Here is a 254,193-nt window from a genome sequence, read left to right on the forward strand (position 1 = left end):
GTTGTGTCTTCGCAGGCAGTTTCCTTAATTCATATCTTTCCAATATCCAATATCCATATCTTGAACTTTCCAATAATTTATTACCTTTAAAATAAATGAAAAAAAAATAAGCAAATGGCAAATAAGATGGAATAAAAAATATTAGGCACACAACTGAACAAAAAGGAATTGGAGGAACAAAGTAGTTAAAACTATGTTTCACATTGTTAAACATTAGAATTAGTGTTTTGAACATTTCTGACAATTCCTTATTTTGTCTAGAAAAATATCAGAAGGTTTTCCTGTACAGTCTTTGTAAACTAAGCCTTGAAATGAAGCTGCACACTCACTTGTTTTCCCTGAAGATAATCTAGCATAACATCTTGTCTCTTGTTTGTTCTATTCACATTTCATTATCGTAAAGATTTCACCTTAACATTTCACCCCAAAGGGTCCTGCTTTTGCTGGTCTCTGTGAATATATGGTTGATGTTTATATAAAATAACATGTAAAGATTATATTAGTTCTCTCTTGCTCAGTTTGGGAGCCATGGCTGAGCCTTTTACTGGAACTTGGAATTACAAATGTACTATGTTTGAAGGCTGGATTTCCAATAAAGATCTTAACTCCAATGACCTGGCATGATGGTTTTAGATGCACTTCCTTTACTATTTCAAGAGTGCAAGACACATAGTTTCACCAGATCTTTGGAGGACTCAATACCCGTTTAAAGATTATTTTTAAAACTTGAAGGTGCATGGACCCTTAGCAATATTAATATCCATCCATTGTCTACCTCCCTTCCTGCACTTAGGGTTGTGGGAGGTTGCTGCAGCGTATCCCACTTGTCATTGGACGTACACCCTGGACCGCGACAACCTAAAGGCACTGGGAGTCTACACTCACTGTACTCAATCCTGGTAATGAGGTGAGAGGATGAAAGAGTAGAGAGAAGCAGCAGAGGGTTTTTACTACAATTCCCTGCAAAAACAGTAAGTAATAGCAGCATGATGGTTGCAAGTGAGAAAATGAGGTGGATTTAAAGGCATATAAAAATCAGTAGATATTACATAATAGCATCATGGTGGATCGTACCGTAACCGTGCAAAAATAGCAATAGTGTAAAGTGCAAAATAGTGCAATATATTATCAGAGTCTAGTGTTTTGGTGGCAGGAGAGGGAGAGGGGCAGAATGGCAGAGGAGGGAGTAGGAGAGTGGGGAGAGGGTTCAGCATGCTGACAGCCCGGTGTATGAAGCTGTTGGTGAGTCTGGCGAAACGGGCACGGGGGCACCGGTACCTTCTCCCTCAGGGTAGGAGGCTGAATTGACTGTGTGCGGGGTGGCTGGCGTGTGGTGTGTGTGTCTTTCAAGGAGGGGAGTGGGGCACCAATGAACCTTCCAGCTGTGTACGCGATGCACTGCAGAGCTTTTCTGCTGTAGTCTGTGCAGCTTCCGCCCCACACAGGGATATAGCACATCAGGATGCTCTTGATGGTTCCCTGGTAGAAAGTGCATATGATGGGTGGGGGGGCTTTCACTTGAGTTTGCGAATCTTCTTCACCAATGATGTAGTGTTGGTGGTCCAGGAGAGGTCCTCACTGATATGCACCTCCAGGAATTTGGTGCTGTTCGCTCTCTGCACAGCAGCGCCGTTGATGGGCAGTGGGGGGTGTTTGTGTGGCCTCACCGGAAGTCTCCTTATTTTTGCTGACATTCAGCAGAAGGTTGACTTCCTTCCTGTAGTGGGTCTCGTCGTCCTTGGTGATGAGACCTACCGGAGTTGTCTCGTCCGCAAATTTCACCATGTGATTGTTGTTGTTGGTTGGTGTGCAGTCGTACATCAGCGGGATGAAGAGCAGGGGACTGAGGTTTGGGTCATGGGGGCAGCAACTTAAGCAGAGAGACTCAGACCTCCCACTTTGTCCAGTTCTTCTTCGTCAGTTCATGAGCAAAGGTGAGGGTAGGAATGTAGTTCACCCAGTAAATTGGCCTTTTGGATCAGCTCCAGCTATTCCTGATGCTGTACTGATCCGCCTGCCAGTCTCCTGCTTTGTTTTTCCCTCACACATGAACAAGACTCAAAGATATTTAAACTCCTCCTCTCTGGGTAGGATCCCTAGCACTAGAAGGACTAAGGATGGATCATTTGATCCATATACCTTTGGCGACTGCAGAGGGATCGTTTGATCCCCCTGCCATGGAATGTGGGCTTTCCAGTATGCTAATAATATGGCAGCTTCCTGCTGAGAGTTGAATGCAGTTTGTCAGAGGAGCAGCTTTGGGGGGAGGGGGGAGACAGAAGTGTGAATCAGTTTTACATGGATTTCACCTAACCAAGGGTAATTGTAACTTCATTGCTTCTGACTCTGATCTTCCTCTTGAAAGCTTGAATGTTCTTGTTTTTTGTAAATATTCTGCATATCTTGATGCTTCATAACCACATATTCATCATTTTTGTTGAGTTCAATTTAGTAAGAGACATGAAAATAAGGGAATGAAAAATATACAAAATAGAAACTTTGCTTTTTTGAATGGTCTGTTTATTTTTGGATAAAACCTTGTAACAAAAACAGAAACAAAATTCACATATTTACAACTTTTTAAAACTGTGCTTGGTCTGGGCAGACCTGGCCCTCCCACTGCACTTCTTTTGTGCATTTGCCACACGTAAACTTGTAGCAGTGCACACATTGAATAGTAGCAGGGTTCCTTTTGCGTACTGGACTTGGCATTTCCTCCTTTTGCCAAGATCATCTGTTGTGGCGGCCTGTTTGCGAAGACAGTTCCCCTTTCCAATCTTCTTTGCCCTCACATGAGACTCGGCCAACTCACCAGCAAGCTGCATCAGAAAATCTGGCCGCCTTTCCTTCCTTCCTGTGCAGGCTTGATACAGCACATGGGCGTTAAGGGCTGCCATGTCAATCATGTTATAGAACACAGTGACTGGCCATCTTGGTGTCCCTGCCCGTACGCTGTACTCGCGCACCATCTGATCCATGGCATCGGCACGGCATTTTGTGGAATTGCACTGGTTGATGGTGCTTGGCTTTCTTTTGTGGCTGTCCTCAATCTGAACCACACCGTGCATACTGCTCATAAGGTAGACAGTCTTCTATGGGCTGGCTGCATACACTGTCAGAGTGGCGTCAGTTGTTGAAAACACCTGAGTGCTGAACTCATTGCATTTCAGCTCTCGAGCCGAAGGGGGAATTTCTCTGCGAATCTTATTGACTGTCCCAAGAGGGGTAGTTTTCTGGCTGAGCAACTTTTTTGCAAGGGAAATGGAGGTGAAAAAATTGGCCATTGTGACAGTTCTGCCCTGGTCCAGAAATGGTCTCTAGAGTGGAAAAGGGTCTAGTTGCCCTAAAGAAAACTGGTTCCAGAGCCCAGGCTGTGCATCAAGGCAAGTCCAACTATATCTTGCCAGAAACTCTCAGCCTCACAAACCAGCTCCAGTTTCTTTTCCATCATAGGACACATTCCAAGTCCCTAGAGCCATGTTAAGCAGCCAAAGATCAGACTGCCAAAATCCCTGACTTTGGCCACCACCCAGCTCACACCGCATGGAGCGACTTGATGGTGAACCCCTGGGATGGGTTGTCCTTTATGGCTTTTCCAGGTGGTCGCTCAGGCCATCGGGTACTCGCCATCTTGCCCCACACCTGGGCCTGGCTCCGGTGTGGGACTTCCTGTATGGGAACTCATACTTTGGGAGCGGCATGGCCCAGGAGGTAGAGTGATTGTCCTCGGAACTGAGCATTTCTGGTTTGATTCTGGGCTCATCCTAGTGTGTCGAAGACACTGAACCCCGAACTGCTCCCCCAGTGCTGACAGACAGCAGTCAACTGCTCATGGATCCTCCATGATGGGTTTAATGCAGTGCAGGAATTCCCCCATGAGGGATTAATAAATTATAAATTAATTAAAATCAAACTCCACAAAAAGGTGTGAGGCTAACCACTTTTTTACAAAAAGTAAAAACCGGATTTAACACAATGTGCACACTGGTTGTATTGATAACTATTGAACAGTACTGGTTTAACTGGTTCAACACTGTCCGTGTGTTTACATATTACAACATATTTCTTACGTCATCGTCTCGCTCGCGCCGTGACGTAATAGCGCTGCTGGAGACCCCGGCACGTGCTGCCTGTCACGAGCCAAAAACGAAGCCACGTGAGGGAGACGCATTAGCCCAGAGCTACAAGAACCCGCCGTTCTAAGCATTTTTTTTTTGTTAAAAATACACGCAATGTGGACGCAGTAAACCATCAAATTAGACATTTTCCGCCTTTCCCCACTGTTCTCGTCGAGCGCAACGATACCTGGTTGCTAGGCGACGTTTGACGGTGTCTTTTTTTTTTAAATGGCGCATTAACGTGAACATTTTCCACCCGTGACGCGACCCTAGCTTAGCCCTGACCGTTAAAACGACCATCTGTAATGGGTAATGATGTAGACAATATCAAAATTAAAAAAAAAAAAAAAGAAATAGGAATTGTATTGATTCAACCGCATTTTATTTTTGGGATATTAACACCAAGAAAGTCATTTCCGCCACGGAAACCGGTGGTGCGTTTTTATTTAAAAAAAATTAATGCCGTATAAAATCTCGTCTATAGACTAAGTGACTCCTGCTCCCAGGCATATGGATCCCCTCCCCCAATGCTGTTTCCCTTCGCTCACCACTGTTAGCATCATATTTTTATCTGTCTCCTCCTGAATTGCCTCATCTAGGCTTTTTCCCCTCGCGTTTCTAGCGTTTTTAATTCTATTCGGTCCGTCGGATTAAATGATATTATCCGGCCACTGAGATGACCAAACTGGTTCCCAGCTGTACCGAACTGACAGGTGAGGAAAATGATGTATTTTTTATAAATAGGACTAACAATTGAAAATGCTGTCATTTATTTAAGAGGGACTATCACCAGACGAGAAATTAACTATAACATTTTTAGGATTTTACTCTACAGCTCCTTTGGAGAATCACGCTGGCTTTCCTACTGTGATGACGGTGACTTAAAATAAACGAACCCGGGCCAATAAATCCTAATGAGGAGAAAATAATTCAATATGGTTTTAAAATAGTTGAGTAGTTCTTTGTCCCCTCTGATTTACTTCTTGACACATTTATCCTTTAAGAGGGGATCATGTTTGATAATCAGATTGTGAAAAAATACAATGGCATATGCTTATTTTCAGTTGGACAGCAGTGCATATATTGAATAACACAAAATTATTTGACTGGTGTATGCTACCTTGCAATTTCCATATAAACCAACTAACTAAATACCCAAACTGTTTGCATTTTTCCTAAAGTAGCCATCTCCTTCTATCTATTTAAGAAGTACACTCATGTACACCTACACTCATAGAAATATATCTATGAGTGTAGGTCTATTAAAAATGATGTGTTTTAAAAACATGATTTATACTTTTGTCTTTTGTCACACATTGTTGATGAGGATAATGCAAAATAGAGCCATTAAGACAGCTTCAGGTATCTACAATTTGCATGTATTACCAAATCAAGTCACACACCAAGTGTTTGTTCAAATATATTTTCTGCCATCTGTGTGTGTGTGACTCAGACATGAGTTAATGTGGATTTGCACTGGCAGCTTTCTGACCAGCAGCTTAGATGACTGTCTGAAATAAAAACAGAGACTAAAGAATTTATGCTAAGGTGTCACCCATCGGTTGTTAACGCTGACATCTGACCTTGGAGATGAAACGGTTTCTGATGGGAGATTTATGACATTCAGATGCCATGTAGTTCTGGCGTGCCTTCCATATTGACCATTGGATAAGTCAGGTATACTGTAAGTTACCACTTCAGCTTTGTAAAAATAAATAAAAAAAGAAACGAGACTTGCTGTACTCGCCTCTTGGCCCTTGAACCATGTTTCTTATGGTCTCCTCGTCTCTCAGCCCTTGCTCCGCCCCCTGTGCAGCTGCTCTCCAATAGGAATGCTTCTCCATCTCGAGCAACTTCTAATCACAAGAGCCCTCAAGGTAATTTTGTGAGCCACTTCCATGAATATAAACGAGAAAAAAAAAATCTGTGGCGGCATCTGATTTTCAGCGACCCCAAATAATACATAAAAAGCAATTGTTTTGTATGTTTTGTTTGCTTAATTAGTAATCAAAATTGAAATGGACATTACATTGTCGGGATTGTGAGAAATGTCTTCTCGATTCCTCTTTATGTCAAGTGCATACAGAGAAATCAACAATAAAGGTTTATCTGCTATTTTGTAAATATTGTGAATTTCTGATTTTCATCAGAAATACTTCTAGTGTATTTTAATATTATTGTGATCATGCTTTTATCTCTCTCATATAATGAATTCATGATGGTCAGTATTTGTATGCCAGGGTACTTTTAATCAGGAGAAATTCGAGACCTATTTTATTATTATGTTGATTTTATTTTTAATTTACAAAGCCCCCAAAATTTTGTAGAAGGCGGCAGCATCCCAGCAAGCTGGTTGTTGTTCTTAATTGAACATGACAGATACCAGCTTTAACACCCATGCAATGTGATATTTTGGTTTAAAGTCTATTGATGTTATTTTATGTCAACCTCAATAGAATTTTCATCCAAAATGTTACTCCTGTGTGACATGTTTCCTATATTGAATTGATATCTGTCTGATTGACTGGTTGAGCCTTGAGAATTTTACATGCAATGCTTTTAGTACACTTTGCTGATGGTAGTATTGTGCTTTAACCTAATAAATAAAAGAATATAAGCTGATGTATTGATATCCATTGCTTCTAAAAATAAGTCATGTCATCAATTACAGAAAGCTGGTATCTGTCAGGCTGTTCTATTCGCAGCATTATTGACCTTAAGGATACTTCTCCACTCCTGCTGACTTTATGTGTGTGGGTGCAGAGCTGTCAGAGATTTTGCGGGACAAAGAGCACCGTGTCCAGCTACAGTTAGAGCGCTGTGGCCAGGAGAGAGGAAGAAAGATGGCGGAGCAGAAGAAAAAGGAACAGCAGCGTAGGCTGGCAGCAGAGGAGAAGAGGCGGCAGCAGCAGGAAGCGGAGAAGGTCAGGGGCCACAACACCCCTCCAGTAACATTTAATCACATTTAATGAATTTTTAGAATATTTTGCAAATCCCAGCACAAGCCTGAATTCAAGACCAAAATCAGGGTTTAAAAATCATGATGTCGCCCTTAAAACTAGAAAAAAAAAAAAATACAAGCAGTTTCAAGTAACAAGGGGTTTAGCAAAAAAGCAACATTTTATGAATTTTTTCATATTTTAACATGTTTATGATGCAGTAAGGTGCTGTGGAATTATGGAACAGATCAGCAAAGATACATTTGTGGAGTGAGGAACAAGGAGTATCATCCTGACCTCATCACCCTTCCATCCTGACCCCACTAAAAATAAGCTCCTGCGAAGTGCTTATTCTAGTGTGTTTGTGTCCAGTCTGTTTTTAATCATGAGTAGAACCGTTGGCTGAGAAACACCAACTCACATCACACCCACTCATATCATTAGTCATCACTTCATTGATTAAAAAAAAAAAATAGGTAAAATACTGAACAGCAGTTGAAGGGTTAACAAGCTCTCAGTCAGCCTGGCCCTCCAAGGCCTCACCATCAAAGGGGGGTTGTCATTGTCTGTATTGATTTGGAGATGTGTTTGCATGCTTACATCCTCTCCCCGCTCTTTCCCCTCCACAAGCTCATATGCATAACTTAATGACATAATGATTGGTCAGTCTCCCGGGGAGATGACATCACAGCCAGCGTATTGTGTGCCGCTTACTGGAACAGAGTGCCGATGTTTGCAGCGATGTGACAATCACATACATTTCCACCTGAAATAGAGGAAACCACTGAATCAATGTGCTCCAGATCCTGTCAAGGAACCACAGATGGGTATATCCAGGATTTCACTCAGGGCTGTTGCTCAGTGTTTTTCAAGGGATGAGGTTATTATTTTGATTCACCATTGTGTGTTTGTTGTTGCTTGAAGTCATTTACAGCTTACCTGTAAAATCAGCAAGAAACATCTTGAAAATAGGATAATGTTTTTGGAAAACTAAGCAAGACATCACCATAGAAATCGAAGGAATTTAAAAAAAGGCCAAGAATAGAGTAGCTAAAACTGGCAAAGAATTACCTAAAAAACATCGACGGATTAACTAAAAATTTGCCAAAAATGTCCTCTCTTCAAAATTGGAATATTATTTTATTGTCACAATATTATTGTATAGATTGTTTGTGCTATGTGTCATGAAAGTTCAACCAAAAGCCATGAAACATTTTGTTTCGTCTGACAATCAATCCAGAATCCATTAGGCATTCTAGCTTGTGTGATGTGGGAATCAAAAAAGTACAGTAAATCACCCTGGTTGAAAAATTGAAATCATCATGTTTGGTGTGGAAAAGGACAAAATAATTTTGTCCTGTTTTTTTATTAGTATTGTATACATACCAATGAAATTATCTGAGGCAAGAGACAGTATTCTGATAGGGTGTTTCAGATTTGAAAGAAGTTGTAAGTGACATAAACATACAGGTTTCGGCACTAAACATTTTGCACCCAACAGCAGAAAAGAAGTGTAACAAATCTTCCTTTGACACTCCACTGAGGCATTGCTGCATTCTTACCTTCATTCCTCTTCATCCCCTGTGACCTGCAGTGTCTTCCTCTATCAATTACTTCTTTTCTGTCTCACCCCCAATATCTGCTGCCTCCTGTCTTATTTTACCCCTCCCATCCCCCACCCCGTCCCTCCACCCTCCTGCAGTTTGTGCATGACTCTGCATCCACCTTCAGCTACACTCCCTTGGTGCTAGGGTGGGGCATTTCCATCTTTTGTATTTACACAGGACACTAAAGACGGTACATGGTACAAAACCATTCCTAATGCATGTGAAACCACCGCTGTCTGCCTACAAACACACAAACCACATTGACTGTTTATTACACAGAAATGAAGAGGATACCGAGAGCAGCAAGCTCATCCATGTGTGAGGAGGAAAGAAAGAAACAGAACGACAGGCAGAGAAAGATATCATCAACAAGATAAAGGGAATTAATACACTGATGAATGTCAAAAAAATTGGCTGATGGTGTTAACCTATAAGGAAAATAAATAATAATGATAATAAATCAAGCAGGGCAAACTTTTCATTCTCAACATTAACATAGAACTTTGCCTTATTCCGCTTATTCTCATAATTAATTAATTTTTTCAAAACATTTTGGAATATATCAGTCCAAATGGAAAAATTATAATCCATCATCATGGATGGATTCACCTTTGGACTCCTGGGCTGTTGGACTTGTCTCCTCTGTTCATTTGTGCTTTACTTTCTCTAGTCTGTTATCTTGTGAATTTCTCACTTCCTGTTTCAAGTTTCTAGAGTGCCACTGTCTAATTTTAATTCCTCTTCATCCTATGTGACTAATCCTTCATAATCTATAGAACTTCTGGTGCACATAGGGTCAAGGGGGTTGGCAATAGCGAGGACCATGCTTTGGCTCTTATGAAAATAGTGTGCATTACTACATTGATATATTACCTGTGTGTGTTGAAATTTGATGAAGTCCTCAAGTGGAAGTGGGCAAGGAATATATACAGTTTAGTAAGGTTATAAGGCTTTGGTCATTTTCTGTATTTTGTCTAATTTATATTAATAGACAGAGATAAATGGAAAATTATTATTTTGATGATTTCTTTCTTCTCTTCTGCAAAATCATCTACTATGCTGTCACATTTTTGTCCCATACAAATAATGATACCACAAGAAATGCATGAAGATTGTCCTGCTAATTTTCATGCATTTTTGGTATGGGTAGAAAAGACATTGTGATTAACAGGATTGCTCCAAACATACAGCCTCATAAAACTCCATATTCCTATACAAAGCATTTTTTTACAAACAGTCAACATCAAATAATTATTTGACATTTTAACAATGACATTTAACAATGACATTTTAAAAATAAAGGGAATAATTGCTTCATATCCATGTTAGTGATTTTGCTACATCCATCCAACAGTCCTAACCCAAAGATATACCCTTTGCTTTCTTTTGCTGAAACCCGATAATATTTGACGAGCAGTGAGAAGTTACAGCCGCCGACAACAGCAGCTAATCAGTCAATAGATTGATTATCACAAATTTAATTGTCATGAGACATCTGTCTGTTTCATCTTTCTGAACTAAAGAAAGAGGGAGAGGCAAGAAGTGAAAACCAACTGAAGGAAATAGGAGAACAATAAAAACAGGACTGGATATAAAAAAAATCAAGCTGATATCAATATCAATTCCACCCTCTCAGTGTGTCTGGTTCTGTGTTAGTGTGTGTGCGTGTGCGTGGGTGCGTGTGTGTGTGCGTGTGTGTGCGTGTGTGTGTGTGGGATTCTGAAGGGGTGTTGGATTCTGTCCCTGTCAGACCCCCTCTGAGATAAAACAGGGAGAGAAAGGGAAAGATGCTGCTATTACTGAAATTCAAATCAATATTGTAGATGATCTTTCCTCAGTGATTTAACGAGAAAGGTTCTCATTACTGATGTTGCAAGATTTTAAAATCTGTCATTCTAATAAAAGCAATTAAGGTTGTTTTTTTTCAGACAAAGATTGGGGGGTACATCTGCAAGGGGGGGGAGAGAGAGAGAGAGAGAGAGAGAGCGAGAAAGGTGGGGAAGAGGAAATGGAAAAGAAGAAGAAAGAGGGGGCGATGGGGCAAGAGAAAATGAGAGAAAGAAAGAGGAGGGCGAGGGAGGGATGAACAACAGTGACGTCGGGGAGATAGAGAGAGAGAGAGAGAGGGAGAGAGAATCAGTGCCACCTAAAAGGAGCAGCAGATGGGGAGAGAGAGAGAGATAGTAGGGGAGAGAGAGGGAGCTGTGCTGCTGTATTACTGACTGACAGACAAGCAAGGGAGTGCTGGTGGCTGCCGGCAGACGGAAAACAGACTGACGGAGGAGAGGACAAGGGGCGAGGCTGCTGCAGTTGCATGCAGTAACCATGGCGCAGCCATCTCCCTGCGCCTCGCCAGGCATCCGTCGCCGTAGTGATGGTTCAGTAAGAGAGTGTCTGTTCTTCCCTGTCTCCGAACGCAACGAGCAGGAGAGGCTGGAGGCCCTGGTTCGCCGGAGAGCTGGGGGAGTCGAGAGAAGAGGAGGAGTAGAAGGGGAGAACTTGGACAACAGGCCCAAGCGATGGACGTGGGGAGGACCCCCTGATGGAGTGGAGGGTGAGTCTGATGCTTGTTGGCCAGGTGGATGATTGTGGCGACATTTGAGATTGAGACTAGAAACGACCTGCTCGAGAGCGAGGAGAGGTGTGTATGGGGGAGGTCTGGAGGTCAGTGGGAAAAGAAGAGGGGGATGGTGGCAGTAAAGGGTGGGGACAGTGGCGTAAGCAGGATGGGAGAATAGCAGGTGAAATGAAGACAAAAGGAGGAGAATGGATGAAGGAGAGGAAGGGCAGGGGATGGAAAAGGGTGTGGAGGCTGCAATGCAGGAGCTGCTTTGTCTCTAACCCTAATCAGAGTTTGGTGAAAAAGTATGTGTGCTGATTACAGCTGATTTTGCCTTGTAAGTGTTCTACAGGTGTGTGTGTGTCACGATCTGCTGTTTTATTTCCATTCTGGGAGGAAGGTCTAATATCCCAGTGGAGCTTCTCGTAACCTTGAGCAGAATAAGGCCATGCAATAACAAACACTTCCAAAGACAGATCGTTTTTAATTGTACGTACCTTTCGTGAAAACACATCATATTTTCTGAGGTATTTCTGACATCATGTCTTCCAGCAGGAGGCCAGAGCACCACTGGCTTGGCTCTGGATCTTGTGGCGCATTCATAACGGCATCAATTATTCACAGTGCCCACTGGCCCTTCACTCCAGGCTTTGACCTGGGATCAGGCCCACCCAGTGGTGGGTCTGACTGGCACAGAGGCTGCTCTTGGATATGTTGGACTGCAGCAGATGCAGCAGCATCTCATCTTACAGCACCCTCTAAGAATTTGTGTGTTTGAATGCCGTATACTGTCATTTGCTGTATGTAATGACACTGAAAAATATGTAATCCGACTGTAATTTCTTTGATTTTTATTTCCAATATTACAAATACTAATGTACAATTTTACTTGGTTATTCCAGGTATGGATCATCGCTTATCAAATTATTTCCTCTGCAATTCATTTTATTGTTTGCAAAATCATGGAAAACACTTTTAATCCCGGTGTAAACACTGTGATTAAAAATGAATTGTGAATTAAATGAGCACAAGTAATTGGAATTGATTAGGAACACAATATCTTTTAACAACCAGCTATTTAATTGTATATTTAAAGACCAGATAAGAGAATACTATGCTAGATTAGATTTATTTGTGAAAAGCTTCTCTAATCTGTGGTCAGAACATTTTTCACTGCATTTTGGGTAAAAATACACTATATGATACAGAAGTAAATGTAACTATTCATCACTCCTCACTGGTTTTTATATGTTTTACTCATAGATATGCTTTCACTATATGTATAGATTTGTGCAACATATTTGATCTACGTGAAGGGTTACTTTCCAATGGATATTTTCCAAATTGTCTTACTAATAGGTGATTTTTCTCAAATTGCTCTGACAGAAACATGCTCAGTGCATGTACCTAGACAAGAACACATGGCCACATGGATTATTTTCAGAGAAACTGAAAGAACTGTTGAGAATCAACAGCTACTAATAATCTGTCCTATGATGTAAAGCCATGGTTAGTGCAGCATTATGATAATACAAATACAATTGTAAACTCAATAGTGCTGTATAAAGATAAGAATGACCAAAAAACAAACCAAAAAAAGGGGGATCCATACTCTGTTGAAACACAGCAACACTCTCTGTCGCTTTCAGGAAACCCGATCCATGTTGCACAAACACCTGGAAAGTAGAGGGAGGTGTTTTGGGAACCTCATAGTGTAGAACATTTGTATTGAATTCATTTAATATGATGACGCTTTAATGAAGCTGGAAAAAGAAAGACTCCAGGCACATGTCTGGACATGAGAGAGCCACTTGAAATTAAAGTCAAAGCAGGGCCTTATGTGGATTCTAACATCACGAATACACTCCAAACTGTACAGGAAAGTACTGTATATCTATCTCAATCAGGGATTGAACCTTGGAATTATTGTCACTGCTTTCCCTGGTGTTTTCACAGTCTGTTAATCACTTAAGGGTGTGGAGAGGAGCTCGTTGTCTGTGGTTTTGTTCTTTATGGGGACAGTGAAAAGTGTAAATGAAACTGAAATTGATGGATGTATTTTCTTTTTCCTTATTGACTTCACCGAGCTCTAGCAGAGGTACGATTACAATCGACAACATTTTTAGAAGTGTGGGGAGAAATCTGAATGTCAAGATGTTGAATTCTATTCACATCTTTAGTCAAATTAGAATCATTCAGAGGTAAAGAAAAAGGTACCAGGTTGAGACAATCACACTGTTTCATCAATTCAGACACGGTTAGATGCATGTAAAATGTTGTGGTTAAAAAAGATTTTCACATTTTTTTTCCAAATGATGGGGTTTTAATGTGCTGGTTTATCTCAGATGTCTTATGTGGATCAAAATTGGGAAACACTGTTTCTACAAGTGTAATAAGCGTGTGTGCATGTGCGTATGTGTGCGTGCATGTGTGTGTGTCAGCATATATGTGCGTGTGTGCGTGTGTGTGCGTGCGTGCGTGTGTGCGTGCGTGCAAGCAAGCAAGCAAGCAAGAGGTGCTTCCTTTGATAGTGGCAAAGTTCTGGGGTCATACATGTGAATGGTTGAGGTTTGACGCTTTGCTTTCTCCGCTCTGCTTAACCTGCTGCCAGGTAACCCTAAGATCCCACCCTGCCATGCCATTGGCTCTGCTCAGCCCAATGAGCATCCTGCTGCTTCCAGTGCTCACAGAACCTGTAACGGTATATAGACCATGTGACTGTGTTCACTGCGCCCATATCACCTGCAGCTGATCCTTCTGCATGTGCATGAACAACCGTGTACTTTGTCTCCGGCTGTTGCTCTGTCCTGTGACTATGTGTTGGTGATTTCAGTAATGTCCTGCAAAAGAAGTTACCTATTGTGGTCACTTAACATTTTTAGTGTTGTGCTGCCCATAAGAAGAATACAACAGAGCTGACTGAACACACACTGAATTGACAAATGTATGAACCTCCTATAATGTGTGCTTGATGTTTAAATTTAGATGAATTAAAATTACATCCCTGCAGCTGACATACACTGCATAAAATAGATGTGTTGCTCCTTAACCTCATGCAAAAGCCAGCAAAGAGGTTTTGCAGAATTTTTGTTAGATACAGATATCGACAAGTTTTTTTTATAAAACTGTCATTATCTATATTGAATGCTTTTTGTCACACAGTTCGGTTTAGTAAACACAACTTTGTCTCTGATAAATGATAACCTGGCACAGTATTTGTAGACACAAATTTGAATATCTGAGCTTGATAAAAGAGGTGTCATAATGTAATATATTTCTCAAGCTAAGAGAAACACTTCTCATGAATAAATAGTCACACTTTCAGTACTACAATGTGAAAGGAGAGCAAAATTTGTACATCATCTCCTGCCTTTTAAGTCTACAGAGATAAAGTGCATGAACAGTATTGTGCCATCTGTAGAAAACACAGAGCATCCCTCAGAAAACAAATTCCCAGATATTTATTCGATATTTTAAATTTTCAACTGTCTCGATGTGACCCACATGTGGTGATTATGATACGCCTTAAAGTCCTAATTCTCAATTACTGCAAAGCAATCTCTACGCTGATTTTAGGTTTGATTGTTTTTGCCCAATCATTTTTATTTTGAAACTTGACATAAATGGATACATAAGATTTAAGTTAAGCTAAATCTTCAACAGGACAGAAAGGTAAAGTAAAATATAGACTTTTTATATGTGTCAGATTTAAATGTAATTGAAAAATGCCATATGATCTGACACTGTTCACACCCAAACCTCAGTAGGTGTCATTGTTTTACCAGTTGTTTTTGTTCGTGCCACTGACACACACACACACACACACACACACACACACACACACACACACACACACACACACACACACACAACCACTCCCTTCCCCCACATGTATTGCATCAAAGGGCTGCTCCACTTCCTGTCCCCTTGGCCAAGATCGTGTGGGGTGATGCAGACATATTGAATTTCAATAAAAACTTCATTTTTAGAACACAGTAAAGTCATGTTAATTTTAGCAGAGGCAAGTGTTATCCATTAAATATCTGATATTATAAATGTGTATTTCATATATATATATATGTGCATATATTAACAGAATAAATATTTTAATACGTCTATATAAATAAATTAGTGTATATATATATGTCTGTGTAAATATATATATATATGTATGTATACATGTATATGTGTGTATGTATATATGTATGTATGTATGTATTTATGTATGTATGTATGTATGCACAAACATACATATTCATATGAAGATCATGAAATCTGAAGTCAAGTTTGGGAGAAGGACTAAAAGCATTTTGAAATAATTGGTTTGAAATGTACTTTGCTCTAAGTTAAATATCTTTGAATATGTCAGTGCACACCTCTCAGCAGAGTGCTGGTGTTTAGCTTAGGAAAATAATATTCTCAGAGATAAAACGTTATGTGTAATGCACATCCGCACACATACATACACAAACACACACACAAAGGAAAAACATAAAACAAACCTGACATTTACATTGTCGCTATCGGTGCAATCTATTTGTCATATCTTATCGCACACACATGCATGAGCAAATCAAACGAGCATACATTACATGGACAATAAGGTTGGAGAAATTGCCATTTTTTTTGACATTTTGCTGAAAACTATTTTTCAAGAAAAAAATGACTGAAAATGCACCCAGATGCCATTGGGAATATTGGATATTCACAATGATAGAATTTTCTTGCCATCAAGGCCTTGGGTTTAATCAATTATCCTTGCAACCACTGATGCAAATTACTTTTAACTTTGGACTGCAGATCCTTAGATTTCTCGCATAGGATTGTAAAGTGTAAAAATGCGTGAATCGGTGCTTGTCAAGAAAAGGCAACAAACGGCATACATCTGCCTTTGTAGCAGCGAGTGACAAGAATTTCTCTGTTATTAAAGAGAAAAACTTCTGAAAATGAAAGAGTTCCACTAAAATAACATTGTCTGAAACAGCACATAGTCTGGATAACTTTACTGAGTTTTTATCCAGGCAACGTTTCTTTTCCCCCAATCAAGACTAATGAAATGTAATTAATGTAGCAGGGCTACATCTAATTAACTGTCACCATAGATTTACTTCACAAGTCAACACAGACAAGTATTCTCCTGAAATATTAATCAAAATGGAATTATGAAGTCCTTATGATTGAATGAGACGTCTTTTTTTTTTTCATTTAACAGAAGAACAGGCTATGACCAAAACAAATTTCTGTGCTTAAAACAAATATATTATTTCTATATAATCTCTATACGGTTCTATAGAACCGCATGTATTCCAGTAAACAACCCCCTTTAAAAACATTATTTCAAACTGGTCATTCTTCATAGTTTTAAGTTCATTTTCATGTGCTGACGATACCTTTACTTGCCGGTGACGGAATTTTGTTCTCCTCAGTCATCCGCCTCCATCTCATGGTGAAGCAGGTCTGTCTCTGCTTGCATTTTGGCTGCTTCATTTCTGTCTTACATCACTAAGGTGAACTCATCTGACCGCCTGGGGCTCATCGATCGGCTGGATTATTTCCAGTATCAACCAGCCACTCGTATCTGTGTGTGACGAGTGTTTGTTTCTCCTCAGAGTTATTAAGTCATTTGTGATGTTTTACATCAACATTCAACACAACTGAAGCAGAAGATAATCAGGTCTTTGCATTACGATCATGAATTTGTGGGTGACATTTGATTTTTTTTATTTTTTTTTAGTTGGTGACTTCCTGTCCCCTCCCACTTCAGATCAGCCCTTGAACAAGCAGCTCTCCAGCTCTTCGGCCGCTCTCCACTCACCGGAGCGAGGTGAGGATAACTGGAAACAAATCCAAACGTGATAGTTTGAAGTATGTGGAAAAATCAGTGCAGCTCCTTGCTGTGTTTTCCTGGGCTTGGGGTCCTAGTACAGCAAAAGTGTCAGAAAATACCAACACTTGGACAATGATTTACAAAACATAACAGACTTTTCAGATCACAGCTTTTACAAAATGCAGTGGTGTCAAACTAAACACGACAGGATTTCAAAATCCTTGATAATTGACAAAATACAGTATGTGGGAAAGTACAACCGACTTTCAGAGAACACATTCAGGAATATGGCCTTTAAAAATAAAATAAGCCATGTAGCAGTGCTACTGAATATAATGCTCATCTGTTTCTTTGTTATTCTTAAAATCCAAACTGTCGAGAATTTTTAAACTGATATTTTGATGTCTCTTGTATTACTCATTGGGACTTCTTGTTTGTCTTGTTTTGTGTAAACATGTCGCTGCTTGTCATTATGTCTCTCCTCCATTGTGTGTTGGTCGGTGACCCATCAGTGTCCTCTTTGTCCCATCGAACAGCTTCCCCAAATAACCACAAAACGTATAGAAGTTCCTCCAATCGCAGAAGCATTGCTGGATTCCCTGAGGAGAACAGAGACAAGACACCCACGGTTGGCTCACACATGCACACACACATGCAACCTTTAGTCAGAACTGACGGTACATTAGCAAGTGTTTTCTTTGTGACGGAGGTCTGTATGTAAATCACGTAGAGGTATGCATGCAACTGACAGACTGCTTCTCACTTACAGTCTTAACTGGTCTTTTCTGTTGAATTTAGACTGAAACAGAACCTCTCAAAAGAGAAAACAGTTAAATGTTTAAAATAACATCCTATTCTCATTACTAGAATTATTTCAATGTGGGATCAGTGATGCAGTATCCTATTTAATGCTGGCAAGAGGTTTCATTAAAGGATTGACAGGAGCTCCAATCATTGTCCTTTTAGGACAATACACAGCATAATGCACAATGTTTTATGTTGAACAGAACAGTTTGTTTTCGAAGTTTGTTTTCAGTTTGTTTTCAAAGTAAATGTTAGGTCACTTTTCTAACATGCAACTTGCAGGGTGAAGCTCCAAATACACCGGTCCGTAGCTCTTCCTTTCGAGCCAACAGTAAAGGCCCGGCCACACCAAAAAGGTACAGCACACACAACACACACACACACACACACACACACACACACACACACACACACACACCCGAGTGCTATCTGTATAGGGACACATTACATTGATAACTATTAATTGTAGACAGTCTAATCACCCAGGACCTCAGAAAATAGGTCATCAAAATGTCACTGTGAGAACTTATGGTCATAACAAGGTCAGTTTTTAATCTAGTAAAGGATCCCAAGAGACAACTAAAATGTGCCCATGCACACACGCACATACACACACAAAAACACCCACCCACACACACACACACACACACACACACTGATTCCGCTGCAATTGTTTGTCCAGGGTGAGATCGAACAGGAGTCGGGCTCAGTCACCCTGTTCCCCTGGCCAATACCCCCCCTCCCCTCTACGACAGAGGGCCACAACCCCTGGTAATGAGGACAAGGGTCACACTGAGGTCAAAGGTCATGGCACATTGGAAAAGAAATCAACCAAATCAGAGGGTTCTGACAAGAAGATCCCCAAGTCCACCAGCCGAGAACTGACTGCAGGTAAAGCTACTGATATATTAATCGTTGACAGGACATTTTATTATAACCTACAGGAGGGTAGTAATGACCTGCTATCCACATGTAAACATATTCATTTGAATGAGTGTTGTAAGTTGGTTGTCAGAAGGAAAGGGACCTTTCTATGTAAACTTCATTTATTCCTGCTTTTTCAAAATGGCTATCATGCCATGTGTTCCATTATCATTATTCTTTTCTTACCCCCGTTAAATTAAACAATCAGAGTCTCCAGGTACGCCTTCCGGTCGTAGTGTTGGGGGGACGACTGATGCTGAGGAGGCGTCCAGGCTGCTAGCCGAAAGACGACGTCTGGCCCGAATACAGAAGGAGCAGGAGGAGCGACAACGGCAGGAGGAGGAGAGGTGTGTATATGTGTCTGGTTACAGTATACTGAGATGGTGGAGTGGACATCTGGTTATCAGAGATTTGCTGGTTCAATCCTCAACTGCCTCAAAGCATGATAGTGATGCTGAGGTTGTTAAGAGATGTGCTTTTGTGAGTCCAACAGCCAAATATATAATTACTGCAGTTGCACATCGAAATGCACACAGATTTTTTTTTCACAGAGACTCGAATTCATACTGTCTGCAATTATAGTGGAAATTAACTGACCCCTGGTTGACCCTTTCTGACAGAAAGGAGCTGGAAAATCAACACTTCGAGTCCGAAATTATTTCAGTTCCCTTTGTCAGCTTAGCATCCAAATTCATGAGTGTAGGATTTATAAAATCCATCTTTTTTGACCCGTTTTTTTTCTTTATTGATTTTTTTCTTCTATCTGCACCCAGGGTGCGAAGCTTGCTGCAATCTGCATTGCTGTCAGTCACATGAAATGACTCATTTCCTTGAAGTCTGCAAACTGAAGCATAGGGCTGCAGAGCTGATGGGTAGAAGGGAGGCAGGTGAGGGTACGGTGAGCTGGAGCAGCTGTGTGGGTGGACAGAGGAACCCTGGGGGGAGGTGTTCATGCCGCAACACTACCAATTTTTTACCCTGCGATCCTTCCAGACTGCATGATGTCTTTCCCTACCAAATGAAGCAAAATCCTATCCGTCTCAGGCTACGATCCTGCCCTTATTAGAATGAAATCATAACCTTTTTAAAATTATATATCTCTTTTTTTAAACAAAGAATCCGCTAATTTTACCAAATATTCCATCTTATATTCAGCCGTATATTCTCTTGGCAGTTCAACAAAGTGTATTTTCCTTTTGCTCTTGAAAGAAAACAAATGGATTTGCAGCGATTTTTTTTGAAAACATCTTACTTATTAAATAATTGAAAAGTGAAACCAAAATTTTATGCCACATTATTTATCCTGCTGTGGACTGGAAAAAAAGAGTGCATTCTCGGATTAACAACAAATTTGTGTTTATTCAGAGTCTCATCTGTGCCTTAGGTATGCTTTTATCGAGGGATATCAACACCTAGTCCTACACAACAGGACTGGTGTTTAAATTAAATATAAAGATGCTACCCAATATTTATTCCTGTTTGAAAGTCCCCTGCTGAGAAAAACCCGTTGAAATTCTATTTTAGTTGATTTGATTCGATCTAAGCAAATGCCTAAACATGAAATTCTACTTTTGTTAAGCTTTAACCTGCCAGGGCTTTAGCTGCGGACACAGCTCAAGCTTATTGTGTTCCTTCAGGCTTAAGGCAGAGGAGGACCTCAGGAGGCAGCAGGAGGCGAGAGAGCAGCAAGAGAGAGCTGCACGGCAGGCCGAGGAGGCGCGAGCCAGGCGGGAGGAGGAGAAGAGGAGCAGGGAGGAGGAGGAGAGACGACAGAAAGAGCAGCGATGGAAGGACATGCAGGATCAGCTGGACAAAGAGGTCGGGTATCGTTCAGACCATAAGCATTCGAGGTGTGAGATGACAGACTTTGTTTGGTCTACCATTTTATCAGAGGAACGCATAAAGTTAATTTATAACCAATGTATATTGAGGTCCTACAGTGATAATCTTGTGACTTCATAGTTTTAACAATCAAAGTAAAAGAAGAATGACAGATTTTCCAAATATTTAGCATTTCGTATGTTTGTATAAAGGACATAAAAAGTGATGCAAAGTAACAGGAAAACTCAAGCTAAGCTGTAATATGTTATCACTGCAATCAAGAGACCCTGGTATTTTACAATCCTAGTCAACAGGGTGTAGCATATTAAAAAAAAGGTTGGAACATTCGCACAGTCCGAAATGTTAGGGGTCCAGAAAATGTCAAGAGTAAAACACTTACTTTGAATTCTTTTTATTAGAAATATGAAAAAATACATATATTATATGGCATATATCCTTGTCAACTCTTAAAATGCCTTAAGGGACTTCAGGAATCTGTGCTCTGGGTTTTCAGGGTTTATTTGTTTGTTTTTTTTGTCAGGACTGTAAAGAATTAAAGGTTAAGTTGTCCGTGGAAGTGAAACTTAGCAGAGAAATGAAGAAGAAGTTTTGTCCATGATTGCTGCATAAATTTAGCTTCTGTGTGTGCATGATGACATTGCAAGATGAGTCATAGAATACATTAACATCTTGACCCCTTTAATCCTTCTCTTATCATAGCTTTACAATGGGTTTGCAAAGGAAGCAGAAACTATGAGCGAAGAGGACTGAAACAGGACTGAAATACATTCTGGCAATCTGTGCTTTCTATTAGTAAAATATAGTTCATGAAAACAAATACAGTAATTTTGAATTCATTGATTTATTTTAGAGGGAAGAGGCTTTCCAGCGAGCCCAAAGAGAAGCAGAGAGGAAGAGACAAGCGCGTGAGCAGCTGCATATCCAGGAGGAGCAGGAGAGGCTGCAGAGGAAGAAGGTATCCCACATCAGTGTCACACCCTGGGTTTATGGCTTCCTTAAAACACTCAAACAGTAAAAAATTAACCACCTTAAGTTTCTCTGTCACAAACAAAAAACTGTTGCTCAAGACTTCGATTCCATCTTTCTTCTCAGAACATTTAGGATAAAATTGTTCCCCTCGGTGTCTGTTGCATCTGGGATCGGTGACATTTGTTTCTTCAGTTGCCTTCAGTTCTTCAGATGCCTCACCTTCGGATTTTAGTTTGACCTTTACAGCTCATCTAAATCCCATGACCAGAAAACCATGGCGGTCCCTAGGGGTGCCTTTGTTAAAAGCTTTGCTATGATAAGGTCGGAATAAGGCCAGGATGACTTTTACCAGTAAACCAGTAAAATCAACTGAGTCCAGAGTGAATCTTGTCGGGCTTCTAGATGTCCAGTTCATTTGCGAGATTTTCTTCTGTTCATAAGAGACAGTCGCATCTGCAGCAAGTTAGGCTATGCAGTGTGTGTTTGTGTATGTACGTTTGTGTGTCTCTGTCCAAAAAAAAACAAAAAAAGACCCTCACTTACCCAAGCTTACTGTTCTGTATATTTCCTGTGCATCGTGTATTTGCAAGTGCATTTGCAGTCCCTATGTCCTCTATTGTAAGTCGCTTTGGATAAAAGCATCTGCCAAATGCAATGTAATGTAATGTAATCTGTTTTCAAGTTTCTTCTCTGTTGTTATTCTGACAGAGGATTGAAGAGATAATGAGGAGAACAAGGAAGACAGAAGTGGAGGCTCCATCTGGTCCCGCAGGTGAATTTCAGATACCCGTGATGGGCTTTATAAGCCCTAGATTAACAAACATCGGACAGGAAAAATCGCTTGCAAAGCGAAAAAAAGTGAAAACGGTAAATTCCTAACATAGCTTGGCTGGAAGTGTCCAGTTCAGACTACAGTCAGAAAGGGCAGATCGATCATGTTGAGTCACTGCCTCTCCTGCAGTTACAGTTGGCTCAGGACTGCTGGAGCGAGCACTGCTTGTCATTGGATCACACTGTGTTGACACTAGAGATCCAGTAGTGACAGATGTTATACGTATTCCTCTTTTGTCTGGCAGATTTGATTTCTTTTTACGATGCAGCCAATATACCTCATTTAATATTATTTACATTCTTGAAAATGTTAAATACTAGCTCCTAACCGATTCTAGCTTCTGACGTCCCATCCATCCATCTTCTGGCACTTATCCTGCACTCAAGGTCACGGGGACGCTGGAGCCTATCCCAGCTGTCATCAGGCAGGAGGCAGGGTACACCCTGAACTGGTCGGCAGTCAATCGCAGGGGCACAAATAGACAAACAACCATTCACTCACTCACTCATTCGGGGCTATTTTCCCAATTTTTTTTTCAATTAACCTGCTGCATGTTTTGGGATGTGGGAGGAACATGCAAACTCCACAGAGAAAGGAACCCTTATCCGCATCAAACCAGGGTCCTTCGTGCTGTGAGGCTGAAGCGGTACTCACTGTGCCGCCGTGCTACCCATCTGACATCCCATCATAGAAAATAAAATTATGAAGTAAATTGCTTATGATGCTCACACTCTTCCTCCCTTATCAAAGTTATGCATCAGACAATCAAAGGAACTGTGCTGTGGTTGCAGAGAAATACTGGGCTCACAGCAGTCTCAACTTTTTACTGCCTTCCTGTATCTATCTATCTATCTATCTATCTATCTATCTATCTATCTATCTATCTATCTATCTATCTATCTATCTATCTATCTATCTATCTATCTATCTATCTATCTATCTATCTATCTATCTATCTATCTAGCCATCTATCCATCCATCCATCCATCCATCCATCCATCCATCCATCCATCCATCCATCCATCCATCGACTTTAACATAAAATTTTCTGTTTTCTGCTTCAATCCGGACTTAAATGTTATTTCTATGTCTTTTGTAAAACGTGTTCAATGTTGTCAGTGTTTTTTAATTCGGTAGTAAAATACTTGGATGAACTCTTTCCCTCTGTATTCTCTCAAATACAGTATTGTGAAAATAACTAAGGGTATCTGAGCTGCAGTGTGACTCAGCAGTCTGATCAGATACAAGACTAACGCCTCCTGCTGGTGTTTTGGAGTAGCACACATCATTGAGGATGTCGCAGTCATACTGGAACTCCACGACCCGAGGAGTCCAGGTTACAATCTGTCCAGCAGAGGTGGACCTAACCTGACAGAATCAAACCCATGGCTGTTCCTAGTTTTACAATAAAATATGCTTAAAATCAAGCATCAGTATTTATAAACACCTGACCTGATCTACCTTGTGTTGCCCTATAGCCAGGTAACATGGAGAGAAGGAACCCAATTATGAAGATGTTGCTTTGCTTTTTTTTTGTTTTTGAGAGCCAGTAACAGCTACACAACACGATAAAAGAGAGCTGTGAACAACGAATAAAAAAATACAGAAATGGATAGAAAAGATCAGGTGTCGAAAAAAACAAGCTAAAAAAAAAAACATTCAGCTATAAATAGATAAAAATCAATGTCTTCTACAAGAATTTAATGAGCGGATCCTCATCCTTAAAAGGTGTTTTTAATCAGTGAATATTTAGATGAATATGTTTCACCGTCAATCAACTTATTTATGGTTGTAACTTCTTGTCAGAATCTTCTTGTGGCAACTGGACTTGATTTTCTTCTTAATCAAGACATTGATTTACTGACTTAATCAGACATTTTCCCAACCTGTCAGTAAAAATGGGTCAAACCTGAACTGAGGTTCGCCTCTGCTTGCCTTTGTGTAGGGGAACGTATTTCAGTGGAAGTCACAGCACTTCAGTGTTCTGTTACGTAGTCTCTTAATAAATTGGGGTCTTTAAATGTGTTTTTAATTATACATTGTGGCAATTTTAATCCTTGAGCAGCACATCATAACTTAGAGGTAGAAGAACATAAATTGAATTCTTTCCCGTCTTGTGCCATTTCTTAGCTGTAAAGACTTAGTGTGTTTCATTGCAGCCTCTGATGTAAGAGCCGAGGCTTCCAACGCTTTGGAAGAAGATGCCCCAACTCCAGCTGAATCCCCCGTCATCCTGCTAGGGCCCCTGGAGAGCAAGAGCTGCGTGGACGAGCTGTCCGACGGAGTCCAGTCCATGGACGTCAGGTGGGGGCTCACCTCATGGCCAACTGCCAACTTCACACACGGGTTGGGACTGCATTTTGTCTGAAAAAATACAAATCAATAAGCCAGAGTAAAGGAAATAAGGTGTTACAAACATTGATCATCTTCTTGTCGTGCCCATAAAATGTCTGTTACCGAGCACGAGGCTAGATGTGGTTCAGCCACAGCTGAATGCTTTGCTGTCCCTTCTCATTATTCTCTGCCAATTCTGATGCTGTTAAGGGCTTTTTCAGCAGGAGGCATATTTGGACATGCAGCATGGTTAATGGTCCAGTGCTGCATTCACATTTAATGTCCACATTAAATATCCCCATTTCGCACGAGTGGCTTTTACATGTCCTACACACTGTTTAGGTATTACCAAAGTTTACATCTGCTCTTGGGCGCAGTGCCTTGCTTGCTTTTAGCTCCATTGTAGTAGATGGGAGATTGTGGAGACTTTCTTCCCACTAAGTGACTTTTTGGTTTTTACTTCTTGTGCCTGATGTTTCAAGAGTTGTAACACTCTTTAGGAAGCATTTTCTGGATTTCAATGGGGCTTTTGGCTTGCAAGAGGATTGCTTTCATCTGTAGCTTACACAGAACTGAATATCATACATATACTTAAAAAAATTTAAAATCACTTAAAAGAATTACCAAAATTTTAAACCAACAAAAACAATGGAAAAGGACAAAAAAACTTATAACAGAAAACAAAACAACAAACATTTACATACAAATGCAAAATATTGAAAAATACCTGACAAAACGAGAAATAAACTACACAAAAATATGAAAATAGTACATTGAAATTGAAAAAAAAAAAAAATCACAAACTGAATATTTTAGCATATTAGCTGAGCATTAATAGATAGTAATGTTAAGCTGATGAAGGAAAAACAATCTGAAAATTCATTTTTCAAGTACAATATTCAAATAATTTTTAAAATCATTAAGGAGCACCTGAGGTGACAACCTTCATACAAATTCACATCTCACTGACACTGACCCCAAAGGTTCAAGGCCAAAATGTAAAATTGATTTTTTTTTTAACTTGTATGGATTTACTTTTGTATCAGTTTTACTAAGAGGCAATATTTGATCAACATACCAACCTGGCAGCAGAGTTGGTAACACTGAAATCTAAAAGATGACAAACCCAGAATTTTTACTAATGCAGCTGAAAGTTTTTCGCTGTCCCAAAACATCTCTGTTAGTAGAAACGTTTTCTCATTGTGGAATGAGACTGGTGTGACGATGAAGACCTTTATTCATTCTTCATTCTGTTTCACTGGACACAATGAAGATACAAAGGCATCTCAGGCATCACAGATCTAGATTTTTTTCAAATTCTACCTCCGTTGTTGAAAGAAAAAAAGGAAAAACTAATGGTGGCCTCAAACATCCAGACATACATTATACCCAAACAAACAAAAAAAAAACTGCTCAGTATTAATAAATCAACTGAAGTGTTTCTGTCTTTATTTTGTTTCTGTAAGTTCTCCCTCTGTCTCTATCAGTCCAGTGTCTCGGGATGAGCAGGTGAGCGTTCAGGAATTTTCCCCCATCATTGAGGGAACTGATGGGTACCCACTAGAGCAACTGATGGAGCTGGACGCCCACGGGCGAGAACAGCACCAGGGTGCAGAAACACCACCCTACCCTAAGCTGCAGGCTGGCAGCGGGGTCGGCGACCTTAACAAGAACCTTCTGATCCAAGTGTGCAGCGCTGCCTCCGAGTCCTCCCAGCTCATCCACAGCATCGGGCCAAGCAAACTGGATGTCTGACAGCCTGGCAGGTATGTAGGGTCGCTTCTTGTTGTTTGTCTGTCTGTTTAAAGTATTGTTTTGTTTTTAGCATTTGTTCACAAATTTTTATGCACGCTTTTGCAAATTTACCTGAATTTTCGCAACAAGATCGTTACAGGACTCGTTAGGAAACATGTTACAAATAAACCGCCAAGAAATCACAAGAAACTAAAAGAGTTGACAACGTAAAGGGACTTACAACCATACATTCTATCATTTACTCATCTGAGCAGGTTGGGGTCTCCAGTGAACTGACTGCATGTTAAGATTGTCAGAGGAGAACATGCAAGCCCCACACAGAAAGGCTCCATGTTGGAAACAAACCAGGGACCTTACAGAGATTTTCTAAAAATATAAAAAAAATAAAATGAGAAATTATACAAACATCTACAAAAATTGTCTGAACATTCAGGACAGACAGATGATTTCCTGTGGCAACCGCTGAAGATAGCGGCCAAAAATGATAGGAAAATATTGAGGAAAAATTCTTATACGATGCTTTCCTAATTTTTGATATGTAGTTGGCAGCAAGCAAATTAAGTTGTATTTCAAATTGTATATTCATTTTGAACAGGAGACTTTAAGGTAACTCCCCCAGGTGAATGCAGGTAGGGTTTCAAGGGGGGCATCAATGTGCTGCGTCACTTTCGTATTAGTCCAATAATGTTTTTGTAAATGCGTGTTGTGTGGACTTGCGTATATAAAGTTTGCACAATCAACATTAAATATGCGTCCAGGAACAGGAATATAAACCTTGCATGCATCCAGATATGACACATATGGTATGACACTCTTCACTTGAGGAGTCAAAGCACATCACATTTAAAAAACACTCCTGAAAACTTCATCATCAGACCAGCTAGTAGATGCTGACTCAGCATTTGTTTAAGAGTGCAAAGAATGGCTCTCTAAAAGCATTTTTCAACTCTCTGGTTATGAGTTTTTACTCTTTACCACATTTCCAGGCTGAATTGGAGCCAGGAGACAGGAATAGGACAAGAAACCATCACCTGGGTCCGCAGCAGCAACAATCGCCATCTCCCCCAGGAGCTACAGCTGAACACACAAAGTCTCATTTGTATCACAGCACGACACAAACGCATATGTGCCGTCAGGTTTCAGGCCACGTTTTGAGGCAGTGAAGACTAGTGAGTCAGACCCTCACAAGCACCTGATAAATGACTGTTAAAAAAATTACATACTTCATTAACTTGCATCTGTGGTTAAAAACAAGTTGACCACTAAGCCGCCAAATATCAGTAATTTTGAAAAGAGGTCATAAATCAGGCACAAATTAAGAAATACACATGGGTCTGGGCTCTTTATGGCAGAGAAAACATTTTGGATTTGTAAGAAACTGACGTTAAATACTGAAATATAACCTCATTATAGAACTAAAATCTGTGCAAAACATTTTCAACATTTCCCTCTTTGTTTCGGTCATATCGCATATTTTCATCACGTTCTTGCTATCACAATTTTTGCTTTAAATTGAAGTCCATCATAAGATATAATATATTAATGAATCTATTGCCCAATCCTTGCCCGGGCGGATGGTCTTTACCTGTCTGATACCACCTGCCTTGACTGCCGCAAAATATCACCTGCCTCAGACTGCTTCACCATCAACTTTCTGCTTTTGTAAAACTCTGTAAATAAGATCTCGCGGGCTGGTTTGAGGGTTTGAGGGGTTCACTTGGGGGTGGGGGCATGGCTTTGTAGCAGGCCGTGAATCCTGCATCGCACCTTCAGCAGGGACTAGCTAGTGAAGCTGTTTTGATGGCTTTAGTTGTAGCTCTAGCAGAGTGTAGGACTTTCTCCCTCCCTCTCTTTCTGTCAGTGTTTCTGATGGTTCCTGTGTGTTTACCTCACCGCTGACAGCAGCTCTTTCAGACAAATCCCAGTCTGCTGCTGAGACCATCAATAACTGATATTGTAACCCCACTGCTGACCTGCAACATGCAGCCCTTAGCCTTGGGTTCTCTGCCACTCATCACTGGACATTATGTGGAAGGAGAAAGGGTTACTAAATGTCCTGTGTTTTTATTAGCAGGTCAGGAAATATATCGACATGGTACATTGTGTATTTGTCAGGCACGAACTGTAACCATGCTAGCTGCAGTTTATAGTGTGCACCCACAGTAGTTGTGTTTCATTGCTCTGATGTCGCCTATAGCACCACCTCATTCAGGCAAGGATGTACCCCCTCCCTCCCCCCCGCGCGCGCACACACACACACACACACACACAAACACACAGAATACCTCACCAGTCTGAGCATTTGCTTGAGCACCCTCTTGGACGATAGGCCAGCTCCCATGAGACCTCTGACCTCGAGGCATCTCCAAAACTCCCACAACCATGGCCTCATCCTGTCTGTTTTTTTAATTAACTCAAATACATTAAAAATGTGTTTCCTCAGCAAAATGAGGACTAGTTCCTTTTTTTCACTTCTTATGTAATAAAGCAGACACCACAACACAGACCTAATTGATAAAAATGGATGCTTAATAGTAACAAATGAGAAACAATTCCTAATTTTCCCTCTTAAGGCTGGTTTACTGATCATTTTTCTCATAAAATACAGATTTATTGAAAGATTATGGAACATTATGGAACATGATGTGAACAATGAAGAAGATCTGACACGGGATGATTGGTTGAGCAAAATATCTTTTAAAAAAATGACTTAACACACTAACAATATCCGAGTGTATACAGAGGAAAAAACTGATTAAATTTACTTGATCCAGATGAAAACAACAATGTAAAGAAAATGTCACACAAAAACTAGAATTGCAAACATATTTGTCATTGATCGCAATGTTTTTTCATAAGTATAAACCATATATATCACAATAAACCATGTCCATCATTAAAGGTATGTTTTTTATTTAAGACAGTCAAACCTTATTCCTAATTTTTAGTTACTTTTTTTCCATTTTCATATGATACTAATGCTTTGGAATGGAAGCTTTTTTAACGGTTGTGAAAACCAAGAACATTTAAGTGGAAAAAATTATCAGAAAATTTGCCAAAATACCCAAACAAAAAAACAAAGTAAGCTATGAACTTATTTTCATCAGACAATCATCCAGTAATAATGACAATAATCATGAAAACTTGAAATAAAAAAATAACCCAATTAATTAAACAGTTCTATATATAAACAATGGTGAATATTTTTATATAATTTTAACAGAGTAAATCTGATCCAGCATCACTTATCTGACCTTTGAATTGGTAAGTGAAGCAACATGTATATTTGAGGGGAAAGCAAGTTATATTTAAAAGGTATCTAAACATATTCAAAACATTTCTTAGAGCAAGGAAGAGAGCAATGATATTAACATGGAAATGGCAAGGAAATCAGCACTAAATGGTCTGAGAATGAGAACAGGATGCTTAAACTTTAAAATGAGAAATGGACAAAAAAATTAGTGAAAAAAGTTGGTTAGATACTGCATAAAAATTGACAAGATATGAATTAAATTTTGAAGTCGGAAATGAGTAAAAAGCATGTCCAGTAAATTTCCCCAAGTAATGGGAATTTTAAAACCATAAGAAATCTTGCAATCATGGTTTTAAATGTATCTAACACTTATTGGTTTTATGTGCTTGAATAAAAAGTATAATCTAACTATTCCTTTTTTTGCTGAGGACCCCAAGGATGACAGGCGAGAGCCTCTGGGGGTCCCCGGACCCTACTTTAGAACACAGCACAGGGACTTTTAGGGATGGAGGGACAAGAACTAAGCAAATAAAGGGATTCTAGTCTCCTGCTGCTCAAACGCGTCACACTGCAGTCAAATTGTATTTCTGCATCACTGCTGCAGCCTTCAGCATGTTGTTTTCTGTCTGCCCACTCCTCAGCACTGCCCTCCGTACTGAACCGTTGCTCTGCTGAACCTCATCGTCAGAGGGTCTCCTGGGTCCCCTCGTGTATGAAGTTGAAAAATAAAGGCCCGTAATGTTTATTCTACTCATACTTAAACTCTGTGGCACTGCAGCTTGGTGGAATATAACATTGTAGATGTGATGCATGGATAACTGATGATAACCAACAATAAAATTCATCCAGCCACCCGTGTTGTTCAGTTGGCTACATGCAAACGTAAAAAGGAACGTTCAGCAGAATTTGTGACCAGTGACCTGGTAAATAAAATAATGAAAATCTAGAGTAGCGTTTAAAGAAGAGACACGTTCCTTTATTATTATTATATCACTGTGTGTTGGATTTATGCTGTACTGAAATTAAAACTGATCAAATACTGAAATGAACACTGAATTTTTACTTGACTGAATATATGAGAAATGTAAAGTTGGAAGAAAGATACTACTTCCCCTTTAGCTTTGCATTCTTCAAATGAAAAATTCAAGCAACCTTATTGAGTCACAATCCGTTAACTACCTACATAGAGCAACCATTCCAAGGAAATTTCAAAAACAAAGATATGTATTTATTACATGAACTTAAAATGAAAATCATTATGCATCTCACATTTTTCCCACGAGGGATTAATAAAGGATAAGTTATCAACACTTATGTTGATACAAAATCAGAAACTAGAAAAAAGGACTTACGTTTTTATACATTTCTCATATGACACAGAGCACATACACCTTTTTTGTTGGGAAAGAAGGTTATCTGTCACATGAATAAAAATGATTTCATAGGGAAAATGTAGGGATCTTTAAGGCAAATATCTTGATTACTTGTGGAAAAAAGATGCATTTTACTGAACTTATAAGTAAAAAAAATTGAAAACTAAATCTTTTTTATATATCAGGGAGATTTGTTCTAAAATACTATATATATACTCGGGAAATAATTCCAAGGCAATCAACTTACATCGTCAACATTATTTCCAGTTTTACTGGCTGCACACAGTTGCACAACATATTATTCAAAATAATTGATCCTTTATTTATCCCTCGTGGGGAAATTTGTTCTCTGCAATTAATCCATCATGGATGAACCATGAGCGATAGGCTACCATGCACCAGGGCCCAGGGAGCAGTTAGGGGTTTGGTGTTTTGCTTGGTTACACTTCGACACACTAGGAAGAGCCGAAAATTGAATGATTTTCATTTTATTTACATGCAAAAAATACCTATTTTTATTTTTGACATTTCCTTGGAATGACTTCTTTATGTAGGCAGTTTACAGACTATGAATCATAAAGGTTGCTAGTTTTATTTGTGTAGCAGTGCAGCTGTAGATTACTGTTTTTGTTGAATAATTTCAGAACTATATCCAAATATATTTGTCCAGACCACATATACTTTTCAAGACTTTTTTGCCTTATTTTAAACAGAACCTTATTCATCATTATCTATCAGTTAATCCAGGCTCTACGATCTGCAGTAAGCATGTTATTATATATGTTTATTTTAGATATTTACAATCTTTATCTAAGGGTGTTATTCCTTTCAAAGGCCGTGTAATCGTAAATTGTGGTTTTATTTTGATAAGAGCATATCCTTTTTGACTTTTGTTACGAACACTTTTATTTTGAAAAGATCACGCAAAGCAGTTCTTGTTGCCTACTACGGTCAACTTGTGCTAATGTAAGCAGCCATTTTTTCAGCGAAATTTACCGAGAGAGGAAGGCTAGCCAGCAGTGTGTTTTATGTTATTTGTGGTAATATATTGGGTTGTATTCATAATTTACTAACTATTGATTTGCAGGTTTTTTTGTGACTTGTATCCTCATTTTAGCTAAATCCATCTAGCGGTTACCTGGCGCGTGCCTTTGGACGGAGGTAAGATACCTGCGTTAGCTTAATTAGCATTAGCCTGCTCAGATTTAAACCTCGCGTTTGGGTGATGAAGTGATGATATTGAAATTCTTATTTCGCGAGTTGAATCTTAACTCAGAGCATTTTTAGGCACAGAGGAAACCAAGTCATATTAGAGATATTTCTAGAGTTTAGCCAAGTTGCTAACACGCGGTATCGGCAAAGTTGGGTTAAGGCAATTGCAAGAGTTGACCGTTACCAGCCGGTGCTTGCTCATTGATGTTATTGCTACTCATTAGTCTCATACCATCGGGACAAATTAAAACCATTAAAACCAAATTAAAACAAATTAACCATTTTAGTTGAAGCGGAGTGTTTTGATGTATTTTACGTAATTGAACAGCTACCAGACTTCCCTCAAGTGACTTTTTTGGAACCTGAAAGCATTCGATTGAACATGGCAAACGGCTACTTAATGGTCAAGGACATAGCTGTGACTATTTTCAAGATTTTTATTGAATGAATTGACTGCTGTCAAATTGCAATAGGCGTGTATTCAATCAGTACTGATGAGCAAACGCAGTTACCTTGAAAATAAGGTATCTGTAAAATGAATCATAACTTTCGACTGTTATTTTTGATCATTTGAGTGAATTACCTCAGTGGATAAACTCTGCATTTTTATGTAGTTTTGAAATGTTCTTAAACCTTTTCTGAAACCTTTATTTGCATAGTGGCAGAGACAGCGTCCTACTACTGCAAATTGAACTGCTTTAGATAAAAGTAAACGGCATATTATTTTTGATACGAAATCCCTTCAGTACTCTGAAATCTTTTTATCATTTTGTGCCTGCTGCTCTGGACTTCATCCAGCAGAAAAAAGCAGATAACCCTTGGGCAGCAGGGCAGCAGTCAGAGCTAGTTTAAGCGTCACACAGTGATGGGCAGGTGAACAGTCATGAATCATTGGAGCTTTTCATCATATCCTGCCAGAAAAAATTCAACGCTTTAGGGTTTCATATGAATTAAAAGAGTGACATCTTGTGGTGATGGTAGGTCCAGGCAAATCATGTCAAAAGCTGAAGTGAAACAGTGGGAATGAGCTATTGTTTTAATTTCTGTGTCATATTAGAAGTTAATTTGCCTCCTTTGTCAGTCTACCATTGCTACTTTGGGGAAGGGAATTGCAGACCGGCAATTTCTGACATGGTGTGAAAAGATGTGAAGTCAGTTTCCCGTTTAGTTTTATTATCGGACAAAAATAGCGTCGGTTTAGTGATATTTTATCTATCTGAACATTTCAGCAGTTGGAAATGCTTTGTGGCAGCATCATATAGTGTTAGTGGTGTAACATATTTCCTTCTGAACCTGCTGCAGAGGAAGTTAAGAACAAGAACAATAAAAAAAGATCAACATATTTAAATATGTTTTACATTTTATAGAAGGTAGATCATTTTGACTTGGTCATTTATAAGAAGCTCACAAGCTGAAAAAGTGTGGGCACCCCTGTTGTAAAGTATTTTTAACCGTCTGGCTTTGACAGGCTCACTAGTTTGTTGGTTATGACTGTCGTCATACCTAGCATGCAAGTATCTCACTATGAACAAGGTGGTGATATCAGACATCTTGTCCTGTGTCCAGCAAACACCACACTGAGGGGAAAAAGGCAGCAAATCATTTTCAGGCATTAAAATACAAGTGACATATTTAACATTTAAAAACAATATTACATTTGTTTCAAAAAGATAGATCGGAATGATATCAAACTTTACAACACTGCTTTCCACTAGTACTCGCCACTTAATCTGATGCTCTCCTCAAAAGCCAACATTGTTCATTGATGTTTCTCCTTAGGTTCACAATGTAACACAGATGAAGCGCTAACAGGCTTAAGCTGTGCTATAGTTTAAATTTTCAAACTGGTGCCTACCAACTGTGAATAATAGCAAAGCATCGAAAACTCAATGATGTATTAGGCTTCTAACGTCAATGGTCAAGTTTTTTTTTTTCATGGTATGACCCAAGCTGCATCACACTTTGAAAACAATTTGCGATATCATCTGCCGATCTCTAGTGTGAGGCTGCATTTGTGTTCTGAACACAAAACTGGGTGTTGTGGCTTGATTTATTACTATTTTTCTTATCATCGTTGAAGTTATATTTGGACAGTCTGCATATTTGAACAGTTTTGATTTTGATCTCAAATGAACAGCCTATTGGAATGCCTCTTTAACTTGCGGTAAACCCCACAAACTACTGTATAGTATTAGAAACAGATACCATCACACATTCTGGGGTTCAAGAAGTCTGAAATCCCTGCATAGTTAAATGCCTAATAGTTATCAGATAAACAAGTAATGATGTTGATAAATATCAGAATCAATTTATTGATTAGAGCCATTTCTGGCTTTATCGGTTTTTGAGCAATATATAGATATTTTTTGGAGTGGATTTAGATGTGTTGTCAGTTACTTTAGCTGGCAAATTATTTAAATGTGATGATTTGGTATCGCTGATATGAGGGTATAGTGTTGCAGTGTGCTTTGCTTGCAGATTTAATCTTGTTGTATGTTAACTCTTTTCCTGAAGGTTGGACGAAATGTCAAGGCTTCATTCTCAATCACCTCATTATCGGTAAACACATTTTGTTTGTTGCAAGGTTACTGTTACGTTTATAAGATCTGACTAATTAAAATCTGACAATTTGATGTGGAACGTCTAGCAACATCACTTCTGAATTTGTGGTACATGTTAAGAGAGGTGATAGTATTTTCCAATATTTTCTCTTTAGGAGGTTCCCATGGGAAGAGCGTGACTTTGATCCTTCCAAAGTCCTTGCAGAACTCGATGGTAGTCCATCAGACAGGAGCCGGCCACCTAGAAAAGATTTTGAAGAAAACAGAGATAACTTCAGGAAAGACGCTTATCCCGAAGGGCGTAGAAGATCCCCCGCTTTCTCAGATCATCAGTTTGGCTCACATAAACATTCAAACCGAGAGGAATTTTACCGCAGGAGGCTTTCACCTCGGCCTGCGGTAGAACATGGTAACCGAAGGTTCTCTCCACAGTGTGACCGAGGATCAGAGGCAGGTAGACGAAGAGACCCACTAAGAGAAGACTTTCAAGGTTTTGAACCATGGCAGCGATCTCCCCATTCTCCGCCAAGGTTTGCACGGGAAAAACTGCCGGCGACTCCGAGGTCACACTCAGACCATTCACCCATAGAGATTGGCTGGAGGAGAGAAGCACAAGGTCGGGGGAGATTTAGAGATCTGAGTCCCAGTGCGAGGTCAGATGACCTAAGAGGACCAGGAACAGAAAGAGGAGAGCGAAAGGCTCAGAGTTACAGCAAGGGCAGGAGGAAAGAGGACTCCCATCAGGAGAAGAGCCCTCCATTTAAAAGACAAAGAAGAGAAACAGACAACCCTGGTTGCCTTAGGTAAATTTTAAGACAAAATAATTTGCAGCACTTCTGCTAGGAAACAGAGAAACCAAGAAAGCAGTGGACTCACATATCCCTGATTTTCCTCAGGGCAAAGGTCTTCATTTACTGTCATTACGTCACTTCCATAGAAATCAGTTAACAAATACTGCATGGCTAAAAATTTTCTTTGCTCCTTCTGATCGTTTACGGTGGCTGCATGTCTGTAGTCCTCAGTACAAACAACTTTAAAACAAATGTGTAACCCAGATGTTAAGTGCTACAAATCGAAGACTAGTTTAATCACTTAAGTTTTTAACTGCTCCTTGGGTCACTGTTGAACCATATCACCTCCTCTTATGCCATCACAGGTACGGGAATGAGAAGGGATTTCGGGAACAGAGTTACTCATTGGTTACATCCAGAGAAAAGTTTGGAGGGGATTTTGTACCCCACGGAAATTCGCGTCACTCAGGGCCACTTGTCATTGAACATGACCATGGAATCACTGAAAGGCAAGATCCACCTCGCTGGGAGGAATATGTTGATGGCAAGGATCGTGATCCAGACTTCAGTCGACCACGGAGCCCCCATCTGTCCAACTCGTTGGAGGAGCCATTTACAATGCTGAACAGCAGGTCGTATGTTGAAAGCAACATGAGAAGACGGCGTTTTCAAGATAACCAGAGAGACATCCGCTATAAAGAAGGAAGGAGCCCTATGTCTTACAATAGACAGAACCCAAGATACGGTAACCATGTTGATTCCGCAACCCAGAGAGGGAGGGGTGGTTCTTACCGAGCCAGAGGTAGGTTCTTTCGGGACCGCGGTGGAAGGATTGGGCCTCTGAGTAATGAACGACGCTTGTACCAAGGATACCATGATCATGAACAGCAGAGACCAGGATATAGTCCCCGAAGAGAAGATTATGAGGATGCCGTCGCTGAGAAGAAAACCTGGCCAGAAGAAGGAAGATTCCATAAGTGGAAACATGAAGGACCTGGTGATGTTGACAGACGGTCTCCGAGGATTGACCTGGACCCTAAAATGCCCCGCAGCAGGGAGCGCAAATGGAATGATCAGAGATCCAATGACATGAATGTAGTAACTGAGGAAACACTAAGGATTAAAGTGGACATGAGCCAACCCGTAAATCAGAAAAGGTAAAGTATATTATTTCTCAAACATTTTCAAAGGTGAGGGGTGAAAGTTTACACTTTCTTTTTTACTAATCATTCCGGGAAAAACTGCTTCAGGAAAAGGAGTGAAAGCCACCTGGAATGGAGGAGACAGCCGACAAACATGCAGTTTAATGTGTATTTTCACACTGCTTCGATTACCTTCGCAAGAATTCAGAATCTGACAATCCTCTCGTTTACTTTAAGAACAGGAGTGCTGACCAGTTCATTGTTTTGCCTCATCATTCAGTTTGGATGTCAAGGGTTTCCCCAAACCTTTGCAAGAAGTGAAACAACATTTTCTGGAGGGGGGGGCTGACTTGGAGTCAATATCCAAAAACTTTGGCTTTGTCAAACAGGAAGTGATCATATTGATGTGAACCGCCAGGATTAAAGGAAAGTACTCCACAAAGGATGAGCTGGATTTTTTTCATTTCTTTATATCCAGGACCAGGACCACAAGCTTGACAGTTGTTTGCTGCAGTTAAAAGGAAAGCTTGATTGAGCGGTTCTCAAGTTTGCTTCTCTACGATTTATCAACAGTGTTTTTGTGCAGTGATAAAACACACAGACCCCATGACAGAAGACAAGGATTAACTGAAGGCATTGACCCACCTCATCATTCCTTTAGAAGATCAGAATCAGTTTTCAGCAACTACTGGGAGCCAAAAAGATGTGACTGAAGATGTAAGAACGCCACAGTAGAGCAGGAGCATCATTTGATAATGGTCTTCTCAAGAGTGGAAGGATGGGAATCACCTGGAGTGGTTGACGGCTGGATTACATAACCAAAATTATTTGAGGGATGTTAAGAAAAAATGTACCTGGGACAGCAAAATAATCATTCTCCCTGTCAATTCGGAAAAAACAGGAGAACGTGGAACTCAGACTATCATACTGTCACTGCGGCATTGAGGCCAAGAACTTCCAGACCAAGCATTTTGAAGGGATGTCTGCTTGATGTGGATTCCTGGGAAATGTTGCAGAAAAAGAACTGATGGAGGGACGTCATTCGAATTCTTACCAACCAACCTCTTGGAAAATGTTCAAAGGAAAGTAGCCATGTGAGGCTCAAGAGGTGACTTGGGATGTTTGGTGCCTAAGATGTTTTAATTCTGAGAGTTTGCAGGTTTTAATCTGGAATTGGACCGCATTAATTTGCAAAACTGGATGATGATGAACATCCAATCAAGACCTAACCACAACTCGCTCTGGGACAACAGCCCTGCTCGTTAAGTGCTACACATGCTATTTTTGCCAAGGTTATTTTTCTGACTCATTGGGCGAGAGTTCTCCTGAACTGGAAAGTCACCAGCGGTGCCACTCGAGTGGACAATAGTCCTGAAGTTCTTGTTTTGAGATGGAAGTTAAGCAGTGATTGGGAAGACAGACGGTGCTCTGAAAGAACGGAACTTTTCCAAAAAGAAATAAACAACTTCGCAGTGACTTCTCATCCACAATTAAGACTAACCACATTAAGCTGGATAGGAGTGATCACATTCCCATGGAGCCACATATGTGAAGACGACTAACACCATTCAAGGCACACTTAACTGACTTGTATGGGAGAGAAACCTGACCTATCTGCTGAGGAAAGAGGGAAGCTACTAAAATATGCCCTGCACATTTGGATTTCTGTAACTGGACATTGTGAATGGAGTAAATTAAGCTCATCCACTTTGGGATTAATGAAATGTTTATGATTTTTACAAAGGAATAACAGGAGTCCCATTTACAGCTGAGTTCATCGAAGAACAAACGTAAATCTCTTTAATGCGTGCCAAAATGGACACTGACTTGAGAGAAGGATCCAGGAACACCAGCTGTGATGATTGAATCACTGTTTACACCAAACCCCTGGATTTAATCCTCATCACCCACGACTGAACGGAAAAATTGAAGGAGGACTTCTCAGTAACGAACATCAAAAAAACATTGAGCAATGAGGAGAAATAATCCTGAGGTTGAAATAACCACCATGAAGCCACTTGCATGAAATTCTGAAGAGTTATATTGGTCTTGAACATGGATGTCAGTTGGAAGAGAAATAGAAGCCGAGGGCAAATTACAGTTTTCAACGAAGAAGGGCGGAGACTGTAAAGATTTATCAGCAATGCTGAATGGACTTTGGGGTTGTCATTTTGGAAAAAGATCAGTGTGTTGTTGAGCACCTGTGGAGAAGAGGAAGTGGTTTCAGCATCTCATGTTTGAGACCATGTGTTTCAGAAACAACAAACTGGGGATCTGTACCGAGGAAACCAGGGAGAAGTTTAAATAATGGGTCTGCGAAGGTCTGGCCCGCTGATTCTGTAAATGCTGTCAGGATGCTCTCCATTTTCCAAGACACGACTGAAGTCTGACATTCCACCAGATCAAATGAAAGTGTGAACTTTCACCCAAACCCTTACGCAACCTTTTTTTGTGGGGAAGGGGGGGGGTTCTCTCTCTTCTCAGGCTTTCATGTAAAAACCACTTTACCACATTTCAAAGTGAATCCAGTTCTGCGTGTTTAGCTTAGTGCAGTTTAGCTTGCAGTCTTGCAATCATGTACATTTTTTTGTAGAAGCCATGAACGTGCTGCATCCCAGGTAAGTTTGGTGGGTAAGGTAAAGCTGTTTCTTTTGTCTTTTCATACTTCACATGCAGGTTTAGTAGTCATTCCAGTTGACATTTAATTTACAAATCTGACATTTCCTCATTCTGTTCTTTTTTTTTTTTTTTAAGATCAGAGGTTTTGTTTAATATGCAAACCTGGAATCTACCCAGAGATGTAACGGTTTATTGAATCCACATAAACACACTGAAATATAAAAAGACATCTCAGTGATGAAGAAACTGAATACTTTCCAAATTATTATAGGTTATAGACTAAGCCAAGAAAAGTTTCGGTGGAATTCTTTGTCTATTTTGTTTGTTTAATCCTGCAAATGGACAGACTTCACCAATTGCAAAACCTTCCTGACCAGAAGAAAAATATAGTTTTCCTGTCTTAAGTATAGACTCAGGTTCAAAGGCTGTTTTTAGCTTGTAATAGTTGGTGTTGAAAGGCCCTGTCTCTTTCTGCAGCCCATTGTGCTACTCCACGGACAGGCAGCTCTCTTTAGATTTGGTGAATGTGGGACGGCAGCGCTTGAACTTCCTGCCCATGCTGGAGCACTCTGGGACGTTCCGTGAGTCTGCCATGCACAAAGGGACATTTGCAGAGGAGATCATTACACTGGTGCATCATGTCAAAGGTCAGCGCATGTTGCAGAATGGACTTAAACACTCATGTCTTAATTTATTGCCACGTTATCAAGATGATATGTGTGGAGACTGAAGACCGGTTTTTGGTTTAACTATGGGGAAATATGGACCAAGCAATCAGCAAATAAGACAATTTATAACTTGTGGCTATCTAAAGGTCATCTGAATATTATATGCTTTTCCTTAATCCACTCATCTTAGCAACCAATGAATAACATCAAATACATTTGCGTAGTAAGTGACTATAACTTTATATAACAGTAGTCGGTATTCAAGCTGTGTCTGTCCCTTGCCCATGTTGCAGAGCTTTATTTCAGAGGTGACGGGATCACCCTGAACGAGCGTTTCTCAGACCTGCGGAAGAGTGCCTGTCCTGACAAAGAGCGGGAGGAGCTGACGCTGGATGAGCGGTTTAGCTCAGGCCGGTATGTCCTGCCATGAAACTTATTGTTCATATTAAAATGAATGAAGATGACCATTTCCAAATAATATAACCAGTCCAATAAACCACCAATTCTTTCCATTTCCAACACGTCTGTAATTAAACTGCTATGGTCACAACATACAGTTTGAAAAGATTAAAGGGAAAAAGCTAAAAATCTTTCCGCAAAAGGAATTACATAATAATTTGGATGTTTTTGAATAACAGATTCACTGGATGTACTTTATGGCTTTGTGGCTAGAGAGGCGCTAAAAAATTTAAAACCTTGTACTCATGATTAAGGTTTTTACAATAGCCTGTGGCTTCCTTGTCAAAAGGAAGCATTGTCATTGATTTAAAAAAAAAAAAAAAGTCCCATCAAGACATCCTTTTAGTCTCTCCCCAGGACTATCATTCTTAGTCCTTATGGTCCACTTGGGTAGCAGCCCTCTAACAGATCATATTACTAAAATACATCAGCCAAAATGCCAGTATGCAGCTCTCATATGAGACTGAAAACGGCTCTGGCTGGGACTTGAAACTTGGTCATACTAATTTGTCTTCTTTCCTACCCTGTTTGTGGCATTTAGAGGTATCAGCCTCAATCTGAAGTCCCTGCCTGATGAAGATCAGCCACTTCTGTCCAGACTGGGCACCACACCGGTAAATAAAGTCTGTTGCTTTAGAGGCCGCAAGCCATCTCAGCCCTGATTTAAGTGTATGGCCGCTGTCCCTGCAGGCTGTGAGCAAGCAGCCCATGCGAGGCCCTGGCGACCTCAGACACGACCTGGAGAGGAGGAGGCAAGAGAGGCTGGAAGGGGTGAAGGTCACAATACCAGGAAATAGTCGACCACAGGGCTCAGACAGGTATGGAAACAGCTCTACCGTTGTTTCATTTTCTGCTCACATGTTAGAAATTGTCTTGGTGTTTTGTCTCTTTTTTTAACCACATTTCACTGCAGTGAAAGACAATGGATACAGTTGGCCCTCAGGGCGCAACCAGAGATGGGAGGGCAACATGGTGAGTTTGAGCATTTGACCTTTGGGCCAGTCTGTTTGTAGTTAGTACCATTAGTACTATACTTCTACCTTGACGAGGATTAAATATACTTGCTGTATATACAAATAAATGGTCTTCACTCATATCATGGCTTCAAAACACTTAACTCTTGATTATAGTCGCCCATTCACATCCCACACACACACACACAGACACACACACAATTGTCGGTTCTTAGCATGTATCTCAATACATGTTTTTTTAGGGGCCATGGGGAACAGATTTCTACAGGCCAAACACAGGATCACAACGTAGGATCATCGCGCTTCAGGCCAATGAGGCGACAGAAGAACTGCACAAACCCTGCAGGTACCACTTTAACACACTGAGACCTGATTCCATCTAGCAAGCACCAAAAACCCAGAACATTTAAGTAGGTTCTATTGTCAACAATAGCAGGTCAATTCTCTTGTTCCTCATTTTTTAAACTGAATTTCCAGCATAAAATACTTCATTTAGTCTTTGTTTACATCTCAGTCAGCCGCAACCCTACGACTCACTATAATTCTCATGAAGTGAAGCAAAGTTATAAGATAAGATAAACTTTATTGATCCCTGTAGGAAAAATTCCTTTGTCACAGAAACAAGTTATATAATGTAAAAAAAAAAATATATATATATAGAGAGACAGAAGATAGCAAGACATCCACGAATAAATAGATAGCAGCAACAACAACATCATCAGGGGTGATAATAATAGTAACACAAAGAAACAGTGAGGGTAAAAAATACAAAGACGAGAATTAAACGACAATATAAATAGTGACAATAGCAATGAATAAAATAAATGAACAAAAATAGGCAGGATGTGTGCGGGCTTGGACAAACAAGGATAAGCAGGACAACAGAGTTAGGGCATGACGTGAGTAGGTGAGGTAGTGAGATTGTAGAAGCAGCACAGCTGCGCTCAGGCCGGTCAGAGCTGTGTGCCGTCCAGACTGCTTATCCATACGAGTCGTACATCTCGAGCAAATCCTCTATTGTTGGATCATTTCGGAAGCCAGTTTGAAAAAAGTGCCTCAGGGTGCTCTTAATATATTCTGACAACCTCAAAGGGTCATATATTACAACCCTGTGCTTTTTGGTGGACCACAGAATGATGGTTGTCACTGTTCTGAATTAAAAACTAAGAATGATCTTCCTCCCAAGAGCTATCTGTATTTGGACATGAATAATGCTTGGTTGATGGCTGAACTGCTGGACTTCACCATAAAAGAGCAAACTTTTTTAGCTTTTTGTGTCAATCTTAGGCCTTTCACGATGAAAGGGCACAGCCTTGTCTTTGAATGTAACCTATAATCAAACTTACTCACAAGCAAATATTCTGCATGTTATGTTGAGTTAGTAATGGTGACTAGCCCTCGCTTCGACTTGGTAAAAGTATTGCTCATGCTTTTCTCTCAACCATCAGTCTAAGAAGGAAAACAAGGCAACAAACCAGAAAGTTTGCTCTCACACTTCTATATTAAAACTCCCAGCAGAAAAACCAGGGATGTTATTTCTGCTCGACTTCCCACGGCTCAGCGTGACACTTTTAGTCCCAGTTCTTCCCTAGGTAAAGAGTTTACTCCTCTTGTGTAACAACTTTCAGTTAGTTGGGTCATTAAATAGTCCCTCTGACCTTCAACCCAGTGACACGTTACTGTTTTAGGAGGTTACCCCTCCCTCCCTCTTTGTCAGCTGTCAGTCAAGGCAATCCCATTTTCTCCCTGCTGCTCGCCTTGTTTTCTGTGACTGATCAGGTAAGATTGACAACTACCTTCCTCTGTTTAACACTGATAGGTTCCATCTGGTGAGCCGAACACCTGGCGAGTCGCCGCTCTGCTGCCAGTCAGAGACCAGGGATGAGACCTGACTTGAGTCGAATGTGAAATGTCTCCATTTAACCCCTTCGTTCTTACCTCTCACTCTCTCCTCATCGTGCGAATGTGTTTTTTCACCCCAACGTTGTATTTTCTTTTATTTAATTTGTTGGATCAAAAAGTGGTGGTTCGCCTCACGCGCATGTATCATGCAAAGAATGCGAACAGGTAAAATGTAACCCTCAAGTGAAAAATCCCCATTTTGTGATTATTAATGCACAATCTATGACCAGGGCTGTTTGTCGTGTTTGTACCTTCTGGTTTCAGGAAATACGCCCAATGAGTTCTGTTCTTTAGCCTTATTTCTATGTCAAACTCCTTGACAAATAAAACATTAAACCTTTTGATTTTTGTCTATCTCTGGTCTCATTCTGTTGACCCTGCACACATGCATCTACGCGACTGCAAGTAAAACCAGCAGCAGCAACTGCAATATTACTTTTTATGGTACCCTACAAGTGAAGCAACCAAATAGCAAATTTCTGATTTTCTATCTTCCTACCCCTGTCCATTCTATGTATTTATTTCAAAGTAGTTATCGTGTCATAATTATCCCATAATAAAAATCTCCATCCTTGGCAGAAATAAGGGAAGACGGGAAAAAAAGCTCTAAAAACCTTCCTTTTTTTCCCTAAACCTGAGCTCCCATTCATTTATGCTTCTAACGTAGCCATGGCACAAATATTTGGAGTACTTTGATTTAATGTTTTCGAATGTAAAGTGTATGGTTTAGTTTTTGTATCCACATCTTATGTTTGCTTTTTATCCAAATTGATTGAAATTACTCAAAACATTGTGCCAGGTTTTACATTGCTCTCATAGAAGCAAAGCTACAAACTATGTACAAAATAACATTTATTTAGCACAATGGAATTCATTTTCAAGCATTGCATTGAACATTGCAAGGATTTATCTCAAACCAGCGAACCAATAAACAGACAAAAATAAAAACAAATCCGTAACATCACATTTCAGTGGGCTAAATGTGACCTTTGGCTGCAGTAAGTTGACTATTATATTTTAAAGCCCCCAAAGTCAAAATTCAACGATGACACTTTAAATCCCATCATTCTGGTGTTAAGAAACAATATAAATATTTGTTGATGGCCCTCATTAACATGTCGATGCCACAGTGAGAGGTTAAGGCACACACAGTACATCATTTTAATAACAAATGTAGTTTTACAGCAACGTCTGCATGTTTACATCCAGGCTCTACTGTACTGATAACTTTGGCTTGCTAGTTTGCCACTAATTCTTTGCCCATTTTTTTTCTGGGAAATTTCATTTGGGTTTTTCCGCAATTTTTACAGATTACTAGCTGATATCCACATGTCTATTTAGATATTTTTTGTTTGGGATGGGAAGAGTTAGTCATTTTATTAAAGTCTCAGCTCAACTGAGGGTTTTTTTTTTTTTTTTTCTTTTTTAAGGAGCCCTTGTGGATATGCAGCCAAAGAGATTAATTTCACATCTTACTTGCAAGAATTTTTATCATAAAATTCCTGTTTGAGTTGAAACTTGCCTCTGAGGGAATCAGTTCTAGATCAAATTGATGGTGATTCATGGGGATGCAGGTAAGGATCATTGCGATCTGGAATCTTTTCAATGGCGCTGGTTCTCACTCCATCTCTCTTTAGGTATTGTCCTCTTTGTTGATTGCTTCTTTGTATGTTTTTTGGTTATTTCCCTTGGTATTTTTTTATTTCTTTATAAAAATCTGTAGTGGAAAAAAAAGCAAAAAACTGAAGTAATTACCAAAACTAAAAAGGCACCTATCAGAAAACAAGCAAAAACAAACTTGTCTGAATGCTGTGATTGAGATGAAGCGTTTTAGCCTGAAACCTGGATATCCTGAACACCGATTCAGCAACACTTCAGAATCTCAGAGATATGAAAGATGGTGCTCCTCCCTGTCCGCTTGTCCATTCCTGATTATTTTCCTTGCATGTGATGTCTCTGCAGCAGTTCCTCCCTTAAAAGACACCAAACCTCTAGTTTCGGAGCATCTTTCACTTCCTGATCGTCCTGCAACCTCTGAGGAGGCTGCAGTTTGTCCTGAGAGGCCCCGCAGGCAAGGAAGAACAATGACCTTCTCACCCCCACTCTCCACGGCCATTTTCTCCCCAGCTGGGCAGTTTTCATGCAAAAAGGGGGAGTCAGAGGTGAGAGTTGCAGGGTAAAGGCCGGAACGCCACCTCCATGTTCTCCTCCATGATGATGTCATAGCGGCACATCAGAGACCTGGCAGAGCAAAACACATTGAAAACAGGTTTTAACATGACTTAGACTTATATATACCAGTCTAACCGACTTAGGTTTTTGAACACTAAAAGATCATGGTTAAATCACACATTTGAGTGTATATTAAACTTGTACGATGTTACTTTTTTCATATACAGTGTGCAAAAAAATAAAGGAAACACTTAAACAACACAATGTAACTCCTTGTGTTCCCTTTATTTTTTTCAAGCAGTATATTTCAAATTGAAAATTTCCCCACACCTGTGAATGTCAACCTTTGTTCTGACTGAGGGCTGGATTCTTGATGGAAGTCCAGAAGGAGCAATTTAATCACAGAAGCGTCTCTGCAGAACTAATGAATATTTGTAGTTGCGTGCACTGACCTCTCAGGATGTTCCAGTGGCGTTAGGCGTATGCGGAGCAGCCGGATCTTGTAACGCGGACCAATGACGTTGCCGGTGTTGAAGCGCAATGAGATCTTCTGCACCTGAGGCAGGTCCTCGTCAAACTGGGCCAGCAGGCGTGTAGATGTGTACTGCTCGAAGCGTAGCAGCTTACTGGAGGGAGCAAGAATTAAATCCAGAGTTCAGCATCCACCGAAATATAATTTCTTTGTGAGTTGAAAACTTTTCAGTGCCTCCTGTAGTTATTGTACAGAATAACATCACCCTGCATTTCAATTTCGAATGTACATATTTTGAATTCATCCATGCATTTGATGTTGTTTCTTTTTCAAAGTTTTATTTTCCCCACTGACTGAAAAAGAAGCCTTCAGAAATGAGAAATGTATAAAGTGGATAGGGTTTGCAACTAATGAAAAATGAAATTAAAAAAAAAAAAATCTGAATTTTCATCATTGTATTTGATTCATATGACTTGAGGTGGAACTTTTAGAAAACTAAATTTGATTGTTTTAAATCAAATAGAAAAAAAATCAGCAATTTGATGACTTGATCATTCCAAATGAAATTAAGTTAGAAATACATAAAAATAAAACATGCGCATCATCCTTTCAGTCCAAACAGTCACTTCATAAAAAAATCACATTTTATTACTTTCAGTTACCTGACATAAAAAAAAAAAAAATAATTAAAAAAATAGACTTCATTGTTCATTTTTGTGTCACTGTGTCTTCAGGAATGACTCACTGGTCAATCTGGGCCTCGACAGAGTTCCTGCCGCTGTGCAGGCGGATGTAGACGACCCCCCAGCGGAGGTACTGGTTCCACGTCACCATGTCCACTCTGTAACTCAGCTCTATCAGACACGCATACACACACACACACACACACACACACATAACAGACACTATCATCACATAAAGTGATTTATTTTTTAACATTGCAAACTTTAATCCAAACCAACACTTTATATAAGTCAATTATATTCCGGTAACAACAATGAAAAAATGCCAATACACTTATTACCTTTCAGGAGTTTTACCTGAAAAGGCATTTTTTTTTGAATGTCCACATAAGATTTCAAAACTCAATATTTTCAAGGGCGAAAACATTTAAGTGGGACGAGTGTTGAGGTTCTTTTCTATGTCAGTAGTTTCTCTGTTGTGTTCATATTGTGACCCAGTGCCACTACTCACTCCTGTAGGGCAGCACCGCGGTGGTCGTGAAGAACACCTTGGTTTGTCCGAGCTGCAGGAGGGCATCTCTCCAGCGGCTCAGATCGTAGCCTGCCGGGGAAGATATCACAAAGCAACATGTTCCGGTGAGAGCCGTTGAGGCTCGGACGCTCACCCCCGTCATGGTACATTTAGTATGAGTTATATTGTTCTGCAGCCCTCTTGTTAAATATTGCGTTGCGTTAAATATTTATTATCATAATGCATTGAGTTTCACCAGATTTGCAAAGACAAGATTCATCGATTTGCTTTTGTTTTGATTTTTTTTCTAATATTTTTTATCTCTTTTCAAAGTATCCATTTCTGTGGTACTTCTATCCTAAAAGAGATTTTGTGATCGTTTGTGATCATTTTCCTTTTTATATTTTCATATTTCCTTTTTTTATATTCATATTTATTTATATTTCCTTTTTTATTTAAAAATGTTGCATAGTAAAAAAAAAAAGGTTTATGTGAATAGATGAACAATAAAAGATACTTGTGAATCAAATGATTAAATAATATCTTGCCTTATGGTGATGTGATCACTCACCCAGGACGGGGCAGGGGGCCGGTTTGAAGGCCTCGCACTGCAGGCACTTCCCATCCAGGAAGTCAGAGTAGGACGTGCAGGGATACGCTGTGAGGCTGCAGGTGTGGTTCAGGGCGCACAGGTAAAGAAACACAGAACGCTGATGGTCACATACGAAGTAGGACTTTCCTGTGGAAGAGAGAAGCTGCCTATCAGTATTTGTGTGTGTATGTGTTTCTGTGTGTGTGTGTGTGTGTGTGTGTGTGCGTGTAGTGTTTACCTGCAAAGATGGTTTTGGGGCACCCTGGCTGGTCTGCACCCCCGTTAGCATAGAAGTCAATGTGGCCATGAGCTCCTCTCAGTCCGAAGGCTGCAAAACATAAGAAAATAGAACGTCGGTAAAATAATAAATAATTCAATAATAGTAATAAATAATAATGATTCCATAAACAATAATTAGATAATAAATTCATGAATAATAATAGTTAAATAATAATTAAACAATAGTAATAATAATTAAAACCCCTTATTTTGTACATTTTTATTCAGTATCTTTGCTCAAAGACACCTTTTTTTTTAACTTATGAACAGAGGAACATAAAAATGGAAAAATAATGAAGAAACATTGCTTTATACATTATTCATTATTCATTATTAAACATCTTCATCTCCGCTGCCTCCTGCTCTGCTCTCCGTCTTTTCGACAACACCACTGTCTCAAAACCATATAGCATCCCTGGTCTTCCATCTGTCTTGTACACCTTTCTGGTCTTTATGGCCGCTACTCTTTTATCACACATCACCTCTGATATGTTTCTCCACCCTTTTAACCAGCTCGAACCCGTATCTTGACACGTTGTAGACTGAACCCTCTCTTTCTCACATCGGTTGTCTCCATATTCCACCGATGAGCAGATGACATTCAAGTGGGAGGTTCAACTTACAGTTCATGTCGGTGTGAAGAACGTCCACAAAGGCGGCATCCGAAGGGTCCAGCCTCTCCTCTGGAGTGGCGCTGGTGAACATCGGTCCAGCGGGGTCCAGACCTGGGAAAAAAGAAAGTAATACCTGCATCACCCTCTGAAACCTGATCCTGAGATCATCACCCAGATCGGGGTGAACCCACAAGAACCTGAAGTGATTTTTTTTCTGAAGAACATGGAGGTTCGCTGATTTTTTATCCTTAAAAACAGTGTAAACTTGTCTTGTTTGCAGATCTTGATGGCGATTGTTATTGTTCAGTTTAGTAGAAAAAAAAAAGTTGAGTTTTGGTTGTTTAAAATGAAAAAAACGTGAAATCACATGCATATTTCTTCAGTTTTATATAAAAATGTATTTTAAGAACAAACTTGACAATAAATAGATTGCTTTGAATGTTTTTTTAACCGCGTGGTGGCCGAACAGTAAAGGGATCCCTGATTTGATTCAGCCTTTCTTTATGAATTCTGCTTGTTCTCCACATGTTTGCCAGGGTTTCCTCCCACGGTGCAAAAACATGTAGTCAGTTCTTTGGAGACCCGAAATTGCTCAGACGTGTGAATGACAGAGCGAACGGTTGTATGTATCTTTATGTGTCTCTGTGATGAACTGGTGACCAGTCCTGGGTGTACACTTGTGCAGCGACAGCTGGGATATCCAGCAACCCTGAGTGCAGGGTGCAGGATAAGTGGTAAAGATAATAAATGAATAAATCAAGGTTTTTTCTTTTTTTTTTGGTTTGAAGGACGCAGAATTTTCCATTTAAATGTAGTCTCGGATGAGTTCTCTAGCAGAAGTACATGGTCTAGTTTAAAAAAAGCCTTAAAGTCAGGGGTGTCAAACTCATTTCCAAACTCAAACTCATTTGCAAACTCAAACTCATAAAAAACTCATAAAACTCAGAAATAAAGCCTTTAAGTCGGGGTGTCAAACTCATTTTCACCGAGGGCCACATTGGCATAATGGATGCCCTCAAAGGGCCACATAACGGTAACGGTAACAGTGTAAATGCAACTAACTGTAATGTCAAATAAATGTAACTACTGCTTAATGTTGAATAACTGTGAATGTATTACTCATTCAAATCCAAAATCATACATATGCATTTCCATCTTTCTTGAAACAGCCATCCATCTGCATCAACTTTTCTCTTCCTGGACATTTAGGGATGATTTACATTTTTCATTTCCACTTGAAAATTGCATTAATGTGGATACGCAGCAGGATGCCGTCACTTCGCGGGTAACATGAATCGTGGGAAATGTAGTTTATGGTCCTTTGCCTTATTTATTTTAACACAAACAGACCTTTTAAGATGTTTTCGCGGGCCACATAAAATGACACGGCGAGCCATGTTTGGCCGGCGGGCCTCGAGTTTGCTTTAGGCTATCGAAAAATCATGATATTATGTCGACGGAAGACGGTGGATCATAACCTCCAAAATGTTATATGTCTTTAGCATGGAATTAAATGAGTTTCAAATGACTGCAACTTACCCGTAATGCGTCCGATCCTCCCCTTCAGGTTTGCGCCCACGAACCCGGCCAGGTGAGCCCCCAGGCTCACTCCGATCAGGTGGACGGAACTGAGCGAGGCTCCTTCCTCCTGCAGGGACACACACTCTCAGCGCTCAGTGGTCCGTCACCTCTTCGCTGAAATGCTATCAAGGCGTAAGTAGGAAATTTCTAGTTAAGCAGAAATGACTAAAATTCAAGGTGCTAATACTTTGCGAGTCATTTGATATAAATAGCATTACAGGGATTACCTGAAAAATTTACTTAAACTTAATGCCATAGAAACTACAGCAGAAAAATGACATCAAAATACGTGAATGTTATTATTGATATTTTTAATTATTATTAATAGGTTATTAGATATTCCTTAAAAAAAGAGACAATAGGGACTTTAAAATTTGCAAAAATTCAGAAAAGCAGAAAGAATAACCCTTAAAAAATGTACTTTGTTTATTGAAATGCTGCAGGGTAAGCTGCGGTTTCGTCTCGAAGGTTCCCACCTGCATGGCCACGATGAACCTGGTCAGGTTGTTGGCCGCCTCCCTGGTGTAGGTCACCGCGGTGAAGTAGTTTAGGTTCGCGGCTCCCTGGTTCCAGTCCACTACGATCACATTCATATCCTCCTGCTGGATCAGCAGCTGGACGATGTGCCTGATCCAGATGGGAGGCGCGCCGGTGGGCCGGTAGCCGTGGATGACGAAGGCGGTCGGCCGGGTCAGGTTGAGGAGCGGCTGCGTGGTCAAACGCTGGTGCTTCAGCTCGCGTCCGCAGTCCGGGTTGGACCGGGTGTAGAGCAGCAGCCGCACGTACAGGCTGGTTCCCATCAGGCAGTGCGACAGATTCAGGTCGGTGAAGTTGTCGCAGGGCTCGTCCGACCCGCTCGCCTCCTGGCCTGAACGCACAGCGGCCCGTCTTATAACACTTTTAAACAACAACCGGGTTCCTCAAAGTGATCAGGACTCGTCGAGTGATCGTTCTTCTTTAAAAAGTTGAACAGCATTAAAAAAAAAAAACCCAGATGTTTAAAGGTCAAAGGTCACTGCTTGATAAACGAGAAATCTACCAAATAATATACGGACAAAAAGATGACCTCGATTGATTCATTTTACCGGCGTTCATTTCTTGTGAATAGATATGAATGGATGTTAAGAAAAAGTTTTTTAAAAGGAAAAAAAGTGACTTGAAACTTGCAACACGACTGTGCACAAAGTGAATTCATTTCAAAGATGGCTCAGGGATGCAGCTGGAAAAATCGGTCTCCTCCTCGTGCACCTCAGACTGACATTTTCCCTAAAACCAATGTTTACTTTCCATTTTAAAGTCAAAGCTCAGGAATCTAAAGTTCAATAGAAGGTGTTTTTTATGCATAGGCCTCATTGAATTAGACATAGATAATTGTGAATGGTAGCAGTGATAGCTTTATTTTTATGGCCCCGTTGTCTGACGCGACTCAAACGCTAAACCGTCCTGATCATAAAATGCAGGATCAGCTCCTTGTCTGGTTTGCTGAGGCTATCTGAGCCTCTTTAACTCCATGATATGAGGATTAGTTTAGTGGACGGGATTGATAAAGTAACTTATGGAAAAAGTGCATCATTCTACTTGACCCGGGCCTACATTAGATTCAACACATGTGCGTCACTTGAATAATCTGTGATAATCAAAAATATAAATATCACTTTTAAATTCAGTCGAATCAGTGTAAAGCAAATGAGTTTCTTATCGAATTCAATAAATCAAACAGACTCAAACATCCCAAATTACAATTACACAAAGGGATCATCTTAATTCGACATCATCTTGAAATGATTGTGATTTATTTAGTTGGGTTTTTCAGTGCAGGAGCTGTAACGACAAGGCAGTGGGCTCCCCCGAGCTTTTGTGGGACACTTGAAAGCGACATGAAAACACTGGAGCGCGACACTGCCCTCAATAGGATCAAGCTGCTATAAAAAAACTCCTCATCCCGTCTCCATTCGCCCCACCCGTCGCGCAAGAGGTGATTACAGCTGTCAGTCTCGGGGGGGAAAATGGACCGGTGGTAGTAGTGGGCGCATAGTTTTTGAGCCATGGTGCATATTTTACACTCGAGAAAATGTTTTTTAACTAAATAGAATGAATCTGTTGTCTCAATTTAGTGTGAAATCTAATATCTGTAGATTCATCAAGTTGCAATGCAAAATTTCCCACTAATGTGCAACTTCTCAACACACTTCTCAATGTTTGTTATCAATATGTCTGGAAATTGTATTATTTGAGAGAATTTGGGCTGTTTCTTTAACAGCCAGAGCCGAGCATTTCTTCTACAATTATTTTCCCAGCAGTTAGTATTAATGTTGTAATTAATGCTGTTTGGATTTAGTGATGAGTTCAGCAACTTTCTCACTCATCTTGGTGGTTTTCAACAACGCTTCATGTTTCTCAGTCTGTTTACGCAGATGAATAAAATATTCTGTGCTCTTTGAAGTAAAGGGTGCTTAGTTTGGAAATGACGTTTTAATTTTGCTTGGAATCACGCCGCTGTTGGACGGCTCTTCCAATCCAGACACGATGTAACTTTCATCGCATTATCTTGAGCTCATCTTTTTTTTTACCGTCTTTAGACAGCTACTCACACTTTGGCCTTCACCTGAGTCAGAATGTTCTCCAAGACCAGAAGGTCTCGATTAAGTACTTTTATTTTAAAAATGTGTCCATTGCGTATCACTAATCACAAGTTTGAGCAGCAGCAGCAGGTAGAAACGCAGGTTAATTCACTACCTGTCGCCATTGAGCGGAGGAGCATTTAATTTTTCTTCCTGTCACTGCACACACCTGCCCACATAGACGTAGGAAGACACATTATTTGCGTTGAATAGATGATTTTCGGACCATTCGGGTGAAAGTGGGCATTTTTTCACGGTTGGGAAACACTGATCTAGAGTTATGAGTGTGTGATGTGCGTTCAGATTTGACCCAAAGATTTTCACTTTTCAAAAAGCTGTTTCAGTGGTGACCCTGAACCTAAAATGTGTGTCCAGACCAATCCCATCCTGCAGACCCCCCCCCCCCCCCCCCCCAAAAAAAAAAAAAAAAAACCTCAAACACAGGGACTGCAGCTGCAATTCTTAACCGGATGTTATTCAGAGGAATTGCTGACTGAGTCTTACCTTTGCAAAGTGTGAGTAGTCCCATCAGTCCCAGGAGTCTGCAGGTAAGCATCCTTCCAAACACTGCCGATACCAGGAGGTAATGTGGAAGTGTGGTGTCAGACAGAGAGGAAGGAGAAGGAGGAGGGGCCCAAGGGAGGAGGGAGGGAACTTTCAAAAGATTCAGGGAAGGAGGGAGGAGAGGAAGGTGGATCTGCCCTCTTTGAGGATGAAGGGGAGGATCCAGATGGGAAAGTCTGGAACCTCCTCAATGAAAGAGAGAGGGTGAAAGAGAGTCATTAAGATCCAGAATCAATGATGCAAACATTTCTTTTTTTAACTGAACAAATCTATAATTTTGTCTTGATTTTTATTTTGTACACGCCTGTTCGCTCCTCCCTCAGTGTGAAGGACTGAGTGGGCCGCTCTTTGAGGTGTTATTTGGACATTCCGCCCGCTCGGGTTTACTTCCGGGCTCTCCGAAAACATCCAGATGGTTCACTGGAGGCCATAAATTGCGCGGACGTATGAATGAGAGGGTGAACGGATAAGTCTCCATATGATCGACCGGGGACCGATCCCGGGCGTTCCCAGCCTCTCGCTCAATGACAGCTGAGATAAGCTCCGGCATCCCCGTGACCCCGAGTGCAGGAAAAGCAGTTTAGATAAAGAATTCATGAAATTAACATGATTTGAGCTGCTTCCATGAGTTGATGTTTCCAGGTCAGGTCTTTCTTTACACAGTGGATGGTTTTGTTCAGCGACTCAAAAATATCATCTGATGCAGGCTGGCCAGGTTTGTATAAAAGTTTCAGAAGGCAAGCGGGGTGGTTGTCGGAGCCAAAACGCCAGACAGTTAATGTATCCTAATGACCTAAAACTGCATTATTACATATTACCAACATGTTAACATAAACAGTTTTACAAACCGAAACCACGCACAGGCACTGCAGACGAAAGTCCTCTTTTATCAAACTGTATCTCATCACGTCACATTAGCGTGTAAGTTTGAATGCACCCTAAAGGCCATTTTTTGCACCAGTGGTTACAAGCATCCAACTCTGAAGCAGGATCCTGTGAAGGAAGAGGCTATCTCTGTTCTGGGTGAGCTTACACAAACCAGGGTGCAGCGTAAAAAAAAAAAAAAAGAAAAAAGACATGGCCGGTGGCCCTCGGCTCCACCAGTCCCTGTCACTGATTAGTGGGTAGCAATTCCACTCGGAGGCCCTTCAGTGCCAAAGTATTAATAGCTCCTGAGGCTGCAGCTGCGCTGCACCCGGCCCACCCAACCCTTGGGATTCTATGTAAACATATGTAATTTAATGCGCAGCCCAGCTCGTTTGGCATTTCTGAAGGCATGAGATCTGAGCGCACGGTTAAGGTGCCATTAAACCTTGCACTCAACGGTTAGCATCTTTAAACACACCACTCTGGCTTAAAATGTGATGAAATAACAGATATTATACACATTCTTGCTATTCTGGGAAACCAAATTGACTCTAAAAAAGCCAGTTACACACAGTGGAATCGATTCATAGACAAAATGTGGGTAAATTATATTAAGACTTAAAAAGTCTTTAAAATAAGAGGGATCATTTGTGAGAAAAATAGCTCCCAGAAAAAAAAAAAAACGTGTGTGTCAAGTCAAAGTCCGAGACATTTTTAAAAAAGAAAAAAATTCACAAAAAAAAAATAAACAAAAAGAACGTGTTATGTAAATATCTGGTCAATGATTTCTTGGGTAACAAATGAAAACATTATCAAGAAAATTTAAATATTCATTTTGATAAAGATACGCATTGTGACACACACACACAGTATATATATACATATATAAATATATGTATATATATACGAAACTGATCACATTTAGAAAATAAAATCTAAATTTAAATGTTTTGCTGACACCAGACTGAAAAGTGACTGGCCGGTGAGAAGCCAGGTAAAAGGTCACAATAAGGTCACAATGTTCTAGCGACTTAACAAGCTTATCTTTAAGGCTGCGCCCTCTGGTCAGTCACCTGACTTGGCAGGAAGGAAAGGTGCAGTGTGGATCCTGTCCAAGAGATTATAGAAACAACACTTTGTGGTCAGTATTTTTCTTTTTTTCAAAGGAAACCGTTCATCCTGAGGATATCGATCATCTGGCGTTCACGGTTCCTAAAAAACACGGAGATCTTCGTTGAACCGTTGCGTGCGAGGCCACATAGTATCGCAACCGTTTTCAAAAAAAGATTTTAAAAAATAAATAAAAAAATAGACCAATAGAAATATAGCGAAAATAGTAATTGTACTTTTTTCTGCCCTTTTAGAAGATATTTTCCTAATCTTAGATTTATGGATGTGCCATCATGGTTTTCTTATTACTGTATTTCACTCATTCATGCCGCTCAATTCATGGATTGATTGGTATGGTCTCATCAATAATGTGATAAAACCCTGATTCTTATCAGATGTCTGGAAATTGTTATTATGGCATAAACATCGTCACTTTCCGACCCTGTAATGCTCACCTTCTAGAGTTTTCCCTGTTTCTTTCCTTCACCTACTGCCAATAATCAAGCACAAACAGACATGGTTACTACTTCTGATTGTCATAATGTTACAACATATTAGTCGGCATATGAAAAATAAAACTGGACCGGGGCAACCTAACCTAGGCAACCTCCGGTCGAGTCGGCAGGTGAGAAAGGGGTCATGAGGTCGGAGGGGTCTGATGATCTATTAGAGGAGCCTAAGCTGCAGAGATAATCGCAGCTCAAACATAGAAGCTGGACATATTCATGTGTGTTTAAGGTATCCTTAGGTAAAGTTAACGGGATAATCCAGCATGGGTGTGACACCATGAGCTGTCAGGTCTCGTCTCATTGGGGGCGCCGCTCTGAGAAAACATTCATGTTTCTGACCCCGCTTGAGTTTCATAATTCTGCTCCTGATGTCCACAACCTTTTTTTGTACCGGGCATGAAAATGTTTCTGCGGATCGGTTAATAAAAACGTTTGTCAGTTCACAGAAGTTCATCTGAATACAATGTTTACACTTTATATTAGCCAATTACAAAAGGGGGAAACAGACCCAAGTAAGATCTGTAAGGTTTAATAGAAAAAAACTATCATTTGTACCAAGAAAGATTTTCTTTGTGGATCGGGGTTGGGGACCACCGATTTACAGGAAACGACACTAATGGAAGACAAATTGAGTGAGAGTTGTAGAGTCTATCCACCGCTTTTGGGCTATTTCTTCTTACATATTTATGGGAAATGTACTACGGTGCAGTCGCAGGCCCCCTGGAGGCCTTTGCATGTTAACCCTGGGTTCTCTGTCTTCTTCCCATTTCATTCAATATATGAATGAATCATTGTTAATCAGAGAAAGGAAATGCAATGTCACCAAAATGGAGGGGAGTTCGATTTGTGATTTATTTGATTTATTTCCGTCCAGGTTCTTGGAATGTGTTGCTCCTAACCCCTACAGTTTAAGTTATTAATTTGTATCAGACAAAAATCAGTTTTTTGTCAGGTTCAGCTACCTCTCTTCAGAAAAACTAAAAGTTAAAATCTAACAAAAGGTTGTATATAAATGTCTAAATCTGATGAAATCATAAAAGAATGTTCTCATTAAAATAAGACGCAGCTGTCCTAAGAAGCCCTTGACACATATTTGATTGAAGTAGACCAATTCATGTTTTCTCCCCATAATTTCTTTCTAGTTTTCTCAGATTCAATCTAATTTTTTACATTTTTCGGATAGGATCTAATAGGAATACGATTCTAATTCTGTCCATGCTGGCTATTGATTAAAGACTTAAAAAAAGATAATAATAATAATCACACATAGAAAATCAGTTTACTATTTCTCAATATTATTATACAGCATGTTGTTACAATTTGTTACCTATTCTATGTCAGGATAAGATTTGTTGTAATGACAAGTTAGGGAAGGGGTTGGAGGAGTCAGTGAATCCCCGACACACCTCAAAGCAGCTCTTTTTCAGGGGTGATTTTGGAAATTGTAAAAACATACATCAGGAAAGACCAAGTTGCTCCAATATACTTTGAAATATCAGTGTTAAATCTGTGATCAGGAGCTGCTGACCTCCTGTGGGGAGATGTGGAAAGACACCTAAGTATGACTTTTTAATGACATCCTATCAGAGAATGAATTGGAACAGGCCTAAAATGAGACACCCTAACCCAGAAGCTGGCAATTATTTTGACTGGTGGGCCACATTTCTTATTATATTTTATGCGTGAACCAACTAGGTATCATGTAAATTGAACAAAATGAAAATTTCAATTGAAATATCTAAATATTTTGCCATTTTATTTCTACTTTAAAATAATTAATGATCATGAAAATGTACCGACATTATTTTCATCTAATCATCCATGCAAAATTAAACAAAAGGAAAAAAAATCTAAATTCAATATTGATTGAAAATACTTGTTAAAATATATAATTAAAAAAAAAAATAGTTTGGCGGGCTGGATAAAAAAGCAAAACGGGCTAGTGGGTCATACCGGTCTGTTGTGGTCAAGAGGGAGCTGAGTCAGAAGGCAATTTTCCAATATAAACATGATGCCTGGCCCTTTGTCTGCATCAGCAAAGTTGAGGCCCAAGGCCAAACAGTAACTAAATGGAAGAGAAATGGGGAAAATGTAAGAAATATGTAGGAAAACCCGTATGTGCAACATACATCTGAGCAGATGACCTTTTTTCTTTCTCGGTTTTTATCCTGGCTACACTGGACAATGCGTATTATCTGTTTGGGGCTTTGATGGCATAAATAGTTGTTGCAGAAACACACCTACTTCCTGCAAGACTAACCCTGTCTGTTGCCTCCTGTGCATTGTTTCACTTAACTCTTTACTGATCACCCAGGACCAGTGACCTGTTGCCATTAGCATCCTCAGATTGTAGATCATCTCTCCGCTAACTGACTTGAAAGAAGCCAGCCATTCAGGTGTGGGTGAGAATCTCTTCCTGTCCAGGACACCATCGGTGGTCTTTGGGAGCGGTAAGAGTTGGATCACACTGCAGAGCGGGTACAGTGGTGGTGTCTGTCGGTGTCTCCTCAAAATGGCAGCAGCTCCACCATCGTGTTACCACGGCGCCATGAGCAGAAAGGAGTGTGAAACACTGCTGGCGAAGAAGAACAGGGATGGTGCCTATCTAATTCGAGACAGCGAGACCATCCGTGGAGCCCTGTGTCTCTGTGTTTAGTGAGTTTTTATTATACTTTATTTCCACATTAAGCTGTGATTTTTTTTTTTTCCTTTGAAATCGTTAATTCTTTTTTTCAAGTACAACCAAATAATTGAATAGGTAATTATATCAGAGATAACTGTCTATTATTAATTTTGCTATCATATTTAATGGTCTCAACCACTGCTGGGTTCTGATGACATAACGGAGGCCTATGGCCTATTTATCTTTCCATTTCACACGTGCACTTTACGTGTCACTATATATATTCTATCCGACAGAAATGGCTCATTGCTATATACAGTGGTGACATTAGTATCCATTGAAAGAACCCTGGACTTTCCAAAATTTCTCCAGTACAAATGTCTACAAGGTTGACAACAGTCAGACAACGGTTGCAAAGCAGTAGATTTTTTGTGTTTGTAAGGAAATAAGACAAGTGATGAATGACGGACATTATTTTTGTGTATTTGCTTGATATTCTGCAAAGTCACTTGTGTCCAAATATATGTGTATATTGTTAATCTTTGCAGTAAACAGAGGATGGTGTATACCTACAGACTGTTTAAGACAAACTCCGGTCAATATTTAATTATGGTAAACACATGAAAACACACACATACAAATACAATCCAATTTTTTCTTTTCATTTCATCAAAAATTTAATTCTTGTACATTTTGTGATAATTATAAAAAATAAAAGCCTTTTTCTTCAAATAACTTCCACAATGTTGAAATAATGACAGAATTTAAATGTTTTTCTTCTCTTTGCTTTTTGAAATATTTTACAAAAGTAGTTGACAAAAGTTTTTTTGGTCCAACAAACTTCCACTGACAACTGTCAAAAAAACAGAACCGGCATTGTCAATTTTGATTTCACATCCGTGTTCTATTTATTCAGTATATAGTCATATACAGTGTATACAGTATTCATTATATGATCAATTGACCACAATTAGAAGGAATTAAACCATGTTTTTCACATAAGAAAAAAAAAACTTTAAATAAAAGAATGAGAAAAATAAAACATCCTTTAATGAAATCTATCACGCAGACAGAAGTGAGACAGATGGAGAAATACTTTGACAGCTTGGATGACCTCCTGTGTCACTATGAGAAGCGTGGACAGGGCCTGGCCATCGAGCTGCGTTACCCTGTCAAGAGGCGGCACAACATTTTGTCTGAACCACAAAAACCCCCCGAGATGGAAGAGGAGGAAGAGGCAGACTATGAAAGTGAGCTATCGATTAACTGTCATGCTGTCTATCTCATCTTTTTTTCGCTGACTTTTTCTGCTTCTCTTTAGATGTCCCTGGCTCACCTGATTATGTGAAAGTCTTGCCTTCCTGAATTCTGGCCTTCGCATCCCCGTAGAAACATGCAAGTGGAGCTGAACAATGGGTGTTAAAAATACGACTGTATGTTCACAGAACATATGAATACTAATTCTATCTTAAAATCAGTCGTTAAGAATAGAAACAGACCTCCATATCTTCTCGTGGTGTGAAAACAGTTTATTTGTGTTCACCTCTAGTATGATGTGTGGCTAAAAAGACATTGTTTATTTAGTTGTATAACATTTAGTAGAAGCACTTTCAACTCTCTCGCCTTGTGGTTGTTTGTGACCAACAACCTACTCGCTGCAGTTTCCACTATTAAAAGGTCATGTTTAAAACCAAGGATCAGAATTTATTGTTTTTTTTTAAATGTCTGATTTTTTCATTGATGGAATGGAACAGTGGCTGTCATTTGTATATTTCCTGTTTTTGGCCTAATATGCTTGAGCTTCTCATGTCCGAAACTAACCTTTCGACTTCAGTTTTTTTCCAGACAGCTGTGGTTTGTGGGAACCAAAGCTAGCAAAAATATTCTTGTATGCTGCTTTACATCCCACTCATGTTGATTTCATATACACAAGCCTTCCAGTTATGTGTTCAAGATGTTTTTGAGACTGCACTGAAAATAAAGAATATTCATCAGTAACATACTTTTCCTTTCGGCTGGGAGTGGCCGTGATTTATACCACTATCTGGATGGTCAAGGTTTCTTCCTAATATGGAGTTGTTTTTCACACCCTTTGGAAGAGGTCAACTAGGTACCAGGCCGTGTCATGAACTGGGCCTCCAGGCCTTCTGGGATTCGTCATTGCTACTGCATTGGGGGTGTTAGTGGAAAAATACAAAGTTGGGTGCACTTTTGCCATCACGTGATGCGTTCCCGCGCGTGAATCTTGCGCGAACTTTAACACAACCCAGAGGACCGAGGGTGTCGCGGGGGCCGGGGGTGTCACGGCAAACAGAAACAAGAGTGCACGGAAACAGTAATGGAGCGAACGCAAGATAGAGACAAGGATCGTGATCACAGGACAAAAGACAAGATGAGAACAAGCTTGGTGTGGGAGACAGAAGGAGGGCAAGAGCAAGCCTGAATTAGAGAATTTAATGTACCTAAGTTTCCTCGGGTGTTTTCGGTCTTAACACAATAATCCCCCAGCAAGAGCAGCCCGCTGCAGGTGATCACTCTTGAGTTTGTGTCCCATCTCCAACTGCTCAGGGGATTTGCCTTATAAAAACTGTTCGCCTAAAACTGTTCGGACTATGCAAGGGAGGGTTGTTTTCTTGCAGGTCAAGCAATGTTGTGCTCATTGTCAGGGATCTTTTCCAGCAGGGAAAAAAGCTAATCAGGATATTTTGTCCTGAACTGAGCGCTTGAAGATCTGTGAATACCTTGTTTATAATTGTTTTATTCTTGAATTTCACATAATCAAAACCAAGAATGAAATTGTAACAGGTGAAAATGTTTATGGTATATATGTTTATGTTCTGTCACACTGTCTTATAGATAATCAAAGTCCGTGTTTGTGTGAATTTAAAATATATTTGAATTTAATTTAGTTTTATTTTAAGTTAAGCGGTCAGGTTGTGCTACGAGCCTCGAGAAGCGTCAACCCTTCCGTCATCTCGCACAAACCATGTGAAAGGGGAGAGATCTGAATCTGGTTCGCTACAACAGCTAAAATCTCGAGTGTTGCGCTTCCTGATTTTGCTTTTTTATTTGACAGGGTTACAATTAATAAATAAATTACTTTGAGTTGTATAGAAAGTAATTTAGCCTTACTGATTCTTATTTTCAAAGTCAGTGACCCCTTCCACAAACATGGTCTGCTCCTGTCCCGTTCGAAGCTCGGCGCGGGAGGAAGTCATTGACAAGCTTAGAAGGAAGTAAAAAAACAAGCAGGTAGTCAAGGAAATCCAAATAATATCAACAAACAAACCAACAACAACAAAAAAAGACATTGTATAACGTATTCTAGTGCTACTACTGAGTATTAACAAACGCTACCGGGCGGCGGTTACAAGCCACGGCGTACTTTAGGAGCTAGCTAGCTTGCTGAATGTCATACGTCGGTTGTTTATTGTCAGCCGTTGTTTCGATCTCGCAGTTTGCTCTTTGTCGTTTATCTCACGAAGGCCCACTGGAGGACACTTTCCGTCGAAAGGATGGACTCGATTACTTGTCTGAAATCTCTGTTACTGGCCGTCCAGCAGTACAGAGACGGCAAGACGGCGCAGACCGCGACGCAGCTGCAGAAACAAGTGGAAGTGAGGACGCACAATATAACTTCTCAATATAACTTCACTGAGTTTCACAACTGTCCTGTCATCCGTTGGGAAAATTATGTGTATTTCTAATTTTACTCATTTATTTTGTAAAATCTCTGCAAAATGTTTATTATTAACGTGATACCTTCTTGATTACTTGGTCAATTCTGACAATCTTTCTGCATTTTTCACAAGTGTTGTCTTGACAATTAACTACCTGCCAGAAAGAGTAAAGAAGGGCTTAAACAAGAGTTTATACTCTGTGACATAGTTTGACTATTTAAGTCGAGGATTGACAAATCAACGTTGTCCAGATGTCTGTACATATATATATGTGAAGTCTGCGGTGTCGGCAGTGCATATTCAGTATTTTTGCAATGTTTGCAGGAGGTGTCAAGCCTGAAATGTGACCAGCTGTTGTCCTCAGGCCAGGCGCTTCACGCAGAGTGTGTGAGTGGGTTGGTGGAGGTGATCGGAAATCCCAACACCAGCCCTGTCCTGACCAGTTCTATCGTCTCCCTTCTGGCCCAACTGGGTACAGTCATCCCTCCTGTTTAGAGATAGGGCACATTCCCACACCTATTCAGATTGTCAAAATGTTTTTGTTCTGTACTGAATAGCGGCGGATACTGATTTTCTCGGTTAACATCATATTTAAACTGTCACAGTATTTAGATTTTAGTCTTGGTGATTTTCCAGTTGTTTTTTTTTATCTACATAATTCGTTGTCCATCCAAGATTAAAAAAAATATTGCAGTATTTAATACAAAAACTGACTCACATATGGTAATATGACCAACTGCAAGTTTAGGACGCTTATATGGAAGGTGTAACAATGAACATATATTTTGATCCAACATTATTGCAGTTTGCAAGCTGAAAAATTGAGTTCAATATCATGATAGTTGAATCGTTCAGCCCAGAAGATAGTAGTCATCACACCCCTAACTTTTTAGATAGGGGCAAAATGTGTGATGTTCTTTGTTTTAAATGTGTACGTTTAAGTGCTGTTTGTTAATGGCAAATGTTAAAAACATTTAAACAGGATATAACATTTGTGTATTTTCACTCTAGCCTGGGACAATAGCAGTTGTAAAATGCTTCACAGCAGCTACAACCTCACCAGCACCCTGGCCTCCATTATTCACTGCCACAGTGCAACACCAGAGGAGCCTCTGGTGCTACAGGTGAGTGTGTCATTGTCAGACTTATTTTTGTGATGTCACAACATTTGCTATATGTCTCATTTAACTGTTAATTCAGCTTATTGGTTTGATCAAAATGATTTTTAATTAGATTCAGAGTCATCATTTGTTATAGTATTAGGTTACCTAAAGTTTAGAAAGTCCAAAAGTGCTGCAAAATTATCAGTCCATCCACTCATCCATCTTCTGTTGCTTATCTGGGGTTGGATCATGGGGGCAGCAACCGAAGCAGAGAAGCCCAGAGTTCCCTTTCTGACATCACTTGGTCCAGCTCTTCCGAGGGGAAGTTCCCTGGCCAGCCTAGAGACATAGTTCCTCCAGTGTGTCCTGGGTCTTCCCGGGGACTCGTCCCGGTTGGACATGCCTTGAGTGCCTCACCAGGGAGGTGTGCCTGACCACATGCCTTAGCCACCTCATCTTGTTCCTCTATGTGGAGGAGCAGAGACTCTACTCTGAGCCCTTCCTGGATCGCCTAACTCCTCACCTTACCTCTTAAGGGAGAGTCTGGACACCCTGAAGAGAAAACTCCTTGCGGCTGAACCTTGATCTTCAGCCATAACCCACAGCTTGTGACCGACAGGTAAATTTAGAGCTTCGCCATTTGGCTCGGCTCCTTCTTCACCAACACAGACCTGCCCAGAGTCTGCATCGTTGCCGATGCCATACCAATCTGCCTGTGGACCTCCCACTCCACCCTTCCCTCACTCAACAAGGCCCTGAGATACTTGAACTCTTCCACCAGAGGAAGGACCTCTTCCCCAACCTGGAGTGGGCACTCCACCATTTTCCAGCTGAGAACCATGGTCTCGGATTTGGAGGTGCTGATCCTCAACCCTGCCATTTCACATTCGGCTGCATCTATCGGCTGTCACAGCTTGGTCTGCCGCCTTGAGAACGGAGGCACAGAACATGGTCCACTCAATGTCCCCCGAAGGACATAGTTGAAGCTCTGACTGAGGTGGGAGTTGAAATGCTTCCCGACAGTGGACTCTACCAGACTTTCCCCGTAGACCCTCACAATATATTTGAGCCTACCAGGTCTGACCAGTTTCCTCCCCCACCAACGGGGCCAGCTCACCACCAGGTGGTGATCAGTTGACAGCTTCCTCTTTTCCCCCGAGTGTCCAGAGCATGCGGCTTCTAGTCTGATGACATGACTACAAAGTGTGTTGGTGCCATGTGCACACATTTATGTCTGAACATGGTGTTCACCAAAGACAGCCCATGATGAGCACAGAAGTCTAGTAACGAAAACACCACTGGGGTTCAGATCAGATCAGCAAAATTAAATATTTTTTTCATGAAAATGTGAAAAAAACAACATAAAAAAATTATCTTAGTTTGTCAGTGTTAAGTAATAGTACAATAGAATAAGTTTTGCAGTTTTTGGAATTTCTTTTCACTGCCTTTTTTTTTGCTCTTTTCTTTTAGTGTCTACAGTTGCTGCAGAAACTGACCTACAACACTCGCGTTTTCCCGTCATCCAACCACATTCATGAGCTCATCACTTTCCTCATAAGCAACATGTAAAACCGATTGTTTGCAGCACAACAAAGTGAGAGCCTGCTGAATGTAGTGACGATCAACTGATCATATTCCTGTGGATGTCCTGTTGCAGCCAGTCTCGGAACGATAGCACCATCATGCCATGCCTCGGGATTCTGGCAAACCTATGTCGTGACAACCCCTCACTGCAGAGTCATATTAAGTCTTTGGTGAGTCTCTTGGTGCAAGCATGTAGATCAGAGGGAAAAACCCTCACGTGTAATTGCCACGGATGACTGGTTTTGACATTGTCAAAATTGCAGATTTACAATGCTGTTTTAATAGCAGATAGAACCAAGGCATTTCACTTCAGCCTTTCTCAGGGTCCTGCCCCCCTTGTTCTCTTAGAAAGAAAATACTTTGTGGACACAGGTCCACAATTCTTTGTTCAAGTTAAAAAAATCATCTTTGCATTAGTCAGCCCTTAATTTTAAATTAAATATCTTTGTTAATGAAGCCAACATTCTTGCTCAAACAAAATAGAGTGCAAAGCATATAGACTGTATTGTTTTGCTTCCTCTTGGCCAGGACTCCCTTGAAAAATAGGTTTTTCATCTCAATGGGACTTTCCTGGTTAAGTAAAGGTTAAATAAAAAGATAAAATAGAGGACATTTCTTTGTTTCTCACAGCTTCCTCTTTCTTCTGCCTTTTCTAATTAAATTCCATTTCTGAGATATCTTCCAATTTTTTAACTTTTACATTGCATATTACATATCTAGTACAGTAGAGTGTTATATTGCGCAGTCACTGAATTGTTCAACAGAAGTTATCAGTAATATAATATTGAGAAATATATTCCTTTTTGCTTGTTGTTGCAGGAGAATGTGAGGCCCTTCTATCGCACGCTGATCAACTTTCTGGCTCACAACAGTCTGACGGTGGTAGTGTTTACATTATCCATTCTGGCTAGCCTCACTCTGAATGAGAAGGTGGGAGAGAAGGTGAGCGGAAACATTGGCAACATTTTATATTAAAACTGATCCCCTCATATTTATGAGGGGTGATGGATAAACCTATGGTAGGGGTTGAACTGGGTTTTGAAAATGAAATACTCTGATATTTTAGTTTTCAACTTCAGGGGAAAAAAATGTGAGTAAACCAGATCCAGATAAAAAGCTCTTTATTAACGAATTAGATTACCTTGGCGACATATCTTTTTTTATATCTTCTCATCTTAAAAAAAAGTTTTTGTTCGTATGTAAAAAGTTGTTTTCAAATATGACTAATGTTTCTCTCAGCACACACGAAAATCTGAAGTACCGGTAAATGAAAATTATAATGTCAGTATGATGCTCCAGAATATGGAATGAGTTGTGATTCTCTGGTCATTTCATGTTTTCCTTAAGCTCTTTGATGCAAAGAACATCCACCAGACATTCCAACTTGTCTTCAACATAATTGTGAATGGCGATGGCACGCTAACCCGGAAATATTCTGTGGACCTCTTGGTGGATCTCCTGCAGCATCCCAAGATAGCTGAATATCTCACCCGGTAAATATGAACGCCCATACACTAATACACATATACACATATACACGCACACATAATACATGTGTGCATGTTTCTGCTCCTTCTGCCTGTCATTTAATACTGAAATGTACTTCACTTGTTCTACATACTTGTGCACACTTGTTCGCAGGTATGAGCACTTCTCAGCTTGTGTCTCTCAAGTCTTAGGGTTGCTAAAATCCAAAGATCCAGACTCTGCAGCAAAGGTGAGGTGATTGAAACTCTTCTTTATTTTATTCATTTTTTTACTGAACAAAAGACTGAAAGCCTATGTGTTAGGCTTTGCAGGTATGATCACCTGACCCTCAGGGGTAAAATTCATATTTTATGAAGTGTTTTATATTTGAAATTACAGTACAAGTAAAACTCGATAAGGCATTTGTTAATAGTCATTCCTATTATCTACTACTATAATGAAACAAGTGCAGTAAATGTTACTGTCACTGCAATGAAGACATGCAGTTCAGTACTTCCTATGCACTAATACATTTTTTTTTTCCCAGTATATACTTGGTGTGTAATTAAGAAACAATATATTGTAAACTAAATGTATCATAATAGTGTAAATATAGCACACATTCCAAATAGAATGCAAGCTAAAGTGAATAAATGGGAAAAAATGTTTTTTTCAGCAAATCACAGTATTTAAATCTCGTAATTATTATCAAGATCAGTCTTAAGTGAGCGACTAAGGAGCCTAACTTTTAACACAAACAATATCAAATGTATATAATCCAACTTCTGTCTTCATCATAGTGTGTATTCACTGCTCACCCCGATGGCAAATCACCATAATGACCATTTTTCTTGTACTTAGTGATAGTTCCTGTTCTAGGGGACAAAGTCTTCACTTTAGTGTTTGTTGTGAACTGCAGGTTCTGGAGCTGCTCCTGTCCATGTGCAACATCTCGGGTCTGCGTTCACTCTTGTGGCAGGTGGTCTTTAGACCAGCGGGACCCAAACTCCTGGCCACAGGCCACAGAAAGGGGACAGGGCTTGGCAGTCGGCACAAGGCGGAGTCAGGACTGGCTCTGGTGCAGTGGCTAAGCTCACCTGTTGAGGGCGCAGAATCCTGCTCACTGCAGGCCCTGCAGTTATTGAGGGAGCTGCTGGAGGTACGTCCGTCCCCGGTGGGAGGATGCTCTTTACCCTTGTGACAGTTTATCTACCCCCAAATCACCCTTTAGGCTGTTATGAAGGTTTATTATCCAGAAAGATTATGCTGACACTTAACACTATTAATGCTGTTTAGCCCAGATACAAACCCTGGGTTTTTATTCAACAATCCTATTTCTGAGTAACCCAGATAACAGTTTGATGAATTTGACTATCATGACCAAGGCTGGTGAAATGATTTCAGTGGTAAATGAAAGCTTCTTTTTTTTGTGTTACTTGAATATGGATTGTTTGGTCTTGGCAGGAGGCATTGGGAGGAGAAAATGTGTCGGACTATGTGCTGAGCTTTGTAGAAATGGTACTTCCAGTCTTGCTTGGGCTTCTGAAGGGTCTCCAACCTGCACAGGGAGATACTCACCTGAGGAAATACTGTCATTGCATAACACAGGTCGCTAGAGTTCTCCTCAATATCCTTACCCATCTGCTGTCCACACCTGCTTGTTTTTCTTTGTCTGTGCCCTAATTCCTTAACGTGCTCACTCCTCTCCACCGTGGAAGCCACCAGATCTCTTGTGTCTGCTCAAGTGAGCTCTCAGCTCTGCTTAAAACAGGTCGAATCCCTCCTCTCCTGCTGCTATAGCAACAACCCTCTCAGTCTCCCCCTGGGTTCTGACAGCGACCTCAAGTAAGTATGTCTGTAATATCACGTGCCTTGAGTGTGTTTTTTTCAAGTTAGAGCTAATTCTTCACCTGGAAAGTTCTTCACATGCTCTGCTGCACGTTATAAAACAATCAATTGATCAGTCAGTTTTGCTGATGGCGGAAGGTTTGAATTGCTGTAACCTGTAACCAATCAGTACTTCAATGATTGGACAAGGTTATCAATGGTCGAAGGATTTACATTTTTAAAATATGGTGGGGCAAGCTGTGGAGGCTACAGTTAGCTAACCAAATCATTAGAAGCAGCCTGTTGACACTTTCTCTTGGGATTCTCATACAGAAGCCCATGTTTCTGATAAAACTCCAGCCAGCAGCTGGAAAATAATTTAGCATCATAAACAGAAAGTGAGATTAAGGAGGCAGTAAAAAGATGTATGCACACTCACTGTTTGAGACCCATGCAGCCATTATAATTACAGGAGAACCAGTGCACACTTACTCAAAGCCTCAAGTGCTGCATGTTTAGTTTCTCATTTGACAACAACAGTTTTGAAATTAGCAAATACATCATGTTAGGTATTTCTGACTAAGTACTGAATACTTCTACTCACTATCTATGAATCTCTGGTACAAATACTCAAAATGTGCTCTGTTCTAGTCAGGTGTGTGCCGAAGCTCTTCTCAAGACTCTGGAGTTAATGAGCAAACTGAAACATCAGGTTAAAGACATGGAGACAAGCTTCTACAGGATGTTACAGGTCAACACACTCTTACTCCACCTCTATGGTTCATCAGTTGTTTTCATTCTTCTCTCCTTAAACAACAGTTGAACAAGATGATGGTACCATAGACACGTAGATTAACATTTGGGAGAACGAGGTGGGGAGCAACAGATTAACCAAAACTCAGTGTCATGTCAGTAGCATTCATTTATCAATTTACTGACAGTTGCACAAGTTTTGAATGAAGTGTAAAGTGGTCTTTTAAATTCAATCATTCATAAACTAAGTGGCAAAAGGAAGGGTAAACCATTGAATCATTGGCTACAAACAATCATGATGTCTGATCCCTGAATAGATTGGTCATGAAATAGATAGCGTCCAAGACTGCGCATATCCTTACCCCTGCTGACTGACTGCTGTCCATTTGTCTGTCTATCAGGATCAGCGGATGGTGACCCCCTTCTCCCTCGCACTAACGTCTCACCACAGAGACCGTGTGCAGACTGGACTCTCGCTATTGTTCGAAGCCACACCACTCCCAGAATTCCCGTCACTGGTGTGAGTCACCGCAAGAGATGATGATCTGATGTGCAATTGCCTACATTTTTTTTTGCTCCTTTTGTTTGTTTTAGTCTGTTACTACCAGGAATATCAGGCAAGATCATCAACCAAAATTGCCTTTTTATACATATTAATTCACATGAGGGGAGGCAGTCACATCTTGCTTCTGAATGTTATTGATCTCCTCAGACAGAGTAAAAAGTGATTCGTGTCGAGTTAGCGTTGGGATTTTGAAAGTCAAATGGAAAATTGATGCAAAAAAGGAGCTGGAACCTCCCTATTGGAATTCAAATGCAGTATGAAAAACGTGTGTTTTGTTTGAAGTCTCGGAGAAAGTATGGCTGCCAACAATGCCTACCGGCAGAGGGAAGCTGAGCTTTCCATCAAGAGGGTTGCAGTGCAGGAAATAGTCCCACCTCCAAGGACAAACACCGCCATGCTCGATGCCTCTGGAGCTTCCAACAGTGCAGTGCATAGCTTAACTGAGAAGATGCATACTGGCCTGGAGGTACTGTATGTGTGAGTGTATGGTAAATGCACATGCAGTATCATAATTTGTAACCGTCAGCCACGATCAAGAGTAATACTCTTATGTTTCGCTCAACTTTACAGCTGCAGGAGCAGGTAAAAGATTCACGTGTGTCAGAGATCATTGATGTTTATGAGCAGAAGCTCTCTGCATTTGTGGTGAGTGAACTACCCTTATTTTTTTAACTTGGGCCTTATTTGTTGTGAAGTAGACACAAAAATAGCTTGTAAATTAGTTTTTTTCATGGCCTGTGTATATAAGGCATTTACTACAAATTGGACCCTGGTGGGATGGATTCCTCCAAGAGCCCATTCGTCAAATGCCCCTATTTACTTCACAAGTTAAAAGGGATGGGGCTCTTTTGCATCATGATTTTAAACGGGGTATTCCAAGAATATTTCAAGGCTTACGGGGTTCTCATATCTAATTGAAGTAGTTTTGAAACCCGCTTTTCTCAAATAAAGTCAATTCAACTGTTTTCTTTTTTAAGTGAAGTTCAGCTGAATACCACAATACCACATTCAGCATATTTCTTAGTATTATGTTTTACCATGTGGCAGTTCTCGGTCATGCTTAAGTCTGGGTATATCTATGAAGCTTCTCAGTAATTCAGGTCATGTTTTATCCATTATCCCAAATCTTAGCATGACAACTGAACTTAAGGTCTTCAAGAAATCAGATCCAGTTGCCGCAATAAGATTTTGACAAGGATAAACCTGGGTATATATATCGTATGAACTAATGAGTCTTCAGAGTAATATTGTAGATTGTGAATATTATGATTTTGTCTTAATAAAAAATCTATCTATTTTTGCCCCCCCACCCTCCCCCAACCCATCAGTCTAAGGAGAGCCGTCTTCAGGACCTGTTGGAGGCCAAAGCTCTGGCTCTTTCCCAAGCAGATCGTCTCATCGCTCAGTATCATTTCCAGCGGGCTCAGGCTGAAGCTGAGGTGACGTACACACACGGGAGGGTCTGAGACGACGACCCTCCTTAGTCCGTTTCATGACTGAACAGAGTGATCACGTTCTCGTGTACTTGTGTGTTCTCTTTTCTCCCGGTTCTCCGTCTTCCTCCCACAGTTCAAAAGCGGTCAATAGGTTCATTGATCACTAAATTGTCTGTGGGTGTGAATGACAGGGTGAATGACTGTGTTTCTACATGAAACTCTGGAATTGACAGATCCCCTGTATGGGTTAGAATTAATTTTTTTTTAATTATATTTTATTGGTCCTTCAAATTAGGACAACCTCAGGTTGCTCAGACCCCTCACTCACAGGCCCCACAGACAAGAACACGAAGTGTTTGTCCATCTGTGTTGGCAGGCTCGTAAACTGGGCTGCCTACTGAAAGAGGCAGAGCGGCGGCGTGAAGGGCTGCAGGGTGAGCTGAGTAGCCAGGTCCTGGAGGTGCAGCGCTCCAAGGCTGACATGGAGGAACTGCTGCAGCACAATGCCAGGTTGCAGCAGGATTCTGATGAGCATCAGGCCCTCAAGGGAGCCTACAACACGCTGCTGCACAGGTGCTTTCACACAGACCCACAGACATCTTTTGGTCACTTAGGCAATACCAATGTAGAATGTCCAAAAATATCGAATAATGTAATAATGCTGCCACTGTTGCTTATGTCGTAACACTGTCTGGGTAGTGACGTCGTGAGGTAGCTCTGAGTTTGGTCCCATACATTTTACGCTACGTGGCACAAACGTGTCATCTCTGCAACCCTTCCCATTTGAACCCAAGAGAGATGTGAATGAGGAGAATAATGCTGAATACAGGGGCTAAAATGCAAACAAAAACACGAAGAGGCAGGAGTCAGCAACAGCTGTGCGGCAACTGCCTTGCTATGCTAACAGAGAGAGAGAGAGCGTCTGTTATGAGAAGCTTCACTTTTGTGCACTGTAGACTAACAGACTGCTGTGTTGTTTGACTGTGTGGCTCATTGTCAGCTTCCTCTGTGATAGTGCTTGTGCCTAGTCTTTCGTCAGATGCTAATTCTGCGGTGGCGGGTTTTTGACATCCTCACAGGAGAACATCCGGCGTCTCCTGCTTGTGGTGTTTCTTCAAGTGGGCTTCACTCAGTTCCCAAGGACCTTTTGTATGCAGAAAACTGTAGGCACGGTGTTTAGCTTTAGTGTCCATTGAAAGTAGTTGCACCCGTAAGCTCTTTCAGCACCTTACTTCGGCTAAATGCATCCAGAGTGAAGCGGCGAGAACACAACGGATCCCTAAGAAGTTGTGTGCGTCCACAAGCAATTTCCCACTGTTTCTTCTCTCCTTATCCCTTGGAAAGCTGTGGAGACTAGCGTCAGTGGAAATTACACCCAAAATCAATCAGCGCAATTTGGTATTATTACTGTGCATTCCATGCTGTACCGAGCGAAAGTTAACACTTGTGGAAAGCCAAGGTTAACACAATGCAACCTGTATACGTCATTGACCTGGCATGCATTGCGCTAGTAAAACAATGCCTGCTGCGTAGGTTAAAACATATTTTATAAAATGTGATTTTTAAGGAAATCACAGTTCTCCATGATTTTTAGCAACACATTCTAGTATGAGACAAACATTAAAACATACTTATACCAGCTAGTCCTCCTAGGCGGGTTTCCCTTTATTATTCCCAGCATTTCGTGCTTGTTTCTTTTTTGAAGACATCTTGGTCTTTTGTCTCTTTTTTTTCCCAACCTCTTGGTTAGTTCAAACATTTTCCCAATGTTTTTATTGCTGAAAATGCTTTAACAATGTCATTAGGGAAAACAAAAATAAAAGTTTTTAGAACATTGTCAAACTGTGTAAATGCAAACTTTGAGCAATCAAGCAAATAACAACCCCTCTTGTTTCAGATTCACTGAGAGCGAGCGGCTGCTGAAGGAGCTGCAGGTGGCTCACGCCGGCCTCACCAAGCAGAGTGAAGCTCTGAGAAGGAACCACGAGGCCCTGCAGCTGCAGCACGACAAGTCCGACGCTTTTGACATTTCACAATACAAAAATTAACCCCAGGGTAAAATTGAGTACTGGTAAGCTTTACTTAATTCCCCCCCCATAACTGTGCCTTTGACAGGAAAGTGTCTGATTTGGAGGAGCGTGATGAGGAGATCAGGGCACTCCGCTCGGATCTCCAGCAGAGGGACAGCGACATTGCAGGTTAGTTTCTCACTTTAAAGGAAATGCAGTCATATAGAAACTGACTGAATGGCGACACTAATCTGACTCAGACTAACAAAAGAATCATCTGCATCACAGAAAGGAGACAAAATAAACTTTGGCAGTTTCCTGTTTGTTAAATTGAAATACTAGCTTTCTGATTTGCGACTTCGCATTGAGTTTGATGTCTTCATGCAATGTCTTGTTCGACATCAGGTCTGAAGGATGAGCTGAAGGCCAAGAAGGAGAGTGAAAGGGAGAAGGAGCGGGAGCGCAGAGATCTTGAGGAGACCGTGAACATGCTGAAGAAAGAGCTTCACAAGACAGAGCAGGCCAGGAAGGACGCCAGTATCAAGGTGAGGAGGGGCGAATGGTGTTGGAGGGAAGGACTCTGAGTAGCTGTGGCTGATTCCTAAGGAGTATGATTTGCGAATACATTCAAACATAAGGTTTCAGTCAGTTGCAGGTTTTTCTCACATGAATGACATCCTCATGATCTATGTTTCTTAATGGTTGCACTCTCTGTTCCCTGACAAAGCTGGGCTTTTCAAACTGAGGGGTGCCGAGTAATTGAATTATTGAAAATTGAATAATGTTGACATGATTTGATGTACACTGTTATTTATTTTTACACATTTTTACACTATTTTTATTTTGTACACTGTAATTATTTTCACAAGAGCTATAAATAAAGCAATTATAAGATCAGGAAATGAATGATGACAATTGACCTTCCAATCAGCAAATTTTGAAAAAAGACCAGATCTATAAATTAAATGTGTCTACAGCTTAAAGGGTTGTGAGGAGCTGTTAGTTTTTGGCATCTTTCATTTGAAAGTCAGCCCCGGAAAAGTTTCAAGTCACAGAGTCACAACTCTGGTAAATTGATTGGCTGCTGAATATTTCCTGATGTTCTCTGAAACCCACGCCGTCCCCACTTCCTCCGGCAGGCATCATCCCTGGAGCTGCAGAAGAGCCAGCTGGAGACCAGGCTGAAGCAGAAGGAGGACGAGCTGAGCAAACACTCTGCCATGATCGCTATGATCCACAGTCTGAGTAGCGGCAAGCTGAAGAACGACGTCAACCTGTCGCTCTGATCCACCCGAGTCCCAGTGACAACATAATTGTTAAAACTAGCTGAATCAAGACTTTTGAACTTTTAGAGCTTTGTGTTGAAATCATGGTCATTTAAGATGCACTAAATGTGTGTTTTTTTTAAAGGAAGTTCTTTGGTCTACCTGTCCCCTTTTAATTGTTTAATAAATATCACATATGTATTTATCCAAAATTGCAAATGAAATGTCGAATTTTTCTGTGAGTCACCTCACCTTTGAAATTTTATGGTCAAGAGTTCAGGAGCAAGTGAGCTACCTGTTCAGGAGCTACCTGTCCCTTTTTAATTGTTTAATAAATATCACATATGTATTTATCCAAAATTGCAAATGAAATGTCGAATTTTTCTGTGAGTCACCTCACCTTTGAAATTTTATGGTCAAGAGTTCAGGAGCAAGTGAAACACATTATACTGTATAATGTAAGAGTCGCCCAATGTAAACAGACTTACATTGAGACAAGTGATGTTTCTAGAAGTAAAACTAACCACGAATACATAAACGATTTAAGCAAAAACTTCTACAAAACATTAGAAATGAGAGTATGGTAAGAATTTTTTTCTTTTTGGCAAATCTTGTTCTTTTGTAAGTATAGAAGAAAAAAAACAATACAATTTGGGGTGGCCTATTTTCTGTTTCTGTACACATTTTCATGCTTAAACTACTTCTCAGATGTTGCAATTGGAAGTCTCTAAATGCTTTTATTTGGGGGTGTTGGACCAAACACCAACATGTACACCAGGCTATCCGTCTGCTGGGCTCCTGAAAGGTTTAAACGTAAGATCTTTAGAACAATGTGATGGAGGAAGACTGTCAGCGCTCTGCTGATGGTGCTTCTGGACGCCCCTCCTTGATGTGACACCCCTCACCCCTCCACTCCCTTTTTACACACAGGGTAGGTGACCGCAGCCGCCTGCTTGAGCCTTTGCTGCCTGTTTTCTATTTTCTCCCCCTCCATTTCTGCAGCTGCTGCCTGTCACTCACTCGGGAGGTTGGTTGGCAGAGGGTTGTTGAGCAGAAAAGGACTCAAGGATTTTTCAGCAACCTTCAGACATGAGGCTTCAGTGTTGTGGTTTAGGCTCCATGTTCCTGCTGGTCCTGCTCTCTGCCGGTGAGTAACCTGCGAGGTTTCAGTTCAGTTGTAAAAGTGAAGACCAGACAATTAATTTACTCCAAACTGATTATTTCCTTGATGAAGCCATTTAAATGTGAATAACCAGGACGCATGATTGGACGGGGAGGATTTTAAATCTGGTTCGACGGATCTGTCAAAATACATTTTACCTGAATTCTCTGGAAATTAGCAGAAAATGTTGATATTGTTCAGAAAGGCACACAAAATGAGTATGGGCAAACAAATACACTTCAGAAATCGAAAAATGATTTGCTTGACCTCAATAGAAACTTGGTAAACCTCAGGGTTGAAAGGGGAAAAACTAAAAGCTTAAAATATATATGTTTTTTTTTTGCACTGAAAATTGGCCACAAAAAAATGAAGAAAAATTCAGGCCACATGTCAGGAAATCAGAGTTTTATTTCCAGTATTTTTGATATTTTTTATTTATTTTCAACAAGTGGAGTACTACAAATAATAGGAATAAAAACATAATAAAATCAATAGTAGTCATTCAGCTGTGAGGACACTCTTCCATTTAGGATGAAAGTTCAAGTTTGTAAAAGAAGGGTGGATCTGAAAATGAAAAATATGTGTGAATAAACATCCGGCTGCATGTCATAGTGGTATAAATTTGTTAAGAGGGCAGCTGTCAACTGCTGAAATTTGACCAGCACAAAGAACGTCACACTGTTTCTTACCCAGTTTGTTTTCCTGCACCTTGAAGGTTTCAATAAAAGATACTACAAATGAATCTGAACTAAATTAAACTGGAGGTGACACTTTGTTAAAATAGATTTTCTTCTGCACCTCAAACAACTAATTGGTCGGAAAAAGTTCAGTTGAGAAATATTTGCTCTCCTTATCAAGAGATACTAACTACAAAAATTGAATAGCATTAACCTCTGATGGCATCTCACAATAAAGGGATATTTGAACTGAAATTAGATCTATTAAGAATAATCATAAAAAAGAAGATATTGAAAAAAATGCTGTTGAAATAAGTCACAGCAATTTTACTGAAGTTGTATTTTTCATACAAAGCATTACAATTGTGCATTCAACACAAACAAAAAGAGTAGTTCATATATACAAATATACACAAATATACTCAAATATAAAGATGTCTTCTTCCTTCGACATTTCCCTTCAGGCGTCGCCACGGCGAATCAACCTTCTCCATCTAACCCATCCTCTGTATCTTCCTCTCTCACGCCAACTACCTTTATATCCTCTCACTACATCCATATATCTTCTCTTTGGTCTTCCTCGAGACCTCCAGCCTGGCAGGTACAATTCCAGCATCAGTCTACCAATATATTCTCTATCCCTCCTCTGTACATGACCGAACCATCTCAGACTGGCTTCCATGACCTTCTCTCCAAAACGTCTAATGTGCTGTTCCTCTGATGGACTCATTCCTGAGCCTATACAGCCTCCCAGTCACTACCAAAGAGAACCTCAGCATCCCTATCTCTGCGACCTCCAGCTCTGCCTCCTGTCTTTTCGTCACTGTTACTGTGTCCAAGTCATACAGCATCGCTGGTCTCACCACTGTCTTGTGGTGAGACGAGACCGGGCTCAGAGCTGATCCCTGATGAAGTCCCACCTCCACCTTGAACTTCTCTGTTACCCCTACTGCACACCTCACCACTGTCTCACAGCTAGCATACATGTCCTGCTCCAGTCTAACATACTTCTCTGCCATTCCAGATTTACTCATACAATGCCAGAGATCCCCTCTTGGCACCCTGTCATATGCTTTTTCAAGGTCTACAAAAACACAATGCAGCTCCCTCTGGCCTCCTCTTTACTTCTCTATAAGCATTCTCAAAGCTAATACTGCATCTGTAGTACTCTTACAAATATAAAGGTGTATATCTTTCTTTTTTTTTAATTGACACAACATTGTTTTAACAGTATGAAGGAAACACCTGAGCAAGGAGACAAAAACTAAATATTGTTGAACATATTTACCGAACCACGGCATGAGTTTATTTAATGTCTGGATAATTTAACAATTGTACCGTATATTCCGGACTATTGGTCACACCTGAATATAAGCCGCACTGGCTGAAAATAAACAAATAAATATATGTGTACATATGTAGGCCGTTCTATCATGAGGTATTTTCACAGATTTTTTTTCATTTTATTTTTTAACTTTTAATTAAATGCATAGCGGTAACATCCACAAATACGCCCTGGAAATGCTTCTTTTTTGCACAGTGCCTGTAACACTGCTTTGTCCCACCCTAGCTGATCGCTATCTTTGTCTTCCTTGTCTTCTTCTGTGTCGGAATTGAACAGCCTCAGAATTTCACAGTCATTCCATTAGACTGATGTGGCAAGGCTAAATGTTTTGGCGGCATGAAACTCGGTAGCCCAAAAATAAGTGAGTCCCATCATTGTTTACACCGTAGTGTTCAAAGCGCGTGAAATAAGTAGCGGTTTATAGTCCGGTATCTAAATTACAATGTTTGGATTTGATTGCGCCTTTTAAGACCTTCTTCCCCATATTCCTGATACACATCGGGAATATATTATATAATATACCCGTAATAAGATATATCTGACGTTTCCCTGAAATGATCCTTTGTGTTTGTGTATTTAAGAGTGCTGGTGCAGGAACGAGGAAGAGCGTTTGATTCACTACCTTTTCAAAGAGAGAGGATACAACAAAGAGCTGCGTCCCGTCAAGAGGCAGCAGGACGCTGTGGATGTTTACCTTGCTCTCACACTCTCTAACCTCATCTCTCTGGTATTGTGTTTGTCGTTTAAAAGTAATAAAATGTCTTAAAAATCAAAACGCTCTACCTGTGGTTGAGAAGTGACCTCCCTTACCTGTGGTAACACAAGTCCACTTTCTCCCTCGGCTACAGAAAGAAGTAGATGAGACGTTGCTGACCAATGTGTGGATAGATCATGTAAGTTCATACGGCCTGCGAAGAATTTCTACCTCAGATTACATTAAATTACATTTACATTACAGTCATTTGGCAGATGCTTTTATCCAAAGTGACTCACAAAAAGTGCATTTCAGTCACTGAAGTACCAGTAGTCGGAAGTCAGAAGTGACCACTCTCCCAAGTAGCCATCTCAAAACCGTATACATACATATATACATTCGTTTCTTGTTTTTTTTTTTTCAGGGGGGGTTGGGGGCTGAGTGCCATTAGTAGAGGTATGTTTTCAGCTCATGGCGATAGATGGACAGCGACCCCTCTGTTCTGACCTTTTTCGGGAGTTCGTTCCACCACTGAGGAGCCGAGACCTAGAAGAGCCGAGACCGGTTCGATCGGCAGCCGGGGGCTCTGGGTGCCGGGGTGGACGGTCACCTAGAGGTGGCAGATCGAAGGGGACGGGTAGGGACATGTGGCTCGACCATAACCTGGAGATAAGACGGGGCCGTCCCATTCACCGCCCGGTACGCGAGCACAAGGGACTTGAACTTGATGCGGGCGGCTACCGGGAGCCAGTGTGGGGACGTAAGAAGGCGAGTTTTGTGGGAGAATTTGGGACGGTTGAACACCAGGCCGGCTGCCGCTTTCTGAATAAGCTCCAGAGGCCTGATGGTCAACGCCGGGTCACCGGCAAGGAGGGAGTTGCAGTCGTCCAGACGAGAGATGACAAGAGCCTGGATGAATATCTGCGCTGTATCCTCTGAGAAATCTACGAATCTTCCCGATGTTGTAATTGTTGATATTCATACCAGTGTCTCCTGTGTCCGACAGGTATGGACAGACTACCGGCTCTCGTGGAACATATCAGAGTTCGATGGTATTGACATGCTTCGCCTCCCCTCCAGCATGGTGTGGTTGCCGGAGATCGTCCTTGAAAACAAGTCAGTCCCCCCACAACATTTTCCTCTATTTTTCAAATCCTGAAACACAGAATATTTACTTTTGTGTCTTCACGGTGGTACAGCGGATAGTACTGTTGTCTCACAGTTAGATGATCCTCCTTTGCATAAGCTTGCCTTACTTGCATAGGTTTCCTCTAGGTCAGGGGTGTCGGACCAGTGAAATCATTACTTAGAAGTAACACTAACTCCAAATTTGTTTCTTTGTTTTAGTGTAAAGGAGGTAAACAGGTAAATTATAAAAATCTTTATATGTAACAGTTTATATGTAATAAACTGTTCCTCTAAGAAAAATACATGACAAATTAAAAATTAAAAATGTATATTAAAAAAGAATTGATGAAATGACACCCTAAAAATATTGTTGCGTTAGAAGAGAAAATCTTGTCACTGTGGGAAAATTTGCCACTCGAATGTATGAGAAAATTGATTGGTAGCATTTTTGAGAGGAGGTATAATGTTTACAAGGCTACTGGTGGCTATTCTGGTTATTAAATTAAACTTTTTAATTTTGCAGTTTTTTTTTGCTATCGTTTTTGTGGTTTTTATAGAAATAAGAAAAGAAAAGCTTATTTCAACAATGTCACTAGACCTTTTTTTAATCAAAAAAATCATTTTGTTTTCAAATTTTGAAGCAAAAAATATATTGGAAAGATACTTTTTCATTTTTTCCTTGCCCATTTTTTTTTTGAAACCCACTGAATGAAACCGGGCCGCACTAACATAAAGATTTGATTTCAGGCAGGGGGACGCAAAAGACCCCTGCTCTAGTTTCTCCATCTCACTCTGACAATCTAAAATAGTGTTTTCCAACCTTTTTTGAGCCACATCACATATTTTACATTAGAAAAATCACATCATTTCTGAGATTATACTTTATACTTTTAACCTTCAGAGTTTATTTATTTATTTTTTTTACATGTATTTTTACTTTGTCTTGCTGCTGCTGCTGCTGTGAAACCGTTTCCCAAGCGTGGTATCATTAAAATACATCTCATCTCCTATCTCAGTTGGAATTTGCTTCAGCCCCAGGAGATCCTGTCTGTAGAATAAGCGTCATGATGAGTAAATTAATGTCTATTCACTGCTTTCTTCTGTCAGCAATGATGCCCAGTTTGAAGTTGCTTATTACTCTAATGTGCTGGTGAATCCGGAGGGGGCCTGTTACTGGTTGCCCCCTGCCATCTTCCGCTCTTCGTGTTCCATCAATGTCAACTACTTTCCCTTCGACTGGCAGAACTGCACCCTCAAATTCACGTAAGACTGTTGAAGATGTTGCTTTAAAAAAAAAAAGGCAAAGATTCTTTGAAAATCTTAACACCCGAGTGTTTTTTTTTGCCGTCATTGTTACTTGTCAAGAGGCGTCTGCTCACCGGACAAATGAATTTCCCAATTTATTTTACAGATCACTGACATACAATGCCAAAGAAATTCGAATGCTCCTCAAGGAGGAAGAGGATGAAACCAGCAAGTGGATAGTGGAGTGGATCATCATCGACCCTGCTGGCTGGACCGGTAAAGGGAAACACAAGGATATACATGAACAGAAACACACATATCTTTCCATGCTTTGAAAAACCCAAGTGAGCAAATGATCAGAAAAAAAAAGGAATGAAAAGAAAGTTCTATCTGTCTTCAGAAAAGACAATACTTTTGGAGACAATAGTTTTATGTACAGGTAGAAATCAGTTAACAGTATTAAAAAACGGTGATAATGGGATCCCAAGTTTAGACTGCATTATATATTTGTAAGTTGTTTGGAATGTAAGAATAGAATACTCACAATACGAGTGTGATTTTTAGTTTTTCTTATTATTGTAACCTCCCCTTTGGGCAGAGAACGGTGAGTGGGAGGTCATTCACCGGCCGGCCAAGAAAAACACCTACAAGCACATTCCAATGGAGAGCAACAAGCACCAGGACATCACCTTCTACCTGATCATCAAGCGAAAACCTCTGTTCTACATCGTCAACATCATTATCCCCTGCGTGCTCATCTCCTTCCTGGCCTCACTTGTCTACTACCTGCCTGCCGACAGTCCGTACTCATTTATCCTCCTCTCGAGAAATTGCTGCGTGCATCCAAATATGAAAGAAATATCTGAAAAATCTGCGGGGGAAACAACTTAGTGTGCTGTGTGCGCTTGTTGTGCGTGTTCAGGTGGGGAGAAGATGACCTTGTCCATTTCGGTTTTGCTGGCACAGTCCGTCTTCTTGCTGCTGATTTCTCAAAGGCTCCCGGAAACTTCCATGTCTGTTCCACTAATAGTCAAGTAGGCCGAGCACAAGAACACCAATACAAAGATACTCGTTATGATCCGAAATGAGAGGCTTCATATAGTGAAGCTGATCTCAGGGGCGTTGGTTTCATTTCTCTCTGTCTTTTTTTTTTTTCTTTCTTTCTTTCTCAGGTACCTGATGTTTATCATGGTTTTGGTCACGGTGGTGGTGTTGAACTGCGTGGTGGTCCTTAACCTACACTTTAGGACTCCAAGCACTCATATAATGTCTGGGTGGACTAAGAGGGTAAGAACACACACAGTTAGTGCCATAAATCACTGGCAACATTACTTTTGGAGGTCTAGAGCTTAAAATAGAACGGTCATTTCCGAATTCTAATTGAATCAGTAACCTCTCTTGCCGCCTTTGGTCTAATCGAATATTTTCCCTCATTTAGCTTTTAAAAATGTTACCCTCATCCATTTTCATACTCTTGTGCACTCCTTATCTTTCACTTGTTACTTAAGACTCTTTATAGTTCACACTTGTTACTTTAGACACTTTATAGTTTATTTGTATTTCTTATTCTCCCTGTTTCTCATATTTTTTACTGTTTATACAATTTTTCTCCTAGTATTTATTATTGTTATATTTTTCTTGTAACCCTGGCACAACAATTTCCTTCGGGATAAATACAGTTATTCTTATTCTTATTCTTATTCTTATTCTTATTCTTATTCTTATTCTTATTCATTCATGCCAGGTAATTCATGCCAGGTATTCTTATTTCCTTCGGGATAAATACAGTTATTCTTATTCATTCATGCCAGGTAACAGTTCTGTTTGCCTTCAAAGTAGTATTGTTTGTATTTAAACATGTGTAATAATTTTTACTATCATTTGTTAAGTTCTTTCTTGAGCGGCTGCCTCGCATCTTGCGAATGTCTCAGCCCTCGGAGGCGGAGCCCTACTGGGACGGGGCGTTGCCACGGCGATCCAGCTCAGTGGGCTACATTGCCTCGGCAGAAGAGTACTACAGCGTCAAGTCCCGCAGCGACCTGATGTTCGAGAGGCAGTCAGAGCGGCACGGCCTGATGACGCGGCCCACACACGCAGCTGGTACAGTATCCGTCAGCTGATCAGCACCTTAATGATGGGTTTTAATGTTTCTGAAAACCGGTTTACATCCAAATGTTTGGCAAATGTTTATTAACTGGCCTCCAACTGAGAAATTTGAAACATCTGAAATGACTTTGACACTTTATATTCTTATTTGTATTTCTTATTCTCCCTCCTTCCTACTATTATCTATTATTGTTATGTTTTACTTGAAACTCTGGCACAACAATTTACTTCGAGATAAATAAAGTTGTTCTTATTCTTATGTGTGACCTGCTCCTTGTGTGTGTGTGTCCAGTGAAAAAGCTGCAGGAGGATGGAGGTGTAACCGACCAGCTGTATGGGGAAATCAAGCCAGCCGTCGACGGAGCGAACTACATAATCAAACACATGCGCAATAAAAACGACTACAACGAGGTGAGAGAATTGCTTTTCATCCCGCAGATGTTCTGTTGTCTCTGCCTACATTTCACTTTCAGTGTGAGTCATGTGGCTCTTAAAGAATAATAACACTCTGGTTTTTGCTATATCCATGATTCGGAAACTGGAAGGGAATTGTTTTCTGCAGGTCCATGTGTAGGAACACATGGTGACACACCCTATGGCATAACCTACACCATAGCTGCACCTTGGATATTAATAAACTCATTACAGTCGCATCTCAAAAAAATAGAATATCATGAAAAGGTTCAATATTTTTGTCACTCATTTCAGAAAGTGAAACCCATATTTCATATGGATTCATTACACATGCATATTGAAATATTTATGTATATAGACTATTACTATCTTATATATATATATATATATATATATGAGTATAAAAAATATTACACATTACCTATTTCAAGCCTTTATTTCTTGAAATTTTGATGAGTGTGGCGTACATATAATGAAAATGCAAATTCACTATCAGAAAATTAAAATATTGTAACAAAAAAAAAAGAAGTTCAGTGTTGCAAAGTCATGGTGTGAAACCTTTATCCGATAATTGACTCGGAACACCAGCAAAGGTTCCCAAAGCCTTTAACCTTCTCCAGGCAGATGTTGCAGATTTGCGACAGCTAAATGCTACTTAGCTAATTACGCCACAACTTAATTTGAGCCAGAGAGGGTTAAATGTTCTCTCAATCTAGGTCAGTAGGCTACACAATCATGGGGAAGACTGCTTATTTGACAGATGTCTTACCTGGTCTATAGAGAAAAAGAACGGGATTTCTTGGTGGTCCAAAGTCCTCTTTTCAGATTACAGTAAATTTTGCATGGCATTTGGAAACCATGGTCCCGGAGTCTAGAGTACAAGTGGAGAGGCAGAGAATCCACGTGGCTTGAAGTCCAGTGTGAAGTTTCCAATCTGATGGGGGTCACATGACACGTGCTGGCGTTGGTTCTCTACGTTTTCCAATGTCCAAAGTCAACACAGCCATCTTCCAGGAAATTTTTGATTAATTCACGCTTCTTCTTGTCGACCAGCGTGATCGAGATGCTGATTTCATTGTCCAGCAGGTCTTGGCACCTGCTCGCACCACCAAAGGTACCGAAGCCTGTTCAAAGGCCATGGTGTTCCTGTGCTTGATTGGACAGCAAACTAGCTGAACTGTATCGTCAAGAGGAATATTAGACACCAGATCCAACGATGCAGATGACCTAAAGGCCAATATCCAAGCACCCAGGGCTTCTTACGCCAGTAATAATCAGCAGTTCCGCAGGCTGATGACCTCCGTGCCGTGCCGAATTGATGCACTTATAGATGCAAAGGAGGCCCAACCAAGTATTGAGTGCATAGAAGTCTGACATTTCTGTCATCATCAATCATCACACTTTCAAGAAATAAAGGCTTAAAATATTTCACTATATAATGAATCTTAAAAATGTATGGGTTTCACTTTCTGAAATGAGTGATAAAATTATAGAACTATAATGATATTCTAATATTTTGAGATGTACAAGGAATTCAGTTGCCATCATGTCTGATTCATCTCGGTGATCCCAACGCTCTGTCCGCAGGAGAAAGATAACTGGAGCGGCATCGCTCGCACCGTGGACCGCCTCTGTCTCTTCCTAGTGACACCGGTGATGACTTTGGGCACCATCATCATCTTCCTGATGGGAATCTGCAACCACCCTCCTCCTCTGCCCTTCACCGGAGACCCTTACAACTACAGAGAAGAGAACCCTCGTCTGCTGTGACGCACACAAACACACCAAGTGACACGTCGTGCGCTGATTCTGTTTCGTTGCCAATGTTTTCCAATTTATCTGTGTTTCTTTATCTGTAATTTGATGTGAATCATGTAACCAAAGTGGCACAATTATGACTTTGTTTGGTTTGAATAAACATTTATACTTGAGTGTCACTTATGATCTGGCAACCTTTTTACCTTTTTTTTTTTTTTTTTTTTTGCACAAGGTGATCTGACAGCATCACATGGCCACAGCGCTTCACTCTGCTATACTGTGCAGCAATGTGTATCTCACACAGTCTAAAAAAAAGTCCTTGTGAGAATCAAAAATTTAAAATGTGATCACAGAACTGCACAGAGTAGCTTAGGCACAAATCTAAAACTAAAACATTTTCATTATCAGAATCTTTCCTATTTGCCAAGTTTTAATGTAGGGATGGCAGTTTCCATCCACAACCAAGTTTCTCCGAGGAGTTGAATGTTTTCATCATTCTGCTTCCAGAGCTAGACATTGTTTCAGTCCCTCAGTCTTGCAGAGTCGAGGTCTAATACAGGAGTCTCAGACTCGCGGGCCAATTGCAGCCGTCAGAACAATATTTTGCGGCCCCCTGCCTGAAATCAAATCTTTGTGTTAGTGTGGCCTGTGCGTTTTTTCTCACATGCATCTAGGGGTTTTATACAGTGGGTTTAAAAAAAAAAAATGAAAAAGGAACTTTGCAATGTATTTTTTTGAAAACAAAATTATTTTTTGATAAAAAAAAAGTCTAGTGACATTGTTTAAACGATCTCTTCTTTTCTTATTTCTATAAAAAACACAAAAATGATAGGGGAAAAAATATGGGCAAAATTAAAAAGATTGATTTAATAACCAGAATAGCCGTGTAAACATTATACCTCCTCTTATACATGCTACCAATCCATTTTCTAATAAATTCTAGTGGCAAATTTTCTTTTAACTAAACAATATTTTAAGGGTGTAATTTCATAAATTCTTTTTTTAATATTTTTTAACATTAATTCGTCATGTATTTTCTAGAGGAACAGTTTATTACATATAAAGATTTTTATAATTTACCCGTTTACCTCCTTTACCTTAAAACAAAGGAATAAATTTGGAGTTAGCGTTACTTCTAAGTAATGATTTAACTGGTCCCGGACCAAAATGAGTTTGACACCCCTGGTTTACTACAACCAAATTCTTCTGCTCACTTGACTGCATCATGACTGATGTGTTAATATTTAATTCAAACAGCATCATTTGATGAAATATTCATTCAAACTGTCTGATGTGGTTGTGACACTGAGCTCAGTATCTTTCTCAAGACGATAAAATATATGGTTGCTAAAGTTACTCAAAAGTTAATAGTTAACTTTTTACATATGGTAAAAACATTCACTTATTTATTGATTCATACAGACACACACACAAGGTGCCAGTTAACTGTACAATAATAATTTTATTCAAATAAAAGTCCAACAAAAAAATGTACAAATGCTCACCCTGTCCTTCTGCTACAGGAAAAAAAATATGAGACAAATCTTTACCTTTCTGCTTTTCCCTTCACGGGTCATCACAGTGAATCAACCTCCTCTATCCCAATTCTCTGTATCCTCCTCTCACACCATATAACTTCATACCTTCTGTCACTACAACCATAAATCTTCTCTTTGGTCTTCCTCTAGACCTCCTGCCTGGCAGCTCCAATTCCAGCATCCGTCTACCAATATAGTCACTCTCCCTCCTCTGTACATGACCCAACCATCTCAGTCTGGCTTCTATGACTTTCTCTCCAAAACAACTAATGTGCTGTTGCTCTGATGGACTCATTCCTGATCCAATTCGTTCTCGTCACTCCCAGAAAGAGCCTCAATATTTTCATCTCTGCGACCTCCAGCTCTGCCTCCTGTCTTTTTATCTATGTAACAGTTTCTAGTCCATACAGCGTCCCTGCTCTAACCACTGTCTTGTATACCTTTCCTTTAACTCTGGCTGATAGTCTTCTCATTGCAAAATTTCACTGTGTTTGCACAATGACCATTAAAAATCTTGATTCTTGATTTTCGATAGTACCTCTGATACATTTCTACAGGCATTCCAATCTGATTGAGCCAGTTTCTTTACCTCTTTTCCACACTCTCTGTTGCTCTGGACTGTTGACCCTAAGTACTTGAAATTCTCAGACTTCTTGATCTCCACTCCCTGTAGCCTCATTGTTCCAGTCAGGTTCCGCTTATTCACACACATGTATTCTGTCTTGCTGCAACTTCTTCTCCTTTCTAGCGCATACCTCCACCTCTCAAGATTTCCCCCATTCTGTTTCCTGCTCTCTCTAAAGATCGCAGTGTCATCTGCAAACATCATGACTCAAGGAGATTCCCGTCTAACCTCATCTGTCAGCCTGTCCATCACCACTGCAAACAAGAAGGGGCTCAGAGCTGATCCCTGATGAAGTCCCACCTCCACCTTGAACTTCTCTGTTACCCCTACAGCACTCTTCATCAATGTCTCGCAGCTAGCATACATGTCCTGCACCAGTCTAACATACTCCTCTACCACTCCAGACGTCCTCATACAATAGCAGAGTTCCTCTCTCACATCCTGTTGTATGCTTTTTCTAGTTCTAAAGCAATGCAATGTAGCTCCCTCTGAACTTCTCTGTACTTCTCTGTTAGCATTCCTAAAGCAAATATTGCATCTGTAGTACTCTTAAAAATATATTAGAGAAATAAGGTCATTATCTGTTAACTTTTATGGATAAATGGTGTTTTAGACTCAGTTGAGTTTTGTCTTCTGATTTCAGTCAGCCGTTGAACTATAAAAGACAACAAACCAAAAAATTAATTCGGTTTCATGAATCATGTCAAATTCTATGAATTTAAAAGTACGTTTAGCATTGTATGTAAAATGTGTGGTGCATAATATAGGAATTACCCCTGTATAGTGTGCGAGTGTGCATGTGCACATGCATTAAAATGTTCTAAAATCACATTTTTGTACTTACTTTTGCAGCTGAGGACCCCCATCACACAGTAAGATATGATCAGAAGGCAACACAGGACCAGGATAACCACATAGAATTGCCATGTAGAGTCTGAAAGAGGTTTAACAAGGTGACTCATTTTCCAAACCTCAACCCTCATTCATTGACAAGCATCAGGATTATCCAAGTCACTGTGAACATAGCTTCTTGCTAACATAGTGTTTCGTAGCTAGAGGTATCTCTTGCCCTGATGCCAATAATTCATCTGGGGATTATTTACATTGTTGTATGTTGTATAAAAATTAACAATGTTGGAAAGTTTCCCTGCCCTGTCCTTGAATGTTAGCGATAACAAATTCCCCATATTTCATAGGAAGTGGTTGTATTAATGCAGTTACTGCATAAAATTAAGGAATGAAGGTTTTGTTTGTCTAACCGTCATTTTTGTCATCGACCACATTCAGTTCTTGCATTTTGTTACATCCACTGAGATGATAAGATTATCATGACAGCCGTATGTGATTTAAAACAAACTGCAGATCCTTAAAATGACCCATTGACAGATGTCATCATGATCAGGGACACCTTCTTGTTATTACTCCATAATTACACCAAAAAGTCTTAGCCACTTCTCTATCACTCTTTTGTGTTTGTTTTTTCCCCTGAACCTTATTTGAAAGCCATGGGGACCCCCTGAGATATGGGAAGTGAGGTGTCTTTATTAGGCCAGTGATGTTTTTACCTGCGGTTACCAGGACTTCAATTTGGGTGATGTACTTATCATCAGGTGTTTGGATCTCACATGTGTAAACCCCTGAGTGTTCCACCGTCAAACTCTGCAAGGTCAGGCTGTGTGATGGTGAATGGCCTTTGAACACATAAGGCCTCCAACTCTGCCAGATGGTCACGTTAGACCTTAGGCCATTGTGTCTTATGGTGAGAATGGGATCCAGGTATTTGAATGTCCAGCTGAGGTTAAAACTTTGAGGGATGCTGTGGGGCAAAGTGCAGGGGATCTTCAGACTGCTGCCTGGAGAAGCCTGGAGAGATACTAAAAACAGAAACACAGAGTGTGTCCCAGGGTCTACTCCATACGGCGGCTATACCAAAGAAGCAGAACTTATTTACCCTCTTGCTTCAGGTAAGCAGTTTTTTCATTGATCTCACTGGTCACGCGACAAATGTAAGTCTGGTTTGTGCTATTTTCTGTCATCCTCAGAGAGCTGTCAGTGTTGAAGAAACCAAGGTAGTTCTGCTGGCTCATGGTTTTGACTTGGAGTTGCTTATCCACAGTTGGTGGGTGTGTGGACCAGGCAATCGTTGGAGCCGGGTAGCCTCCGGCTGCTCTGCATATGATGGCATTGTCACTGAAGCCAATCAGGACCTCTTGCACTGGAGCTGCAGAGATAGACTGAATTTAAAAGATGAGCAAAGAGGAAGGCATTTTCTGCCTTGGTCTTTAAAAATGAAAGATGGCCGTTACCAGAATTCTATGGTTACATTCTTACTGGCTCAAGACAGCCAATAAATTCCATCTATGCCGACAATTATTTCTGTGAAGTTCAGCAGATGCTTCACAATTTGTCCATCTTCACACACGCATTGGTCTCTTCTTTCCAACAATGCTCAAACTTTGGGTGGTTTTATGACAATTCATAAAGATTTGGTTCTTAATGCAGCCTCAGGGGCCACGAGCCAGCGTCTTTCTGAGGCAAGGCAAGGATTCATGCAGAGCGTTATTTCAGAAAGGGCATTCAGCGTAAAACTTGGGCCAAAACCAAATATAAAAATCAAAACATACCGATTGGCTGTGGCCTAAGTCAACAACAGGCTACTGTTGGTCAAAGGAGGGCGTGGAGGAAGCAGAGAGGACAGGAAAGCCAAGAGTCTGGGACTGAGAAGGACTATTCTTCGCTAAAATTAACGCTACGTTTTGCGGGGTAGAGAAAGTATTAGCCCTTTACCTTTTACAACCAGAGTGATGATGCCGGACTCATTCGCACTCGTCGCTGTGTATGTGATGCAGTAGTATTTGCCCTCATCATGTGGCGTGACATTCCTAAGCAACAATGTCGCATTGCCCTCGAGGACCAGGTCACCGTAGAGGTCTGTTCTTCCTTTGTACTTGTCCGCCGGGGAGTTGTGACCCACAACAAAGCTGGTGTTTCCGTAGCGTGTACAGCTTACCACAGCCTTTTTCTTAAACCACATCACTCTTGCACCTTTGCCATCAGACTGGAACTGGCAGGGAAGGATACATTCTTCTGACTTCAGGCAGGTGACTGTGGAGGCTGGGAACACAGAGGGGAAATCGCACCTTGATACACTTTCATCAACAGTAAGACCAAAAAAACCCAACAACAAACCTAAACTTGTTAACCCTGCCCCGCTTTTTCTCGATGGCTTTTCGTGAGATTAAGAAATGAGGAGATGCAATAAATAAATGAAATAATGAAATGAAAATGTGTTTACATAAAAGCATGGGTATTATGTGGATCTCTAATCCCTGCAAATGCGCTTCATAGCTCGAGTGAAATACAGTTGAAGTTAGAACAAAGTAGAACTGAATATTATGGTTTATAATAATGGACATCGTCATTTGAATGGTGTCTCCAAGATTCAAGATTTTAATTGTCATGTATGTTGTAAGAATGCGGCAATTTCAGACAGTGCAATGAAATTCTTACTTTGTATGCTCCCTCTGCACCGGGCTGATAGCAATAAGAATAACTCATAATAACATGACACAATGCTAACACACACAACAGTATGGGAGATGGCTTGCATAGTTGTACTAAAAACAGTACAGTACATTATTGAACAGTAATAATTTAAGTCAGTAATAAATAGTACCTAAGAAGGAAGGAAGTTTGAATTAGGGAGGGGGAGTTAAGTGGCTCTAGTGAAGTGTTGGCAGTCAGTCAGGGTTTGGAGGGAGTTCAGGAGTCTGACAGCCTGCAGGAAAAACTGTTTGCACATTCCTGTTTTTGCTTTCAGGCTCCTGTAGCGTCTCCCCTGAGTCCAGTGACTCTGGTGTTGTACGCAAACTTCATGGTGTTGGTTCAGGATTCCACGCGGTCATAGGTGGAGGGTGTACAGCAAGGGGCTCAGCACACAACCCTGGGAGATCCCTGTGCTTACAGTTTTGGTGCCCAATATCCGGTTTACAACTCTGACTGACTGACTGGGGTCTGTTTGTTAGAAAGTTCAGCACCCAACTGCAAAGGGAAAGTGTCAGACCGAGAAGTGGAATAATTATCATTTAGTATGCAAGGTATCTGCACTGTCGCAAATGGTCTGGGTCAACAATCGTGTCACCTATAATATGGGTAGGACATCTGGCCAGAGGGAACAAGGTTAAAAGTTCAGACTGGTTAAATTGAAGGCCATCTGTTATTGACGCTTCCCATCCTAATTGACCCAAAGGTACTGTTTAAGTAAGAGAGCAATAAATCAGAGCTATGTAACCCTGTGACATTGACAGATTGGGAGACATTATGCCGTACTTATTTAATAAAATCTGTTTTTATCTAATCAAGACAGTGTCAATGGAATCTTGGCCATCATCTTCTTCATCATCACTATTTGGTAAACTACATATGTATTTGTTGTAATTTACTTCTAGACTAATTTAAGAATTAAAATCACAATTCATACATTACTCAATTAAGACAAACAATATTAGGATCAATATAAGTTGTTGGGCTCTAAAACACCAAAAAACTATGACTGTGGCACAGCTGTGACAGACGAAACACACAGATTCCAGCAGCACAGGGTTTTCACTGTTAGCAACCCTGAACGAAAATAAAAAACTATATTTGCCATTTACCAATGCCTGAGAACAAACCTATCGAAGCTGCATCATCTCAAACATGATACTGCAGATTAAATCTTATTCTCAAAGCAGTCACCATGGAGCATTCCTCATGCTTGACTCCTGATCTCTACAACTTGGGGAGTCAAGTCTTTCTCTCCATTCAAATTAAACCATGGAATAAAGTCATTAGATATTGGAAAATATTTGCTCATACTCATCCTCAAGTTATTTCTTTTGAAAGTTTCAAATCAGGATGCATCGCGATCAGGTTATACATGGTTAAATTCAAATTTACAGCTAAACACTATCAAGGGAAGGAATGTGTGTGTTGTGTCATGAACAAGCCTGGAGCGTTTAACTGACTGCGACATCTAAAACTTCTTATTTGTACGCTTTTCATTGGATCAACATTTACTCCATCCTAATCTGTGCATATTTGGAATTTCTACACTTAAATGTTTCCAGGTTTTCCAAAAGAAACCTGGGTGTATATTTTAAAGCAAACATGAAAAACGAACACACTGAAAAAGTGGTTTTTGAAAGCATAGTCAGAGTTTAAAGAGTTAAGGTGCATCTTCGGGCTGACGGCTACAAGCAGTGTATACAGGTGAAATTTGGTTTTCCTGATTTTTTTTATGTCATTATTTTCCCATGACTCACCTTTTCCCTCAGTTTGAGGGATCATCCATTGCAAAGAAGAGAGAAGAAAAAATACAAATGGTCTCATGATTCAGCAAAGGGCTAAAAAGGAAAAAAAGCTTGTTGTCCCCTGAGTCCTTTGGCAGACTAACAGGTCTGGCAACTGCTGGTCTGAGGGAAACTTCGTGAAGCAGTAACAAAGTTGTTTGACCGGAATCTGAAGTTGAATCTGTGCTGAAGTTAACGCCCTTGTCTGCTTGGTCTCTCTTTTTTATCATTTAGTCAGTGCATATATTGGGTGAAAGTGGCTTTGCAATTTAAAATAAATCAGTTTGAATAATAAAGTGAGATGAAAAAAATGATGGTATTAAGTCACTTTAATTCTGACTCCTGGTAGAGCAAAGGGCCCCAGTAAGTTTCCTGTTACTGGACTTTTGTTATTATTATTTGTGTCTTTTATTGGAAATGACCTATGATGTCGTTTGCTTGAGATCTGTGGGATATTGGAGACCAACTCAGAACCTCTATCTCTCCACAGAATAAGGAATAATATCACAGGTGTATCCTAAATCCAGCATTACTGCAGTTGAATGAAATGTTTGAAAAGCACCAGTTAAAATGGCTTTAAAACTCCAAATTAAGGGAAAACTAACAAAAATATACAATGCAAAAAAACAAAAAAGAGGAGCAGGTACAAAACCAACCAGACCCAGTTTTACTGAGAAGCTCCACAGCCCTTTTTACAACGCATTTATAGAATAAAATCAAATCTCATGTTACAGTCATTTTTCTGGCTGTTGGGTTCAAGCGTGAGTAAAAATCAAATCCCCTGCTCCATTACTATTCTACCCTCATTTCAAACTTTTGCTTAAAGGGTGTCTTGACAAAAAGGATTAAACACGACAGCAGAACTAAGGGCTAATGTGAAACTTAACAGGGTTTGATCAAAAAAAAATAAAGGAAAGCCTCTTAAGGGGAAAAAGTCATACAATATGGCCGTACTTGTCAATTATTTTCTGTTACCCCCCTCAGGAAGAAGTAAACATTGTGCACCCCCACTACTCTCTGCCGCAACTATAAAGTATCATTTGTCAAGAAAATTCTTATATGTACACCTCAGCACAATATTGTGTCCTTATTGACATTAAAGAAAAAAGAGGGAAATATAGATCAATTTGCAACAAAGAATAACTTTATTGACATTGTTTTTTGTCTATAACAGAAAAGATTTGTCTGAAATTAAAAAAAAAAGAAATCCTTATTTAAATTATAATCATTTTTTGCCTGACTGAACCACTTCACATTGAAAAAGAACATTAAAAAAACTGAATAAATAACAACAATACATTCAAATTGATCAGTAACAATAGAAAACACTTGAACCTACAAAACACTGAATGAAACAATTTGTGCTACTATTTTTTTTGATTAAGATGAGGAAGTCAGGATTAATGGCTGCAGTGAGCACATTTTGCATTGCACAGCTTTTCGAAGCAGGGTTTGAGTTATGATACAGCAACTCAGCTCAGAAAATAATCATAATTAACATCATTACATTAACTTTTCAGTTACAAGTTTCAATTGTCTTTTTAGCCAAGAGGAGATTTCAAACTTAATTTGAACAATGCTGCAATTTTGATAAATTGTTTACTGAATAGTTCTAACTTGTAAAAACTCAAACAGAGTAGTCAAAAGCGCTAGAAAGCAATAGCAATGATGTGGTTATTACACCAGTATTCAAGTATTCATGTCTTTCAGATACAGGTTCTGTATATTTCTTGAATTTCCTCACTCTCCTTTTAGGTGGTTGACCTGACTTAAGAAAATATCACCAATGAAATCACAATAATACCGAAATACCACTACTTTTTTCTCACGCTTTGAACACTGGCTCAAACAATAATGCTGCTAAATTATGATTTTTGGCACTAATGACCTTCATGCCACCAAAACATTTAGCCTCCTCACATCGGACCAATGAATTTACCGTGATATTCTGAGGCTATTCAATTGCAACATAGAAGACGACAGCTTTAATGCTTGTTGTGCACAGGAGGACCAAGTTGGATGGATAAACTTTTCCTTGTGTTGTTTATTATTAATCTTCAATTAATCTTCAATTATTAATCTTTGGAAAGGCATTTCTAGTATGTGTTTTCAGATGTTACTGGTATGTATTTCATTAAAAGTTAAAATGTTTCTGTGTAAACATCTCATGTTATGATGTGGACATCTGAGGCTTATAGGTTTATGTTTTCCTTCCTATCTCAACAATTCATTCCCCTGTACACACACACACACACACATATATATATATATATATATATATACACACACACACACACACGCGCGCACACACACACACTAATCAAACGGTAATATAGCCAGGTGAAGCTAGCTCGAGTAATAACACGGCTACATACCAAAAAAACACATAAACACAGACCGTGATTCAGACGAGGCTCAACACAAACTGACACTTTTCCGTGAAGGGAAGCTTTCTACGGGCTAGGACATTCAAGAGACAACTATTGTGACAAAAAATAAATAAATAAAAAAAATTAAATAATAACAAACAAATCTACCACACACCTTGGAGTAGTCGGTGCCGTGATTTAAAGAAATTCAGATCCAGGCGATTGGCGCTAATCAGTCACGTGATGACGACCTGCGTCTTAAAGACACAGGAACCCAATGTCCGAAACATACGGACGCATCTATTTATTTTTAGTCGGCTTATACTCAGGTGCGCTCAATAGTCCCAAAAGTGACCTGCTTATGAGGCACAGTTTATCAAGCGGCTGACACCTTGTTCTGAATACATGCTACCGTTCCGACTTCTCTGTCCCTCCCCTTATGCGAGTTTCACGCGCAGTCCTTTTCCACTGAGAGCATAGACAGAGCATAGATATTGGTTCAGATAATACGCATAACTTCCCCAAAAATACAATTAGTTCCCAAGTATTAGATGGATTTTAGTAGTTCTGACATAGATTACTTAGATTCACTTCCACAGTTACAGCAACACACACCAGTTCCTTACTGTTTGAAATTTGATACAATATTAGATTCAGTCAAGCTGAAAGCTATGAAAGATTGTAAATCTTCATCAAGTTTTTTTTTTTTTTTTCTATAGTAGACACATTTTCAAATTCTGAAAGTGGGAGAAAAGTTTAAGGGAACTGGTACTGGCATAGGGTTTTGCTTTGAAAGTATTTCTTTTTAAGCACAGCTACCCCCACAGTTACAATATCTTTGGTACCTTTTTTCTGGGCAACCGCTGCATACCTGTGGACTCTGCAGGTGGTGGGAGAGAAGAGAATGATGGCAAAGGTATTAGCTCTGATAGACAGTGTCTCCAACCCCATGCAAGGGTTTCTACCCCTTTCAACCCCATCCTTGATCCACACTGTCTGCCGCAGTCAGAGCAGGTGAATCCACAGGTAGGGGGTGTAGATATGGTGCTAGCTTCATGTCTCCTTATACATTTGTTCATCTGTCTATCAGTTCGGTTCTCCTCATGTCGTTGCACTCCTTGTTGGCAGAGCCTCCGACAGGTGGCGCTCAGTTGTGGTGTCCTCCGGCTGGGTTGGCTTTCGGTTGAACTTCTTCATTAGGATTTTCAGTTGGTCTTTGTATTGCCATGTCTGGCCACCAGCAAAGCGGCGGCTAAGATGTAATCATCCATCCCGATGACATGGCCATTCCAGTGTTAGTACTGGGCGACGGTGGCCTCGATGCTGACGCAGTTGGTCTTGAGTATCTCCGTGTGGGGGACACGGCCCCCCCAGGATATACCCTGGATGCATTGTAGGCATCTGATGTGAAAGGCCTCAAGCATTCTTATGCTGTGCCAACAGTGCCAGTGTTTCACAATTGTAGAGTGGTGTAAGGACTCTTGATAAACAGATGTTTTAGTGAAGTTGGTTTTTTTTAGTTTGTTCTGAAAGACCCTATGTCTAAAACCCCCCCAAAAAGATGGTTCTTGATTGAAGCACTTGAAGTGCAACAAAAGTGAAGTGTAACAAATTTACTTGTGCAGTCAAATTTCAAAAGGATACTCCATAGGAGCTCCATGTTGACGGTTTTGAAATCCTTTGATAGGTCAATGACAGCCATGAAAAGGTCCTGGTTTTGTTCTCTGCACTACTCCTGAAGTTGCCTTGCTGTAACGACCATGTCCATAGTGCTCTGTTCCTTCTGAATCCACACTAGGATTCAGGCAACAGTTGCTCTGAGATGTTATCCACTAGTCCGGGCAGCATGATTTTGACCAGGACTTTGCCGGCAACAGCGAGTAGTGACATGCCACGGCTGTTGCCACTGATGGACTTATCCTCTTAGTCTTTGTAGACGGCGATGATGTGCGTCCCTCCACTGCTGAGGGGCTATTTCTTGCTGCCAGACATCTGCAATAAAGAGGTAGAGTGTGCGAGTGGAGAAGTAGCCTCCATGTTTGAAGATCACCACAGGCACGTTGTCAGCGCCAGAGGCGTGCCACGAGATGTTACGTGGAAGCAGATTGTCAAATTAGGTTTCAGCTACTAGTGAGGCCCAGGTTAGATTCCCCGTCATCGTGGGGTGTCCCTGGAGGACACAATGCTCCTCTGGAACCTGGACCAGCTCGGTGGGACAGCAGGTTCTCCCCCTGGCAAGGCAGACTCAGAAAAAAGGTCAGTGCTTGTGGTGCCAGAAGACTCTTCCGAGAAAAAGACCCGCAAAACATGACGTTCCATTCAGCAAAACATATCCAGTTTATTTCAGGAAGGACTACTGGAGAAGATAGAAACCCAGAAACGGAGTCCGTGGAACACGACCTCCACAAACGGAATATCTTTAAAATTGTATATTTAAAGTATATTCAAACCCGAGCATCTACACCTGAGCTCCAGGAGCTCACATACAGTGATCAAGCATTGATGTATGTGTGTGTGACATATTAACAAGAACACAAACACCACGGAGGAGCTCCACTCCGTCACATTACAAACAGTGAAACGTGGTATGAAGTGCTTAGAAGAAGAGCAGGAAGTCCTTGTTGGAATGGTTCTGCTGGAAGGGGGGCGACAAGGGAGCAGACGCCATATTGGGTCCTCACAAACACAACAGCCATGTGTGTGTCAAAAAAGGGTCAAAACCAGAGGGTCCCAGGGACCAAGTGTCATCACCCAGTCGCCAGTTCCTGGGCCTCTACTATATCCCCCTTCCACAGGACACACGCACGCACGCACGCACGCACGCACACACACACATGCACACACACACACACACACACACAGGGACCCCCCCTCAGACAGCTGTGGTTAAATGTTGGAGGAGTGTGCTGGGTGGGTAGGTGCTCACTATTTGGCAGGGATGCGTGGCAGGTGGCCCCAAGATTCTGGGGATGCAGGTGTCTGGGATGTGAGGGTCTGTAAACAGTCAGCACTCATCCACCGTGCACATGCTTCAGAGTGCACGGCGTTAGAGGAGGAAGAGGAGGGTTTGTTGCTCCATCACACAGCGCTGTCGGGTTGTCGGTTCTACCCTGGTTGTGATCACAGTATAACGGTCCACTATCGGTCCACCCATCCGACCGCATCCTGAGTGGACCCCCTCCCCCACTCCTGGGAGCTTTGGCTTCAGCTACCGCGCAGTGACCATCCACAGCCCTAGAGCCACGTTGGCTGCCAGCAGGGCGCTGCCCGCCAGCAGCAGGAAGAAGCCAATCAGCTCACGCTTTTGACGGTCTGTTACTACAGTGACCAGGGTGGCCTCCAGCAAGGCATTGAGCATCCATTGGCCGTCCAGGGCGAAGCATGGCACGGAGTTCACCACGGCCAAGGCGCCGGAGAGGGAGACCACATATCTGAAGGGGGGGTTAAGGACCATTAAACATCGTGGAGCCTCTCACGTTAGAAAATGAGAACCTGTTAAAATCCCTAGGGGATCTCCAATTTAGAAACACTGACATTTGGGAACCAATGGAGACCTACAGAGGAAGCCAACGTTAGAAAGCTCCACAGCTGAAGGCTGCATTCAGACAGCAGGGCCTCAAGATAACCCTCAGCCAGGAGAAGACGAGGAGGGTTCATCTCCAATCAACGACCAGAACGACTGAAGGTTAAATTCTGCAGGAAGCTTTTAAAGGATACTTGCAGAAGGTCTCCAGGAAGACAGGCAGGTCCATGTGGAGGAAGCTGAAGCGGGGCACGAAGTTGCTCAGGCTCACTGGACGCGGGAGACACACAGGAGGGCTTTGAGAAGCATGTTAACAGTGATTATGTGAGGAGGCCACGCCTGCACACGCCCGAACACCTGCTTCATCACTTGTAGAGCTGAGGGTGGAGTTCTGAAGGCTCTGGCCGACACTAAGGCGTGCGTACCTGCGTGCTGCAGGTGAGGCGGGTAGCCCACGAACAGCATGTGTGAGTCCGGGGGATGGGTGACCCGGATGAAGCGGGTCTGGTTCTCCAGTGAGGGCGTGACGCACACGCTGGGGCCACGGGGGTGGGCGGCGCACTCGCCGTCGGCATGACATGTCCGCGACCCCGTCACCATCTTACGCACCGGCATGCAGGCATACTGCAGGGGGAGGCAGTAAACATAACCTATATAAAAACATATTTTCTACAGTTACAGGTATGTCTTTAGTCCAGATGTGCTGAAATCAGATTATTTTCATGGACCTAAACCAACCAGTCAGGAAAATATGAAGTACTACGCGGCTGGGTTTGTCTAAAACACACTGTGTTTGTGTGTGCGTGCCTGACCTCTCTCTCCCTGCTACTCCTGCTCTGAGGTTTAATGTACGAGAAGCAGAGGTCCGTCAGGCTGTTGTTGCTGCAGCAGTCCATCGTCCCATCCAGCCGCTTGAAAGCTGCAGAGAGAGGGAGGAGGACGCATGAGGGATGTTTTTTTTTAGATTTGTGAGTCTGTCGGGGGGTAGCTGTCGCTCACAAACAGATCCAGGATTGCTTCTTTCATGTACCACCAACAGATGCAGAAAGAACAGGAATAATCTGCCCCATAATTGAAATGTTAACAAATATTATCTTCGTATCTATTAGAAAAGTAACGAAATTAATTTAAATGATACACTCATCAGTCCAAATATTAGCAGCGCTCACGCCAACACCGGTACCCTGCTTGATTAAGCTGCTGTATCCTTCGGTGTCTCCCCAGCACTGGCAACTGTGCTGGTCCATTAAACTGTAGGTCTGAGTGAGTTTCATAGTGACGTACAATTCCCGTTACACTATCAACGATAAAATCTCAGCGTACGCGGAGTGCGGGTTTTGCTTTCTAACACTGGATCCAGAGCCCACTGCCAGCGCTTTCAAAGGAAGGTGCATGGAGAGTCTGATGCACGGTCTGCAAAGCTTCATCCAGCCTCATTTGTACTGTGTCGCCTGCAGCTGGCACAAACTGTGCAGAAACTAGCATTAAAAACCCAAATACTAGAATAAACACAAGCACTGTGCCGCTGAACTGTCCTGCACAAACACATGCTTATACAGAATACCACACTAGTTTATTATCCCTATATGCTGGCTGTATTTATTTAGCTATGCACTATTTAATGTCCATTTCAACTTTTATCACATTGAATTCACATACCCATGTGTATAATATGTGCATCATATCCAATTTGTAAATCACCTGTAAATTATTGTTGTACTGCACCATGTCAGAATGTTAATTCATTTATCATATCTGCTATTTTGCACTTCTGATTAGATGCCAAACTGCTTTTCATTGCCCTGTGCTTGTGCAATACATGTCAAATTACAATAAAGCTGAATGTTATCTAATTTAAGATACAAAAACCAGCAACAGATACAAAAACTGCAATTAACAATACAAAAACTAGCATTGAAAACACAAAAGCTAGCATCACATAATAAAAACTAGCATTAAAAATACAAAAAACAGCATTAAAAAACTTGCATTAAAGATACACAAACTAGCATTACATGTATCAAAACTAGCATAGAAAAAAGAAAAGCATGAAAATACAAAAACTAATAGATATACAAACTAGCCTTAGATACACAAAAACCAGTGTTAAAACTATACAAACTACAGTATTATAAACTAGTATTAACAATACAAAAAGCAGCATTGAACAAATAGAAACTAGCAGTAAAAGTATATAAACTAGCATTATATAAACTAGCATTATAAAAATTTGTAATACAAAAACTAGTATCAAACTAGTTTTAAATATACAAAAACTAACATTGAAAGTATAAAAACTAGTATCACAAACACTAGCATTGAAGCTACAACGACTAGAATTAAGAAAACAAAAACTAGAATTAAAAGTTGAAATACTACCATTGAAGATGAAAAAAACTAGCATTGAAGCTACAGAAACTAATATAGTAGTTTGTGGTTTATGGTGGGGGTTAGGCTCAACAACCGACTGCCATGAACCAAAATCTGCAATGTAGCAACCATGTTTACATTTCTTAGTTACATATATTTATATATCGAAAACCTTTATAATGCTCCCCACCCTCTCATCAACCTTTCCCATACTCTTAGAAATACTTCCTATACTTCCTAAACACGCTGAGGTACAGGGCCGGATATCCAAACATTTGGACATCATAGTAAGGGTTGAAATAATTCAAAAAATTTTATGGATAATTCATAAAAATGCATCTGCGCAGAGTAACAGTACACATAGTGATCACATGTCTATGTGAAATGGACAAGGCAAGTTGCTGAATCCATCTAATGCGCAGGAGATGCAGGGGGAAAAAAAAGCTATTGTGGCTCTGGTCTGTCACCACCCAAGAAAATGCTTATTTTATAATGAAAATAATTGATATGAAAACACAATTATATCGCAAAAACCAGAAGCATAGTGTAAAAACGCGCAATGCTAAACTATATAGAATAGTTAAAAATGCGCAATACAGTAAGAATGGTGATACAGGTGGGCGGGAGGACCGTATGAACAATACAAAAACTTCCTCGAAGGATCGAGAGGCAGACTATGTCACATAGCTTCCACGGCCTCCACAGGTCATGTCTTGCTTTCCCTCACAAACACTGATCTGCAAATCCCACAGCAGGAAACACCAGGAGACCAACATTTACTGACAGCTCAGGTCTACCAGGGTCAGGACCTCAACGCAGGCGCGGGAACGGCTGGGTGAATGACCTTATGTCTATATGTGAATGAGTGAATGAATGGGCTCCACCCACCTCGTCCGTGGGCCCAGCTGGGCTGCAGGCTTGCGACGGGGACGCAGTATCCTGTCTGCGGTGCGTGGGCGAGGTGAGACAGGCAACTGGTCCAGTCTTGCACCCCCCGGACGGGACAGGCCTCCAGTTTGGTGACCAGGTCCCCCACGGACAGGCCCCTGGGGCCGGCGGCAGCGGAGCCCTGGACCCAAACACATCCGCGGGTCACCGGGACCAAGACAGGAGGACCTTTCTACGATCTACGTCACCCGGAGTCCTCTGAGGACAACATTCAGGAGGATCGAAAAAGCTTCTGCACTCACCGCCACCACCTCGGTGACCAGAGCTCCGGAGCCGCTGGAGTACACGGGAAACAGCAGGAGAGGCAGCAGGAAGAGGAAAGCCAGCGCCGCCACGCACAGCACAAAGTTGTGCCACACTCCTGGAGAGAGGAAGAAAAACGCAATCCTCGTCAGATGCACGAAAGCACGCACACTTGTTTCAGAGTTCCATGTCCTCTGAAGGAGCTGCACGCAGACCAAAGGTTGGAACTTCAGAGATGTCCTACATCCGGGTTCGTCCAGTTCGTCCAGCATGCAACCAGTTTTCCCAGGACCCTGGATGCATGCTGCCACACACACCTGACTTTCTCGCACAAGAGGCTGAGGGTGACAGATGTCTGAAGACGCCTGATCTCTGAGCTACCAACTTGTCTATCCACAGAAGCTGGTTTCGATTCTTAAAAATAATAAACATGAAGCCCTCATCAGTTCCTGCTGGAGTCTGGGGCGCTCTAAGGAGAAGGAACCATGAAGAGGAGGAGGGGCTGCAGGCCAGTGGAGGTCAAACCTTCAGCTTGGGGTTTAACCAACTGGACAACCGCTAGTGACAGCTGATCTTTGCCAGCTGGAAGAGATGCTGCTGAAAAATGGAGGCCTCATCCATCACGTCTCCACCCGGCTGTCTGCTGTGTCTATTGTGACATGAGGGCGGCACTGCTGCAACCCACGCATCCCATAATTCTTTGAGAATTAATTATCCTAGTTTTGACAGGTGGTTGTTGAGCCAGTAAGTTTTGGTTTCCTCCATTTGTCCTTCATGTGTGCCATGGAACCCCTGCCTGTGATTGGCTGGGCGGGCAGGAAGTAACCCCACCCCCACCCCCACCCCCTGCCCCCCTTTCTGCAACTTGAACCATCAAAACTTCATAATGTCCTTATCATAGCATTTTAACACACTTCCAATCCAACAGGGGAGAACATCTCAGAAAATCTCAGGCAGGCTTTGCTGGTAGGGGGTCTTCTGTGGTCTCTTGGAGGAGATACGGCCTCGCGTATGAAAGGTGTTTTCATCCAGAGTTTGGCGCAGGAGACAAACTCACCGGCGCAGAAGATGCGGAGCTGCTGTGCTGGCGAGATGAGGTTGAGGTGCGTGGTGAAGAGGTCCACGAACGCCCCGGGGTACAACACAAACACGAACATCCCGAAGCCGTTGACCCGCACCTGCTCCCTGGGGGCACAGCAGAACACTCCATGTTACACCTCCGACCCGGAGGACCCGCTGCAGGAGCCATGTGCAGGTGGACAGAAGACACCACAGATGCTATCAGAAACAGGCTGGACTAGTTCACAGGTCAGGAGATGAGTTCCCCTTCTTCTGGAATGCAGGGATCGGGGTTCAGAGAAAAATGAACAGACGAGCGGCGAGATGTTCTTCATCATATCGAGGAGATGTTCTGAAAGGGCTGGTGAATACACAGAAGGTGGGAGGGGTCTGGGGGTTTAAAGACTACAAAAATGGCGTCTCTGCTGATACTTTCTATTCTAAATTGTCAGTGAGGGCACAGTCTCTGCTGGTTGACATGACAACAGGCTCTAAGTGTGTGTGTGTGTGTGTGTGTGTGTGACAAACCTCAGTGCTGCCACGGCATGACCCAGCTCGTGTATGACCCCACTGAGCAGCAGGGCGGTGAAGAAGTAGAGCAGCTGGTTGGTGGGCAGGTTGACGCCAGGCACCTGGAAGCAGCAGGAACCAGAAGAAGAAACCAGTCCAGTCATTCTTCACACACACCCACGGGAACATCTTCATTGTCAAATCATTCGTTTCTGAGGGAGCTTTACGAAAACCGTCCGGCATATGTACGAGAGCAAGCTCAGCTGTAGAAGATCAGATCCATGAGGCACGACCAAAAACCTCTTTTCCTCAGAAACCAGCATTGGCAGAGGTTTCCCGCATCCTCATCCTCACCATCTCTACTCACCACCACCTGCAGGGCCTGGTGGCCTCCCATCCTTGGGTTGTCTGTGGTCATCTGAGCCAGCGTCTGCTGCAGCGTCCTCAACAGGAGCACCACCGACCCCAGCATGGCCACCAGACCAAACACCAGCCCGCTGTTGAACCTGACGACACAATGGAGAGGTGGTGCATCTTGAACACCAGCACGACAATGGACTGTAGTCCACGGCATCTCCATGACATCAAAACTCTCCAAGAGGAAGAACATAAAGGCTTAGATGATGGAACGGGAGATGGAATGATGGAATAGGGTCAAGACGATGCTCTCGTAGAAGACAGGAGGCAGCAGAGATGAAGATTTGGAGGTTCCTCTTTGGGAGTGAGGAGGATGGAGAGGATCAGGAAGGAGGGACAGCACAAGGTAGATGTTCTGGAGATAAAGTCTCGCTGAGATGGTTTGGACATGGACAGAAGGGGGATGGAGAAGATCTGGGTAGAAGGATGCTGAGGTTGGAGCTGCCAGGCAGGAGGTCTGGAGGAAGACCAGAGAGGAGGTTTATGGATAGAAGGGGAGAGGACAGGAAGGAAGGCGCTGTGAGGAGAGGCTTAAATGGAGGCAGGGGATTGGCTGAGGTTAAATGGAGGCAGGGGATTGGCTGAGGGTTAGACGGAGGCAGGGGATTGGCTGAGGGTTAGACGGAGGCAGGGGATTGGCTGAGGTTTAGATGGAAAAGCAGACGGATCCTCACCACAGGTAGAGGGCCCGGGGGTTGATACGGGCGCAGTAGGCAAAGAGCCTGTTGAACATGGTGGTCTGCCAGCGCAGGTGGAACGGGGACAGCATCAGGCCTCGGCTCGCCAGCCACGACTCGTAGCTGACCCGGTGGCTTGTCGACGACTGCGGAGGACACGGAGGAGCATCAGGGTGGGAAAAACACTTCCTCACCATTCACACGTATTCTACAACTACCCGAACGAGTATATGCAGTACTACTGCGTGGTAGTACTGTAAACAACACAAAGTGACTTCAATTGAGATTCAAATACATAATTGTTAAAATGAGATACTAAAGTTGGAGTCTATCCCAGCTGTGATTGGGCGAGAGGCCGCGTTCACCCTGGACCGGCCAATCACAGGGCTTCATATAGAGACACATAACCATCCACGCTCTCATTCATTGGAGCACCGAGGTCTTCAAGCAGCTCCCTCCTCCTCTGGGGAGATCAGACCTCTCTGGCCTGCGTGGAGACCCCTGGGACGCACACAGCCAGCTGTGAGGCACATGGTGCAAAGATGGTCTGAAGACACCGAGGAGCCACTGAGGAACTGTACATGCACATCAGCTTCATTTGAGCACTGCATTTAACCCATCATGGATGAACCTCGGCAGCCAAACAGCAAGGCAATGGGCTCTGATGGACCCAGTCTCCGCCCCATGCAGAACATCACTGCAGCATCGAGCAGCTACTTCGGCGATACATTCCTGCACCCCGATTGTGTGAAGGTGAGGTGTGCAGGTACTTCCTTCCAGCTGCAGTTCGGCTGTCAAACAGCAGCTCTGCTCCCAGCAGACCTCTGTCATTCATTCATTCATTCACCCGCACACCCGGACGTGTTGCTGCTGTGAGCCGTTGTTGTCTGATACTAGTATTTTCCATTTTCGCACAAAGTGTTTATTGTTTATATTTTCATTACACACGATATTATTGTAAACCACAATCTTTAACTATATTGTAGCTACTACCTGAACTACTGACCACTTTCTGCTGTGCTAACGAAATCATCACTGTGAGACAATTCAAGTCGTTCACCCTCTCATCCACATGTCAGAAACAGAGCGTTTGTGTGTGTGTGTGTGTGTGTGTTCTTGAACTGGTACCATGGTACCACTTCAGTTCATTTGTCCTATTATCAGTTGTGGGTGTAACTTAAACAACTACTGGCTTATGCACCTGCAGTTTGAAGAAGTGAATCTTTATCTCAGGTATTTGGACCGAATATGGATACGTTTAATTAATTTCAATGTGTTCATAACCTCGGTTTCTTCTTCAGCAAAGTATTAGATTCTGCAGGGGGGGTGTGGTGAGGCGGAGCTGCAATTCCCCGCATCGCCACTAGATGTCAGCAGATCATTCACACGGCTCCGTTCATGTATTCATTAGCAATGAAACCGTAAAACGGGCCAGACACGATCCGTGCACGGGATGCTCATCATCCTTTCCTGAAGGTTGAACCTTTCCAGGATGTGGAGATGAGACAGGCTGAGAAAGGGAAAGCTTTGGAGCTGCAACCCAAGGCTAGCAGCGGGAACTAGCTGTCGCTTTGTGTAGCCAAGGTCAGCCCTCAACCATTCACAACAACACGCTTCTGGCAGTTCATTTTCCACCCGCGACACGTCCGTGGACTCACCCTGAGCAGCGTGTCCGCCAGGTAAACGGCGCACCAGGCTGCCATCACGCACACTAGCAGGGACACGGGGATCATGGTGCTTCGTCCGAGCCCGACAGCCGACACGTTCAGGCTCGCCGCACCGCCTCCATCGCTCCGCCCGCCGGCCCTCCGTCCGCCTACGCGTTCCGGCACCACATGTTCGCCGGGACGTCTAAGCTCCGCTCGGTGCGGACATGATGACAGCAAAGGTGTGTGAGATGCTACGGCTCAGGTGAATCGTCAGCACAGCCAGCATTCACTTCCGGATTGGCTCTTCTTCTCTGTTTACAACGCAGCGCTGGGGCTCATTAGCGCCATCTAGCGGTCAATCGTGGAATTGCACTCGGTTCACATGGGGCAGGGAGGACACACCGATTCTGCTGCTCATTCAGGAACGGAGGGAGAAGGAAGGAAGGAAAAGAAGAGGAAGGTTCACGACGATTTACATAAAGCGTTGCAGCTGTCATGAATAAAATAAGGAAATTATTACAATTCATCTCTAACAGGAATGATGTGTCTGGAGAATATTTCAGAGGCCGGAGGAAATATTGTTTCGGTTTGTGCAGGGATCATGCCAGACATTATGCATCTATAATAAGCGTCTCATCTCACGCCGAGATGTTTGGCACTCGGAAAGCAGCCGTCGTACCGATTCGGTTGTGTCGCAGCCTCCCATCGACGGAGCGGCTGCACTGACGGTGTCAAATATCTGAGCTAAAAATAACTTGGTTATTTCTACTTCATTGTTCATGGTTTTACGCTGGAAGGCCGAGCTTTCCATTTTCTTTTAATTTTTATTAATGAAACACTCAAGTCTGTCTGGCATCGGCATCATGCCAGGAGATGTCAGAGGTCCTTACTAGACAGGAGCTTGTGTGTGTGTGTGTCTTGATGCCTTTCACATTAACAATGCACTTGAAGTGCAGACACAAATTCAACATGGAGAGGGTTCATTGTTCAAACAATCCGAGCCAGAAAAAAGCTGCAAAAGTTTCTGATAGACCCTCCCTATGTTCTGCAGGGTGAGCGGCTGCTGCCGGAGCAGAAGGAGAACTTCTCTGATCTATGATGGAAACAAACACGGACTCCTCACTCCCTCACTCACCCATCAGCCGTCAGATCAGAAATGGAACCTCATGCCAAATGCCGTGCTGGGACGTTTTTTATGGGTTTTAATTGGATCACCCTAGATGTTCTGCTGATGTTCTGTCTCTTTACCGTGGGTTTTTGGAGCAGGAGAAGATATTCAGCTCTGCAGTGAGAAGAAAGAGGCAGACATCAGGCGGTTCTGGTGGCGTGCCGCAACATCTATGGAAAAGATCACACTATACGAGGTTGAGGCACGAAGAGCTGGAGATACAACGGATCGCAGGAGGATCCTCCAGCCAGCAGCAGATGTGTCTCCTTCGTGTAAAGTTGCAGGGGGAGGGTTCCAGTCTCCTTGTTATAAACCGTTCACCGGCCCATCAAACAGACACAAAAACCAGTCCGGTCATTAAAACAATGGTTTGCTGAAGTCTGACTTCCTGTTTCCTCCTGGAAGTTCATGAGTTGGGCGTGATCTGGGGAACTCACGCCTGGATATCCAAAACAGACTCGACCCACATCTAACAGAGGCGTCTTCAAGAGGAAAACAACTTTGAAACAACATAATCCTAGTACTACTACTAATTACAAAGATGATACTAATTGTCATCTTCTTGACAATGACAATAAAACAACCACAGAATTAGTATAATGATAATGATGACACTTCAATATGTAATATACTATACCATGATTATAATTCTATCTACTCCTCATGCTAATCTTCAGATATCCTCTGCCATGATCTCCAGTCCTGGACCAGGTGTTCCCTGCCGTCTGGACGAACACCTGGTTCCTCTGTGGATGTGTTTGCATGTCTGAGGGAAACTTCTAGATCAGAGTTGTCCGCTCCTTCTTCTGTGGTGGCGGAGCAGCATCTCCGGACCGGGCCATCGTGGGAGGCGGCCCGTATCTACATGCACGCACTCCGAGGGGCGGGAAATAAAGGGCGGATGAAACCCAGGCATTGAGCATTTTTACCAGCGTGTCTGGTTCCGAGAGGGAGGAGCCTGCAGCCGCCGGCCAATCAGGGCCGGCGGAAACAGGTCAGGTAGCAGAAGAGGACCTGCGATAGAGCGCAGAGCAGCCACACACGCCAGGAGGTAAGACAGCAGACACACACACACACACTCAAAACTACCCACTCGGTGACCCATCCACCTACACACGCACACACACCTCTAACTCCCAGTGATGTGGGCCTGCAGAGGCATCAGAGTGTCTGAGCAGAAATAGGCCGATGCCATGCCAGCTCCCCGGCTGGGGTCGGGTGCCGGGAGGACGGTGTGGTCCTTCTCCAGCGGCTGGAGGACGTGCAGGGGGTGCTTTGGTGATGGCGGTGGAAAGCAGTGAGAGGTCTGGAGATCCTGGAGGTGTGAGCTGCTGCTCCGCGGTGTCACCGAGCGCGTGCAGGGACGGAAAGCAGGTCCCCTCCGAGTATCACGTCTATTTATAGTGAGAACAAATCCCAGATACGAGAGGAATCCTGCCGCCGCTCCGAGGCGGGGGGGAGGGAGAGCTGATGATAGACCTAAAGTCTGAGAGAAGTACTGAGAGAAAACACCAAAACAAATGCGAGTTGCGTCATTGCCAGGTGAGTGCGCATGTGTCCCACCGCCAGGTGTTCCTTACCTGCTGGAGCTCCATCCCAGCTGATGTTAGTTCCCTTCTAATTCCTCTCTGACTACTGCTACCCGCCGGTTCGCCCCGCACACCCGCGGCGTAGCTCTAATTCACGGAAAAGCCTGCGTTGTTCTTCATCAGCCGCGCTCATCCTCCGTCCCTCGACACAACGTCCATGTGGAGCGCAGCGACACCTTGCCGTGACACCTGGAGGCATGCTCCAGGTTTCTCTGCTGGAGCCAGAGGTTCTCATGACCTTCCACCTTCCAGGGTTTGAATCCAGGCTGTTACCTTTCAGTGTCTCTCCTTCAGAGGCAGCAGCAGACAGGGCTCAGATCTGGTCCAATCACTCATTCATTCATTCATTCATTCATGAATTAATTCATCCATTCATTTATTTGTTCATTAATCCATCAGTTGATTCACTCAGCCACCCATTCAAAGATCACTCTTTCATTCAGTCATTCATTCAATTTGCCATTTATTCATTATTTCATTCATTCAATCATTTGTGCATGTATTCATTCATTCATTCATTCATTCATTCATTCATTCATCAGTTCAGTCATTCAATCACCCAGTCATTCATTCATTCACTCACTAATGAATTAATTCATCCATTCATTAATTTGCTCATCCATTTAATCATTTCTGCATTCATTCATTCATTCATCAGTTCATTCACTCAGCCACCCATTCAAAGTTCATTCATTCACTAATTCATTCATTCATCCATTCATTCACCCATTCATTCATTTGCTCATTCATTTAATCATTCATTAACACATCCATCCATCCATCCGTCCATTGAGAAGGACACAGGGAGCCTCTAGTGTGTGTCTGCCCTCAGAGGTCAGAGGTAGAAAGTCTCAGCGTGAGAAGGCATCAGGCAGCTGCTGCTCGTGGTAACATTCATGTAATCCCATATTGTGTGCATGAGCTTTTATGTGTGTGTGCGTGTGCGTGTGTGTGCGTGTGTGCCTGTGCGTCTGTGTGTTGTTGTGCAAACATCACCCTGGAAACCCCCCCCACCCACCGCCAGATGAACTAACTAGGCCATGGTTAGAGGGGTGGAGGGGTGCTGGTGGGGCGGCAACAGGATGGAAGAAGTTGAAAATAACTGAAGAGAAGAGTCTGCAGGCCCAGGAGGAATTAGATGTACCGATGGACGGACTCAGAGCTCAGACCCTGTGAGCTTTTTCACCGTGTTCCTCTTTGACCCTCAACCTGACCCCGAGGGGGAGCTCTAATGGAGACCTTGAATCTTCCAGACATGTGAATGAGAGGTGAATGTCTCTCCAGTTGTCCCAGTGATGGCCCAGTCCAGGGTGAGCCCGCCTCTCGGCCAATCACAGCAGGGACCGGCTGCGGATCGGGACAGAATGAATGAATGATGGTATCAGAATCAGCTCCTTCTAAGATGTTCACTGAATAAGTTCACAGGAACATCCTGATGTCATACAGAGATGTACTACTTTTGCCCCCCCGCCTCTCTGCCCCCCCTCATCAATGATTTAGAGAGCAGGTCGTCTTCTTGCCTCTCACTGCAAAGTGTAGCTTAGCAACGGAAATGCTATCCCAGCCCTCAAAACCCCACAGAACCAGCCCAGTGCCGCCCCCACCTACGACACACACTCTCTTTCTTTAGCTCTCTGTCTGACACACACACACACACACACACACACACACACACACACTGACTACCTGTGCTCTGTGTGTGCAGGTAGTGAACTCACCGGGCAGACATGTCCAAACCCTCATCCAACGTCAAGGCCCTGCAGGTAAACACCCTCATCAGTGTGTGTGTGTGTGTGTGTGTGTGTGTGTCTGTTGGGGGTTGCCGGTGCGATTCCTGTCCACTCTGTGTCCCAATGAAGGGTCCAGACAACATGTTGAGATATTTATTGGTAAATGCAAATGCAATGTTTGAGTTTTTTTTTCCCACACTGTGCAAATTGAGTATCAAGGCTAAGCTAGTGCAGCGTGTTAGCCAAGACAGGGATGCAGGCCTGTATGTGTGTGTGTGTGTGTGTGTGTGTGTGTGTGTTATTGGCTTCTGGTGTGCATGGCAACGGGGGGGGGGGGTGGTCTCCCTCACCTCCTCCCTCCTTGTTGTGCTCGTTTCCTCGTCCAACCATGAGTAAGTCCAAACACCTGCCACCGTCAGGACGGAGACATGAAGGCAGCAGAACATCTCCAGAGTAAACACTGTCCACGGCGATGTTCTCCTCACCACTCCAGGGCCTCACAGCTGCTAAACAGTTTACGTACATAGGTTTATATATATGACGTGTTCCTGGAACTCCTTTAAGGCCCATGAGATGCTGGAGGTCCAACTCCAAGTCCATAATGTAGGGGATGTTTGAGTTTGTGCACAAAAACAACACATCAATAGAATTCAAAAAACAAATCTGAATGAATAAAACTCCACACTGGCAGATGTTCATGTAGAACGTGGCGGTAAACACTCCGATGCAGACGTCTGTCAGAGGAGCTCCATCCTGACCGCTCGCTCAGAGTCCACCATGGAGGAGACGTTCTGAAGGACACCGGTGGATGTGAAAACAACCAAAGAATGCTCGGAGACAGACCCGTCAGTCCGATTGATTCATTGATTGATCGATTGATCGATTGTCTTCACTCATTGGCTGATGAATCCTATCTGCATTGTCCAAATGTAATGACTGATATTTCCTTCCCCTCACATCAGAGACCGAGAACTTATATCCCAACGTCCATGACAGATATTCCCCCAAAATATTCCCCCCATGACATAAACCCCCCAACAGATACCCCTCTATGACATATACCCCATCTGACCCTGATATATACCCCCAAAGTATAAGACAATTAATTTGGGGGGCTATTATACATCCATCATCTGTTTGTGTTATAGAGGCCTTGAACTGATTGCAATGGTATGTAAGATATATTATATATAAAAGCAGAGATCAGATAGAGCCACAATAAAGGGCTGTATATGTGTGTGTGTGTGCGTGTGTGTGTGTGTGTGTGTGTGTGTGAACTATAAATATGAAGCCATCATTTGAGACTGTTCATAAAATATACCATCCTGATGCTAATTTCAGTTTATACATAATTGCCTTTCTATTCCCTTCGTACACAAATATTGGCACAGAGATCCCCATCGGACCTTCAGCAGAGACACGTCTTGCCAAGCTAGATGTTTGGATGCCTAATCTAAGCCCAGAAAGTTGTCCGCCGTCTCTCTGGCTCAGGAAAATCCTTCAGAATGAACCATTTCATGATGATAGAAGATAAAGAATTGAAAGAGTGACATCTGTTAACTATTAACCCTTGTGTAATGTTTATATTGTTGTTACTCAGCCAGCGTTTGTGGGTCTGATGGACCTGTTGCATTTTGTGGCTTTTGATGCCTCACAATCAAACACTTTTATGTTAAAATACTGAACAGATGTTTACCAATTAAAAGCAGCATAAATAATATATATGGTTAATATTTGCCCTTTACCTGTGTTAGGTCACATTTATAACTTATTATTTAAATGTGTATTCTGACATATGGTCTTCACAGAAAATGAGCCAAAGTAAGTGAGTCTCAGTTTGAAAAATTAAATAATTTTATAATTTTATAATTTTTCTTTTAATAAAAAGTGAAAACGGGTCCCACAGACCCGAACACCACACAAGGGTTAACTAATCCGTGAATGGGATCCAGTCCACCTCCAAGTAAGGTAGGATTCTCCAGGTTATCCACAGAACTAGCTGGACCAACCATCGGGAACGTGAGGAAGGACCGATAGCTACTAGACTGAAGTGCCGAGACCAGGATCAGGTCAGCTGTCACCGATGGGGTGACTGGTGGTTAATGCTAGTTAATGTGTGACACCATTGGTTTCTGTTGGCTTATGCTATTAAATGTTGGTTACTATTGGTTAATGCTAGTTAATGTTGGTTACCATCAGTTACTGTTGGTTAATTCTAGTTAATGTGTACCTGACAGGTGACTGATGGTTAATGCAAGTTAATGTGTGCTACCATCGATGACTGTTTGTAAATGCTAGTTAATGTTTGTTACTATTGGTCTTGATTGGTCAATGCTAGTTAATGTATGTTACCACTGATTTCTGTTGCTTCATGATAGTTAATGTTGTTAACTGTTGGTTACTGTTGGTTAATGCTGGCTTATTGTCGGTTACTGTTGGCTTCTGTTGGTTGACGTTGGCTAATGTTGGTTACTGGTGGTTTGTGTTAGACGCCGTTGGTTAGAGATGGCTTATATTGGTTTCCATTGGTAACTGCTTGTCACTGCTGGTCAATGCACCTTCCGTCGAGGTTCGTCCTCCCTCTGAGCTTGTGATCTGTGGAACGTCGGTAGATGTTGTTGTCTCCTCGCGAAGCTCAAGACGATAAACAGCCGCAGGCAAAGCCACTTCACAGAGATACAAGTCATGGCAGGCATGCTGTGAATGCAGGAGATCCTTCCGAAAGGCGTCCGAGCTCTGAGGGAAACCGGCTTCCGCGGTGCCTCGGGGGGGGGAGCAGCCGCACACTTTCGCCGGGCGAACACAACACACACAACACACACCACCATACTCACAACACACTGGACTCTGAAGACAGCGGCACGAAACAGGCGGCATCGGGGGACGGTGACAGCAACTGTGTGTGTGTGTGTCTTTCATACACCCTCAAGTTCCTTTTTTGAACACAATGACAACAGGAAGTTTGGGTCACGTGGGGGGGGGGATGGTCAGGAGGCGGAGGTGTGAGCCTTTGTCGCTGTCCATCAGGCTAACTTGAACATCCCGATGGGAGGTCTGCGTCCGGGGGCGGGGCTTCCTGTCAGGAGGAGAGAGGAGACGGCGGCGGACACAGAGGAGGTAAGAAACACGGGAAACGCGGGACTTTCAGGAAGGCATGTGATAGAAATACAGTGGGGAGAACAAGTATTTCATACACGGCTGATTTTTCAGCTTTTCTCACTTGCAAAGCATTCAGAGGTCTGTAATTTTTATCAAAGGTACTCTTAGACTGTGAGTGACGGAATCTAAAACAATAATCCAGAAAAAACATTATGATTTTTAAGTAATTAATTTGCATTTTATATTTGTTACATGAGAAAAACAGAACTTAATATTCGGTACAATTCTCCCCGCTGTATATATCAGTGCTTGGGTGACTTATAACACAGCGGTTGTGTGTCTCCATCAGACTCCCTCTCAGACATTGTCATCTTTGAAGCAAAACTGCACGTTACCATGGCAACATTGAATAATTACAGGAACCAAACATCATTTGAACAGCTGTCATTTAGTTTTACTTTGGATTCTCCCCAGTAGCTCCCTGAACACGTAGCAACATCTAAATGTGTTATTATCATATTCATACCTGCCGTGGTAGTCGTGTTATATTAAATGTGGTTGCCACGGGAACCACAAAGCTAGCAAAGGAAAGGAGAAGCAGAGCATGATGTTTGCAGATGACGCTGTGATTAACAGCGAGAGCAACGTCGAGACAGGTAGGAGCCGGAGAGAAGAGAAATGAAGGTCATCAGCAGTAAGACAGAATATGTATGTGTGAATGAGAAAAACCCAAGAGGAACGGTGAGGCTACAGGGTGTGGAGATGAAGAAGGTGGAGGCAGATGACTAAGGGCTCCTCTTACATCATGTATCCACTCGTGTTCTCACAGGCTCCGTCTCCAGAGCAGCCAAAAGAAACCTCCCAGACACCGGAAGAAAAGAAGATGTTGCCAGGGGCAGTGAAGCTTCCGGGGCCGGCGGTCAACCTGTCCGAGCTGCAGAACGTGAAGAGTGAACTTCGATGGGTGACCAAGGACTAACCAGTAAGTGACCCTGGTTATATTCTGCTCCTTCTAAGGTACCGAGACACTTGAAGGACGAAGATACTTAGAAAGTTCATCCATTCATCCATTCACACATCCATCCATTCATGGGTGAGAGGGTGAATGGTTGTACGTCCCCATATGGTTCCTTGTGATTGGCCAGTCCAGGGTGAACCCCGCCTCTCGCCCAATGACAGCAGGGATATGCTCCACCCCCTGTGACCCCGGGTCAGCACAGGCAGTGTGGAGAATGAATGAGTGAATGGATGAATTAATGAATTCATTATTTAATGACTGAAAAACCATTTCAGCCACTGCAACGTCATTCTGTAGGACTCCTCCCTGCATCGCACTGAAGCTTCAACACTGGATCAATTTCACCCAGTCACACATTCACCCAGTCACACACACCCAGCAGGGCTGCCATGCCTAGCAAGGAACCAACCAGAGCAAAAGCTAAATAACTTCATGAGTCCACAGAAGTACATGTTGCACAGTAATCGGAGCACCTACCTACCTACCTACCTACTTACCTACCTACCTACCTACAGACCAACTGACTGATCGACCAATCTATCTATATACATATAGATATATATTATAGATGTGAAAACTGGTGCTTTTGGATAGGATGGTCAATCAGGGTTCAAATAGCAAAGCTGTCAATCAAAAATCTGTGTAATAATGAAAGGATGTTTTTCTATCGGTTTGACGTTTTGGTCAATTTACTCCAAAACATCAGGTAGAGTTTGGATTACGTCCAGGCCGGTTGTACTGCAGTGTACTGGAGTGCCCTGGAGTGCACTGGAGTGTACTAGTGGTGAGCGGTGTATTTATGGTCACCAGAGATTGTCAGGCGTTTGGAGTGCTTGGCGGTGCATCAAGAGTCCGAAAGAAGATAAAAGCAAATGCAAATCAGAGTGAAAGCAGTGAATGTGCAAACGCCCACAAGACGTTCAAGTACTGAGGACGAGGACCGCCGCGGCTGTCATCCAGTATCTGCGGAGTATATCCTTTATATCAAAGAACATTCAGCCGCTCTGGAGTTCCAGGGAGCGTAACATAAATTAAAGATTACCTCCTCCCGCACAGCAAAGAAACACGACCCACCACTAGGGGGTGCTGTGGGCCGCAGGACTTCCACTCAGGTCATGCAGCGTGCCCATGCTGCTGAGTGTGGGCAGGAAGGCTCTATTTATACTTTACAGGGGTGTGTGTGTGTGTGTGTGTGTGTGTGCCACACTGCGGGCCGGTTTGTGCAGTGACTCTCAGTGGGGAACGCAAACCATAATATCCAAACAGCATGGCTGTTCTGGCGGCGCCCTGAGGACCACGGAGGTGTTTGGCATAAATGCTGAAGACAGGTGGAAGGAGGAGGAGGAGGAGGAGGAGGAGGATCTACTGAATTTCCCCTCACATCCACATCTTGTTAGCTAAAGATGGAGAAGGAGAATGAAATGATCAAATGTTCTCATGGCTGTGAATGATTGGGATGGAACGGACGCTCATTTCAGAGACGTCGGGTTTATTAGGGAATTAATCTGGTCCATGATGAGAAAACAAGCAGAAGCAGAGGAGCTCCTGGTGTTTACAAACGGTGGAGCCGGCCATCGTTCCCTCGGGAGATATGGCCACACCTGAGGCAGGTGTGATCTTCAGGTGCTGCGGAGAGGATGAACACGCTGGGAGGGTCAACTAGAAGGTGAAATACAAGTGAAAGGAAACTTCCATTGGTGCAATCCATGGACCATCTGATCAATGAGTGATCAGAAAAAACAAGGTTCCAATGTGAACATCTCAAGAAGGCTGAAGGTCGACCAATGAGACTGATCTATGCGCTTCTCCTTCTTCTAGTCCTTTGGGCTGCTCCCTTCAGACAATCATCTGCCTCCATCTAACCACCTCCTCTCACACCATCTAGCTTCCTTTCTTCCCCACCTCCATCCACAAACCTCCTCTCTGGTCGTCCTCTTGATCTCCAACCTCAGCATCCTCCTCCCCAGATCTCCACCGTCCCTCCTCTGTCCATGTCCAAACCATCTCGGTGTGACTTTATCTCCAGAACATCTACGATGTGTCGTCCCTCTGATGGACTCCTTCCTGATCGTCACCATCTTCCTCACTCCCAAAGAGGAACCTCCACATCTGCATCTCCCATCTCCTCAGTGTCTCCAAAGCAGGCAACTCTTTGCTCTATGCTCTTCAGTACCACCTCACCGCTTCTCTGCCACGCTGTCATCGACAAACGAGCTGAAATCATAGAATCGGTCACGGGTTCACGGTGATGAGGAGGAGATCGTCAAGATGGTCGAGAAGAGCTTCAGCCCTTCGAGATGATGGTTTTGGTGCAGTTTGGAAAATCAAATAAAAAGACGGAAACTCTAACTGGACAGGACTAGGATAGGAGACCAGCTTTGGCCAGAAGAACTTTCAATTACCGTCTCTGGTGACTTCTTGCTTCTCCACTGGGCTTCCACCCACTGCATGAGGGTGGAGGTTATGGGATAGGTTTCTGGGCTGTGAGTTTGCTGTGAACACCCCTTGTCCATGTGTGTCCTTCTCCAGGACTCCGGGCCTGACGGAGTGCGAAGCGGGCGATCTTCGTAGACACACATTCAACCACTACCACCCAAGAGTAGTAGCTACTGTCCGACCCCAAATCCCTGCCGACCCCAACGACCCCCACCCCTCCCCCACCGACCCTCGACACAACCGCCTGGTAGGACGGCTGGCATCTGCAGACACGTTGGGTCGGGATGACCGAGAAGCCGGAGACGGTCTTTAACTGGGTTTGTGTGTGAGCTGTACCTTGATCTAGAACATAGAAGCCTTCTCATGCCTGGACTTTCTGAGGAGAACAAGTTGGACTGCAGGTCTGCGTTATTTCTATTTCCACCTCTTTTTTTTCCCCAGAAATGGTTCAGTTCTGAGGGATATTTATTGTACGTCGACACCTGAGCTTTCAGATCTTTAGCTTCCCGGTCCACGTGGAGACACCTGGAGTCAACAGCCTCGGTCGGGTTCCTCAGGTCCAAGAACTCTGTAGCAACACCAACTACTGTGTGAATAAAGGAGTCTGGTCATTGCTGCTCCCTGGTGGTTATTCATGGAATGACTGTGACCTGAGTGCACGTGAGTCAGCAGATCAGCACGCTGACGAGTCCTGCTCGGAGTTGACGGTCCTCGACTTAAATCGGGCTGTGGTCCGCCGAGGGAAAGGAAAAGAAGTCTGGATGCCGCGTTGACCGACCTGAACGCCGATCTTCTGTACTCAACCATTCGACAAACAAAAATACAAGGCCTCGCGAGGACTTTGGAGCCGTGGGACATCTCACTTCTCCGTGAGGTGGAACGGTCTCCGCTCGTATGGCACCTTCACTCTGGAGCCGGACCTCTGGGAGCAGCTTCTGCATGCAGACGAGACAGAGCTGATGTGACGGAGCTCCGCCGCCGCAGCAGCTGAGCCTCGGCCGACCCAGGGTCCCAGGCGGGGGGATGACGAAGATGAGAACAATCAGGTCGCTATTTCAGACGAGGTTTTCACACTGGAAACCCTTCAGGGTCCAGACAAGAAGACGATCCAGACTGACCTTCATGTCGGCGGCGCAGGCCGGACTCGTGAGACGGATCCATGAATAAATGAGATATAAATAATGGGCCGATGACACCGGACAGAAAAGCGTGGAGGCGTCACCCTGACATATCGCCGGTTATCCTCTCTCCAAACACCCTGGCCATATGCTGATACCGGCCAGGACCAAAATAGACTGAGCCCCAACACGGGGGTCTCCGGGGGCCGAGGGCGGACCTGCAGCACCCCGGTTCAGGCTGGAGAGGGGAGCCGCGAGAACAGCTTCCTAACAATCGATTTTATGGACCGCAGCCGTCACAGTGAACGGCGGAGGCGGAGGCGCTCCATGGTGGTGCATAGATACGTCCCGAGCGCCATTAACCGGTTAAGGTTAGGGTGGGGTTAATGGTGTCGGGGATCATGATCATTATGATTCTTCTAGAAATATGAGTGTGACTCAGAAGGACAGGTGGGATGTAAACACCTGGATATGCACTGAGAAACAGCCATTTCATTTGAGTAAACAAAGGGGAGGAGGACTTCTCTCTGCACGCTCTGTCTGCAGGAGGCTTCCGCTGCGGATTGCAGACACACAGTTACGTGTGTGTGTGTGTGTGTGTGTGTGTGTGTGTGTGAGTATGCATGCATGTATGCATGTGGGATGTATGCAGATATGTAAGTTATATTGTATGTTGGTATGCATGTATGTGTGTGTGTATATTTGTTCATATGTATGTATGTGAGTGTGTGTTTGTATGTATGTATGCACGTCAGTGTTTGTGTATGCGTGTATATGTGTGTGCATGTGCGTGTGTATGCATGTACGCATGTGTGTATGTTTACTTATAGATATGCTATGACAATTTTTTTTATCTCTTTTTAGTCCCAGTGAAAATCCCTTCAACACCAACAACAAGCGCACTATGTTACCGCGACCTTTGTGGAATACCACTTGAAGCAAACGCAGGCTATCACACAAGCGCACACACACACACACACACACACACACACACACACACACACACACCCACACACACACACACACACGGCAGCAGGTCGAATAGTGTCCACATCTCTGAGCCATTACAGCATGTCTCCATCACCACATCACATGTTCTGATGGTCTCACACACTCACACACACACACACACACACACACACACGCGCACACACACACACACAAACACACACACACACGAAGCAGCTGTAGCTAAGTTTAGCCTCCATCAGGAGATGGCCAAACATTAACTTCTGCTGTTTTAAAGGCACGCAGGAGAACCGGACATTGTGTTGGGAGAAAGACAAGCACGCCACGGTCGCAGGACTGCACGAGGACTCTTTATGGATCCATGGAACATGCACACACACACACACACACACACACACACACACACAACAATGCACATCTCTGTAAACATGAGTCAGCATCTATTCTAAGGCAAGCATCATAATTCATTACAAAGTGTTTGCTGCGAGAACTTGTAAATGTGCAATAAAACAAGCTTGTTTGCATACTGATGCGTGCGTGTGTGTGTGTTTCTTTGCATGTGTGTGTGTTGGAATTTGACACACTTGCAAATCACAGGGCTCACAGTAGCTCAACATTAATCAGATAACTGTAAACACGCCGGACAAGTTGGAGCCTTTCACTCTAAATGAATTCCCCTTGTTATTATGTTTCCCTCCCTCCCTCACCCACCCACTCACCCACCCACTCACCCACCCACCCACTCCGTCCTTCACCCACTCGCTCCTTCCCTCGTTCACACTGTGAGGACACAGTAAGGTTAAATTCCAGCCCAAAGGTCACAGCTAAGCTGATCCGAATATAAAAAGCTGCGCGCTTCTGGCGACGCTTGTAAAGCGTCCAGATCTACCTGGGTTTGTGGTGATCCATCCGCCGGCGGGCGTCTGTGTTTATCATTTCTGTCGCCATGGCGATGGAGGGCGCAGATAGGTGCCGCGGCAGCGATGCCCTGGAATCTTGGTCGCCGTCTGGCAGCTGTATTTACCAATGAGTTCATCCGCCGGAATAAAGATACTAAACCCTGGCTGCAGCCCCGTCTGTATGTGTTTGCGCGTGTGTGTCTGTGCGTTGTGTGTGTGGGTGTGTGTGTGTTTCCACATGTTTCAAGCGAGTAGGAGCGTATGCCGGATGCCTGCATTCGGGCGATACTCCCCTCTGGACAAGGAGAAAAGGGCAGCGGACAAACAGATCTTTGGAGCGATGTCACCCCGAGGCAGACGGGGCGGGGGGTCCGGAGGGCCGGGGGGGGGGCGGGCCGAGAGGATCGGGGGTCTCTGCGCCGGGAGGGAGGATATTAGACTTGCTGTGGCGGTGTCAGATCCCTGCCACTGAAGACAGACAAGTCAACTGAGGAGAAGCAGCTCCTCCTCGGAAGCCCTTTCACCGCACCGTGTTCCTCCGCAACTCCTGTCTTCGTCTTTGCGTCCTCGCCGCCCGGTAAGTCCAGGATCAGCCCACCGGTCGGCCTCGGGGTCGCTCCACCGCATTTTGGATGGAGAGCTACTCCGTGCTCTACAGTTCCTCTCACAGGACGACGCTGCTCTCGGGCTTCCAGCAGCTCCGCACCAAAGGGAAGATGTGCGACGTCGTCCTGGAAGCCGGCGGCGTGTCCTTCCCGTGCCACCGCGCCCTCCTGGCCAGCTCCAGCGAGTACTTCAGGGCCTTGTTCGGAGACGCCACGGCGGAGAGGTTTGCGGAGCGCGTGGGGCTGCCGGCGCTCACGTCCGAGGGCCTGGACGCCATTCTGGACTTCCTCTACTCGGGCTGGCTCAGCGTATCGGCCGCCGCTCTCCCTGTGGTTCTGGAGGCCGCCAGGTACCTGCAGGTGGACACGGCGGTGTCCATATGCGAGCGATTCATCACCGATGGGCTCCGTGCCGACAACTGCTGCTTCTACGCCAACCTGGCGGCGTATCACGCGCTCCCGGCTTCGCTGGAAGCTGCCAATTGCGCCATCGCTTTGGAGATGGGCGGACTTCTGCGTGACCGCAGGGACCACCTCCTGGGCTTGAACATGGAGTCGCTGATGACGTTGCTGGACGCGGAGGAAATTCCCGGCGTCAAAGAGGCAGAGCTCTTAAAGCTGGCTCTGGATTGGCTGGATGAGAACGGCCCCCTCCCGCTGCTGCGCTCCAACCTTCTTCTGAGCCGCCTGCGCTTTGGGCTGATCGCCCCCGCCGACCTGGGCGCCCTAAGCCACGCCCATCCGGCCATGGCCACGCCTCTCATCCGGAGCCAGCTGACCCGGGCGCTGGAGTACCACGGCGCGGGCCCCGCTCAGCCCGTCAGACAGAGCAAGCAGTCGGCCCTCAGGGCACCGGCGGATCGCGTTCTGCTCGTGGGCGGAGGATCCCGCCCCGATCGGCCGGAGACGGAGATGCTGATGTTCGAACCCGGAAGCAGAAAGTTCTCGTCGGTGGGTTCCCGCGTGCCTTTGCGGCTGAGAGGTCACTGCGTTTGCTCGGTGGGGGGCTTCGTCTTCGTCATCGGCGGCGAGGCCGCCAAAGAGGTCCCGGGGGACGGGGAGTCTTTTGCTATGGAAACTTCCAACCAGGTGTGGAGGTACGATCCCCGTTTCCAGCGCTGGGAGAAGATGGAGGCGATGCTGGAGAGGCGCACGCAGTTCAGCTGCTGCGTGGTGGAGGACGTCATCTACGCCATCGGGGGGAAACACCCCCTGCCGGGCGGCGCCACACACACCGTCGAGTTCTACGACATGGCGACGGGAGCGTGGAGGCGGGGGACGCCGCTGCCCCGCCCCCTCCACGGACATGCCGCCGCCGCGCTTGACGGCGCCATCTATGTGTCCGGCGGTCTCCCCGGCGGTAACGGCATCACTCGCAGCGGTAACCAGGACGACGACGCGGGCGGAGAACGGCGAGGCGGCACAGAGCTCCTCCACTGGGGCCCAAAGGCCAGGGTTTGGGAGAAGAGGGCCCCCATGGCCATCGGCAGGTTCGGCCATCGCCTGGTGACCATCGGGGGCTTCATCTACGCCCTGCTGGGGATGTTCGAACCGTTCTGCGACATTGAACGCTATGACGCACAGGCGGACCACTGGACGCGCCTCAGGCCTCTCCTGATTGGTTCCTTCGGCTACGGGATGGCGTCCGTCCCCTTGGGGAGCCTGCTGGTCTTCGGCGGGAGGAGGTGGACCGAGGGACAGGAGGTGGTGGTGAAAAGTGTGCTGGAGTACGACGCGAGGAGAGACGAATGGAGGGAGATCTGCCAGCTCCCCAGACCGTTGACCGGGCTGGAGGCGGCGGCGCTGCCGCTGCCAGACTGAGGCCGAAAGTCAGCCAGTCATCAGACACACCGCACAGCTGGGGAGCAGCCTGGGGACGGAGGTGAGCGGCAGAGCGGAGCTTCTGCATCCTTTAGCCTGCAGGCGGGGCCCACAAGGGGCGGAGCCTGTCACAGCTGCCACTGGGCGAGAGGCGGGGCCAACCCCGGACCAATCAGAGGACACATATAGAGACACACAGCCATTCACACGTCTGGACAATGTGAATGAGTGAACCACTCAGTGACTGCGGGAGAAACCTGGAGAACCCTGAGGAACCCCACGCAGACATGGGGAGAACATGGAGACTCCACACAGAAAGGCCTCCTGTGGGAATCCAACCAGGGATCTCCTGCTGTGAGGAACATCCTAATATCACATAGATCCATGTCATCTGAGACCTCCAGAGGATTTGGGGCAACAAGGTTTAAGGGTAACAGAAGGCTGTGGGCTGAAGTGTCCAAATGATGGACCAGAGTCAGGAGAGCTTCTCAGAGACGAGACACCCTGAACGTACGAGTACTTTTACCAAAAAGCATCGCCATCTTCAAGGCAGTAACTTTATGTCAGTATCCTGAGATGAGTCGGTCCGTCAGGGGAGGTGGACCTCGAGCACCGGTCCCTCCGCCGCCGTCGTAAACACCGCGTCTCACTGCGGGACCTTCTAGTACGCATCTAAAGGAAAACTGCTTTTGTTGGTGCTGTCAATAAAGGAAATAATTCTCTGGGTCACTGCCATTCCTTTAGAACCCGATAAGAACCTGACACGGATGCGAAGATCTGCTTCTGATATCAGTTTCCTGCCATCCATCTCTCGCTAAGTGGCCGTCATTCCTGAGTGTAAACAGACGTGATGGATCCGCCGCGAAGCACATGATTGACAGCTCCAGCCGGAGAACCTCTCCGCTCTGGAGAACACTCGGAGCCGAGATGTGCCTTTGAGAAGATGAGTTTCCAGAGACGGGATGACAGGATCCAGGAGGGAAGTGGTGTTTGTAGAATGTCTTCTGCCCCCCCTCAACCCCCTCCCCCTCCCCACCGCCGCCGCCGCCGCCGCCGCCGCCGCCGCCGCCGGCAGCAGCTGCTCCCGGCACTCATCACCTCCTCCTACGTTCTACCACCGCGTCCAAAACAGAACAAACACAGGCACGGCAACGTCCTCACCCAAAGTCACCAAACTTTATTGATCGGCCTACGTCGTCCACGACAACACACACATGATGAGCGACTGTCGGTGTGTGTGTGTGTGTGTGTGTGTGTGTGTTATTCGAGGAACATGGAAACAATCTTCAGCGGCTTAATCAGAGCTGATAAAACCTCAACATGTACGTTTTATTCTATAAAGAGATTTAGTGCGTCTGCATGGGGAGGACACAGATGGGAGAACCAGCGAAGGCATGCCACAACAACCAACCACAGCAGCAGCATGGTGTGTGTGTGTGTGTGTGTGTGTGTGTGCGTGTGCGTGTGTGTGTGTGGTCTCCGAGCAGCGAATCATGTGCACAGATAACATAGATATTTGCAAAGAGCCGTTATTTGCCTTGTGTGTCCAGAGGAGCTGGTGTTCTGGACGCTGCATGCAGGAAACCTTCACCCTGGCAGACGCTGGAAACTCACAGCGCCGTGGATTTATTGGGACAATCGACGTGAAGAAAGAGAACGGCAGTCTTTTTGCAACCGGAGGAAAAGATCTGGTCGGAGCAGAGGATGAGGATGAGCTCTGAGCAAAGAAGCCGTCATCCAATCGCCAAAGGGCTTCAATCCAAAAGGAAGATTTGTTGTTTTTCTTAGATTTTAGAGTTTGGAGACGTTATATTATTTGCCCTGTCGAAGCTCCGCTGTTCATTTGGAGAGACGTGGTTTAATAACTGTCACTGAGAATAAAATAAAATAATTCATAAAATAAAAAATGAATAAATATGCAGATTGATCTGTATGTATAGATAGCGAGATGAATAAATAAATAGAAAATCATAACTAAAAAATAAAGAAAAAATCTATAAAAGAAGGTAAGAATAATTAGCTCCATGAATAAAAATAAGTAAATAATGAATGAATTACTGAAAGCATTCAAATGGCCTAAATATCTTTCCGAAATCCATATCTAGGACTCCGGTTCCTCGGAGCAGAACGCGGACGTTTCCACCGTACAGATTGTTTCGGCAGCATGACCCTGTTAGACAGCCAGATGTCTGGCTCATGAGAAGAAGTATCGGAAAAATGTGGGCGTATGATGAGTTCAGAGTTCTGAAGTGTCTGCTGAGAGGGAACCCGGAGGAGATCTCACCCCCTCAGGATGCTCTGGGATGGCGCCTCGCTTTGGATCCATCATGTGGATCATCACACTCTCATTCCAACCCCGGGGGGGATCCAGAAAAATCCCATCTTCCCTGCGTGACCCGAATCCGAAGGGACCGACGAGACGCTTCAAACCCTGCGATTGGGCGATCGGACTGAAACTTCCCTGTCTGAGAACTCAGATCAGCTGACGGATGTTTTCCAAAGACCTGATTGTCCCAAAAAAGAGTTCTATGAGTGAACAGGACATCCTCTACGCAATTGTGACCAATCGGCTTCGGACGCCAAACTCGGCGATTGATACGAGCAATTTGCTTTGCGTCCTGTGGCCGTAGGTCAATGGTCTCCCCTTCTAGAACCCTCTCACCAGCCAGCACATTCACCCATTCACACTCGCCGCCCGTCTGCCGACCGGGAATCCAATCGCCGACCTTCCAACTGGGGCGACACGGAGAACCCGTGACTGCTCGGTAACACTATGAAGAGGCTAACTGGGTTATTCGGAGAGTGTGAAGGCGCGAGGGACGGTTCTGTCGGGGTCTTCTGCCGCTAAAGATGGACAGCACGGAGGTGAACCTTCTCAGGGTGAATGTTTCCTTCAGCAGCCTCTGGTTTCATGAGGCTCTGGAGTGCGAACATGAGGTCCTGCCCATCGTCCCGCCGCATCCGCACGGGGCAACGGTCTCCGGGACCGAATGGAAACCCAGATTTGGAGAAAGAAAAAAGATCCGAGCTTGATGTAGAACATGACCGCAAACAGCCAAAGTCACGTCTGACGCGGAAAAAGGAGACGGCGTGGGGTTCGGCGGGAATGCGGCAGGAGAAGCGGGGAGGGGCGACGCTCAAGGAGACCGCGTCCAAACCCCGTCCTCTCCAACGGAGACGCCATGGACGATGCCAGGAGATGTTCTTCGGCTGATAGGTAAGCGACGGGGGAGCGGGTCGGTTTGTAGAGCTGCTCCACGCCGGGCCGGAGACAAAACCCGAAGAAGGCCGCCACGTTTACGCCCAGCTGCCGAGAGGCTCTGCGGAGGCGGCTCCCCTCCAAAGACGCCGTCGGAGGCAAACGTCCCCGTCCCGCGGCGGAAGCCCTCGCCCGGCGTCCCTGTCCTGAGCGGGCGGCCGATCAGACGTGAGTCTCAATGTAAGAGTGTGTGTGGGACAGGGAGGGGGTGAGGGGAGGGCCCGGCTCCGGCTCGGGGATCTCCATCGGCTCCTGAGAGAAGAGCTCCTCGTAGGCCTTCTTCCACTCCTGGAACTCTGCCGACGACAGCTGGGGATTGGCCAGCAGCCTGTCAATCAGCGCAAGCTCCCCCTCCCTGTCCTATGAGGATGCAAGAACATAGGAGGGCGGCGTCACTGTGGTTCCTCCATGAACGGCGGCGCTTCGAGGCGCACATACATGAAGCGGAAGACACACACACACACACACACACAAACACACACACAGGTGGATGCACAGAGCTGCCAGGCCTGGTAAAGGTTGTTTCTAAACCAACGGCCGGGCACGTTGGTACTCTTAGATGTAAAGTATTGATTATCAGTCAGGTAATATCGGGTCCTTATCCATTTGCTTTCCACCTCTCCGTCCTTCTCTGTCCTACTTTCTTGTTTAACCCCGGCCGGTCGAGGCAGAAGACCCCAATTGAGCTGCGCTTTGTCTGGTGTTCCTGCCCGGTTTCCTCGCCGCTGCCTCCAAATGTTCGCTCCTGGTGGACGGTTGAGTCCCTGTAGATCTTCTCTGGGCGGGAAGGGACCTCAGACACCTTGGCTGGGGTTTGATCGGATGTTATCAGGTCGGAAAAAGGAGAGCCTTCGTATCTCTTGAATCGACGTTTTGATGTCACAGCTTCGCTTCACACGAAATGACCCCTCATTGATACATTGGTCATTGATCAACTTAGCACGCTTAGCACCGATGCAGGAGTCTACGCTCGATCTCCTCTCCCCTTTTAAACATGTGATGATTTCTTCATCTAATCAGAGGGTACGGCTCTCATGGCATCCTCTTCACCACGTCGAAACTCCGGTGTTTAGCGGCAAACCGACGTTTGGATACAGACGCCTGTTCGAGCACCTTGTATCGATCGCGCTTAGAAGCGGCGCCGGGGAGGAGGGGCCTCCGGGGGATCTGTCTGGGTGTCTCCAGGTAATCCCCGACGTGGAGAGCAGCGGCAGATGAGGCTTGGCCTGTTTCCGGCGTCCGCCAGCTGTGGCGACAGCGACAAGCAAAATGAACCTCCTCTGTGGGCGGAAAGTACCAGTTTGTGTTTTCATTACCAGCTCACATGCCGGAGAGGGAGAGAGAGGAGATCCCTGGTGCAGAGCTTTGCTGTTTCCACAGCAACCAGCGGGGTCGGTCGGCGCCTCCGCGCAGACAGAAGACCTGACGGCGCGGAGATGATAAGACGCCCGGTGCAATCATCGGACGACGGACGCAGTGGAGAAACGGGGCCCCATCCGTAAGATGCCAGACAGAAACAGACACAGAAGCACCTCCAGCCCGAACGCGGCGGCAGACAAAGACGACCAGAAACCACTGATGACTTGCAGAAGCCACGAAGCTCCTTCCCGGGAGACGAAGCTCCTCCCCAGGCCACGGAGACGCCGAGAAGGAGCGGTGGCGGCGGCGGCGGCGCCGTTTGCGGGTCTCAACAGCTACGGCCCGGAGCCACCAATCAAACCGGTGGCACAGACTTAAACCAACCAGACACAAACTGACTGGACAGGACAACACGCGTGTGCACGTGAGGAGAAGCATCACACCCAAACACACAGGTAACATTGGCGGATTCACAGAAGCTACTGGAGGTGTGAGAAGATGCCGTTTCTGGTATCTGGCCTGGCGAGTCTTTATGCTCTTTTAGAGTACGGTAACATCAAAATGCTAATAAAACCTCAAGTGATTAAGCAAAGAGTGATTTAACTGAGTTCACCTGCTTTTAATTATTTTTATTATCACACGACTGATTTATGGATGGAGGGAAGGAGGACAGGAAGTTGGAGGATGGAGATGGAGGCAGGTGGTAGTTTTGGCCCCTTATGGGAGCAGGAACAGATGAAGAACGTGATGATGTTAACTTCTGGTGGGGAAACAATCCAAATAATGGCACCATGAAATCAGTCACAGGGGAAGCCTCGTACTAGTGCAGTAACCATGGCAACCAACCGTGAATTAGTCAAAGAACTGAAGAAGCTGGATCTCCATCATGGATGGAGTCTCCATCTGGATTCTGGTGGAATACATCTAAACACTTCCACGTTTGCTCAGCAGGTTAAAGCGATGGTGACGAGCCACTGTGGGAGCCTGTGAGTGTGTGTGTGTGTGTGTGTGTGTCTGCATCCACAGACCTTCAGCGTGGAGCTGAGAATGCGCAGGCGATGCAGCCGCTCGTTGAGCTGGGGGTCGGCGGCCCGTCGGACGAAGGACTGCCTGAACTCCGAGTGTCCTTTGGCGTCGGCGGCGCGTCCGAGCGGGCTGACGCCGCCCTGCTCGCAGGCCCGGAACAGGTCGCCCAGGGACGCCCCCTCGCTGCCGCCTGCGGGGGAAGAGGGACATCAGGGAATTTTGAAATTCCTCCGTCTGCGTTCTATCCTCGTGGGTTTAATTCCCGTCCGCGCGGATTCTCCGGCTCCTGCGGGCCGTGACCGAGATCGCCGTCACGCTCCTCAAGCTTCGCTGTCAAGCTAATCCCCGATGCCAGATATCAGCTAATTGGATTGATTAGCCCTGTTTACCGTGCCATTAGCGTCATTAGCTCAGCATGCGTTCCCGCGCAGCACCGAAGACGATTCAAACGGTAACCGGAGCGTCTTTTAGTCCGTCCATCTTTCGGGCGGCGCGTTCCCTGTAGGTGTCGGGGCGTCCTTCACTCACAGCTGTGCGCCTGCTGCTCGTCCTTTAGCGGGGGCGTCAGGAGCGTATGGAGGTTGCTGTCTCGTGGCAACGTGAAACTGCGGGGTTTCCCTCCCTGGGTTGCCATAGGGACGAGCCTCTGCATCACCACGGGCAGCGGTACGCTCCTCTGAGCCGGCAGGGTGTAGACGGCCCCGGCCGCCATGGCGCCGCTGGGGGGGCCGGGCTCGGCGAACACGGCGTCCTCTGGAAGGGGAAGAGGAAGAGAGAGAATATGAACGGATGAACCCTCAGCGAGCCTCGACCCGGACCTCACGGTGGTCGACCCGAACCCTTCCAGATGTAAGCTGGATACCCCGAGCATCTACTGGGGTCCGGGTTCCTTGCGGGACACCGAGTACTGTGCTCATATGATGAGGGGAATCGAACACCAAACCCACGAAAGCCAGAAAGAGTCAAAAAAACCAGGCAGACACCGGGACTCTGCTGGATCTTCAAAAGCTCTCGGACTCTTTCAGCATCAGATATGACCAGGTGTGGACAGGTGTGGTTGGAACGCGTGCTCGGGGGCTCTGGTTACCTAGAGGTCCCGTCTGGAGGTAGTGCAGTCCAGCCTCGGTCAGCGGCGTCTCAATCAGGTCCTGCCAAGAACGTCTCTGGGACGAGGAGGAGCGTCCGGGAGACCCCGTCTCGCTGCTGCCCCCCGCAGGACTGGAACGGTACTGCACAATTAAACACAGTAAATAAATGCATGGATGAATAAATGTATGAATAAATGTATGAATAAAAAAAAAAGCATAAATAGAGGCATTGATCAGTAGATAAATAAGTAGATAATAAAAGCATAAATAAATGCATGTGTAATTAATTAATTCATGACTTAATCAATGCACAAATAAATGAATAATAAAAATAGAGAAAGAAATAAGGTCAACAGCCAAACCTCCTTAACAATGTGTGGAAAATTTGGAAAATATTCCACTGTATCGTTAGATGTTTTGGTTTTGGCACAGCGTATGGAAGCAGTAGCTGCAGCTCCCACTGGAGTAAGAGAAGGAGGAGGAGGAGGAGGAGCCTGACAGGGGACGGGCATGGCACTATTTTGCAGATAAAAATACACTGGTTTGGAGTCAAAGGTGGAACCCAGCAGAAAGCAGTGCGTGTCCGCGCACACAGTCGGAAAAAAAAACTAGATTCCTGATCACGACATCGGATTTCGAGATGTGAAACACCCGATCTGCGATCACCTGAGGGGGTACTGTTGAGATACCGCCCGGGTTTTGAACTCGCAACTGTCTCCATGGTTACAAAGCTGCTTGCATCGGGCCACATTCACCCACACAAACTGATGGCGCAAAGATGCTAACCAGATCCTCAGGAGCAAACATACAGGAGGAGCCTGGAGACTGGACCAACCTATAGCCGAATACTCAACCAGCCAATCAGAGGGCTCCTTGAAGAACCTCAAGCAATGACTGTATATTATAACCTCAAGGAGGCGTAGGGTCGGATGTCTTCTCTGAAGGTTTTATCTCCAATTTTTTGCTTCCTGGAAGTAAAACACGCCATCATCTGAGAAGGCAGGAGGGGAAAGTGACCCTTTCTACTCCTCCGTGGTCTCCATCTATCTGAGAAGGTAGATGTTGTCCTGAAGGTGCTGTTGGACCAAAAGCTGTGAGACCCATTTCTGAGGGACTCAGAATGGGACTCTCTCTATCTCCTCGCGCGATGCTATCTGCTCATTATTTGAACCTACTTGAGGAGATGATCGATCAGACACTAATCATCGGCTATCAATGGGCCTGGTGTGTCCTCCAGACTTCTAAACATCTCAGACGACCTTCTCACCTCCACAGGATCACATCGGTGTTGCACGTCGCTGCTGCTGCTGCCCCCCGGCCTCCTCCCGCTGTGACTGCTGCTTCCCAGAGGTCCGGGGTGGTACTGCGGCTCCGCGGCCGCCGCGGGGGGCTCGCCGCAGAGGAAGTCCTCCTGAGAAGATCGTGAGCGCGAAGTTTCCGTGGAGGACAGTCGGGTGGTCCGGCCCTCCAGGTAGGCACCCATCTTGCAGGGAGAAGGTCATTTTGCAATGAGGTGGAAGGGGAGGGGGGGTCTAATATCTTAGAAGAACCAGTTCCAGGTCCAATATTAGCATCAGTTACAACAAATGTAGCTCTGCTGCTTCCCCTGGAGTTAAACCAGCAACACACTTCAATGACACACACAAGCACACACACTAAAAGCTGAACAGTTGAGATGCTGTGTGTGTGACTCACGGATGGAGGCCGTGGATAGGTGTCATATGGAGGTGGTGGACTGTCCTGTTTGGGGCTGGAGTTGGCTTCATCCTCATGTTCACTCTCGCTCCAGTAATCTACAGGAAACACGCACACACACACACACACACACACACACACACACACACACACACACACACACACACACACACACACACACACACACACACACACACACACACACACATACACTGTGTGAAAGCTCCTCGCTCTTGAGAAGCAATATCCCGATGATGTCACCGGGCGCAGAGAATGGCCTCTTTCAGAAGCCATCTGCTGGATGAATGCTCACCCTGCTCCTGGCGCATCCTCTCCCGCTCGGCGTAGCCCACGGCGGCCATGTTCAGGCGGCTCAGCCACCTGACGGGGCGCAAAGAGAAGGACCTTCAGACCCGGCTGGAAAACCACAGTCCACCAAAATGTTCCGGGGGTCTTCAAAGATGTCAGATGTCTAGACAGAACATTCACAGGGCCACGTTGTCTCTTGCTCTGGCTCCCGCCTGGCAGCTCCAACCTCAGCATCCTCCTACCAGGATCTTCTCCATCGCCCCTCCGACCATGTCCAAAGCATCTCAGTGTGATTTTATCTCCAGAACATCTAACATGTGCTGTCCCTTTGATGGACTCCTTCCTGATCATCTGGCTGATTATTTTCTCCGGCCATTCCATCCTGCTTTGCACACATTACGGCACCTCTTCTCCAGCCTCTCCACTGCTGTGGACTGTTGACCCTTAAAACCTAAACTCCTCCAACTTCTTCATCTCCAACTTTAACCACTCTAGATGTTCCTCCACCTGCTCCCTGCCAGGCTACAGATCGCAGTGTCATCTGCAAACATCATGGTCCATGGAGGCTCCTGTGTGACCCCCATCTGTCAACCTGTCCATCTCCACGGTCATTCTATTTTCACCCTTGTTGTTGTCCTCGTCCCTTCAATTATCTCTTCTATTTATATTTATATTCATATTTATTGTTGTGCTGCTGTGACAAATGAATTTCCCCCACGGGGATCAATAAAGTATTAAGTTATCTTATCTTAAACAAGAAGGGACCTAGAGCTGCTCCCTGATGCACTCCCAGCTCCGCCTGGACCTCCTCCGTCGCCCCTCCAGCTCACCTCACCCCTGGCCACCAGTGACATGATGGTGGTCCTCACACAAATACACATGAGATTGTTGGTCCTCCACCTCACATCGGAACTTTTTATTTCTAAACTTCCATTTCCAGCAGAGTGAAGAGCCTTTTCCGGAGTCAAAGCTGCAACCGGCGTGGAACTCCAGCAAAGCTAAGTGTTGGCTCAGATGGCTTCCAGAGTGCCTTCGGCTGGGGAATAGCAAACAGGAAGCCGCAGGGCGGCAGGGCGGCAGCTCGGCGGCTTTGACCTCCAACTGCACCTTCATCCGTGTTTGGAATTCACCTGTTCATGTCGTCCACTCCATCTGCGGCAAAGTAGAAGCTCTTGACCTTGGGGTGGCAGGCTTTGAAAGCACTGGAGAGACAAGGGGGAGGGAAGGAGGGGGTAGTTTTGTTTTGCAGGCGCACAACTTCACACGGGCAAAAGTGCACATTAATAGGCTGCACGGCGGAGCCGCTTTTCTCCGGCACTCACTACTTCTTGCGACATTCACTGGCTCGATCGATTTTGAATTCCGGAAGACTCACGAACCCCTCCGCCTTCTCGTCCTGCGGAGTCAGAGATGGATGATGAGCCGAGGCCAAGGGCGGCAAATAAAAAACAACGGACGCGCAATAAACCCCTTGGACATGGATGGCGTCATCTCCTAAAGAGCCAGGTGATAATTATTATCTCCGGGGCAAAAGGTTGTGTCGCTACTGCTGCTCCCGAGCCTCAGCAGATCCTGTCTCTGCTGTCCGGCTGAAAGACGCACCCATCATTGATTAATTGCGATCAGTACCGATGACTCACTTCCTCGTTGATGTACCAGTACAGGCAGTTGTCCTTCAGCACGAACCAGTACTTCTTCCATTTATGAGAGAAGTAGCCCTTTGCGTCTCTCTTCCTCCACAGCCAGCCTTCGCAGTCTCCTCGGCCAAGCGCCTTGCAGGAGACACGCCTCCGACTCAGGGAGGCCAAAGTTCTGCCTGGAACGCAAAGAAACGACAACGGGTCGAAGGGAAGGGAAGAAAGCGCCAAAGAAGTCGGCCTTTCTGACGGCGGCAGGCGGCGCTGGGGAAGCCGACGTTGGTTTTGAGCGAACGCCGCAGCGCTGCGGCAAAGGGAGGGAAAACACCGGGAACATCTTTCACAGTCGGTTTCCAATTAGTGCCCAGCGGGGACACGGACTCCCCGCTCAGGTCCAGCGAAGAGCTCGCTGTACTTCATCAAACATCCCGGGACGGCGCAGAGAGGCACCGCCGGTGCCCCCCTTTATTGCAGAGGCAAGTGCAGATTACCATCTCAGAGCCCAGCCATTTCCCTTTACTCAGAAACGAGAAGCTCCATCAGCGTCTCACCGGCTTTGCCGTGACTTTCGCTTCATTTTGTAAATCGAGTGATAAGAGTGGAGACGAAGAGGGAGGAGGAACCCGGAGAACCCGGAGGAACCCGACGCAAACACGGGCAGAGACTTCAAACTGCGTCCAGAAAAATTCCGTCATAGTAAATCGGCATCGCATTGGACTGGGAACTTTTTCTCTTCTAATTTGTAAACAATTGGCCAGACTTGCTGGAAGGGGGCAGATGGAGCTAAAGCTTGCAGAGTCTCCCCGCGGCAGATGGTGAAACATGTCGATGGCTGGTGGGAAAACAAGAAGCTTTCCGAGATGTTCGCTCGCCTCGGCGCCGCCAATGCAGAAGGGCCACGGTCACGGAGGCCAGGGAGGTGCGGCGAGTCACGAGGAAAGCTTTTTTAGCGCTTGTTATTGTCCTCACTGCCCTGGTGGTGTGATGGAATCATGAACAACCCAGTTTCTGCCATTAATTACAAACATGGGCTGGTCGCTGGGTCTCCTTTGCCAATAAAACACACATTTATAAAGCAAATATCTGAGATATCTGTATCCCAACTTCTCAATATAGATGTTTTTAGCCTTAGATAGGGTTGGGCAGGTACATGGCTAGGTAGGTAGGGAGGTACTTTATCCATTCCCAAGGGCAAAATCACAGTTCCAGCATATCTTGGGGAGGAGAAGAAGGCATGCAATAAAAACTAATAAAAGTAATTTTAAAATACAGCACGTTGCAATAACTACTTTAAAAATATTAGCCGAGATAGTAGTGAAGTACATCACAGTGCAATGAATACAGGTAAAATCCTAAGAGTCCCTCATAAAAACAAAAGGATATAACCTGCCGACCTAACCTGTGGTGACCGGGTGTGGGTGGGTGAGTTATAGCTCACTGATAATTGCAGTTTGGAGACCGAACTGTGCTTCGTTAAATAAAACAAGCTGTCACGATGTTTTAAAGGGAGGTGACGGGTTGAGAGGTCCGATGTGAGCGAATGTGCATAACGAGGCTGAGTATCTCACACCCGAAGGCCAACCGAGGCCTTCAAGGAGAATAAGATGGAGAATAAAATGGAGTATCATCCCCGTCAAACTCCCACTGATCTGCACACTTGAGGGAAACGATTTCCTGTTCTAATATTTGCCTGCCGGCACTAGAATGAATGTGGAAAGGAAATCATTTGACGGCAGGTAGCCGCAGGCCTCTGGGGGAGCTCGGAGAACATCCCCGTCATCCTTCATAAGCACAGATCCCCGCTGGACGTCCTCCCGGGATGATTACTAAATTATCATCGGACGGTACAGAACGTGTCCACGAGCCCAAATGCAGTTCAACTTAGACTACAAAAAGTAGAAGTTCCTAAACTGACTAATTTAGTGTGGTCCTTGAGCAGCAGCTGCTGGAGGACTTCAAGCTGGGCTTTATTTGGATGTTTATTAGAAGTTTAATGGTGCTGAAGAGACCAGCACCACTTACAGTTAGATCTTTACTACCAGGGAAACATCAGGCTTCCTCCAGCGATGGACAATAAAACTACAGTGCTGTGTTACCGCGCTGTGACTCTTGAGACGGGCTGCGGCTTGCTTGTGCTTGCTTGTCCTCTCCAAGAAGAGAGGAACCAAGATGACCATGTGACCTTTGACCTATGTACAAGGCTGTGGTGAGATCCGTCCCAAGACTGGTCAACACAAACACCTGCAGATCAAACATCTTCTGCAAAATAAATTCAAATCACACCTATTTTCACACCCCTTTGCCAATTCTAGAACCATCTGTCTCACCATCAGCTAGTGGTATGTAACTTCACAAGCATACAACAGCCTGGACAGCAGCCTGGAGTCACGCGTTATAGGATTCCATGGATGGTGGACGGCGGACGTTCACACGGAGGACCGAACCCGACCGTCTTGGTAAGAAGAGAGCGTAAACTTCGGGGAGTTTTGAGGCCACGGTAACCCAGCAGTGGCCTAGTTTGTCAGCAGATAGTGAAGAATAGACCGGAGGACTCCCTGGAGAACCACATGGAAACGTGACGTAGCAGGTGCCCATTTTTGCCTTCTGGGCGCCACTTAGCATCAGTCGGCTCTTGGTTTCTGATCCACATCCCGGGAGGGTTATCGTAAATCAAACGCTCTTTAAAGCGTGCCAAACAAATATTTGTCTAAATCATCGCAGCAGCTGCTCCCGCACGCCTCGGAGAACCGGCGGCAGCCGGGCATACCGCATTGAAACGGAACAGGTGTCTTTCCCGCTTACCTTTATTCTTCTTGCGATTCTTTGTCTGCAGGGAGGAGGTCTGCTGGTACGTCTGGGGAGAGAGCAGAGGAGGCAGAGCTGGATAAACCGGTGGCAACGTGATTACTGCAGAGTTCTGAGCGACAGAGGACGGCCTGCGAGAAGGCGGCGGAGATTCCAGAAGAGCAGGCAGATGATGAACTCCAGCAAAGGGACATGTTTTCTCACCCTGAGGTGCACAGTTGGGGATGGACTTCTGCAGCTGCCGTATTTCTACACATCGCTGGGGAGGGGAGGACGGGTGGGGCGAAACCTTGGGGGATTCGACAAAATGTTTGGAGGATAGACCTGGGATGGCGGACCCTCACCAGTGCACTTGAGACGTGACCTCCTGCCGCAGGTCAAATGGGATAACAGGCTGGCTATGATGTCACCGTACTACACATGTCGGGGCCTGGAGCTCGGCCAATCACTGCTCCCCGCTCAGCAAGACCGATGACTTGGGCCCGCCCACACCCACCGGCACGCCATCTGCCCCTCGCGGCAGACGTGCACTCAGCGAACACAGGGGTGGGCATGCATTCTTTCTACGCACACACACACACCGGTACCTGCTCTGGCGGAGGCGTGCACATCCAGGCTAAAGAGAAACGTCAGGCTACGTCGTCCACACCCAGATGGGGGCATGGAAGTGACAAGGGGAAATAACACGTCAGCACCGGCTCAGGTTGCATTCTGCCGCAGAATCAGCATCGCCGCCCCGTCCTTCTTTGGTTCTTCGCTCCCGTCGACCAACGGCTCACAATCCGTTTCATTCAAATTGAACGAACGCACGCCGGAGCCGACCTTTGGCCAAAGGCGGCATCCGAGGGTTCGTGTTCCCTTTAACGTATTTCCCTTACGTGAACGCTTCCTCTTCCTCTTTCTCTGGTTGATCCCAGAACACTAATATGGAAGATTTTCTCCAGACTCACTTTACATTCTCGACAAGGGACGCCAAATACATCCCAAACCTGGGAACAAGGACGTAGAGCTGCCTGCCTCCCAGGCCAGTGGTATGCTAACTCAAGGTGAAGAGCATCTATTGGCTTCCCTTTGCAGGAGCACACAGAGGTCCATTAAACAAAGCCAGACGGGTAATTAAATGTTCAGAACTTCGATCAAGTCAAATGGCCGGATGGAACTACTTTGAGCTGGTTTGTATGTCTGCAAGAAATGAACAGATGGATGGAGAGTAGGGACTTGACAACCATACTGAACTACTGATGAGAGGGAAATGCACACCTGTGCAACCATCTCCACGATACAGTAGACAGACATCCAGCTCCTGGAGGTGCTCACATGAACATCTTCCTGCTGATAAAAACTACCCTCCAAGCCGACCTCCACCACAGCCTAGCTCATCCCAAACTCCTTCACCGCAAATGTGGAGAAATGAATGGCTGAGGAGGCTCACAGCTGGGAGGTCCGGGTTCGGATTCCACGGACCCGCCGACGTGCGAATGAGAGCGTGCATGGTTAGGATGGCGACATGACATGTGAACAGAGAGGTGGTGGAAGTATTTACATGGTAAACGGAGGCGGGGTCTCTAGTTGGAGACTCTCTCTGATTGGTCTGGAGGACGTAGTGGGAGGGGCTCTGGCTGTGATGGCTCCTCCTCTTGGCCCTCTTGGCCGTGTCGTTGGCCCTCTTGCCGGGCCGAGCGGTGTGGGAGGAGTAATCCTCCGAGCCCGTCCTCTCGTCTCTGCCCGCCACGCCCACATACCGCATCAGCGACGCCTCTGCCAAACAAACCAATCAGAGCACGGCGTGCACGGATGAGCCAATGCAAATATGGTATTTGCTATTTACTGCAAAAGGTATCATTATTGTCAGTCGAGAGGAAGCTGTGGAGGACCGCTTTTGTTTCTTCTGGCTGTTACCCGGATCTTTGTGTGCTTCACAAGACACTTGTTTCGCCTGCCATCCGTAAATGTCTGGGGAACGTAAATAAATAATGCGGGAAACATTAGATCCGGCGGAAAAGAGGTGTTGTTGAGCTTCGGCCGCTTGTCTTTTCCTTCTCGGAGACAAACCGAACCTGACGCCTATGAGGGCAAAGCCCGGAGAAGGTTCTCCAGCGACCAGGTCAGGGGTCTGCATCTCCGAGCAGCAGGCTGTTTCTATGTGCAGGTAATTAGGAGGCATCCGTTTTATGTTGCCATGGTGACACATTCGGTCTATAATTTCCAAAGTCAGCTTTATTTATTTATTTCTATTCAATTCATGCATATATTTATGTATCGGTGTGTTTATCCATCTATTTATTTATGTTGATTTATTATTGTGTATTCATTTCATTTGAAATTAGCATGCACATTTTTTTTACATAATATATCCATATATTTATTTGAAATGCATTCAAAGTAGCTACATTACTATTTAATCATTTATGCATTTTTCTATCTATTCATTAACTTTTAGTGTTCACTTGTGAAATCAATCAATTCATTTGTATTCAATGTGCTCAAATATTTATTAATTGTAATGTATTTATCTAAAAGGCCCATAATGTGAACTAACGCCCAAATAAGGAGAAGGGCGTGGTTGATGTTAGAGGGGCGTGACTGCAGAGCCGCACTTGACCGGGTTCATCCACCATGGTTAATGTTCTCAAAGATCACCAAGAACATTAAAGATGGTGGTTATAAACCCTTAACTAACCTTGACCATCACGGTTGTTATCTTTGTTAAGTCCTTCAAACTAGCGGCAAACAATTTTCTTTTTCATCTCCTTGTCATCCACAAACACCTTTCGAAAACACACACTGCCAGGTTCTTGGATTTTTTTTGAGTTCAGGTCACGTGAGAAGACAGCGGGTGTGTGCGTAATTACTTAATTAGTTCAGGAAAACACACACACACACACACACACACACACTCTCCACCAACTTCCTTCACCGGGCGGTCGGGAAGGAGCCATGGGATTTTAACCACCTCGCCGCTCGCCTCCCAACCTGTCCTCTCTTGGTTGCTAGGCAGCGGCCAGTAGGAAAGTGAGACATCAGCGAAGGCTGCTGTCAGTGTCGCCATGGCAACTGCGTGAGTGATTCAGGTGGAGGTCATGGAGAATAGACTCTTTCCGTTGTGTTTCTGCCTCCTTCTCTCCCTCCTCCCATTCCTCTTCCTCTTTGTATCACTTTTATTCTTCTTCCCTTCACGGCCGCTGTTCTCTCCCACCTCGTCCTCCCGCCGCCACTTCCTCTCATCCGTCCTCCGTCGCCAATCACAGAGGGAATTAGAGCGTTGATTTCAACACACTGATCTCCCCATAATACAGGCCGACGGGGACATTGAACGCAATCACACAGCCTCTCGGAGAGGTGGGTGGACACACACACACACACACACACACACACACACACACACACACACACACACACACACAGGTGCCTCACCTCTGCGACTCTCCCTGTTAAGCTTCGCTGGATCTTCATAGTCGCCCACCCAGTTGCACTCCACAGGCATGGAGATGGGTCTGAGCCTGCCTGCAAGTACACACACACACACACACACACGCACACACACACGCACACACACTTTGATGTGATGATGGATAATATAAACTCTCTTTTCGTCTCATCTCATGGCAGCAGAGCCTTCAATCCCATCAGTCTTTCATGAACAGTCCTGGCTGTGATGGGGTTCGGCGGCTCTTCATTAGTTTTACATTCAGAAGTGCCTGAACACACACACACACACACACATGCATGCATACACATGCATGTACGCACACACCCCTCTCTTCTCCTCGCCTACCATAGGTGGGTGTGGTGCAGTACACCGGCTCCTCCTCCTCTCTCCGGTGAGACTCCTGGTCCAGGAAGGAGTTGGGGGAGTCGGAGCGTTTGGCCATGCCCACGCCCACGCCGCCGCCGCCGCCGTGGCCCCGAGACGCCTCGTCCCCAGACCCCGGTTCGTCTCTGCGGCAGAGCGAAATGTCAGCGGGGGGTAACGCTGGCGCCCGACCCCGCGGCGGGTTCGTACCGGGGGGCGTAGGGCTCTGCGGGTGGGGGGGGGATGTACAGGTCCTGCAGAGCGGACGTCTTGGTCGGCGTGCTGGACGGGGTGGCGGAGCTGCTGCCGGGGCTCCTGGTCGGCTGCAGGGGGCCACAAAAGAAAGTCGGGGAAATACAAAAGTAGACCGAGGCATTAACCGGCCGCCGCCGAGGACAAATCCAGGTCCATCCCATGATACAAAGAAATTGTTGGGTAATCAGCACATCTGAGCCTGACCCCTGACCCACTTTCAAAACCGACCCACCGACCAATCAATGGCTTCCAATGCTTTGCGGATTGTTTTACCAACTTGGAATGATCCAACATTCCTACGTTCAAATCTACAGATCGTTTTTTTTAAAAGTAACTTCTGAAGATGCCTCCTTCAGGCTGTTTCCATCACCTTCCTCCGTCTAACCCTCTTCTCTCCCACCTGCTAGCCTCCTGTCCTCCCCTCCATCCATGAAGCTCCTCCCTGGTCTTCCTCCAGACCTCCAGACCTCCAGACCTCTAGTCTGGCAGCTCCGATCTCAGCATCCTTCTACCCAGATCATCTTTATCCCTCCTCATATCCAAATAAGTGACTTTATCTCCAGATCATGTGCTGTCCCTCTGACACATATGTGTATTAAACTGCATACTTGCGTGTGTGTGTGTGTGTGTGTGTGTTTGTGTGTGTAAATCTCCACAAACAAGCCCCTTTCTGTCCCAGCCTTCTATCTTCATGAACAATGAGAAGACTTGGGACCAGGGGGGACCATGTGTGTGTGTCCTCCTGTTAGCTCACAAAATCTGCACTTAATTAAAGATGCAACATCTCCTGACCTGCAGGATCACCGTGGCAACGGCCAGGAGCGCACCGTCCTCCTCCCACGTCCCTTCTCATTCAGTACATCTCAGATGGAAGCCCTGCTGAGAACCTGACCTCATCACACACCTTGGCTTTGTGTGTGTGTGTGTGTGTGTGTGTGTGTGTGCGCATTGATGCGCATTGATCCGGGCCAGAGCTTCAATGGTCCCACCTGCAGAGCCAGGGGCTTCCAGCGCATGTTCTTGAGCAGCGCGGGCGCCGAGCTGAGCGTGCTCTGCGGACGCTTCTTCAGGGTGAGGGACACCACGCCTTTGTCGGCCCTCAGAGAGCCCACCAGGTTACGCAGCTGCCAGCCCACCTGTGGACGGAGGAGGACATCAGAGATGGACCTCACCCGCCTGAGAGTCGTGCTGCTTCTGCATGGCCGTATCTGAAGTGGCATTTATGCGCAGCCCCGCTGTTGGAGCTCCATCCATGTCGTGACCGCTCATCCAGCCTTCTGCGCGAGGCGAGTGAGAGTGGAGGTGGAGAGACTATCTATAGATCCGGCGTGATGTAACCTGCCCTCGGCGGAGAACGCAGAGGAACCGACTCAAAGATTTGCTTACAAAACGCGGCGTGGCTGGAGCCGCGTGGAACATTGGCGATGGAGAGGAGAAGGTCTGATGGATGCAGGAGGAAGAGGAGAGAAGGTCTGGGAGACCTGCTGCTACTGACAGGCCCGGGAGGACATCATACAGGACTGTCTCAGAAAATGAGATAATTGTGATAAAGTTCTTTATCTTCTGTAATGCAATTAAAAAAACAAAAATGACTTTGTCATGATATTCTAATATTTTGAGATAGGATTTTGGAGTTTTCTTAAGATGTAAGCCATAATCAGCGATATCAAAATAATAAAAGGCTTGCGATATTTCACTTGATTTGTAATGAATCCAGAATGTATGACATTTTAGTTTTTATAATTACATTTCAGAAGATAAAGAATTTTATCATTATATTCTAATTTTCCGAGACAGTCCTGTATATACATACATATATACTGCTCAAAAAAATAAAGGGAACACTTGAACAACACAATGTAGCTCCAAGTCAATCACACTTCTGTGAAATCATAGTGTCCACTCAGGAAGCAACACAGATTCATTTTGACTTGTTTTAAGGACATTACATCAAAGTTGGATCAGCCTGGAGTTTGTTTTTACACTTTAATTTTGAGTGTGATTCCTAACCCAGACCTCCATGGGTTGATACAATTGATTTCCATTGATCATTTTTGTGTGATTTTGTTGTCAGCACATTCAACTGTGTAAAGAGCAAAGTATTTCATAAGAATATTTCATTCATTTAGATCTAGGATGTGTTTTTGAAGTGTTCCCTTTATTTTTTTGAGCAGTGTATATGCTGTGTATACATCTTCAATGAGTGGGATAAACTCACTGTCCATCTCTGATTCTTCTTTGTTCAATCACCTTGCTCCACCTAACGCTCTCCTCTCACACCATCTAACATCCCGTCTTCTTCCCTCCATCCATAAACCTCCTCTCTGGTCGTCCTCCAGACCTCCTCCAAACTCAGAATGCTTCAACCCGGTTCTTCTCCATCCCTCCTCTCCATCTCACGCCTTCCTGATCCCCTCCATCCTCCTCATTCCAAAAGAGGAACCTCTGCATCCCCGTCTCTGCTGCCTCCAGCTCCTGCCTCCTCAGCGTCTCCAAACCAGACATCACGACAGCTCTCTCCTCCACCTTCTCCACCTTGATAGTCCTTTATCTCCAGCCGTTCCATCCTGCTTGCACACATTCCTCCACCTCTTCTCCAGCCTCCCCTCCGGTCTGCTGACCCTCGGTACTTAAACTCCTCCACCTTCTTCAACTCCAACCCCTTCAGCCTCGTGGTTCCTCTCAGTCACACACATGTATTCTGTCTCGCTCCGACTGACCTTCATTCCTCTCCAGGGCAGTCCTCCACCTCTCTAGATGTTGCTCCACCTGCTCCTCCAGATAACAGTGTGAGCTGTGGAAAAGGGTTCTCTAACTCTTCAACCCTGAACCCACTTTGTCATATCTCCAACTCCATAAAGACAGCAGATGGTCCTTCAACCACACCCCGGAGCTCAGATGGTCCATAGCAGGACACGTACATGAAGAAACATCAACAAAACACTCACAGTGACACAAAAGCGCGGCATGAAACCCACCACTGTCTGATGATTGACTTGGATGACTTCATCTCCCGCATGGATCTTCTTACAGCGGTCAGCTGGAGACTGCAAGATGGGAGGAGAGGAGGGGATGAAGAGGCACCGATCCATCCGGACCTTTTCACAACCTTATGGACTCGCTTCGGAGATACATTTAGTCGGAATCGGATTCTTCCCAGAGCGCCGCTGAAGGTGCATTTACACGTCAACTGCATCTGTAACTGTAAAGGCCGAGGTTCGTTACCCCTTCGGTGGTTCCCGTGATCACGTGGAGACCGTCGTAGGTGGACTTGATGTACATCCCCTGCCGGACAGAAGGAAGGAAGGGTCAGACGCGTCCCGTCCCGTTGATTATTGATCAGATCGGCTTCCGACAGCGGGAATGAATCTGCTCTCTGAGCCACTCTGAAGGTACGCAAACACCAGCAGGAGTAGAGAAGATTCACAGATACACACATTCTGACAGAAGCTAAACATGCAGTGTTCATTATCCGAACCCATTGGACATCAGAAAACACACTAAAAAGACGACGGATGGTGCAGATTCCTCACCAGGCCTTCAGAGGGCTTGATGTTGGTGAGGTGGACCAGCTCCAGGTGGGCGGACTGAGAGACCAGCGGGTCCGAGGACAGACACACGATGTGCTCGCACACGTCGGACAGAGTCTTACACTGCGGCGTCAGAAGAACAGGAGAGCCGTGGTGAAAACATCGCACTTTACCGAGGATCCTCCGGTTCAGAAGCGCGTGATCTCCGTCCGCTCCGGCTCGCTCGTGTCTCGTAAACATCTCCTCGTTATTAAACGTGTGAAATAAACGAAAGGGAGAGCATGGAAAGCATTGCTCATATTTCCTCATGTTCTGCTCAATTCTGCTGCTCTCGGATGGACCTTATCGATTCGAGTTGCACCTTTGCATCCAAACATCTGGCCCGGACTGTTCCGGATACCACGCACACGCCACAACCGAAACCCACACAGGTACATAGACCCTCAATCCCGCGGGTGCAGAAGTTGTAACACCAGAACGTGACCACGGATCCACCATCGCAGTCAGTTTGGGTTAGAAATCCCTTTTTTTAAAGGCTAAAAATGAGAGCGCCTACTCGCAGGCAGGTAATGAGATGCTCCGGCGAGTCTCCAGAAAAGCCGAGGAGGGTCTTCATTAGAGGGGAGAGGATTTTAGCCTTATAATCTCAGCGCTTATTATCTCTCAGCTGCTTTTGTTCAGGGTTCACCGGAGCCGATCGCCTCATTCCATCCCCGCCAGTTCTCCGTGTCCTCCTGCGGTGCACCTCACTGATGTCCACCCCTTCCTTTTTAATGATGCTCCTCTTTGGCACATCCTCCCGTCGTACCCGAGGTGTTCCCTTTGCTTTTCAACAAACCAGAACCGTCCGGTCTTCGATTCGCTTTCTAAAACGCTGCGACTCAGGACGGAAATCATCTCGGTATGACATCGCGGCCCTTCTCTTTCTTTTCGCGCCTTCACACGAAGGTACGCGGCGTCTTCTTCAAAGCAGGCCGAACAGCGGGACGCCGTTTATTCCCCCTAAGTCATTTACAGCCGCTACTTTATCGCTGACTCGCCGTCCGGCCGCCCTTGCTCACCCGTGCATTTCTGACCTCCACTGCACTTCTGAATACAAATCACAATGTCATCTGCAAAACATCCACGGCAAACAACGTGGAGCTAATTCAGGCATTCACATTCTTCCAACACAGGAAGGCTCATGTAACGCAGAAATCCATTTTAGAAGATACAGGTGAGACGCCGAGTAAGATTCTAACTTGCGACATCATTAGAAGTCAGATCTCGTGTATCTGTCTTCTCTTCTCTCCTTAAAGAAATTGGCCAATATTCAACATTTCTGCAACGCTTTCTTTTCTCTGGCGTGTTCAAAGATAAGCAGAAAATAAATAGAACTTTCTGCACGGCTACCTGACGATACTCCCGTTCAATCAACACGTCCGGATACATTGATGCATTGTGAGGTGTTACGTCTACAGATGATCTTATTAGCATGAGAATCCAACATTCCTGTGACTCATCAGCCAATGACCTCCCATCAGCCGATGAGCGATTTTGGGGGGACGCCGCGGCGATACCGGGGCCGGAAAAAAGGTTTCCCCCGATGGGATTTCCATCTTTTGAACTTCACGGTTGAGGCGGTTACATCATCTCAGCAATTTATATGACTGGAAAGTGAAAACGTCTGCGACTGCGAAATCCATAAATCAGGTTTTCGAAGCTAAACGGGCTCCAGGTGTGTGGATTTTAAAAAGGGAGTCTGCCGCTACTGTTTATAGCCTCCGTGCAGGCTGGTTTTCTCCTGGCTCTTTCTCCACCCCAGAGGCGCAGCAGCAGTACTCTCTGTAATTGAAAGTAGGCAATATGGCATATGAATATGAGCCCGCTGAGATTTACGACAACGCCCGGGCCCACAGCCTCCACAGCCTCCACAGCCTTTCAGCCTCTCCGTCAAGTGTTGTGTCGATAGATGTGTGTGTGAAGCGAGGATGCTGGGCGTCGGCTGAGGACGAAGCCAAACTCACCACGTGAAGGATTTTATTCTCTGTCTCGAACACCGTACAGTCCTGGGGGAAAAGGGGGGAACACAATGCAGCGTGAGCATGGGAACATCCTGTCTGGCAAAACCTGCAATAACAAGCCTTCACGTCAGCGAACCCTACACCTGCACACGCTAAACCCTCACGGACAAAAGCTAAAAAAAATACAAACACGCCCACGCAAACAGACGCATCGGATTTGTATTTTATTCATGCACACATCAGTCACACGTAAGAGACGGGGAGGACGTAAATAGAAAAGTATCACTGGAGGATGCAAAGAGCGCCGCAGCATCACACCCACACACGGGGTTCTTAGGGGGGATATGACAGCCTACAGCAGCCTTCTGCCTCGCATCCAAGCACAACAAGAGCTATCAGCCTTCCACACACACACACACACACACACAAACAGTTCCACAGACCTGCTGTACAATGGTGGTGAGCTCCAGGCAGAGCTGAATGACATTATTTCTGGTTACTGAGTAGTCTGCCACCGCAGCGAAAGGAGACCTGGAAGGAACAGATAACACGGCGGTCTTATAATGTTTCTGCTGCATTTGATAATGAGCTGCGGAGACGTTACGGGGCTGAGAGGACGCTCGGCACGTCGCAGACATTACCCCGCGCATGCACGCTCGCATCGCCGCTTTCATTCACTTTGGTGGATTTATTAAAGTTTCAGGGGCCGGGGTGCACATCGGCCGCGGAGGCGGGGTTTACGGGGATCGGAAAAACCGTCGGCGGGTCAGGATTGTTAAGGCTACTGGGTGGCAGCGCACGTGAAGGGGTCCGACAGATGGACTCCTCCTCAACCGTCTGTCAAAAAGACACGTACGCGTGGCGGGCCGGATGATTCGGTCGGTAAATGGGCCATTGTGTTCCGCAGCGCCGAGTGCACCAATTTGCACTTCACAGAACCTGCAGTGGCAATCACAGCTTTGGAAAAAAAGCAAAGCTGAGCGCCTCTGTGGGTCCAGGCGTTCTGGTCGCCTCCTGTGTTCTGCTATCACACTGTAGCATCGCTTCGAGCAGGGCTCTCACACTCGCGGGGGCCTCGGGACAATATTTTGTGGCCCCCCTGCCTTTGAATCAAATCTTTGTATCGGTGCGGCCCGCGTGTTTTTTCTCACATGCATCGGGGGGTTTTATACAGTGGGTTTCAAAAAAAAGAACGGGCAAGGAAAAAATGAAAAAGTCACTTTGCAATTGAATTTTTGCTTCACAATTTGAAAACAAAATGACTTTTTTGATTAAGTGACATTGTTAAAACCATCTTTTCTTTTCTTATTTCTATAAAAAAACACCAAAACAATAGCAAAACAAAACGGGCAAAATTAAAAAGATTGATTTAATAACCAGAATAGCCTTGTAATCATTATACTTCCTCTTATACATGCTAACAATCAATAATTCCAATAATTTCTAGTGGCCAATTTTCCAACAGTGACAAGATTTTTTCTTTTAACTCAAACATATTTCTAGGGTGCAATTTCATCAATTCTTTTTTTAATATTCATTTTTAATATTAATTTGCCATGTAGGAACGGTTCATTACATGTAAAGATTTTTATAATTTTCCTGTTTACCTCCTTTACACTAAAACAAAAGAAAAATTTGGATTCAGTGTTACTTTTAGGTACTGATTTTACTGGTCAAACAAATCTGTCCTGCAGCGTAATTATATTCATCTCGCGAAGCCATACCAAATGACTATCAGGGCTGGCCCGCAGATATTCTAGCCTACAGCAAATGTACCGCAAATACAACAAATCCCAGAATTCTCTGCTGGTGTTTCAGCGTGAAAATCACGACAGAACCCAGAAACTCTCTCTCTTCTGTTAACGGTCGTCATAGCGACCTTATGCTAATACCGGCGCCCTGCTACCCCTCGGAAAAAAATATGAAAAGAAAGATCAGAGTAGATCAGTTTGTAGCAAACTGAGCTATTGTTAACGTTTTCTTTATGCACTTTTTCTTGCTACACCAAGACATGAGCTTGAATGGTTCCACGTTCATTAAAGGTTAATTGGTTTACTGTTGTTATTTTATTTTAACATTGATTATTAGCCTGTGGGAAAAGGTCACTGTTGAAATTTAATTTAGAAGGCCACAAATAAAGAGGCATACGATTTATCATTTAAGAAATGAATGCCATCGATGTTTTTTTTTTTATTTGAATTCCAATTTTGCATGTATGCAATATTAAGTTATTATATCATTGAGCTTTGCTTGATCCATATTCGGTTTTTAGGCGAACCTTGTTTGGGTCCTTCTGAAAAGGTTCATTGTTATATCTGGAGGAAGACTTAGTTATCGGACAAATATCGGACAAATAACAACATTGGCCTGCGACTTTGTCCCAGTTTTGAATTTTGGCCCACTATCTATTTGAGTTTGACACCTCTACCGTAGTACCGTAGTACTCCATCTTTAACTAAGTTGCCTCGGATGTGACAAATGTCTTTTTGATGCGAGCGCCGCAGGCGGATAAGGACGTCAAACCGATGCAAACAGTGCTTCTTTTTTAAGCCCATGCACTAACATGCGTTATTACATGGACTCATTTTTCACAGACCCAGATTAAAATCCGGCCACAGCCTCTGGTGTATCGTTGGTGTGTGATTTGGGTCACCACCGTTGAGGCTGTGTGCTATATATACGCAGGACCTGAGGCTATACAGACTGTTTGATAACCGTCGTACTCCGACGCTCTGACAGCGCGCCTCCCGAACAAGGCTCTACTGTGACGTTTGGGTCCAAATCTAAATTGTTGTGATGACCGCCGCGACTGTCACATGTTTTTTTTTTCCCCAGAGGGCTGCGTTTGCCTGCATGGCGTCGAGGTGTGGATTATCGATTCCCCGTGACGAGCGCTGCTCTGTTTTAAAGTTGGCGGGCATTTCGGGGGATTTGAATTACGACGATCCACTGGCTCCTGCTCGCCGTTATGAAACTTATATTTGTATCCCGCTGTAGTTTTCTTTGAGAGCAAATCCATGACACCCACAGGTAAGCTGACACCGCGTGGGTCATTCCAAGGCATGGACGTTTGGTTTGATGGATGCAAATGAGGTCAAAAGGCTTCTCAGATCTGGATGTAGATCAGTACATAAAGCAGCAGTCTTTGATAACCCACTGTAATTTAGCGAGTCGCTGTCCTCCATGACCAAAACAATTGGGACCGAACTAAATTAAAGCCTAATTATGTCACAGAATATCCATGAAGCCAGCATCGCCCGCTGAAAGGCCGGGTCAGTGGATGGATTCAGAAGAAATGCAGCGCGTGTAATTCCAAATAACATGTTGCCTGACAAAGTTGCTGTTTGAAGGGGCACTTGTTCAAAAGAATCCATTTGTTAAGACCTTTTTACACAAACTTATAAACACAACGCCCCATCAGGGCAGCGTTGTGTCTCCCTCCAGGGGCCCGGGAGCTCAAATGTTCTTCCTTGGATCTGCTTCCTAGGCGCTGCTCCAAGTGCCCCCATCCCTTCTGGGACCACTTTTGCCTTCACCCCCAACTTCTTCTCCAACTCTTCCTCGAGGCTCTGGTGCTTCTCCAGCTTCTCTATTTCTTTCTTTTCCGATGTCTCTACCACTTGGGTCCGATACCTCCACCACCACGACTGCCCTCTGCTGCTTGTGTACCATCTTTACGTTCGGTTGGTCTGCCATCAGCAGTTTGTCCGCCTGGAACCTACTTCACCCTTGATCCCGAGACCTGGTTATGGCGCTCCAACATCTCCCTGGTCGGAGCTGGACTGTCTCGGATGCGTCTTTTCTCCCCCGGCACTGGGGTCTTGTCCCGTGTGGGCGACCCTGACCATCATCCATCGTGTGTCCCAGGCTTGTTCTTGTGCAGCCATGATCAGATCCTCTGCGCTACAATTCAGTCCAGCCTTCGCAGCCTCCGGTATGTTTTTTCATGTCTTCATCGACTCCTTCAAGCTGTCGGGGGAGGGTGGGGGGCATGCCGGCAGCTTGGCAGAGGATTTGAGAGGCATGTCTGCAGTCGGAGGCCATCACTCAGCAGGTCATCACTGGTCATCCTCCCAATGTACTCCCGGAGGCTTGCTGTTTCCTCCTGGACAGAGGCTCCGAAGCTCACTGGTCCCCGGCTTCCCATTTCCCATCGAGTGTATGGCCTCTGGACACTAGACTCAAGGCGACGCCCTCTGTTCATGATCGGGAGTTTCCTTGTCTTGATATCAGTGGCTTCCATTCCTTCCATTGGCCAGGTTATGAGACTGTAGATTTGCTCCTAACAACTGCGAGAAGGTAAGAAGGTAAGGTGTGCTATGCAGAGAAGGTCAAAGCGATGGTACATGGAGCAGTTAGCTTGCTCTCCGCTGACAGAAAGGACAGCACATTGCCCTGCACAGGAAGGTTTTCACTGGTGTTCTGCTGCACTGTTCCTTCATCCCCTTGTGGCACATTCATCTGCAAACAATAAAGAAGTGCCTTCTTCCTTATGCTTTGTGCTTTGCTTGTCCGATTTATCGGAGGACACTTATATGCAGAAACAGGAGACCTCTTACATTTCCACAGCTTGTAATTCTCCCTCCGAGCTCGGGTTTCACCGTCAACTCTTGTTGTTCACTTGCTGATTTGTAGTTTGAAGGGAACAATGCGACATGTGACAAGCAGATATGAAATATTTGCATCTTGCAAAGCCGGAGAACCCGCTTGCTTGGAAGCATACAGGTCCATACTGTATGTCTCTGCAGAAAAGCAGGTGCCTTTTCTGCGCCATACTTCCATTGTAAATGTGACTTTGTTGTTTACAGTGAGTGGGCAACCCGGTGTTCCCTGGCAAGAATCTCAGTCATTTAAATGCAGGTGTGTGTGTGTCCTCAGGATCTGTGTGTGTGTGTGTGTGTGTGAGAGAGAGAGAGAGATACAGCATGGAGGTCTTTTGCCTCTGTAGCCTGAGGATACAAGTGGGTATTTCAAGAGCTGATGTCGAGGACCTTTAGTTCTACGTGTCACTTATTTGATTGGTGTAAAGGCTACTCAGTGGAGTCATCGTTACATGGAGTGACAGAAGGGGGGAGGAGGTGAAGGGTGACACCCCAAAACATGGACTTGTCTGTTTTTGGAACTGGTCTATCAAATAAATGAACTGCAGCTTGGCAAACCATCTGGGATCAGGAAAAGGCGGAAAGTTACTGATGCACCGTTTATCCTGCTATTAATCAGATAAAGGTGTGTCCACAAGCACTTTAAAAATGCATGTGATCTTTGCTTGCATCACACACACACACACACACACAAAAGCTCAGGTTTGCAAGATGATCACGACAAAAACGTTACAGTGTGACGAAGGATCACCATGCTAATCCACCAATCACAGCTGCTCAACCTCAGGGTGCCTTCAAGTGTAAACATTTCGGTCTCACGGAGGCTGACGTCCATATTTTGGAGGACACGCAGAGATCCCGGCTGCGAAAATGATCCGTCCATCACCCCATTTACAAAAGTGAACCTAAAACCAGCCGCCTGGGCGCAGAATCGATGTTTTGAAGTGTCAGAGTTCTTGATCGGAGGCATATAATGGCTTCTGCTCATGTTAAAAAGAATCACCGCCAGCCTCGGAGATTGTTTTTAGACAAGAATTGTCATTTAGTTTGCAACGTCACAACTTAATAGACCAGGAGATGACACTGACTGGTTAAATTTTGGTCACGACTAGTTAGCTCAGACTCAAGCGACCACGGCCCTGTGGGCCTCGCACTGCTTTGGTCTGGTCGGGACTTCCCAAATTATTCATCATTCAGCTCTTTCAAACTGATTTTGTACACTTCCATGTCCGAGGGACGGTCTAGAAGGGCGATGGTTTGATTCAATCAGCAATCGGTGATCTTCTGCAGAGGTACAAGTCTTGTTCTTGAAAGTAACATTCAGACGGTTTCATTGCAACCGTCAGAATGTGACTTCGGAGCGTCAGGAGAGGGATGTGAGCGGCCATGAAGTCGGATACGGTGTGTAGATGCAGGAGGATGTATACTGTGTCTGAATTTGTCACGAGTTCACGATGGCGTGCATGACTTTTGACTCATCTGAGAAGCACCTGGCGGTCTGGACGCAGTCCCCTGGATTTACCTGTCCAGCCAGGCGAGCAGGCTCTTGGCGGCCGTGATGAGGTCGACCACAGACGTCAGCAGGTCATTCGGCAGCCGTCGCGAGGTCCTGCTCTCCGATTGGCTGCTGCGGCGACGGCCGGAAATGAAGTTCTGCAGGTTCTTGGCCGAAGCGCCGAGTTTGTGAGCCAGCGTCCTCACGCTCTCTGTCTCCAGGCCTGAGTTCTACACACACACACACACACACGTGAACATGGACCATCTGGTGAACCACGGTGAATGCTAATCAGGCTTTCGGGATTTGAACCTGGTTCTGAGAGCATCAGGTGTGCGCTAGCGATTCTTTCGACATGAGAGAGAGAGAAGGTGGAGCGTCTGACGGGATCGGCAGATATTATCATTTGATCCAGTACATAGAAGCAGCAGCTCTGCATTCACTGTGATGCTTTGGGATACAAAGCACAGACTCCCTGTGAAATACAGAAACAATGGATCCACAGCACAAGGCGGTTCTCAGCGTTCCTCAACTAGGCGGCGGTTTATATTTCAGGCTCTCAGCGAACGTACATAATCCCACCCAAGGAGAATGAGAAACGTTCTGGGCTGCAGTGAACAGTGGCTAACAGCTACCTCTGAACGAGACGTCTCAAAGAGAGGACGGGGACAAGAGGACGTGAACTTCATAAATGTCCAACATAGACGAGTGGACGTGCTGAGTAGGACGGTTTGAATTCAGAGGTTAGAGAATTTGCAAAAGCGCAATATGCCGACGCATGGGATGAACATTCACTCGACATGACCTGTGGGATCTACAGGGGACTTGGATCAGCTGAATGTGGGACCCATCGCCGCACTGGAGCTGATGTTCATTTGGCTGTTGGTGTGGAGCTGGAAAAAAAAAATGGTCTAAGAACGATGCGGCTCGAATTTGTTTCCAGGAAGTAGCCTCCTCCAACTTTTTAGTGCTGCATTCCCACGGGCGGTGAGGGGCCGCGGACATGCACTTTCAGCTCCACTCCCCAAAACAAACCACAGAAGAAGAAGAAGAAATGGAAGACGACGCAGACACCACGGACTCCTCCTTTCCATTTTGTCTCAAGAAAACATCTGACCAGAGAACGGCATAGCTTTTAAAAATAGCGCCACGCAGTCCGCAGGAATTATCTGGAAATGGGCGTGGCTTATGAGTTCCGCAAATCAGCAGACACCTACGTCACGTCTCAATTTTGGACCAGAATTTCCTTTGGGATCTGATCCTATGAGTTCCTCTGGAATCGTAGAAAGACCCTGCCTCGGAGGAGGAGCCAAAATGGTTCTTGGAGCTGAAGGTCCCTGGTTTTTCTGCCGTCTGAATGCACAGCCTGGTTCCTGAGAGGGTTCTAGGAGATGCAGCGAGGAGGGACCCGTCTCCATGACGATCGTCAGTTCCACAACCAGCCCGTTCTTTGGGGTACAGCTGTTGCAGCGCTTCATTGGGGCTTCGTGCAACGACTCCCGATCCAGTTCCATCAGCTCAATCACCAGGACCCACGTGATCTTCACTTCTGCTGAATTCTTCCTTCTTGTTTGCCGTCCGTCACACAAGCAGACACATCCGTGCAGATCGCCCATTCATACGGCCTCCTCCTCCTGAAAGGCGCCGCTTCGCTCTGCTTTCCTGATACCGTGAACCGTGGATGCGTTTCATTTGAAAAGATAAATAAACATCACGGTTTAAAAGGGATTTGGGGATTTTCCTTAATCCTTAATGAAAGATGCGTTTTGTTGGAAATGACAGCTGGAAAGATGCAAAAAAAAAAAAACTTCCAATGTATTTCAGCAAAGTTAACATGCTGTGCATTCAAGCAGAACCACACACACACACACACACACACGCGCGCACACACACACTCACTCACCAGAGCGCAGAGCAGGTCGACAGCCTCCAGTATGAGCTCCTGGTGTCCAATGCGAGAGACTCCCAGCTCCTCCAGCTCGGCGTGGCTAATCCTCAGCAGCCGCTCGCCGCACACACCCCCCCGCTCGAACACACACACATACTGCTGCAAGCAGTCGTCCAGACCTGGAACACACACACAGGGCGGAGGTTGTCGACAGGGAAACCCGCAGCGTCACCACAGTCCTGTGGACTCAGAGCAGCGGAAACACTTGTGTGCAATTGACGAAAGAAGGAAAATCTTTATCTGTTCGCCTGCCGGAATGTGTGAGCGGAGCTCCCCGACCCGGCCTGCCTTGTGTTTGTTCAACAATAATTGCATTTGAGCGTGTCACGATCCAGGTGATGGTCTCTACTCATTGCTTCCATGACCTGGTGAGTCCAAAGCTCTTCAACTGGACCCCCTTCATCCATTCACACACTCGCTGGCGGCTGACGGGGCCACCAGAGACTGTGTCTTACCCAAAGACACTTTAGGTTGTGAATAAAGAGATTAAAATTAAAATCCCCTTCTCCGCTCTACACGCCAGTGAATGTACCGTCATTTCCAGACTATTGAGCGCGCCTTATTATAAGTCCAACTGAAGAAAATGAACTTAATAAATATATGTGTCCATATATAGGCTGAAGGTGTTCATGTTGTAACCTGAGATTTTTACACAGAAACATTTTTTTTTTACTTTTCATTAAACACATACAGGCAATTTCCACAAATACATACTGGTAATGCATTTTTTTTTCCCTGTAACAAGGCTGATGAAAAAGATGAATGATAAATAACGCAAGGAAAAGTCCATCCATCTTTGTCTTCCTCCTGCGCGCTAAAAGCATTAAAATTGTCCTCTTCAGTGTCGGAATTTAACAGCCTCAGGATTTCACCGTAATTCTATTGGTCCGATGTGATGAGGCGAAATGTTTTGGCGGCAAGAAGCTCGTCAGCCCCCCCCAAAAATCCATAAATTAGTACCATAATTATACCATAAATACCAAAATACCATAAATTAGCATCGTTGTTTAACCCGCAAAGCGTGTGAAAAAAGTAGCGGCTTGTAGTCTGGAATTCATGGTATGTACTTGCAGATACACAACGAGTGTGTGCTACGGTTGCATGTGTGTGTGTGTTCGCGCGCACGCGGTGGCAGGTCAGCACCTAATAAACTAAACTGATTTGCAGAGTTTGGATTTTTGTCATTGATGTTTGGACAAATGCAGGCTGCAGGTCAGCAAGCAACGTGAGGCCAAGAAGGTCCACTGAAGCTCGGCCTCCAACCCTCGACGGTGCATGAAACTCATCGATACGTGAAAAGAGTACGGCTGCTTGTGACTTTAGAAAGCACGGATCCATATTTTGCAGATGATGAATCCCCTCCATGACCTTTTTCAAAGATCTAAAAATGAAAATGAAATGCAAGAACATGTGTTTATGTCGTGTTGCCGGCTCAAGCCTGAACTCCTGCAGGGCTCACAGGTGGAGGGAAAGCCCAAAGCACCGTTTCCAGCAGCACCTTCAGAGCTAATGGTGCCTTTTGGAAAGAGAGCGGCTAAGCTAAGTGGTCCACGTGCACACGGAGGTATCTGGCAAGGGGCCAACTCATTGGTACAACGCTAATTTCCAGTATTGACTCTTCTTTCAATTCCTTCTCCTGCTCCCACTACAGGCGGGAACATCATTTCTATGAGTGTGAGTTATGCGTAATGTAATATAATGTGATATAAATGATCACAACGCCTAAAAACTAATACGGCCGGCAAGCTCTCAGCTGATAGGAACAGACTAATGAGTGAACGTCCGGATGTCTCCATATGTGTCCCTGTTCAGACACAAGATGTTTGAGAGCATCGGAAACTTGTTGAAAGGAGAAGACAGGGCGGAAGATCTTCAAGAGGAAGGTGAAAGAGAGTGTGAAGACTGTTTCCATAATAAATCATGAGGAGACACCCACAGGTGACTGAATGCACTAGAGATAAGCATCATCACTAAGGTCCTCATCGTTCTTTGTGACTTACGGTTCCGTCCTCCTGGTTCTGCTATCTCAGGTGAGATGTTTGGTTCTTTTCCTTCGGAACAGTCGGCCAACCAACACACCCGAGTCAACCGCAGGCCGGCTAAGGGAGACTTTGCTGCTCCACAGCGCCCCCTCCAGCTCTGGAGGTCACATTTACAGTTCATTTATTCCTACTCTACTCTTCTCATCCTGCAGCCAGGGTCAGGGGCGGAGCCTATCACAGGGGGCGGAGCCTCTGGCAGGGGCGGAGCCTATCCAAGCTGAAACATAGAGTAAGTCGAGCATTCAGCCTCTCATCGACAGGTCTGGACAATGCAGGGTCTCCACTGGACCTCCTGCATGTGTTTGCATTCGGAAAGCGGAGCCCGCCTGGTGTTCAACCGTCCCAAATTCTCCAACACAACTCCCCTTCTTATGACCCTACGCTGGCTCCCGGTAGCCGCCCGCATCAAGTTCAAGTCCCTGGTGCTCGCCTACCGGGCGGTGAATGGGACAGCCCCGTCTTATCTCCAGGTTATGGTCAAGCCACGTGTCCTAACCAGTCCCTTCCGATCTGCCACCTCTGAGCGACCGTTCACCCCGAGCCCCCGGCTGCCGATCGAACCGGTCTCGGCTCTTCTCGGTCTCGGCTCCACAGTGGTGGAACGAACTCCCAAAAAAGGTCAGAACAGCGGGGTCGCTGCCCATCTTTTGCCGTGAGCTGAAAACATACCTCTTCACCAAGCACTACCCTACTAATCGCACTTAGCCCCCAACCCTCCCGCCCAAAAAAATAAATTGATTAATAAAAAAGGATGAAATGAATGTATGTATGTATGTTTATGGTTTTGAGATGGCTATTTGGTTGAGTGGTCACTTCTAATTTCCGAGTACTGGTATGTTGGATCTTCGGTGACTGAATTGCACTTCTTGTAAGTCACTTTGGATAAAAGCGTCTGCCAAATGACTGCAATGTAATGTAATGTTTGGACTTGATGAGGAACCTGGAGAACTCGGAGGAACCCCGGTTATGGGGAGAACATGGAAGTGGGAATCCAGTCAAGGATCTTCTGCTGTGAGGCTGAAGCTCTCACGCTGCTCCAGCGTGTGGCCACTGACAGCATGTATTGCATTAGGATTATTATTTCATGATATTCCGCGCTTAACTCCTGCTCGCATTCCAGATCCACAACGTTCCGGCCCTGAATCTTTAATGGAGAGCGACGCTGTGGAGGCGGAGCTCGGAGAATCAGAAGCTCCTCGGCAGACGAACAGCTTCGGCTCCTTTTCCGAGGAGAAACGGAGATCCGGAGTACGAGCGCGTGAAAGTGCTTTGTGTGCTGTTTAACGGACGCTCGCTTTGTGTTTCCCCCTTTTCCGTCTCCACCTTTGTTAGTGTGCTTATGATAGATGAGTGTGTTATGAGGCTGGAATGGGGAAATCAATGCTCATTCCTCAGCGGTATGTGTGTGTGTGTGTGTGTGTGTGTGTGTTTGTGTGTGTGTGTGTCCCGTTAGAAGCTGGACAGGCTCATTGTTCTGGGAGCCAGGGGCTACAGCTGAGCTGTTCCGTCTTGATCTGCTTTCCTTGGACTCAGCAAACACACTCCCACCGGCTCAACATGCACGCACACACACTTGACACGGCGCCGATGCACGCGGCCACCCACACACACTCACACACTCTGCCGTCTCAGACATTACGCAATCCAAGGGAGGACCCAGAGACCCCTGCAAGCACCTCCTTGCCTCTCCGCTGACCTCCTGCTTGTTGTCTAGATGTTCTCCCGCAGGCTCTTCTTTGATCGTAAACACCGTTTTATGGACACTCCGGCTCCGCGAATCGTTCTAGCTCTTGAGTTATGAGGCTCGAGGCACGCTAACTCACGCCGCCGCAGGAGCGTTTCCGCCGAACGGCCCCCAGCTCGGCCGTTTCAGCCTCCTCGGCATCCGGCGCAGCGGAAATATGAACAACAACGGTGAAGAACGATGGCGGGGAGACGTGACTTAGCCAAAGGAGGCTCCTCATGGCAGCTGGGAGTCAGACCAGGATGGATTTCATGATCCAAAGTTCTGTGTGTCTCTAGATCAGCGGTCGGGAACCTATGGCTGGCGAGCCATGTATGGCTCTTCCGGTGACGGTATATGGCTCCCAGACAATTTTGAGTTGAAAAAAAAATAGGGTTTGGAGCTGATTTCAAAATACGCGTGATATTTCTTCATAATACTGTGTCACTGTGTCATTAAAGTAAACAGAAATAAGTTTAGAAGATTAATTTCACGGGTCACCCGTCGGTCGGGTCGGGAACCAATGGCTTCCGAGCATGTCCGGGTCATTGGAAAGGTGAAGAAATCAATTGTATCAGATAGCCAACTAGTTTATCCACTTCAACCCTGGTAACGGTAAAGATGGCGAAAAGAAAACAAGACGATGATTACCGTGCATTCCAGGCTGCGTGGACAGAGGAATTTACATTTTGATCTGCGGTATGACTAATATGCAATGATAAAATTGGATCGATTAAACGGTCAGCGCTTCGAACAAATCCATGCAGCACCAGAGGTCGCGTTAAAAGTAAGACATATCTTATTTATTATATGTTAAAAATACTTTATGGCTCTCAATGAAATATAATTCGAAATATTTAGCTTTTATGGCTCTCCCAGTCAAAAACGTTCCTGACCCTTGCTCTACATGATGGATGAATGAGACGGTGAATGGCTGTGTGTCTCTATATGTGGCCATCTGATTGGTCCAGGGTGAACCAACTCTCAGCCAATGACAGCTGAACTCAGACACCCATGTGACCCTGAGAGCACTGAATATGAATGAACGAACGAATGAATGAATAAGGGATCTCGTGGTCACCACTTAGGAAGCCCTTTATTGCCTTGCAGTTTCAACACACGGTAATCTGGATCACGTTCACACACACTCACACACCGACGGCGGTAACCTGATCCCAACCTGAACTCGGGATTCCTCCGTAGACACAAAACCGCTAAGAACGAATGTCTGAATGTGGACAGGGTTATCATCCTCGGCGGGGCGCTGCTGGATGTGCTCCCCCTGTGATCCGATGCCGCTGTTCCTCAGAAGAACCGGGCTCTCCCCGTCCCGGCTCCCGGCCTGAGCCGCATCCTGTGATCCGCAACCGATCAATTAGCAGCTCGCCTCATAAATGTTTATTTAGCGGAGAGATTTAAGAGCCCGTTGCCACGAACCAAAGGCCACACACACTCACACTCACACGAGTTGTGTCATGTTTTGACCGAGTGCCATGCGAAGCCCCTCGGACCATTTACCCCCCCGAGCACGAGCCTCCTCGACCAGAAGCAGCTCTCACCGCTGGATGCACCGGAGCAGATGCCTGGGTGATTAACACAATGTTTGCTCTCACGAGCAGAGCGTTACTATCACCGGGAGAGGAAGAGGACGAAGAAGAGGAGGGTGAGGGGGAGCACTGCGTTACAGAAGTTCACCAATAATCAGCGTCGCTTATCAGCGGCGGAGAAACAGAGAGTGTTCTGAATACCAATGAGTCCAATGGTGAGTGGCAGTTCTGACCGTGCACACACACACACACTCACACACACACAGAACACGTCTCAAAACTGCCAACAAGAAGCTCCAACACGAAGCTGAACTTCCAGCTCTACCTTCCACGCCATTCTCCGTGCCTGGACCTCTCACACGGTGATGTTCTCCGCGTTATTATTCCACACATCTTCATCCCCCGTAGATGCAAATCTGTGCATTAACGCGTGTGTGTGTGTGTGTGTGTGTGTGTGTGTGTGTGTGTGTGCATGTGTTCATGTGTGCAGGATCTTCTCGGCGGAATAGAAAGGCATGATTCACGGGTGACTCACACACTCAACTCCTACAGCCAAACACTTCTCACGACAGCAGGCAAGCCAAACTCCTACAAACACCTTCTATCACTCCATCTCTCTCTCTCTCTCACACACACACACACACACACACACAGGTTAGACTCGACTTCGGGTGGCTTCTTGCAGGCCCGTGTCCCCCGTTGTGATGGCTGAGGCTCCGTCGTGTCTTCGCCGCCCCTGCAGTTTGTAGCAGCTGGAGAAGGCTGTGGGAGGAGGCATGTTGATGACCACCTCAGGAGAAGAAGTCTCCGGGTGCCTAATGTTCTAAAAAACCTCCCATTACAGGATTGAAATCTTATTTCTTGCATGAAAAGTCAGCGGACGGAGGAAAAATGCTTCGCTTTAAGCAAACTCAAACAGAGATCGGAGTTAATTCTGGTCATTCATCCATTCATTGTCCACCGATCATCCTGTCCTCAGGGTCCCGGGATGCTGCAGCCAATCCCGGCTGTGAGCGGGCGAGAGGCGGGGTCACCCTGAACCAATCACACGGACACATATAGAGACATGGGTAACATCTGATGGCCCCCAGATGATAATGATATCACAACACTATCACTTTCAAATGGGTTTTACTTATTTTATTGCCGTTTATATATTGTGCAGTTATCTTATTGCCTATTTGTATATCTTATATATACTGTCTATTTGTACAGTTTTATATTTGTATTGCTTTCCCAGGACTACAGATGGAGATTAGCTATGAGCTACAATCTGGTACAAACATCTCTGCCTCTGTGCTTGATGTAATTGTACACTGTCCTAATAAACTTTTTAAACTAAACTAAACATCCAACCATTCACACATCTGGACAATGAAGGTTCTCCAATGAACGTCCTGCATGTGTTTGGTCTGTGGGAGGAACTTGGAGAACCTGGAAACTCCACACAGGTAAGCCACCTGTGGGAATCCAACCTGCAACCTTCTTGCTGCAAGGGGGCAGGGCTAACCCCTGAGCCCAGAAGGTAATGCTATATAGACGTCGACATATCTCACTATCAATATACCTTACCGTTCCTCCTGTTCTGCAAACCATGCTAACATTTGCAACTGTGACCTGCAGTTCACCATGAGCCGAGAGCCCGGTCAGACCCAGCACACGGTCAAACAACGGCCAAAAACCAGCAAAACACGCAACAGGATTTCAAGCAGCACCCTCCGACAGTCCACATCTGTCACCCCGCCTCCTCAGACAGACCCGTGGGGCTGCGCGACGCTGAGGACCGACCCCGGCGTGACGCCCTCCAACGCAAAGCTGTCAAAGGAGAGCGACCGTCGGGTTTGAGGAGAAACAGCTGAATGGACATTTTGGGTGTCGGTGCTCCGGTCCAACGTCCGGAACAAACGCACATAAACGGAATAAACGCAGTGGGAGCTTCGGTGTTGCCGACGACAGTTTGTGATGTCGGCGGATCATTTTTCACCGGCGACCAGAGGAATGAATCCATTGGTCAATGCAGACTGAGTGCTCTGCCCGGCCGCCGTCACGGCTTCAGCGAAAGGGCAGGGAGACAAATCCATGTGGACAGCAGCTCAATGAGAAGATCCAAGGAAGGAGCAGCCTCTCATTACAAAAATCACTTTCTGTGAGGTGATACATCCAGGCCCTCAGAAGCTCTGATTTATCTGCTGTGTGTGTGTGTGTGTGTGTGTGTGTGTTTGGGGGGGGCATTATGTAACCGACAACGTAACGGAAATATTAGACGGCACTACAGCTGTTAGCATGTCTGAGGTCTGTGATGGGATGTTTACCAAAAACATCATCCATCCATCCATCCTTCCGTCCATATACACCGCTTATCAGGGGGCGGAGCCTATCCCAGCCATCACTGTCGCTAATGTCAAGAGACAACCGTCGGCACGTCTTGACAGTTTATCATTCCTATTATCCGTAGCTGTGTCTGCGACGGTCAGCCTGCTCTTATGATATAAGTTCTGGCAGTGACAGTGAAAGGGTAGAACGTGTTCGTCCCCGAAACTCCTGATGCAAGGATATGGGTGAGATCTTCCTCCTCCCGGCGTCAGCTCTCCCGGGGTTTTAACCTCAGCACAGCAAACTGTCGCCGGTCGACAGCGCCCAGACCTTTTGGCCCCGGACGCCTGCAGTCCGCGTGATCCGCAGGCATCGTTGCACGCGCATACACAATCAGATTCACACACTCTCGCACGCAGTGTATCATGTTGCTGTGCGTTGCAGACACACCCCAGAGGCGCAGCATGAATCAAATGCCACATTCAAAGAGGTGTATAGTGTTTCGCCCGCCCGTCTGAAATGCCGTGCATACTTGAGACGCCCGCACTTGGACCAGACCAGGAGGACAAGGATCTCCATGGACCTCCTTGGACCTACTCTTCAGGTTCAGCTGTTTACCTCATCTGTAACTGTTTAAGTTCAGCTTATTTTGAAGACTGATACGTCGGGCCTTCACAACATCATTCATTCACCCGTCAGAGTTAGCATCCAGACCACCTGATATCAGGAACGAAGATGGAGGTGCACCTTTGTTGGAGTGAGACAGTGTGTGTGTGTTTGTGTCACTGTAGTGTGTGTTTAAGCAAATGTCCAAGGATTGGGTGGAGCCTCCTGCTCAGAGCTGGGTTTGTGTCTGTCAGCTGTTCAGAACACACTCCGGTCTCTGGTGAACATCTCACCAGCTGCTCCAGCACTGCACACATGCAGAAGATCCATACACACACACACACACACACACACACCAACCGGCAAAAGATCTCTGTCAGTGATTTGAGTAGGTAGCAGCTGGTCTCCTCAGGACGACTGATGGTTCATGTCGTGTCGCCGGTGGTGATGTGAAGCTCATATGAAGCATCTCGCGCTGCGATCAGATCCTGGTCCGACGCTCAGCGGCGAGGCCTCCACGCTCCTCCTTCCGGCATGAACGGAACCCAGATATGGAGGCTTCGGGAGCCACTTGGACGCAAAAGGTCCAAAGGTGGCGGGTGTGCAAGAGGGATGCATGTCTCTGTATGCAGCCCTGTGATTGGTCCAGGGGGGAACCCCACCTCTCGCCCAATCACAGCCGTGATAGGCTGCAAAGCTGCGTGCAGAATGAATGAATGAAACTTGAAAATAATGTTTCACCACCAAGGCGGTCGGATCAGTCCGTCTCCTCCAGTGGGAGCTGGAGACAATTAAGACTGTCTGCATTCATTTATACATATATTTGTGTGTTGTTTATATTAGCATGTATGTGTTATAAGCCGCCCACGCAGCCACAAGGGGGGAAAAAGGGGAAATGAGAAAATGATGATGTTAGCATACGTGGAGATTTTCATGATTTGTGAAATGATCCAGAACAACCCACACACAGTTTGATCTCATCCACGCCATGACGTCACCACCGAGGCTACAACGAGACCAGAGAGGAACAGAAGAGTCCCGATCATCTGCTCCTCAAGCACTGATGGATCCAGGCAATGAGATCAGTGGTCCAGAGGGACTCATCTCCCTGGACAGGTGTCTCCAGCCAGCTTCGTGTGGAAGTCATAGGAAACGTGCACGGCCAGACCGCGGCGAAGAGCACAGACTATCAGCAACAGGCATCCAAGGCCAACCGGTGGAGGGGCGTCAGCGGTCCTGGAGCACCGACCCCGCGGGGCTTCTTCTGCCGCTCAGCCCGGGAGCGTCCTCCTCCTCCTCCTCCTCCCGGCACGGTCTCCATCACTCCTGCTCAAGTGTCAACTTTGTTCTCCTCTCCTCCTGTCACTCACGCATTACATCATCAGCCGCCGAGATGACACACGCACACGCACGCACACGCCTCCCACGCAACACCTTGTCAGCCTCCCTCCTGCAGCACTGATCACTCACTTTTAGGTGCGCATCTCTACAGCTCTGATTGGAAGTGGAGGCATTGGTGTGTGTGTGTGTGTGTGTGTGTGTGTGTGTGTGTGTGTGTGTGTGTGTGTGTGTGTCGCTCACCTTTCATCCAATCCACGACCTGCGCGGTGCTCCATTTGCTGACCGGCTCCATCACCAGCGCCATGGGGGAAACTTTGCGCCGGCGTCCGGCGGCGACCCGGTCGGACGCGCCGCTCAGCAGCGCCGCGTCCGCCGCCTCCCGCCGGCGCTCGGTGCGGGACAGGCCGGTCGAGGGTGCGTGGGAGCCCGGGGCGGCCGCCGCGCTCCGCGGATCCGCATGCGCTACGCACGATTTACCGGAGTGTGCGTGATACGTTCCACGGGGAAATAAGAAAGAGTGTGTTTAAGTGTTTGTGTGTGTGTGTGTGTGTGTGTGTGTGTGTGTGTGTGTGTGTGTGTGTGTGTGTGTGTGTGTGTGTGTGTGTGTGTGCGTATGTGTGTGTGTGTGTGTGTGTGTGTGGAAGTGTGTGTGCAGCTCCGGTATGGACAGCAGTAGGAGCAGCACTGAGGCGGAGAGCCCGACTCAGACCTCCAGCATCTCTCGCTCTCTCTCTCTCTCTCTCTCTCTCTCTCTCTCTCTCCTCCCTCCTCTCTTTCTATCTACCTATCTGTGTGTGTGTGTGTGTTAGAGATTATTAAACAGTGTGTGTGGGTGTCTCCATGTGCGCGCACTCACACAGACACACGCACACACTCCTGTATTCCCCTGTGACAGGCAGATATTCTCACAAGCGTTTAAATCAGACTCTCTCTCTCTTTCTCTCGCTCCGTGTGTGTGTGTGTGTGTGTGTGTGTGTGTGTGTGTGTGTGTGTGTGTGTGTGTGTGAGAGAGAGAGAGAGAGAGAGAGGGAGATATCTGAGATGTCTTCTATCTCCTGGCACAGGAATCCTACCCTTTTTTACTTCAGCTGTGTGAGAACATCACTGAACTTCTTTCTTCCTCCAACTCTGTTCCCAGAGAACACACACACACACACACACACACACACACACACACACACACACACACACACACACACACACACACCTTATCAAGACGAATGCAGCCTTTGGTTTGCCAATCCATTCCAGTCCAGTCAAGTCCCAGCCCTGTCTGTGTCCGAGTGTCAGACCGAGTCCTAGTTCTAGTCCTAGTCCCCATTCAAGTCAAGTTCCAGTCTAGTCCTAGTTCGGTCCCAGTCTCAGTCCCAGTCCCAGTCCAAGTCCAAGTCCAAGTCCAAATCCAAGCCCAGTCTGGTCAGGTCCAGTCCAGTGTAGTTCCAGTCCCAGACCTAGTTCTAGTCCTATTTCTATACCTAGTCCAAATTTCAGTCCTGTTCTGTCCAGTATAGTCCTAGTCTTAGTCCCAGTCCCAGTCACGGTTCCAGTCCACTCCCTGTTCAAGTCAAGTTCCAGTCTGGTCCAAGTCCAAGTCTGGTCCCAGTCTCAGTTCCAGTCCCAGTCCTCATCCGAGTCCAAGTCCGAGTCCATGTCCAAGTCCAAGTCCAAGTCCAAGTCCAAGTCCAAGTCCAGACCAGTCCAGTCCAGTCCTATTCCTAATCTTAGTGCTAGTCCCAGTTCCAGTTCCAGTCCAGTCTGGTCCAGCCCAAGTCCCAGTCCTGGTCCCCAGCCCGACTCCATCCAAACAGTTTCATGCCACATGTCACAAGGATCTCTGTTACTTTTGCGAGTCAGCGCTTCACACTGTTGTTGTTGTTGTTGTTGTTGTTGTTGTTGTTGTTGTTGTTGTTGTTGTTGTTGTTGTTGTTGTTGTTGTTGTTGTTGTTGTTGTTGTTCTTCTTCTTCTTCTTCTTCTTCTTCTTCTTCTTCTTCTTCTTCTTCTTCTTCCTCTTCTTCTTCCTCTTCCTCTTCCTCTTCCTCCTCCTCTTCCTCCTCCTCCTCCTCCTCCTCCTCCTCCTCCTCCTCCTCCTGTGGTCTCTGTTGGTCTCCATCCTCTCTTGTCACACCAACTCTACTCCTGTCTTCCACAGACCTCCTCCCTGGTCCACCTCAGGTCCTCCTGCTCTCCACCAGCAGGTCTCCTACATCCTGGTATGTGATACCCATGATTCCTAGAGATGGAAAAAGCAGGAGAAATTGCTGCTGACCGAAGGGTTTCCACACCCCCTTCTGCATTTGAAGTGAATACTGAGTATCATGGTTTCTGATGCTGTCCTTTGACAGTCCAGACATGCCTGAGCTCCAGTGGATCTAAGGTACGTGCAGATGCAGGATGAGTCCATATACATTTTTCCCATCGAGGCCCAAACCGCCTCTCTCTATATCTGGTTCCCTGCTGCGTCATCCACGGCGGAGGTGGATGTTCCAGGCCAGGTGGAGGCAGAAGCTCGGCATCTCCTTCCCAACAGAGACCTCTGCTGATGGGAAAGGAGGATGTTGCTAATGTCAGACACACGGCAGCAGCTATTTTCTGCCTTTAACGGTGAAATCAAGAGGGTTCAAGATTGGATTTTTATTCATTCATTCATCCATTCGTTGTGCTACACGGCCTATCCTGCACCTTCTGGTCACAGAACCACATACAGAGATACGCAACCGTTCACCTTCTCATTCACAGGAGCAGCGAACTTCAACATCAAGCAACGTTCACTCTCACGACTGTTAGCACTATCTGTCTATCTGTCTGTCTGTTTGCCTGTCCTGAGAGGTCAGGGCGAGAAGACCCCCACGTAGTCCATATCCTCTGCTCCAGTATAGCAGATAAGCCTGTGTGTCTGTGAGTGTGTGTGTGGTGTCGTCAGCTGTGTGTGTGTGTGTGTTATCTCATTTCCTGTAGCTCCTCATCTCCTCCAGGTGGTATCGCCATATGACCTTCTGTGGGCTGACGGTGACCATGACAGCCCGCGCTTCGTCTGTTCTCCTGCGAAGGTGAGTCCACGGCGCCAGGAAGGACGTCCGGTTACTTCTCCGTTTCCTCACGTCTGATCCATCTTCAAATATGAACATAAGGATGGAAGACCTTCATGGAGAAACCGGGTTTTATTGTCCTCACACTTTTTCAGCATGCGAGCTACTTGTAAAATGACCAAGTCAAAATGATGTACCAGCAACAAAAATGCAAAACATTCTTCATACGTACAATGTATGTTGATGTACCTCGCGTAACCGCGTGGGCCAATATTGCACAACACAAAACAAATATGTACTGAATTGAATCATAGTCCGGACAGTAGCTGCTGACGGCCGGCCATATTAACAATGACGTGACTCACCTGGAATCGTGTTTTGGTCACGGCTTTCGCTCGTGAAGTTTGTTGTGTGAAAAGCGACCGCTGTCTGGACAACTGGGATTTTAGTTCCTTCCCCTTTTCTCTTTCTCAGCTCGCTTTTCGGTGGGATGTCCGTGTTGTACTTGGTATTTGGTCTTTGGTATTGCCAATTCGAAAATATCATCGTGTAAAAAAAAAATAAAAGTCCTCCTCCCATTACGGATGAAAGTGATAAGTTTTTGTCTCCTTACTTGGTCCGGCTCCCCCACTCATTTTATACCCCTTCTTAAGTTTAAGAGAAAAAACCGAGGGCTAAAAATCGGAGGTAACTTGCTGACCGGCTTGTTTGTTTTGCTGCACTTCCCGCCGTTGTTTGTGCATGTGCGGTGACCTCAGTGTTCGAAAAAGTCAGATGTCACCTGACTGGCTGCCCTGTATATCGATCAAGTGACGGGATGGACGATAGGCTGACGTCTATTTTTTTTTTTAATGTCATGCGTTCTATTACCTTTGCGATCGACGTATTGAGCACCCCTAGTACACACTATATAGCACACACTGCACAGGAAACTCCATACAGTTCAGCATACACTATCCTATCAAGTATGCTCTACAAAGTAGAGTATAAACCGTAAAATACAGTACAGTGATCCCTCGCTATAACGCAGTTTATTTTTCACGGTTTCGCTACTTCACAGATTTGCATCGTGCCTTGTGTTCTGCATTCTGATTGGCTAAAAAGTCACTCCGCTTCTTCTCTACCTGTGCGTCAATAACGTTGCAGTTTGATACGTACACGGACGTAAAACAGCTTGTCAAATTTACATTACGTACGTGCAAATTCTCTTGCAATTTCGAGTCTCTAAAACCCATAATGTTGACAAAACGCTCTGGACCGACAAAAGCACCTGCAGCAGGGCCCAAAAGGCAGCGGAAGATGCTATTTATCGCAGATAAAGTTAAACTTCTGGGCATGCTAAGGGAAGCTAAAAGCTATGCGGCTGTAGGTCGGCATTACGGAATTAATGAATCTTCCGTTCGATCCATAAAGAAGGAAGAAAAAAACATAAGGACGACAGCAGCAATATATAATAGAGTATTTAATTGTATAATAATTGTAAAAAAAAATAAAGGTTTCTACTTCACGGGTTTTGCCTATCACGGGTATACTGCATACTCTATCCCTGCCCGGCACGCGTGAGCTCAATCAGAACATGAACAAAAAGAAAATTCATTCCGTTAATGTTATACAAGTGTGTTGCTTTAATTTAGAAAACTGTGTTGTTGTTGTTTTTCACATGCATGCACATCTATGGCATTGGTTCGAGAGATGAGACGATAGATGCTAGCTAGTTAACCCCTCGAAAACGTCAGCTCATGCCAAAAAAAAGAAGTTGATGCCGATGATGCTTCATTAAAGCATGGACTGCTAAATATTTATCAACAGATGCCAAAGGTAAAGTGGTGTGTAAGGATTACAATTTGAATTGTATGGAAAACAATAAAAAGACTTGTCTGATGAAGAAAGTCTGATATTTTGCTCGTCAAACCACTTTAAAAAAAGCTTTGCACACCAAGAATGCAGCTTTCAAGGCAAGTTATGCCATATCTCACTAAATCGCAAGAAAAAGTAATATGCTATCATATAACGCTAACAAAAAGCCCTTTTTTGCTTTTTGCATTAAGTTAATCATTACATTACATTTGGCAGACGCTTTTATCCAAAGCGACTTAATCAATTTCATATCTTTAGCATTACTGCTAAACACCTTTTTAGTATTTGAGAAGGTCAACACATTAGACCCGAGACCCCTGACGGAAACATTGATTTTGTTTGTATTGTTTATTATTTTATTATTCTGATAACATTCTCATAGCAGCTGATCAGGATATGTAATTTACTGCCTTTTACAATGTGGGCATAATTAATCTGCAGCAGAAATAAGTTCTGGCCCTCCAACACCATTCAGGTTTCTCATATTGCCCCTTGTAAAAAGGAATCGCCCCCCCGTTCTATCCTACAGTATACTTTATGCAGTACAGAATGCACTGTATAATACAATATACACCATCCAATAGGGTATATATTATACAGTACAGAATATACCATACAGTATACACTGTACAGCACAGAATACTCTTTTAAGTATATGAGCTACAGTGAGTATACACTGTACACTACAGTATACACCTTTCAGTACAGTATGGGACATCGCCATGACAACGTATGTCTAAGGCAGACCCGCCCAGCGCTGCTTCTCTCGATGGTACTTTAGTCAGCAGTTTCCCGTCTTCACATCCAGAAGATACCCTACACTTTTCTAGTTATTCCTACATCGGCCTTTGTGCGCTGTCTTTCCAGGAGGAACCAGCAGATGCCACCACGGAACAATCATCTCGATGTGGAGGATAGGCTGGAGGCCGGAGGGGGGGGGGACGGTGGAGATAAGGTTTGGTCTCCTGCAGGCTGAAGCACTTGAAAGTGGAGATACTTCTACTGACCAACAGCCCTCACAGAAATCAGGCCACGGGCTGGTCGAGGGTCCACCTAGAACCTGAAGAACACGGATAAACATCTAGTCCTGGGAAGAAGCTGTTCTGCCAACACACCACCGGAGGTCAGTGTCGTCACCACAGCCGGTGTCAGTTGTGCCGAAAATTACCGAAGGTCTTATCAGCAGGGATCACCGGGAAGGCACGACGCTACAAACGTGGGAGGAGTCCTTTTCCCGAATGACGGAAAGGCACCAGGATGGGGATCACAAAGAGCGGCCCATCATCTCCCGGTTTTCAAGTCTCCATCAAGAGTTTCATAGTGTTCCTCGACCAGTCAGTGGATCAACGACGAGAAGAAGCTCATCGCCTCCTGAATCCCACCCAAAAACACTCAGATCCACATCTCCCACATCACGTTCCATCCTGCAGCCTCCAACATCTAAACCAGGGCCACCTCCACTCCAAGTGTCAGATAAAAGATTAAGATCAGGGACAAATAACGTGTGGTTTGCCCCACACACATTCAGACTAGGAAACACACTTTCCTCTCTTATCTTCTGGTGTGAACGGATCACATATAAATGTTCTCAGTGTCAGCAGACGTCTGCTCTGGTAGCAGGAGAAACTTCTCCGATTCAGGGGAAAAAAATCATAAAATAGGTTTGCGACGAGGTCTATCAACCCCAGGATTGTCCGGGGTTGATGTCAAAGCAAAGAGGACGTGGACTCATCGGGTTTATTGCGATTGTAAAGCACATCGATACAGTGGGAAGGTTTAAAAAATGTCACAGGTGCACGAGGAGGAGGAGGAGACGGGGAGAACATGGTGGATTAACATCGATAGAGAAGTGAAGACTGAAGCCTGTGACCTGCAGCAAACAAAGCACTAAACCAACCAGAGCTAGCGGGCTTTACCTGGAATCTAGTGGTTACAGGTGTGTGTGTGTGTGTGTGTGTGTGTGTGTGTGTGTGTGTGTGAGGAGAATGTGTGTTAAGGTAGTTAAATGACCCCCTCTCCCCATTAGAGACCCAAGTATTAAGGCATTCTGGCCATTTCTGCAGACCCTACGAGCCCTTCAAAAGCCCTTTTAAGCCCTTTTTGCATCATCAATAATCATTATAATAATTATCATTAATAATATAACATAACATAGTACATATAAAAATATAATAATAAATATTATTAATAATATAATAGAGTACAAACAATAATCTAATTAAAAAAAATATCATTATTATTGCAAAACAGCTATGTCTGACTGCAGGTTCCTGGATTTAGGATAAAAGCAGCATCGAAGCATGTGTGTGTGTTTTTGTGACTGGTGGTCTTCAGAGGTGTCGTGATCTTCATCTGAGAAGGAATCACCTGCAGACGTGCTGAGATAAACCCTCGGGCCGGAGAGGCTCTTCTTCAACGCGGAGAACATCAGGTGTACCGATGGTCCAGGTGGACCCCGAGGAGAAGCTCGGTCGGAGGAAGCAGGACGAGAGGGCACGGCGGGTTCCCTGCAGCCGATGGGGGAGGGTATGTGTGTGTGTGTGTGTGTGTGTGTGCGTGTGAGTGTGTGTGTGTGTGTGTCTCGAGGTCAAGCGTCGTCTTCTGCGTGCTGGTCGTCCCTCAGCCTCTCTCGCTCCCGGTGCCTCTGGATGGCCCTCCAGATCCGGCAGAGGACGCCGCCCCTGCAGGGAGGGAGTCTGCAATCACCTGCTGCTTTCAGGCTGAGAACAATCTTTGGACCGCAGCTTAAATCAACAGGTCCACCTTTCACCGGAAGCTTTAAGTGAGGATAACCAGATATTTCTACAGATGCTCCCTTCCTCTTATTCCATTTGCTGTTTCATGCAATCCTGCAAAACATCTGCCACCGTCCTCTGACCTGGAGATTCCCAGGTTCTGGCCAGGTGGACCTTCACCACATCGAGATCCATTGGTCAGGTGATCAATAACATCCTGTTTCCTACCATCTAGACACACAAACACACACAAAGTCGCTACCTCAGGCGGAGGCAGCGGAGGTCGTCTTTGGTGACATCATTGAGGACGTCTGCCAGCGTGTAGTCCTCCAGCACGAACTAGGAGGAACACGGTAAAGTCAGAGGCAGAGCCTGGGGGAAAGGAGCCGACGGGCGGCAAGCAGATCCCGACCTTGTCCACGGTGTCGGGATCCGCCCCCTTCTCCTTCAGCCAGTCGGTGAGCTGCTTGTCCGGCTCGTGGTCGGCGGGGACGTGGAAGATGGACGGCGGCGGGACGTCTGAGAAAAAGACGCCAACGCATGAGAGAGGCTCGAGGAGAGAAGGCGGCGAGCCGAGAGGACGCGGATCACCTGGAGGCCGGTGCCTCGTTCTGACCATCTCCAGGTCGTGTGTCCTCTGCTGCAGCGTGGCCTTCAGGACCTGCTGGTACTCCTTCTCCTTCTGCAGCAGCTCCTCCAGCAGCCTGCAGCAGCAGGATGTGCTCATTAGTTCAAGCTTGGGTTTTTAACAGCAAACCTTCACGCACCTCCATCTCTATTCACACCGAAGTTGTGGAGGTGCACGCTTTAGCTTCACACATCATGTAATGAAGCCTCCACAGCAGCGGACCTCGTGCAAATGGTGCACCGAACCCCCCTGTTAGGAGTCACTCTGGACCCGGAGGACCTCCAGGTCCTCAGAAGGCACAGTAGATAATGGACTTCCTCCCGCAGCTGAAGAAATTCAATCTGTCTACATGTGTTTGGACTTCAGGAGGAACCAGGAGAACCTGGAGGAACCCCAAGAGAGCATGGAGACTCCACACAGAAGGAAAATCCAACTGGGGACCTTCTAGCTGTGGAGGAGAAGCCGTTCACATTGCTCTTGTATGATCTGGACCCAGAAAAGCCCGGCACCTTCAGAGTCAAACCAGAGTTGTGGAAGGTTCTAGCAGGTTCCCACCTGTGGGTCTCCTGTTTGAGGCGTCCCAGCTGAGCGCCCAGCTGGTGGTGGGAGCTCTGGTGCTCCTGGGAGTGGGTGGAGTTCAGCGTGCAGACGGCGGAGGAGACGGGATCCGCCGAGTTCCCCGAGTCCTCGGCCGTCGGGGCCAAGACGGGCCCGAACACCACTTCCTCTTCATCCACCTCGTCCTCCTTCTCCGCCCCCTCGCACTCCGAGGCCGGCCCAAAGTGAGTCTGCAGCTCTGAGGGGGGGCGAGGAACAAAAATCCCGATCGGGGAGAAGAACCGCTTTTAAACCGGAAACCCTCGGGCAGGTGTCATCCCCGCTCTTCGGCGGCGAAACTCGAGGCGAACCCACCTGGGATGAGGATGGTGATGGCGGCCTGCACCGCCCGCCGGATGATGTTGTCCATGGCGAACATCCAGTGGGGTTTGATGTGATGGTTCCTGAGGACTTTGTTCACCTGCAGCGCAGCAGGATGGAACAGGAGTGAAGGAACCGGTGAACAGCTTCTCACCCAAAAATGCTCCTACGGTCATCATGGGCACGTCTTATCTATTGGATCTCTCGGAGTCCGAACTTTGCTGTTTGTCCCGGCTCACATCCTGTCTATTTTTGTTATTTATTTTATTCATTTCTATTTATTTTTTTCACTCTATTTATATTGTTATTTAGTTCTAGTTGTGTATTTTTCACCCTCGCTGTTTCTTGATGTTGCCCATTGCCATCCCTGACGTTGTTGTCGTTGTCTGTTGTCCTGCTACATCCTGTTTTCTGCCTTTCTATTTACATTTATACTCATATTTATATTCATATTTATTCCCTTTTTTTCTCTCTGACATTCTAACGCTGCTGTGACAAAGGAATTTCCCCTATAAGGGATCAATAAAGTTTATCTTATCTTATTTCCTCTGGTCTTCCTCTAGACCTCCTCCAACTTCAGCATCCTTCGACCCAGATCTTCTCCCTCCCTCCTCTGTCCATGTCCAAACCATCTCAGTGGGATTTTATCTCCAAAACATCTAACATGCGCTGTCCTTCTGATGGACTCCTTCCCGATCCTTTCTGTCCTCCTCACCCCGAAAGAGGAACCTTCACATCTTCATCTCTGCTGCCTCCAGCTCTGCCTCCTGTCTTCTTTTCAGTGTCTCCAAAGCAGACACCATGACTTCTTCTCCACCTTTCCTTTCCTTCTGACTGATGCTCTTTCCGCCACCCATTCCAACCTTCTTGCACACATTTGTCCACCTCTTCTCCACCCTCTCCCACTGCTTTGGCCTGCTGACCCCTCAGTGTTTAAACCCCTTCATCTCCACCCCTTGTAGCCTCACCGTTCCTCTTGGGTTCCTGTTATTCACACACATGTATTCTGTCTTGCTGCTGCTAACATTCATCCCTGTCCTCTCCAGCTCACACCTCCACCTCTCTAGATGTTCCTCTACCTGCTCCCTGCTCTCACTACACATCACAGTGTCATCTGCAAACATCATGGTCTATTTTTTGGCACCATGGAATCCAAATTAATTGTCACAGTTCTTAAAAGAAATTCATCTTGTCTGTTGTAAATAACTATGTATGTATATGTGTGTGTGTGTGTGTGTGTGTGTGTGTGCGCGCGCTGACCGAATCCTGGAAGCCAAAGAGCACAAGCTGTATTTGGTTGATGGATGTGGAGTCAAAGTCAAGGTCCAGCTTGAGCTTGGAGATGGTCGCCGCCATGACGCGTCTCTCTGGGGAATGGATGAAGTCTCGGAGGATGCAGATGATCTGCTTGATGTGCTCCACAGACAGCTGGAGCTCCTCGCTGCCCTGTTCCATCCACACACACACTGCATCACAAGCTATCAAAGCTACATTACTAGCATGACTTTTCTTTTGAAAATGTTCTTGAGATGTTCTACATCACACAAAGAACATGAGGGAGCTTTATAACCACGCTTCCTGCGAGGGACATGGCTCCGAGCCTGAAACTAGTCTTCACACCGTGAGGAATTGGATAACTTCCAGCTCCGACCGGAGACCTGAACACGAACCTGGATGTGGTTCTCCTTCAGGTTGGAGATGACCTTCTCCTGATCTTCATTGAGGACCTTGAACAGAATGGCACGCCTCTCGCTGTCCTTCTTCAGCAGGAACAGGCCGCTGTCCCTGTCCTCGGGTGAGGGAGGGGCGCTACGGTCCTCTGACACCGACCCCTCGTCTGGGACACTGACACACACACACACACACACACACACACACACACATACACACACACAGTGATCTCATGGTTATAAAAGAAGGTGCTCCTGATTTACAGCCGCTACACACTATGCGTCTATTTACAGATACAAGCCTCTCCTGGCGACTGTGTGTGCCCAGCAGAGTGCGGCCGGGCGCTCACGAAGCTTCACACAAGTGTGTGTCCACGCACCGCACGACCGGCGAGTGTGTTCAGCTGCCAGGTGAGGATTGTAAAATGATCAGACGTCATTACATCTGGGTGGTAAAGAGCGGTGGAGCACACTGAGCTTACACTGCAACCAGCTGCCAGCCTCTGCTTCACACACACACACACACACACACACACACAAACACACACACACACATACACATTCACATCTTTGCTTGATCGGTCCTCGCTGTGCAGGATTTCAGAAGCCCATTTCCTAACTCAGTGCAACTGAAGTAAAGTTACATCCAGATGTATTTGGGATTTACTTCTCCATTTCTCTGTGATCCGGTAGAAGACTGAGGAGGCGCAGAAAAAACTGAGAATGTCAACCGATGTCAAAACAATGAAGGATCAAGCGCACCCGCACCGCGAGAGGTGACACAAAAACTGACTGATTATCGCTGATCGTGATCTGATCGATTCAATGACAGAGTGATACCGTGGCGTCCCGGCGGCCTCTGGGAAGTGATCGGCTGGGGGGTGAGGGATGGGAAGGAGGCAAGGCTTATGGACCGAGGTACCGTCCTAGGTGCTGGAGGAAGGTCTGCTGTGCTCACATGTCAGATGTTAGCTAGCTTGAAACCCTGATTGAAGCAGCCGGCAAGTTGTCTGGCGGCGGCTGTTGACCCCTGTTGGGTTTTTGAAAATAAAAGCTGACAGAGCGACAGCCCTGCAACCTTTCTAAAGAGCAAAGCCCACAACCTACATATGCTGTCTATGCATGGATGTGTGCATAACTTAGATACTTTGATGGTGGTTGTAGGTTCTTCCAAAAATATCAAATAAATGACGGTAGATATCAAGAAGCAGAATTGTCCATGAACGGAGAGCTTCTCCTGTGGGAGTGGAGGATTTGCTGCGTTCAGTTTTAGGAAAATGTAAAATCACAGCTGCATCTTGAGTGCGTCTACGCCTCGAGTCATTGGGGAGACGGATGAAAGTCGGGATTATAACCTTTTACGCACCTCAGGTAATTGGAGTTGGGGGGTTTGAGAAGCGTCTCCGAGCCAGAGCTCTTCTTTTTCTGGAAGAAAACATCTTGTTTGGAGTCGCAGTCGGGGCTCATGGAGCCGTGTTCACTGCTGCTGCTGCCCGCCGCCTCGCACTGCAGCTGCACCGGCAGGGACACGCTGTGGATGTAGTCTGGGGAGGGTTGGGAGGAGGTCAGGGTGTCTCTCCTGGACAAAATCCCATTTTCCAAACTAGAAGTTATAGTGAGGTCCCACGGTATGCTTAACCAGCTACCTGACGGTTTGAAGGCGATCTTGCTCTTCTTGCCCTTGGTGGTTTGTCGGACAAAAGTGTCCCGCAGCAGGTCCGTGGCGATGGCTCTTTTGTGAGGGTCTGGCTCAAAGCAGCGCAGGATGAAGGACTTGGCCTCCAGCGACAGAGCCTCGGGGATCTCCGGGTGGATTTTAAACATTCCAACCTGGAGGAGACAGAAGCAGGGATGAGTAACATGGGGTATTTCCTCAAAGATTGTAGTCACACAGGTGGACATGTATCCATCCCGGAAAAGGACAGACACTAGGAAAACCTCAAAACCCAACCTTGAACATCGCTGCTTGAGGCTCCCCCAGCTCGTGGAAGGGTGGCTTCCCAGTGGCCATTTCTATGATGGTACATCCCAGGGACCAGATATCAGCAGGGGCTCCGTACCCTCGAGGACCCTTGTCAATGATCTCTGGAGCCATGTACTGCAGGGTACCTGTGTGCACCAAGGTAGAAGTCAACCTTGGGAAATGATTTTGTTGAGTATGGAGAGCCAAGAAGATCTGGTTGCAGTAACTTTACTGGCTCTAGCTGATCGGTGTCTCTTCAAAAACTCCAAACGGTAATGAGACCCCTAAATCAGAGGCATTACTTTGGACACAATGCAAACTTCACTGATGTTTGACGGATTTTGAGAAGTGTACTCCAGAAAACTATGTTATAGATGTGTCTGGAGGCTCTCGGTCCTTCAGGTCCTCCAGGTCCTGGTCTATCATCATCAGGTCTAACTTTACTATCAATTTTTATCAAGTGTCTCCACGGTTTCCTTCCAGCCAATCACAGGCTTGTAGTCCAGCATGTTTCTTCAATGACTTCATGTTAAATATGGCACCCGACAGCACACAACAACCCCGCACTTCAGTTATTGCTGCTCGTGATCTTCAGTGGGTTTGTATCTTCAGCGTGAACACTGACAGACTCGGAGGGCTTCACAAAGGAGACTGATCAGCAGAAAAGAAGAGGAAAGGCTGGGAGCGATGAGGACACACACACGGCTACACACACCACACACACACACACACACACACACACACACACATGCCACCTGCTAATGAAAGACAAACACCCTTCTACCTCTGTTTGATTAGCTAATCTAATTACACACCTCTCTGGCAACTGGAGAAGGCCAGATGGCCCGTGTGTGTGTGTGTGTGTGTGTGTGTGTGTGTGTGTGTGCGCAACCTCAAAGTGTATGCATAGATGATGGCTCTTAATATTTTGTGGTTCTTCATGTCAATGAGAGTTGTGACAGAATCTCCTCTAAGGCCTGACTGAACTTTGTGCTGTTCTTCATTTCTCCTGCTAGAAGGCTGGAGTCATCAAATGAGACGACACAGCAGCTTTGGAACCCGGCCCTGTATCTCATCTTCTTCTCCTTTCAGGGACCTGCAGCCGATCACCTGCTTCCATCTAACCCTTCTCCTCTGAATCCTCAAACCAACCACCTTCCTGTTCTCCTCCCCTCCATCCATGAACCTTGTCTCTGATATTCTTCTAGATCTCCAGCCTGGCAGCTCCCACCTCAGCATCCTTCTACCCAGATCCTCTCCATCCCTCCTCTGTCCGAGTCCAAACCATCTCAGTGTGACTTTATCTCCAGAACATCTAAGATGTGCTGTCCCTGCGATGGACTCCTTCCTGATCCTCTCCATCCTCCTCACTCTCAAAGAGAGCCTCCACATCTCCATCTACCCTAATTAAGCTCTGTCCAAGTCCCACAGCAGTTCAAAGTCCAAGAGAAACCAAGTCCAGTTGACATCGTAAGACTAAGTAAAGATGAGGAGTTTATGCTTTACATCCAAAAGATAAAATGCAACGAAACCTCGTGGAGACAGGGAGAGCTTTCTGGTGTAGGATTAACGTGAAGCCTTCATGATTCAGAGACCGTTCCTCCTGATGCCCCCACGGTTTGAGCATCTTCTGAACAACATCGACCCACGGTCTGTCAGTTCCTTGGGGGGGAAGAGGAGAAGCGGCGCACCCCCTTGAACTTGGAAAATAGGAGCTACAAGTTACCGGTGAAGGTTTCCGTGCACGGGTTCACTCCAGCCAGACGCTTGGAGGTGCCAAAGTCTGAAATCTTCAGGATTCCACTGTAGGTGTTGACCAAAACGTTGTCCCCCTGATGGAGACACAGTGGGACAAATGAAGAACATGGACTTTATTTGGAAACTCCCTAACATGGATTTCCACATACCTTGATGTCTCTGTGGACGATCTGGTTCTCATGAAGGTACCGCAGACCCTCCAGGATCTGTCTGGTGTAGAAGATAATCGTTGCCTCCTTCAGAGGACCCCATTTAGAGCGTAGCAATGCTGACAAGCTTCCTGAACCGAGGAGAACAGATGTATCAAATCCACATCGGTAACAACGTGACCAGAAGGTCCCTGTAGGAACAGGCAAGGTCACCTCCCGGCACTTGTTCCATGAAGATCTTGATGTATCCATTCTCGGAAACAGAGCCCAGATACTGAACGATGTTCCTGTGCTTCAGGTACTTGTGAAGGGCGATCTCTTCGTGGAGAGGCTGAGAGTACCTGATTCACAGACAGAAGGACAAGGGAAGGTCATGCTTGCACAACATCTCCACATCTCCAGGGTTCTGGGTTGCTGTCAAATACCTACCTCCTCTTTTTGAGACCTAATGATTGTTTGGTTTTGGTCTGAACTCAAACTACAGCCATGAGGAGCTCCATTGGATCTGACACAAAGCAGTGGTCCTGGTCTCCAGGTCAGATGAACCTTTGCGTGGTGTGGCTGAAGGACCACAGCACTTGGATTCATCTGGATTTTCATCCAATTCTAGCAACAATTAGTACTGTAATGGCAGGCTACTTAAGTTTTGTACTTTGCCTTTGTTATACACCTCAAATACAAACCTACTTTTGTACTTTGTCTCAGACTGATGTTGATTCTCAACGGGAACACTGAAGTGGTTGAGGACCACTGGGCAGCTAGTAGTCATTCCAAGAAATGCTATCAAAGTAAAGGTATGAACTAATTAGGTGGTCACTTTCTTCATCTGAATGCATAGAATAGGCAAAACTAACGAAATAGGCGTCCAAGCTGGAACTCAGCTCATCCCTTTCCTTCAGAAAAAAGTTGTTGTGAGTAGGCTTCTTGACGGACGTTGGACGATGGAGATCTACTGCAGGGGACTGGTCCTGCTGAATGTCCTCGAATGGTCATGACAAATCACCGGCTTCCCTGTGAGTTCTCCTGCTCTGGGTGGGACAGCCTGCTTGGACTCCAGGAGGAACCAGTCATCGGTGGGTACTCATATGTAGGCAGTACGCCGATTACCGTGATACTTTTATTTGTACCCCAACTGTGTGGAGAAAAGCTGACCTTCACTCTTAACCTTCACAAGACCTCATGTTGCGTTCTGCTCCCTGTGGCCAAACTGATAAGAGTAAAAGGGCAGTGGTCCGTTCTGCAACTTCTGCACAGACTGGATTTCATGGTGTTGTTGATCTAAACTAGGAGTCCCTGAGGCCCATTCCCTTTCATTTTATTTTCCTTCTGCGCTGCTGCTGCTGCATTTTGTAAAATAATTGTATTGGTTGCTGTCGGACTTTGCTGGGACTTTCTTGAAGAAGAGGTTCTTAAGAGGTTAAATAAAGGTTAGATCATAAAAACAAAAATGCTTTGACAACCACAGAGAAATATTTCTTCAACACCATCCACAAACCCCTACCTGCTGTCTCTCTCTGGGATCTCCTTGATTGCAATTCGAACCTGGTTGCTGAGGTCTCGTCCAGCATACACCACTCCATAGGTGCCTCGTCCCAACACCACCCTGTCCCCCGTCTCATTGGTGTCATACTCATACTGCAGGAACAGAATAAGGGAATCGGTCATCATTGAGTGAAAAGGTCGGGTTCATACGACAGAATCATTTTGGTTTATATTGACCGACCTCCAGGGTATCTCCATCTCCTTCCCCCTCCAGCTCTACTGCGTTCCCGGTACCATCTGATATCATCTCTTTCACCATGGAGCAGAACCTGACACACAAAACCAAAGCCAGTCACGCGTTTGCTTCAGAGTCCCAGCAGTCGGGTTGCGTAACCGCAAAATCCAGCACATCGCACACACAGACTTGGACACCGACACACACCTACACAGACACATCAAGACCTGAGTGTGTCCTCACCGACCACACTGTTCCTCAGTGGAGAAGTAGATCTGGAAGTCATCTGAGTTATCGTGGACGTAGAGAAAGCAGCAGCGCTCGTCAAACTTACTGATGCTGCAAAGACGAGAATCAGGTTAGCCCCGAGTTTACTACAGCTTTGTGCGTGGCTCTGTTTGAAAACAAACACAAAGCCATCTTTCTTTGGAGTAACCTTAGCATGAATACAAGTCTGAGCTCCATGTTGTCTTTGCATATGGAGCTGACAAGGCAGATACAAAGGTTGGGCATAGCAGACTACTGCAGCGGGAAGACTACCTAGGATTACGCCCAGCTCAACTCAACTCAGTCTGTACCGACTCTCTGTAGCTTCCTGTAGAGCAATATCCAAGGAGGTGCAATGATATCCCATCGTTTTTAAAGTGACGTGTACGGTGATTGACGTAGAGAGTGCCCGTAAAATAGAGAGTAACTACGAAACCTGAAATCAGGTTCGAAAAGCAGGCTCAAGGGGTTACCCTGGCTGAGACACCCGGGCCGGTAGGATCCCATTCAGCAGACTGATATCACAAGGAAGGAAGTAACATCTGAGAATGCACCGAAAGATCGGGTGACAGAGATCTTGCACTGCTCAGCCCTTTCTTGTCGAAAACTTATTGTCGTGGCAACTGGACTTGAATTTTTTCACTTGAAATAGCAGCCCGACTGGTAAGTCGAGTAACCTTCTGCCCCTGGAGCTGGACCAAGGTTCTCAGGTTAATAGAAACAGGTGTCCGAAGAGGAAAACCCACCCACAGGAACCAGCTTGAGAGAAGATCAGAGAGCTGTGACATCGCACTGATTAGTTTTCGTAAGAAGTCAATGATGCCAATGGGGTGAGGGCCAGTTACTGCTGAAGTTGCCAGCCATTGAGACGACCAATGGAGGTCACCTGAAGAGTGTGAAGTGTATGACTGGATGAACCAGGTGCTCTGAGTCAACGTTCTCCGCTTAAAACACCCAAAAGAAAGAATATAAACCTTTTTAATTACTTTAATGGTTGTTAAATGTATTATATGTAACATATTTCTATCGAGGTTCCTTTTGAAAAATACCACTGCAAACATTGTACAATCATCTAGACCCCTCAGATAAGAGAAGTTGTGGTCCATGCAGTGAACCGGGCCTGGAGATGATGTTCATGTTTTCACAAGTCATCTTGTGCTGGTGATCAGAGCCAACATCAATTAAAAGTAGATGGTTAAGAAGACCAGACTCATACCTGATACCTTTGATGGACATGGCAGTAAAGTTCCACTCGTGTATCCCTTTCTGGAAAACAATAATCAGATGGTCCTCATGAAGTTTCATAAGCGTTCCGGAGCTCGGGCAAAAGAAATTGCACAAAAGGAGCATCGTGTGCTGACCGTTTCAGCAGGAGAGACGTGCCAGATGGAGACATTCTTCTCCTCTGCCTCATTGTTGATGGACACGTAGGAGGGCTGGTACACCTTGGTGGGCTCCAGGATCAGCACCTGCTCAGGACGGGGAACAGAATGTGAGGAGTTAGAATAGATCTGCAGCGCTGAAGCGGAGGATCAACCAGAGGCTCAGAAAACATGTGTATGTGTGTGTACAGGAAACCGTAGTCTCTTGGTGGTGCCCTGGGTGGCCTCCACGATGATGTCCATCCAGAAGTTGAGTCTGTCCCGCTGTGGAGAGTGCTCTATTGTCTGCTTCTTGAACCTCTGGATCAGCTGCAGGTTCTGCACCACCGATCGCAGATACCTAGAAGACAGTTCCATGGGTCAGATGAAGAGGAGCAGACCTGGAAAAGAGTGCAGCTTTGATGCCGCTCCCTAAATGGATGGATGGTATTAGAGATCAAATACATGCAGAAGACAACCCATTCAGCCATCTCCAGTAGCTGCAGCCTGGAACATCTCAACAAGACCTTCATGTTGAGCATCCATTTGGTCCAGCATAAGGTTTACACTCCAATTTTCCTGCTTCAAACATCATCTTTGAGGACAATCTGTTGTCCTGCTACCCGCCATACACCACCCATCTCCTGCACTGCTGTCAACAGATGATCCCTCAGTGATCACAATCTTATCTGATCATAAGGAACATGAAGCTTCCAGGTCTATGGCCACATCCCTTCTGAAAGACCTGAAGCTCTGGTATACCTGGGGCCCGCTTGCTCTCCCTGAGCATGTTCTCCAACCTCATGTAATAGAGAAGGACAATCCTCATCAAGAGTCATCCCATGGAGTCCAGTTGTTGTTTACCTTTACATCTGGACTGGAACCCCGAGTCGGAATTGCATGCGTGAGCAGACCCAGCCGCTAAACCTGCTTCTGGTTGTGAAGGGAAAGGACTCCATCATGTCCATTGCCTTCATCACTCCATCTTCTATTTCTGGTTCTCTCTCCGAGCCTCCAGGTCAAGTTGTTCAACTGCCAGTTTGTAACAATCCACAAACAACCACAGTGCGGGCTGTCCTTACCAGAGGGGCGGCTTGAGTTTGAAGAGCTTCTCAGCGGCTTGAGTGGCTTTGGGGATGTCATTGGCCAGCATGCTGACAGTGAAGAACTGGCCCACATCCCAGTAGTTGTTCATTTTCTCCAGGGAGCCTTTGCGCCCTAGCAGGCTGTTCAACCTCACACCTGTGGACAAGCAGGACGGACAAGGTGCATGAACAGCAGGAGGTAGAGATAGGGTTCATGTGCAGGGTGACCATCATTTGATGGTCCACTGGAGCCAGAATGACCAGCTCTGTGTTCATTGGATCAACAATCGCTAAAATTGCATCACGCAAATACAACCGCAGCGACAGTTACAACACTGTGCAAGTACCGTAGTGTCTTGTGCAAAGCACAAGTCAAATTCCTGCCTAATGGTGTTTTGAGGAACAATGTAACCCCAACCTTTTCACTGATTCATCACCACCTGCCCCCAGCCCATTGGGCAGGACGTGAAAAGAGGATGTTTGGTCACAAGGCGGATATCTGACTGTTTCACAAACAGTGCTGAGATAGGAAAGTGGCGTTTAACCCCTTCAAGCCGGTGTGCATGGGGAATCCATTTAGAATAACACTGGTGATGCTTTTCAAGTTGAATGAATTTGAACGGGGCCGGAGGTTGGGAGGAGGACCAGTGGAGAACACTAGGCCATGGAGAAAACACATGCATGCTGGAATTTGAAGTCCTCGCATGAATCGTCACAGAAGGTTTGTCAAGTCAAACGCCCTCCCTACCGATTTTCCTCAGTTCGATGGAGCTCTCAAACTGCTGGCCCGCGACAATGAGGAGGACAGCCAAGTTGATGCCGGAGTAGAGCGTTGGCTGCAGCTCGAAGCCTTTCCTGTACCTTCATGACATCCGGAAATTAAGAAAATGCAGTTTTAATAAAGAGCTCTGCGTGTTCCTCTGTGTCTACAACATGCAGAGAAGGTCAGACCTCCAGCAGATCAGAGGCCCAAAGGATGGCGGAGTGAATTTACCACTGAATGGCATTGTCCCTGTTTTTGGTGTCTTTGCAGTCCGAGTCCAGGAAGATGTCCTTGTAGATCCGCCCGCAGAGGCAGAACATATCGGGAGCAGGGTGTTCACACGACTGCAGCACCTGCAGCATCACCCGCAGAGCCTGCTCCCTGTCACCAGGACTGTTCCTTCTGCGCGCGCACACACACACACACACACACACACACACACACACACGTTTATTAACTACATTTCGGGTGAGATCTAAGTTGCAGGGTTGACACAATGGACAGTGCCTCCGCCTCACAGCATAAAGGTCCCTGGTTGGATTGCAACAGGGGGCCTTCATATGTGGAGCCTCCAAGTTCTTCACATGTGAATCAGACGGTGAATGGAAACTACAGAAGTGTAAATTATCAGGAAATGGAAAGGGCGTCAAGGCCCTGAGGTGTTTTGAAGTAAACTCTCGACAGAATGCCTCTGGGATTTTCTCTGGTCTCGGGGCCTCATGCAGCCTGTTACCTGTTGAGGGCAAAGGCGTAATGGAACTGGATCATGGGCTGCGTGGCCAGGTCACATGTCGGCAGCATCTCCAGGGTCTGCACCAGTTTCACCATGGCATCGTAATCCTAAAGATCAGCACATTCTGTTACACAACTTCCTTCACTGCGGTTCAGAGAAAAAGAAGTAATGAAAGAAAAGTTTTTGAAGATCTTGAAGCCTTTGGTTTTCCACCGCCACGCAAGTCTTAGAGAAGTACCTGGATATCTCTGTAGGAAAACAGCAGATTCATGACGATGTCCTGCGTGAGGACCTCAGTGTTGTCGATGCGGAGTTTAATGCGTGACAGTTCTTTGGCCAGCTCCTCCCCCTGGTACTTCTCCCTGGCCTTCCTGATGTCATTGAGCAGGGTGTCTTTGAAGGAGGCGCTGCAGCAGGACAACACAAGGGTGACAGGAGAAGGAGAACTCGACAAAGTGATTTCTACACATCCTTCACGTGACGGTCGTCAGGAAACAGAGAACAACTCATCTGACCTCTTCTCAAGACCAACGGTTCGCGTCTCATTCTCATGAAACTCAGATCAACTCGAGTTCCAGAGACATTTTCATTGAACAATCACCCCCGGGGGAACAAGATGTGAAGGAATAAATGACTTGAATTCTGGACAACATCTCAGCCGGTCCGTTGGTGTCACTGGCTAGATTTAGCTGCTCAGGCAAAGGGGACGGAGCCTCGGCAAAGGGTGGTTGTGTTTGTTCACTTTGTAGCCTTCTGGTCACACTCGGCCCATGCGGCTTGAACCCCAGTCTTCCCATTCCCTACCTGCCTCTGCTGGAGAGTTCAGCTCTGGGGACCCTTCAATTTACCAGTAATAAGACAGCAATATTCGTTGCTATGCAGACGACACCCTGCTAGATATGTCCTCCGCAGCCAATTGCACCTTCCTCCCACTCTGACTGTCTCATGGAGATCAACTCGTGGTTCTCCCTGGACTTCTCCAAGAGTAGCAAAACTGACAGCCTCCACCATTAACATTGACCACTCCTCAAATCATGTTTACAGTCTGAGCATCGTCCAAGATAGTACATGGTCTTTCCCGTACCCTACCAATAATATCACCTGGTCCACCTGTTTCTTTCTTTCTACAATCTCAGTAGTCACTGCCCCTTTGACCATTCCACAGCCACGGCCTCGTCACCTCTGGGAGAGATCACTATAACGCTGTCTATGTGGTCCCCTCAACAAAGCCCTCCACAAACCTTAGCTCAAGTGTTCAAGGGACTTGTTCTGTTTCCGATAAACTTGAGACAAGTAGGTGTTTTAGGTGCTACTCTATCTCATTGACTTCTGAGTCTCCTAATGGAGGTCTGGGGGCTTCCTAGAATTGTTGATAAATGTCAGTAAGTGGAAGTTTGTTCGAGTGTGTGTCTCACCAGGACGTGACATGGATGTCCTTCAGCAGGCTGGTAAAGCGGTCCATCAAGGGAACGCATAGTGGACCCAGGAGGTTGTCCCAGCTGGGTTGCATGTACTCACTGGCCCTGCGCTGAGCATCGCTCTCACAGCACATGTACTCATGGTTCGGAGTCACAATGTAGGGGATAAAGTAATAGTTACCGCTGGATGCCTGGAAAGAGATTTGGAAAGAGACAGTGAGTGCTCATTTTCTTGGAAAAATGACACCCAAACTTTCCAGGCTGGACATGCAGAAATACCCTTTCAGGCAGGCGGATGCAGAGGAAAAAATCCAATTCTGACCCCAGGTAAAGTCCAAACACAGACAGACAAGTAGTTGGGGAGTGAAAACAGGGCAGGCCTCATGATGGGTGCAACTCATTTGGCTTGGTAGCAGAGTGACCAAGGTGGTCATTGTCAACATCCAGAAGTGATGCAAAACACAAAACACATCATCATGTGCATATCTGTGCAAGCTTCTTCTACCTGGTGCTCCTTAAAAACGCCTAAATCACCCCCATTTCAATGTCCTCTCCATGCCTTCCCCCACATTGCTTCATTCCAAGTGAAGAAGCATACCAAGGGTATGCTTACCATGGGGGTCTACAATGGAACTGCGTGCAGGTCCTGTACATGCACTGCAGACAGCGTGTACAAACCCGCAGAAGTCTGAAATGACGGAAAGTCTACCAGAGAAGTTGGAAAGAGGTAGACCACGATTTCCCTTCCCCCCTCTGGCATTTTCAGGCTGGACATTGTCTGGCACGACCTTCATACCTCCTCCCTCTGGAAGGTCAGCATTGGAAATCATGGATTTCCTTTGCTCATATTACTAATCATTCATATTTATGTGCGCATATAAATAAAATAAATGTTATTCACAGTTGGCTTGTTATTTGTGAAGTGCTCTGCTGCTTTGGGAAGGGCGCTGAGCAGTTACTATTGTTAGCATGTGAAGTCCTGCATGCTCTGGCGTTGCACAGTACCTACTTTATTACACAATCCTGACCCTCTGTATTCTGGAGGCAACTGAACCCAGGGGAAACCTAACGCTGGAGGGCGGGTGGCCTACTCCACACACGCACACACACACACACACACACACACACACACACACACACATGTGCACACAAAGAATATTTGACATTGCAATTACGCACACATACACACGCATAAATAATTTCCTAAAAGAAAAGCAGGTGCTAATTAATGTGTGTGTTTTGTCCATGAAAGAAAGCAATGAATGGACGGGTTCGTCGCGAGTACAAGTCCAGAAATAGATGGAGACGGTTGGTGCGCATCAATCATCTGGAGGCGTTCACACGCGGACACTTACTGTGTTTTTCTGTGCGACCATGTCCTGTGGAAAGACAGAATACAGGTCAAACGCGGTCACATTGCAACTCCAGACAGCTGCTCCATCACAGTGCTGGGTTTATATGACACACACTTTCACACACACACACAGGCTGGTATGCAGCCACGTGGGCATGTAAATAACCGAGCGGATCACTTTGTTCTCAGGGAGCGAGCTGGAATGGCATGGCTCCGGGGGGCGGATCTGGACCGGGTACCTTCAGAGACTGGGCGGTGTCGGGGTCGGTGTCGTGGTACAAGATGACGTTGTTGGCCATGTCGAAGCTCTCTCTCACACCCAGGTGATAAAATAGGGAGGGCTGCCGAAATACGTCGCTCATGTCCACCACAGCAATGTCTGGAGAGAAGAACGAGCTTGTATTGATATTTTTATCGATACACGGAGGTCACGTCGTCTCACAGAACTGAATATTTACCCGGTTTTTAGCACCGCCTTCAGAAACTCAGGACCACCACCAAAATTGGATTGCTTGTTTAATATGATGAGAAACTCAAATATGCCTGATGTATGCTGATGATACAGTGATGTTTACTTCCACTAAAAAAGCCGCTCAACTCACTCTGCCTACTCTGAACCTCTCCCCCTCTCGAATGCCCCGAGATCACGAACTTCAAGTACGTCCAATTTCTGCTGGACTCGGGGCTGTGCCGCAAACCCTGCCCCTCTGCGGTGTTTCTGATGTTTGCGCTCTTCTCTGGTTTGTGTGTTCATATTTGAATCCTGCTGAGGGTCTGCAAGTGAAAACCGGGCTGGTTCCCATCTGCAGCCTGATGGGTTTCCATGTGGATCTTCAGAAACATCTACAGACCTATTGAATGTGAGATGCTTTTGAATGACATCATGGGTGTCTGCATCTGGTACAGGACCAGCGACTTCTGCATGAGCCCACTCCCTTAGTCTTATGTACCCTTTCAATGACTTCCCATTTCTACAAACCGTTCTTTGCCTTCCTAAAACCGCACAGGTAACTTTCTACGCTTTCCTGCTGTGTATTTTGAAGAAAGGATATCCCTCATTTCGCGTGGAGACTCATGGACATGAGGTTCTGTGTTGTGACACTGAACAGCAGGGAAGTCCAAAATGGGGAAACAGGTTTTGTTTTCTTCATCACCCGATTTGGATCAACCAAAATATAGGTTTTCTTTTCAAATTCAAACATGATACAATATTTATATATATTATACATTTAATAATATGATATATCCATAATGTCTATATGACAGTATCCACGCCTGATATTTTAGAAATCATTTTCACCGCTTTTAGCTTTTTTAATTGGCGCTCCAACCCTGCATTGGGTCCATCTGATCTTCTAATGTTCCTACTGCTCCTTCCTGGTTTGCATGGACGTGGTGAGAGATGCCGCCCTGCAGTGGACGATACGGTTTTCTGAATCCTGACTCTACGTCCCAAGCTCCATCACACAGATGTCCACGGACCAGTGATGGATTTGGGCTCACCTTCCAAGAGCCAAACTCTGAGACTGAGACCGGGAGTTGCACCGATCCGATCCTACTCTGGATAGTTCTCCGAAACGGACATCTGGACGAGCACCGAGCACCTCCAGGGACCTTCCGGAAGCCTCCATGACCCCTCTGCAAGAGGTCAAAACGTGCTTTGACCTGAAGGTCCTGGACCGGCTTACAGAGCCTTTGCAGTACATCTGGCTCCTCACACCTGACCGCCGAGTGTGTGAAGGGCATGGGAAGGACCTGTGTGTGTGTGTGTGTGTGAGAGAGAGAGAGAGGGAGGTCTTCTCCACCCACCTGCATCGTAGAAGCTGTCCAGGACCGAGGTCTCCCCGAAGTCCAGCCGTCCGAAGGTGACGGTGGTGAGCAAGGCGCTCTCGGCGTCGCAGGCGCGCTGCAGGCCGTGGAGCGCTCCGGACTCCGGGCTGCTGGCCAGCACCGCCTTCAGCCCGTCGTTCAGCACGTACACGACCCGCAGGGAGCGCTGCTTGGCCGGCGGGCTGGGGCTGGACGGCTCGGCCCGCTCCCGGTCCCGGTCCTCGCCTCCCATGTCGGCCGCCAGCGCGCCCTGCCCGGTCTCCATCGCCCGGGTGGGGGTGGAGGGGGACGGGCGGACGGACGGACGGACGGTTGTCGGTTCGCCTCCCGGTCCGGTCCGGTCCGGTCACCTCCGCACGCTCGCCCGCACCTGGAGTCGCAGCAGGTGCGCGCGCGGTGCGGGTTTGTCCCTGCGCGTCTCCGCCTCATTAACCCGATCAGCAGATTAGCATCGCACCAGGAGCTCCGGGGCCGGTTCCCGCTGGATCCGGGACCCGGATGGAGCCCCCGCCGCCCGCAGGAGGCGCAGCAGCACGACGGGATGAACAGAAAACAGCCCCGCCCCCCCGGATCCGGGAACGGATCGGGGTCCAGGACCGGATCCGGACGCGGGACACGCGGCGGGCCGGTACTGAAAGCTACACGATGATGTCCATCTGAGGACAAGCAGCAAGAGTGGAACACACACACACACACACACACACACACACACACACACACACACACACACACACACACCAAGACAGATCCACACACACACAGGTCCACACACAGTGACTGAGACAGGTCCACACACGCACACACACACACACACAAAGACCAAGGCAGATCTACACACATACACAGGTCCACACACACACACACAGGTCCACACACAGTGACTGAGTGACTGAGACAGGTCCACACACACACACTACACACACAAACACACACACACACACACACATCCACACACAGTGACTGAGACAGGTCCACACACACACACACACACACACACACACACACAGACTGAGAGACAGGTCTACACGGAAACACCACGCACACACACACACACAGACACACACACACACACAGACCAAGACAGACCCACACAAAAACACACACACAGAACAAGACAGACCCACACACAAACACACACACAGACCAACAGATTCACACACATGCACACACACACACACCCACAGAGACCGTACATCATCACTGAGAGATCCACACACACTCACACACACACACACATCCACACAGTGACTGAGACAGGTCCACACACACACACACATAGACCAAGACAAACCCACAAAAACACACACACACACACACACACACGCACACACACACAGACCAAGACACACACACACACAGACCAAGGCAGATTCGCAGACACACACAGACCAAGACAGACCCCACACACACACACACACTCACAGGTCCACACACACTGACTGAGACAGGTCCACACACACACACACACACACACACACACACACACACACACACACACACACACACACACACACACACAGACCAAGGCGGATCCACACACCCACACACACAGGTCCACATACACTGACTGAGAGACAGGTCCACACACAGACACACACAAACCAAGACAGACCCCCCCACACACACACAAAGAGACAGGTCCACATTGACACACCACACATACACATGCACACACATCAAGAGACAGGAATACTGCACACACACACACACACACACACACACGCTAAAGGATGAGCAGCTCTCCACATGTACAGTACGTAATAGATTCTTTATTACACAGATATAAAAGAATAGATATTTGTCACTATCCTGGACAGGACCATGTAGGAGGACCAGGTCCAGGACCTTTGCAGCCTCAGTTGGAGCAGAATTGTCCGTTATATGAAAGAGAGACAGAGACAGGAAGGCCACGGTGATGGGTTTGCCAGAGTCTGTGCACGAACTGTGGAAGGAAGGAGAGCCCGGAGGCCAACATGCTACCACACACACACACACACACACACACACACACAGGATCTGTTTCTCCTCCAACTCTGAGGACCTTTCAGATCAAGGTTACTAAAAGACAAGAACTTCTGACCGGCATGAGACAGCGAGAAGTTCAGACTCCACCCTTCCCTATTCTGAAAACACAACCAACTGCTGACACACACACACACACACACACACACACACACACACACACACACACACACACACACACACACACACACACACACACACACCCATGCAGAGAGGCAGAAGGCCACAGAGTGGACACCGAACAGCACAGAGGTCTTCTGAACCGACGTGGAGACCAGAGTCTCCTTCACACTCGGAGAGGAACGTACCGGTGAGGCCGCCGCTGTGTGTGTGTGTATGTGTGTGAGCGCATGCACATGTGTGTGTGTGTGTGTGTGTCCACAGCAGCAGCCTGAGCTCGGTGAGTACCAGCAGCACAGCGAGCTCCTGTGAGCCGGCGGTGGAGGTGACAGAAGCTTCAAGGAAGAAGAAGAAGAAGAGGAGGAAGAGGAGAAAGTGACGTAAACACAGGATAAGGCGACGTCTGGGGAGGGCGAGGAGGTCAGGAGGTCAGAAGGTCAGGGGGTCCATGATGTCGTTGCTGATGTTGATCCTGGATCCCGGATCCCGGAGATGGTTTGGCACGGACAGCCGCGGCCGGGTGGAGCGGCCGGCTGCGAGAATGTTCTGAGACTTCGATGATCAGACCGTCGAGTAGCTTCAGCTCTCATTTGGACAGGATCTTCTTTAGATGTTCTACCTCCATCTGAGAGAGACAAGACACACATGATGTTTCACCTCTGGTCCAGTACATCTCTGGAAGCTGGAAAATCCAGAAGCCATCAGTAGACCATGAAACTGAATTCAAGAACGTCTTGTTCTTTGAGCTTCTCCCTTTCGGGTCTCCTCGGCCAATCACCTGCCTCACCAACCTCGGCATCCTTCTACCCAGATCTTCTCCATCCCTCCTCTGCCCACATCCAAACCATCTCAGACTGTCTTTATCTCCAGAACATCTAACACGCGCTATCCCTTCCTGATCCCCTCCATCCTTCTCACTCTCAAGGAGAACCTTCACATCTCCATATCTACCTCCTGTCTTCTCTTCAGAGGCAGAGATGGACATCTCAGATTAACATCCAGAGAAGTTCCATCTCCTGCCCAGCACGGGCAGTTCCATCTCCTGACCCCCCCCACATCCTGACCACCTCTTAAGTTGGTGGAACCAGAAGGATTTCCTGGTTCCTTCTCAGCCTGAAGGTCTCACCTGCAAACCTATTCGAATCTTCTTCTCCTCATCGAGTGTGCTGGCCAGCTGCTTCATCTCCTGCCTGCAGGTGGGAAGGATCAGGGTCAGGACAGCTGAGAACCTCTACAGGTGAGTGTGTGTGTGTGTGTGTGTGTGCTGTACCTGTGCTGGCTCTTGAGGAGCTCTATGGAGGACCTCAGGTCTCGCAGCTGGTTCCTGAGCTCCTCCAGTGAGGGTGGAGTGAGGGGGGACTGCCGAAGCTCCGGGGAGGGGCTGAGGCCCGAGGAGGAGGATGGCGAAGCGGGGCGATGGCCGGCGGCGGCAGGGGGTGTCAGGGCTGAGGGCTTGGTGGCAAGCGGCGCTTTACCTTCGTGTGCCTAGAGGAGAAACACGGAGATAATTCCACAGCCACCCAACTTGAAGGTGTGAGTCCAGCATGCTGAAGACTATTTTTACAACCGCAGTGCAGCAAGTGTCCACTAGGGGGCAGTGCAGAGGGCAGCGGTCACAACAACTACAGTGACAAAGATGGCGGCTACAGCGGAGCAGCTAATGAAGTACTTTGTCACTATTAAATCTGTATGTGTGTGTCTTCTCTACTGCTCTATACATGCCAGCTTGTGTTCTTCTATGGTGTTGTTCTGTTTGCTGTGTTTGGACACCCAAGAAGCTCCATGACTGGACAGGAAGTGACAGGCCATGCCCATATAAGGGCGTGAGAGTTAATATGTGAGTGTGTGTGTGTGTGTGTGTGGATTGCGGAACACGGGTATGCATCTGTGGAATATGAGCAGGTGGTCCTCTAGATCTCCTGGGCTGAGATTCAGGTGGACTCAATTGGTGAGTTGCAGTGTGTGTGTGTGTGTGTGTGTGTGTGTGGATTTCAGCTATAAACCCTTGAACACTGATGTCCTCCGCTTTCAGCATTGCCATCCAATCAGAAGCTCTGCTCGGATGCCAGCAGAGGCTGAGGGCGTGGCGCCCTCTAGTGGACATTGTGATTCCAGTGCAAGTGCTTACAGGAACGACGGGACCTCCTTTCCTTCCAGGAACATCTACAGATCTGGACGCAACTGGCTCCTGGTCCTCCTTCCCCCGGTCCTTCTCCTTCCGGTCCTCCACCGCGGGGGCGTCCAGGTCCATGGAGGAAAGAGATGACTGGAAAACACGAGGAGAGCAATAAGGGGGACACTTTTAGAAGTCACTTTTAGATGACGTTCATCCAACCATCTGACGTATCTCCTCACGGCCGTGAGAAGATGGAGATGTTTCACTCACGGCCGTGATGATCTGGGAGCGCGGCCGGCGGTCCGTGACTCTCGGCCGCGACACCGTTGGATGAGTGAGTTTCTCCGTCGAGGAGACCACGGCGTCCAGGTCCATATCTGTGCGCACACACACACACACACACACACACACACACTATTACCGGTGGTCCAGGTGGACAGTTCCGCAGGAGCAGAGGAGCTGGAGCAGATGCTGAGGGACCACGTCCAGCCAGGCGCCGCCGGCTCCACGGAGACTCACCATTGTCATGTGACCTGCCAGACTCGGGTGTCGAAGCCCCGCCCTCAGATCTGGGGCTTTCACACCTGAGCAGGTAAACCATACAACAGCATTAGGCTCCCAGGGTGAACACCTGTGTGTGTGTGTGTGTTTGTGTGTGTGTGTGTGTGTGTGTGTGAGTACTGACGCCAGACTGGGTGGTCTCTCAGGACGCCGCGGGGGTTGAGCGGAAGAGGAGGAGCTTGATTTTGGGGGGAGGGGTTTCTTTGGGAGGATGGTTGGGAGGGAGGGCTTGGGGATGTCTCCGACCTTCACCTCCTCACCTACACACACACACACACACACAAACACACACACAAACACACACGGGTCACCAAGGGTCGGTCGGACACATGCAGAGGGGACATGTGCAGCCAGGAAAAGGAGCAGAGCATAGCCGCATGCTAACAGGTGGTGTTAGACAGGAGGACGTCCGGGTGGATGAAGGTGCAGAAGGTTAGGACGAGATGAAGGAGAGACCAGGCAGAGGCTTCTGGAGGGTTTCGGTTCACTGAAGAATAATAATACCAAGGATGTTGATCGGAGAAGTTATCTGTCTAACACCCCGGTCTTGATGTTTGAAATGATCTGATTTGAGATAGAAGATGGACTTGGTCTTATCTACGCTTCGATGTCGCTTTCACCTTTGAGAAGAACATGTTGGGGATGAGGATTCATCTGAGGATTGAGGATTCATCATCACCACAACCTTCAGGTTCACTTTCAAGCTCAGACCTGAAGACGTGGAAACCATCTTCTCCGGTGGTTCACACCAGACCGCGTACTGCTGCTGGGTGTCCACGGGGGACCGAAGCATTGAGGTATCTCAACGAGCCTGGTCCGACACCCGGACACACCTACAGCTCTCTTCACACCGAGGGAACCTTCTGCAGCTCCAAGATCCTTCTCAAGAACGAAGCAGTTTCTCCATGCATTCAGACAGCAGAGGAACCAGGGACTGCGGACCTAGAATCATCTTCTTCTCCGAGGCAGGGTTCCATAGAAACTTGTAGGTGCTTGGTAAAAGTCGTAAGCTACGCCCATTAGCAGATGCTTCTTGCAGGTGAGGCAGTGAGAAACCGAGCGACGACGAGGTCCAGGCCCTTCTGGCTCGCTAGGCCTCAGACGGGCAGCTATATTTTGCCAGAATTAGCAGCTAGTTAGCTAACGGCTAACGGGGTTCTTAATCCAGCGAAGCAGTGCGGGGAAAAGATAGAAACCCTTCAACCATCTAATGGTCCATGGTTACTATTCCATGAGCGCGGAGGCAACTTCCACCTCCACTGCGTCCACTCATCTACCTCACAACTTGCAGTTGTTCTCTCCCGTGGTCCCTTGTTGCACGACTAAAAGGCTCCCCTGGAGGAGGCTACTTCCAGGAACCAAACTGAAGTTCTCAGAGCCTGTCCGTGAGACCTCTGGAGTTAATAATGAAGGAAATATTGAAGGTGTTAGTTGAAGGCGGGCAGAGCAGGACCGGCGCGGCCCGGACCCGTACCTCTGTCCTGGTCCCGCTGCGGAAGGTACTCGGGCCTCTCGGGGGGGACCTTCTTCGCATCCGCTTTCTTCTCTAGAGTTAAGAGTGGGCAGGTTTCCTCTGGGGTTCTCACAGAATGGGTGGAGGAGGACGAGGCGGTCACCTACCTGCCGGGTGCTTGGCTGACGGAGCGCTGGGAGGAGGGGGTTTCTTTGGTCTCTGAAAGCCAACACACACAGAAACGTTGCAGAAAATCTGATCGAGAACGTCTGCACGAGCGTCCTCCGGAGGGACTCGCCTCTTTTTCCACTTCTAGCAGCTTGACGAAGTTATCCGGGAAGACACCCTGCCTGCCGCCCACCTCGCCCATCCACCAGCCGGCGTCCGCGCACTCCTGGGGTCAGACGGGACAACAGACCTGCTGAAGGTGAAGGGGGACCACGGTGGAGGTCTAAGATAAGACACCAACACAGGACCCACCTTGGTGATGATGCTGATGATCTCGCCCTCCTTGATGGAGAGCTCGTCTTCATTTTGTGCTTCATACGGAAAGAGGACTTTGCACTGCTCCCGGCCTGAAAAGGTCAGAGGTTTATTTTAGCCCGGCGATCTTCCAAGGAGAGAGAGGTAAGATGATGGCATGAAAACACGAGAGGAACCGGTGGCTGAAGGCTGCAACTCAGAGAAGACCTTAGTCCTTCTCCTTAGCTGTGAAGCCCCACAGGGCCCGGCAGCATCGTATGGAACAACATCATCCAGATCCACATCTCAAGAGAACTCCCAGAACCCATCTCATCTCAGAGAGCTCTTCAATGCCCACCACCCTTTCAGATCTCCAAGCTCACAGTTCACCGTGTCCCTTGTGCTTCCTGGAGCCTCTGAGAGCAGAACGGGAGCCAGAGCATACATGTCCTGTACCCTTCCCCTGTGGACCACCTTCAGGTCTCCATCCTGGAGGTGGATATCCTCTCTTTGTTTAAGAACAGGCTTAAAACCTCCCCTTTTTGAGAAAGCTAATCGTTAGCGATGCTGCAGCCCAGGGATACGGGGATATATTGTGATGCATCTCATGCCTCCTCTCATTCCTCCACCAGCGCCTTATAAGATCTTCTCAAGAGTCCCGAGCTCTCTCATTGGTCAGGTTCCCAGGGGGCGGGGCTTGATCTACCAAAGTGTCTCACCAGGTGTCCTCCATGGTTTCTTTTATGAATATCCAAATTATTAGCTTATCTCAGCCATTAGCATGCACTGGTGTTAGAATGAGATCTTTAGCGACTAAAACCATTGGCCCCCCCGTTTCCATGGCAACTAGTCGAGCCAGGATCCATCCCAGGCAACGTCTCCTAGGGTTCCCTCCTGGGGGAACATTGGGTTTCTGTAGATCATCTCAGAGTTTGGTCCAGACCTGCTCTCCATGTGAAGGCTGGGGCTGGGAGCCTTATACATAACTACAGAAATAAAACCTGACGACTCTTTGTTGAAAACAGATTGTAATCGGTGACATCATCGTGAGGTTTGCGTGTGCGCGCGCGTGTGTGTGTGTGTGTTCTCCGATAAGCCGTCACAGGAAAACGGCGGGCCGTGTCATTGTGTGAGGAGCCCTGCAGAAACAATAGCTCTGGTCTGCAGGTTCCAGAGTCAGAAAGGGCCGACAAACACAATACACCGGGAAACACCGTCGGTCTGGAAACAGCGGGACCCACCTTAGAGTGGACGGGACATCAGATAGGAGGCTACAACTGATACGGGTCTGAGTGCAAGTAGGCTCACATAGATCCACACACACCATCAGGCCCCTAAGTTATTCACACTCCAGGGGCTGCTCTTGTTTAACTTGTTTACCTTCTATTTATACATGCACAGTTCAGCTTATAGATACGGCGTTAATTGTACCCGTGCGTGATTCAAGGTACGTATGGGCTCCTCCGTTATCACCCCTGAAGGACAAATTGAACTGAAATGAATGTCAGGCTTAAATGGCAGGTAAATATATACAGAGGCCCCTTAAAATAATGACTTTATATGTATTTTAGAGCTATTCGAGCAATTTTCATCCATGAAATCCGAGAAAAAAAATCCTGACACGAATAAAAGCGAGCTCCCGCAGCTTGAATACGCTTCATGATGCCGCGGCATCTTCTGAATTGGCGCCGCTCGCTGCTCTCACCTTGACCGCCTTGCAGATCAACTCTTAAGAAAAGAGTGTTATCTAGCAACAGTGATTCAGAGGACAATGAATCAAAAAAAAGAGGAAAATTGTGAAGAAAAAAATTCTACGGTAAAATTGAAGTGAAGTTCATTTTAATTTAATAATCATCATTAGTTTAGTGTAATGTTGAGTTCATTGAAACCACTCCTCGCCATCTGCAGTCATTTGCAACTGAGGTGAGGATTCATATTATAACACTATTAAGTACACAATAACCATGATTTTTTATTTTGATGTCTCTTACATTATTAATATCCTTTTTCAGGGTTTTTCTATATTAATATCCATTTTTTGTAAGTTTTTTTTTTTTTGGGGGGGGGGTTGGAACAAATTAATTTGTATTCTGTTTTAAATGGGGAAAATTCATTTAAGATACAAATAAAAAAATAACATATGAACCCACTTCTGGAACAAGTTAAATTTTTAGAGAGAGAGAGAGAGAGAGAGAGATAGAGAGATAGAGAGATGGAGAGATAGGTGTGTGTGTGTGTGTGTACAGTCAAGCCTGAAATTCATACCCCTAGGGTATGAACACATACATACAATGAGATGGATGTGACACACACACACACACACACACCGCATTCGTGAGGACGGTCGAGTGTCTTCTGCGTATCAGTGAGATGAAGAGAAGGTGACCCACCTCTGCCTTTGCCCTCGGGGTCCGTCTTCATGGTCTCTGGGATGTTGCTCGCTTGTTTACCCTCAACTGCCTGAAAGAGACGGGCCGAGAATTAAACTGACAGATTGAATCAGGCTCCAGCGGATTAAATAAAGGTTGCCATCATTATTTCTAAATAAACCGTCTCCCGGCTCTCCTGAAGCACCACTGTGGCTTACAACGTTCACCTTTAGAAGCTCAATAGACGACAGCGTTTTTTTTCCAGGAACCTCTGACTGTTCAAACCACAGATGAATCATTTTGACTGCGTTCTTCTTCTCCTTCTCCGAGCTGCTCCTCACAGCCAATCACCTGCCTCCGTCTGACCCTCAGCCAATCGCGTGCCTCCGTCTCACAGCCACTCACTTCCTGTCGTCTTCCCCTCCGATCATAACCTCCTCATTAAAAACCAGAAGATGCACTGGCTCTTCTTTTATCTAGAAAATTAAAAAACTACTAACACACTTTATATTGCTAAATAAATCTGGATTAGAATTTACATCAAATACAAAGACTATATTAAAAATGATTTTTAATTTAAATAAAATGCCTCCTGGGGAAACATCTGGAGGTAAAGTCACACTGAGATGGTTTGGAGCTCTGGGTAGAAGGACGCTTGGAGAGGATGTTCATGGATGGAGGGGAGGAGGACGCAGAAAGTGAGAGAAGGTGAGATGATCAGCCCAGCAGAGAAGATGACACAGAAGCTGGTGTCCAACAACAGGAGGACACCCAGAGGACCACGTTGGGTTCACCAGCATCATCTCCAGATGTTGGACGTTGAAACAAAAGAATCTAAAGAGTTCATTTGGGGTTAGGGATGAAGATAAACTGTCGGAAAGCCCAGCTGAGAGGTCCAAAGGAGGCGGCTGGTGGAGATCAGCTATCACACACACGATTCAACAGACTGTGTGTGTGTGTGTGTGTGTGTGTGTGTGTGTGAAACGATTGTGCCCGGGTGTGTTTGTGCGGCACTGCCTGTTAAAGGCGGCGTTGTTCTTCTGCTGGAGTGGATCCCTCCTCGGTGTTTGTGGAACCAGGGAAGCTCTTCCGCGGGAAAACACACTCTCACAGGCGCAGTGTGTCCCTCACACACACGGACCTCTGTCTGGGAGAACACACCCCTCCTCCTCCTCTCCTAATGAGACCCGTGTGGGGCCACCAGCACTCAAACGAAGCTCAAGACGGCCGTGAAGGCAGAGTCAGGAGGGCCTGCTGAGGAACATCTAGAATGATCTGCAGGAGCCTCATCCACACCTCTGGACGATGCAGGGTCTCCAATGAAGATTCATGTGACACGGGGGAGAACATGGAGACTCCACACAGAAAGGCAGCCCTGTGGGAATCCAACCAGGTGGAGCTCGAACCTCCGCCAGAATAAATAAATCAGGCGGCAGCAAACAAGCAAAAGCTTCTGCAGAAGCAGCAGATCAGCCCTGCTGATGTCAGCGGGTGGAACCTTCCACAAACCCTCCTGCTGTTTCACAGGTGAGGAGACACTTTGGAATCCGCTTGAAGGTCCGAGTCGCCGTAGATCGAACCTTCAACCGCTGAGCAAAGTACCGGAGATCGGCTTCTGAACCGTTTCCTTATTTCTCGAGTCTGCAAAACCCTTCTGACTTCTGTCCTCCTCAGCTGACAGGAAGCATGTCCACTATCATTCAGCACTTCTGGACGAAGGAGGAAGTCCACATCCCAGAGACCGGGTCTGACACATCCCTGGAGGCTCTGTGTCCCCACGCTCGGATCTCCGACCTCCACATCTGGAGATCCACAGACCACCAATAACTCCTCGGTCATTCGTCCATTGACTCCTGCTGCCGCTTCTCGCGTGGACACATCCAAACCATTCAGGGTCTCCCCCTGAACCTCCTGCAGGTGTTTGGACATGTTCTCGCACGTTCTCCAGGGAACCCAGAAGGCCCCAGGCTGGGATCGAAGCGCAGACCACGATGTCCACCAACTTCTGAGACGCTCCAAACATCCAGAGAAGGAATGGAGATGTCCCTCAATGCGGTCTATATATGCAAGTCCGTCACCATGGAAACCTTTTCACTCAGCCTAACGTGTGTGTGTGTGTGTGAGAGAGCTGGGGACCTTCTCATTGGTCACCAGCTGGACAAGGCTTTGCATGAGTCAGCCTCCTGGAAGGAGAAGCCCGACCTCCTTCCTCAGACCCTCATTAGATGGACGAGCCTCACCGTAAAGCTGCTGCACAGCAGGACGGCTGGCCGACATCCTCCTGACACACACACACACACACTCACGCGCACACACACACACACACTGCCAACTCAGCTGCTAGTGGAGATCAGCACAAAGTCTAGAGCTAAATATTTCTCCGTGGACGGAGATGATGACCCACCTGGCTCGGAGAAGGTCCTGATGGCGGAGCGAACCCTTCCCTACTTCTCAAAGACAGAGGTCCAAAATGCTACGGTGACACGTTTCCGCCCGTCGCGGTCTGGAATCATCTCTTTTTCGGAGACTGCTTGAGGCAGATCAGAAATCCAGTTCTTTGAGTGTCAACTGGAGATAAAAACTTGGAAAGAAGAGGACCGAATCTAGACCCTGACCTCCTCGGGTTCCTGAGGAGCACAGACGGAGCTACGGAGGTCCTGCTACATCTACATCTGCTCCGGAGACAGAGTGTGAATCAACTCTCCCATCTCCCCTCCTCTCACTCCTCCTCCTCCTCCTCCTCCTCCTCCTCCCTCTGCTCTGTGGGTTCTCACTTCTTCAAATCCCTGCAGAGCTGCTGTGTGTGTGTGTGTGTGTGCGTGCGCTAAAACACTTCCTTTGCTGTAAAGCTGTAGCAAAGGAAGAGGAGGAGGAGTTGAGACCAGGCTTCCTTCCTGCACACTGTGTGTGTGTGTGTGTGTGTGTGCACGCATGTGTGTGTGTGTGTGTGTCACACACCTTGTCCCCCTCTAAGTCGCCCTCCATGGAGCGAGGCCTCAGCTTGATGGGCTGGTCTTTGAAGATGTCCCCGAAGCCGAAACCCCTCACCTGCAGGTTTGGGGAGAACAACGAACCGGTGAGTCAGAAGGTCGCATCTTCTGGACATCTTCTCCACCGTCCACCTGGATCTCCTTTCCTCCTGTAGGGATGGTCTAAGGCAGGTGTGCCCGATACGCCGATCGCGATCTACCGACCGATCGTGAAGGTAGTGTGGGTAGATCGCATGGCATTAAAACGTAGACGTCAGCCTGTCCTCCTCATTATGGAATTTGTCACTTGACTGACAGTCGGTCTGTCCAATCTGACCTTTTCTGACACAGAGGTCACTGCGCATGTGCACATAACGGCACATTCTAGCGAGCTAGCGAGTTAGCCTCCAATTTGTCTTCTAAACTTATGGGTATAAAAATGTATGTGGGAGCTGGACCGAAAAAACGTATCACTTCCATACAGAATGAGTGGTGGACTTTTTTTTTTTTTTTACTATGTCATTTTCAAAGCGCGTTTGCCTCATCTGCCGTCGCTGTACTGAAAAAGAGAAATGTAGAGCATCATTTTCAGACCGTTTGTGAAAACTACGACACCGACTTCCCTCCGAAAAGCGAGCCGAGGAGGGGAAAGGTGAAGGAACTAAAATCCAAGCTGTCATTTTTCTCACAGCTAACTTCAACTATACTGCTGACTCCATTCTAGTCATCAGAATAAGGTATTTACAACAAAAGTCTGTTGCAGTGTGTCATAAGGGTTCATGCAGTTATACAAGATCCAGAAACATATATTGTGTTAAGTATACCCGGTAGATATATCAATATATATATATATATTGAGCATTTTTAGCAGAGGTCGATCATTGTCATTTGAAAAGTAGCTCATAAGGCGAAAAAGTGTGGGCACCCCTGATCTAAGGTGGCGATCTGACATGGACAAGTTCTCGGAGCAGTTGATGAAACCAAGGGTGGAGAAGATGTGGAGGGTTCTGATGGTCAACGGGCCAGAGCAAGGGAGAGGGTGAAGAAGATTTGGAGAACGGATGGAGAAAAGTGTCAAGGGGGATCGGAGAGACTGAGAGGCGGAATAGATGGAGGTGAGACTAAGAAGCCGCGGTGTCTGGTTTGGAGACTCAGGAGAAGACAGGAGGCAGCAGAGATGGAGATGTGGAGGTTCCTCTTTGGGAGAGAGGATCATGAAAGAGTCCATCAGTGGGGCACCACTTGGTAGATGAGATGGTTTAGACATGGACAGAGGAGGGATGGTGAAGATCTGGGTAGGAGGATTCTGAGGTTGGAGCTGCATGGAGGCAGGTGGAGACCCCTGAAGGGAGCAGCCAAAAGGAGGAGAAGATACTGAACCATCATGGACGAACCCCGAGCGGGAGGCAGTGCGGGGTCAGAACCTTCTCTCTACGCCTTTGTCATCATGAAGAAAATGTCAGATAATAAAATGTGGAAAAAAGAAAAGTGCCATGGCTCATTTGGAGAAGGTGGTAGAGAAGATGGAAGTCTGGAGGTCCTGGACCCAATCCTGACGGACTGTAAGGATGCTTTGGAGAAGAACGGAGATGGACGCTCCCACCATCGGCCAGCCAGAGGCCAAGGTGCTCCGACATGAACCCCGTTTAAAGTCAAACTTCTCTACGTTTGGAGACATAAGCCATGTCCTCTGACTAGATGCCTCCTGGAGCAGGACCGAAGAGGAACAAACGTCACGGCTTCTCCGTCCACTCATCTGCTTCTGGACTATCTTATGTGTGTGTGTGCCATCGGTCGGAGATGCCAATGTGTGTAGATCCCTGTCCTATGACCTTTGACCTGAAAGATGATCTTCAGGTTGGCTCCGCCGCGTTAGGTATCCATCATCTCACCATCTCATGGAACTTCTCTCTTAAATGCAAAGAGGGGACCTTCCTCTTCACTGTCTACCTTTCTTCAACCAAGAAGACGACATGGACCACGTGAAGACCAAGACGCCGGTGCGGAACATAATCGCTTACCTTCTTGGGTTGGATTTCCGCTGACCCCGTCTCCGATCGACCCTCCACACCGTCGCTCTCGCTGCCCGGGCTGCTCTTACCTTTCAAAGCAAAACACACATTGATAATCTCCGTGTTCTTGCCCCCGTGACGGAGATGAGCAGAAGGTCTGCAGGTCCGGGCTCACCGGTGCGGCTGCCGCGGAGCTCCTCCTGCGAGGCCGAGGCGTCGCCAGAGGCCACGTCTGAATCCAGAAGGATCTCTTTGGTAAAATTGGACGGGAACATCCCGCTCTTCCCGTTGAGGACCCCCTCCCACCAGCCCTCCTCCACCTGAGGAGCAACACGAACATCAGAGCAGGTGAAGCTCTGTGGTTTCTCCAAAGAGCCGAGGCGGTCAGATGGTTCCAGATGGCGCGCTGACAATCATTCGACAGCGTCCGCATGAAGAACCATGGAGACGGGCCTCAAATGTCAACCCACGTTCAGTTCTGCACAGACAGGTCCCCAAGAGACAGCTGGAGCTTTCACTGGTGTTTCTTCTCTTGGGTTTAGAAGAAGTGGTTCAAGAAAGGTTTCTCACATCCTCATTCAACCAAATGTGTTTTGCAAAAATAGCAACTGAACGAACTCCCACCACAGGGCTTTCGTCACACCATCCATCCATCCATCCATCCATCCATCCATCCATCCATCCATCCATAGGGCTTTCAAAGCAATGGAGGCAGAGCTACCATACAAGGCGCTCACCGGGCCATCGGGAGCAACCGGGGGTTCAACGTCTTCGCTCAGGGACTCTTTGGCATGTAGACAGGACGGACAACCTTCCAGCTTTGGGTCCCTTCATTCATTCCTAATCTACACTGCTCCAGGGAACTTGAGGAGAAGCACTGACCGCCACGCCGCTCAGATAACTCATCTTCAGACGCGACAGACATCCACCAGTGACCGAGACGTTCCAAACAACCAGAGATGCAGTGGAGATCAGGGTCACTTGTTGTGTGGTCTAAGTCATCGCTTAGTCCGATGTCGAGGTAAACCTCACTTCGTGAATGTGTGTGTTCATACTGTCAACCTTCTCGTTGGTCAGACACGTGGAGAACATGGAGACTCCACACAGAATGGTTGGACTCCAACCAGTGACCTTCTGCGGTGAAGGGTGGAGCTAACCTCTGCTCCACCAGCCTTCTTGCAGTGAACTTTGACAGCAACAACAGGTCATGTTTTTCTTATTTGACTTAAAATGGGGCCGAAATGACCTTTGACCTTCTCACTGAAGGTGACGGATGGTATTTTCCTTGGAATGATCAGTGAACACATTCACGGATCCACGGAGTCGGGAACATTTTTATCTCCACACAGTAGTCGTGGAGAAACCTTTGGCATTCGAAGGGAAATTCAAACGCGATGCAGCGCGTTTTAGGCCTCGATCAATATGCTGAGGACCTGAATTCAATTAGACCGTTACATCTCACTAATGGGAAAGCTATCTGCTCTGTTCCATAACAGATGGATCAGCTCACGGAGGTTCACGTAACTTCTTGCTTCACCTCAAACTATTAAGAAATAAAGTAAGTTCTGATAAACTCCCCCCAGGTTCTGGTCTGAAAGTTGTCATGGCAACAGAGTTTTCCCTGCACGTCGTGTTGTGCAAAACACATCGATAAGCGAGTCAAGAGGTCCCGCTTCTCCTGGCGGCTCTCACCTCGGCGATGATCTCGATGATGTCTCCTATTTTCAGCTCCAGCTCGTCTTCATGCTGGGGCACGTAGCTGAAGGCCGCCTTGCAGCGCCTCTTACGGATCTGCTCTCCTGCAAACGGAAACAGACGCGTTCATGCTCCCCGTCGGGCCAGATCTTCGTTGGCCCGGCTTTTTAAGATCACCATCGAGTCCGAGTAAATTAGTAGACCCAGCATCAGATGGACTTTCGCCCCGGTTCATTTCAAACCCCTGTTGCAGAGGAGCAACGTGCAGCAACATGTGTAGCCCTGTACTTCCGTGTGTGTCCACCAGATGTCACCCGTCCTCGTTCTCAGTGAGAAGAACACCAGAGCACCGGACCAACACCACACTCAGGTCGGGGAGGTCAGACGGCCCATGCGGAGCACCTTTCTTTCCCGGCCTCACGCCGGACTCGAAGACGGGGCTGGCCCGGCCGTTGGAGAGGTCCGCCTTCATCACGCACGCCTGTCCTCCATCCCTCTTTGGTTCCTTCTTGATCTCCTGCGAAAGACACCAGCAGAGGAGGGACAGGGGTTGATACATTTGGATGTCCAGAAGCTGTTAAGTAAATAAAGGAAATGTTGGAAGACAATTTTCCCGAAGAAAGAAACCATCCACATTGGAGGTTTTACTCTAAATAGTAAGATTCCAGGATTTCACCATGCTCATACTAATGTTGCTGTGTTTTGCCGAAAAATAAACTTGGACCTAGCTAGCTGACCGCTAACTAAATATTGACTGCAAAAGGCTAATCTAGGCTGACAGACAGATATAGATTCCTGCATTAACTTTCTCATACTTCTTCTCCACGAGGACCTTTAACCAGCTCGAGGTCACCAATGTGCAGGAGGGCAGAGGCGCTAACAGAAGGCCACCCCCACAACGCCGTCCCCATGACTTCCACAAGATCACAAGACACTATGCAAATCTGATCAAGAGAACCAGAGTGAGACAGGACGGAGCACAACACACACACACACACACACACACACACACACACACACACACACACAAAAAGCTTATGAGTTGACTGTTCCATGCTCAGAACCACATGGACTCATCAGCGCCCCAGCTCCCGAGGAGGTGACTGTCCCATAAATGAAGATGAGGTGGTCATGAACCAGCGGCTGCAAAGCCACTTCTGAGCTACACCGCATTGTGAAAGGAAAATGGCGTGTAAAGTTCTCCATTCTTTCCGAGAACTGGATTCTAATAGGTGGCGGTCTGAGCTTTGCTCCGGGAAGTAGCCTCCTCCGGGGGAAGCTTTTAGTTGTGCACTCATACAGGAAGTGACCGGTGTGACGACGAGCTCCTTCAGCTCCGAGCAGAAGGGTTAGAAAGCGTGGAGCCGAAGGTGCACTTTGCTTGTGTCCCAGCGGTCCCCACCGTGGACCCTCACTGCCTGAGGCAGAAGTAGATTGGCCCCCTGGGGGAAGGAGGCGACTTCCTGGAACAGAACTAAAGCTGGACAGTTCTTAGAATTTTCCTGTCAGAAAGCGGTGGATCTCAGCCGCTCTGCAGAGTCTCAGGTAAACAACGAGCATGTTCCGCCACAAGTACTCGGTACTTTCCAGAATTTCCTCCCACAAACAAATATTTCCAGATCCTTTTCCGTGACAAATTCAGCATTTACATATATGGCCATACTGCCATGGAGCAGAAGCAAACTGGGGGGACCCACAGCCTCACACGGACCCCGCTTCCGATGCTCGGGCCTGGGATTTCTCTTTCTGGCAGAATCAGGAAGGATAAGGACTGGAGAATGATTGACTGGCTTTGCATGCCTTCACGCTGCGCACGCGCACACACACACATGCGCACATTGTTACTTCCAGACTGTATGGCAGCGGCCGGCCTACGCAAACCCCCCCCGGAGCGGCCTTCGGTTAGCCCTCGGCTGCCCCTCTCTTCTGGAGCCGAGAAGACTAAGCCGTGTTTACTCGTCGTTTGGATCCGTTTCTTTCTACACAAAGAAATGGATCTCCAAATACGAGAAGTACATCTGGTCTCCATAAAGAAGAGTTGTTTTAAACAATTAAAGAGGCCGGCTTTGGAAGCGGAGTCTAAATATTGTCTGGTTTTATTAAGGAAATTAGGGAAAGCGGGGCTCGGAGCCTTTGTTACTACTTGGACTCCAATTCCTCTCGTGGGGATACGGAGGTAACCCAGAATTTAAGGAAACCCAGATGAGACGAGGAAGACGACGTTATTCATGGTATCTGAACAGGAAACATCTGCGGTGGACAATGTGTTGTGTGTTTGTCTAAAGGACTGACAGTGCACTTCTCAAGCCAACATCGAGCCACTTGTGCGGCGGCTTCCAGCAGACCTCTGGAGCCTCGTCCGCGGCCAGCCGGGACCGGCCAGGTAGGGATTCTTTAATGGAGACGGCCACGTCATCAGCAAATAGTCAGAGTCTGTGCAGAGGCGGCTCATGAATGAATGAAAACGTAAGCAAATCTATTCAAATACAGCAGAACAGAAGTTATTATATAGAATTCATTCATTCATTTGTTCATTTTCAATGCTGTCTAGGGCTGCGGGGGGTGGAGCCTATCCCAGCTGTCATTGGGGAAGAGGCGGGGCTTAGCCTGGACCAATCACAGGTAGACGTACAGGACTATCTCAGAAAATTTGAATATTGTGATAAAGTTCTTTATCTTCTGTAATGCAATTACAAAAACTAAATTCTGGATTAATTGCAAATCAACTGAAATATTGCAAGCCTTTTATTATTTTAATATTGCTGATTATGACTTACATCTTAAGAACTCAAAAATCCTATCTCAAAATATTAGAATATCATGAAAAAGTAACTCTTGTTTTTTTTAAATTGCATTACAGAAGATAAAGACCTTTATTACAATATTCTAATTTCTGAGACAGTCCTGTATACGTAGAAACATCCGACCATTCACCCTCTCATTCACACATATGGACAATTTAGGGTTTCCTGTGCATCTTGTATTTGCAAGTGTTATTTGCAGTGCTTATGTCCTCTATTGTAAGTCACTTTGGATAAAAGCGTCTGCCAAACGTAATGTAATATAAAAAGGGTTTCGACTGAACCTCACGCATGTGTTTGGAACCCCACGCAGACACCGCTAGAACATGGAAACGCTACACAGGAAGTCGGACCAGGGACCTTCCTGTTCCCCCCTCCTTTCTGTGAAGTTTACAATCAGCTCAGGCAAAGTGTATCGTGTCCAACCACAGCAGAGTGAGATCACCCAGCGCTTCTGCACTTTGGATCCACTTAAATCTATTCAATTTCTAACTTGGCATTTCCCCCCCTCCTGCCCGTGATGTTTCAGGAAGCTGACCCCGAAGAGCCAAAGTTGAGGCATCTGTCAGTCCTCTGTTGAGGTGGAATGAGCGCAGAAGAATTGAGAGTAGACGGGACTGGACAGAGGTGGTTAGGAAATGCAGGAAGCGGCATATGTTGCAAATAATACATCCGCTTTTTTTGTAACTGCATTGCCTACTGTGCAAGCCTGCCGCTGGCTGTGGGAGGAAACATTGACAGAAGCAGCTATGATAAGCATATTAGGTGTGAGATGAAGGCATGGAGGAGGCGGGGCTACATCAGGGAGCAGCTTTAGGCCCCTTCTTGTTCGCTATGGAGATGGACGGGCTGACAGATGGGGGTCACACAGGAACCATAATGTTTGCAGATGACATTGTGATGCGTAGTTTGAGCAGGGAGCAGGTGGAGGAACATCTAGAGAGGTGGATGTGTGAGCTGGAGAGGACAGGGATGAAGGAGAGGAACCCAAGAGGTGGAGGAACGTGTGCAAGCAAGATGGAACAGCTGGAGAAAAGATTCAGCCAGAATAAAAGGAAAGGCGTAGAAGACGGAGCTTAGTGCGGCAATGGTGTCTGCTTTGGAGACACTCAGGAGGAGACGGAGCTGAAGATGTGGAGGTTCTCTGTGGGAGTGAGGTGGATGGAATCCATCAGAGGGACAGCACATGCTAGATGTTCACACGGAGATGGTTTGAACAGGGATGGAGAAGATCTGGGTAGAAGGATGCCGAGGTTGGAGGCGGTCTCGAGGAGGTTTCTGGATGGAGGGAAGGAGTACGCAGACAAGTTAGATGGTTGGCTGCGGAGACCCCCGAAGGAAGCAAATTGTAAAAGCCGAATGTGTGACATTCTTGATGCGGAAGGGCCTGGAGGAGGAGCAGCTGCACCAAAGCAATGCATGTTCCTTCCTCTGTGGTCAAAGCATGCGCGCCCGATTAGCATTACTTCACTTATCGAATTCACACGAGTCACATGACCATCCTGAGCAGCCCCATTTTGTCGCTGATCCGGCTTCCTGGGACGACGTCTAAACCCCGGCTTCAGAGGGAACGGGCGAATTTCGACAAACAGCACATTTAGCGAACCATCTGAGGATGTTCATCGGCTGATGCGGTTTTCGACATGGAATCGAAGCCTCCACCCCCGAACTCACCCCAGTCTCAGTCACAACTGCATAACCTTTCCGAGTGGTTAGCGAGACGGTCTGAAGCAGCCATCCTGCCCCAGACAATGCTGCATTGAAGCAACTCCACCCCCGCACTTTCACTTCAGTCCCGACAATCGCACCAATTGTCAGCAACATGCTTTCACCCCTGGTAGAGCAAATTTGGCATTTGCCTGCGTCTAAACTTAGCATTGGCCAAGATGTTCTCAGATAGCTTGAAGCCCAGATAGATGAAGGTGTATGAATTATACAACTCCACCCCGAGCGGACACACGACTGCTCCTCAAAAGGGAGCGGGCCAACCCGGGCTTGTAACACGGTGGTACGAGCACATTAACTCAGATGTTTGGTTGTTGGCTCCTTGCGAAGCTGCCTGATGCATAATATGGAGTGGATGGAGGATTCGGGCTGGAATGCGCAAGGGACTGTTCAGAACAGAACAATTGATTCTTCCATCTTTTCAATTCCAAGGACCCAAAAAACGGTCGCAGCGACCACAGTAGGGAAACCAAGACTCCGACCTGGGCAAGCCGGAGTGACATCGCGTTTAACTCGTCTGCAAATCAGACCCTCGGGTGCCTCGTCGATCGTCATATCTTCTACCAAGCGATTTAACTGCCTCGCTCCTCTGAGCACAGCGTCTCCAGAACATGCTCCAACCATGTGATCACTTCCTGTTTGTCTTTCAACCCGCGTGTCCACGTCCACCACTACCTAACAAAGCACGCACATTCATCGGCATAGCGATGCTTAATGTCACTGATTCCCAAAACTGCAGTCTTGTGACAGACCGGTCTGGTATTACTGCATTACTCACGGTCTCTCTCTGCCTCTCACACACACACACACACATCCATGAGCCTTCACGGTCCCATTGTCCGGTGCTGACAGTGAATGAGGACGGTGACATTCAGTCAGCACAAATAACGCCTGTCTGCACAATGAAGCACCTGACAATACGTTTGGCCCGAGAGCGGTGGAAATGCGGACACTCTTCTCATTCTCCATTCTATTCTCACCCAGGGGTTTGGCCACTTCCCTACTTCCTCTGGTGAAATACAGAACAAGGCACTTCTCTCTTTGACATCACAAAAACATGTTGCGACTAAAACCGACACCGTTCGTTCCTGAACCTCGCACACCGCGGTCAGATCTTTATCGTGCATCTGCAGGACTGACAAAGATGTCAAACCACATCTATGAATAAACATATGCACTTCATTTTCTTGTATCGCAACGGCTTCATATGCAGTACCGGTGCTGCGCCGTCCTTCATTATATCCGCCACGTCTTAGAACGCTCTATAAATCCTTTGCACAGCACGAATTCCAGGAATCCCATGCATTCGGCTTTGCGGCGACTCAGCGACTGTCCTTGAAGTGACCCGGCCAGACGAGAATCTGCGTTTTGCTGCTAAATGTAAGGCTGGTCAAAGTCATCGTCAATTTCTCTTCGTGTACTAGACGTACAGAGGAACTGAGAAGATGTTTCTCGCTTTACTAGTGACACGAGATGAACGTAGTAACAGGGGGCACATCAACACTGGAGCGCCAACCGATATGTTTATATAAAATAACATCGTCCCAGCAGGAGATGACCACAGATATCCAGTGGGTGTCACACAGACGTCTCACATTAAAATGAAAACTAAAAAACCTACTCTCTTGAAACGGCCGCTGCATTAAAATGCAGTGACAAGGCTTCCTGCACGGTGGCATTTTAAAAATGCACCCGCGGATACGATATCTCTCCGCACTGACATTACAGTGAACAGAGCAGATGTGATGTGTGCGCACTTAACTGTACCCGTAAACCAGACACGTACAGTTCCGTGTGAATCTGTCTGGTTGGCGACATGGGAACCGGCCCGGCTGCACCTGCGAGATCTGAACAGCCACAACTATTCAAAATCAAACATGACACACTTGTGGAGTGAACCGTTCCAGGAACTCACTTCTAAGAAGTGTCCTGCTTGACTTCGGTTCCAGGAAGTAGCCTCCTCCCCCAGGGAAACTATCAACTTCTGCATTCCCGTAGACAGTGATTGGTGGGGATTGGTGGGTCACAAGCAACGCGCACCTTCAGCTCCACACTCCAAAACAAAGCACTGAAGACGTGGACATCACGGAGGTGGAAGCCGCCACAGCGTTCAGGGAACAACAACCATGCACCATCCCTGCACCGCTTCGCCACGTGAAGAACCCCCATTAGCTAACTGCACGCTTATTCTGGACAACATATAGATGTTCCTCTGCCAGACCTGGAAACCCGTCCGAGAAGAACCTGGACCTCTTAAGGGCTCCATTCCTCACTGCTTCTCTCCATTTTGACCCCAGAAAACAGCTGACCAGAGACTAAGATAGGTTTTAAAAACACCGCTCCGCAGTCTGAAAGAAGTATCTGCAAATGGGCGTAGCTTCTGAGCTCCACCAAGGACCCTGCCTTGGAGTTGGAGCTAAGATGGTTCTAGGAGTTGAGGTCCACGGTCTGAACACAGGTATATGTTGACTACTTCCTGGATAGGCTCTAGGAGCCGCAGAAGGTTCCCTCAGCCAGGAAGGAGATGAAATTGCGTGTAGCGTCCTGTCGAGTGCCCGTTTTCTGCGCTTGATTTTGTGAGAGAGAACACCAACCACTCACCCGGACGAAGTTGTCGGGGAAAAGTCCCCGGCGTCCGCCCAGCTCGCCTTCCCACCAGCCCCCGTCATCACGCCGGATGTTCACGATGACGTCTCCCACGGCCAGGCTCAACTCGTCGTCCTGCTGAGCCTCATAGTCGAACTCCACCACAGCCTCCACTGAACAGGACGCCAGAAGAGAGGAAAGGAGGTTACAAAAGCCGGTCCGACCTTTCCGGGGAATCAAACCGAATCCATTGCGAATTATTATTATTATCATTACCGATCCACGGACAGAGATGGGAGCGCGTACGATTCAGAGGAAGGCATTTCTGATTCATGATTTGTATTACACTTTATATAAAGCAAGCTCTGATTCCATTTCCACTTGCATTAAAAGACGGTTCTATGACCGAGTCGGGTCGCTGCAGGAACGGAAAACGAGCAGGGCGATAACTTCCTAGAAGTTATCCGGGGAACCCGGCGCCCCAGCGGTTCCTCACGACGCTGACCACAACACGGCTTGTGGATTCCTGCAGATACTTTCCTCCTGAGGTTTTCTGCTCAAAATGTATTTTTGGCACTTTTAGCAACATGAAGGGAAAGAAAAAGAAAGCTTATTGATATAATATTGAGAGGAAGATAACTCCAAAGCTGGCTCCATACCATTCAGGATATAACATTTTGTGGTGAACTACCATTAAAAGAAACAAAAAAAAAGAAAAAGGGCAAAATGTGGGGGGAAAAAATGCACACAAGCGTGCAGTGCTGCTTATTCTTTGTCACACACACACGCACACACACACACACACACCTTGTGACAGCCCGTGCAGCTGCTAATGCTGGTAAAAATGTACTGAATGTGTCATATCATGTTTAGCTTTTTTACCCAGTAACCTTTGTGCTCACTTATTGACTGCCTGATCCCCATCTAAACCGCGTGGGCTGCAAAGTGGAAAGGAGGGGGGTTAGTTTTGGGGGGTTGGGTAACCATGGAAACAGTATAAAAGGGGTAGCTATGACTCAGACACCCTGGCTTCCGCCCCAAAATGAGCTCCCCTTCATACATGCAGATGCACAGTAAGAAGCGTCCACGCTCAGAGAGGAGACGCCTTGAATGACAGAAAACACCACCGACGAGCAAAAAGACGATCGGCGGCTTCGTAAAAGGGAAAGCCGCCCCGTTCAAATTATGTCTGGGGGCATCCCCGCAAGTCTAAGGGGATGGAAAAGCCCACGAGAGTCCAAGTTCTAACAACCCAGCAGCGTGGGCCAGACGTGGCGCTGGACCCGGAGCTGGCTCAGGCCTCAAACGGAGAAGATAAAAACTCCGGCGTGAGACGAGAACAAAGATCGGCCCTCGACGAGACGGCAACGTGGCGCTTTTTTCCCTTTTTGGCTCGGTTCTGATGCGTAGCGCAGACACGGAGGCGCAGGATCCTGCAGACAGAAGCAAACCACACGCTGCAGATAGGAGCGTGTGGATGTGAGAACGGTAACCCGCCACCGGAAGCGACAGCTTGTCTGCCCCCGGAACGCACGGCGAAGGAGCACGCAAGTTGTCGAGTAGCGCGGAGTTAGCCGGGGCCAGATGGCCTCCGGGCTGAGGTGCCACCTTGCGTGAGTGTCGCTGGATGGTTTCTGGAGGCCAAAGAGCTACAGTGCGACTAGAACTATTGATAGATACACCTTAGGGGAACCACCACTATGTACGAGACATGGAGAGATGGCCGAGGCGAATGTGCAGACAAAGCTACTATTGATTGTGGATATCTGGACGACAACCGCACGAAGAAGGCCGTCATACGAACACAGTGAAGTCGGTGCCGGGGAAGCGGCCAAACCGCTCCACTCTAAATATCAGGGCTGGCCTCAGGTTGTGCATCGGCGCGTAGCAAATGTGTAATTTTACAGGCGGACCAATTAAAACGCAACACGTCCGTTCAATCTGTTTACAGAGACGAAAAAAAGCCTCTTCGTGCACAAACGCCACCAGTCATCTCCAAAGGAGCTGCCCGGGAACCTCGTGGGACGAGGGACGTCAGCAAACTGCGGCCCAAACCACTGCATTCATGCGGCACATTTTCCATCTACTGAAGATCCAGCTACCTTCTTATCCTTCATCTTTTATCCCCTTCGATGTCTCTCCGTGCGGATTTGGGGAGCTGAAGATCTCAGCTTTTGTGTTCCGTTGCCGACTGGTCCTTGGAGAGAAAGCTCTTCAAGAATCCACCCACTGATTCGGGGCTGTCGATAGGGAAGTCAGAAGGTCGTGGAACGGCAGCCTGTTTCTACCACGCGGCTCTAACGCAAGCTGCCAACGGGTCAAGGAGAAGACCGTCACCACAGGTGGTTTAACAGTAACTAACCTTCGGACAATGCAAGTTAAAGCCCAGTGCAACATGCACATCCGACCGCGGTTTAAAGATTCATTCAAATTCAAGAAAGTACCTTTGAAATCCCCTCACGCAGCCAGCAGCGAGCGAGGGAGCGGCCGGGCTCGCCTTCACCCGCACCTCCACAGGTGCAGACGATCATGTGACGGATCTGATAGCACCTGCACGCCGCCCCTGCAGGAGCTGCAGGAGACCCCGGTATCAGGCCGCCTTCCAATGCCTCGCTTCCACCCATTCTCTTCATTCAAAGGCGATAATACGAATAATAATAAACTAGAAAATGGGCAATAAAAGGAGTCACCCAATCAGCGGCCTTTCACAGAACGCTCATCACTGCCAAACTACCTTTCAAAATCATCTTTGAAACGACAGAATCCACAAAGCCGCCATCTGTGGGTGCATTCACATAGAACTGTCATTATACGGAGACATACGCCCGTTCACCCTCTCATTCACACATCTGGACAATGTAGGCTCTCCAGTGAAGCTCCTGCGTGTGTTTAGACCGTGGGAGGAACCCCGAGGAACCCCACGCAGACGCCAGGAGAACAAGGAGACTCCACACAGAAAGGCCCCCTGAGGGAATCCGACCAGGGACCTCCTGCTGCGAGGAGGAAGCTCTAACCGCCGCACCTGCATGCCGGCCGAGACATGAAACTGTAGCGTTGTGTGGATGCAAAGATCTGCTCTCCTCACAAACAACAGCAGGGAAAAGGTTAAAACAAAAATAGGGGTGGAGGAGGACAAACTTTATTAGTAATTGATGGTAGTGAAAATTGAAGACAAGGAGCAGCGAGCCAAGTTCAGACACACCAGCAGAGAGGCCAAGAAGATCCCCCCCCCCTGCTTACACACACACACACACACACATACACACACACAGGAGCCGAGGTGCCCTGGAGTGTCCTCTGAGCAGCTGCAGTCCATTAAGATAAGAGGAAGCACGGTGGACGCGTCCCCGCGCAGGCTCTGCTGACATTTCGGCAGTTTACAGCAGACCATGTTTAGGCACTCCTACGTTTTGGCGGTGCCGTGGACAGCAGCTGTGTCTGAGAAACACTCGCGCTGGACCGCAGCCTGCTGGAAGGCCGCGCCGCCCACTCAAAGCGTGGAGCTTCTTACATCTAACTCCCAAACCTTCTGCGTTCATTGTTCCGGTGTCTGGTCTCTGGGATTCAGGGTTTACCCCGAACACGAGGAGGAGAAGCGGCAGCCCAGCTCACATGAAGCGATGTTAAGAGACGAGATGGACCGCATTGACCTTCGTGGAGAAGGTGCAAAGCATCTCCAGCGCTTTAATTCTAAACGTAAATGTGGAAACATCAAATTGTCGGAGGTCCTGCCCTCGGGCCGGCGCTAATGGACCGGCGCATGTCTGCAAACATCCAGGTCACCACGGCAACCGCGCTCTAAACTGAGTTAGGACCATCTCCTCGGGTGTCTCGTGACAACCTTTGGGAGATCAGGTTTGTCTCCACAGAGGAGGAACTGCTTCCCGATCCCTCTGAGATCAGGAGGGATATCCGGCTCCGCTCAGAGGAAGAAAACCTTCTGTTTCCCAGAAACAAACGGATATTAAGCCCAGGAAACCTCACAAACTGACCTGACGCCAGAGTTGACGTCCCGGTAACAGCCGAGCTAAATGCTAAAGCTAAAAGCCCGTTAACCATGTTCCATATCATTATGGTACGGCTCCTGTATCCGCGTGTCTGTCGCTATGGGAACCCATCCAGAGCGCTGCACAGGTGAGGCCTGGCGCCGCATGATGATGTCGGGATCGAAGGTGGGACCATGGCGGTGAGACGCGGAAAACCCCAGATGAGTAGAAGTACAACTACTCTAGAATTACTTGTGTACTGAGTTACTGCTTACTTATCAGACATCTGGGGAACTTTTGTCCCCACCATCTGCATCCTGGAAAGCCAAGAGATGGAGAAGATCTGAATGTTTGGAATTGGACCCGGCCATGCTGAGTCAAACGGGAGGAGCGTCAGATGAAACCAAACGTCTAAGAGACCGAGCTCCACAGCGGTGATGTTAGCGGGACCGTCCGATCGGCCGATGACGGAATCTGCGGGCGCGAAGACGCTGGGTTAGGACAAGAGAGGAAATCGAGTCCAGTTGATTAGATCTGCCAAGGACTAACCGGGACCTGGTTGCCCGACGACGTGATTGGACTGGTGACCTTTACATGAGTTCATTCATTCATTCATTTATTCTGGACTCAGGCTTGCAGGGGTGCTGCAGTCTGGTGTCAGAGGTAGGGTTCACCCAGGACTCTTCCATCACAGAGCTACTTCTAGGGGCCAAGAACCATCCACAGGTCATCTAGAGATGGACAACCATTCAGCCCTCATCTCATACACACCCTCACCCTGTCATTCACACAGCTGGACGATATAGGCTCTCCAGCGAAGGTCTCCTGCGTTGTTCTCCAAACACATGAAGGACCTGCAGAGGAGAAGCTCAACTCCCCATCCTGTCGCTTCTTTACAAGCAAGCTGCTTTCCAATAACCTTGCATTGCACCCCCCTCACACCTCCCTGGCTGGGTATGATTCATATCTACCACTGACACACATCTAACCTCATCTTCTCACACTGCTTGCCCTGCAGCTCGCCTGGGAGTGTGTGTGTGTGTGTGTGTGTGTTTGGGTCTGGCTGTTTACATCTTGAGACAGATGAGGTCCAGTTCCAAGGAAAAAAAAAAATGGAGCTGTGGAGAAGATCCTGGTGCAGGAGGCTCCAGCTGGAATCAGGAGGTGTTTCCGTGGAAATGTATGGACCGGAGCCCCCTTCACCGCCATCGGCGTGTTGCATTCCACGCACACCGGGTGTGATCGTGGGGCCTATCTCGGAGGGAGCGGCGGGGCGGAGGAAACAATGGACGGCCGGATGGAGTGAATGCAAACGTGTCAACATCTGCAACTCATCAATGTGACCCCCCCCACCCACCCCCACCGCACCCCACCCGGGCCCCCGCACGACCCCCGCACCGGGATCGGGAACGGGACCGGGACCCGGGGAGCTCGCCAGGTGTCCCCGCACCGTTCAGCACCGCCGTGCACGGTGCGCGTCGGCGGAGGGAGGGAGGGAGGGAGGAGGAGGGGGGCAGAGGCGCATCTGGAGCGGGCGTTGGTGATCCAGATGCGCAGGAAGCTATTTTTAGGAGATCTCCAGAAGCAGGAGGTGGAAAAACAAGACATCTCACCCATTGAGGTGTCCGGGGGGGTCGCTGCTCCTGCAGGGCGGCCGGCCGGCGGTGGAGGGGCTTCCTTCAGGTGGACAGGGACGTTTTCAGTGTCCTCCTCCTCTTCCTCCTCCTCCTCCTCCTCCTCCACGGAGATCCGCTACAGCGCGGCTCGAACGGGAGGAGCGTCAGATGAAACCATATTCTTTCTCTTTCTCTCCGACAGAGGAGGGACGGACTGCTCAGTGGAAAACCTCTCTCCCTCCCTCCCTTTCGCTCCCTCTCTCTCCCTCTCTCTCTCCCTCTCTCTCTCTCTCTCTCTCTCTCTCTCTCTCTCTCTCTCTCTCTCTCTCTCTTCCTTTTTCTCATGCTCTCTCGCCCTCCCTCTTATGCCGCCTTCGCGTACTGCAGGAAACGTTGGATTTCACAGTTTCACTCCCCCAAAAACCAGAGGCTCGATGTGACGCAACCCAGATGGATGGATGGATGGATGGATGAATGGATGGATAGATAGATAGATAGATAGATAGATAGATAGATAGATAGATCTGAGCGTTTTACGGCCCGCGGGCCTCATCCGGCCCGTTTTGCTTTTTTTGTCCAGCCCACCAAACTATTTTCTTTGCATATCTGCTCAAGTATTTTCAATCAATATTGAATTTAGAAACTTGTTTTTTCCTTTTGATTAATTTCATATGGATGATTACATACAAAATAATGTCAGGCGGTACATTTATATGATCATTAATAATTGAAAATTGAAATCAAATGCTAAAAAATGTAATATTTAAATTGCAATTTTCATTTTGCTCAACTTGTTGGCTCGCGCATAAAGATTAAATAAGAAATGTAGCCCATTACCCAAAATAATTGCCCACCCCTGAGATAGATAGATAGATAGATAGATGTTTACCCGATAAATAATTTTGTAACGTTTTAGTCACGGAAACACCCGGTAAATGTAGCAATAGCTGTTGTTGGCCACAGCTACGCTGCACAAACCTGCAATACAACTAACTGTTCCTGCTCAATTCCAGGTAAAAAAAAAAAAAATCATTGCACCCCCAAACCACTCCCACATCATTCCCAGCAACCCCCAAATCACACAGAAAACAAGCATCAACATAAACCACAACATTCATGGCTCGCTATAATATTTTCCATTAGCATCACTTTGGCATGGCACAGAAACACCAGCTGATGAAGCTTCAACATGTTGTTGGACAGCTCTGGACCTGATCTTGCACATCCAGCTCCGTCTTTGTGGGATCTTCCCAATCCTTCACCGTGCAGTCCTGGAAACGTTCATTTGTAGATTCAAAAAAGATTCCTTTTCCGTCTTGAATGCTCCCATTGAAGGCGTTGTTCTGCCTCCCAGAGCTGGACTGTCAGTCTGAACACCCTGTGCAGAGGCAGAGGTGACATCCCCTGGGAGCACACTGCTATTGCATGAAGGCCACCGTCCAGAATCCCCCCCCCCCACACACACACACACATACACAGCAATTATTGCTGAAGTCAAAAAAATCATATATTTTTAAAGGTTTAAACTCATTGCCTCACCAGAGGCTAGCACTGCATTAGCTTAGCATTATTAACATAGGTTTCCCCTGCTGGTGGTGTTATGTCTGGGAGTAGTGTGCTGGCTTTGCTGGCGTTTTGATGATACAACAAAAGATGTGAAGATCTTGACAGATTGAATGTTGGGGTGTGTTGGTCCTGCAACTGGCCTCCGGTTTACTGTTTATGTTGTAAATAGTTTTACTGCGGTGCCGCTCGGAGCAAGCTCTACAAATGGGCATGGTCGTCAACGTCCAGACTTCCAGCTTCCCGGCACCAGGGCTTTGGCTTTCCAGCTCATTGCTTACTAATCTCCCGATCCAGATGTTATCTTGCCCCGTCTGGATGAAAAAAGCGATAAAGTTTGACAGCAGCTTGTTGATTCAACACCTGAAGACACAAAGCCAAAATAGAATAGTCTGCCGTGTGGTTCTGCAGTGATACACATATTTTTCTGAAATGCTTTGCTTATACACGTGACCTCAACTATCTGAAAAGAAGTGTCCATGAAGTGCCCTTCAAGCTAGGGTCCTCTCCCACAGGGCTGTGCAGAACCCTCACTACACAGGATTGTGCTCTTCCCAGCTCTTCCCTGTTCTCCCAGCTTGGTGATCTCCGCTCCAAGTCACCTCATCGCAGCTGGAAACACTTTTGCCTTCCTGCCCTGCGTTTTCTCCAACTCCATAAATCTCTGCGGAAGTTGGCCTGTCCATGATAGCCCTCCTGTCCCCTCCTTCCTGCGCATATGCTGCTGGAGGTCTTCATTCCACAGGTCAAAGGTCATTATTGGTGGTCTTCCTGATGTTCTCCTGGAGGCTCTCTGTATTGTCCTGGACATTGTCCCGGATACACACACACACACACACACACACACACACACACACACACCCACACATTCTTATACATCATTCTTTGATGTTTCTGTAGTACCACGTGACATGCTGAATCACTTTTTTTTTTATTGATTTAAAATCAAATAAAAGCACCGTGTTTCAGTTGTAGTCCGAGCAACATTCATTATCGTCTTTTATTTCTTTATACTTAAATTCCTTTAATCATTGTTGATAACGGCGCGAAAACTGAACGCGTCATCGCCAGGCCCCGCCCCCTCACCAGTCGCGCTCTATGTCAACGCCAGAGGTATGCGTAATGACGTCCACATCACGTGACGCCGGCGGGCGGGGCGAGCCTCCCGGCAGCAGTTCACCCCGGAAAGGCGGAAGGGCAAACGGTTGTAAAGTCAAGAAGTCTCCACATCGTGGCCGCGAAACGAGAACATCTGTAGGTGAGAACACTTCCGTGAAATAATAATTGTAAATTTAAATTGTCATTTTTTTTTGTTATTTTTACTAATTGTATTGTCGTCGTGGTTGTTTTTCGATTTATTAATGCTTCGGTGACATGTTTGCCTGGCTAACGGTTAGCTAATGATGCTGCGGTGCCGATTTGCACCAGGCAGCCCGTGGAGCGGCAGGACGGACACCTGGTCCGAGAAACACGGCCGGGGTTCTCAAAGACTCTGCGATGAAAAACGGATGAATTGACGCCGAAAACACGTGTTAGCAATGTGCTTCAAAACGCCCGCATGTCTGCGTTCCTGGTTAATGACACATGAGGCCTACACGGCCTGACTCACTTTTGGTTTTCAGCACTCACACACACACACACACACACACACACACACACACACACAGGATGTCAAGAGTTTGCTTTCTTGTCAGGGTGTGTCGCTTTAACACGTAGCACCAATTAGCCTACTCCCACATATAGCAAGCTTTTGAGTAAATATAAGCGAACAAGAAGACTTTATGTAGGAATTCTAACCCCCCACCCCTCCCGTGCATGTTATGTTGTGACTTGCACAGACTATTCCTTGTCAAGGTCACTTTAAACACTGACCCTGTTTCTGAAGCTAACATGCTGGTGGTTGTAGAGGAAGGAGGATGCTGCACACTGACCGTAATCTGATTGATGAGCCGATAACCGTTTCCTTCTGAGACGGAACATGTTACATTACTGAAATCGGTGGTGGTTATTGCTTCACCTCCCGGCAGGAAGACTGTTTAGAAAAGGACTGGAATGTGGAAGGTGCACGATAACACTACCCAGTAACTGAAAATATACAAACAAAGCCAAAAACAAATCGAACCAGTTCGTGAAGGTCAGGTTTGTTGCAAGTCCTACAATTCCATGCCTGAAAACTCAAGGTTAAACAATGTTTTATTGCAATATGAAATAATAAGGAATGCATGCTCTAAACTTTATTGGCATTTTGTATGTATTAATCCTGTTGTTAAATACATTTTTATGATTCTGAAGCCTGTTCACTACAGTATTTGCAAAAGTAACCATCTCTAATACCATTATTATTATGACAATAAAAGTAAGAAATGAATGTAATAGAATAGGGTTTATCAGTTTGGCAAAAAAGCGAGTTTGATTAGTGATTTTAAATTCTGAATGCCTTTTTCAAATGTGATAGTGAAAGGGGGTCGGTTGATTAGCATGGGCCTCCGATGTTAGTCTTACTGTATAATGACAGAAACATGGCCTGCAGCGATTTCACCGCTGCCCTTTGGACACTGCTGTGGGATACAGCTCACACATACACAGACTCTTGAATACAAGTGTGATCAGCCTCTTCATGTTCTGTTTTTAGAGTCGTCAGATCAACAATGGAATGGTTGTCATCGACATTCAGCAGGGTGAGTGTCTGTCCATCTGTCAGTCATACAGACTTGTGCTATTTGTCCTGAAAAAAAGAGTTTAAGTTGCACCTATTAGAGGTACAACTGAAGGGTCGCCTATTGAGATTTCAATAAATCTAATTTATTTACAAAGCTTAGAATTGCGGGCTCATTGGAATATCGGGAAATACGCACATCCTCCATATTTAAAATAATATTAGGTTTTTTCTTTTTAATCATTTATGGTATGCTATAGTGAGTAGTGTATTGGAATGAGATAACAAACCCATCTTGGCCGCTATTTGAAATTTAATCAGATATTATCATAATGCCATCTGTAGAAATGCCATAATTAAATCATTTCAAAAGGCTGCTAGTCGTATAAAAGAGATATAAAGTTGAGAAAAGTGAAAATACACACTTTCTCTTCCTCAAACCACTGCTTCATCAGTGATGGTCAGGGTTGGTCCAGTGAGGCTTTCATGCAGGGAAACCACCACCTGATGGCAGTAATGTACGGTAGAAAAAGAATCAGAAACATTTATTTCAGTGTATCGATTAAAGTCCTCTACATATCAAGTGACAAACATTGATTTCTATATAGGATGGATCAAGATCAGGCACATGGTTGCTTGATGGTTTTGTTGACAGAGAAGGGGAGAGCATCTGTTCCAAAGGCGCTTACCTGTACATGATATATCCTGACTTGGGTCCCATTCCCAGTTTATTGACTGGCAAAGGGTGGACTTAATGCGACTCAGATGTTCCTCCGATGAAATACGAGATGGTCGTCATCAAGTTTTACCTCATGTGACATTTTGCTTCATGTTTCTTGTATTTTCTAATTGTTTGAATAAGTAGTCAGAAGTAACCAGATCAGCACCATCGAGTGTGTTGATCCTCCCCGACTGCTGCTGCAAGAGCATATTCAGTTTGCATTTGTATCTTCTCGTCTTCCACCTAAGCTCTTTACCATTACTCTCTCCCTCTCTAGCTGAAAGGTGCACGCTACAACAGGTTCACTGCAAAGCTTGATGATGGTGATGGAGAAAGGCACGTGGAGGTGAAACTGTCTGAAGAGGGCACGGACGACACAGCTGATGTCGAGCATGGCAGGAGCTCTGGGAGACTCAGACGGCTGCCGTGTGGGTTATGGCAAACCGTTTGCTACCTGGTCTTGGGATTCCTGTTGATATTTTTGATTGGTGGGTCAAACTACATACTTAGTTTGATCATTCTTCCTAATCATTTCCGGAGATTCGATCTGCAGCTTTTCTCACTGTCAAGTCATGGTCTGTTTACCGTCCTGCTTCCAGGGTACCTGGTGGGTTGTCTGAGCAGTCCTCGCAATGAAGTGCAGCAAGTGGAGCAAGTGGAGCAAGTGACCCAGGCGAGCCGTGGAGCAGAGGAGGAGATGGAAGAGGTGGAGACGGAGGACGGTGCGGTGAAAGAACTGGACTGGAAGGACATCATTCAACTTCTGTCAGACAAGCTCACTGCTGAGGCCTTTGATAAAAGTCTGGGGTCAGTCTTTCATAAACACATCCTTGCTCGTCTATCCTTTGCAGCTCTGTTACTGGATGTCAACAAAATGACCCCTAGAACCCTGTAGCCATCTCCAAAAAAGTGTTTCAGTGAAGCCAGCTGGAGATTTGTCACATTGCAGATTGAGGCCGGTTTTGCGCTCATATGCTGTGCATAGACATTTGACCCCAGACCTTTTCATCGTTTGCAGGAAATTCAAATTTGACAGACGTTCTGCTGGCAGCGACAACGACACACACCTGGGAAACCTCATCTTTGATGAATTCAAGAGCCTGGAGATGGAACCCTGGACCAACATCCACCATGTTCAGCTCCAGATACCAAACAGGTTGATTTTTCTTGAACTGTGATTATTGCTGCTTTCTGTTTCCTCCATTGTCCCTCTGACCATAAAATTGTTTAGATGCGTGCTGATTTTTCAACACTCCCATTTCAAAGCTCAGGGCTTTTGACTGGTGTTCTAATTTCTGGTCAAGTTAAAGAATGTTTTGTGATCTGACTGTAAATGAATGTGAATCACAGTATTTTACTAAACCAGACCTTTTAAACTCCCTAAAGGTTGATCCAGAGCTGTCAGATACTCGAATTAGAATTTGGTTAAGGCTAGGAAACCTCTCCGGAGGATGGAAGGACATCTCCTTAGATGGAATGGAGCTGAATGGTGCCTCCTTCTGGCTGCTTCTTCTCATACTCAGCCCTGCCTGGTTGCTTTGTGCAGCCCTGCTGAGGAAGGAAATCAAAATAGCACCATTCATAATAAGCTCTTTTCCTCTGTTTGCCAGCAATCGTCCAAATCGAGTGGTGTTTAATACTACGGTTTACAAGCCCAGCGGGTATCTTGCCTACAGTGCTACTGGGAACGTCGAGGTGAGGCCGTCCTCTCTGTATTGTCTTGTTCCAATGTGTATATCGGGATCTCTTGCCAAAAATCAACATTTTGGCCTTTTTGTCATACTGTGGCCTCGCTCAGCCAACCAAATCTGTGCATGTGTTTCACGTAGGGGAAGCTGGCGTACGGGAATTACGGTCGCAAGGAAGATCTGGATTCTCTCCAGACGAAGGGCGTGGAGCTGAAGGGCAGCGTGCTGCTGCTAAGAGCCGGAAAGCTCAGTTTTGCAGAGCAGGTGTGAACACGTTTTGCAAGTCATTTATATGTTCGATGCAGAAAAGTGTTTTCTCGACAGTCATCATAAACATCATGACCTTCCAAAGGGGTATTTGAGAAGATCCTGCAGTAATGGCAGTGATGGGGTCAATATCTGATGTGTCCTCAGGTAAATAATGCCGCAGCAAAGGAGGCAGCAGCTGTTCTCATCTACCCCGACCCTCAAAACTATCACTATGAGGCTGACACTGCACTTTACGGACATGTAAGTCAAACCCCGCGGATCTATAGCGTCACTCCATATCTCTCAGCCCAGCAACGTCACGCGACCGAGCGCTGCATCCTGTCTCGCCGTGTTCTCCTCAGGTCCATTTGGGGTCAGGAGACCCCTACACCCCAGGGTTCCCATCCTTCAACCATACCCAGTTCCCTCCGACACCGTCATCAGGCCTCCCGAAGATCCCGGCTCAGACGATCAGCACCAAAACGGCCCTGGCCCTCCTAAAGTAAGCTGGGACAACACCGGATACCATCACGGTGTTCAGAGGACTCCCGTCTGCTTCCCCTTTGCAATATCATCATAAACATAGTGGGTTCATAGCAGCAGAGCCTGCAGGCCCAGCTCACCGAACATCAGCTGTCCGATCACCGTTGGGGTTTCCGGGGCCACAGAAGAGCTTTTCTGTCCAAATGACTTACACTTTTGATTAAAAAAAACAACATAAGGAAAAAGACTGGCTCTTTACATATTATTATGACATACGGATTATATATATGCATAGTGACAAAAGGTCCTCTGATAGCAGCTTAAGAAAAGAACTCTGATCAAAATATGAGGGTGCCACTATTTGGGACAAAAGCTACAGGTGCAGAGGGATGAGTAAATAATACAACTCCGTTTCACAGTGTTTATTCTTGTTTGTGAAGTAGATAATCAGTAATTGTCTGATGCCAGTTCAAGTACAATTGAAATCAATGAAGACATGGCAAAAAAAACGGCTCCACTTCTAACTGCATCATTTTGTCCTGCACATATTTAGTGTGCAGGGTATTTGACTGGCTGGCCTCACGCTAAGGTGTTTGTGTGGTGTTCCTTTCCTTCCCTGAAGGAGCATCGGTGGCCCTGAAGCAGGAAGCGGCTTCATAGGAGGCTTCAACTCCCTGACTTACAGACTGGGCGGCAGCCAGTCCATCACCGTGGAGGTAAACAATGTGCTGGTCAACAAGGAGATCCACAATGTGTTTGGAGTCATCAAGGGATTCATCGATCCCGGTAGGATTCTCTATCCTTCCATTTACGCATCATCACCGTGCTTACATGTACATATCTAAACTCCACATTTAAATCACAGCGCACTAAACCATTTCTGTGTCACTGTGGAACTGCAGATTGCTACGTAGTGCTGGGCGCTCAGAGAGATGCCTGGGGCAACGGCTATGCAAGGGCAGCGGTGGGTTCCTCTGTGCTCCTGGAGCTGGCCAAGGCGGTTCATCAGATGGTGGAGACTGGTAATATTTTAATTTGAGCTTGAACATTAGATAGATTTATCATTTTCGGTGAAATGACAGCCGTTGTTTCCCGACCTCAGCGCTGTGGGTTGAGTTTTAGGATAACGCCATCACCGCCAAGGTGATGGTAACTTTTTTTAACCTGCTGGTGTTTTAGGACGCCACTGATGTTTTTCCGCATGTGTGCCATTGTCAGATATGTTTCGGCCGCGGAGGAGCCTGGTGTTTGCGAGCTGGAGCGCCGGAGCATATGGAAATGTTGGTGCCACGGAGTGGCTGGAGGTGAGAGCGGAAAAGACGAGACAAGGTGTCGGAACGGAAGCCGTCGCTGATTTACTAATATCCCTTTTGTGTTCCAGGGTTATATGACATCCATTGACAAAAAGGTTTCCAGCTATATAAGCCTCGATGGAGTGGTTATGGGTACGTCCACAACCCTCATTCATACACAACGAGCAAGTCAACATCTCCAGTCACAGGCGGTGATCTTTTCCTTCTCCTCTCCAGGCCGTGGGGCGTTGGTTGCCTCAGCGAGTCCCCTGCTGTACAGCCTCCTGGAGGACACCATGAAAGAGGTAGTGCAACCACACCTGAGCTGCACTGACAGTCACGTCAGGTTTAAAGTGTACAGCTCCGAGTCGTCCTAGTCTGATGAGCCTTCACATCTGGACCACACTCCTGAACCAGTGTTCCCCCAGGAGCAAGCACCTGGAGAAACCTGGGGCGTCGGCGGCCATCTGCCTCCATCGTTTGGGGTAGAAGGACAGAGATAGAAAGCTGAAGTGCGATAGAGACACAAGGGAGTGAGGTTTGGGAGGGACAACAATCAATGATTTGCTACTGCTAATACCAGTAGCACTAACAGCTACATGCTTATAGCTGAAATGATGCAATATTACCTTTAATTCAAGAGTCATAGCATTTCTTATCATGTGCCGTCGAGAAATGCGTTTCCCTCAACAATGAATTCAGGTTTTGCTGTCCACTGTGAAGCCAGATTCAGCCAAAAAAACAACAATAAATACCATATCATTGCGACAAGATGTAGTGCAGAGAAGTATTAACAGGATGTGCAAGATAGAAGCAAACGGTGCAGATTGAAATACAAACAGTTAAGCTGTGTGAAAGTGCAGGGGGAGAGAAGTGGAGTGTGCAAACTCTCAAAATGCAGGTTGGATGCACAGTAAAATAAAACTTAAGTCAATTCAGTGATTCACATTCATCAGAGAAATGAAAATGGTGAGACTCTGCAGTAGATCCAGCCACGCCTACCTGCGGCATAAGCCAGCCCAGGGACTCCGGAGATGATCCGAGGTTCCCGTCATGCATTGGTGCAGGGACAGACAGGAGTGGAGGAGTAAACCTCCAGAGGATTCATGAGACCGAACTGAGTTGGATAACAACAGCTGTGGGTGGAGAAGTGCTTTCAGCTTCGTCGGAGCCTCACTGGGGTTTGTGTCCTCCACGCAGGTGAAGAATCCTGTTGGTTCCGGCACGGTGTATGACATGATGGGGACAAGTAACTGGAAGGCCAATGTGTGAGTAGAAACCAGTGCTCAGTCCTTCTAACGTCTGACCTCACTCCCGCACTCCTTCATTTTATTATTCAGCATTACAATAAAGGTCCTCGCCTGGATTTGAAATGTTTTTCTTTATGAGAAATAATCTCAAGGATAACTGATGTTGAAAGTGTGTTTAGACAGAGCTTGGAGCTTCTAGAGGGACGGGTAAACATGTGTGAGATTTGTGATGGTTAAAGATGCCAGCTTTATCCAGCAGCAGACTGAGACAGAATTGCATGTTGCGTTTGTTTTTCCCGACGTCCATTAATTTGAGCCCATCCTGTGTGCAGACTGAAGCCCATGTCCATAGACGACCCCGCCTACCCCTTCCTAGCCTTTGCCGGGATCCCCTCCATCTCCTTCCACTTCACCAACGTTAACGTGAGTGCTGGTTTTTACCGTTGACTGAAGCGGAGGCTGGCGTTCCTCGATGCTTCGGCCAGTACGGGCTCACACACCCTCGAGCCCTGGAGTTGTAACATGATTCCAAGTGTCAGTTTGAAACCTCTTGTCAAAATGTTGTTCCTCGGAACAAAACGAAGCCCCCGTGCTTTGCGTGAAAACAATACCTTCTCGAACCTTGTCTGGCTTTCCTTTTGCTAAACTTCCAGTTTAATGTGCCCTGCTATCTCCAAAGAGATCTCTATGCCCTGACAAAGCACCTTCTCTGTCTATCCCCTGGACAGACTGAGGAATACCCTTATTATGGTACAGACCTGGACACCGATGCACACCTCAACACCATGACCAACGACCGCACCAGTCAGATGATGGTGGCCGCCGCTCGGTTTGGAGGCCAGATGGCTCTGCGGCTGGTGCACGATCACCTGCTCAGGCTGGATGTGAGCAGATACCAAGAGATTGTCCTTGCGGCCGTGAAACCCGTCTACAACCGTGTCCGCCAGCTCTCCCAGGTAAGCCCCTCTGTGGAGAACTCCTACGCATTTCTTATTTGGAGTGTTGTTTGCTGACCGTCGTTCCAACCGTCGGTGTGCAGAGCGGCGAGCTGAAGGACGTGAGTCCCATGTGGCTGAGCAGTGCACGAGGCTCCTTCAACCGAGCAGCGAATTCCATCATGCAGGCCGTCAGCGACACCGATCCTGCCAACAAGGAGGCTTGTCGGATCCATAACGCCAAGCTGATGAGCGTAAGGCTGAGTCGCTCCCGGGCGGATCAGACTCTCAGGATGAGTCACGTGGCCTCGCTGTTGAACACACTTCTCCGCTTTCCGATCGTTCCAGGTGGAGCGCACGCTTCTGTCCCCGTACGTGTCTCCCATCGACACCTCCTTCCGTCACCTCCTGCTCGGCCGCGGCCCCCACACTTTGGCATCTCTCGCCCAGACCACAGACATGGAACACCTCCGCGTCCAGCTGGCCCTCGCCACATGGACCCTGCAGGGTTGCGCCAACGCCATGGCCGGTGACATCTGGGATATCGACAACGAAATCTAAACGTGCGGGTTCGGCGTGCACATGTATGTGTGCGTCTCAGAATGGTTGAGGAATAACGTGTGTGTGCGTGTGTGTGTGTGTGTGTGTGTTTGCGAAAACATAAACGTGACGAGGTTACAGCGCCATCAGCGGTAGGAACCCCAACACCAGCACTTAGACAAAGCTCTGGGTCACAGGTCACGTCTGTCGATCCTCCCTTCCTCTGCTTTCGGGTCTGTATCTAAAGCAGAGGAAGATATCGACACTCTTAGATTGGTGAAATGTTTAAAAAAAGAAAAAAAGTCCGTAAACCGCTTTGGACGCTTGAAAATGATAGATGCTACTGATATTTCCGACAACGCACCATGTCAAACCGACGTCGCCCTCTGAATACTGTAAACTTATTTATGCCTTAGTTGTTTTTCTTTGAATCAGCCGCAACCTCTATATGTATTTGTTTGTCTTTTTATACGATGTTATCGGGAGCAGTGCCTTCCATAATTATGACGGTTATACTGTCGAATCCTACGGCAGCATCTGCTACAGAAATGACTCCTCAACTGTTGCTGACAAAACGGGGCGGCTCGCAATTCCATGTTTCTTTATGCCCCATGTAGGACAGGAGCAGCTACACACACACAAAAAAAAAAAAAAAAAAGGCTCTACTGACAATTTGCACTATTTGAATCATCGGGGCGTTTTTGACTATTTGTGTTAATTTATTTTTCGACTCAAGGCAGAGCAGCCCAGGTAGAGCCGAGTACCACGGAGAGAAACTCGGAGACAATTAGAAGTCAGCCGTAAATGTTGAACTCCCAACTGGGTCAGTGGATCACGTGGTTCGCCCCGAGCCATTTTTGCTGCACAGTCTGCTTAGGAGCAGTTATATAAGTTATCGGAAGCAGTGCCTTCCATAATTAAATCCATTATCGGGAGCAGTGTCTCCCATAATGACAGGCATTGATGGTAGTTTTTGCCTACCTGTGTGTGTGCGCGCGGCGCGTGTGTGTGTGTGTGTGTGTGTGTGTGTGTGTGTGTGTGTGTGTGTGTGTGTGTGTGTGTGTGTGTGTGAGAATTTCCATGTGTATTTATCGAGAGCAGTGTCTCTCATATTTCACTTTGAAGGGTGGAACAACTTATCGGGGACAGTGTTTCCCAGAGTTTTATACTTGACAGATTTATATTTGGTGTCCTTTTGTGCGTGAAGACACTCCTCTCCTGGAGGCTGTCCGTGCTTCTGATTTTATTTTCTACTTCGCTCAAGCTTAGATCCTTGCTTCATGCTGTCACCTTCTGCACACAACCCGATCCGATATGAATCCTTCGTATGCGGATCATCGAAAAGGCACTGTAGTAACTAGTTAACAGTTAGTCACTCCTGGCCCCTTGTTTCCAAGTGGCCTCAGATATCTTGAACTCCTGCAGAACACGTTCCCTCTGCTCATACGCGCCATCCGCTGTGAAGGCTGAGCTCAGCGGACACCGACCCGCGGACGCCCAAACACCTCAAATGGTCGGAGGCTTTAAGATGCATGTCGTAGATCTTTGCTCTCCTAAGATGATATCTCATGAAACCAAGGTGGTGTCTGTTGAGCTCGCTGTTTTCACTCTTACAAAAAGACCATTGTATCTCCTTGCACTGTAATGAACCCATACTTGCAACGTGTGCCTCCAAGAACAGTAAAAACCTACCTGGTCTGAAATCCTCTTGTTTGCTGTTTGTTGTGTATCTCACCAAAAAGAAAAATATGCGGGTTACAAAATACACGACTGAAAAAACAAGATGTGTAATCGGGCTCTCTCCGGTTTCCAATCCACTGTGCCTGCTGGTGAAGGCTGAACTGTGCAGGTATGAAAGGATGAGTGTCTCCTCTGGCCTTGGATCAGCTTGGATTGGCAGCAGCGCCCCTGGAAGCTGATGATCAATGTATAAAGCACATATGGCATTTCTTTGAATGATCAATACAAGTAATTATTTATGGGGATTTGATTTTTTTTCAAACATATTGTAATGGCAAAGTACAAATTATATTTTAGGAATATACACTACTTTTAACAGTTGATAGAGCCCCTGGTTCGAGCCTCAGTGCTCCGCTTTTATTTTGAAAACCGGAAGTGGAGTCGCTTTCCGTCTGCGCCAGCTTGACGTGCATCCGACGTCACGTCCACGCTCCGTGACGCCGCGGGTGTCGGGTTTTCCGGCGGTCTGTTCCGAAACTATCGAGGGGCGGAGGGCTGGAAAGCACCGTCCCGCCGAATTCCACCGACCCCCGGCGAAGCCGCCTGCCCTACCCGAAGAGGCGGGATCTTCCGCCGGGACCTAGCGACCGTTAGCCTCCGCCCGCCGGTAGGTGGATTTCATTGGCCGCCAACGGCTTCGCGACCGCCGGGAGAAACACGGTTAATTTACCGTGGAACTCAAGTTGGTAATAATTCACTTTTTGAATTCATCCCCTTTTTTTAAATCGCCAGCCTCGGTTTGGGCTCTTTTACTGTTCACAGCGGAATTGGACTTTAAGGAGGCTAACAGATAATCAGCTTACAGAGCGCAGCGCACCTGGAGCTGCTGCATCCTCCTCCTGCCTTTATCACCTCCTGTGGTTTCAATCCTCACTCTTCTTCTTTGGTCTGTTTCCTTCAGGATCACCTCTCCCTACATCTCACCCAGTCATCTGCTTCCATCTAACCTCCTCTTTGGTCTTCCTCCAGACCCCCCCCTGCCTGGCTGCTCCAACCTCAGCATCCCTCTACCCGAATCTCAAACCCAAATCCCACATACAAACCTCCACGTCTTCATCTTTGCAAGCAGGAAGGCGCTCCGAGCCGATCCCTAATGCACTCTCCAGCTCGCATCTCTTACATGTCCTGCGCCACAATAGTGATCCAAATATTCCCGTGTGTGTTCATCTAGAGTTAAATATGTCACAGAAGTGAGTCCCGACCCTTTCTCCGCTGCAGGGCCTGGCGTCCGTGCAGCCGTGGTGTCCAGGTGACCCGAGCGTCCTCAATGAGCCGTCGTCAGGGTGAGAACGGCCCGACCAACCGTCCCGCGGAGAATCCATGTAGATAGAAGAGAAGGACGCTTGGACCTCCAACTAAAGTCTTCTGCAGCTGGAAAGCAGAGACGTCTCTAACGGTGTGAGGAGATGGATAGTCATGTCAAGCTCCTGAGCAGGAGTAAGAAGTCACGTTAAAGTTGCAAAGGTATTCCTCGAGGGATCGCTCACAAACACCCAACCCTCATTCCTACCGTAGTCGGCACAATCACCGGTGGAATCCACCGGATCGACAAGCTGTCAGTCAATATTGATCGGTCTGCATTGGGAAACTGTTATTTTCCAACGCAGATACCAACACGAAAGCGATAACTGAGTCATTGTTAAACAAAACCTTTTCATTTCTGTCGTTTTGTTCTCCGGGGTCGGATGTGGAGATAATACAATCAGAGTCTGCAAAGAGTTTCAAAACACACAAAAAAGGTTTTTAATGACATTTAATAGAAAGTAAGCCGGAGAATATGCATGTAGATTCACGATTACAGGTGTTACTAAATGAGCTGATGTGGGCTCTGCTTCGACAAAATGGATTCATTCATTTCCTTTCCAAAGAGGCCTCTGGGGGAAGGATCGTATCAGTCGATTGCAAAAGAAGGGATTTCCTGCTGCTGGATCGTCATTCTGATGTTTCTCGTCAGCGTTATTAGTCAGCGCTGCACAAAACAGAGGACTACACATCTTAAAGAGGCCCGTGTAGTTAGTCGGTGGTTCAAGTCTGCGAGTCGTTGGTCTGTAACAACAAGGCTGCTGGCTGTACCAAGCTGGATCTGCTGTGTTCAGAGCAAAGCGAGGCAGCGTGTTTTCAGACCACATCACGGCCAGGCAGCGGACGGAAGCTAAAATTAGCTGTTCTATATGCATCATTCCCAATTCAGAACTTCTACGCAGAGATCAAAAGTTGTCATCCTGCCCTCCGACCAGCCGTTGCTTTTGTTCTGTTTCTTTTCACGCAGTCGTCTTTATCTCCTGGGGAATGTGGTGGTGGTGGTGATAAAGATTTCTCGCCAAGAGCTTCAGCCATTCTTGCGTTTGCTGTTCCACTGTATATGTCCTTGAGTATACCACTTCCTCAAACACGTGTCGGACTTTCAGAGAGCACAGGATTGCAGCGACGAACAAATTGTCCTTTCCGAATGGTGAGCGGATGCAAGGGACGATTAGGAAGTACAGCATTCTGCCTATTCCCGAGTGACTAAAGACGGTGGCGCAAAGGTCACTGGCTACCCTCCTCCAGAGACACTGAAAGAATGAGTGGAGCATTCTCCAGGTCACCATCTAAAGTATACTCTTGGTGACAAGGTCATTTGGTAATGGGTCCACCTAGGACTGAGAGGGAGCAGTCATGTAGAAGCATATGGGAGAAGGAAGCAACCCATAATACCAATGCCCAGTGGCTAATGGATCTAAGAGTGCACCGCAGGAAGCCAGAAATTGATTTAGCAACCATTACAGCTGCCAGACTGTTGCTGGCCTTTGGTCTGCATGGAAGCTCCTGCTGGCAAAGTTGAAAGGAGCAGAGCCCGGTACATAAACAGAGCCCAGAAGGGAGTTGATAGTAATACCTGGGGGATGTCAGCTCCGGCTACTGGTCAATGAAGCATCTCCCTGAGACTGCAAAATGTGCAACTGCTGCACTGCTTGGATTGATTTCAAGGAAATCCACTGTGCAGTGCTTGGAAGTTTACAACATCAACAAGACACTGAGGCCCTTCATGGAGAACTCAAAAGAGGCTATTGAAGAAAAAGTCTGGAGACCAGTTCAAAGAGAAGTGGACAGGCTGCCACCAAGTGTGGCATTCAACAATGTGATGCTGTAACCCTGCTGCTGTTCCCCACAGCTCTGAACCACCCAAGCCAGATCCTCACAAAGATTGACTATACTGCACTGAGTCCAAAGGGAGGTGACCATCAGCCACAGCTTCCAACTGTACACGGATCCCGTCAAGGTGTACGCCGGGTCATGAACGAGACACCGATTCACTGACCTGCATCACCGGGATCAACAACATTGGGATATCATCTGGGCCGGATCAGTGTGGTCAGATGGTCTGGAAGGGTTGGAAGATGATCACTGACGGGTTGAGTTATCCATTCCAGATGTTCAGGGCAGCCACAGTTACCTGTGTATCTGACAGACAAATTAAATCCACAAGAGGAAGGGAAGGAAAGTCCACCACAACCAAGTGCACAGAAGAAGAGAGTCCTAAAAAGCCATTGTGTAGAACGAGCAATCGTTCGCAGGTGTTCTACTGTCAAGCGACCAGAAAAAGCCTGACTGAAAGACTGTACCGAACTGCTGATCCTGGCAGAGGAATTGCAGTAAGGAAACGCATACGTCGAGTGCCATAATGAAGCGACAGCCATAGTGTTCAGGAAGGACAAATGGAAGACGTATCCTAAGGGTGTTAAGGACGACTGAGAAAAGACCTTCCGGGACTTCAATGTCCAGACTGACAAGTCGTCGGCCAACCAACCAGACGTGCCGCTGATGGACACACAATAGAAGGAGGCGGCGTTGATGTTGACCGATACTGCAAATCTGAGCAACGGCAACATCATGGGTGAGAAACGCGAGAACCTTGGAAATATTGGGAGAATACATGTGGGGAGTGAAGACGGCAGTGTCGATAGAGGCACCACGATAAACGTCCCGTTGTTGAGCCTTCATTGCATCCAAGCGGATTCCATGTAGGACGATGTCTCCAAACGAAGGACCGGTACCTCACGCACTGCAACAAGGGAACATTTTTGATAAGAAAGAAATCCAGTCAAAGATAAATATCTGCGTCATCATTCCACTTTGGTATCACTTCATACTAGCTTGCATGCGTGACCTATTATTTTCCCATCTTACTGCGGTTAACGTAGAACATCTCTCAGATAGACCTCTTTTTGGTGGTGTGCTCATCCAGTCGCACGCCGATCCATCCGACATCTATATGTATCCGCATTTTCTCACCACCCTGCCTCCAAAGATCTCCCTCCCTCGCGTCCTCATGATAGAGCTGCTGAATTATTTACCATCAGCCAGTGGGCTCAGCTGCTGTGCCAGAGCGATGGAGGCAGAGTCGTTCTAGCTTGAAAGGGAGGAAAGTATGGGATGGAGAGAGGGAGGGAGGAGGTACCGAGGTGTCAGAATATTAACAGCTCGTGGCTGCAAAGATGCGGAGATGATGCGCTGAGGTGAAGTGCCTGCACGGCGCGAGCTGGGAGAACGGCGTCGAATGGCTCCGGGGCGTATTTGAGAACGCGTCCGTATCGATCCAGCGGAGAAGGTCATGGAGCCGAGAGGAGATTAGCAAAGCGGAGGCGGGAGGGGGGGGGAGCTTGGCGGCGGAGCTAACACCTCCTCAAAATAGCAGCTAGACAGAGAATCCAAAGGCGCGGACAAAAAAAAAGGCAGCGGAGCTATTAGAATATGGGCGAGAGCTACGTGTACCAGCGGCTCCCCTACGCCCGAGGAGAAGGGGACGATGACGACGGAGAGGAGCGAGCCAGGAGGAGGACTCCGGCCGCCGGCGGACAAATGGTAAACGCTGAAGTTGTGAGCGGACGAGCGGAGATCATGCCAGCGGTAGCGTTTGCACGGTGATGCTCGGGGTTGGTCTGAGAACGCCCGTCTATGGCTCTATATTTCTACCAGAGGAAGAAATGATTGTTCTTGTAGTTAAAGGCTGAGACAGGATCCTTGTTACATCTCTGATTCTGCTCTTGAATCACAATCTGACAACCTCTAGGTTAACACGCCTGATTATTAGTTTTTCATTGTTGATTTCAGGTCTCTTTTGCCAGATGCGCCGTCGTGTCTTGCAGATCATCAGTTCTCTTAAATCTTTTGTTTTGTCATTTGCTGATTTGAAGGTACTTATTTACTCGTGTGGAAATCCCGACGGTGCAGTTATTTACCTGCAAGAAAACGTGCAAAATTAGGATATCGCTATATTTTATCACGAACTGACATCCATTGGTAGAAGGGTGGCTCTGGTGCTCAGAGCGGTCGTGAACGTAAAGTAAACGTTTTCGATTCCTGAGCTCCTCCTCGCCTGCCCACGTTCTGTTGAGCAAAACGCTGAACCCCCTAACAGCTCCATGGACGCTGCTCTGTGGTTGCCCGCTACTGAGGGCTCATCCAAAATATAGATGTTTAGATATTATTGGGTCGTGTGCCTGCAGATGCAGAATGAGGACGGGACGGCGTGGTTGCTGGAGCTGCTGACGGACGTCCAGCTGCAGCAGTACTTACTGCGGATCCGCGATGATCTCAACGTCACACGGCTCTCTCACTTCGACTATGTCAAGAATGAAGACCTGGAGAAGATCGGCATGGGCCGCCCGGGTGGGTGCTACGGTTTGATAAAAATGTATATTTGAGTCGGCGGGGGGATGTAAATGTGTTTGTTATGATGTGTTTTCAGGTCAGAGGAGGCTGTGGGAGGCAGTTAAGAGGAGGCGAGCTCTTTATAAACGCAAGTCCTGGATGAGCAAGGTTGAGTATCCCTCCATCAGCAGAGAGATATTCGGCCGAACCACACCTCTATCACATTTAACCTCGTCTTTTGCAAACCGCTCCGCACCATTAATTTCCGGTATAGGCAGTCTCCCCGGCCTTTCTGTGCCGCAGGTGTTATTACTTATCTTGGCGCTACACGCTGTCCAATTCGTACGGCCTGCTCAGGCGAATTTATTTCATATCAGGAGAATATAGCCTATTGACTGATGGGATCATTTTTTTTTCGTCGTTCACGGTACAGATTGTCTTCAATGTCATGTTGGCTGGTGTTAATGTATGCCAGCAGTGCAGCTCTGCTTAAAAGGCTGCAGGGCTTCTGTGAGTCTTAAACCGCCTTAGAATGCAGTGTTTGGGCCTTAAAAAGGTCTTACATTCAGTAAAAAGTTTTGCCAGGTTAGCAATGAATGAAAGTAATCGTCACTGAGTTATACTTTTTTGTTGCTTGTGTTTGTTTTCTTTTCGGGGATGAAATCTATGAATGTCCTGTAATTCTTGTGTTGGTGTCGGAGATTTACAGTCAGTTTTTACAGTTGCTGGAAAAAACACATCGGTCCACGTCGTGCCGTAGCAGGAACACGGAAGCCCTCAGCTCAGCACCCGTCGGCCACTGCTTGGCTCCGCCATCTCTAAACATCAGTCCTTTTCCAGGAACTAAGATGTCTGTGAGCTCCTCATGACCACGCTCCCAGATGGAGAGATGGCTTCGACACAGACGTGGGAACACGACGGCTTAGTGATTCGGATCAGCGGCTCCTTGAGAGGCAGCAGACGGTCCTCTTCTGCAGAGATAGGAGCCTGTTCAGGCTGATAAACCAAAGTGGAGACCGTCAACAAGGAAGGACACTAGTTGCACTCAGGCAGCTGTGCGACTTTGTCTCTGGATCTGACGGGGCTACTGAGGTTCTTCTCGGGAGAGCACTTTTGACACCAGTGGCATCCGGCAGGTCCAGGTACCGTGTGGATCATGATTCTGGATAGAAGGAAGCAGGAGTCTGATACAGAGAGACAGAAAGGACAGGCTGCGGAAAATTTAGGAGAAAGAAGAAGAGTAGAGGCGGGATCTGATGGACCTCTGAAACACCTGCTCTGAGGAGGACCTGCAAGAAGCAGCTGAGCTGAACAACATCCTGGAAAAGAATGGAGTCAAGGGAACTTAAATTAATTAATCCATGTGGTCAAGACCCTTACACACACACATACACACACACAACCAAGGCTAGAGCACATCTTTTTTTCTAAAAAGACTCCAAAAAGCAGCATTGCAGTGAGGTGTTTGAGCTGTGTTGATTTGCAAGTAACTCTTGAGTTTCCTAATATCCTTTGTCCTTTTCCCAGACCAAGAAAAGGTCTGATCTGGAACCCGTGTCCGTCTGCGCTCCCTCAGGTGTTCCCGGTGAAGCGTCCCGATGCCGACCCCCAGCAGCCGACCCCCCGCGCCGCAGCTTCCGGGGCGGCCCCGAGCAGCGGGGAGTCGGGAGCCTCGCTCACCTGCCTGATCCGGGAGTCGGAGCTGCAGCTGTTCGAGCGTCTGGGAGACGGGACGTTCGGGGTGGTCCGGAGAGGAGAATGGACAGCCCCCAACAGCAGAGTGGTGAGGAGCGCGTCAAAATAGCTTAGTCACTCATCCAGTGCGTGCAATGTAAAATATTTTTCTTTCAGGTTGATGTTTTTCTCAAGAATAACCTTTCCAAAGCGTGCCGTACTGATTAAAGTGACCCTGAAAGAGGTACCGGTGTTTCTCTTGCTGTATCTGTTGATGTCGCGTGCTCCAGCTGTCCGTGGCGGTGAAGTGTCTGAAGGCTGACGTGTTGGACTCCGACGGCCTGGACGATTTCATCAGGGAGGTCAACGCCATGCACTCGCTCAGCCACCAGAACCTGATCAGGCTGTACGGTGTGGTTCTCACGCAGCCCATGAAGATGGTGACCGCCTCGCCTTTTGACACATGCAGCCACATGCTAATGCTAATGCTAAGGCAGGTGGTTTTCCATGTGTCCAGGTGACGGAGCTGGCTCCGCTGGGCTCTCTTCTGGACCGGCTCAGAAAGCGCCAGGGTCACATCCTGATCTCCTCGCTGTGCAACTACGCCGTGCAGGTCGGTCGTCACCGTAAACAGACGCGCCCATTCCCTTTTTAAATCCTTTTTTTTGTACATTTATATCATGGGTTGCGCCTGTTCGCACGGGTGAACCATCTCGGCTGACATTTTTGCGCGTCCGAACGTGAAGGTGGCGTGCGGCATGGCCTACCTGGAGCAGCGGCGTTTCCTGCACAGGGACCTGGCGGCCCGCAACGTTCTGCTGTCCACCAGTGACACGGTGAAGATCGGGGACTTTGGCCTGATGAGGGCGCTGCCGACGCACACCGACCAATACGTCATGGAGGAAGGCCACAAAGTTCCCTTCCCATGGTGAGAAGAGGTCTTCTCCCACACGGGGAAATCCCTCACATATCAGCGCATCTTCTCAGACGTCATCCTGAGTCATCTTAGTCTCCGCCGACGCACGCTTTGACAGATGCGCCACGGAGACTGTTCGTGTTGATTTGTAATTTAGTCGATAAATCACTGAAGCGTCTAAATAGTGCTGATCTTTTAAAGGAAGCAATGTCCTCAATCTGGAACCTTCTTGATGATTAAATCTTGGAGCCGTAGTATGAACAGCTGTGGTGACGCCCTGCAGGTTGAAGCTTTGGTCTCACTCATAAAACTGATGAAGCCCGTGCAGTAAAAACCATCAGTAGAAAAGTAGGACATTGAATGGCTTTAATTTAAAACACACTTTGGGGTTTTTAAGACGTGCTGTGTTTCACCCACTGACCCCGAGGAGCCTCGTGGGATCTTTCTGCCCTGCTATTGGCAGACGTGGAGGTTCTGCGAGGAGAAAGCTGGCCTGTTGGGGCCATGAGAGGCCACGGGAGGCCAGGAAGCCTGGGTGGCTTTTGCAGAAGTAATGGCGGCCGACAGGGTTAGGTGGTGTTGGTATTGGAGCGTCATGCTTCCACTGCTCACAGTTTATAGAGTCGTAAATACACATCCAGAAATGTCCTGCAGATAACGCTCAGCTTGGGATCACACCGGGGCTGGAGGAGTTGCAGCTCCGCTACCTGAGCAAGCCCATCAGAAATGGTATCTCCTATCTCGTGGGTTGTCCCTGCTTGTCCCCAGGTGCGCCCCAGAGTCCTTGAAGACCCGTACCTTCTCTCACGCGTCTGACACCTGGATGTTTGGGGTGACTCTGTGGGAGATGTTTACCCACGGACAAGAGCCATGGCTGGGCCTCACCGGGAGCCAGGTGCTCGCACCACTCCACCTTTACCGGCTCCTTCACAGTAGTTGTCCTTTAAATATCCAAAAGGCTCAGTAATGAGTCTCCTTTGCGTGTATGTGTAGATCCTCCACAAACTGGAGGTGGAAGCAGAGAGGCTGTGCAAGCCGGACGACTGTCCCCAGGACATCTACAACGTCATGCTGCAGTGCTGGAGCCCCAAAGCCGAAGACAGGCCCACCTTCATCGCCCTCAGAGACTTCCTGCTGGAGGTACCGCTCCGTGTAGTCCGAAGGAGATCGACAGGGAGAATCATAACATAGTTTTTTGTTTTGTTTGACTGCGATGATACCAGGCCTGATTTCGTGCATCGCTACTTCAGTCTCTTCATTCATTCATTCATTCTGCAGGTTCTGAATGCCAGGGTGAATTGTGGGATGTCTGTGTGACGTGGGAATGACAGGGCGAATGGTTGGATGTCTTTGAGTCCCTGTGATTGACCCCCTCTGACCCTGTAAGATGTCTCCCAGATGAAGGGGTGAATGAGTGAATGCTCCCGGTTCCTCTGCTCTGTGCTTTACAGACCATGCCTACAGACATGAGGGCTCTGCAGGATTTTGAAGAGGACAACAAACTTCAGATTCAAATGAACGACGTGATCACCATCGTGGAGGGGAGGTCAGTACACTGGCTGTCCGCTCAGATGTGCGCGGGACCTTCCCTCGTGCGATCCGCCTCTCAGCTCTGCAGCATTGCCATGTGCGCGCGCGTTCATCGCACAATAGGACGAACGCACCTCCTGTTAAAAGTGGATTTCTTACAGTCGGCGTGTATTTCTGGTCACGTAATCGTCCACATCTTCACAGCAAGGTGCTTCGTGCCAAACGTCAAGGATACACGGCGGTGACTCAGGTGATTCTCATGGAATGAGTAGGGTCTGTTAAATAAAGCGAGTTAAAGATAAGCCTCATACAATCTTCCGAAACGTGATGATGCCTGCAGACGAGGGGTTAGTGTCTGCAGGGGACACAGCTTTCCCAGCAGCTATTCATGCATAGAGAATCTTATCCAGAGAGGGGAGGATGGATAAGCTGCTTCTGGGATATTCTCAGGACTAAGGTGACAGAGGCTGTCAGATGTGAAGCCTATAGGAACGCCTGAGCTCTTTTAAACGGTAGTCACAGGAGAGAAGCTTGACAGCTGAAGGTCCTCCACACAGCTGTTGTATCTCCATCACCATGAGTCTAAGCCCAGCAAGGGCCTCTCATCCGTTCTCTTCGGCCAAACAGATGCAGCCACTTCGTGTTTATGGTCTCCTGGAGAATGGAGAGGTTTTGGAGACCCGCTGAATTCCAGAAAATGAACTGAAACAGGATACCAAACAGCCTGATCGCTGAAAAATACCGAAGAAACCTCTGTCACGCTGCTGATAGTTTTTGCTAAATGTACTTACTTCCAAATCAAGTGGAGTCAAATTGTACTGTGGCACCAAGACCCTTTGGTCATCGGGCATACTCTTTAGGATGAGCTTCAGGAGCTCGAGGTTCCCCAGGAGCAAGCAGTCAGACAGTGGCGAGGAAACTCTGTCTTTTACTGGGTAGAAACCTCTGAGTGATCCCAGCTCAGTGCCGGGGACCTTCTGCCTCGACCGGACCGGGTAGGAAAAGAGAGAGCGAGAGGGAGAATAGTTGCAAAGTCCCACCCAAACTGGTGCAATGCGAGAGTGTGTGTGTGCTGTTGTGTTGTTACAAAGCCGTACAGCGAAACAAACACGGTTGTGTCCGTCCCGATCCGCTCACCCAGGGCGGAGCACTACTGGTGGCGAGGCCAGAACAGGAGGACGCTGCGCTTCGGACAGTTCCCGAGGCACGTGGTGACTTCAGTGGCCGGTCTGTCCGCGCACGATATCAGCCAGCCACTCAAACACTCCTTCATCCACACGGGACACGGAGACACCGACCCCCACCGCAGCTGGGGGTACGCGGACCGCATAGACAGGTTCGTACAACACCTTCGCCCACCTCTAGCGGCGCTGAGAAGATGCTCAGGGAGGAGACCGACAGTCTGAACTTCAGTTTCAATTGTAGTACTAACACATGAAGTAACTCAGCGGTGGTTATCACTGCTGCCTCACTGCAAGAAGGTCCAAGCCTCCGTTCCGACTCAAGCGTCTGTTGAGGCTCCATAGTTGTATGTCCACATGACGTGTTGTCGGGAATGATTGCGTGTCTGTATGTTTGGCTCTGTGATCCACCAGCAGAATTTTAGGACACGTGTCGCAAACGGTATCTGAAATTGTAAATATTTTGCAGCACCATCATAACGGATTACATTTTAGGTTTCGCAAAAAAATATAAGCGTTTTGTTAAAATCCCAAACCGGAGTGGGCCAACATGTCCCCTGTGGCTCTGCTGTAGCAGCCTCTGTCCACCAGGGGGCAGCACGGTACCGTATCTGGCCGGGCCAAATGTCGAGCGGCGCTCTAACTGACCCCCCCCTTGTTTGCTTCAGCCTGTACCTGGGGAACCCCATGGACCCTCCAGATGTCCTCGGAGTGGACGCTTCCATCGCGAGGCCCACCAAACTTCCCAACCGCGCCAAGAGTACGTCCCTCCGGAATCCTCAGAAGACCTGAGCTTGCTGATCAGTGCTGAGTGTGAAAATGTAACCTGTGCTTGAATTAACAACTTTCCCCGCCAGAGCAACCCCCGCCCCGGCCCCCCCAGCCCGCTGTCCTCCTGAAGAGTGAGTCCCCCCCTCCCGTTTGTATGTCTGGCCCAAAGCGCAGTAGACGTGCTCCTCCCTGACCGCCGCTTGACCCGCATCCAGAGCCCTTCTACGACTCGGTGATGGACGACTACGAGGACGAGGACGACGCGGGCGCTTCGTCCGCTCGGAGGAGGCTGGGCGTGTCTCTGGGCCTGAAGCTGCGGCCTTGGGAGGGCTGCGGCGTGCCGGCCGCCAGGAGCGAGGTGTCTCTCATCGACTTCACCGACGACAGCTTCAGCTCCACCACGCCCTCCCCGCTGTCAGAGACGCAGCAGCCGGACGAGGACACGCTGAAGGTAGAGTCAAACACAAACCGCAGCTCCAACAAGTCAACATTCATTAATTCAGTCCTTCTTTAATGTCACATTCAGTTCTTTATTTAAAAGGTGACATCAGGAACTATTGATTATTGAATACATTGTTTCTTTTTTTTTTGGACAAACAGCGTTTCCTGGTAATCCTGATGCGTCTTTGCGAAAGTATGTCAGATTTTCATAATTCAATATTAGTTATTAAAGGTGGCTTGTGGAACTCTTGGCCGGATACATCCTCCATCCTTAACCCTCCTCACAGCAGGAGGACCCTGGTTGGATTCCCACAGGGGGCCTTTCTGTCTGGCATCTCCGCGTTCTCCCCGTGTCTGCATGGGGTTCCTCAGGGTTCCCCGGGTTCCTCCCACAGTCCCCAACACCTGCAGGAGGTTCACTGGAGACCCCACATTGTCCAGATGTGTGAATGAGTGAAAGGGTGACCGGTTGGATGGCCCTATATGTGGTCCTGACATTGGTCCAGGGTGAACCCCACCTCGTGCCCAATCATAGCCCAGATTTAGTCCAACCCCCCCCACCCTGCTAACCTGTTAGCATGATAAGCGGTGTCGCTGTGAATGAACAGGATGTCCATCACCAACCAACACACTGAAGATGTCTATCGGGCGAGACCGTTCTCTGCTGATAAGATCGGTAAAGGGAAGGCTCCTCTCAAACCCCTTTCTGCCTGGATGACCATCAGACCGGACTTATCGAAGAAGCCCGGCAAACACTGAGCGTAACCATAGCGACCAGGTACTGCCCTAATCCAACACCCAGCCAGGCTGACGCCACCTGGAGCTCACAGCTACAGATAAAGTCCCGCCTGAAAAGAGATGTAAGGTCATGTCTCAGGATGCTCTGCCGGCACTACAGCATGAAGGGGGAGTAAAAACAAAGTAAAAACACAAATTGACAAAACAACAGGAGGTCCAGGAGAAGGTATGGATCCTTCCACTTGGTCAGTAAATGTTCATCTCTTATAATCTACTTGGGCTTTGCTCCTGAAACTGGAATGACCCGCTTTCTCCTCAGGGTGGGAACCAAAGGCCCAAACCTGGTGGTTCCACACCACCAGATGCATTGACTCAACCTTGGAGTCGTAACCCTGACAGGCATCAGGAGGTCGGAGGGACGTCTGGTTCCTCTCCGCGGCCAAACGTGCCGGTGCACAGTCAACGCCGGTCCCGTCACATGCTCTGCGCTGGGAGATGTTCGCGGGGTTCTGCAGGCTAGCCTTTAGCCTCGCCGCGCTGTGAACCGCCTCTTCTCCCGGGCTGCTGGGCGTGGAGGGGTGAGGTCCACTGATGGAGCGCCAGCTCCTTCACGCTCCGAAGCTTTGCTTTGGACTTCAGCTGTAATTGAGCCCACCCTTGATCTCCTGCGGTGCGGTGCTCTCTGTGAAGGTGTGCAACGAATGCCCGCTGCCGCCTGGAAGCACGTTTGATGCTGTGTTTTCTGACACTTTTCTAATTAATCTTGCTGTTATTAATTTTTGCACCTTCAGATTTCATTAAAGGGCTGCCGGTGATGGTGATTAATAATTCTTGCCCTCCATCATTCCATTCCGCATCTTTATCCCGTATCAAACCTACTTTCATTGAGGAAGTGAGGTTGTTTGTTCACAGAAATGTGTGTTTTTTGTTTTTAGTGGATGAATTGGTTTACGCCGAGGGGCTTCTTTGGCATTTTCACCGGAGGACAACCATTTTGTCTGGTTTGGAGACACCGAACGGTAGAGGGATGCGGAGGGTGGAGGACGTCTAGAGGAAGACCAGACAGGAGGTGTGAGAGGAGAGGGTTGGTTAGCTTGTGATTGGCTGAGTGTTAGTTGGAGGTGGATGAGACCTGGTCGTGGAGACGTCTGAAGGCAGTCTATCCAAAGGACAGAGTGAGCAGTCAGAATCAGCACCTTGTTAGAATTTGATTTTAGTTTTCATTTTGCATTAAATATTCATGAAATTTAATGTTCATGTTTAGTCCTTTAAGGTGAAGCAGTGTCTTAGAAAAAAGGTAACATGAAACACTGAAAGACCGCAGGTGGTTTTTCAGTAAATTGCCATGATAATTTTCCCTCCTCCTCCTCCCTAGGACACGCCCTCCATCCTGGACTGGCCTCTTCCACAGCCCTCTTACGACCAGGTCACCTCCGAGCTGGACGAGCAGTCTGAGGACCAGGAGGTGCGACGCATCAACAGGGGATTAGTCGAGGAGGCGCCGACCCCCTCCGTGATCTCCAAGGCCGGCCGGAGCGAGTCTCAGTCGGCGGATCTCTTCCAGGAGCTGCAGAGAGAGGTGGAGCTCGCCGCCGCTGTGCACCTTCACCCTCCAGATGTCGCTCCGCGCGTGCATCACCCGTTACCTTCTTCTGTCTGCGTTGATGTAGGTGATGGTGAAGCTGCAGGTTCCCATGGTGACGGGCCGCTCCCTCCCCTCCTCCCCCCTCCCCATGGCGCTGGCCCCATTAGCGCCCCACAGGCAGATCTGCCTCCCTCCCCCCTCTCCGTCCACGTCTCCTCCGTCCTCGGCCTCCTGCCGCGAGGAGCGCCCCGTGCTGCCTCCTCGGAGCCCCGTCCCCCCGCTGCGTCCGTCCAAACACGCCTCCCACCCCCAGGCGCGCTCCAGCTCCATCTCCCTGGAGCTGGAGGACACGCCCCCCCAGATCCCCCCCAGGGACCACGCCTTCTCCCAGCCGGGTTCCCGCTCCTCCTCGCCGCTCCCCCTGGTCCCGCCTCTGTCGGTCACCCCCATGGCGCTGCCCCCGCCGCCCCTCTCCGTGTCCCCCCGCCGGGCGGCCGGCCTGCTGGGCCCCCTCCTGCCCTCCTCCGCCTCCTCCCCTCCCAAAGGACCTTCCCAGTTCTCCCAGCTAAGCGTGCCGAGCTCGTCGTTCTCCTCCGGCTCGTTGCTGGACCCGCTGAGCTTCCACCAGGGGTTGTCAGCGCTGTTTGATGCCCCCCCGGGTCCCTCGGGCCCCTCGGGCCCCCCGGCCCCGCTGCAGGAGCGGCCCGCCTTCAGGGAGAGGTGAGCTGCAAACACCGTCACACCCCTAAAATGCCGAGTACTAAAAATACAAAGTATTTTTTTCGGAGCAGGAAATGAGTCACGCAGCTCTCCGACTGCCCTAAAGTGGATTCATTAGATTTCGGACCGCAACGGCGAGCGTTGACTGCTGATGGGGGAAACAATCATTGACAGCGGACGCGATGTCCGACCGATGCAGAATTCATGTATCCGTTAGTATTCTTATAACTAAAATACAAAACAAGACTTTGATGCAAAGATGTCACACACATTTACAATCCCACGGTATCAGTGCTCACGAGCCGCAGTGTGAGCGTCACCCGCTGTGGATAATCTTAGTGTGTGGAGGCACGGGGATATCTGTCTGTCCACAGAAACACTGAACATGTCTTTAAACGGGACGTGGCGACTGAATGCAGTGTTGTCAGACTGACGCCCGCCGCTGTCACTCACAGTGAAAACTATGGGATGTGTCTGGGCCAGTCCTTCATCGTTGGTCATCCGAACATCAATTCCATCATACATCGGATTTCAGCTTCCCTCTGAGAATTAATAGAAGTCAGAAAACACCCAAATACCGGCACGGATGACTTGAGAGCGTTTGCAAATATTGCCGGTTCTGTCTTTCCGGTCAGATACGGAGGCGCCAACATGGCGGCGGTCAAGCCCATCATCCAGCAGCCGGGCGGAGCCAAGCCCAACTCCTCCTTCAACAACAACAACGTTCGGAAAGCCCCTCCGAGCAGTCAGCAGGAGCAGATCATCTCACAGGTACGCCGGAGCAGCCGCACACCCGCGGAGCAGGTACCACGCTGCGTTCAAGGGAAGTGTGTGTGTGTGTGAGAACAGGGGTAAGAACTCAGGTCTTACCCCGCAGGTGGACCTCACATTTCCCTAACCTGGTTCAACAGGTCCAAGGAGCCGTGCACGGCGTCACGCTGGAGGAATGCCGTGCCGCCCTGCAGAAGCACTGCTGGAGCGTCCCTCAGGCTGTGAGCCATCTGAAGGTACTCTTTGCACGGCCGTCGGAGTTTGGAGCACCTCCTCGGCGCTCTCACGCTGTGCCGCCTTCCACGGATGTCAAGCGGAGCGGGTTATAAGGGTCGATCCAACGGGGGCACCAGCTGCACGGAGGCCAACTAACCCGCCCGACCTCCCTCTCTCTATGATTTCATTCATATTTCATCCACACATCTTCCAGGACACCTCACTTATTATCCTTTCATTTTTCCAACCTGAGTCTCCTGCCGTTCACCTCTATTTTCTAACACCATTCCCCGCATGAGGCTTTCCCTCGTTTCTTTTGTTTTCTGTCGTGTATATATTGTACATAGTCTTTGCTTATCTGTATCTATAACCCTTACTTGCATTTTCTGTCTGTTATTATTGTTTGCTCTCTTTCCTCCCCTGTGAAGCCGCTGTGACAAATGGATTCTTATCTTAACCCGTTGCCCTCTGATGTTCAGCTCAGCTCCTGCATCCTTTACGAGAAGACAAGACTCATCGGGCGCGTGAAAAAAAACGGAAATGATTATTTGCATCGAGACCGGTCGCTTTGTTTGTACGACCGAAAGGCAGTTTGACGGAGTTTGTAGTGATAAGAAATAACCGGTCCTCCCGTCTGGTGCAGGTGGAGCAGCTGTTCTGTCTGGGCCTGAAGTCCAGGTTGGAGTGTGAGGAGCTGCTGCAGCGCTGCCAGTGGAACCTGGAGCAGGCCAGCTCCACCGTGCTCCACACCCACGGACCCCAAAAGAATCCGTAAATAAAACACCTTTGCAAACTTCTTCCAGTAGATACCAAAATGAGGTCAAACATCCGCCCTCAGCTGCACCCTGTGACCTCACCGTCAGCCACTGTCCGATCTCATTGGCTCCTCAGCTTGAATATGTTCCTCCTCTCAGCCCCGGCGTGGGTCGCTGACCTCAGTACAGACTGAAAGACGCAGTTTGTCGGAACAGAAGAACCTCCGGAGTGAGAGGAGGAACGTCTTCAAGGAGACGAGACAAGTCGGCCCGCCGCCATGTGACCGCCGAGCAGGACCCGGAGGACCTTCAGTAGCAGGTCATCGCCAGACGGGATGAGTCTTTCTTTGGATGAGAACCATCATCAGACGGCGTGGGTTGCAAAGCCCTCACGGGTTTCTCTGGTGGCCTCTGGTCCCGTCTGGTGATCACCTGCCGCTGATTGTCTCCCTGTATTCTAATCTAACTGTTGAAGGTGAGATGTTTTACACGCGGAATTGAAAACCGCTCCACGGATTTTCTCTCTGAGCGTCTTGGCGTCACAGATCCGTCGCCGTATCTGAGGCGTTTGAACGGGATCTGAGGATCCAGGCCAACGTCCCTGCTTGGCGTAACCTCTGCGCCTCCTCCTCTTCATGTCTCTCAGGCAGTGATGGCGTCCAGCGTCACGCCGTCGTCCCCGACGTCTCGACCGACGCTACGCTCGTCTCCACGGCGATGCCCTGACGCTTTTCCGCCGTGAACCACCTCATCGCCGGAGAGGCCGGTGGCTCGTCATCGCACAATCTTACTTGAAGAGGACGCTCCCGCTTTCTCGTGTATTTATTTTTCAAGTGACAATGACCTTTTCCGTGGCAAAGCAAACACCTGCGAAGATGCCAAAGCAGAAGCCTGACCACGATCTCCTGGTGAACACAGGGTATTACGCACGCCATGCCGCGCATATTTCCTTCTGTTACTGCTGTATGATAATCAGAGCTATATAATACAATAGTATGTATGTGTGCATATATGTGTGTGTGTGTGTGTGCATGCATGCTTAACGCTGCAGGCCGTCCAGCATTGTGCGCAACAGCTCGTCCCTCCGAGTGCGTCCATGTGGGCTCATTCGTCCCTGCTTCGACTTTAACAAGCTCTCAATAGCAAAGGTGTGTGTGTGTGTGTGCGCGAACGTCCCAGATGTTTATGTTGCTCACTGACTCGCTGCTGCATCAAATGAGCAGCCTCCACCTGCAGGACGCTTCTCTGACCTGTTTCTAATAAAAGCCATCCATCCTGACTGACTGTTCTGTTTGAGCAGCTCCTTCGGGCTCCTCGTAAACGCTTTCGGTTTCATTTTTCTGCCCCCTCTGCTGTGAACCAGCCCAGGCTATTGTGAAGGCAGGACGAGCCTTTGTGTAAAATACGGTGACATTTCTAATCATTAGCTTTGGCGAGTCCCCGGCAAATGTCAGCTCAGAAGCTAATTTTTGGATTGAATCAGTCATTAGAGGTAGATTGCGTAACAGGCGGGAATTATTCATTCCATCCCACGGGACAAATCAGTCCTTCCATTAACTTTGAACAGTAAAAAATAAGATGTGTTGTGTGTGTGTGTGTGTGTGTGTATTTGGACGGGTGCTCGTAGAAACGTTTGACCCAAGTGTGTTCTTTGTTCCTGAATGTCCTGCGGCGGCGTGAAGGCAGACAGCAGCCCCGTCTCTAATGGAAGTCTTGTCTGTGCCTCTTGTGGGATCAAACCTGTGACCTTTCCATTATGGCCCCCCCCCCCCCCCCCCCCCCTCGGACGGAGCGGCGAGGTTCACCCCGACACCCCGGTCGCACCTCTCTGCGACAGCAGTAAGCACTCCGACACATCCGCCTCGCTGCACACACACACCTGCCCAGACTCACACTGGAAACACACACACGCAAACAACAATAAGAGGCTCGGTTCGTGTCATCCCTGCATGTTCACCACACTGCACCACACTCAGGAAATGACACGCAGTAAAGTTCCCGGTCCTTAGTCGGGATTTGTTTCTTGGCTCCTAACGCTGTTTGGGGTTTTGCTACCAGCGTGCGTGTGTGTGTGTGTGTGTGTGTTTGTGTTTGCGCTACACTGTCCCAGAGTACTGCTTGGGGAATCCACCGGCTGCAGCGCACACACCTCGCCTTGTGTTGTGATATTACACACACATACAGGGTCCGCCAAGGCTTCCCAGATGTGAAGAATTTAATGAAAATCATTGATCTGATCCAAAATGGCTGCCAGAGGAGGTCAACCATGTGTTTCTTAACACCTATGGAATTTAACATTGGCTGAGCTCTTGCTCAAAACAAGCAGCACAGCGGTGCAGAGGTTAGCTCCGCCCCCTCGCCGCCAGAAGGGCCCTCGTTGGATTCCCACCGGGGGAATACAGGTGTGGAATCTCCATGTTCTCCACATATCTGCCTCCACAGTCCAAACATGTGCAGGAGGTTCACCGGAGACCCTGCGTTGTCCAGATGTGTGGATGAGAGGGTGAATGCTTGGACGTCTGTATGTGACCCCGTGATGCTCTGATGCCGAGGAAGATACTGGTTTCCCCCGAGCCGAGCACCGGGTCATCTTCAATCATCTTCTTTCCCATGCGGTTCCTACAGGACGTGTCAAACCCACCTCGGGGCAGAAGGGATGGCCAGGACTCCCTTGAAAAAGAGGTTTTTAATCTCAATTGGACTTTCCTGGATAATAAGGGAGAAATAAATAAAAGGTATCTCCTGCCGTCCATCTAAAGGTCAACATCGCCCTCGGAAGGAAAGGAACCAGACTATCGACGTCCACCTAGATGCTGCAAACGAGAAGATAAATTGACAAAAGTCCATCTGGCTTGCGATAGATAGATAGATAGATAGATAGATAGATAGATAGATAGATAGATAGATAGATAGATAGATAGATAGATAGAAACTACTCCCGGACCGATCGGCGGTTCTCAGACGCCTCTCCTCGGACCAATCGTCTGGTCCGAGCTCCCGCAGGAGGCATCTTCATGCCATTAATGCGTTTCGCTGGATTCTGCCGCTCGCTGGACCACAGGTGGGTAAACACAGAGGAGCTAACAGGATTAAGGCTCCAGTGTGTGTTTACCTTCTGATGTGACAAAGCTTCTGCACCACCTGCTCGGTTAATCTGGTTGCGGCACGACGTCCAAGGCTGCAGACGCCCATTCTTTTCCTTCTCTGAGGAGCGTCCAGATCGATCTGATTACTCGGATTTAACTTTAATAGTTAATTGGATAATGGGGATGTTTGAAGGAGAAGGAGAGCAAGCAGAAGGGGAAGGAGGGAGAGGGGGAGGAGGAGAAGAAGAAGAGGTAGAGGAGAGGGTGACGAAAAGAGGAGGAGAAGAACAGGAGGAGGAGGAGGAGAGGAGGACGGTCCGGAGCCGGAGTGACTCATCTTTGAACTCGGGCCGAATCGATGGCGGCAAACCAAGTGGAAAAGACTCTCCATCCCCGGGGAGGAAAGGGAAGAGGAGGAGGAGAAAGAGGAGGAGGAGGTGTGAGGAAGAAGAGGAGGAGGAGGTGTGAGGTGAGGAAGGAGAAGGACTGACAGCTCCCAGCCTCCCTGAAGAACACGGGACTAGAAGGCCACTGGCTGACCTCCATGAAGGCCGGGAGCCTGGAATAAACTTTCCCAGGGCTCCGAACGGTCCGATCAGGGCGGCTGATGACTCGTCCTGCACGGCTTGTTCATCTCTCACCTCTGAAAGATCTTTTCCCTCCCAGCCTGCAGCTCCTCACCTCTCCTGGAGCCTCTGCGCGTCTGCGTGGGGTTCCTCCAGCTTCCTTCCACAGTCCAAACACATGCAGGTTCACTTGAGACCCCGGATGAGAGGATGAACGGTTGGATGTGACCCTGTGATTGACAGGTCCGGGGTGAACCCCGCCTCCAGCTGGATAGGCTCCGCCCCCCCCCGAAAAAACCCTGAGGGAGGACACGTGTCACAGAGAATGACAGACCCGGATCGGGAGATTCACAGAGGCAGAAGATGTCCTGATGTCCAGAAGATGGCAGGTGACGAGTGGAGGTGCATCTCCAGGCTCCTGCGCTGTCGGCGGCTGCTCACAGGAGATCCTCCTTAACGGGACATCAGAGTTCAAAGGTCAGCGGTTGATCACCTTCAGAAACACAGAGGTGCAGTCATTGAAGGTCGTGGAATATTGAAGGCTCTTCATATTTACTGGTTTCAGAAGGTCCCTCCTCTTTGAGCGAGTGTCGTCTCCCGGGACGAGAGCAGGGTTAACTCCAGGTGGAGACCAAGACCCGCGACCTCTGACCCCGGCCCCGCAGCCGGAAGACAAACATCTCCGGAGCGTTATCGATCCGTGGGGGGAGCGTGACGCCTGAAGGTGCTCTTCTTCTCCAGAGTCCCGGGCGGAGAGCAACGTCCTCTTTGTCCTTCCAGAGCTCCTGGGCTTCCTGTTTTCCTTCCAAGGACCTTTAAGGATGGCTGATGTTCCCCGGAATAATATAATGGATGGATGGAGGAGGTGCAGGATGGAGGTCTGGCCAGGTGGGTCCTCATCAGTACCAATCTTGACATGTAGATAAAGAGCGAAGATGTTTATTTGGTCGATAGCCCACGATGGAGGAGAAATCATGTTCCTCCATCAAGATGTAACATCTGCATAATAACATTGCAAATAATGCGGAAGGATGAAGAACTCGTGCCTCCGGGCCCTCTGACCCGTGCATGATGGATTTCGGGGCCTGAGGCGCTCATTAACATCTCGCACAGGTTCTGACCTCCTGCTCAGCTCTAATTGGCTGAGAGAAAAGGAGCTGCTGGGAAAGCTGGAGATGTTTTGCAGCCAGCGCACCTTCACCTTGAAACGTCCACCAAGGGAAGAACGCAAGGAGACACGAGTACCTTTGTCAAGTCCGTCAAGATAGCCAAACCTGGAGAACTCCTGATGTCCCAGACGGGAAACACGGGGTCTCCGGAGGACGTGCTGCAGGTGCAGATGTTTGCATGGATCTCCAGGAGGAGATGCTTTCTAACACTCCTTTGTCTGACCAACATTCACAAGTCAGTTGGTGTTTCTGCTGCAGTGATTCAGACAAGGATGGACCTCCGCCTCCACCGCCACCTCTTATGTTGAGCAGACAAGGTGTCCATAACCCGTTTCTCGGCATCTCACATGCCGAGGTGCTTCTACAAGCCAAACCGTTGACAAAGGCAGGGAAGGCTGTTTCCATGGCGACACTTGATGTCAATCACGCAGCTCACGCGAGGGACTGTGCTGATGGGGGGAGAGGGTTATCTGCTCTGGATCCCCGCAGCCATGGCTCCACCTGATAGAGGACGCCACAAAGAAGCCAAAACGCAGCTCCGGCTCCGTCCGGAAGGTTCTGCGGAGGTTCTCGTTCCTCCAGGTCATGGATCACTGGGGGAACTTCTTGTTTTCTTTTCCCTTGGAGATGATTCACCGCTCGTCCCAAAGTCTTCTGCAGTCCTGCTCCAAGAAAGCTGCTCCTGATCTGACCCAGTGGAGAGGAGATTCAGCTTTTTACTACTTATCTCTATATATATTTATACACACACACACACACACACACACACACACACTCATATGAATATAATGTTTTTCATGGACAGGACATACCTTTATTCAAGGCCTCGTGTCCTTGTGATTGACAGGTCCAGGGTTAAGCCCCGCCTCTCCCGCATCGGAGCTGGGATAGGCTCCGCCCCCTGCAACCCTAAGTGGGGGATAAGTGGTGTGGATAATGAAGGAATAAATGAACGGACAGATAATTCAAGATCTTAACTCCCGGGCGTTGAAATAATCAGACCGGTTGGTACAAGAAGCTCATCGTCTCAAAGGATGAAAACAATTACACTTTTGAAAATGACCCCCGTTGGAGAGAATTACCTTGAGCTGGAAGTCCTGGAGGCGGTCCTGGAGGAAGGACCAGCAGAGTCCTGGAGGCACAGAAAACCTCACAGACTCTGATTTGTGAGAACTTCGGGTTCCACGGAACAGGAAGCATCACTGGGATCCTACTCGTTACAGCTTCTCACCACCTCCACGCCGGAAGCGGCTCTTCTCCCTGAGAATCTGTGGACCACCGAGGCTGACGCTGACCTCCATCACGGAGGGCGGCGTCCAGACCTCCGTCTCCAGGACGTTCTTGGAATGATATTCATGCGGTAACAGGAGATGATGGTGACCATGATGTCTATCAAGCAGAGGTTGTCTACGTGGGATGGAGGGAGAAGATGGAGGGAGAAGAAAGGCTGAGCGTTTATGGTGTCTTTGCCTTCCTCCGTCCTCTCGGGTAGAAGAAATACCACTATCCTGCTGGAGGAGGTTCTCTGAAGGAGATGGTGGTCCAGGACCTCCTATACACACAGTTCATCCTCTCCTGCAACTGTTCACCCTCTTATCCAAAGATAGACAGATACGGAGTTAAATGGCAACTCTGTTGCCATCAGTGTGTGAACAGGTGAATGAATGAATGAGTGTATGGATGAATGAGTGAATGGGTGACTGGGTGAACATGTGACTGTGTGAATGAGTGTGTGGGTGACCGGTAAATATGTGACTGTGTGAATGAGTGTATGGGTAACTGGGTGAATGAGTGAATGTGTGAATGTGTGAATGGGTGAATGTGTGAATTTCTGAATGAGTGAATGAGTGTATGGGTGACATGGTGAATGTATGAATGAGTGTATGAGTGACCGGGTGAAGGTGTGACTGTGTGAATGAGTGTATGGGTGACTGGGTGAATGAGTGAATGTGTGAATGTGTGAATGGGTGAATGTGTGAATTTCTGAATGAGTGAATGAGTGTATGGGTGACATGGTGAATGTATGAATGAGTGTATGAGTGACCGGGTGAAGGTGTGACTGTGAATGGTTGACTGGGAGAATGGGTGAAAATTTGAATGGGTGACTGGGTGAATGGATGGATGTGTGAGCAGGTGAATGTGTGGGTGAATGAATGGTTCACTGTGTGAATGGGTAAATGAGTGAATGGTTAACTGTGTGAATGCATGAACAGGTGATAAGCAAAGCTCCGTAAGCTGTGGCATCTTCCATCCATCAGATGTTTTGACACACAGGCCGAAGAAGATACGAGAAGATCCTTTCCTTCTTGAGCGGAGGAGGTCTCCTGGAGCCGAGGCTGAAGGTGAACCTCCACGCCGGCAGATGCATCTTTGCTCCGCGTGTGAAAACGAGTTTTGCACGTGGCGAAAAGATAATTCCCGCTCCTCAGAAACCAAGGGACGGGAGACATTTCCATTTTTTTACCCTCGTACCTGAGCTGACCCGAGCGAGGTTCTGGCCCGGAGGCGGGAGCCGCTAATCCTTTTCTCCACGCCGCCAACACCTGTCACTCAACTCGGCGCGCTAAACATAAATTCCTGCTCCGGGCTGAGGGCATCTCCGTGAGCGTCTGCGAAGACGTGACGGCAGCT

At 46.5% G+C, this 254,193-nt stretch overlaps 15 protein-coding genes across 38 annotated transcripts; 9 read left to right on the plus strand and 6 right to left on the minus strand.

Annotated features, from left to right (window-relative positions):
- Positions 1-4,334: 4,334 nt before the first annotated feature.
- Positions 4,335-27,943, plus strand: map7d2b (MAP7 domain containing 2b). 7 transcript variants are annotated; one of them, XM_086150785.1, is made up of 16 exons: positions 4,335-4,831; positions 5,912-5,995; positions 6,882-7,042; positions 11,092-11,218; positions 13,836-13,925; positions 16,959-17,048; positions 17,564-17,679; positions 18,138-18,211; positions 18,538-18,746; positions 18,988-19,126; positions 20,417-20,597; positions 21,472-21,576; positions 22,299-22,362; positions 24,582-24,726; positions 26,223-26,522; positions 27,498-27,943. In XM_086150785.1, exons 1-15 carry the CDS (start codon positions 4,795-4,797, stop codon positions 26,509-26,511), a joined length of 1,911 nt encoding a protein of 636 aa, XP_086006911.1. In that variant the 5' UTR covers positions 4,335-4,794; the 3' UTR covers positions 26,512-26,522; positions 27,498-27,943. The 7 variants fall into 7 exon arrangements, with proteins under 7 accessions (XP_086006911.1, XP_086006912.1, XP_086006913.1 ...); XM_086150786.1 differs by having other exon boundaries at positions 26,244-26,522; XM_086150787.1 differs by having other exon boundaries at positions 17,588-17,679.
- Positions 27,944-32,118: 4,175 nt separating this feature from the next.
- LOC147231740 (BCLAF1 and THRAP3 family member 3) lies at positions 32,119-47,585 on the plus strand. Of its 4 annotated transcripts, XM_086150765.1 has the most exons (12): positions 32,119-32,298; positions 34,864-34,908; positions 35,066-35,713; positions 36,067-36,858; positions 39,940-40,109; positions 40,424-40,544; positions 41,131-41,203; positions 41,280-41,407; positions 41,503-41,561; positions 41,806-41,909; positions 46,844-46,922; positions 47,312-47,585. In XM_086150765.1, the coding sequence occupies exons 2-10, from the start codon at positions 34,874-34,876 to the stop codon at positions 41,853-41,855; spliced, it is 2,076 nt and encodes a 691-aa protein (XP_086006891.1). In that variant the 5' UTR covers positions 32,119-32,298; positions 34,864-34,873; the 3' UTR covers positions 41,856-41,909; positions 46,844-46,922; positions 47,312-47,585. The 4 variants fall into 4 exon arrangements, with proteins under 4 accessions (XP_086006891.1, XP_086006890.1, XP_086006892.1 ...); XM_086150764.1 differs by lacking the exons at positions 46,844-46,922; positions 47,312-47,585 and adding an exon at positions 43,383-43,807; XM_086150766.1 differs by lacking the exons at positions 32,119-32,298; positions 34,864-34,908; positions 35,066-35,713; positions 46,844-46,922; positions 47,312-47,585 and adding an exon at positions 43,383-43,807 and having other exon boundaries at positions 35,735-36,858.
- Positions 43,955-53,579, minus strand: lipib (lipase, member Ib). Of its 2 annotated transcripts, none has more exons than XM_086150770.1 (10): positions 53,495-53,579; positions 50,846-51,237; positions 50,328-50,436; positions 48,798-48,899; positions 48,134-48,223; positions 47,875-48,042; positions 47,304-47,393; positions 46,855-46,963; positions 46,090-46,263; positions 43,955-45,706 (listed from the first exon to the last, which is right to left on the minus strand). In XM_086150770.1, exons 1-10 carry the CDS (start codon positions 53,544-53,546, stop codon positions 45,622-45,624), a joined length of 1,371 nt encoding a protein of 456 aa, XP_086006896.1. In that variant the 5' UTR covers positions 53,547-53,579; the 3' UTR covers positions 43,955-45,621. The 2 variants fall into 2 exon arrangements, with proteins under 2 accessions (XP_086006896.1, XP_086006894.1); XM_086150768.1 differs by having other exon boundaries at positions 46,855-47,014.
- A 4,786-nt stretch (positions 53,580-58,365) lies between these two features.
- Positions 58,366-60,596, plus strand: LOC147231742 (SH2 domain-containing protein 1B). The gene is made up of 4 exons (XM_086150313.1): positions 58,366-58,695; positions 59,212-59,275; positions 59,733-59,913; positions 59,985-60,596. Exons 1-4 carry the CDS (start codon positions 58,553-58,555, stop codon positions 60,026-60,028), a joined length of 432 nt encoding a protein of 143 aa, XP_086006439.1. The 5' UTR covers positions 58,366-58,552; the 3' UTR covers positions 60,029-60,596.
- Positions 60,597-62,159: 1,563 nt separating this feature from the next.
- cip2a (cellular inhibitor of PP2A) lies at positions 62,160-74,576 on the plus strand. Its single transcript, XM_086150800.1, has 21 exons — positions 62,160-62,280; positions 62,668-62,815; positions 63,355-63,467; positions 64,917-65,011; positions 65,104-65,200; positions 65,850-65,972; positions 66,378-66,523; positions 66,672-66,747; positions 67,417-67,656; positions 67,962-68,124; positions 68,198-68,342; positions 68,976-69,075; positions 69,479-69,597; positions 69,925-70,108; positions 70,213-70,287; positions 70,971-71,081; positions 71,455-71,651; positions 72,976-73,089; positions 73,194-73,276; positions 73,493-73,632; positions 74,227-74,576. Exons 1-21 carry the CDS (start codon positions 62,179-62,181, stop codon positions 74,371-74,373), a joined length of 2,718 nt encoding a protein of 905 aa, XP_086006926.1. The 5' UTR covers positions 62,160-62,178; the 3' UTR covers positions 74,374-74,576.
- A 789-nt stretch (positions 74,577-75,365) lies between these two features.
- Positions 75,366-85,060, plus strand: chrnd (cholinergic receptor, nicotinic, delta (muscle)). Its single transcript, XM_086150792.1, has 12 exons — positions 75,366-75,499; positions 78,118-78,263; positions 78,385-78,429; positions 79,237-79,346; positions 80,466-80,621; positions 80,770-80,879; positions 81,202-81,402; positions 81,526-81,637; positions 81,776-81,890; positions 82,493-82,703; positions 83,002-83,120; positions 84,711-85,060. Exons 1-12 carry the CDS (start codon positions 75,442-75,444, stop codon positions 84,891-84,893), a joined length of 1,566 nt encoding a protein of 521 aa, XP_086006918.1. The 5' UTR covers positions 75,366-75,441; the 3' UTR covers positions 84,894-85,060.
- A 21-nt stretch (positions 85,061-85,081) lies between these two features.
- Positions 85,082-96,982, minus strand: LOC147231745 (V-set domain-containing T-cell activation inhibitor 1-like). Of its 2 annotated transcripts, none has more exons than XM_086150797.1 (6): positions 94,919-96,982; positions 89,832-90,158; positions 88,996-89,265; positions 88,610-88,918; positions 87,889-87,978; positions 85,082-87,699 (listed from the first exon to the last, which is right to left on the minus strand). In XM_086150797.1, exons 2-6 carry the CDS (start codon positions 90,076-90,078, stop codon positions 87,629-87,631), a joined length of 987 nt encoding a protein of 328 aa, XP_086006923.1. In that variant the 5' UTR covers positions 90,079-90,158; positions 94,919-96,982; the 3' UTR covers positions 85,082-87,628. The 2 variants fall into 2 exon arrangements, with proteins under 2 accessions (XP_086006923.1, XP_086006922.1); XM_086150796.1 differs by lacking the exon at positions 94,919-96,982 and adding an exon at positions 92,348-92,471 and having other exon boundaries at positions 85,158-87,699.
- A 74-nt stretch (positions 96,983-97,056) lies between these two features.
- On the minus strand, positions 97,057-108,104 carry mbtps2 (membrane-bound transcription factor peptidase, site 2). 2 transcript variants are annotated; one of them, XM_086150794.1, is made up of 12 exons: positions 107,388-108,104; positions 106,149-106,549; positions 104,488-104,636; positions 103,764-103,902; positions 103,415-103,518; positions 102,885-103,012; positions 101,827-101,945; positions 101,525-101,705; positions 99,079-99,185; positions 98,692-98,890; positions 98,461-98,536; positions 97,057-98,174 (listed from the first exon to the last, which is right to left on the minus strand). In XM_086150794.1, the coding sequence occupies exons 2-12, from the start codon at positions 106,221-106,223 to the stop codon at positions 97,952-97,954; spliced, it is 1,500 nt and encodes a 499-aa protein (XP_086006920.1). In that variant the 5' UTR covers positions 106,224-106,549; positions 107,388-108,104; the 3' UTR covers positions 97,057-97,951. The 2 variants fall into 2 exon arrangements, with proteins under 2 accessions (XP_086006920.1, XP_086006921.1); XM_086150795.1 differs by lacking the exons at positions 106,149-106,549; positions 107,388-108,104 and having other exon boundaries at positions 103,764-104,270; positions 104,488-104,622.
- Positions 108,105-108,224: 120 nt separating this feature from the next.
- smpx (small muscle protein X-linked) lies at positions 108,225-117,794 on the plus strand. Of its 2 annotated transcripts, none has more exons than XM_086150798.1 (5): positions 108,225-108,358; positions 110,602-110,659; positions 113,654-113,743; positions 114,555-114,707; positions 117,273-117,794. In XM_086150798.1, exons 2-4 carry the CDS (start codon positions 110,624-110,626, stop codon positions 114,702-114,704), a joined length of 276 nt encoding a protein of 91 aa, XP_086006924.1. In that variant the 5' UTR covers positions 108,225-108,358; positions 110,602-110,623; the 3' UTR covers positions 114,705-114,707; positions 117,273-117,794. The 2 variants fall into 2 exon arrangements, with proteins under 2 accessions (XP_086006924.1, XP_086006925.1); XM_086150799.1 differs by lacking the exon at positions 108,225-108,358 and adding an exon at positions 108,753-108,849.
- Positions 117,795-120,600: 2,806 nt separating this feature from the next.
- klhl34 (kelch-like family member 34) lies at positions 120,601-123,766 on the plus strand. 3 transcript variants are annotated; one of them, XR_015106489.1, is made up of 2 exons: positions 120,601-123,255; positions 123,336-123,766. XR_015106489.1 is itself a non-coding variant. In XM_086150802.1 (1 exon), exon 1 carries the CDS (start codon positions 120,798-120,800, stop codon positions 122,589-122,591), a length of 1,794 nt encoding a protein of 597 aa, XP_086006928.1. In that variant the 5' UTR covers positions 120,601-120,797; the 3' UTR covers positions 122,592-123,766. The 3 variants fall into 3 exon arrangements, 1 of the variants encoding a protein (XP_086006928.1); XR_015106490.1 differs by having other exon boundaries at positions 120,601-122,652; XM_086150802.1 differs by having other exon boundaries at positions 120,601-123,766.
- A 1,113-nt stretch (positions 123,767-124,879) lies between these two features.
- On the minus strand, positions 124,880-163,634 carry cnksr2a (connector enhancer of kinase suppressor of Ras 2a). The gene is made up of 24 exons (XM_086150801.1): positions 163,207-163,634; positions 153,350-153,513; positions 151,474-151,676; positions 145,794-145,881; positions 145,354-145,395; positions 143,351-143,470; positions 143,043-143,102; positions 142,796-142,864; positions 140,807-140,953; positions 139,773-139,885; positions 139,545-139,708; positions 139,184-139,273; positions 137,313-137,527; positions 135,767-135,818; positions 132,968-133,143; positions 132,650-132,723; positions 132,458-132,529; positions 131,332-131,399; positions 131,019-131,116; positions 130,591-130,806; positions 129,323-129,464; positions 128,764-128,988; positions 128,238-128,425; positions 124,880-126,210 (listed from the first exon to the last, which is right to left on the minus strand). Exons 1-24 carry the CDS (start codon positions 163,268-163,270, stop codon positions 126,013-126,015), a joined length of 3,048 nt encoding a protein of 1,015 aa, XP_086006927.1. The 5' UTR covers positions 163,271-163,634; the 3' UTR covers positions 124,880-126,012.
- Positions 163,635-169,573: 5,939 nt separating this feature from the next.
- On the minus strand, positions 169,574-188,788 carry map3k15 (mitogen-activated protein kinase kinase kinase 15). Of its 4 annotated transcripts, none has more exons than XM_086150803.1 (29): positions 188,179-188,788; positions 186,609-186,748; positions 186,371-186,394; positions 186,025-186,102; positions 185,013-185,206; positions 183,836-184,004; positions 183,598-183,704; positions 183,096-183,266; positions 182,850-182,962; positions 182,099-182,258; positions 181,227-181,377; positions 181,017-181,124; positions 180,872-180,921; positions 179,632-179,727; positions 179,395-179,482; positions 179,173-179,306; positions 177,885-178,012; positions 177,672-177,802; positions 177,491-177,596; positions 175,753-175,910; positions 175,448-175,631; positions 175,168-175,345; positions 173,802-173,976; positions 173,392-173,577; positions 172,126-172,231; positions 171,769-172,009; positions 170,998-171,289; positions 170,848-170,924; positions 169,574-170,531 (listed from the first exon to the last, which is right to left on the minus strand). In XM_086150803.1, exons 1-29 carry the CDS (start codon positions 188,462-188,464, stop codon positions 170,438-170,440), a joined length of 4,125 nt encoding a protein of 1,374 aa, XP_086006929.1. In that variant the 5' UTR covers positions 188,465-188,788; the 3' UTR covers positions 169,574-170,437. The 4 variants fall into 4 exon arrangements, with proteins under 4 accessions (XP_086006929.1, XP_086006931.1, XP_086006930.1 ...); XM_086150805.1 differs by lacking the exon at positions 186,025-186,102 and having other exon boundaries at positions 170,998-171,104; positions 171,177-171,289; positions 188,179-188,785; XM_086150806.1 differs by lacking the exon at positions 169,574-170,531 and having other exon boundaries at positions 170,844-170,924; positions 170,998-171,104; positions 171,177-171,289; positions 188,179-188,787.
- A 1,160-nt stretch (positions 188,789-189,948) lies between these two features.
- On the minus strand, positions 189,949-216,826 carry sh3kbp1 (SH3-domain kinase binding protein 1). The gene is made up of 19 exons (XM_086150807.1): positions 216,690-216,826; positions 211,106-211,263; positions 204,381-204,495; positions 203,976-204,082; positions 202,459-202,603; positions 202,293-202,372; positions 200,261-200,350; positions 197,324-197,393; positions 194,952-195,046; positions 194,770-194,865; positions 194,639-194,690; positions 194,493-194,564; positions 193,143-193,278; positions 192,977-193,041; positions 192,728-192,834; positions 192,470-192,607; positions 191,612-191,826; positions 191,468-191,531; positions 189,949-190,966 (listed from the first exon to the last, which is right to left on the minus strand). Exons 1-19 carry the CDS (start codon positions 216,691-216,693, stop codon positions 190,928-190,930), a joined length of 1,848 nt encoding a protein of 615 aa, XP_086006933.1. The 5' UTR covers positions 216,694-216,826; the 3' UTR covers positions 189,949-190,927.
- A 2,572-nt stretch (positions 216,827-219,398) lies between these two features.
- tfr1b (transferrin receptor 1b) lies at positions 219,399-229,772 on the plus strand. Of its 2 annotated transcripts, none has more exons than XM_086150808.1 (19): positions 219,399-219,513; positions 220,888-220,933; positions 221,910-222,120; positions 222,232-222,439; positions 222,651-222,788; positions 223,243-223,327; positions 223,462-223,584; positions 223,735-223,830; positions 223,932-224,071; positions 224,675-224,838; positions 224,955-225,074; positions 225,271-225,356; positions 225,434-225,497; positions 225,582-225,649; positions 226,545-226,612; positions 226,927-227,017; positions 227,323-227,550; positions 227,634-227,783; positions 227,878-229,772. In XM_086150808.1, exons 2-19 carry the CDS (start codon positions 220,904-220,906, stop codon positions 228,088-228,090), a joined length of 2,283 nt encoding a protein of 760 aa, XP_086006934.1. In that variant the 5' UTR covers positions 219,399-219,513; positions 220,888-220,903; the 3' UTR covers positions 228,091-229,772. The 2 variants fall into 2 exon arrangements, with proteins under 2 accessions (XP_086006934.1, XP_086006935.1); XM_086150809.1 differs by having other exon boundaries at positions 219,443-219,509.
- A 473-nt stretch (positions 229,773-230,245) lies between these two features.
- Positions 230,246-248,021, plus strand: tnk2a (tyrosine kinase, non-receptor, 2a). 5 transcript variants are annotated; one of them, XM_086150812.1, is made up of 21 exons: positions 230,246-230,416; positions 231,028-231,273; positions 235,299-235,461; positions 235,541-235,611; positions 237,020-237,226; positions 237,408-237,557; positions 237,635-237,730; positions 237,864-238,045; positions 238,802-238,928; positions 239,027-239,173; positions 239,485-239,579; positions 240,705-240,899; positions 241,413-241,504; positions 241,602-241,646; positions 241,731-241,966; positions 244,070-244,273; positions 244,365-244,999; positions 245,635-245,770; positions 245,911-246,006; positions 246,630-246,757; positions 247,388-248,021. In XM_086150812.1, the coding sequence occupies exons 3-21, from the start codon at positions 235,299-235,301 to the stop codon at positions 247,392-247,394; spliced, it is 3,012 nt and encodes a 1,003-aa protein (XP_086006938.1). In that variant the 5' UTR covers positions 230,246-230,416; positions 231,028-231,273; the 3' UTR covers positions 247,395-248,021. The 5 variants fall into 5 exon arrangements, with proteins under 5 accessions (XP_086006938.1, XP_086006939.1, XP_086006941.1 ...); XM_086150813.1 differs by lacking the exon at positions 230,246-230,416 and adding an exon at positions 230,477-230,495; XM_086150815.1 differs by lacking the exons at positions 230,246-230,416; positions 231,028-231,273 and adding an exon at positions 231,316-233,686.
- The last annotated feature ends 6,172 nt before the right edge of the window (positions 248,022-254,193 follow it).

This window comes from Fistularia commersonii, chromosome 8 (assembly GCF_037954325.1).
Source record: "Fistularia commersonii isolate RoL2024-O1a breed Wild chromosome 8, RoL_Fcom_v1.0, whole genome shotgun sequence".
Taxonomy (NCBI): domain Eukaryota; kingdom Metazoa; phylum Chordata; class Actinopteri; order Syngnathiformes; family Fistulariidae; genus Fistularia; species Fistularia commersonii.

Bases quoted from the DNA above. Each gene is read 5' to 3' on its own strand.
- map7d2b (XM_086150785.1), top strand. From the start codon at position 4,795: ATGACCAAACTGGTTCCCAGCTGTACCGAACTGACAG. The intron at 13,926-16,958 runs GTATATAGACCA...ATTTTTTTTTAG, and splicing joins TGCTCACAGAACCTGTAACG to TTGGTGACTTCCTGTCCCCT. The intron at 20,598-21,471 runs GTCGGGTATCGT...GATTTATTTTAG, and splicing joins AGGATCAGCTGGACAAAGAG to AGGGAAGAGGCTTTCCAGCG.
- LOC147231740 (XM_086150765.1), top strand. From the start codon at position 34,874: ATGTCAAGGCTTCATTCTCAATCACCTCATTATCG. The intron at 36,859-39,939 runs GTAAAGTATATT...CTCTTTCTGCAG, and splicing joins CAACCCGTAAATCAGAAAAG to CCCATTGTGCTACTCCACGG. The intron at 40,545-41,130 runs GTATGTCCTGCC...TGTGGCATTTAG, and splicing joins GAGCGGTTTAGCTCAGGCCG to AGGTATCAGCCTCAATCTGA.
- lipib (XM_086150768.1), bottom strand. From the start codon at position 53,546: ATGCTTACCTGCAGACTCCTGGGACTGATGGGACTACTCACACTTTGC. The intron at 47,015-47,303 runs GTGAGTAGTGGC...ATGTGATGATAG, and splicing joins CGCGGTGCTGCCCTACAGGA to TGTCTGTTATGTGTGTGTGT. The intron at 46,264-46,854 runs GTGAGTCATTCC...TGCTCCCTCCAG, and splicing joins GTCGAGGCCCAGATTGACCA to TAAGCTGCTACGCTTCGAGC.
- LOC147231742 (XM_086150313.1), top strand. From the start codon at position 58,553: ATGGCAGCAGCTCCACCATCGTGTTACCACGGCGCCATGAGCAGAAAG. The intron at 58,696-59,211 runs GTGAGTTTTTAT...TAATCTTTGCAG, and splicing joins GCCCTGTGTCTCTGTGTTTA to TAAACAGAGGATGGTGTATA. The intron at 59,276-59,732 runs GTAAACACATGA...TCTATCACGCAG, and splicing joins CCGGTCAATATTTAATTATG to ACAGAAGTGAGACAGATGGA.
- cip2a (XM_086150800.1), top strand. From the start codon at position 62,179: ATGGACTCGATTACTTGTCTGAAATCTCTGTTACTGGCCGTCCAGCAG. The intron at 67,657-67,961 runs GTACGTCCGTCC...TGGTCTTGGCAG, and splicing joins TATTGAGGGAGCTGCTGGAG to GAGGCATTGGGAGGAGAAAA. The intron at 70,288-70,970 runs GTGAGTGAACTA...CCAACCCATCAG, and splicing joins AGAAGCTCTCTGCATTTGTG to TCTAAGGAGAGCCGTCTTCA.
- chrnd (XM_086150792.1), top strand. From the start codon at position 75,442: ATGAGGCTTCAGTGTTGTGGTTTAGGCTCCATGTTCCTGCTGGTCCTG. The intron at 79,347-80,465 runs GTCAGTCCCCCC...TTCTTCTGTCAG, and splicing joins GAGATCGTCCTTGAAAACAA to CAATGATGCCCAGTTTGAAG. The intron at 81,891-82,492 runs GTAAGAACACAC...TCATTTGTTAAG, and splicing joins TGTCTGGGTGGACTAAGAGG to TTCTTTCTTGAGCGGCTGCC.
- LOC147231745 (XM_086150796.1), bottom strand. From the start codon at position 92,414: ATGAGACCATTTGTATTTTTTCTTCTCTCTTCTTTGCAATGGATGATC. The intron at 90,159-92,347 runs GTGAGTCATGGG...CTGTGTTCCCAG, and splicing joins CCCTCAAACTGAGGGAAAAG to CCTCCACAGTCACCTGCCTG. The intron at 88,919-88,995 runs GTAAATAAGTTC...TTCTGTTTTTAG, and splicing joins TGCTTACCTGAAGCAAGAGG to TATCTCTCCAGGCTTCTCCA.
- mbtps2 (XM_086150794.1), bottom strand. From the start codon at position 106,223: ATGATCCCCGTGTCCCTGCTAGTGTGCGTGATGGCAGCCTGGTGCGCC. The intron at 103,519-103,763 runs GTGAGTAGAGAT...TGCTGCTTCCAG, and splicing joins ACCAGGCCCTGCAGGTGGTG to GTGCCTGGCGTCAACCTGCC. The intron at 98,175-98,460 runs GTATCCTTTAAA...CCCCCCCTTCAG, and splicing joins TTCCTGGAGACCTTCTGCAA to ATATGTGGTCTCCCTCTCCG.
- smpx (XM_086150798.1), top strand. From the start codon at position 110,624: ATGTCCAAACCCTCATCCAACGTCAAGGCCCTGCAG. The intron at 110,660-113,653 runs GTAAACACCCTC...GCTGTCCATCAG, and splicing joins CCAACGTCAAGGCCCTGCAG to GCTAACTTGAACATCCCGAT. The intron at 113,744-114,554 runs GTAAGAAACACG...GTGTTCTCACAG, and splicing joins CGGCGGCGGACACAGAGGAG to GCTCCGTCTCCAGAGCAGCC.
- klhl34 (XM_086150802.1), top strand. From the start codon at position 120,798: ATGGAGAGCTACTCCGTGCTCTACAGTTCCTCTCACAGGACGACGCTG.
- cnksr2a (XM_086150801.1), bottom strand. From the start codon at position 163,270: ATGGCGCTGGTGATGGAGCCGGTCAGCAAATGGAGCACCGCGCAGGTC. The intron at 133,144-135,766 runs GTAAGCGGGAAA...TTTGCGTTCCAG, and splicing joins GAATCGCAAGAAGAATAAAG to GCAGAACTTTGGCCTCCCTG. The intron at 128,426-128,763 runs GTGAGTGAAGGA...CTTCCCCCGCAG, and splicing joins CGAGCAGCAGGCGCACAGCT to GCGGCAGCGAGGGGGCGTCC.
- map3k15 (XM_086150803.1), bottom strand. From the start codon at position 188,464: ATGGAGACCGGGCAGGGCGCGCTGGCGGCCGACATGGGAGGCGAGGAC. The intron at 177,597-177,671 runs GTATGTGGAAAT...TGTCTCCATCAG, and splicing joins TCGTCCACAGAGACATCAAG to GGGGACAACGTTTTGGTCAA. The intron at 172,232-173,391 runs GTCAGCGCGCGC...GCTGCGCTGCAG, and splicing joins TCTTTGGCTTCCAGGATTCG to GTGAACAAAGTCCTCAGGAA.
- sh3kbp1 (XM_086150807.1), bottom strand. The intron at 202,373-202,458 runs GTGAGCCCGGAC...TTGCTTTGAAAG, and splicing joins GCTCCGCGGCAGCCGCACCG to GTAAGAGCAGCCCGGGCAGC. The intron at 197,394-200,260 runs GTGTGTGACACA...CGTCTCTTTCAG, and splicing joins GCGACTTAGAGGGGGACAAG to GCAGTTGAGGGTAAACAAGC.
- tfr1b (XM_086150808.1), top strand. From the start codon at position 220,904: ATGGAATGGTTGTCATCGACATTCAGCAGG. The intron at 220,934-221,909 runs GTGAGTGTCTGT...CTCCCTCTCTAG, and splicing joins TGTCATCGACATTCAGCAGG to CTGAAAGGTGCACGCTACAA. The intron at 223,585-223,734 runs GTGTGAACACGT...ATGTGTCCTCAG, and splicing joins AGCTCAGTTTTGCAGAGCAG to GTAAATAATGCCGCAGCAAA.
- tnk2a (XM_086150810.1), top strand. From the start codon at position 234,544: ATGGGCGAGAGCTACGTGTACCAGCGGCTCCCCTACGCCCGAGGAGAA. The intron at 235,462-235,540 runs GTGGGTGCTACG...ATGTGTTTTCAG, and splicing joins GATCGGCATGGGCCGCCCGG to GTCAGAGGAGGCTGTGGGAG. The intron at 241,967-244,069 runs GTAGAGTCAAAC...CCTCCTCCCTAG, and splicing joins CGGACGAGGACACGCTGAAG to GACACGCCCTCCATCCTGGA.